At 35.9% G+C, this 256,709-nt stretch overlaps 1 protein-coding gene and 1 pseudogene across 10 annotated transcripts; one reads left to right on the top strand and one right to left on the bottom strand.

Moving 5' to 3' along the window:
- Positions 1–30,775: 30,775 nt before the first annotated feature.
- On the top strand, positions 30,776–235,547 carry PHF14 (PHD finger protein 14). 10 transcript variants are annotated; one of them, XM_063637061.1, is made up of 20 exons: positions 30,776–31,324; positions 31,834–31,944; positions 39,934–40,715; positions 48,245–48,389; positions 72,997–73,156; positions 82,422–82,533; positions 88,305–88,442; positions 95,286–95,432; positions 96,062–96,332; positions 96,626–96,732; positions 98,410–98,505; positions 100,319–100,422; positions 102,328–102,459; positions 111,882–112,050; positions 122,038–122,088; positions 122,212–122,333; positions 174,967–174,996; positions 175,793–175,910; positions 213,594–213,646; positions 235,345–235,360. In XM_063637061.1, coding segments are annotated over exons 1-20 (2,850 nt in total). In that variant the 5' UTR covers positions 30,776–31,323; the 3' UTR covers positions 235,346–235,360. The 10 variants fall into 10 exon arrangements, with proteins under 10 accessions (XP_063493131.1, XP_063493132.1, XP_055128555.1 ...); XM_063637062.1 differs by lacking the exon at positions 174,967–174,996 and having other exon boundaries at positions 235,345–235,547; XM_055272580.2 differs by lacking the exon at positions 213,594–213,646 and having other exon boundaries at positions 174,970–174,996; positions 235,345–235,547.
- LOC129479455 (large ribosomal subunit protein uL23-like) lies at positions 65,333–66,145 on the bottom strand (annotated as a pseudogene).
- Positions 235,548–256,709: the final 21,162 nt, after the last annotated feature.

Below are 256,709 nucleotides of genomic sequence, written 5' to 3'. Positions count from 1 at the left end.
GGGTAAGAACTACTTGGAACAGAGCCACTACTGACCTGCAGTGTACATGTATTAAGAATGAGAAATAGGCCAGGCCTGGTGGCTCACGCCTGTAATCCCTGCACTTTGGGAGGCTGAGGCAGGTGGATCACCTGAGGTCAGGAGTTCAAGACCAGCCTGGCCAACATGGTGAAACTCCGTCTCAACTAAAAATACAGAAAAATTAGCTGGGCATGGTGGCGGGTGCCTGTAATCCTAGCTACTTTGGGAGGCTGAGGCAGGAGAATCGCTTGAACCCGGGAGGCAGAGCTTGCAATGAGCCGAGATTGTGCCATTGCACTACAGCCTGGGCGACAAGAGTGAAACTCTGTCTTAAAAAAAAAAAATAGAGAAATAAACCTCTATTGTTGCAAGTGACTGGATTTGGGAGTCATTTGTTAATGTGGCATAACCTAGCCTATCCTGACAAATAAATAATTTGACACTGAAAGTGTGGTGACATGTTACCATAATAAAAATCCTAAAATATGAGCCAGGCGTGGTGGCTCATACCTGTAATCCCAGCACTTTGGGAGGCCAAGCCAGCTGGCCAACATGGTGAAACCCCGTCTCTACTAAAAATACAAAAATCAGCTGGGCATGGTGGTGCATGCCTGTAACACCAGCTACTTGGGAGGCTGAGCCACGAGAACGGCTTGAACCCAGGAGGCAGAGGTTGCAGTGAGCCGAGATCACACCTGAGTGATAGTGAGACTCTGTCTCAAAAAAAAAAAAAAAAAAAAAAATTCCTAAAATGTGTGGCATAGGATTTAGGTCCTGGTAATAGATGACAAAGTAACTGTTACCAGGGACTAGAAGGATGGCTATCTATATGTAATGCAGTATTGGAACATTTGGTGAAACACTTATTTCAATTAATTGGAAGGCAGTTAATGTTCCCAGTGAGCTGGTAGCTTTCAGTGAAACAGCAGGCAAAGAGTATGTTAGCATGTATCAGTTACTATTAGCTACAGTTGACAAGGTAGTACGATAAAGATATGGACTCAAAATAATTGGTCAGTTTGCAAATTGTAATGACAGGGAGTAAAACGTTCAGAAATTTAGAGACATGCAGAGTTGGAAGATCTGATTGATTCTCATATCTAGCTGTCTAAAATAAAGATGGGAAGGCATTTGGGCTACAAAGGTGAATTGATAGGAAGATAATGGCCCAATCAAGAATGTGGCCGTCATACCTTTGTTAAACATTTCAGTAAATTAAGATGCCTTCAGCAAATCCTTTCAGCTGAACAATTTTAAAGTCTGGACAAACAGGTAAGGATGTAGCTCTCCAACCAAAGCGTGATAGGATTAACGTGACTGACATTAAGTCTAAAGAAAGACAGAGGTATGTCTCAAAAAGAATCGTGGCTGTGGCATTGGCGCATGGAGTTGACTGGAATCAAATAGAAGTAGAGTAAGTACTGTGAAAAGAATGATCAGCATTGGATTAAAGAAACTTCATGGTTTGAAATGTGAAAAGACACTTGAGCTCCTCCATGTTTTGCAGGTAGGAAGCCGGTAGAGAGACATACTCATTTTCCGAGGAGGGTCTAATGGCTTTTTTAAACGGTTCTAAGACAAGACTGTAATGGCTTTTTTAAACGGCTCTAAGACAAGACTTCCCAGAGTGTGAGGCAAGAGCCACAGAGAAAATTCGACTAGAACTAATCCCAAAATGGCAAAATCAGGGCCTAACAAAGGACTATTCCCCACTTTAAGTTAGCAGCAACTTCAAGACAGTGAAATTTCAGGACCATTCTTCACTTTCTGAGTAGTATCATTCATTGTAGTTATCCAGTTCCCGTTTCACCATTGTATTTTGGGTGTTGTGGGCAAATAACTTGTCTTTTTTCTTCGTAGATTTCCAGATCAAGAGGAGATACATCAAGAACAAACATAAAGACTGTAGCATTATTCATAGATTGTCGACTTTGAGCAGGAAATAATGACAGTATAAGGCTTTTAAGTTATCTCCAAGTTGGTGAGTGTATTTTGAGGGAGGAAAACAGATCTGAATGATTGTAATCAGAAGGACAGACTGTGGTAGATTTTCTTTTGCTTGCAAATATTTAATGTTTTTACTGGTAAAAGATTATATTTTCTCTCTCTTTTGACACCAGGCTTAACCAAAGTGATTTGATTTGAGTAACGAAGAAAGCAAAAGTAAAAATATTGATAATACAGAGGCCGGGTGCTGTGGCTCCTGCCTGTAATCCCATCACTTAGGGAGGCCAAAGCGGGCAGATCACCTGAGGTCAAGAGTTCAAGACCAGTCTGGCCAACATAGTGAAATCCCATCTCTACTAAAAATACAAAAATTAGCCAAGCATGGTGGTGCATGCCTGTAGTCCCAGCTACTCAGGAGGCTGAGGCAGAAGAATCACTTGAACCTGGGAGGGGGAGGTTGCAGTGAGCCGAGATCAGACCACTGCACTCCAGCCTAGGCAACAGACCAAGTCTTTGTCTCAAACAACAACAACAACAACAACAACAACAACAAAAATTGATAATACAGAAAGAAGTAAGACTGTGGGGCCTGTGAAGAGTTTAATGAAGACTGTGACGTTGTACTAGGCTGTGTAGAATGATCAGGCCAAAAAAGAATCAGAATTGCATTTCATACAGATGAAACAGTCTGAACAAGGCAGAGAAATGAAAGTTCATAATATAAGTGCATTGTGTGTGGAAGAAATTTAGATGAGTTCAGTGTGATGGGGGTGTGGATTGCATAGGAAGTAGTTGTAAGAAATGAAACTGAAGCCAGGCACAATGGCTCACACCTGTAATCCCAGCACTTTGGGAGGCTGAGGCAGGTGGATCATTTGAGGTCAGGGGTTTGAGACCAGCTTGGCCAACATAGTGAATCCCTGTCTCTACTAAAAATACAAAAATTAGCCAGGTGTGGTGGCATGCGACTGTAGTCCCAGCTACTCAGGAGGCTGAGGCAGGAGAGTCGCTTGAACTCGGGAGGCAGAGGTTGCAGTGAGCCAAGATCGTGCCACTGCACTCTAGCTCTGAGCAACAGAGCAAGACTTGGTCTCAAAAAAAATAGATTTGAGGCTTTATCCATTAGGCAGCGATGACTTATAAAACATTTTGCATCTAAGCACAGAATAAAACAACTGCAGGGCACAAATTGGAGATATCTTTGCCCCATCTCTTCTGAGACTTGGACTTGTGCCCTCTGGATTTCTTCTTCTTGTGTTTGATTTAATTTTGTGAATAATTTTAAAATACAAAAAATATATAAATGTTAGTTGTCCAAATTAAATGTAAAACATGGCAAATAGCTCTAAAAATCCAACGCAGTATATCAGTAGCACCCAAGGTAAAGTATTTGTCTTGCATACTTTTCCTGATGTTTCAGGCCTAGAAAATTCTACAAGGTGTGGTGATTATGTGTTGTTATCAGTGTGTGACAGTAAAGAAATAGTTTCTGTAGAGAGAAGTCATTTGATAAGTGAGCCATGGACTATAATTATATTAATGCAAATTGAAGACAGAATCTTATATTTTTTATTCGGTTTGCATTTAAGCACTTAATTATTTTTCTAGTAGATAAATTGACAACTGGTTGTTTTACTGATAACACAAATACAAATTATATCTTCACTTGTTAATAAAGATTCTGCAGCTATCCTTAATCTAAAAACAAATATGTTCTTCCACTAGTATTATGGTTATTTAGCATAAACTGTATTTAATTATAAAATTTCTATTAGAAAAATGAAAACATTTTTTGGTCCGTGAAAGTTTACTTCCACCATCATAAATCTCAAAGCTTCACACATTGTCATGAATTTAAATTAAATACCTGAAGCACTTTATGTACAAAATTCAATGAATGCTAAAAAGCATAGAGACTAGCAATTTTAAGTAGTGGTACTTCTTTTCACTGAAACCTTCTGGTTAAATAGTATTTTAGGAAAACTGTGTCTATGAATTTTGGAATATTATACCAAAGACCTAGGTCTTCAGTTTATAGCCTTTTTAGATTACCTATGTTCTATTCCTCTTCTATGTTGCCACTTATTATTTCTCTGCAATTTTTATCTTTTTTAAAAAAATCCATCCATTCAGTCATTTGTTCACTTATCTTATTCACTTATTAAACATATGTTGAGTGCCTACTATATACCGTTCATTATGTTGAGTGCTCAGGATAAGGAGATTAACTCACTGGTGTCTTCCTTCAACACTTTTAGTCTAGTGGGGAGGTACATAAATATTACAAAGGTTTAGGATAAGCACTGCAATAGACACTTGTATATGACTTAGGTTATGGGTATATAGTGGTGCTACTTACCAAGATCAGGAATATGAAGTCGTTTTTGGAAATGTTGAGTCTAGGATAGCTGTGGAATATTCTCAATTAGAGATACTCTTAAGGCAGGCAGAAACATCACTCGAGCTCATGAGAGAAGCTTAGGCTGGGGGTACAATTTAAACATAAATAGCATATAAGTGAGAGTTAATACAATGGAAATTCATGAGCATGTCTGTAAAGAATGTGTAAAATGGAAAGTGTAAGAAGAGAAGAGGCTGAATGCTCAAACCCTAGATAGAACATGAACAAATGAGGACCAGGCTAGGAAGAGTCAGTAAAGTTAGAACAAGTCAGAAATGTAAGCACTTATATTAGTCAGGGCTCAACCAGAGAAGCAGAATTCCTAGGATATATACATATATAATAAGAGATTTATTATAAGGAATTGACATTGTGCAATTGTGGGAGATATGTTTCCTTTACAGCCTGCAATCATTAGGGGACACAGTCAAAAAGGGAAGCAGCACATAAAACAGAGGAGCAAAAACACATCAGAACCTGTGGGGGTAGTGGAATCCATGAGGACACAAAGACCCCATTGGTCTCTTGTTACTTTCAAACTCCCAACCTCATTGATGTGGGTGTCCTTCAGGAGAAGCTACAGCTCATTGTTACAGAACTTAAATACAAACCAAGTCCAGAAGTATAGAAATTAAAAGAAGAATTTGGCAAGAACAGAAGTCCTAAGAGGTGTCAAAGGATTTCATGCATTCCAGACATACTCTTTTGTAACCCCATTAAGTTGTATACCCCAAATTCTCCTTAATAATCAGGATCAGTCACCCAAGTTGGAATAACCTCTTATTTGCCTGTTGATTGACTGACTTGAGGACCCCAAAGTGACCAGTCTCAACTTCTAGTGTAATGAAATCATTGCCATATCTCCTAATAAAAGGATTTCTTCCTTAAAACTAAGACTTCTAGACCAGCAAAGCCCAAAGTTGCTAGGTTGGGAATTTCACCAGTGAATCACTAGAAGTAACAGTAAGAAGTGCATTGCCATATGTACTCCTTGATTCTCCTGCTATTTTCATTGAAAATAGCAGCATATATTGCTCATGAATTTAGAGTATACACCATATACTAGAGGTATTATTGCAGCTCTCCAAGGTGTTGCTCTCAACTGGCCCTGTAACTGAGCCTTCACAAGGCCATTCCACCTATTCTATTAGGTCAATTGTTCCAGAGTGATGGAGCATGTAATAAGACCGGTGAATGAGTATGAGTCCATCACCATATTACATTTGCCAGAAATTGAGTTTGTTAGAAGCAATACTAGGTAGAACATTATTATAGTAAAGCATTTTATAAGTCCATGGATGCATTGCAGGCAAGGAAGGCAAATTCATGCCCATAGTGCCTATGCCATTGACAACAAAACATTTTCCCTTCCACGATTATTCATATCCTCCTCTACTGCAACAGCTCTTTGATTAGCATCCATTTGGAATACAAATATCTTCACGTGCTGTGCCAACTCAGAAACATCTATCCATGTATCTCTTTCTCAGATCTTGTTACCAATTTTCCAATTATATTCCGTCCAAATCCCTGGTCATCCAATGGAAATATTAGCCACACCCACAAGTAAATGTAGAGCCATACCTCTGGCCATCCTTCCTTCCAAACAAACTGAATATCAAAGAGAACTGCTAAAAGTTCCACCTTCTGGGATGATTATCTTTTACTACTGTCTTTCAGGGCCAATCCAGAGTGGGACTATAGTGCTACAACTGTCTACTTTGGGGTATTGATAACATTTCATATAAAACCATCTGTAAACCAAGTTCACATATTGGTTCTTCAATTAAATGGGAATGGAGAACACTCCATGGAATCATACATGCATGCTGAGAGGGGAGGAGGCACTATTGCAGGCATCTGGACCATAGGCATTAGTGACACTTGCTCCTGCAACTTACTTATGCCTTCAGGACCTGCTCAAATCCTAGTTTCTGCTATTTCCAATTGGTGATGTAATGTGGCTGTTCACATACAATCTTATGTTTGTTTGTCAGAAAAGCCCCAGTTCGTGATGAACTTGCTTCAAGCAGCAACAGATATGCTGTGTTATGTATCTCAGCTGAAGAGCAATTTGCATGGCAGCCTAGACTTGTTGCAGATCTTTGTTTTGTTCTGGGTCCCACCCAAAACTAGCAACTTTTCAGGTTGCTCAGTAAATGGGTAAGAGTAGCACACTCAATGAAGTAAATGTTGCCTCCCAAATCCAAAGAGGCCTAAATGGCATTATGCCCCTTCATGATTAAGAGAAGCCAGATGCAGTAACTTGTCCTTCACTTTAAAAAGGACGTATTGGGCCAGGCACAGTGGCTCATGCCTGCAATCCCAGCACTTTGGGAGACCGAGGCAGGCGGATCACTTGAGGTCAGGAGTTAAAGACCAGCCTGGCCAACATGGTGAAACCCTGTCTCTACTAAAAACACAAAAATTTGTCAGGCGTGGTGGCACACACCTATAATCCCAGTTACTCAGGAGGCTGAAACAGGAAAATCACTTGAACCTGGGAGGTGGAGGTTGCAGTGAGCCAAGATCATGCCACTGCACTCCAGCCTGGGTGACAGAGTGAGACTCTGTCTCAAAAATAAATAAATAAAAATAAAAAGGGCATACTGACATGTCCCAGTGAAACAGATCAGCATCACTGGTCTCGTGTAAGGTGTTATCTGAGCTGGTCATTACATGACCAAGAGAATTAAGGAGCATGGACACAAAGGGTGAGGCTAGAGCAAAAGTTTAATAAGCAAAAGAAGAAAGCTCTCCACAGCAGAGACGGGAGCCCAAGTGGGTTACTGTTTTTACAGTCAAATTCAAAAGCTTTTAAAAGAAACTCCTCTTCTCTCTGTAGCTGTCTGAGTAACTTCTCTTATCTGAAAAGCTATCTGCACAACTCCTCCTCATCTATATAGTTGTGCGTATGACTCTAGGCAAGCACAAAGTGCTGCTTTACTTGTTTGTATAACTGCTGGTTTGTTTTAGGTAGGTGCCCCTGCTCCCTGTGCAAGTTCCCATTGGAGCCCATGGTGTATATGCCTGAGAAGGGGAGGAAACTTTTCCTGGGAACCTGCTAATCACACAAAGAACAAAAGGCCTCTGTGTTGGAACTCGTCTGCCTTGCCTGCTTATCTGTGCAGGTGCCTTCTGAGTTTTCCTCAGGCTGCTCTACTTTTGCCTGTAGCTGTGATTTTTCAGGCAGGCTGCTTCTCCAAGGACCAGCCTTAACTGATGTTTCCTTTTCTTCTCTCTCATCAGACCAATGGGACCCTAGACATTTCACTGAGATGGCAGAAACCTGATTATTTGTCAGATTTGCTTCCCATCACCTGTCCTACAGATATCTTATCAACATATCTAGAGCAGTTGTTAACTTCCTTCTTACTAGGTCCAATTAACATCATAAAGGCATACCCAAGAGTGGGCAATTTACAAAACAAAGAGGTTTAGTGGACTTACAGTTCTAGATGGCTGGGGAGGCCTCACAATCATGGTGGAAGGCAATGAGGAGCAAGTCATGTCTTACATAGATGGCAGCAGGCAAAGAGAGAACTTATGCAGGGAAACTCCCTCTTATCAAACCATCAGATCTCGTAAGACTTATTTACTATCATGAGAACACCATGGGAAAGACCTGCCCCCATGGTTCAATTACCTTCCACCAGGTCCCTCCCACAACATGTGGAAATTCAAGATGAGATTTGGGTGGAGACAAAGCCAAACCATATCAATGACATCATCCATGTAACTGGCCAGCATGATTTTCTGTGGAATAAAGACACAGTGAAGGCTCTGCAAAAGAGCCTGACTGGCATAGCCCTGAGGCTAGACAGTCAAGGTGTGTTACCAACCAACAGAAAGCAAACTACTTTTGATAGTCCTTAATGACAGCTATAGTTAAAAGCCTTTGCCAGTGCAATTATTAAACACCAGAAGCCAGGGTATGTGTTGATTTTCTCTAGAAACGAAACCACATCTAGAATTGCAGCTGCACGGCTGGGTACAGTGGCTCATGCCTGTAATCCCAAAACTTTGGGAGGCCAAGGCGGGTAGATCACCTGAAGTCAGGAGTTTGAGACCAACCTGACCAAGATGGTGAAACCCCTTCTCTATTAAAAATACAAAAATTAGCTGGGCTTGGTGGCAGGCACCTGTAATCCCAGTTACTTGGGAAGCTGAGGCAGGAGAATTCTTGAACCTGGGAGGTAGAGTTTGCAGTGAGCTGAGATTGCACCACTGCACTCCAGTCTGGATGACAGAGCGACATGTTGTCTCAAAATTAAAAAAAAAGAATTGCAGCTGCAATGAAAATTGTCACCTGATTAAGGTTGCAGTAATTCACTGTTGTTCTCCAAGATCCATGTTTCTTTTCCACAGCCCCAGTAAGAAAGTTAAATGTGGTCGACCTAAGAATTGCCACCCTGTGTCTTTTAAATTCATGATGGCAGCATTAATCCTTTCAGTCTTCCAGTCGTAAAACTTTCTGCTTATACATCAAGATTTTAGTAGGTTTACCATCTACTTTGGTTCTAGAAACTCCACAATCAACTAGCCAATGCCGTACATTTTGCAGCTACTATTCTTATTACTGCTTTGGGTTTCTGTGACCTAATGCAATAACCATGCCTACCTTGTATTTAATAATTTATGTGTCACCACATGGTCCCTACCACCATCTGATCTCATCAACAGGAGTGATTCCTCCACTGAATTCAGAGAGCCTAGTCCAGGGCTTCTGTCACAAATCATATTTCTTAAAACCTTGAGTGCCCTCTGGACCCTCACAGGGGAAATATTCAGTGAATGGGCAAGCAAGTCTTACATGATAAATCCACTTTATCATTCTAATGTTCCCGAGTCTTTTGGTTGGTTGGTTTGTTTTTGAAGATTGAAGGGGGTACAAGTGCAGTTTTGTTATGTAATAGCAAAGTTTGGGCTTCTAGTGTACCCATCACCCAAATAGTGAACATTGTACTCAATAGGTAATTTTTTAACCTTCATGCCCCCCCTACCTTTACCTTCCCATCCTTCTGAGTCTCCAGAGTCTATTATTTCACTCTCCATTTCATGTATACACTTATTTAGCTCCCACTTATAAGTGAAAGCATGTGATATTTGGCTTTCTGTTTCTGAGTTATTTACTTAAGATAGTGGCCTCTAGTTCCATCCATGTTGCTGCAAAATATTAATACCTGAGTTCATTATTTTTTAGGGCTGAGTGGAATTCCATGGAGATATATATATATATAATCTCACATTTTCTTTATCCAAGTATCTTTTGATGGACACTTAGGTTGATTCCATATCTTTGCTATTATGAATAGTGCTGCAATAAACATGTAAGTGCAGGTATCTTTTTTTTTCCTTTTGAGACAGAGTTTCACTCTTGTCATCCAGGCTGGAGTGCAATAGCACAATCTCAGCTCACTGCAAGCTCCACCTCTTGGGTTCCAGTGATTCTCCTGCCTCAGCCTCCTGAGGAGCTGGGATTACAGGCACCTGCCACCATGCCTGGCTAATTTTTGTATTTTTAGTAGAGATGGGGTTTCACTATGTTGCCCAGATTGGTCTTGAACTCCTGACCTCAGGTGATTGCCTGCCTTGGCCTCTCATGAGCCACCATGCTCAGCTGCAGGTATCATTTTCATGTAATGATTTATTTTCCTTTGGGTAAATACCCAATAGTGAGGCTACTGGATTGAATTGTAATTCTATGTTTAGTTCTTTGAGAAATCTCCATACTGTTTTCCATAGAGGTTATACTGATTTACATTCCCACTAACAGGGTGTAAGTGTTCCCTTTTCTCCTCTTTGCCAATGTATGTTATTTTTTTACTTTCTAATAATAGCCATTCTGACTGGTGTAAGATGATATCTCATTGTGGTTTTAATTTGCATTTCTTTGATGATCAGTGGTGTTGAGTATTTTTTCCTATGCTTGTTAGCCATTTGTATATCTTCCTTTGAAAAACGTCTGTTCACGTTTATTGCCCACTTTTTTTTTTTTTTTGAGCCAGAATCTCGGTCTGTTGTCCAGGCTGGAATACAGTAGTGTGATCTCGGCTCACTGCAAGCTCCACCCCCCGGGTTCATGCCATTCTTCTGCCTCAGCCTCCCGAGTAGCTGGGACTACAGGTGCCCACCACCATGCCCGGCTAATTTTTTTGTATTTTTAGTAGAGACGGGGTTTCACCGTGTTAACCAGGATGGTCTCGATCTCCTGACCTCATGATCCACCCGCCTTGGCCTCCCAAAGTGCTGGGATTACAGGCATGAGCCACCGCACCTGGACTATTGCCCACTTTTTAATGGGGCTGTTTGTTCCTTTTGTTGTTGAGTTGTTGAGTTCCTTGTAGATTCTAGGTAATATTCCTGAGTCACTTGATACCATCCTTTCTGTGGCACCAGGAAAGTTTTGGCAATTCGACTCCCTTAAGTGTAGGCTATCTTTTGGTCCAGGTTTTAGTTAATCAACAAATAAACTGTTAGAGTCACTCCCAACCCCTCAGACAAACACACTAAATCTGGAATCTCTGCTAGTGAAGCCATGTTAATAAACTGAGTTTAATGCAACTTCATATTCCCTCCACCCTGATACCACACTCTTTTTTTTTTTTTTTTTTTTTTGAGACAGAGTCTCACTCTGTTGCCCAGGCTGGAGTGCAGTGGCATGATCTTGGCTCACTGCAAGCTCCACCTCCCGGATGCCTCAGCCTCCTGAGTAGCTGGGATTACAGGTGCCCACCACCTTGCCTGGCTAATTTTTTGTATTTTTAGTAGAGACGGGGTTTCACCGTGTTAGCCAGGATGGTCTCGATCTCCTGACCTCGTGATCCGCCCACCTTGGACTCCCAAAGTGCTGGGATTACAGGCGTGAGCCACCACGCCCGGCTGATATCACACTCTTAAGATGAATCCCCATACAGTTTCACCAGTATCTGCCTATATAAATTGACAAAATCAGCCAATTCTTTTGGTGTGTATTGTTCATCCTAAGTTTGTGTCTCACACGTTGGAGTCCACTTTCACCTGAGTGAAAGATTACAGATTTAGAAGCAATGAGAGGTGGTAAAGGTAGATTGTCAGAAGGAACAGTAGTCCCTTGTAAAGCAACTACCTCAGGGGAGGCTATTACAGTTCTTCAGGCAGGGGTAGACTGACAACTTGCCCAGAATTTCAGGCTCAAAATTATCACCTTCATCAGAGTCTACTCATATGTCCCCATCCCAATTTTCAGGGATGTCTTAATTTTATTAGGTTGGTGCAAAAGTTATGGCAGTTTTTGCCATTAAAAGTAAACTCCAGGCCAGGCGCGATGGCTTGTGCCTGTAATCCCAGCACTTTGGGAGGCCAAAGCAGGTGGATCACCTGAGGTCAGGAGTTTGAGACCAGCCTGGCCAACAGGGTGAAACCCCATCTCTACTAAAAATACAAAAAAAATTTGCCAGGCATAGTGGTGGGTGCCTGTAATCCCATCTACTCAGGAGGCCAAGTCAGGAGAATTGCTTGAACCTAGGAGGCAGAGGTTGCAGTGAGCTGAGATCATGCCATTGCACTCCAGCCTGGGTGACAAGAGTGAAACTCCATCTTAAAAAAAAAAAGTAAACTCTACAAGGCTGGAAATTTAATTTGCAATGTTTCAGCCATCCATAGAGTTTAGATTTTGGTTTGGTTAGATTTTGAGTTTGGTTTTCTATAATACAATTTCTATGGCTATAAGATATAAAGATTTCTTTTAGAAAAGTCTAAGAAGATTTCAGGTCACTTATAGGGCCTTTGAGCCCATTCCTTCTTACTTCTGAGTGCTGGAGAACACTTATAAACAACTCTATTATTATAGCCTTTTATCCACTAAAATGTTCTGTGATAGCAAATAGTCCTTCAATTAAGGCTAAGGAAGACAAGTTACAATAAGGTAAAGGTAATAAAAAATAAAGCTACAGATAAATCTTAGTAAAAACTGAGTGTCTGGGCATGGTGGCACATGCCTGTAGCCCAGTTACTGAGGAGGCTGAAGTGGAAGGGTTGCCTAAGCCCAGGAATTCAAATCCAGCCTGGGCAACATAGCAAGACCCCATCTTAAAAAAACAAACAAATAAATAAGTAAATGAGTCTAATTAACTCATCTATTAAAAAAAGCTAAGGGTGGTATAATAAAAGGCACAGAAGAAATTTTTAAAAGTTATGATGCATCTAATGACATTTTTATAAAATAACACTTTTATAAGAAAATACACATAAACATAGTTGGTCCATGGTGAGGTTAAATAAATTAAATCAATAACGGAAGAGATTGAGAACACTCAAATAATGTTTAAGAGTATTTGTCAAAATGGTTTCATAAGCAAAATGCTGTATATTCAAGGTACAGATGATTCCTATGCTACTAAATCTATCTCAAAACATTGAAAAAGTAACTTTCCAAATTCACATTACAAAGGTCATAACAAAACTTGACAAGAATAGACAAACTATGTTTTCTTTAATCTCAACCAGATTAGTTGCAGCAGTTTTATCAAATAAATATCAGATCTCTCAAAATGTGAGGCCCTATGAAATACTGTGAGTTAAAATTACTTGATTTTCCGTCTGGGAAGTGAGGAGTGCCTCTGCCCAGCCCTCGCACCGTCTGGGAAGTGGGGAGCGCCTCGGCCCGGCTGCTGGCTACCGTGCAACCCTCTAGGTGTGAAGTGGCAGCTCTGTGTGGGATCTTTCTGCCCTCCCCAAGTTTGCATTTTCGACAATAAAGTTTACTTTTAAATTAAAAGATTTAATTTGAGGAAGATGTAAAAAAATTACTTGATTTTAAAACTGTGCAGGGACTTTCACTTTCAGAATTGACAGAGTAGGTTATTCAAATGGCTCAGACCATGGTTTTTTGTTCAAAGACATTGGGAAAGTGTAATGAGTTGAATAGTGTCCTTCCAAAATTCATGAACACCTAGAACCTCAGAATGTGAACTTATTTGGAAATAGGGTCTTTGCATACGTAATTAATCCAGTAAGCTCATACTGGATTGGGGTGGGCCCTGAATCAAATGACTTGGTATCCTTACAAGAAGAGGGAGGGACACACAGACACAGACACACACAGAGAAAGCCAAGTGAAGACAGAGGCCGAGCCTGGAGTTATGCTACCACAAGCCCAGGAACACCAGAAGGCACTAGGAACTGGAAGATAGAAAGGAGTCCCCTCTAGAGCCTTTGGAGGGAGTGTGGTCCTGTTCACGCCTTTGTTTCAGATTTCTGACTTCCAGAACTGTGGGAAAATAAATTCCTGTTGTTTTAAGCTACCCAGTTTGTAACGATTTTTACAGCAGTCCTAGAAAACAAATGTAGATTTCCGTATCAGAAGTGAATTGCTGCTGTAACAGATACCTAAACATGAGTTGGTAGAAATATAAATGTTAATGTGCACCTGGGAAGGTCTCAGAAATAAATGAACATGTTCTTGGACGCAAATTTGAAAATAGGCTTAGATTCAAGATAATGACTACCTTTAGGTAAACAAGAGGGGCTCAAGAGGCTTCTTTGGTGTTGGTGTGGATGGTGTTTATAAGGGTGTTTACTTCATGATGATTATTTGATCTATACATTTACTTATTTGTTTTTCATTTTTTCTGTTATATTTTCCAATAAATTTTTAAAAACAGTTGTATAGGTTTAGAACAATGTTAATGAGTTTGCCTATGATTTGTCACTTAGAGATCTGACTGATTTCAAAGAGCAGAAGGTATCATTGTGCATTTTTGTTTGTTTGAAAGCTTCTCCACCTTTTGAGTTGATGACATGAAACCTCCTCTTCCTAACTAACCTTATTTGTCTGTCTAACATACAATATTGTATGCTTTACGACATTGCTCTACTGATGCTGTCTTTGCCCATCTGTTTTGCTTTCTTGGGACTTGCCCCTTGTGAAAAACAGCTCCAAAGCCTGCCATTCATATGCACTCAAACATGAGTAAATACCTCAGCTTGTCTAAGAGATCTGTCTAATAAATAGCTATTGTAGCAAAAATTGAAGTACTCACTTCCCACTTTTGTCTTTTCTCCTTGCAGAACAAATACTGATGCCATCTCACAGTATTGTGTTTATTTAAAAACAAGTTGTATTACAACATGGATGAGCCATGGAAACATTATGCTAAGTGAAAGAAACCAGACGCATAAGACCACTTATTTTTTATTCCATTTAAATGAAATATCTAGAATAGGCAAATTCCTCAAGACAGAACATAGATTAGTGACTATCAAGGTCTACGTGTAGGGGAAATGAGGAGTAACTGCGAATGGATATGGGGTTTCTTTTGAGGTTGATGTAAGTGTTCTGGAATTAGATAGTGGTGATGGTTGTACATTTTTTATATACTAAAAATCACTGAATTGTAAACCATGAAAGGGTAAATTTTATGGTATGTGAATTATATCTCAATAAAGCTGTTATAAAAACTCAGCCCTGAGCCAATCACTTTAAAAAAAAAAAAAGCTTATCTTATTGCTATGTCTAGAGAGATGATTGACTGGCTAGGGCACAAAGGTAGAATGAAAATTTCATTTTCATGGTACTCCTTTGTGCATTTAAAAATTTTATACCATGTATACATATTATCTATAAAAATTAATTAACTTAAAACAATTTTCAATATTATCCATTTGCTAAATATGTGGAAAGTTTTTACTCACGTAATACCAAAGTCAATCCATGCTACCTAAATATTGAAGAAAATTCTGTAGTCAGTATTTTAACATAATTTGAAAATGGATTATCAACGAACTCATTATTAGAAAATATTGAAATGATTTTAGAAGTTGCCAGTCATCCAGAGTTGTAGTTGAGAATTCTGATTCCTATTCCTTTGTAAATATCCTGACTTTTCTTTCTGGGAGTACTTATGATTTTCCTGAAGTTCAGAAATTTCAGCACAATGTTTTCTTGCTGTATCAATACTGTTTTCTCTTGGATATCTCTGAAAATATGAACTACAGCAAGATAAAATGAGCCACTCTCCATAACAAAGGATTTATGATCTCTTTAAGTGATCATAAATGATAGCTGTTTGGCCAACTGCTTACTTCTGTAGTTTTGTTTTATTTTCTAGAGACAGGGTCTCATTTTGTTACCCAAGCTGAAGTACAGTGGTACCGTTGCAGCTCACTGCGGCCTCAAACTCCTGGGCTCAAGTGACCTTCTCACTTCAGTCTCCCTAGTAGCTGGGACTTCAGGTGTGCATCACCATGCCCTGCTAATTGATTTTTTTTCTTTTTTTGTAGAGATGGGGTCTCATTATGCTGCTCAGGGTTACTGCCATACTTGTGGATTGCCAGGTTAGCTCTGCAAGGTAAGAAGGAATTCCTCTGGACAATGTAGGAGTCTTTTTAAAATGTGCATCAGTCAAAGTACAGTATAGTAGAAACCAAAACCACTCTGTTTTTGAGCAGAAAAAATTTAGTAGATGGAGTTAGATATAAACTCAGTATCTAACTTGGAGAAGAAGTTAGGGAGCTGCTTCCTGAATTTTGGCTCTAAGGCTACACAACTGTATTTGCAATCCAGATGTCAGAAAGCTGATGCCGTTACTGTTTTTGTGGCTGCCCAAACCATAACCACCTAACAGCCATAACACTCATATCTAGACACTGGAACAAGTCAGCTAGTCACTCCATATTGGAACTCATGCCTATTGGAGTTTGTTTGCCCACATCTACACCTGCAGAAAGTTTGCTATTACCTCCCTCCTACTTTCTAAATATCACAGGATCCCTTGGGTGTTGCCTCACCAGCTGGAAACCTCTATGGCCAGCGGCAAAGCAACTCTGCTTGGGTTTTGTTCATGCCTGCTGGGCTCATTCTGCCCATTCAGCCTGGCTGGCTGCACTCAGCTCATGCTACTGGCTCAGATCCCATGCCCACGAAGGATGAGCCAGGCAGAGTGGTGAGAGGTATGTGAGTGAGTGAGTGTGGGGTCTGGCCACTGCGCATAGCCAGGCACACCAACTGCTGCATGTGGGGTGGGCAGTTCCAGGTGCCGGTAGAGGCACCGGCTCTCTGCGAGGCTGTAGCTGGACTAGGCGTACTGCAAGTGGTTTATGCTGTGGGTACGAGCATCTGGATGAGGGGAACACGATGGTGCCCCAAAACTTGGAGATGGCAGCAATGGCAGAGCCCCAACGGTTGGGGAGGGCATGTTACAGATCTCTCGTTCCTGCCATCCATGGCACAGTGAGCCAGCCAGGAAAGTGGTGTTTCAGCCATTCAGTGAGTCCTGAGTTCTTGTCCCACATCCAGGAAGAATGAGGTTATGTGGACAACTGGAGGGTGAGCAAGGCAAAGAAGAGCTTTATTTATTTTTTTAATTTTTATTTTTTAATATACATAGGAAGCTTATGTGTGCCAAGCTTGCAGATTGCAATGCAGGAGCACAGATTCAAGTTGCCCTGAATATACTCCAAGAAGCAGTAGTTACAAGTGGATTTTAAAAAAACTTATTATTATACTTAAAGTTCTAGGGTACATGTGCACAACGTGCAGGTTTGTTACATAGGTATACATGTGCTATGTTGGTTTGCTGCACCCATCAACTCATCATTTACATTAGGTATTTCTCCCAATGCTATCCCTTCCCCAGCACCCCACCCCGCAACAGGCCTCAGTATGAGATGTTCCCCATCCTGCGTCCATGTGTTCTCCTTGTTCAACTCCCACTTATGACTGAGAACATGCGGTATTTGGTTTTCTGTCCTTGTGATAGTTTGCTGAGAATGATGGTTTCCAGCTTCATCCATGTCTCTGCAAAGGACATGAACTCATCCTTTTTTATGACTGCATAGTATTCCATGGTGTATATGTGCCACATTTTCTTTATCCAGTCTATTATTGATGGACATTTGGGTTGGCTCCAAGTCTTTGCTATTGTGAATAGTGCTGCAATAAACACACATGTGCATGTGTCTTTATAGAATGATTTATAATCCTTTGGGTATATACCCAGCAATGGGATTACTGGGTCAAATGGTATTTCTAGTTCTAGATCCTGAGGAATCGCCACACTGTCTTCCACAATGGTTGAACTAGTTTACAGTCCCACCAACAGTATAAAAGTGTTCCTATTTCTCCACATCCTCTCCAGCATCTGTTGTTCCCTGACTTTTTTAATGATTGCCATTGTAACTGGCATGAGGTGGTATCTCCTTGTGGTTTTGATTTTCATTTCTCTGATGACCAGTGATGATTAGCATTTTTTCATGTGTCTGTTGGCTGCATAAATGCCTTCTTTTGAGAAGTGTCTGTTCATATCCTTTGCCCAATTTTTGATGGGGTTGTTTTTTTCTTGTAAATTTAAGTTCTTTGTAGATTCTGGATATTAGCCCATTGTCAGATGGAAGATTGAAAAATTTTCTCCCATTTTGTAGGTTGCCTGTTCACTCTGATGATAGTTTCTTTTTCTGTGCAGAAGTTCTTTAGTTTAATTATATCCCATTTGTCAATTTTGGCTTTTGTTGCCATTGCTTTTGGTGTTTTAGTCATGAAGTCTTTGCCCATGCCTGGGTCCTGAATGGTATTGCCCATGTTTTCTTCTAAGGTTTTTATGGTTTTAGGTGTTACATTTAAGTCTTTAATCCATCTTGAGTTAATTTTTGTGTAAGCATAAGGACAGGGTCCAGTATCAGCTTTCTACATATGGCTAGCCAGTTTTCCCAGCAACATTTATGAAATAGGGAATCCTTTTCCCATTGCTTGTTTTTGTCAGGTTTGTCAAAGATCAGATGGTTGTAGATGTGTGCTGTTATTTCTGAGGCCTCTGTTCTGTTCCATTGGTCTATTTATCTGTTTTGGTACCAGTACCAAGCTGTTTTGGTTACTGTAGGCTTGTGGTATAGTCTGAAGTCAGGTATGCCTCCAGCTTTATTCCTTTTGGTTAGAATTGTCTTGGCTACGTGGGATCCTTTTGGTTCCATATGAACTTTAAAGTAGTTTTTTCCAATTCTGTCAAGAAAATCAGTGATAGCTTTATGGGGATAGCATTGAATCTATAAATTACTTTGGGCAGTATGGCCATTTTCACAATATTGATTCTTCCTATCCATGAGCATGGAATGTTCTTCCATTTGTTTGTGTCCTCTTTTATTTTGTTGAGCAGTGGTTTGTAGTTCTCCATGAAGAGGTCCTTCACATCCCTTGTAAGTTGGATTCCTAGGTATTTTATTCTCTTTGTAGTAATTGTGAATGGGAGTTCACTAATGATGTTCTTGGTGTATAGAAATGCTTGTCATTTTTGCACCTTGATTTTGTATCCTGAGACTCTGCTGAAGTTGCTTGTCAGCTTAAGGAGATTTTGGGCTGAGATGATGGGGTTTTCTAAATATACAATCATGTCATCTGCAAACAGGGACAATTTGACTTCCTCTTTTCCTAATTGAATACCCCTTATTGCTTTCTCTTGCCTGATTGCCCAGGCCAGAACTTTCAATGCTATGTTGAATAGGAGAGGTGAGAGAGGGCATCCTTGTCTTGTGCAGCTTTTCAAAGGGAATGCTTCCAGTATTTGCCTATTCAGTATGATATTGGGTGTGAGTTTGTCATAAATGCCTTTTATTATTTTGAGATGCGTTCCATCAATATCTACTTCACTGAGAATTTTTAGCATGAAAGGCTGTTGAATTTTGTCAGCCTTTTCTGCATCTATTGAGATAATCATGTGGTTTTTGTCATTGGTTCTGTTTATGTGATGGATTATGTTTATTGATCTGTGTATGTTGAACCAGCCTTGCATCCCAGGGATGAAGCCCACTTGATCGTGGTGGATAAGCTTTTTGATGTGCTGCTGGATTCAGTTTGCCAGTATATTATTGAGGATTTTTGCATCAATGTTCATTGGGGATATTGGCCTGAAATTCTCTTTTTGTTGTATCTCTGCCAGGCTTTGGTACCAGGATGATGCTGGCCTCATAAAATGAGTTAGGGAGGATTCCCTCTTTTCGTATTGATTGGAATAGTTTCAGAAGGAATGGTACCAGTTCCTCTTTGTACCTCTGGTAGAATTTGGCTGTGAATCTGTCTGGTCGTGGACTTTTTTTTGGTTGGTACGTTATTAATTATTGCGTCAATTTCAGAACCTGTTATTGGTCTATTCAGAGATTCAACTTCTTCCTGGTTTAGTCTTGGGAGGGAGTATGTGTCCAGGAATTTATCCATTTCTTCTAGATTTTCTAGTTTATTCGCGTAGAGGTGTTTGTAGTATTCTCTGATGGTAGTTTGTATTTCTGTGGGATCAGTGGTGATATCCCCTTTATAACTTTTTATTGCATCTATTTGATTCTTCCGTCTTTTCTTCTTTATTAATCTTGCTAGCAGTCTATCTCTTTTGTTGATCTTTTAAAAAAAAACCAGCTCCACGATTCATTGATTATTTCTTGAAGGGTTTTTTGTGTCTCTATCTCCTTCAGTTCTGCTCTGATTTTAGTTATTTCTTGTCTTCTGCTAGTTTTTGAGTTTCTTTGCTCTTGCTTTTCTAGTTCTTTTAATTGTGATGTTAGGGTGTTGATATTAGATCTTTTCTGCTTTCTCTTGTGGGTATTTAGAGCTACAAATTTCCCTCTACACACTGCTTTAAATGTGTCCCAGATATTCTGGTACCTTGTGTCTTTGTGCTCATTGGTTTCAAAGAACATCTTTATTTCTGCCTTCATTTTGTTATTTACCCAGTAGTCATTCAGGAGCAGGTTGTTCAGTCTCCATATAGTTGTTTTGAGTGAGTTTCTTAATCCTGAGTTCTAATTTGATTGCACTGTGGTTTGAGAGACAGTTTGTTGTGATTTCTATTCTTTTACATTTGCTGAGGAGTGTTTTACTTGCAATTATGTGGTCAATTTAGAATAAGTGCAATGTGGTGCTGAGAAGAATGTATATTCTGTTGATTTGGCGTGGAGAGTTCTGTAGATGTGTTTTAGGTTCACTTGGTACAGAGTTGAGTCTAAGTCCTGGTTATCCCTGTTAATTTTCTGTCTCCTTGACCTGTTTAATATTGACAGTGGGGTGTTAAAGTCTTTCATTATTATTGTGTAGGACTCTAAGTCTCTTTGTAGGTCTCTAAGGACTTGCTTTATGAATCTGGGTGCTCCTGTATTGGGTGCATATATATTTAGGATAGTTAGCTCTTCTTGTTGAATTGATCCCTTTACCATTATGTAATGGCCTTGTCTCTTTTGATCTTTGTTGGTTTAAAGTCTGTCTTATCAGAGACAAGGATTGCAACCCCTGCTTTTTTTTTTCTTTGCATTTGCTTGGTAGATCTTCCTCCATCTCTTTATTTTGAGCCTATGTGTGTCTTTGCAAATGAGATGGGTCTCCTGAATATAGCACACTGATGGTTCTTGACTCTTTATCCAATTTTCCAGTCTGTGTTCTTTAACTGGGGCATTTAGCCCATTTACATGTTGGCTAATATTGTTACGTGTGAATGTGATCCTGTCATTATGATGCTAGCTGGTTATTTCACCTGTTAGTTGATGCAGTTTCTTCATACCATCGATGGTGTTTACCATTTGGCATGTTTTTGCAGTGGCTTGTATATCAGTTATTCCTTTCCATGTTTAGTGCTTGCTTCAGGAACTCTGGTAATGCAGGCCTGGTGGTGACAAAATCTCTCAATATTTACTTGTCTGTAAATAATTTTATTTCTCCTTCACTTATGAAGCTTAGTTTGGCTGGATATGAAATTCTGGGTTGAAAATTCTTTTCTTTAAGAATGTTGACTATTGGCCCCGACTCTCTTCTGGCTTGTAGGGTTTCTGTTGAGAGATCCACTCTTGGTCTGATGGGTTCCCTTTGTGGGTAACCAGACCTTTCTCTCTGGCTGCTCTTAACATTTTTTTCCTTTATTTCAACCTTGGTGAATCTGACAATTGTGTCTTGGGGTTGCTATTCTCAAGGAGTATCTTTGTGGTGTTCTCTGTATTTTCTGAATTTGAATGTTGGCCTGCCTTGCTAGGTTTGGGAAGATCTCCTGAATAGTATTCTGAAGAGTGTTTTCTAACTTGGTTCCATTCTCCCTATCACTCTTAAATACACCAATCAAATATAGATTTGGTCTTTTCACATAGTTCTTGGAGGTTTTGTTCATTTCTTTTCACTCTTTTTTCTTTAATCTTGTCTTCTCTCCTTATTTTAACCATTTGATCTACAATCACTGATATCCTTTCTTCTGCTCGATCGAATTGGTTATTGAAGCTTGTGTATGCTTCACGCAGTTCTTGTACTGTGGTTTTCAGCTCCATTAGGTCATTTAAGCTCTTCTCTACCCTGGTTATTCTAGTTAGCTGTTCATCTAACCTTTTTTCTAGGTTTTTACCTTTTTTGCAATGGGTTAGAACATGCTCCTTTAGCTCGGAGAACTTTGTTATTACCGACCTTCTGAAGCCTTTTTCTGTCAACTCTCAAACTCATTCTCCATCCAGTTTTGTTCCCTTGCTGGGGAGGAGCTGTGTTCCTTTGGAGGAGAAGAGGTGTTCTGGTCTTTGGAATTTTCAGCCTTGTTGCTGTGGTTTCTCCTTATCTTAGTGGTTTTTTTTTTTTTTTTGAGACTGAGTCTCGCTCTGTCGCCCAGGCTGGAGTGCAGTGGTGCAATCTTGGCTCACTGCAAGCTCTGTCTCCTGGGTTCACGCCATTCTCCTGCCTCAGCCTCTCTGAGTAGCTGGGACTACAGGCACCCGCCACCACGCCCGGCTAATTTTTTGTATTTTTAGTAGAGACGGGGTTTCACCATGGTCTCGATCTCCTGACCTCGTGATCCGCCCGTCTCGGCCTCCCAAAGTGCTGGGATTACAAGCGTGAGCCACTGTGCCCGGCCTATCTTAGTGGTTTTATCTTCCTTTGGTCTTTGATGTTGGTGACCTATGGATGGGGTTTTGGTGTGGATGTCCTTTTTGTTGATGTTGATGCTATTCCTTTCTGTTTGTTAGTTTACCTTCTAACAGACAGGCCTCTCAGCTGCAGGTCTGTTGGAGTTTGCTGGAGGTCCTCTCCAGAACTTGTTTGCCTGGGTATCACCAGCGGAGGCTGCAGAATAGCAGATATTGCTGCCTGATCCTTCCTCTATAAGCTTTGTCCCAGAGGGGCACACACCTGTATGAAGTGTCTATCGGCCCCTACTGGGAGATGTCTCCCAGTCAGGCTACAGAGGGGTCAGAGACCCACTTGAGGAGGCCATCTGTCTGTTAATGGATCTCAAACGCCATGCTGGGAGAACCACTGCTGTCTTCAGAGCTGTCAGGCAGGACGTTTAAGTGTGTAGAAGTTGTCTGATGCTGCCTTTTGTTCAGATATGCCCTGCCCTGAGAGGTGGAATCTAGAGAAGCAGTAGGCGTTGTTGAGCTGTGGTGGGCTCTGCGTAGTTCGAGCTTCCCTGCCTCTTTGTTTACACTGTGAGCATAGAACTCCCTATTCAAGTCTTAGCAATGGTGGACGCCCATCCCCCCACCACGCTCCAGCATCCCAGGTTGATCTCAGGCTGCTGCACTAGCAGCGAGCAAGGCTCCATGTGTGTTGGCCTCGCCAAGCCAGGCATGGGAGGGAATCTCCTGGTCTGCCTGCTGTGATGACTGTGGGAAAAGCACAGTATTTGGGCAGGAGTGTACAGTTCCTCCAGATACAGTCATTCACAGCTTCCCTTGTTTAGAAAAGGGAAATCCTCCAACCCCTTGAGCTTTCTGGGTGAGGCGACACACCACCCTGCTTTGGCTTGTCCTCCGTGGGCTGCACCCACTGTCCAACCAGTTCCAATGGGATCAACCAGGTACCTCAGTTGGAAATGCAGAAATCACCCATCTTCTGCGTCAATCTCGCAGGGAGCTGTAGACTGGAGCTGTTCCTATTGGGCCATCTTGGAAGTGCCCCCACAAAGAGCTTTACTGAGAGACAAAACAGCTCTCAGTGAAGAGGAGATCCAAAATACGTAGCTCCCATCCTCAGGCAGGTAGTCCTGAAATGTGTCTGAGTCTGGCTGAGTCTGGGGTTTTTATGGGCTCAGAATGTAGAAAGTGCATGCTGATTGGTCTATGGGTGGGCCCAGAAAAAGCACCATCTGATTGGCCGAAAGGCATCAAGGAAGTTCTCACTCCTGTTCATGGACTCTACCCAGAAATGGTAGCCTGGCCCACAGGCTTCAGGCCATCCCTGGCTTGAAGGTTGGTCCTCACTGGGGACCTACCCTTTCCCACGTAGGAATCTGTCTGCCTTCCACCACCATCAAAACCTTGAAAGCCCATCTAATTGGTGGAATCTAAATCATATCTATAATCCTAGTTTTAAGTGAGTCTGAGAAATGTAGTTTTTATTCTAGCATGATCTGTAATACAGAGGAAGAGGTGAGAATGAAAGTCACCTGCTAGTGGACAATATCTAACCCAGTTCTATGCTTCGTCTACTCAGCAGCCAGATATACCCTTCTATCCATAAACCTCCCCACAATAACAATAGCCATCAAACCACTACCACCAAACATAAGGTAACTCTTCCTAATATAGATGGAAACACTGTCTCCTTCAGGGTCAGAATTTGTCCTTGCCCCTTGGAACATACTAGGATCTGATTCCATTTATAGGGATGCAGTGAGGGGATGCCATAGAGATGGGCATGAGGAGAATCAGCATCCCTTTGCAAAGTAATGAACTCAGGTGAGTCCATTCATTACAGTGTCTTCAACAAGGCAGGTAGCTTCACCAAGAAAGAAGGGTCTAATTCTACTAAGAAAATGAGGCTCTGAGATTTTGAGGCTTGATTTTCAATTCTCAAGGTACCATTCTATCCCAATAAATATCCTAAATTCTTACAAAGTTGCCTAAAACCTGCAACTTGTGTATTCAGATTTATTGATTGTTAATGATATCAGTCCTATGATGACATGAGATGAAATTAATTTAGAGTAGTAGTTTTCATTGGAGGGGTGAGTGATGGTGGTGCCACTGTTGTTGGTAGTGATTTCACTCCCCAGTGGATATTTGGCAAAGTATGTCCATTTTGGGTTGTCACAATTTGGGTTAGGGAGAGATGTTAGTGGCATCTAGTGGATAGAGTCCAGAGGTACTGAGATATCCTACAATGCATAGGACAGCCTTCCTCAGCCCTTTGCCACAGGGCCAAAAATTATCTGGCCCATCAATAATGACAAAGATAAGAAATCACAGAAGCTCTCTGTGTATTGGAACAAGTTTTGAGTCAAGCAGTTCAAGTCAGCTGGATGTAGTCGCTCACACCTTTACCCCCAGCACTTTGAAAGGCTGAGGCAGGAGGACCAGTTGAGCTCAGGAGTTCAAGTCCAGCCTTGGCAACATAGCGAGGTCCCATGTCACATTTAGAAATTTTTTTTAAAAAGTTAAAACCCTGGGCTTGTCATCATTGTTCTCTAATTTTTCAAAGGCTGTCAGAACTGCCACCTCAGCCCACCCCAGTCCATTTATTTCTTATTTCCATTTTAGTGTTTTATCATAACAAACAATTGCTAACAGATCTTGTGTTCAACAGGCACCTTATTTCAGGTGATGACATATGATAATTTAAGTAAAGTGTATTACCACTGCATGTCTTGGACTACCAATATCTTATTTTCCACTGGTAATCAAGATATCATTGCCTTTAAATCCAAACTGGGTCAAATAATAAATATCAAATTCCCAGTGTTGAAGTTTTATTTCTTTGTTTTTTGAACATCTTTATATACCAACTATTGTATCAGCCAAAATTAGTATAGCAAGTAGAAAGCACTATATATATTTCATGTAGAAAAATATTTTGGTACATACAAAATCATTTAAAAGACTGAAGGAGTGAAAGTCAGAGATTCAAGGAAATTTTCAGTTTCAAGATCATATAACTGTAGCTATGATCTAGAGGTCAGAAAACTAGTGCAGCTGTTGCTGCTAATCCTCTCCACAACTGCTCCTCCACCTTGCCCTTATACCTTTGAATGAAGCTAGTGAATACGGATTCTATTCTTATAGATGATTGAGCTTGTTTTCTGCTGTTACAGCTACACGAACATGGCCTTTGCCTCCCTTACATTTTCTAAATATCAAGATGCCCATGGGATACCTAATACATCTGAATTAAGTAATTGTTTAAAGTTTTTAAAAATTTGGTTTCTCCAATGTTGTTAGTTTTATTTAAATATTTGATGATTCTTGGTTGTCTATATATGTGTTCATAGTATATAATATGTAGTGTTGGTGGCCAGAATTGATGTACTTTCTCCAAATAAGAAGCTCTGTTCACCTGGCAGAGAATAAATGCAAGTTTTCATTATAGGTATACTGGTTCTGATGGTTGTGTGTTTGTTTGTAGGGTTGAGGAAGTTGATGGTATAGGGAGGTTACATGTGAGTAGGCTCTTCTTTATGATTTATGAGTAGTTTCTATGCTGGATCTTCCCATTTCAGCTATTAAGACAACTGAAAGTCAGTGAGGTTACTATCAGTCTCCTTCCTATAAACCTGTTTTCCGTTCTGGTAATCTCTGAAGTTAGACTTCTCCCTTAGTAGAGCTGTACTTGAAGTTTTATTCAGGAGAGAAATGCTATTTTCAGCTCCTCTGACAACAGAATTACTATGTGGCTCTTTTCCTTCTAATGAATTATCCAGTCTACTGTCCAAGTTTCAGCCCTTCTCACAACCCTCATTGTCTCTTACCTAAGTGTTATGCAGATAATTTATCGGAAGAACTCACCTTAGTGATTCTTCTCTTTGATGATTCATCAGCTGGATGAATTTATTAGCTCCATAGTCTTTTGGATTTTGTTGGCAATGTGGACCTGCTTCCAGAACTGTCAAAATTTCTCCATAGCCCTCGAAAGTCTGCTGGTGACATTACTCTCAGGTTTATAGCAATGTTATGATTTTATGGATTTATTTCTATTTGTATATTTCTTCTGTGATTTCTGTGTATTTTGGGAAGGGTAGTGAGGTAATTCACATGTTCAATTAGTTGTGAACCAGCACTATTATCCTTAGATTTACAGCAAACTAATTTTACTTTTTGGCTTCTTAAAAAATTAATCAGTATCTGCAGTTTCTCTCTCAACAAAATAAGACAATTCACTTTTTTCTTCATTTATCTTATTTTACTTTCCCTAAGCACTCCATCTCTTTACCCCCTACCTCTTGGATTTGGTTACAATAATTTAGAATTATGACCCCTCTAGTTTGCATACCCTTGCTTAATAAAACTGTATTAAATCCCACAATCTCAGTGTTGACAATTATTCACAATTAATTCTGTTATTTTCTTTTTCTCTTACATCATTTTTTCATTGCATGTCCTCTAATTTCTTGGATTTAAAAGACTTTTTTCTTAGAGTAATTTTGGAAATAGGGTACACTGTTATCTGCTTCTCAAAACTTTAAGTGAGTAACCAGACAGGTTATTAATATTATTTCCAGATTCTGGGTGATGAATCACAGGCTCAATGTTGACTTTTTTAAGGTAACACAAATTCAGTGGCAAAGCCTAGACCCAAATTCGGATCTCCAGACTCTTAAGTTTGCTGTCTTTTGTATACATGTTTGTTTCTTCTTCTTATAGTAGGTGTCCACAACAAGCTGTTTATTTTACTATCTTTTGTTGGAGTAGTTTGAAAGACCATTTCTAAATATAGATCTCTGCTTTTCATAATTATTGCTGATGCTTGTACAGTCATATTCAGTTTGCTTAGTTAGACAGAATTGTGGACATTAAGAATATTATTTGGCAAAATCCTACATTGAGGCAGTTTGTGGTGGCTGTTTTTTGGGAATAATAATTATTATATAATTCTTCTTCTTTGTGTAGTCATGCATAAATATCTTGAATTTGAATACCTGGCAACTAGAATAAAAGAGAAACGTGATGGATTACATAACATAAATATTCTACCAAGAAGATGGCAGAGCATTAGGAGACTCAAAATTTTCTGAGTTAAGGCTGGGTGTGGTGGCTCACACTTGTAATCCCAGTACTTTGAGAGGCTGAGGTGGGTGATCAGTTGAGGTCAGGAGTTGAAGGTCAGCCTGGCCAACATGGTGAAACCCTGTCTCTACTAAAAATATAAAAATTAGCCAGGGATGGTAGCAGGCATCTGTAATCCCAGCTACCAGGGAGGCTGAGGCAGGAGAATCACTTGAACCTGGGAGGCGGAGGTTGCAGTGAGCTGAGATTGCTGCCACTACACACTCCAGCCGGGGCAACAAAGCGAGACTCCATCCCCCTACAGCCCCCCCAAAAAATTCTGAGTTAAGAATGCCAAGAGTAATTTATCACGTATGCCTTAAAGATGTTCAGAAGAATATTATTGGAGATGCTATTATAGCCAGTTTACAACTAATAAAGACAAATTCTTTATATGACATAAAAATGTAATTTCCTTTATAAATATGAGTGCAAAAATTAACAAAATACTAGCAAACTGAATCTAGCATCTATAAAAAGATTTATACAGCATGACTAAGTAGAATTTATACTAGAAATGCAAGGTTGATTAAACAAATAAAAATCAAGCAATATAATAATATACGTATTGAAAAAATAAAGTACAAAAATCACGTGATCATGTCAATAGACAGAGAAGAAGTATTTAATAAAATTCGAAGCTCTTTCATGATAAAAACAATTGGCAAACTAGGAACAACAAGAAAGTTCCTCCACCTGAAAAAGGGCATCTATGAAAAACTATAGATAACATAAGACTAAGTAGAAGACTGAAAGTTTTCTTCCTAAAATCAGAAACAAGACAAAGAAGTCTTTCCCTCACCACATTTATTCAACAATGTTCTGCAGGTTCTAAGCAGAGCAATTAGGCAAGAAAAAGAAATAACAAGCACTCACAAAGGGAGGGAAAAGTTCAAGCCCCTTCATTTAATATCATTTTCTGGAAGTTACACGTACTGTTTCTGCTGATATGCAACTGACCAGAACTTAACTGCATAACTCCAAGCAACATCAAGAAAGTTGGTATATTAAGTCTTTATTCTTTGAAAACTTATGCCCAGTTAAAATTTGGAGATTCCATTTTTGAAGAAAAAGGAGACAATGGGTATTGGGAGACAACCAGCAGTTCCTTCCATGTTTATTAAATGCAGGTCAAAAAAAGGAATTAGGTAATTTTTTTCTTTTCTTTTTACTTTACTTTTCTTCTTCCTTTTTCCCTCCCTCTCTTCCTTCCCTCCTTTTCTCCTTCTTTCCTTCTCTTACTTTCTTTCAATACATGAATTGCAAAAGATTACTAACCTAAATGCAATATTGTCTTCTGGATTGGACCTTGGAACAGAAAAAAGGACATTAGTAGGAAAATTAGTGAAGTATAAATAAAGTCTTTAGTTAACAAAACTGTACTCAAGTCAGTTTCTTAGTTTTGATAAATGTATTATGGTTGTATAAGATACTGATATTAGTGGTAGCTAGGTGAAGGATGTACAAAAACTCAGTATTATTATTGCACTTTTTGGTAAATCTGAAATTACTTCAAAATTAAAAGTTAAAAAAAAATGGTTGCTGATATCCAATGGCCACGGGTTTGGAAAACGAGAAAGAATTCTTATCCACTCTTGGTGGTGTATATATTAGTACAGACTTTTTTTTTTTTTTTTTTGAGATGGAGTTTCACTCTTGTCACCCAGGCTGGAATGCAGTGGCGTGATCTCTGCTCACTGCAACCTCTGCCTCCCAAGTTCAAGTGATTCTCCTGCCTCAGCCTCCCAAGTAGCTGGAATTACAGGTATGTGCCACCATGCCCGGCTAATTTTTGTATTTTTAGTAGACACGGGGTTTCACCATGTTGGGTAGGCTGGTCTCGAACTCCCAACCTCAGGTGATCCACACGCCTCAGGCTCCCAAAGTGTTGGGATTAGAGGCGTGAGCCACCTCGCCCGGCGGTACAGTTTTTCTAGAGCAACTAGATGTTATTTATTAAAGGTAAATGAATTAATACATTTTGATTCTGAAAATCTCCTTCTAGAAATTAGTTTTACATAAACACGAATGCCAGATTTTGAATTTCTCTTTTAGATAATTCAGCACAATTGCTCCAAATAAATCTAAAAGGCTATTGTCAAACAGTGGAATATTTGGATTTATAATTTCATAGGTAAAACGTTGGTGTTTAAAGTAAAATGGAAGTGAAATTCCCAGAGTGGAGTTTTTAAAATAACCAAGTTCCTAGGATTTTAACTGGAAGAATAAATATCTGAAAGGCAATGAGGAGTATTAAGGATGGGATGCCACTTTTGCACCTTGAGAAAATGAAGTATGGAAGGATGAGTGGTTTTCATTTGAGAGGGCTGCAGGGTAACTGTTTCTATTTCAGATGAGGAGGTAAAAGAATGATCATTGAAAAGGAAAAAAGTTTACTAAGCAGGTTATACATTTTGGAATAGAAGTTTCTATAGCACAATAGAAAAGTTTGAGAGGACACATAGCAATGATAGTTTGGGTGAGAGTGAGGCAGGAGAATAGGGTGTGGAGGCAGGGAACCTAAGGATGTTTCACGCTGACTTCCTAGAACTAAATTGAAAGGAAACCCCTAACTTTCCATGCCTAAGTAACAAAAGGACCAGAGGCTACTCTCTTTGCAAACCCCTACTTTTTCTGAGGGCAGATGGGAAATTGGCTGTCGGCAACAAATCAGACTGATTGCAGGCGAGTCTTCCCTGGCGTAGAAGTATCACTTTGTAACTTCACCATCCTCAACAAATCAAACTGATTGCAGGGGAAATCTTCCTTTGCATAGAAGTATATCACTTTGTAACTTCACCGTAGCCTCTGATTGATTGCTTTTTGTACCAATGTTTGCACAGGAGCATGACCTTTGTAACTTCACTTCAGCCTCTGGTTGGCTGCTTTCTGCCACCAATCAGACTGATTGCGCGTTACTTCATTTACATGAGGTGAGCATTAAGTGGCCAATAGGAAGCTTCTAGAGGATATTTGGACTCAAGATTCTGTATCCGGGCCCTTGAGCCGCTGCTCAGGTCGCTCCCGTACAGAGCATGCTTTAATTTTAAATAAATCCCTGCTTTTGTTCTTTTGTTGCTTCATTCTTTCTTTGCTTTGCTGGGCGTTTTGTCCAATTCTTTGTTAAAAACACCAAGAACCTGGACAACTTGCAGTCACGACCCTCTACCGGTGACAATATCATTTAATTATTGGTAGTGGCTTAAGGTAGCAAACATCCCTTTGTGGAAAGTTTACTCAGTAAATCCTTAAAAAACAGATCAGAAACAAAAACTGGCGTCCCAGGGATTTGGACTCAGGAGGTGAATTAGGCGCGGAGAGGGCGGAGCCTTTGGGGTTTATGGGCGGAGTTGCACAGGGTTTGGCGGGGACCTCTGCTTCTGCTTGGCACTACTTGGCTCCGCTCGCCTCCGCGCGGCTCCCTGGGCTTCCACTCGGCACTGTTCGGCTCCTGCTCGAGAAGGGTGCGCGGGGGCGAGTTCTGCGCACGCGCCCTCAATTCCTGCTGCTCTCAGGGCTGCGCTGTGCCTCGTGTTTTCACTTCCTTCTTCTCAGAGCTGTATCCGGGTCGCTGCTTTCCCTATTGTCTGAGGCGGCCGGCCTCGCGCTGTGCAATTTCTGGTCTTTTGTTGCTTCTGGTCCAGGCTAATAAAGTTTTTCTTTCTTTAATTTTTTTTCTTCTAGTTTTAACGGGAGAAATTAACTCCCCAGGGCCGCCGGGTTGACTGCGCTGCCTGGGCCGGAGGTCTTCTCCGGCCAGGGAGCGCTGTGGGAAGGGGCTCGAGCGGCCAGGGCCAGGCGAGGCCGGGGGGGCGGGGGGTTAGGGGAACGCGGGGCTACTCTTGGGAGCGCCCCTGTCCGGCTGGCTGCGCGCCGGTTTTAAATAGCATCTTTCGGACTTGTCTTCGCGGCCCCAGTCCCCGACCTCGGCGCTGCCTGGGCTCCTGCAGCCTCGCTAAGTCTCCTCCAAACGACCACCTCACGGATTCCTTAGTAAGTGTGTCCGAGGCCTCTGCGGCGAGAGATCCATTTCAGCCATTCTAGAAGTCAGGGCCGGTGGGAGCAGGGCGGGGGGGGAGAGCCTTGCGGGAAAGCTGGATTGGTGGACCCTCGCCCTCCTTGGTCCACGAGAATGAAGCCCACTTCTTTTATTCCCTGATTTTTGCCTTTTTTATTGACTGTTACGATGTCTAAGTGGGGGATTACGAGGAAGGTGCAGAAACATCTCGAAAAGATGAGCAAGAGGGTCAGCTTCGATTTTAACTGGTCTGAGTTGGCGTTGGCAGCATCAGGGCTGGAGCTGCCTCTGAAACTGCCCGTGGAGCTGTCCAGCCCTCCCCACCCCGCTTCTGCACCCCAACCTTCTCCTGACCCCTTTTGCTGAGAACTCAATTAGACAAAAATTCCTTGTGCGAGGTCATCTTTATGTTCTCTTAGCACCACAACCCTCCCCTGTGTTTGGTGTGATTATGAATGACAATGTAATTTTTTTCTCTTCACAGTGGATCGCAGCTCCAAGAGGAGGCAGGTGAAGCCTTTGGCAGCTTCTCTGCTGGAAGCTCTTGATTATGATAGTTCAGATGACAGTGATTTTAAAGTTGGAGATGCCTCAGGTAAGTATTTCCTTCTCTCTTCCCCTTTCCCAGCTGTCTGGAGTTAGGCTTATTTTTAGACTTTTTAAATCGGTTTTGGTTAAAATGCCAATTTTAAGTGAAAGCACGTAAACTTCATTTATTTTGTCCATTTGATTTCCCATTTTGCCTTTAGATCCTGTCACTAGATCTATAATTGCTTCTGTTTTCCTCAGAGATAATTAGCAGTCAGGGGAAGGACTTTTTCCAAAGATGCAAAAGGATTTCTCTGTTTTACACCTTAAAATATTTTTATACTTAATAGAGGAAAAAACTGAAAGATATCCCGAAGTAGAGAAGTATCCTGAGAGGTGTGTGGACCATTAATAGTCCCTGAGCAGGGTCCTTCTTTTTTCAGATCACTTGACAATCTCTTAGGGCAGTTTTGCTTTTTTTGTGTATTAGCTCTTTTACTAGAATAAAATTGACCAGAGTAAGAGTTGCACTTTAAATTATAGTAGGTGCTGGACCTTGTGGATTGGGCCTTTCAGATATCTCTGAAGTATAAGTCATGCATGCTTGCTCACTATATTTAGTAATTTTAAAAACTTTTTTTAAAGGTCGTATATTCACATTGTACTAAACTGGAAAACAGAAAAGTATGGTTTTCCTTTGTATCTTCTGTTCAGTGTACCTTATGTATATAATATATACAGTTTCAATTGAAGGAATCTGAGAAACATAAAAATTATGTTTAAATATTTTATGGGAAAAATACTGATAAACATGAACAATAAAAATTATTTGTAATTCCACCTCTTTTGAAAATTTTAATAAAGTGAGATGAAAATTTAAATAAAATGAGAAGTAAGGCCGGGCAGGGTGGCTCACGCTTGTAATCCCAGCACTTTGGGAGGCCGAGGTGGGCGGATCACGAGGTCAGGAGATTGAGACCATGGTGAAACCCCGTCTCTACTAAAAATACAAAAAAATTAGCCGGGCATGGTGGCGGGCGCCTGTAGTCCCAGCTACTCGGAGAGGCTGAGGCAGGAGAATGGCGTGAACCCGGGAGGCGGAGCTTGCAGTGAGCCGAGATTGCGCCACTGCACTCCAGCCTGGGCGACAGAGCGAGACTCCGTCTCAAAAAAAAAAAAAAAAAAGAGAAGTAAAAGCCTTTCCAATTTCATCTCTTCAACAGTTTTTAAATATATCCTTCCAGAGAATTTGCTGTGCTTAGTCACGTCTCTCCTCCTTCTGGTTTTCCCTTGTCTTTTTCCTGCTAGGGATAGTAGGAATGGATGAATGAAATTATATTACTGTTGCTACTTTTGGTAGCATCAACAGCAGAATTTGCATTGTGATTTACTGATAACTTTTTGTTTGCATAATCTCATTTAATTTTCACTAAGTAACTTAGTGAAGGAGATACTATTTTACAGGTGACAGGGGTATTGAGTTTAAAGAACTGGCATGAGGTCACTCAGGCAGTAGCGGTTCCAGTGGATTTGACTTCAGAGTTTAGTCTCTTTATCTGCTTGGATCCCAAGAGTTGATGGACGGAATCTTAAACAGAAACTGGATATTTGGTTACTAATTGAATTCATCCCCAGCAATCAAAAATTGATAAGTTTATCTTGATTAACTGTTTTTTTATCCTTTGCTTCTCAGCTCTTTATCTCCCGTTTAGTTGGTTTGCTGATGTTTGGTATTTCCAAAGAAGGGAAGGGGAAGGGAAAGGAGGTAAAATTTAAATCTTAGTTCTCTTGGTAAAGACCTTGGCAGATAAGAATATTCCTGGCTAGGATGTAGTTTTGGTTTGTTATGGTTGTGGTTGTAAACTTTGACAAACATAGTTGGGTCTTGGAAGTTATGAATTCTTTGAATATGGGAACAATTCTAAAACTTGTATTAAGTATTACATAATTATGTGACAATAAATCTTGACTTTATGGACAATTTGTTTCTGAAGTTTGTTCATTGAGATGGAGTAGTCAAAGGTATCACTTCTTTTTCAAGTGGTAAAACAATCTGATACAAACATAAAGTACTTTCTCAAAATATTTTATGATATCAAGCTAAGTAGAGATTTCTGACCTTGTTAAATCCTAATTATAGTTGAAGAGAACTGTTATTTGTGAAAAATGATAGGATGAGTTTTGTTAGGTTGCTATATCTATATATCCCTTAAACACACTAAAAATATTTACTTTCTCTTCCCTCTTGTAATATAATATCTAGGATGCTGCACTCATAATTTACCTTCCTGGCCCCCTGGGGAGCTTAAATTTGCGACCTATGGTCTCAGGTCACAAATTTATATGTATAGTTCTTGGTATTTATTGTAAAAGGGAATTTAGAAGAAAATGATTGTATTTAAAATGATTAGTAGTCAACAGAAATTGAATCATATTTTTGACTCTTGTTTTAGGCGCATTGATGCTCTGCATAGCTGAGATATTGGCTTACTCTAGATTACCATTGTTTTCCATTTGAATCTTTTCTGTGCCTGAGATAGTATATATTTAGTTGGAGTCTTATAGAGAATAAGACATTAGTCCTATCACTGGTTTCCAAACATGTTGAAGTTGTGGATTCTCAGCCCTACTTATAAATAGATTAAATTGGAAGTAGAGAAACGGTAGCTAAACATCTGTCTGATCATATCTTCTTTCAAAACAACTTCTAGAAATGACTTATTGAATGAACTACGGACCTCCTTAGAACTTAATATTAAAGTGGTTAGATTGGTTGGCCTTAATTTTGGCTAACTGGATTCCGTGGATCAATTTCTTCTTACCTTCATCTTGAAATCTGAAATTCTGACTATAAAACTTTTTATATTTCTGTTTGGTTTTAAAAATAAATATAGAAAACATTTGCAGATAAACATAATTTAACTCTATCATGAAATAGAAACAAATCAACATTGGTAAAAAATGACCCACCCGTAAGATTGGCAAGTGATTACGAGCCTGTACCTTTAGAAAATTATGAAACTGGCTGGGCGCAGTGGCTCACACCTGTAATCCCAGCACTTTGGGAGGCCGAGGCGGGCGGATCTTGAGGTCAGGAGATCGAGACCATCCTGGCTAACACAGTGAAACCCTGCCTCTACTAAAAATACAAAATATTAGCTGGGCGAGGTGGTGGGCGCCTGTAGTCCTAGCTACTCAGGAGGCTGAGGCAGGAGAATGGCGTGAGCCCCGGGGCGGGGAGCCTGCAGTGAGCCGAGATTGTGCCACTGCACTCCAGCCTGGGCAACAGTGAGAGTCCATCTCAAAAAAAAAAAAAAAAAAGAAAATTATGAAACTGAAGATAGTTTATGTTTTATTTTTAATGCAAAAGCAAAAGTAAGCTTCTCATTTTTGATTGAAAGCAGTCAATAAAGTTTGAAATGAGTAAGTCCTAAAATAGGATATATATGCATTAGAATTACGGTGATAACCACCAGAAGAACCATATGTAGAAATGTTAGGTTGAACCGTATGGAATTACCAGTTTTGTAGGTCCAAAACACACAAATATTAGCAATTTCATGGTTTGACCTAGTTAAAGTGTTTATATTTGAGACTTGGGCATAGGATTGGGTGTATCATAGGAGACTTATTTACATTTAGTTATCTGCTACATTAATTGAATGTTTTAAAGAATGTTTACATCTTTTTAAAGATGCAGACATGTATTTTATTACTAGGCAGATTAGCCATGCCCTCTACCCCCATCCCCCACCAAGCAAAGTAAAATGGGGTTAGCTTTAGATCTTGATCAAAAGTTAGTTTAGTTAGGCCATATTGCCAGGAAATAATTTAATGAGAAGAGTCAGCCTGAGACTTTGGTGGTATTTTGTGCTAATCTGACTTTGAATAAATGGACCAAGATGTGTTCATTGATTGTCCATAGTTTAGCCCTTTGCTAGATGTTATGGTGAATTTACAAAACAATAGTAATAATATTAGAATAAGTAAAATAACATGTAAGTAAAATAAAAATTAGAATAATTAAATAAAATAATTGATACAAAGGATGGTTGATCACTTGTGTAGTTCAAGTCTTTCATAGGAAATGAGATTAGATTGATGTAGAACAATTTCATTGAGGAGAGGAGATAAGAGTGGAACTATGAACAGAAAGATTTAGATAAACAGCAATCTTGGTGAGGCAAAAATTAAGTGTTGAGACTTGGAATTATTTTTTATCTTTGGGGATCAGTGTTGAGTAAAAGTAGAAGAGATAAGCCTGGAAAAATAGAATAAGGTCAGATTGTGGCCATATATACGAGTTAACGGTTTCTCAAACCCTTGGCGCTATTGGCATTTTGTGTTGGATAATTTTTTGTTGTGGAGGCTTGTCTTGTACCCAGTAGGATGTTTACCAACAACAACCCTTTCCTCTACTAGATGCCAGTAGCATCTTTCCTACCTGCCCCAGCCTCACCTCCACCCCCACTTCCACTGTTGTGGCAACTATTGTTTCCAGACATTGCCAGTTGTCCTCTGGGGGAAAAAAATCTTCCTATTTGAGTACCACTGGCTCATACAAACTAAGATGACATAACTGGAACTAGAATCAGAAGTAGAGGATGAGTTGTGTTGACTGATTGGCTGTCTTCAAGACATATACAGTTTTGGTTAAACATAGCCCTGGGATAGCTGTAAATAACTAGTAGAATAGTGATTGATCTGTTACCTATTGTGTATATTTATAGTACTAACACTGTTGTACCAGATCAATGAACAGAATTAGATTGATGAAATTGATGAACAAATTTATATTGCATATATTAACATAAAACTAAATTAAATCATATTGATTTTGTTATGGGGAGAACATTGGATATAATGGTATTGCTGGTTGATATTAATTAAATTAATTTTTATTTTATTATTTGATATTGTGAAGGGATTCTTGAAGGTTGGTGTTTTAAATTCTAATTTTAAAATTTATTTTATTTTTTTGTCTGGCCATTACCACTCAGAGGAGTTTTTAAAAATTCTGTAATGGTAAAAAATTTCTTAACTGTCTGTTAGTTGAAATAGCTATTGCCTGGAGAGATTCTGATATATTGTATGTTTGAGAAAGGTTATCTTTTATTTAACCAAATGGGAAGTAGGATTTCAGTTTTAAAGATATATTTTTTTCAAATGTAAGAAAGGTTTATTGTAGACTTGAAATTAACTCTGTCTTTCTGCCTAAGATAATTTCTCCAGTCTATTTCTTTTTTTCCTTTCTCTTTTTTTTTTGGAACATGGCACAGAGTCATTCTTTGATGACTAGGAAATTTTTTCTTTGCAGCCTATGGAAAAAATAGACAGCCAAGGACCTTGATTTTTCTCATTGTCATTATTACCCAGCTATGCTTGTAAATAAATATGGTTTATCTCCATCCCTCCAGTGCATATGTATAAAAAAGAAATAGTGACTAATCAGATGAAGAAGTTATTTTTCAGAGATCAGAGAAAGATAAGATTTGATATATTGCTGATCCCTATAAAAAGATAAAATTTGACATATTGCTGATCCCTGTAGTTGGAGTCTGACTAATGTACTATATTTGGAGAATGAGGGGTTGGGTAAGCTATTAGGAGTTGGTTTTGTGGAAAAATGTCCATTCTTCTAATAGTAGTTAACAAACATAAAACATTGAAATTTTTTTTAAAAATTGCTTTCTATTCAGGCATGGTTATAAATCAAAAACAGAATCAAGGAGTCTCAATTTACCTCTCATTTGAAAAAATAATTAATTAATTGGCATTGGCAACTACCAAAACAAAATCACAAGAATCTCTGACATTTTGTAAAATTTACCAAGTAATAGCAAAGTTGGATTGGTCCCAATTTTGATCAGCTACACACACTTCTGCCCCAGTTAATCTTACTTTTGTGTCTATCTTGAAGTTTTTATTGGTAAAAAGCCTTCTAGAAGGTTGATCCAGAAGAAAAGTACCTTTTCTTTCATCTTCATCTCCTAGCTGTCTTAATTATGGCATTGCTTCCATTCTAGAGCCTAAGGTGTTTCAGTTTTCTTTAGTCAGTGCGCATAAAAAATCTTTCTGTGTCTTAGAAGTGTTTAGTCAACTCTGGTTATTATTTATTAAATCATAATTTTAAAATGTCTAGATATTACTATTGTTATTTTTACCAGATGTGATTTTTCTTGGTAGATTGGGTTTAATTGCTGTGAGTGGTTTACAAAGTCATAATTTTCTTAATGCTTTAGAGACTGAAAAGAAGTCACTTGTTTGTGAGTAATATTGGGTCCACACTCTTGAAATCCAAGAAGCTCAAAAATCCAAGTGTTTTGTAAGGTTGACACAAACTTACTTGATGGCAAAGCCTAACAGGAACTGGTAGGAGTTTGTGGTATTTATTTCTCATACTCTGTAAATATTTATATTTTTCTCTGCAGAAATAATGTTTGATTATAGGATAATACCATAGACTTCAGTGGGGGTATTAGTGTAATATATGGTGCATGTTCCATGTTACCCTTGAAAATCTGAGAAATTATGAATTCTGAAACACATCTAGTTCTTAAAGTTTCAGATAGGGAATTGCTGACCCGTATGATATTGCTCTTGTATCCTGTGCAAGGTTGTTTAGGATAAGAGTGTTTTTTTCAGAACAGTCCCAAGTAAGCTATGGATACCTGCATGATAGTTGTGAGATTGATAACGATTTCATAGGGTCAGTCAGTATCTGTTAAATGTTAGTGTTTATTTTTTATGTAATTTTGCTTGCAGGATGTTTTTGTTAGCGGTTATTTGTATATGACTTGTGGGGTTCACTAGATACCAGATACTAATTACAGACAGCTTCCTTCAATTTTAGTGCTTAGTTAATTACAGAGGTTAAGCCTAGTTAATAGAAATTAAAATGATGTGGAAACACTACTTTTTCCACCATTTTATCATTACCTTTTTCTTGGCTATAGGTGCAAAAAAATTCATCATCCTGTGGATTTTACTGGCTAAGACTTGACTGGTTTCTTCCCCATTTCCTACTGCTCCCTGTCCTCTTTCCCTCCTCCCATTTATTTCTCGCTTCAAATATTTTAGATTGTTATTTACTTTATTGGGTACAAAAGGAATGATTACTGAGTAATTACTGAGTAATGATTACTGAGTTACTAAGTAGTGTTGGGTTGAGAGGGACTGGGCTGCCCTAGGTAGGAGTGGAAGAAACCTGCTAGAAAGCTTATAGTCCTGTGAGCTCTTTAATGTCTTCAGCCTAACTTTTTAGTAACCTCTGTGACTGCTCATTTTCAGGATGGACTGCTTTATTCATCAATTTCTTCCATTCTAGAGCGTATAGTAGTTACTGCGTAGAAGTTTGGAAAGTGTAGTGACTCTTCTTTTATTGATATGAACAGTATCCTAATAAACAGGAAGATTGATAATTTCTCTTGCAACTTCCTTTTTCTGTGCCATTGCTATTGTCTCTTTTCACCTGTGTTCTTGGTATTCCTAAAATTTGTTTGGTATATTAGAATTGTAGTATAAGTTGACTGTCATAAATATCTATGCTCATTTTACTGGGTAACGAGTAAAATAAATGAAGCAGTTTTATGGGTTAGATTTATCTTGTTTTGGTTTTGACTCAATACTTACAAGTCCATATAGTTTATAAAAGATGTTTAAGGGAGGAAGAATTTTGTCTGTATTATCAGTAAAATTAAAATCAAGTGCCCAATCTTAAAAGAAGCACATTTACTTTAAAAAAAAAATTGCCTTTTCGGTACCAAATATTGCCATATGACATAAAATAGTGCTTCTCTTTTTAAAGCATATTTTAATTTAGGGTTATATATATTCATCTTCATTAGCACTATACTGAACTAAAACCATTGTATCAACTTCATTGATTTATTATTTGATCAGGTTGGGAATGTCTACCATTCTTTGACTTAAATTTGTTTATATTGTTTTGCAAGTTATTCACAAATTTTGGTGGTTTCATTTGTGTCAGCGTTGTGTGTGTGTGTGTGTATGTATATACATATGTGTGGTTTTTTTTTTCTCATATTTTCAACAGATTCTGAAGGGAGTGGTAATGGAAGTGAAGATGCTTCAAAGGACAGTGGAGAAGGTTCCTGTAGTGATTCTGAAGAAAATATTTTAGAAGAAGAACTGAATGAAAATATTAAAGTAAAAGAAGAACAACTTAAAAATTCTGCAGAGGAAGAAGTTCTATCATCAGAAAAACAATTGATTAAAATGGAAAAGAAGGAGGAAGAAGAAAATGGAGAAAGACCTAGAAAGAAAAAGGAGAAAGAGAAGGAAAAAGAAAAGGAGAAAGAGAAGGAAAGAGAGAAGGAAAAAGAAAAAGCAACAGTATCTGAGAATGTGGCTGCTTCTGCTCCTACCACCACACCAGCCACAAGTCCTCCTGCTGTTAACACATCCCCTTCTGTTCCCACTACGACAACTGCTACAGAGGAACAAGTCAGCGAGCCAAAAAAATGGAACCTTCGACGAAACCGACCACTTCTGGATTTTGTGTCCATGGAAGAGCTGAATGACATGGATGACTATGACAGTGAGGATGACAATGATTGGCGACCTACTGTAGTAAAGAGAAAAGGGAGATCTGCATCTCAGAAAGAGGGAAGTGATGGAGACAACGAGGATGATGAAGATGAGGGAAGTGGGAGTGATGAAGATGAGAATGATGAAGGCAATGATGAAGATCATAGTAGCCCTGCCAGTGAAGGGGGTTGCAAGAAGAAGAAGAGTAAAGTTCTTAGCAGAAACAGTGCTGATGATGAGGAACTGACCAATGATAGCCTGACCCTATCTCAAAGCAAGAGTAATGAGGTAGATCAACCCAATTTTTATATCTGTCTGTCTGGGGAAAAGGGAATTCTTCTCTAAATCAGTCTACAAATTGTATTAAATGGCTTCCTTGAAATCCTATTTATAGACGGCTGTGGGATGAATGAGCACCCTAACTGTAACATTTTTTCATTTGGCCAACAGACTTTTATTAAATATCTACTATTTGTCACCGTTCTCAAGGAGCTCACAATCTCTGTCCTCAAGGAGAAATATTTAGAGAAATATTTTTATATCCATAGACTTGGGAAATGACAAAGTTTTCCATTCTCCTTTTTATCCCTTTACTCCTTTGTTCACAGGACTGCTGAATGGTGCTGAGTGGATTATGAAAACAAAGGTCACCTTTCTTTCAACTTAGTTATGTCCATATCCATATTAAAATGTAGGCCTTTAGAATACTTTAGAGCAGGGTAACAGTCTAATGATTTTCTCAAACCTTTAGAGATTTGTTTTAAAGATTGATTCCTTTACCGGTTGTAGCACTCATCATCTTTTTAGTCACCAAATCTTTGCTTTATGTGTATGGGACATACACATAAGTATGAACTATTTTTACATACATTTAGTAAATAAATTTTCTCTACAAAGAAATGGAATAAAAACCCAAACATTTCCATCATAAAACAGACATTTTTGTCATAAAACTGCAGTAATGGCTCAGTGCTTCTACTTGAAGTTCTACTACTGAAAGTTAGGTTTATCCATTGATCTCAGAGATGCATCATTCAAGACTCTTCAGTCAAACACATTTGTGTCTCTTTGTCTATGTGTTTTTGTATATGTTTTTCTTCAAAAGAAAGATTGAGTTGTTGTCTTACATGTAGATGTATCTGTTACATCACATGTAGAACTGTAATAATTCTGTCATTTCTGTTAATGTGTTTATATTCACCAAAATTTAGTTCTTTACCAAACACTTATTTTTTTTCCATATCACTGAAGTAAGTTAAACTGGTAGAAAGATTTTTCCTCTTATGCTTTATTTGTTCTTTCACATTTTTCTGTCTACAAGTTTTACATAGCAGTGATTATCTATTTTAATTGCTTTGCTTAAAAATTTGGTGATTTTCTTACCAAAATAATCTATAGCAGGCTGTGAGGTTATCAGTGGAGATGAGACCGCAGTTTATATTTGGATTATAAACATTGGTTAACTTCTGAAACCAATATTTTATAAGAAAAAATATTGCCTGCCTTCAATGTCATTCTAATTTTTATCTTTAAAGGAAAGTTGTCTTTTGGGAAATAGTATAATATTTTTAATGATATAGCACAGGCAGTTCCATATTATCAATGCTATCTTAAACAGGCATGGAAAAATCTAATTGTTTGTATTTAATTTAGGCATGCATGCAGTTTATGTTATAGCAGTTAATACTCTATATCTAATGAATAAGTTTACTTTTGACCACATCACTTCCTTCATTTTTATTAGGTTGATATTCTTAGAAGTAGTCTAGCTAATGATAGAGGCAGTGTGGATTAGATTTATGCTAAAGTGTGGGGGACACCTGCATATGTTTAGAAATCTGCCACGTAAAATGTGTATAGTATCTGTTTATTAAACCTGTACTTCATAAATACTGCCTAAGAGGTTGTAGACTAACATCTATGATGCATTTAAAGTCCATGTGTTGGTTGTTTAGTTTTTTTTCCCCACTAGAAGACACTTTAGTAAATAAAGGGACCTTTTATGTTTAGGTTAATAGTCCCAAACACAAACACATTCCAGGAATGAGATTCCAAAGTGCTTCTTCGAAAAGTGCCCATGTAGAAGAGATTATAAAAAGTTACTTTTTCTCCAGAATAACATTCTACTTAAAAGCTTGAGTCATTTTCCCCACAACTCTATTATTCAAGCTCTACAGTAATTTTTTGATGATTTTAGTTTATTGAAATTATGTCCCTCAAATTAGATAATTACATTTTAATTAAAAAACTAACCAATTGTGATTATTAGTTATATTTCTAATTTTCTTATTTGTATGATCTTAATTTTGTAAAAAGATGATTAAAGCTAGTCCTTGTTGCCTGTGGCCAATGTTTGGGTCTTAATCTTCCTGGTTATTTTAGCTAGTGATAATTTCTGTCCATTACATAGTTAAGTATATATTTGATTATATTTGAAGTTTGATTTTCCCTGCTTTTACTTTGTTTTCAGAAATTACTTTGTAGTAGAGATAGGTGAAAATGTAGCTGTAGAAATACATAATAGAAATATATAATTATACCATATTTAGTTTATAAGCAGGCAGAAATTTTTCTTGGCTGCTATGTTAAGTTCAATTTGTAGCAAAATGATGACCTGAAACTTTCATAATCTTGAAGTTTCTTATGGGAACTTGATATTTATTTTAGCAGGGCCCTTTTATAATTACCTCTCTTAATGGCCTTAACATATGCTTAATGGCCTTAACAACATGCTGCAGACCCTGAAATACTCTCTAGCAGTGATTCTCAAACTGTTTTTTTTTTTTTTTTTTTTTTTTTGGGACAGGGTCTCACTCTGTTGCCCAGGCTGGAGTACAGTGGCGTGATCTTGGCTCACTGCAACCTCCACCTCGTGGGTTCAAGCAATTCTTCTGCCTCAGTCTCCCGCGTAGCTGGGACTACAGGTGCATGCCACCATGCCCAGCACATTTTTGTATTTTTAGTAGGGATGGGGTTTCACCATGTTGGCCAGGCTATTCTCCAACTCCTGACCTCAAGTGATCCACCCGCCTTGGCCTCCCAAAGTGCTGGGATTACAGGCATGAGCCACCACACCTGGCCTCATTTTAAAATTTTTTAAATGTTTATTTTTTTTGAGACAGAGTCTCGCTTTGTTGCCCGGACTGGGGTGCAGTGGCGTGATCATGACTAACTGCAGCTTTGATCTCCCAGGCTCAAGCAATTCTCCCACCTCAGCCTTTGGAGTAGCTGAGACTACAGGTGTACAACCACGACTGGCTAATGCTTTTATTTTTGATTATTATTATTATTTTTTTTTGTAGAGATAGTATCTCACTATGTTGCCCAGGTTGGTGTCAAATTCTTGACCACAAGCGGTCCTCCTGCTTCTGCCTTCCAAAGTGTTGGGATTACAGGTGTGAGCCACCACACATAGCCCCTTTACAGTTTTAAAAATTATTGAGGACAACCATTAATATTTATGTAGATTATATCTGTTGATATTTACCATTTCAAATTAAAACTGAGGAAGCACACAAGTTGTCAGATCCCATTTCATGTAGTGTCTGGAAAACTTCATGGTACTCCCATGAGAGAAAGAGTGAAAAAGACGAATAATGTCTTAGTATCATTATGAAAACTGCCTTTACCTTTTATACCTGCTGAAAGAGAATTCACTGGACCACACCTTGAGAACTGCTGCTCTAGAACTGGGCATTAGATAAACTGCATTTTCTGCAAACGGACACCTGTTTTTGTCAATGACCTTATGGCATTTTTTTAATTTAGTGCAGCCTGAAGAATCCCCTTGAAGTATAGTTGTATGTCTTTTTCAGCTGTTAATCTTGCAGCTTTGAGATTCCTTAAGATTATCTTGCCTTTTAGTTTTCTGAGGTAAGTTTTTTGGGGAAGGCAGTGTACTATTTTCAGAAATGGTTCCCATTTTCAAGATTTTGAAACTAAAGTTTTGCATAAGAATTAATATATGACAGTAAATTATATCAATAGAATTGGCATTTTTTGTAAAAGAAAGGAGCTCTTTTCTCACAGAAAATATTTAATATTAGAGACAGTCTGGATTTTGGATTACTGCTTTATAAATGTAATTTTATGTTCTTTGCTGAGTAGAATTTTTTTTCCATAAAAGGCTCTGTTAAAGATATTAGGTGTCATGTTAAGAAATGGCAGTTGTCACCTGATTTTTGTGAATTAAAATGTAAAAATTTTGCCAAAATTTATAAATATCCACTTCTATTTGGGACTTCTAACTTATTAATCAGTTGCCTTTTTACACATTGCAAAATGAAACAAATTGCTCTGAGTCCTAAAAAAAAGTCAGTTCTGTAACATTTATAAATATTGAGATTCATGAGAATTCAACCTTTTCTAAAAACACAGAGGAAGTATGATTGGTCAAGCTTTTTGTTATAATAATTTTTTCTTATCTTCAGGGCAGTAGGATTCTTTTGATTCTCATTTTACAGGAAATGTGCTGGAATTTCCTTGTATTAAACATGTGATTTAGATAAAATTTAGCCTATTGTATATATCATTTACAATCATACATGGAATATATATATATATATATAAATGAACAGTAAGTATATTTTAGAGCCTGTGGAGAACATTGATCAATATTATCATTTTGGGGGTAGGTTTTAAATCCTGATGGAAAGAATGAAATAATTTACTATAAGTAGTGATTGATTTATTCACATAGTATCATTTATTCTTCCTATAATTACGTTGGATTACATTAAATTATTCCATCGTAATAAAGTTATTTTCTAGGTGGTACTTTTTTGCCATTCAAAACCTATTTTCCTGATGTCTATTTTTATGTAAAACCATATTTTAGAAATTTTATGTTAGAAGCTTCAGCTTAACTACTTTCTCTAAAACCTTGAAAGATGATATACGTCTTCAGAAATATACTAACAACAGTTGATAATAAATCAGGTTTTGTATTGATCTAATCATAAGTGTGCTTAAACCTGTGTTTGATCTGTTAAAACTGAGATCTACCTGGGCGTAGTGGTACATACCTGTAATCCCAGCTACTCGGGAGGCTGAGGCAGGAGAATCGCTTGAACCCAGGAGGTGGAGGTTGTGGTGAGCCGAGATCCCACCATTGCACTCCAGCCTGGGCAACAAGAGCGAAACTCCTTCTCAAAAAAAAAAAAAAGAAAAAAAAAAAAGAAAACCGAGATCCTAATTTTTTTAAGGAGGATGTGTTGTTTAGATTTTCCAGTTGAAACATTGTCTGCCAGCCATTTGGTTAGGGAAAGATTTTATCTCTAGTTTTCCCTATTTCCCTCTTTGCGTTACATTTCTATTAAGAGCCTCAAGTCATGAGGATCAGAGGGCCAGAAACATTAGTTAATGTTGTTTTCTCTGCCTCTAAATGATAATAGATGTGGAGAGAAATTGGCGTAGAGATATGATTTAGGCATTTATGGTTTTTCTGAGCAAAATGGAAAAATAGGAAAATAGAGGAATTAGAACTGCATTTTGATACAACTTTTTCTGACCCTTAGAAATTTACTTGTTTCCCATATGGGTAAACCTTTTTTCCAGGGCTGATTAATTTTAATTCCACCAGAGAAATTACCACACAGTCCATAAAGACATGTAGCATTCTAATTTTCAAACTGTGATTGTTTGCTAGATTAGTTTCTAGTCTGTTTTTTTTTTTTTAACCTAGATGTGGTATTCTAAGGAAAGTCTTTTTTGGACTTACTGTGGGGATGATATTTAAAGTAGTAGTGCTCACTGGAGGTCGCAACTTTTCTTTTGGGGATACAAGGAAGATCCTCGGTGTAATAAATTGTCAGTTCATGTTCCTCTTTGTGAACCACCTTAACAAGAGATACAGTGGAAAGGAAAAGGCATTGACTATTTATTGAGTGTCTAGTTTGTGCTAGGAACATTCTTGCCATATATTGTTAATTCTTATAACCTCCTGAGGTAGATATTATTTTTATCGCCATTTTGCAGATAAAGAAATTACAGCTTCGAGGTTCAGTAGGGAATAAGCGAGAGGTGAGAAAGAAACTTAAGAATGTTTGATTTCAAGTCAACTTTGAAGCATGGCTAATAATATGAAAATCTGGGCAGATTTTTGTTTGCTTACTCTGGTACTCTAAAACCAGACGAGTTTTCTTTAGGATGTTTGCAGTTTTATTTGCCAGCCATTTGTCAGCCCCAGACCTATTTTGTTTGGTTTTATAACACAGAGAAGCAAAATACAGAACTTAGAAATACTAGAATTCTAAAGAGAAATGATACTATATTCTTGTTGATGTTTGCATTTTTTTCTGATTGTTTTACAAATCTGCCGCAATTTTAGGTGTTATACACAAAGTATATTGGAAGAATTATTAATTGTGACCTTCAAGTGTATTCAAGTGTCACTTACAAATTGCTGTTGAAATGATGGCTCCAAGTGTTACTTTTGGATATTGCTTGAGTTTAAAAGAATATAAAAATACAAAAAATAATAAAATATATTTATGAAAAATATATATTGTGTATGGTATGAAACTAATTTATTAAATTTATTTCTGAATATTGTTAGATTCATAAATAAAAATGTATGGACCCAAGTGCCATCTTTTATTATGTGTAATGTTAAGCACAATCTATTAAATATGCAAGAATCATTTTCTTAACTTATTTAAAGTTTAAATCTATAATGCAGAAGGTTTAAATGAAAACAAGCAAACCCTCTTCTGAAATTTTATCTTTTAAATATTAGTTTATTAATACGTCTTCGTATACTTTTTCTTTTTGAGACAGGGTCTTGCTCTGTCCCCCAGCCTGGAGTGCAGTGGTGCAATAATAGCTCGCTGCAGCATTGAATTCCTGGGCTCAAGTGATCTTCCCACCTCAGCCACCTGAGTACCTGAGACTAAGGGCATGCATCACCATGCCCAGCTAATTTTAAAGTATTTTGTAGAGACAGGATCTCACTGTGTTGCCCAGGCTGGTCTCAAACTCCTGGCCTCAAGTGATCCTCCTGCCTCAGCCTCCCACAGTATTTGGGATTACCGGTGTGAGCCACTGTGCCCATCCTCTCTTTTTATAGTATCACTAGCTAGATGTCTTTATTACCAGTTTACACTAGATATTTCTTGATAGAGACCTAATTAATAGAGTTCTCTGACCCTTCTAGCAGCTAGTCAATCTGGATCCTTTTTTAGATTATTTTCTGTATCTGTGTATATTCATATACCTACGCAGGCTCTCAGGGATCTGTCTTACAGTAGTCTGATAATGCTGGAATTTCTGAATTTCCTGGTACTTAAGGAGTATAGAGTCCTTAAGTCTGCCATCACATACATACTTGCTTATATGTTATTTTGAATTGATTTTTTCCTTTTGTATATGTGTGTCTTGTCTCCTCTAGGTAGGATTATAAGCTCCTAAAGTGTAAGAATCATGTCTTGTACTTTTAAAACACGTATAGGATCGATGTTTACTTTGATTACTTGTAGATTCATTTTTCGTTTTTCCTAGTTTAAGGGGCAAAGCAGAATGGCAAAGCAGATCAAGAGTTGTTAGTTGCATGCGTGCTTTTTCATATCCTAGAGGAGAGAGAATACGAAGCTTGCAGAGAAGTGAAAAATTAAATAAGAGGGTGCTTATAGGGTTCTTTGACAAAAAGGTCAAGTATATATTTCTTAAATATAATGTACTTTGAAGTTAATAAAAGAGTGGAAAATGGGGCATACATTTGGAAATGCATATAATAATGTTTAATAAAGAGAATTTTAGTGATTAATTTTTTTTTTACTTTAAATGTGATTTTCTGATATATGTTAATATTTTAATATTAGGACTCGCTGATTCTTGAGAAGAGTCAAAACTGGAGCTCTCAAAAAATGGACCATATTCTGATTTGCTGTGTTTGTCTGGGAGATAATAGTGAGGACGCTGATGAAATAATTCAGTGTGACAATTGTGGCATTACAGTCCATGAAGGTAATGTTGCTTTCTTTTCTCTCTTTTTAGAAATGGCTGACTGTGGCTCTTTTACATTTGTACTAAGGTGGTTCTACAATATTTCATGGTGTTTTGGTTGAAATAATGCTAAATGATCAAAGTATGGATGCTATTTTTCAGGTTATCTTTTCTTTGAATTTGAGATGGAGTCTCACTGTGTCCCTCAGGCTGGAGTGCAGTGGCACAATCTCGGTTCACTGCAACCTCCACCTCCCGGGTTAAAGTGATTCTGCTGCCTCAGCCTCCCGGGTAGCTGGGACTACAGGCACCCACCACCACACCTGACTAATTTTTGTGTCCTTTTTATTTTATTTTTATTTATTTATTATTTTTGAGATGGTGTCTCGCACTGTCACCCAGGCTGGAGTGCAGTGTCACTATCTCAGCTCACTTCAACCTCCGCCTCCTGGGTTCAAACTATTCTGCCTCAGCCTCTTAAGTAGCTGGGATTACAGGCACGAGCCACCACGCCTGGCTAATTTTTGTATTTTTAGTAGAGATGGAGTTTCACCGTATTGGTCAGGCTGGTCTTGAACTCCTGACCTTGTGATCCATCCGCCTCGGCCACCCAAAGTGTTGGATTACAGGTGTGAGCCACCGCGCCCGGCCAATTTTTGTGTTCTTAGTAGAGACGGGGTTTCACCATATTGGCCAGGCTGGTCTCAAACTCCTGACTTTAAGTGATCCACCTGCCTCAGCCTCCCAAAGTGCTGGAATTACAGGTGTGAGCCACCGCACCTGGTCCCCCGGTCATCTTAATTTAAAAAAAAAGTTTAAATAATGAAAATAGAAATACTATATGGAAATCAGTATTTCTTTAAAGGTCAGTGTTCTGGTATTGTATTTTATGGTACTATTTCTTTTTTTTTTTTTTTTTAATTTTTAAATTTTTTTTTTTTTTTTTTTTTTTTTGTAGAGACAGGGTTTTGCTATGTTGCCCAGGCTGATATTGAACTCCTGGCCTCAAGCAATCTGCCTGCCTTGGCCTCTCAAAGTGCCGAGATTACAGGCATGAGTCAGTGTGCCAGGCCTTATTTCCAGTTTTTTTTTTTTTAATTTTAAATTTTTAAAAATTATTTCTAGTTTTTAAATAAAATTCAGAAGTAGGAAAAAGTTGACTATTTTAGTCTGATAGAAAGCATTCTTAAAAAACTTACATTCTATCAATTTTTTGTAGCTTCTTTTTTCATAGTTGTGCTTTTATTTTTGAGACAGAGTCTTGCTCTGTTGTCCAGGCTGGAGTGCAGCGACGCAATCTCAGGTCACTGCAACCTCCGCCTCCCAGGTTCAAGTGATTCTCCTGCCTCAGCCTCCCGAGTAGCTGGGATTACAGGTGGCTGCCACCGTGCCTGGCTGATTTTTGTATTTTTAGTAGAGATAGGCTTTCACCATGTTGGCCAGGCTGGTCTCGAATTCTGGCCTCAAGTGATCCACCTCACTCAGCTTCCCAAAGTGCTGGGATTACAGGCGTGAGCCACCATGCCTGGCTGACAGTATGTATTTCTTAAGAGCAAAGGGCCGGGTGCAGTGGCTCACGCCTGTAATCCTAGCACTTTGGGAGGCCGAGGCGGGTGGATCTCCTGAGGTCAGGAGTTTGAGACCAGCCTGGCCAACATGGCGAAACCCCATCTCTACTAAAAATACAAAAATTAGCTGGGTGTGATGGCTTATGCCTGTAATCCCAGTTACTCGAGAGGCTGAGGCAGGAGAATCACTGGAACCCAGGAGGTGGAGGTTGCAGTGAGCCGAGATTGTGCCACCGTACTCCAGCCTGGGCGACAGAGGAAGACTCCATCTCAAAATTAAAAAAAAAAAAAAAAAAAAAGGCATTCTCTTACATAACCACATAATTATCAAAGTCAGGAAGTTAGCATTGATGAAATACTGTTTTATCTAATCTATATGGATTGTATTCAGATGTTGCCAATTGTCCCAACAATGTCATTTCTAACAAAATAAAACCCAGGATCATGTATTGCATTTAATCGTCACGTCTGTTCAGTCACCTTTAATGTGGAACAGTCCTTGAGTTTCTGTCTCATAGACATTTTTAAATATAGACCAGTTTTTTTTATTTTGTTTTGTTTTTACATAATGTTCCTAATATGATTAGATATGGGTTATACGCTTTTGGCTAGAATACCTTGGAAGTTATATAGTGTTCTTAGTGCATCGTATTAGGAAACATATGATATTTATTTGTGCAGTTACTGGTGATATTAATATTATTTTTTTTCTCAGTTTTATTGCATAAGCCTACCAATTTAGAATACTGGTGATATTTTGATCACTTGGTTGAGAGGGTGTCTTTCTGGTTTATCTGTGGTAAAGTTATTTTTTCTTACCAATTAATTATTATTATTATTATTATTTAATCAGGGCTGTGACTACCACAAAACAGTACTTCTATGGCCTTTCTCTTACCTGCTTTTCTGGTATTACAGCCCTTGTCCCAAGTAATTCTGGGAGTCTGCTGGACTTGTGGGACTTTGCACGATCTGTGATTCTCTAGCTAATCCTCTTGTCTTCATGTGGAGCTGCCCTTTTTTGCTGCTAACACTCACCATGGGAATATCTCTAGTTACTGTTATTCATTTATATTTTTAGTAATGTTTGTTGAGTACCTTCTATGTGCTTGGTATTCTGTAAATTTTAGGCATATGAAATAGAATGTACAAATTGTTGACCTGGTGGAACTTAATGTCTGGACAGACAGGCAGTAAACAAACCAATAAATATCTCTTAGTTGGTGGCCCAGATTCTGAAGAAAAATGAAGTAGGACAAGGAGTATAGGAATGCTATGTGTGAGGGTGGTTGGGTGAGTTGCAGAAGTTTATATTTATAAAAGTTGATAAGGGGCCGGGTACAGTGGCTCACGCCTGTAAATCTCAGCACTTTGGGAGGCCAAGGCAAGCGGATCACCTGAGGTCAGGAGTTTGATATCAGCCTGGTCAACATGGTGAAACCACGTCTCTACTAAAAATACAAAAATTAATCCAGCATGGTGGCACGTGCCTGTAATCCCAGCTACTCGGGAGGCTGAGGCAGGAGATTCGCTGGAACCTAGGAGGTGGAGGCTGCAGTGAGCCAAGATTGCACTAGTGCACTTTGGCCTGTATGACAGAGGGAGACTCTGTCTCAAAAAAGAAAAAAAAAGTTGTTAAGGGAAATCCACTCTGATAACAGGATATTTGAGCAGTGACCTGAAGGAAGTAAAGGAGCAAGTCATGTAAATATATCGGGAAAGAGCACTGCAGGCAGAGGGAGTAGTGAATGTAAAGATCTCAGCCAAGCACAATGGCCCACGCCTGTAATCCCAGCACTTTGGGAGGCCGAGGCGGTGAATCACTTGAGGTCAGAAGTTCAAGGCCAGCCTGTCCAACATGGTGAAACCCCGTCTCTACTAAAAATACAAAAAATTAGCTGGACATGGTGGCATGTGCCTGTAGTTCTAGTTACTCAGGAGGCTGAGGCAGGAGAATGGCTTGAACCCAGGAGGCAGAGGTTGCAGTGAGCTGAGATCGAGCCACTGCACTCCAGTCTGGGCGACAGAGTGAGACTCCGTCTCAAAAAAAAAAAAAAGATCTTGAAGTGGTAGCATGCTTAAGAGTGTTTGTATAATGGCACAGAAGTTTGTATGGCTAGCACTGGGTGAGCAAGCTGGTTAGTGGTGGGAGTAGACATGGGAGTAATCCAGCTGGGGCCTTACAGATTCTGGTACTGATTTTAGATTTTATTATTGTGTCCGGAATTGGTGGGTTCTTGGTCTCAATAACTTCAAGAGTGAAGCCGTAGATCCTCGCGGTGAGTGTTAACAGTTCTTAAAGGTGGCATGTCTGGAGTTTGTTCCTTCTGATGTTCGGATGTGTTCAGAGTTTCTTCCTTCTGGTGGGTTCGTGGTCTTGCTGGCTCAGGAGTGAAGCTGCAGACCTTCGCAGTGAGTGTTACAGCTTATAAAGGCAGTGCGGACCCAAAGAGTGAGCAGCAGCAAGATTTATTGCAAAGAGCGAAAGAACAAAGCTTCCACAGTGTGGAAGGGGACCCGAGTGAGTTGCCACTGCTGGCTGGGGTAGCCTGCTTTTATCCCCTTATGTGGCCCCACTCACATCCTGCTGATTGGTCCATTTTACAGAGAACTGATTGGTCTGTTTTACAGACAGCTGATTGGTCCGTTTTGGCAGGGTGCTGATTGGTGTGTTTGCAATCCCTGAGCTAGACACAAAAGTTCTTCAAGTCCCCACAGAGCACTGATTGGTGCATTTACAAACCTTGAGCTAGACACAGGGTGCTGATTGGTGTGTTTACAAACCTTGAGCTAGACACAGAGTGCTGATTGGTGTATTTACAATCCCTTAGCTAGACATAAGTGTTCTCCAAGTCCCCACCAGATTAGCTAGATACAGAGTGCTGATTGGTGCATTTACAAACCTTGCACTAGACACAGAGTGCTGATTGGTGTATTTACAAACCTTGAGCTAGACACAGAATGCTGATTGGTGTATTTACAATCTGTTAGCTAGCTGTAAAGGTTCTTCAAGTCCCCACTAGACTCAGGAGCCCAGCTGGCTTCACCCAGTGGATCCCGCACCAGGGCCACAGGTGGAGCTGCCCACCAGTCCTGCGCCATGTGCCCACATTCCTCAGCCCTTGGGTGGTTGATGGGACCGCGCCACAGGGCAGGGGGCGGCGCTTGTCAGGGAGGCTCAGGCTGTGCAGGAGCCCACGGCGGGGCGGGGAGGCTCAGGCATGGGGGGCTGCAGGTCCCAAGCCCTGCCCCGCGGGGAGGCACCTGAGGCCTGGCGAGAATTTGAGGGCAGCACTGGTGGGCCAGCACTGCTGGGGGACCCGGTGCACCCTCCGCAGCTGCTGGCCTGGGTGCTAAGCCCCTCACTGCCTGGGGCTGGCGGTGCCCACCAAGCCCATGCCCACCCGGAACTCACGCTGGCCCGCAAGTGCCTTGCGCAGCCTCGGTTCCCGCCCGTGCCTCTCCCTCCACACCTCCCCGCAAGCTGAGGGAGCCGGCTCCAGCCTCGGCCAGCCCAGAGAGGGGCTCCCACGGTGCAGCTGCAGGCTGTGAAGGGCTCCTCAAGTGCGGCCAGAGTGGGTGCTGAGGCCGAGGAGGCGCCAAGAGCGAGCGACAGCTATGAGGGCTGCCAGCACGCTGTCACCTCTCATTATGATGGATATGGGAAGCCATAACATGGCTTTTGAGCAGAGGATTAATATGGTTTGATTCATGTTTTGGAAGGATCGCTCAGACTGTTGGGTTGGGAGTAGACTGAAGTGAATCTAAGGTGGGAAACTAGGAAAATATTTAGGAGACCATTGCAATTATCTAAGAGAGGAATTGGTTTTGAGATAGATAGTAAAAGTTTGGTTTTAAACTGTGTTTATGTAAGATGTTAGGACTAGAAATTTAAATTTGGGACTTATCAGCCTGAAGATGTTATGCAAAGATGTAAGACTAAATGCTTGTAACAAAGTCATCCTAGTACTTTAGAGGAGATGCGGAACACATGGCCAGTGAGATATGAGAACCATGGGTGATGACCCAGAGAAAACTGTTTCAAAAAGAGAAAGTCAGTAAATGTGTCAAATAATGTTTTTAAGAGTGGGAAATAACCCTAAGTCAGTGCTGGACTTCAAGTACACCACCAGGCAAGCTATCCCAGAGGTTATTGAAAAAAAAAAACTAATTGATAAAATGTTTATATCACATGATTCATTAAATAAATATAAAATATACAGAAGCAAAGGGAAAGATAGAGGATAAGTTAACACATTTAGGCTGGGGTTTAAGTAGGATAGAAGGACCACACTACCTAAATAAATCCTGGGGTACATAGTGTTTATATGTTTTGGCTTATCAACCTTCTTTGCTAATGCTGTGGTTGTGAGAACCAGAGCCCACAAGGTAGGTGCCCTGGGCCAAAGATACACACACTATCAGGAAGATACAGGAACAAGTATGCCTGGTCATGGCGTTAGCTCTCCAGTTAATCTACTCAACAGCCATAGGTTTTATTTGTATTTGTTAGTGGACAGAGTAGGTATCACCAATGGGTGGCCAAATTAAGGCCTCATAAATGTTGAGTTCTAAGTGTCGCATATATATTTAATGTATTCTGACTCTTTGGTGCCTTTTGCATATTTGCCTCAAGAATATTAGATACATCTTGATCCTTCTATCCCTTTCTGTCTGTATTTAATGCATACATGCTTTACTTACTTTTTATCTGTACATACACATAAGTTTTATTGATCTCATTTTGTTTCTCTATAGTAGAGTTTAATATCCTCAAGCAGAGCAAAAACACATTATAACTGAGAATATATCACTGAATTTAGTAACATGAGGGTCATTGGCCATCTTGACCTGAGAGAGTTCAAAGTGAGAATAAAAGAAGGGAAAGTGCAAAAAGTGACCAAATGCAATTCCTTGATGAGTTTTTATATAGAGAAGGCAGGAGATGGGAAAAGGGATGTGAAATTGAGGGAGGGTTTTTTCCCTTCTTATTTTAGATGCTGTATTAATTATCTGCTGCTGTGGAACAAATTATCCCAAAACATAGCAGCTTAAAAGAACAAACACTTATTGTTTCACATGATTTCTAAGGGTTAAGAATCTGGGAGCAGTTGTTTGGGTTGTTCTGGCTTAGAGTCTCTCATGAAGTTGCAGGTCAAAGCCATAGCCTGGGCTGTAGTCATTTTAAAGTTTGGCTGGACCTGGAGGATTTACTTCTAAGCTAAGTCAAATAGTTGTTGGTAGGCTTCAGTTCTTTGATGGCTGTTGGCCAGTGACCTCAGTTTCCTACTGCATGGACCTCCCTCATAAGCTGCATGAATGTCTTCATCAAGGGCAGCTGGCTTCAGAGTAAGTGATCAAAGAGAGAAAGAGATGGAAGCAGTTGTATCAGAGTGCTAGTATATTTTATAATCTAATATTGGTAGTGCATACAACCATTTCTGCCATATTCTGCTGTTCACACAAGCCAACCCTAGTCAGATGTAGGTGGGGACATTCTAAGAGTGTCAATACCAGGAGGCACTGATTATTAAGGGCTATCTTAGAGGCTGCCTACCACATGTGCAGAGATTATATAGTATGTTGTGTGCTGATGGAAGTGACCCAGTGGAAAGAGAGAATTGGTGATATAAGGAAAATAGTAAGGAAAGAAGGGGGAACAATTGCTGGAACAAAGGTTTTGAGTGCAAGATTAGAGGGGATGAGATTCAGTACCCAGTAGAGAGATTGAGTAGATAAGAGTAACCATAGTAATTAGGGAAAAAAGGATATATGGGTCCAGATGTAGGTAGGTTGTTAGATGTGGTAGTTGGAGCATGTGTAAGTTATTTTTAAAATGTTTCTTGTTTTCTCAGTGAATTAGGAGGCAAAGCCATTAGCAGAGAGTGGGGACAGTGGGGAGTTAGAGATTTGGGGAGGCAGAGTTGTGTAAATTTATTTGGGAAAATAAACTGAATAAGGAAATATACACCTAAAATATATATGTATACACACACACACACATATACACACACACACACATATACACACGTACATAGCAATAAGACCACTTGATATTAGTGGTAATGAATATAAAGGGCTCATTAATATAAATATTCATATGAATATGATATTAGTGGTAATAAATACTGTTACTGAGAAAAGTAAACATGGTTGTATGTATGTGTATTTTTCTTCTCCAGGTGTGGTTCAGATTCCTGGGAGTAGGTAAAGAATATGTTAACTCAGGAGTAGCAGCTACTTTGGCAGTGTTTGTTACATTGATCACTGATGATCACAAACATGTTACTGCTGCCTATATCCATGAATGTCATTGCTGATGTGTGATACAGTCATGATGAGTTCTGTTAGTTTTGGTAATTCTCTTATGATGTTGAGGGCACTATCTCTATTTTTCTCTGCTTCATTATAATGCTGAGTACCATCTCTACTTCTTAAGTCATTCTTAGGTCTACTTCTTAGATTGTGGTCATTGACTATGGATGTATTTTTTTAGGCCAGCACAGTAGTTTTAAGTAATTGAATTGGTTGCTAACATTTAGACATTGGGAAATCTTACACATTTAGGATTTCAAGCTTTTGCAAAGTTCTGGCGGCACTAGGGTTTTTTGCTGTTGTTGTCGTTGTTTTTAAGTGATGGAGTGTCCCAGGCTTGCCTCAAACTCCTGGGCTCAAACAATCTTCTTGTTTCAGCTTCCTGAGTAGCTGTGCCTAAAGGCATTAAAGGCATATGTGTGCCCTTGCATTAGTTTTCACTTTCTTCTAGCACAATCTGCTGGAGCTGAATAAGGCTGCCCCCTGCTAGTAAGGCCTGTGGTCTCCAGTTCACTACAGTCCTCTCTCAAACCACTTACTCATTTTTGTTAGTTGCCTAGTCCCTAACTATATATTTGAATATATAGTTCTTCATCTGCTTTGAGGGTACTGTCTCTTGTTGCTGATATTTGGGCTGCTGATGCCTTGTGGTCTCAATGTCTCACATCTATAATAGCAAAGCAACTCTTTTACTATAGCTTTTATTTTAGGACACAAGCTTGAGTCCACTGGGGACTAGTTCCATGTACATTTCAAAATGAACCTCGCTCTCTGTTCTGTTGTTTTTGAGTCATGTTTTGCTCCTTGGACTCTTAACTTAGGATGAGTTCTTTCCCAGTATATTCATTGTTCAGATAAACATAGATTTCTGTAAGGGCACAACATTAGTTCCACTGACATGCTTACAGCTATTAAAAGTTATAGGACCCCTGCTTCAGATGAATAGCCTCGGTACTGGAAAATCTACCTTCTTTCCAAAGTAGCTTTGATTTTCAGAAGCATTTAAAAAGTCTGAATCAAGGCAGACAAATGAGATGATCAAGCTGAGTGGTAATGCCAATTAAGTCAACAGGATGTTGTGTCTATATAAAGTCATGTAACAACTCTTCTTGTGTAATTGATTTAACTGGCTTTGATGGCAGTCCAAGTTATAAATATTTTTGGGACTTTGCTAATGATAACTCATTTAATTCCTAAAACTAATTCATTAGAATTGGAGACCTATTTTTTCATGTGTTTTTTGGCTGCATAAATGTCTTCTTTTGAGAAGTGTCTGTTTATGTCCTTCGCCCACTTTTTGATGGGGTTGTTTGTTTTTTTCTTGTAAATTTGTTTGAGTTCATTGTAGATTCTGGATATTAGCCCTTTGTCAGATGAGTAGGTTGCAAAAATTTTCTCCCATTCTGTAGGTTGCCTGTTCACTCTGATGGTAGTTTCTTTTGCTGTGCAGAAGCTCTTTAGTTTAATTAGATCCCATTTGTCAATTTTGGCTTTTGTTGCCATTACTTTTGGTGTTTTAGACATGAAGTCCTTGCCCACGCCTATGTCCTGAATGGTATTGCCTAGGTTTTCTTGTAGGATTTTAATGGTTTTAGGTCTAACATGTAAGTCTTTAATCCATCTTGAATTAATTTTTGTATAAGATGTAAGGAAGGGATCCAGTTTCAGCTTTCTCCAGTTTTCCCAGCACCATTTATTAAACGGGGAATCCTTTCCCCATTTCTTGTTTTTGTCAGGTTTGTCAAAGATCAGATAGTTGTATATATGCGGCATCATTTCTGAGGACTCTGTTCTGTTCCATTGATCTATGTCTCTGTTGTGGTACCAGTACCATGCTGTTTTGGTTACTGTAGCCTTGTAGTATAGTTTGAAGTCAGGTAGCGTGATGCCTCCAGCTTTGTTCTTTTGGCTTAGGATCAAAACCACAGTGAGATACCATCTCACACCAGTTAGAATGGCCATCATTAAAATGTCAGGAAACAACAGTTGCTGGAGAGGTTGTGGAGAAATAGGAACACTTTTACACTGTTGGTGGGACTGTAAACTAGTTCAACCATTGTGGAAGTCAGTGTGGCGATTCCTCAGGGATCTAGAACTAGAAATACCATTTGACCCAGCCATCCCATTACTGGGTATATACCCAAAGGACTATAAATCATGCTTCTATAAAGACACATGCACATGTATGTTTATTGCGGCACTATTCACAATAGCAAAGAGTTGGAACCAACCCAAATGTCCAACAATGATAGACTGGATTAAGAAAATGTGGCACATATACACCATGGAATACTGTGCAGCCATAAAAAATGATGAGTTCATGTCCTTTGTAGGGACATGGATGAAACTGGAAAACATCATTCTCAGTAAACTATCTCAAGGACAAAAAACCAAACACCGCATGTGCTCACTCATAGGTGGGAATTGAACAATGAGAAGTCATGGACACAGGAAGGGGAACATCACACTCCGGGGACTGTTGTGGGGTGGGGGGAGGGGGGAGGGACAGCATTAGGAGATATACCTAATGCTAAATGACGAGTTAATGGGTGCAGCACACCAGCATGGCACATGGATACATATGTAACAAACCTGCACATTGTGCACATGTACCCTAAAACCTAAAGTATAATAATAAAAAATTAAAAAAAAAAAGAATTGGAGACCTATTTTTGTTACAGAGAAGGAAGAAAATTAGAGAAGGAGAGGGAAATTGATACATAAATAGGGAAGCTGAATAGTCTTTGACCACTTTAGGTGAATCATTATGTTGTATAATTAATTTGTTGGTAGTAGTTGGAATTCTGTGAACTTTATATATGTTCCAAGTAAAGATGCAAAAAGGTCAAAAATACGTTTTGACTTAAATTGTGCTACTACTTTCATCCTCTAGTTTAAATAATTTCCCATTTCCCTTTTTAATTTTGGAGTTTCTGTTGTATGATTGATTTTGTATGTTGTATAATTGGACTTTCTGTTGTATGATGTGGAGTATCTTTTCATATGCTTATTTGCCTTTTTTTTTTTTTTTTTGAGATGGAGTCTTGCTCTGTTGTTCTGGCTGGCGTGCAGTGGTGTGATCTTGGCTCACTGCAACCTGTGTCTCCCAGGTTCCTGCGATTCTCATGCCTCAGCTTCCTGTGTAGCTGGGATTACAGGCACACACCACTACACCTGACTAATTTTTTATTTTTAGTAGAGACGGTGTTTCGCCATGTTGGCCAGGCTGGTCTCAAACTCTGGACCTCAAGTGATCTACCTGCCTTGGCTTCCCAAAGTGCTGGGATTACAGGCGTGAGCCACCACACCCACCCTTATTTGCCTTTTGTATATCTTCTTGGATGAGGTGTCTATTCAGATCTTTTGCCCATTTTAAAAAATTGAGTTGTTTTCTTATTGTTAAGTTTTAAGAGTTCCTTGTATATTTTGGATAACAGTTCTTTATCAGATAGGTCTTTTGCAAATATTTTCTCCCAGTCTGTAGCTTCTCTTTTTATTCTCTTGAAGGTATCCCTCACAGAGCAGAAGTTTTACATTTTAATGGAGTCCAACTTATAAATTATTTCTTTTGTTTATTATGCTTTTTGTCTTGTATCTAAAAAGTCATTACTGTGCCTGAGGTTATCTAGATTTTCTCCCATGTTATTTTCTAGTTTTATAATTTTTTAATTATAAATTTTCTTTATTAAAAATTTTAAAATTTTTATAATTTGCATTTCACATTTGAGTCTGAATTAATTTTTGTTACGAGTATAAGGTCTGTCTCGGAATTCATTATTTTGCATGTGTATGTTCAGTTTTTCTATCACCATTTGTTAAAAAAACTGTCTGTGCTCCCTTATATTGCCTTTGCTCCTTTGTCAAAGATCAGTTGACTATATTTGTTTGGGTCTTTTTCTGGGCTCAGTTTGTTCATCAACTGACCTATTTGTCTATTCTTTGATTAATACCACACTGTCTTGATTACTGCAGCTTCACAGTAAGTCTTGAAGTTGAGTAGTGTTACTCCTTTGACTTGTTTTTTTTCCTTCAATATTATGTTAGCTCTTTTGGGTTTTTTGCCTCTCCATGTAAACTTTAGAGTCAGTTTGCAGTATCTACAAAATTACATCCTGGAATTTTGATTGGGATTTTATTGAATCTATAGATCAAGTTGGGAAGAAATGACATCCTGACAATATTAAGCTTTTTTGTTCATGAACATAATAAATATTTATTTATTTAGTTCTTTGATTTCTTTCATCAGAGTTTTGTAGTTTTCTTCATAGAGATCTTGGCAATATTTTGTTAGATTTATATCTAAGTGTTTTATTTTTTTGGGGGTGCCAATGTAAATGGAATTTTGTTTTTAATTTCAATTCTACTTGTTCATTGCTTTCATAAGAAAGCATTTGGCTTTTGTATATTAACTTTGTATGCTGCAGTCTTGCTATAATTGCTTTTTAGTTCCAGGAAATTTTTGGCTACTCTTCCAGATTTTCTACTTAGACAGTCATGTCATCTGAAAGCAAAGACAATTTTATTTCTTTCTTTCCAGTGCGTATATTTTTATTTTCCTTTCTTGTCTTATTATCTGATGTTGAAAGCAGTAGTGACAGAGAACATCCTTGCCTCATACCTCATCTTTGTGGGCAAGCTTCTAGTTTCTCATTGTTAAGTATGATGTTAGCTGTAGGCTTTTTTTGGAGAGTTTCTTTATGCTCTAGTTTAGGAAATTACTCCTTATTTCTGTTTGTGTTTTTTTTTTTTTTACTTGTTTGTTTGTTTTGAGACAGAGTCTCACTCTGTCGCCCAGGCTGGAGTGCAGTGGTGCAATTTCGGCTCCCTGCAACCTCTGCCTCCTGAGTTCAAGTGATTCTCCTGCCTCATCCTCCCCTAATATGTATAATTTTAAAAGGTGCCTTGAGATTCCTCATGCAGGAGATGGGGAGGATCATCCTTTGAGAGACATTGGTTTAGAAGAAAGTAAAAATGGGGGGATAAAAGGAACTCTACAATGTGGATGATGTCATGCTGGAGCTTAGACAGCCACAGGTATAGGTCAAGGGAGGAGCCAGAGCAATGTAGAATGAAGTATGGTTCCTGGTATAAGGCAAGTATCAGGTTGACAGTGAGGTTTCTAAATATTAAGACTTTTTATTTTATTTATTTATTTATTTTTGAGACGGAGTTTTGCACTTGTTGCCCAGGCTGGAGTGCAATGGAGCAATCTCGACTCACTGCAACCTCCACCTCCTGGGTTCAGGCAATTCTCCTGTCTTAGCCTCCCAGAGTAGCTGGGACTACAGGCATGCGCCACCACGCCCAGCTAATTTTTTGTATTTTTATTAGAGACGGGATTTCTCCATGTTGGTCAGGCTGGTCTTGAACTCTCACACCTCTGGTGATCCACCCGCCTCTGCCTCCCAGAGTGCTGGGATTACAGGTGTGAGCCACCGTGCCCGGACAAAAATTAAGACTTTTTATTCCTCTTAATAACGGTTAGGGCAAGCACAGGAAAGAAGAGGCAAAAATGAAATGCTGATGACAAAAAGTAATGGTGTGAGCACCAATAGAAGGTTGAGGGTCCATGCAGATGGAAGCTTGGGTAGTATATGCTAAACAGATGTGCTGCCTCTTGCTCCAGCTCTTCTACTGTCTTCAGGGTGATTTTTCTTTTCTTTTTTATTTTTTGAGACGGAGTCTCACTCTGTCACCAGGCTGGAGTGCAGTGGCATGATCTCGGCTCACTGTAATCTCTGCCTCCTGGGTTCAAGGGATTCTCCTGCCTCAGCCTCCTAAGTAGCTGGAACTACAGGCATGCGCCACCACACCCAGCTAATTTTTGTATTTTTAGTAGAGATGGGGTTTCACCCTGTTGGCCAGGATGGTCTTGATCTCCTGACCTCGTGGTCTGCCCACCTTGGCCTCCCAAAGTGCTGGTGCATATCTGTTCATATTATTTTCTGCTTAAAATCAGTCCCTTAAAAATAAAGTTCACACTAATAGCAAGACTCTCTGAGATCCCATACCCTGACCATTTGAATGACTTGTCTTTTTCTCCAGTGTTTGGAGGCTTTCATATATGCTTTTCCTTTTACTCAGATTCCTCTTGTTCCACAAATATAACCTAAATACATAGGCGTTAAGCCAGTGTTTACCATTTGTCTTCCTGTTATTCAGAGATTTGAAAAATCTTATTTTTAAAGATTTTATTGTGTATATTTAAGGTATACAATGTGTTGTTATGGGATACATATAGATAGTATAAAGGTTACTGTAGTGAAGGAAATGAACATATCCATCATCCCACATAATTACCCAATTTTTAAAAAGTTTACCAAGTCCATCCTTCTGTAGAAATTACCCATTTTTTTGTTTTTGTGATAAGAACAGCTAAAATTTACATTTAGCATAAATCCCATACACAGTACAAGTTTATTACCTTGAAAAATCTTAATTCATTAAAATATTTTTTCTTAATTATAAGTAACACGTGAGTAGATATGTAAAAATAGTTATGCTGTCTGTCTTAACTCGACTTCTCTTTGCATAGGGAATCACTGTTAAAAATTTGGTATGTATCTACCCCATCTGTCGTACCTTGTGTACCAGGGGTTTTTTAACTTTATTTTATTATGTAGATATATGTCCATTGTGGAAAACATCAGAAATAAGCTAAGAAAACATCTCCCAGTTGGGCTTAGTGGCTCACGCTTGTAATCCCAGCACTCTGGGAGGCTGAGGTGGGTGGATCGCTTGAGCTCAGGAGTTTGAGACCAGCCTGGGCAATGTGGTGAAACCCTGTCTCTACAAAAAATAGAAAAATCAGCCAGGTGTGGTGGCTTGTGCCTATAGTCCCAACTACTTGAGGGGCTGAGGCAGAGGATCGCTTGAGCCAGGGAGTTCAAGGCTGCAGTGAACCAAGATTGCACCACTGCATTCCAGTATGGGCTACAGAGGAAGACTTTGTCTCAAAAAAAAAGAGAAAAGAAAAAGAAAACATCTCTCATAATCGTATCACCTAGAGGTAAATATGCTTAAAATTTCAGTGTTTGTTCTTCCAGGCTTTTTTTTTTTTTTTTTTTTTTTGCTTGCTTGCTCATACATATACACAAATATATATTTTTAATTTAATAGCCAATAATATGCACACTCTTCTTCTAATCTCTACACCTCTATTGTCACTATGGTTTCTCCACACCCCACAGGATCCGTTCAGGTGCCATGAGTTGCACTTGTGTTATATCTCTTTAGTCTCCATTAATCTAGAACAATTTTTCTGCCCTTTTGTGGTGTTCATGATGTTGACATATTGAAGAATCTTATTTTTTATAATGTCATATTGAATATCTCTCAGTCTGGATATATCTGATTGTTTTCTTGTGATTAGATTCAGTTTAAATTTTTTTTTTGTACGAGTATTGTGCTGGTGTTTATTTCCCATTATATCACATCAAAAGATGTATAATGTGGCTGGGTGCGGTGGCTCATGCCTGTAATCCCAGCACTTTGGGAGGCCAAGGTGGGTGGATCACTTGAAGTCAGGAGTTCGAGACCAGCGTGGCCAACATGGTGAAATCCCGCCTCTACTAAAAATACAAAAATTAGCCTGTAATCCCAGCTAGTTGGGAGGCTGAGGCACGAGAATGGCTTGAACCTGGGAGGCGGAGGCTACAGTAAGCCAAGATTGTGCCACTGCACTCCAGCCTGGGCAACAGAGCGAGATTCCATCTCAAAAAAAAAAAAAAATGTATAATGTCAACTTATTGCATTATTGGTGATATAGTTTAAGTGGTGTCAACCACAAACCTCTTAATTTTAAAGGTTTTTTTTTTCTATTTGTAATTAATGAGAAATCTTTGGGGTAATAACTTTTAGACTCTGTTAATATGCCATTCTCTAGCAACTTTCCGCTTAATAGTTTTAGCATCTTTGTCAAAGTCACTGATTACAATTACACTGATTACATATGTGGGCTGCAAGATGGACATTTGCTAATTCTAATTCTAATTCCTCCTACATTTATTAGGAAGCATTTACTGTGTAAAGAAATTCTCTTCCCCTTTTTTTCCTTTTCAGTATTACTGTGAGCTTATATGTTATAATCTATTAACTGATTGCTGTTTCTGATACTTATTACATTGTCTGAATTTGACCAGTGAGAGTCCTTTAAGCAGGCCCTTGTGTATACACAAACACCTCTCTCTCTCTCTCTTTCTCTGTTCTGTCCACCACTTTTCTCTCTCCACCTCTAAATAAATTGGGTAAATCCCAAAGATATTTTTCTATAACTTGCTTTGTTTCACTCATCTGCTAATTCTGTAATTCTTCTCATGTCAGTGTATATGGGATATTTCATTCTTTTTAACGATACATAGAATGGCTCAACCATAATGTACTTATTTTTTTGTTTGAAGTTTTTCACTTATATATTGTGCTGAGAAACATGTGCCATGTATATATATGTAATAATTTCTGTGGGATAGATACCTAGAAGTAAAAATTCTTCCTTTTTTTTTTTTTTTTGAGACAGAGTCTTGTTCTGTCGCCAGGCTAGAGTGCAAAGGCAAGATCTCGGCTCACTGCAACCTCTGCCTCCTGGGTTCAAGCGATTCTCTCGCCTCAGCCTCCTGAGTAGCTGGGACTACAGGCATGCACCACCTCACCCGGCTAATTTTTGTATTTTGAGTAGAGACGGGGTTTCACCATCTTGGCCAGGGTGGTCTCGATCTCCTGACCTCGTGATCTGCCCACCTCGGCCTCCCAAAGTGCTGGGATTACAGGGAAGTAAAATTTCTGAGTCAAAAGATAAGTGTATTATAACTTCTAAAAACCATTTCCAGATTGACTACCAAAAAGACTGTACTAATTACCAACAATGCACAAACTGCTTGATAACATTGCATATTTGTGAATTTTCTTTTATTCTTTTGGATATAATCTCTTTATTACAATGTGCATTCACCTTATTAAGAATGAAGTTTGGTATCTTGTGGCCATTTGCCACATTTTGTTTTCTGTTACTCGCCTGTCATTTTCTTAGTCATTTCTTTTTTTTCTGGTGAAAACATACACATATATTTAGAATTAGCCAGCTGGACTCAGTTTAGATGATCCCAATTTTGTTGGCAACATTCAAAGCATTGTAATCAGGAGCCAGTCGAACATATGCCTTCTTTTCTCCATCAGGCCGAATTAGGGTGTTGACACCTTGGCCACATCAATGTCAGAGCTCCTTCACAGCCTGTTTGATCTGGCGCTTGTTGGCTTTAACTTCCACAGTGAACACAAGCATGTTGTTGTCTTCTATCTTCTTCATGGCAGACTCAGTGGTCAGCAGAAACTTGATGATAGTATAGTAGTCAAGCTTGTTTCTCCTGGAGGCGCTCTTCTGAGGATATCTGGGCTGCCTCCGGAGTCTCAGTGTCTTGGGCTGCTGGAAGGTGGGTGACGGGCAGATCTTTTTTTGGTGGCTGTGGACACCTTTCAACACTGCCTTCTTGGCCTTCAAAGCCTTCGGTTTGGCTTCATCTTTAGGAGGGACAGGAGCTTCCTTCGCTTTTGGTGCCATCTTGTAAAAAGCGTAGTCATTTCTTGTCCTGGCGCGGTGGCTCATGCCTATAATCCCAGCACGTTGGGAGGCCGAGGCATGTGGATCACCTGAGGTCAGGAGTTTGAGACCAGCCTGGCTAACGTGGTGAAACTCCCTTCTGTACTAAAAATACAAAAAATTTCCCAGGTGTGGTGGTAGGCATCTGTAATCCCAGGTACTCGGGAGGCTGAGGCAGGAGAATCGCTTGAACCCAGGAGGGCTTGAACCCAGGAGGCGGAGGTTGCAGTGAGCCGAGATCGCGCCATTGCACTCCAGCCTGGGTAACGAGCAAAACTCCGTCTCACAAAAAAAAAAAAAAGAAAGAAAAAGAAAAGAAAAGCTTAGTTATTAGGTTCTCTTTGTCTTTTTCTCATTGACTTGTTGGGATTCTTTTTTTAATGTTCTTTGTCTGTTATATGTGTTGCAAATATTTTCCATCCTTGCAAATATTTTTTATGTTTTCCATCCTGTTCTATATCCTTTAACTTTGTGATTTTTTTTATTGTTTACAATTTTCTGTACAGTTAACACCTGTAGATTTTTTTTTCTGTTAACTCTTTTGGGACTAGTTTTTCAGTTTCAGAATGAATTTTTATCCAAAACTCAATCCAAAGAAAGGGACATTTTAAAAAGTGTAATAAGTAGCTAGTGTTACTGGAGTCTTTTGTTTTTAAATACGGGTGCTTACAGTGATAGACTTCCATATTGTAATTCAGCCATGCAATTTTTAAAAAACATCTCATGGTTAAATATGAACTTCATGAATACTTTATTTAGAGAAAGCTATTTGCCCATCATAATACATGAATGTTAATTAAAATGTGGAAAATATAGAACAGAGAGAAGAAAAAAACATTTCTAATTGTCCTAATATCCTGACAGCCATAGTGTTTTGTTGCATTTCTTTTATCTTCTTTTTTTTGAGAAATATGCTTATTCTCAAGTAATTGCATAAAGATTTTTAAGTTGAGATTTTGCTAAAAGATAGTATGCCAAATTTCGCTTATTGAATTTATAATTGTTTACTGTAGTTACTTTTCAGAGTGCTCACTTCATCTAAATCTCTTTTCTTTTTGAAATTTGAGGGCTGCAGTGTGTCACTTAGTATAAATATCTTTGTGGGAAGCTCTTCTAATGTTAGGGTACCTCTGACCGTGATGTCACTTATCCTGATATCCTGATTGTAGTGTGTCTGAAGGAAAATGTCAGGTATATGTTAGTACTTGACGGAAGTTAGGTAGTGTACTTACCAGCAGTTGCCCTCAGGTTTAGTTGCTATTCATTAAATGAGATAAGGCTTACTAAGAGATGCTTCCCCCTATTTGTTTTTCAGTTTACTGTTACCCTAGCCCAAGGCCATTTTTGTTTTTTAGTGTATGCAAAAAGATATCCTTAGGAGTGTTTACTGGATAGTAGAATATGTTCAAGTTATAACCATTTGGTACTTTACTTCTTTTGTGCTTTAGGACAGGGGTCCCCAACCAGGTGGTACTGGTCTTTGGCCTGTTAGGAACTGGGCCTCACAGCAGTGGGTGAGCAGCTGGTGAGGGAGCATTATTGCCTGAGCTCCACCTCCTGTCGGATCAGTGGCAGCATTGGATTCTCCTGGAAGCGCGAACGCTATTGTGAACTGCACATATGAGGGATCTAGGTTTCATACTTCTTCTGAGAATGTGATGCCTTATGATCTGAGGTGCAACAGTTTCATCCAAAATAATCCCCCTGTCCCATCCATGGAAAAATTGTTTTCCACAAAACCAGTCCTTGGTGCCAAAAAGGTTGGGGACCAATGCTTTAGGATATAGTTCTGACAGGTATTATGCATGTTGTAGGTACCGTCTGTCTCGTAAACAATATTACTCATTTTAAAATCTTTTTTGGCCAGGCGCGGTGGCTCACGCCTGTAATCCCAGCACTTTGGGAGGCCGAGGTGGGTGGATCACAAGGTCAGGAGATTGAGACCATCCTGACTAACATGGTAAAATCCCGTCTCTACTAAAAATACAAAAAAATTAGCCGGGTGTGGTGGCAGGTGCCTGTAGTCCCAGCTACTTGGGAGGCTGAGGCAGGAGAATGGCTTGAACCTGGGAGGTGGAGCTTGCAGTGAGCCGAGATTGCGCCACTATACTCCAGCCTGGGTGACAGAGCGAGACTCTGCCTCAAAAAAAAAAAAAAAAAAATGTTTTTTATTGATGAGTTTCATAGTCAAAAGTCTAATGATATATTAAGTATAGAAAAAGTGTTTTAAGTTTTTAAATGGCAACTTTTATATACCTGTTTTATATATACTGAAATATAATTAGGATAGGTATTATTAAACACATACTGCAGATGAAATAACTACGCTTCAGAGATTTGATTTGTTCAAAGTTACACAGCTAGAAGGTGGAAGACTGAAAGTCCACTGGCCCCTGTGTGAAAAGCTGAATGGGGAACATTTCCACTGATTTGAATTATCCATGCCATTGTACAACTCAAAACAATTGTAAACACGTATTTTTATTTTCTTAAATATGAGTTGTGTACATTGCATATATTAGTCAAAGATTGATCCTAATTAAATGGCCATAGAAACATGTCTTCTATATTACCCATTGGAAACACATTGGGCACATATGAAATGAGTTTTATGTGTTTATACATTGTTTATTTTGTTTACCCATATGAAAAAGAAAATATTTTTCCCATACTCATGTTTTATATGGAAGAGAGAAAGATTTTAGAACGTATTTAGTCACTAATTAAAATGAATTGGAGCAGATATACAGTGCTAGAACTTTGGTCTAGAGCTCAGTAAACCCAACAGGTATGACAGAAATATGGGATAAGTGGCAGGTAAAAGTGGCAAGAACTCTATAAAGATAATGACACAGTATGGATCATTTTTCAGGGACAGTGAAGCTGAAGAAAAAATACATACACACGTGCTGGTTGTTCTTTGAGCCTGCACACCACCATTCTTCCAGATTACAAAGGAAGAATTTCCTGGGAATGGATTTCAGATCATTCCTAAGATTGTTTGTAGGAGGTTTAAAACTCTGTGCAAATGTGCACGTTTGCTATGTGTGTGGAATATTCTTTAAAAACATAATTGAAAATTGTCTTCGTTCTAAAAAAGTGAACTGCTGTGATTTACCTTGATTTGGCTGAATGAAATTAATAAATTGAATAGCTCCTTAAGGGCTTTATTCTCTTGGTAATTGCCTACTTGTGTGGATGCAGATTTTATCTAGTTTGAATTTGTTTCAAAGGAACATTATTTTGTAAAGAAAATATATATTTTTTCCCATGTGGTATTGCATAGCACATTGAGAAAACAGATTGATGATATTGCTTCATTTTGTGATTTTTCTTTGAATATAATGTTTTGTTCTTTTATTGGAAATAAAACTGATCCCAAGAAGAAAATTATATTTCCTTTTAATTTTATGATAATGCATTTAAAATAATGTATATCTAGACAAGGTGATGAAGATGATGATTGCCAACCACAATTTAATGACATTAAATAAATTAATGAATTTTGATTCCTTTGCTTATCTTGTGTGTTATAGTCTAACTCTTTTAAATCTTTTCTTTGACATTTTATATGACTTTCAGATTGTGTGTGTATATATGATACATATAATTATGTATTAAAGTATATTAATTAAAAATATTAATTAAATGAAATTAATTATAGTTTATAACTATTAATATTAACTATATTTAACATAACTGTTAACATAGTATATATGAAATCCATATATATATATATACACACACACATGCATAATCTGAAAAAATGTATATACTTACTTGAGACGAGCTTTTGCTCTGTTGCCCAGGCTGGTTCACTGGCACCCTCCACATCCCAGGCTCAAGTGATTCTCCCACCTCAGCCTTTCTAGCAGCTGAGACTACGGTGTGTGCCACCATGCTTGGCTAAACTCTTTTTTGTATTTTTTGTAGAGACAGGGCCTCACTATGTTGCCCAGGCTGATCTGAAACTCCTGGGCTCAAGCGATCATCCTGCCTCAGCCTCCCAAAGCATTGGGATTGGGATTGCAGGCATGAACTACAAGCCTTGGCTGACTTTCAGATTTTATTAAAATTCACTGTTAGAAAACCTTTGAATAGCCTAAGGATAACAATTAAACAGTTACTTGAAGCAGCTTGTGTAAGTCATAGCTGCAAACCAACTTTTTAGTTTTTTGCTTACTATTAGGCTATTTTAATTATGATCTATATTAGGTAAGTAGTGTTTTAATGAAATACTTACATGTAACCACTGACATATAATGCCGTCTAGTTAATTAATGTTCGTAATTTGAAATTATTTACTAATTGTATATGGCGCTTTTCCTTTCTCGTGGGTGATTTGTTTAACTCAGTATTCATTCATTTATATACTGTAGTTATTTATTTATTTTAGTTTGAATTTCTTGGATGGTTGTGAGAGTTCACTCTCCAATTTAGGCTCCTGGTTGTCTGGTTAGTGTTTACCAGTTCAAATAATCACATGATCTTACATTGGATATATATAAACTTACCCATATGGTGAAGTCTTTTAGGAGATGATCATGTCAAATGTTTCTCATTGTGGCTTATTTAATGTCATCAGTTTATTGGAGGTTACTTTGGGTGCCCCTTAGAACTTGGCACCAAGACCTACCCTCTTAGAATAAACCTGGTCAAAAGGATGTTGGGATGGTTGCTATTTTATCTTTAGAAATGACCTATCTTGAGATGTAATAAATGTGTCTTAGGAGACTGGAGAAATGCCCAAACCTAAAGGTGATACTTCAGGACAAGAATTAAGTTGCAATGTATTCATTATTATATGCTTTAAATTGTTTCTTTGAAGGATGTTTTACATTAGGGCAGTGCCTTCGTTTTTAGAGGAAGGGAAATTTGATAAGTTAGTGTGTGTCCATTACCATTTGGGAAAAAGAAATCTATTTAGGAGTCATGACTATCATCAGTAGAGAAATGTACTTCATTGTTGGTTATCAGTAAGTAGTTCAGCATGATTTTTTACAGTCTGAATGAAATACTGTCTCAGAACTTTTCAATTTCCATTTATCAGATTCCATGTTTATTATACTTTGGTGGTAATAATACAAACTTCTACGCATCTTGATGCTGAGAAAGTTATTTATGATTATGGATGTGACATTGCTTACTAGCAAATTTTGTTGGTTTCTAAGGTACTGACAGCCTCATCAATGCTGAGTTCATAGACAAAATTGAGTTGTAGGAATTTTAATGATCAAAGCCTGATTTACCAAGATATTGTCAATGAAGTCCTGCCTGAATTTCTTATTGCAGCTTTGATAAATAATCTACTCTTTTAAACTCAAAATCAGGGAAAATACTTTGACTCTATAAAAAGTTTAGGCAGATCTGGAAGCCTAAATAGTAACTTTAAATATACAGTCACCCCTCAGTATACCTAGGGGATTGGTTCCAGGACCCCTGGATACCAAAATTAGCACATATTCAAGTCCCACAGTCGGACCTGGGGAACTTGGGTTTATGAAAAATTGATGCTTTGTATATGTGAGTTTTGTATCCCACAAGGGTATTTTCACACTGTGTTGTGTTGAAAGAAATCTGCATATAAGTGCACCTGACCAGTTCAAACCTGTGTTGTTCCATTGTCAGCTGTAACTTGTAATTCCAGAGATGTATATAAGGAAACTTTGCTTTTGATAATTGGAGGGCAATTGAATTGAAGTATGACATGTCCGACTCTAAAATGTAAAGAACATTGCCAAGTTATCTTGTTTGTTGGGTGTGTTCATGAGAATCTTTAAGGATTTTTATTACATTAGCTGCCTAAATAATATAATGAACTCCTCTCAGAATATTGAGTTTTATGAGTGATAAGAGGAAAAAAGAGAATGACATATTGTTTTCATCCATTTCAGTTATAGACAAATTTTCACAGAAGACAGAATAATATAAATTTTTTTTTTTTTTTTTTGAGACGGAGTCTCACTCTGTCACCCAGGCTGGAGTGCAGTGGTGCGATCTCAGCTCACTGCAAGCTCCGCCTCCCAGGTTCACGCCATTCTCCTGCCTCAGCCTCTCCGAGTAGCTGGGACTACAGGCGCCCGCCACCACGCCCGGCTAATTTTTTTGTATTTTTAGTAGAGACGGGGTTTCACCGTGGTCTCAATCTCCTGACCTCGTGATCCGCCCGCTTCGGCCTTCCAAAGTGCTGGGATTACAAGCGTGAGCCACTGCACCCGGCCTAATTTAAAATTTTTAAACAGATTAAATACATCATAGAGTTAGAGACTGGCTCAGTTGTGCATGGAACTCAGTCTGTCTAACATTATTACTCTGAACTTTTCAAACTGTTCTATAGCTTTAGGTGCATAACTTTGCTTTTACAATTGTATTATACCTGTTTGTATTATAAGCTGCCACGTCCAAAATTAGATCAAAGACTTTTTTGTTTGTATGTTTGTTTTGCATGAGTTTGGTCTTTTATATATATATTTTAGTATCTGGTACAAAGGGACCTCAATAAGTATTTACCAATCAATAATTAATCTAAATTCTTTAATGACAACTTGTATTTTTTATATTTTATATTTTTATTTTTTATGAGATGGAATTTTGCTCTTGGCACCCAGGCTGGAGTGCAGTGGCACAATCTTGGCCCACTGCAACCTTTGCCTCCTGGGTTCAAGCGATTCTCCTGCCTCAGCTTCTTGAGTAGCTGGGATTCTGGGCGCCTGCCACCACACCTGGATAATTTTTGTGTTTTTAGTAGAGATGAGGTTTCACCGTGTTGGCCAGGCTGGTCTCGAACTCCTGACCTCAGGTGATCTGCCCACCTCGGCCTCCCAAAGTGCTGGGAATATAGGCATGAGCCACTGCACCCGGCCTAATTTTTATATTTTTTAAATTAAAAATTTATTGTTTTCCCACCTTTAATGCTTTTACAGTAGGACTAAAACTATTTTTAAAATGTCATTTATTTCATTGTGTATACTACATGAGGTGAAAAAGTATATAAAATGAGTTTATTTCTGTATTTTAATACATTTCTTATAAATCACTGGTGTTTCATATCTTTTTCCTCATCCCTTCCCTTTGCTATTCTTTTTCTTTTGTGATTTTATGTGACTTTAACAAAATAAACCCTATTTAATCATAGTGTTTTTGTTTTTTTTAGGTTGTTATGGAGTTGATGGAGAGAGTGACTCTATTATGAGTTCAGCTTCTGAAAACTCCACTGAACCTTGGTTTTGCGATGCCTGTAAATGTGGTGTTTCTCCTAGCTGTGAACTGTGTCCTAATCAGGATGGAATTTTCAAGGAGACAGATGCTGGAAGGTTAATGTCCTAATTATGTTGGTTCATATGTTTGCTTTACAATGTATCTGCCTTTGACTTCCCTGTTCTTCTGTTTATGATTATCCAGGTTACACACTTTCATTTGATTGCTTCTTTGTATCTTCTTGGCATAGAATAAATGACCAGTGGGATACAGATGGAGAAGGGTGAGAGGAAAGACCATTTATTGAGTACCTGCATTTGCCTTTACATCCATAATCTTACTTAATCTTAATAATTGACCCTATGATGAGGCAGGTGGTAAAGTTTCTCATTTTATAGGTGTATAGTACCCAGGGCTCAGATTATTTAAATAACTTATTAGTTCAAGACCACAAACTGGTGAATGGTCAATTTTGAACCTAGGTCTGTATAACTTTATATCAGGAGAAAAAACTTAATACAGTGACTGAAAAAGGAGAAGTTTAGTATAAAGAATTATTAAGCTGTGATAAAAGAATCACTATAAGGTATAAAAAAACTCTAAAGGATGCTCTGGGGCTGAGGGAGATTATCCAAAGAATGACAAAATTGGAATGATGACCTCCTACCCTAGGATGGGGTAGAGGCTTTGTTGGAGAAATTATAGTTAAACCCTACTGGATGGAGAGAAGTATGCTGGTTATAGCCTAGGCCAAATTTTGTCTTCAGTTTGTGGCAAGTAGGTGGCTGGGTACAGTCTGCAGGGAGAACTGGGGCACTGGTTTGAAACCTGGAGAGTATGCTATCTGTGTTGAGAGGGCCATGGAAAAATGATCTTCGTGTTGGGCCAGGGCTGTGAGGTCACTGAGGGACTGTGTATATGGCTGGGGCAGAGCACAGGAGGAAGTACTCCACCCATCCCTGCTGAAAAGCCCCTCCCTTCTACGAGACCTCCTGCCATTGAGTTTATAGCTCCCTCTACCATTGAGCTTAGTGTCATGCTCACTCTGAGAAGAAATGCTGAAGAAATTCTGTCCAGTATTGCAGAGTAGGTATTGAAGCATACATGAGAGGCAATTAAATCAATAAGTGGCACAAAGACCTGTGTTCTTTTTACTACATTCACACTCATGTTTGTTAACACATTTGAGCACTTGTCATCATAATGGTGTTGCCATCTTTCATGTTTTTTTTTTTACAAGAGACTACCATCTAGGGTTGGTGACTAAAATTAAGAGTAATTTTCAACCTTTTGTATTTTGTGGAGATCACGCTCTGCCTCTTCTTCTCCAATATAAGAGTGGGAGTACTTAAATTTTTATTTTGTCACATAAGGATATTTTAGTATTTTATTAAACATGCTTTATATTAAAAACAAGATTAACAACAAAGCAACCTATATAAATTATCACCATCATTTCCCATATTTTAACATAAAAAAAACTAGGGTACATTATGTCCTAAAATAAAGGATAGGCTTTTAAATTTAATGAATTTTACTTTAGTAAAGTAAAACAAATCTTCTCTTATTTTTATCATTTTTACCTCAATTGGTGGACTGATCCTTGAGAAATGTTGCCATACAAGATTGCTGGGATAGCATAGAATCTACCATTGAATCTTGGAGAACCCCATGTGTTGATGTTCGGGACAAATGACTAAAGAATCTTACCTCTCCTTCCTTATCATCTATCCAAAAATAAAGTATATAACAAATGATTTGATGTACTGACATGAATCTGTGGTCTGTATCTTAGGCATAGGCATTACTCTAGATTGGGCCTGACAGTGGCCTAGTATTAGGGAGTTTAGTAAGCATTCAATGTGCACCTTCAAGTTGGACTGTCTATTTTTGGATTCTGGTCTTTTTTTTTTTTTAATAGCTATAATTTTAGTCAAGTGATGTAACCTTTTTATGTCTCAGTTTCCTTAGCAGTGTTGAGCAGACTAAATGAGATGATCCATGAGAAACAATTAGCAGTTTCTGTAACATAATAAGTGGTCAGTAAATGTCTCCTTACTCTTACTACTGCCATTACTGCTACTACTAGTGCTTTCTTATTACCATTATTACTCTACTTATTTTAGGTAATCATGGAGTATTAGCTCATGCATAGATTTTTTTTTTTTTTTTTGGTAACTCTTCCAGTCCTGAGAATTGAAATTTTTGGTGATAAATTGTGGTGAATAAGTAAGGCAGTTTTGGAAAGACAGAACTTCCTTTTAGGGAAGAGAATTTATTTTACTGTTTTTCTTGTTAATAATTTAAAAGTTCTGTTAGGACACTGTCAAGTAGTGGTTACTTCATGCTATCATAATAGACAAAACAACTGGCAAAAGTTGTTTGTGAATGAAGAAAACTGAGGCCTCTTTACCATTTAGGTTTACCGAGGGATATTTTTTTGGATACTGTGGACGTTACATAAGTAGACACCTCCTGTGATGGTGCAATCTGGCAAAAATTCTTTTATATACTATTTGAACACTTTACTTGTGCTAATGTCTACACTCGCCTGTAGGCTGTACTGGAAATTATAGGCCTTCACAATATTTCCAAGGATGTAATACTAGTTTGATTAAAGGTATAAAAAGCCAAGAAAATTCGACAAGCCTTTTAGTATATGAGCTTCAAATGGAAAACGGAAAAAGAAAGAATATTGTATATAAAGAATAAAAAAGGTTTTGAAGTTCACTATCACATGAGTTTAATTAGACTTTTTTCCTTCTATTCTTGATGGGAGCCACAAGTTCCACATAGAAAATGATGTGATTTAATGTAAGAAAACCAGTACGTTCTTGTCATTAAATTTTTATTTTATATCTTATGGAGAGTAAGACTTATAAACCTGACTGTGGGAAATTTTTAGGCATGCTCTCCTTTTTTATTTTTTATTTATGTTTTTACTATTTGTGGGTACATAGTAGATATATATATTCATGGGGTACATGAGATGTTTTGATATAGGCATGCAATGTGAAATAAGCACATCATGGAGAATGGGGTATCCATTTTTCAAACACTTATCTTTTGAGTTACAAACAATCCAGTTACCTTCTTTAAGTTATTTTTAAGTGTACAATTTAGTTTTTCTTGACTGTAGTCACCCTATTGTGCTATTAAACAGTAGGTCTTAGTCTTTCCACTTTTTCAACTCATTAACCATCTCCCACCTCCCCCCACTGTTTCACCCTTTCCCTGCACTATCCTTCCCAACGTCTAGTAACCATCCTTCTCTTGTCTGTGTCCATGAGTTCAGTTGTTTGATTTTTAGATCCCACAAATAAGTGAGAACATGTGATGTTTGTCTTGCTGTGCCTGGCTTATTTCACCTAACATAATGATCTGTAGTTCCACCCAAGTTGTTGCAAATGACTGGCTCTCATTCTTTTTTATGGCTTAGTAAACGATTGTGTATTGTGTACCACATTTTCTTTATCGGATTCATCTGTTGATGGAAACTTAGGTTGCTTCCAAATCTTAGCTATTGTAAACAGTGCTGTGACAAATATAGGAGTGCAGATATCTCCTTAATATACAGATTTCCTTTCTTTTGGATGTATACTCAACAGTGCGATTGCTGGATTATATGGCAGCTCAATTTTTAGGAACCTCCAAAGTTTTCTTCATCATAGTTGTACTAATTTACATATTGTGCAACAGTGTATAAGGGTTCCCTTTTCTCCACATCCTTGCCAACCTTTGTTATTGCCTGTCTTTTGGATATAAGCTATTTTAACTGGGGTGAGATGATATTTCATGATAGTTTTGATTTGCATTTCTCTGACGATCAAGGATTTTGAGTCCCTTTTCATATGCGTGTTTTAGTATATGAGCTTTTTATGTCTTCTTTTGAGAAATGTCTATTCAAATCTTTTGTCTATAATCAGATTATTAGATTTTTTTTCGTTTAGAGTTATTTGAACTCTTTTTATATTCTGGTTATTTATCCCTTGTTGGGTAATTTACAAATATTTTCTCCCATTCTGTGGGTTGTCTCTTCAGTTTGATGATGTATCCTTTGCCCAGCCTGTTGTGATCCTGCTTTTTAAAAAACCTGGTATGATATCTTTTATCTATTTTTGCTTTGTTTGATTGTGCTTGTGGAGTTTCGCTCAAGAAATTTTACCCAGAGCAATGTCCTGGAGATTTTCCCCAATGTTTTCTTGTAGTATTTTCATAGTTTGAGGTCTTAGATTTAAGTCTTTAATCCATTATGGTTTGATTTTTGTATGTGGCAAGAGATGGGGTCTAGTTTCCTTCTTCTGCATATGGATGTCTAGTTTTTCCAGCATCATTTATTGAAGAAACTGTCTTTTCCCATATATATGTTCCTGGCACCTTTGTTGAACTAAGTTCACTTAGGTGTGTGGATTTGTTTCTGAATTTTCTATTCTATTCCTTTGTTCTGTGTATTTGTTTTATGACAGTACCATGCTGTTTTGGTTACTATAGGTTTGTGGTATAATTTGAAGTCAGGTAGTATGACTCTTTTTTGCTTAGGATAGCTTTGTCTCTTCTGGGTCTTTTGTGGTTCCGTATACATTTTAGGATTGTTTTTTCTATTTCTGTGAAGAATGTCATTGGTGTTTTGATAGGGATTGCATTGAATCTGTAGATTGCTTTGGGTAGTGTGGGCATTTTAACAATATCGATTCTTCCAGTTCATGAACATGGAATATTTTTCCATTTTTTGGTGTCTTCTTCAATTTCTTTCATCAGTGTTTTATAGTTGTTATTACAGAAATCTTTCACTTCTTTGTTTAAGTTAATTCCTAGGTATTTAATCTTATGTGTGGCTATTGTAAATGCCATTACTTTTAAAATTTCTTTTTCAGATTATTCACTGTTGTCGTATAGACATGCTTCTGATTTTTATATGTTGCTTTTGTCTTTTGCAACTTTACTGAATTTATCGGTTCTAATAGTTTTCTTATAGAGTCTTTAGGTTTTTCCAAATACAGCATTATATTATCTGCACACAAGAATAATTTGACTTCTTTCTTTCCAATTTGGATGCCCTTTTTATCTTTCTGTTGTCTGATTGCTGGAAGCTAGGGCTTCCAGTACTATGTTGAATAACGGTGGTGACAGTGGGCATCCTTGTCGTGGTCTAGATCTTAGAGGAAAAGCTTACGGTTTTTCCCATTCAGTATGATACTAGCTGTGGGTCTGTCATATATCGCATTTATCATGTTGAGGTATGTCTTTCTATCCCCTGTTTTTGGGGAGTTTTTATGATAAAGGGATGTTGAATTTTATTAAATGCTTTTTCAGCATCAGTTGAAATGATCATATGGTTTTTATCCTTCATTCTGTTGATGTGATGTATCATGTTGATTGATTTGCTTATGTTGAACCATCCTCATATCCCAGGGATAAGTCCTGCTTGGTCATAATGATCTTTCTAATGTATTGTTAAATTCGGTTTGCTGGTATTTTGTTGACGATCTTTGCGTCAGTGTTCATCAGAGATACTGGCCTGTAGTTTTCTTTTTTTGATGTGCCTTTGGCTGGTTTTTTTTTTTTTTTTTTTTTTTTGAGACGGAGTCTCGCTCTATCGCCCAGGCTAGAGTGCAGTGGCGCGATCTCGGCTCACTGCAAGCTCCGCCTCCCGGGTTCACGCCATTCTCCTGCCTCAGCCTCTCCGAGTAGCTGGGACTACAGGCGCCCGCCACCGCGCCCGGCTAATTTGCCTTTGGCTGGTTTTGGTATTAGAGTAACACTGGCCTGGTAGAATGAGTTTGGAAATATTCCCTCTTCCTCTATTTTTTGGAATAGTTTGAGTAAGATTGGTATTAGTTCTTTAAGTGTTTGGTAAAATTCAGCAGCGAAGCCATCAGGTCAAGCAGTCCCAGGCTTTTCTTTACTGGGAGACTTTATTACTTCAATCTCGTTACTTGTTTTTGGTCTGTACAGGCTTTGGATTTCTTCATGGTTCAATCTTGGTAGGTTGTATGTGTCTAGGAGTTTATCCATTTCTTTTAGATTTTCTAATTTATTGGCATATAGTTGCTCATAGCAGCTGCTAATGATCCTTTGGATTTCTGCAATATCAGTTATAATGTCTCCTTTTTTATTTCCAATTTTATTTACTTGTATCTTCTCTCTTTTTTCCTCAGCCTGGCTAAAGGTTTGTCAGTTTTGTTTACCTTTTCAAAATACCAACATTTTGTTTCATTGATCTTTTGTATATTTTTTATTTCAATTTTGTTTATTTCTGCTCTGATCTTTATTAATTGTTCTACTAATTTTGGGTTTGGTTTGCTCTTGCTTTCCTAGTTCTTTAAGATGCATCATTGGATTGTTTATTTGAAGTTTTTTCTCTTTTGATGTAGGCTCTTATAGCTATAAACCTCCCTCTTAGTAGGGCTTTTGCTGTATCCCATAGATTTTGGTATGTTGTGTTTCCATTAGTATTTGTCATACTCTTCTTCTTTATGTCCTTTGTTGGGTGTCCTCCCAGCTGTTGTGAAATGAAATATGGCTTTGAACTAAATTCCTTAATTTTTAAAAATAAGCTTTATGTTGCAATAAAAGGCAGCATTGAAATCTTTGTGTCTCAGTTCTTTCTTTTTTTTTTTCCCGTCAGACAGGGTCTGGCTCTGTTGCCCAGGCTAAAGTGCAGTGGCACGATATTGGCTCACTGCAACCTCTGCCTCCTGGGCTCAGGTGATCCTCCCACTGAAGCCTCCTGAGTAGTGCAGGTTATAGGTGTGCACCACCACACCAGGCTAATGTTTGTATTTTTCTGTAGAGACGAGGTTTCAACCTGTTGCCCAGGCTGGTCTTAAACTCCTGGGCTCAAGCAGTCCTCCCACCTCAGCCTTCCAAAATGTTAGGATTACTGTACCTGGCCAATTTTTTCTTTTTTTCTTGAGACAACGTCTGGCTTTGTCACCCTGACTGGAGTGCAGTGGCATGATCTCAGCTCATTGTAAACCCCCGCCTCCTAGGCTCAAGCAGTCCTCCTACCTCAGCCTCCCAAGTAGCTGGGACTACATGGGCATGCCACGACACCTGGCTAAATTTTGTATTTTTTGTAGTGATGGGGTTTCACCATGTTGCGCAGGCTGGTCTCAAACTCCTGAGCTTAAGTGATCCTCCTACCTCTGCCTCCCAAAGTGATGGGATTACAGGCATGAGCCACTGTGCCCGACCACTTCTTTCTTTTTTTTTTCTTTAAAATTCTAGACTTAGTAAGTCTTAGTTCTGTCCCTTGCTAGACTTGTTATATTTGAAAATCAGTTAATCTTTCTGAAACCGATTCTTCATATGTAAATGAACAACCTCCTACTCAACAGAAGCTTTTAGGCTTTTTTTTTCCTTGTAGTTAACATTTCTTGAGTGAAGACAGTGAGCCACACTGCTGTAAGCACTTCACATACATCTTTATAACTTCCAAACTACCTTTATGGTGCTCTGTGCCTAGTAGACACTTATAATTGATTACTGAATGAAGGAATGAAAATAACATTATTGACGTGAATTTGTTTTACATGCTGTAAAGGCATTACTGATACAGAGCACTTCAAACTCCAATTTTATTGATTAATATAGTTTTCATTCTTAATGAGTCTTTTGAGAAGTATTCTACTTAGTCTGCTTTATTAAAATATATGAATTTAAAATAATCTGTTAATAGTTTGTGCTAGGATGACAATTCTGACTCTGTTTTTTGGTGGTTTTATGTAATGCTTATTTCCTGTTCCTTTCTCCAGTCAACATCTGTCATAATAGCTCCAAGCAAAATTAATGGTAAAGTAACAAGGAAGATTATTTTTTTAATTTGTAGATTTGTCTTAATTACAAAGTTATAAATAATGTGCATCTAAACAAATGAACAAGAAACTATTTACAGCTGGTATTAAAAGGGACCATAATTGTCTTGGCCATGATTTTCGTTGACTTTGATAGGTATTTTAATGAGGACTCAAGTTGGTTTCCTCACATGAGTGGTTGGGAGAAATGATACACTTGTATGCCAGTCACACTGAAATGGCAGTTTAAATCAGTAGTACTTGTGTACTACATTTTAAGGTCAGTATGAAGCAAGCAGCCAGCTGTTAGGTATATCAAAGATAAACTCCTACAGAGTATAGCGACATTTAATACATCAGTGGAGCATGAAAAAACTGAACAAATTAAATTGAGAAAGCAGCTGCTTGTTGAAGATGTGTATCTTTATATTGAACTCCACAGGATGTATTTGGGAGGTTGGATTAAAACGTTCTATCAAGGAAATCTCAAAACCTTGGATTTTTTCCCCAATAAAAAAGATAATTTTTAAAAAGATTTAGAACTATTTTTCCCAGTGCCCCCAGAGAATAATTTTTGGTCTTAGTCCTTTAAAACTCATAATGCACCACAAAAACCAGAACCATGTAGCATGCATAGCCTCTTAAGTTGTGATAAAGCAGAATTTGTTGTTAATATATTCACAGGGTTAATACAGATTTGCTGCTGTGACCCTCTTTCTTACAAAAGTGATAAGATCTACTGTTTAAATTTCAAAGTCAGTGATCCCACATTTTGTTTTGTTGTAAGCAAGCAGAAAGAGTGCCTAATATATTAAAAATGGTTCAGAGCAGTTTTTAAAAAATGAAATTAGAAACAACTGCAATTTTTTTCAGTGTACTGAAACTCTGAGCATTCTTTGTTTTAGTCTTATAGCATCATTCAAACTTTAATAAATATTTATATTTGGGGCATATAAATTTTAGTATATAGGTTGTATGGTAAACAGGTAAGATGAATAAAAATGTGAATTGCTTATTCTGTACCTTTTCCCAGCAGTTTTAACCTGGAAAGGAAGTTAAACTGTATACAAAAATTGTAAAATATGTGCTTAAAGATTATTACCCCAGCAGCTTTTGGAAATGAGTAACAAGAAAGAGAAATTTTACCTAATTACTGCAGAGTAAATTCACAGTTATTAAATTAGTATCCTTAATTCTCAAAGGGCTTGAAAGAATGAATGTGACTACCTTTCCTTGCATATGAAAATGATGTTTTGTTTCATTTGAATAGTAGTTTTATGCAAATATTTAAGAATAGATAAGTGCAAAGTGCAGTGAGTGAATTTTAAGTGAAAGGCAATTATAGTTGTTAGCTCTCAGTTTTGGCTAAGCTGCTGGAAAAGTAATTTCAGTCCCCTTTTTTGTAACTGTTATTCTGTAGGTGTTTTATATTTTTTAATGATGTGCCTGAGATTGGGAGATTTTAACATTTGATTACAGAATTCTCTTGGTAGTATTTTGAGATGGCAGGTGTTTTATATGTTTGTTTTGTGTGTGAGAATTTTATTAAAAGATTTGATAGCAAAATCGTATCTTCTCTTCTTAGATGGGTTCATATTGTTTGTGCCCTGTATGTTCCTGGAGTAGCCTTTGGAGATATTGACAAATTACGACCAGTAACACTAACGGAAATGAACTATTCCAAATATGGTGCCAAGGTGAGACACAAAGCATTTTTGATCGCTTGAAAGAGAAAGGTTTTACTTGTTAGTTTACACGACTTTTTATTTGTATTATGTTGACTGCAGAAATGCTTACTAGGAATCATTCTATTTAGCACTAAATCATTTATTCTTGATAGTAGTTTTCCCAGAAGGCCAATAATATATAAATTCTTCTATACATTCTTAATTTAGAATAACTTATGAGGTAAAATGATAATTGGTACTACTACCATTTCCCCGGTACTGTTCACAATGCTTAATACATAGACCAAAACCTTATTTACAATTAGTTGGATCAAATATAAGCCTTATTTCTGACTTTACTTTTGAAGTGGAATTTGTCAAAATTATGAAAAAGAATATTAGAAGTGATCTTTGATGCTGTTATTGTAATGGTTTTGGGGTGCCGTTAACATGCCCTTAATAGATGGTGAACTTAATTGATACATGTTATATGTGTTCTGACTGCTTCACCAACCTAGTGTTCCCCTATCTTTCTCCCTGGTTGGGACCTCTGTTCACTGAGACACAGTGAAATTGAAATTTGGCCAATTAGGGCTGGATGCAGTGGCTCACGCCTGTTATCCCAGCACTTTGGGAGGCCAAGGTGGGCAGATCACCTGAGGTTAGGAGTTCAAGACCAGCCTGGCCAACATGGCGAAACCTCATCTCTACTAAAAATACAAAAAATTAGCTGGGCGTGGTGGCGCGTGCGTGTAATCCCAGCTACTCAGGAGGCTGAGGCAGGAGAATCACTTGAACCCAGGAGGTAGAGGTTGCAGTGAGCTGAGATTGTGCCACGCCATGGCACTCCAGTCTGGGCGACAGAGTGAGACTCCATCTCAAAAAAAAAAGAAAAAGAAATTTGGCCAATTAATAATTCTACAGTGGCCTCTGAGTGTTCAAGTGAAAGGAAGAGTCATACATCTGTCACTTTAAATTAAAAGCTAGAAATGATTAAGTTTAGTGAGGAAGGCATGTCGAAAGCCTAGGCAGGCCAAAAGCTGGGCCTCTTCTGCCAAATAGCCAGTATGTCAGTGCAAAGGAAAAGCTCTTGAAGGAAATTAAAAGTGCTACTCCAGCAAACACATGAATGATAAGAGAGTGAAGCAGCCTTACTGCTGATAATGGAGAAAATTTTAATAGTAGGGATAGATCATAGCAGCCACAGCATTCCCTTAAGCCAAAACCTTATCCGGAGCATGACCCTAACTGTTCAATATTGTGAAGGCTGAGAGAGGTGAGGAAGCTGCAGAAGAAAGGTTGAAAGATAGCAGAGGTTGGTTCATGAGGTTTAAGGAAAGAAGCCATCTCCATAATATAAAAGATGAAGAAGATGCAGCAGGTACTGATGGAGAAGCTGCAGCAAATTATTCAGAAGATTTAGCTAAGACAAATGATGAAGATTCGTACATTCAACAAAGATTTTCATTATAGGTGAAACAGTCTTGTATTGGAAGAAGATGCCATCTAGGACTTACCATAGCTAGAGAGGAGAAGTCACTGTCTGGCTTCTAAGGGCAGGCTGTCTTTCTTGTTTAGAGGTGAATGCAGCTGGTGACTTTAAGCTGAAGCCAGTGCTCCTTTACTATTGTGAAAATCCTAGAGCCCTTAAGAATTACGTTAAATCTACTCTGCCTGTGCTCTGTAAATGGAACAACAAAGCCTGTGCACAGCACATCTGTGTACAGCACATCTGTGTACAGCATGGTTTACTGGATATTTTAAGCCCCTTATTGAGACTTACTGCTCAGAAAAAAAGATTCCTTTCAAAAGATTACTGCTTATCGACAGTGCACCTGGTCACCCAAGAGCTCTGATGAAGTACAAGGAGATTAATGTGTTTTCCTGCCTGCTGTCGCAACAGCCATTCTGAAGCCCATGGATCAAGGAGTCATTTTGACTTTAAAGTCTTATTATTTAAGAAATACATTTCATAAGGCTATAGCTGCCATACATAGTGATTCCTCTGGTGGATCTGGGCAAAGTAAATTGAAAACCTTCTAGAAAGGAGTCACTTTTCTAAGTGTCATTAAAAATATTTATGATTCATGGGAGGAGGTCAAAATATCCATATTAACAGGAGGTTGGAAGAAGTTGATTGCAGCCTTCATGGATAACTTTGAAGGGGTTGAAGACTTCAGTGGAGGAAGTCACTGCAGATGTGGCAGAAATAACAAGATAACTGGAATTAGAAGTGTAGCCAGAGGTGACTGAATTGCTGCAATCTCATGATAAAAATTTGAACAGATGAGGAGTTACTTCTCATGGATGAGTGAAGAAAGTGGTTTCTTGAGTGGGAATCTACTCCTGGTGAAGATGCTATGAACATTGTTAAAATTACAACAAAAGACTTAGGATATTACATAAACTTGATTGATTAAGCAGCAAGAGGGTTTGAGAGGATTGACTCCAATTTTGAAGGAAGTTCTACCATGGGTAAAATGCTGTCAGATAGCATCATGTGCCATAGAGAAATCTTTCATAAAAGGAAGGATGAATCTATGCAGCAAACTTCATTGTTGTTTTAAGAAATTGCCAGCCAGGCACGGTGGCTCACACCTGTAATCCCAGCACTTTGTGAGGCCGAGGTGGGCGGATCACAAGGTCAGGAGATCGAGACCATCCTGGCTAACATGGTGAAACCCTGTCTCTATTAAAAAAATAGAAAAAATTAGCCGGGCATGGTGGCAGGTGCCTGTAGTTCCAGCTACTCGGGAGGCTGAGGCAGGAGAAGGCGTGAACCCGGGAGGCAGACCTTGCAGTGAGCCGAGATCGCGCCATTGCCCTCCAGCCTAGGTGACAGAGCGAGACTCCGTCTCAAAAAAAAAAAAAGAAAAAAAAAAAGGAAGAAATTGCCAGGCTGGGTGCGGTGGCTCACGCCTGTAATCCCGACACTTTGGGAGGCCAAGTTGGGCTGGTCATCTGAGGTCAGGAGTTCATGGCAAAACCCTGTATCTACTAAAAATACAAAAATTAGCTGGGCGTGGTGGCACGTGCCTGTAACCCCAGCTACTCAGGAAGCTGAGGCAGGAGAATCACTTGAACCCAGAAGGTGGAGGTTGCAGTGAGCCGAGATTGCACCACTGCAGTCCAGCCTGGGTGACAGAGCTAGACTCCATCAAAAAAAAAAAAGAAAAGAAAAAAAAGAAGAGAAATTGTCACAGCCACTCCAACTTTCAGCAGCCACCACCACCCCCATCAGTCAGTGGCCATCCACATCAAAGCAACATCTTTCACCAGCAAAAAGATTATGACTTGCTGAAGGCTCGAGTGATCATTAGCATTTTTTAGCAATAAAGTATTTTTAATGTACATACATTTTAAAAATACACAATGTTATCATACATTTAATAGACTACAGATAGTGTAAACCTAACTTGAAAATACACGGAGAAACTAAAAAATTCTCGTGATTTGTTTTATTGTGATACTTTATTGAAGTGGTCTGGAGCTGAACTTACGTTATCTCTGATGTATGCTTATAAATTTAACAGAGGTTATTTGAGCATTAAGAGATGTATTTATTGGGCAGCACTTACAACTAGAAAAGGCTCAGAGATGCCCACTTCAATAGTGTGAGCAGTGGGCTTTTATTGGCTGAATGTGGAACCAAAGTAAGGAAATTACTTAATTGGCTATAGCTGTGTTGTTTTTCTATATGGGTATGATTTAGTAGGAAGTGTCCAGTTACATTATCTAATGTCTAGTTGGCTGTTGTGGTTAGTTGAAGCTTGTTTTTTGTTTTTTTGTTTTTTTAAATTTAATTTATTACAAGGAATTTTTCTAAATTAAATTTCACCTTGTGTAAGGTTCTATGTACAGAAACAGGTCCAGGCTAATTTCCTCTTGCTTATTTTGCTTTAAGAAAATATCACTGGGAAACGGAGTTGAAAATTAGGTACTGTCTGGCTTCTCTGCAAAATCAGATACAGTGTTGTAAATTATGACTGGGACAGCCTTCTAGACCACATTGTCTACTCATTTTTCAATCTGAATTATGTTCTCCTGTGTTCTCAGTTGCTTAGTTCACTAGCATTTTAAATGATTCAGGCAATTGAGGAAGATTCTGTTTTCTTTGATAGATTGTTTTATGGTCTAAAAAGGCTGTCAGGAATATTTTCCTTATATTCACTCTGAAATCCCTTGCTCAATTTCAACATATTACATGAAATTACCCAGATAATTATCCTAAACAATATGTCTCTGTTCACAGTGTGGACATCCTTTAAATAATTTAATTTCTCTTTATCTCTCTCTCTCAATCTCATGTTTAGATTGCTATTTGCCGGTATATTATACCATTTATGTTCTACTGTTATTAGAGAAATTATATTAACTAGGCAGTAGAATGTCAGGATTTGACTACTGAAATTTTTAAATTTTCCCTGTATTTGTTTCCTTCTTATGTAGTTCACTTTGAATACTTATATTAAACAATTCTTTAATTGTCCACTGTTAGTCTTTCATAATTTAACATCTTCTTCTTTTATGAAGATTTCTGTTACCAGAGTAGTTTAAACTTTTAGACTAGCTATTTCCCCCCTTTTCTTTTAAGAGATAGTTAAAGGAATTAAAAAAAAATAAATCTGAGAGGACTTGGGGTAATTTCAACAGTTCATACCTTTATTTTATAAGTTTTCTCCTTTTATACAGAAAGAATGTAAATAATTGACTGTGTTGTATATCACTACCAATTTCACCTGATTATTCACCTAAAATTACTTTTAGTTGTCTTAAAGATATTTAAAACATGCATGATTTCTAGGTTGTAATGCCTAGATTTTTTGTTGGATTTTCCCTGGTCTCTTGTTTCCTTTTCCAAGCAATTTTATATTGTTTAAGAATTAGTATAGCTTGATGGTGGGCTTTAAAGTAAGATTGTCCTGGTTTGAAGCCTTACATTTACTTTCTTTGTTATTTTTGGCAAGCAGATTTCTTAACTTGTCTTTACTTTAATTTCCTCATGTGTAAAATGGGAATAGTTATAGTACCTCTTCTTCATAGTAGTTGTGTTTAATGATTACATATATTTATACATATAGTCCTTGACTTATGATGGGTTTACATCCTGATAAATCCATTGTAAGTTTAAAGTATTTTAAGTTGTAATTAATTTAATACACCTAACTTACTGAGCACAGCTTAGTGTTGCCTACCTTTAATATGCTTAGAACACTTACATTAGCCTACACTTGAACACAGTCATCTGACACAAAACTTTATTTTATAATAAAATGTTAACTATCTCATGTAATTTATTGAATACTATACTGAAAATGGAAAATAAATTTATTGAATACTATACTGAAAATGGAAAATAAATGTAATTTATTGAATACTATACTGAAAATGGTTGTATGGGTACTGAAAGTGTGGTTTCTGCTGAGCGTGTATTGTTTTTGCAACACTGTAAAGTTAAAAAATTAGAAGTGGAACTGTTGTAAACTGGGGACTGTCTGTATATGTAAAGTGCTTAGAATAGTGACTGGCACATTGTAAGTCCTCAAATGATTTTGATTATGTTTGTATTATTATTTATTATCATTAAATTAGTTTAATTTTGATTTATTTGAACCATATAGGTAATTATGTTTTTTCATATAAACTCTTGGCTCACCTACAATTATTGTTTGTATTGGTACATAATTGGTTCATTATTTGTATTTAGCATTTTAAATATTTAGTGGACACTTTGTATGAGAATGCAGTCTTTAGTCTGGAAATAAGTTTGCTTTGAGAATTTTTCTGTTACTTTGTTGTAGGAGTGTAGCTTTTGTGAAGACCCTCGCTTTGCTAGAACTGGGGTTTGCATTAGCTGTGATGCAGGGATGTGCAGAGCCTATTTTCATGTGACCTGTGCTCAAAAGGAAGGTCTGCTTTCAGAGGCAGCAGCGGAAGAGGTAGGTTTATTTAAACCCATAGTTGGTGAACATATTCACAAGATATCTTTTGACTCTATGTCCTATAACAAGTGTAAATAATGAAAGAAATTTTAACATTTATTCTTAAAGTTGTTGCCAAGATCACTGTTCTAAAACTTTAAGACTAAATGTCTATGAGTTTTGGCAGTCTTAAAGCTAGTCAGACATTTGGAAAACATTAAAATTTTTATAGTGAGATCTGACAGATAAAATGAAAGATAATCCAAGTTGTCTTAAAGCATTAAAATGTCAGCATTTCAGCACCATGAATTATAGTTAAAAAAAAATCATATTTTATATGAGAATCTGAAACTGTATTTGGGTAACCTTGCTCTATTTTTTTTTTAAATAAAATCATTACTGTGTCTTTAGTATCTCTGTTACTATCTCTTTACTGTTACTTTTAATTCCATAATATTCCTTTCAGATTTATTGGCTTTACATTAAACAATCAGTTGTTTTCAGTGTTTTGGGGACTGGTTAAGATTTGTTCAAGTATTCTGAGTTTAAAACTATTTTCATTACACTATAAAAATGTTATTTACTTTTCTGAACTCTGTTCTTTCATGAGTATTAGTGGAGACTTCCAGAGATTACATACAGTATAATAGAACCCACTGAGTATAGAAACAATTTTGAGAATCCAGCTACCTTTTTTAAAAATGTCAGTTATCTAGACATTAGTATGTAAAAGGTAAAACAGTGCCACTCTCCTCACTCAATTTTTGTGTGTGTGTGAATTGTATTTAGTAAAAGTGTATACTTATGTAATGGACCCATTATTTAAAATAAATTAATGAATATTGCAAAACATTTTCAGTTTTAATTTTTAATATGGTAACTGTCTAAAATATAACTCACATAAACCCTTTAAAGTCCTCAGTAATTTTTAAGAATGTTAACAAATTGTGAGCAGGTTCAGTTCATTCCTTAAGCTTACATAGTAATGAATGTTTATTTAGTAATTTTTATTGCATATTCATGATGGCTTTATGGTAATAATCTAAGCCTCTCCTTGTTACGCTTTTTCCTTTATTGGGTAAATTTTGTTTATTGTGCTGAGATTTTATCTTAGTACATTTATTTCATTTCCAGAAAGTAAGCAAAAATACTCTGATGAAGAAAATTTGTAGAAAAAAATTTGAAGGATATATTTTATGAATAAACAGATCTTATAGGAATTGTATTTTTGATACATGTAGCTGTTTTTGATACATATAGCTGTTCCAATCTCTTCATTTATATAGCTGTTCCAGTCTCTTGATTTTAAGGAGTTGTACTTTGATGAAGGCTACTAGATGAACAGGGAGCATCTTCTCAGCTACTAGGTAGACATAGAGTTATAATTATACGGTAAAGGTAGTCTGGATTCCTCATAGCTACAACTCAGGATGGTGGACAAAAGTACAAGAGGGCAATATAGGTAAGAGTTAGAGGACCAGATAAATACTACGTAAATACTTGGATCAGGGAATCTATAGGATAAGGTTAGTTGTCTACTTCTGGAAAACTTTGAGCTTTGCAGTTAGTAGGGTTCTTTTGGAGCCAGTGGAGAGCATTCTTTTTTACTGTGGTAGTTTGGATTCCTTTGCACAGCATCATATGTCATCATTTTTGGCAAGATGGCACCTAGTTAATTAACAAAAATGTGTGAAGCAGCCATGTTTGGAAAAGTGGGGTGTAATGGAGTTATGGGATTTGGAGAGAGCATCTCCTTCTAAAGGCATGCAAATTAAATGAAACTAAACATAATATTAAGCTACATAGTTTACATTCTGTGGTCTGTATATCTTACCTATAAGCTAATTTGAGGAAATTTACAGGGAAACAGATACATTAGGATGTGAGAATTAGCCCTGAGGCATCTTCCTTGCCTTGCTGTGTCCCTTGATTAATTAGGTGGGAGCCCTGGATGCTGGAATAATAAAATGCAACTTTTCTCCCTATTCACTACTTTACTCAGTGTGCTGTTGTTTTGGGGGGAAATGATTTAAAGCATATTTAAATATATATGTTACTGTTTTCTTGTTATAAACAGAGAATTAGAAAATTCTAAATGTTTTCCGAACGATGTTTCAAAACCCAGGATATTGCATGAATCAATATAAATGAAGTTTGCATTTGCCAGTAATCATTCTGTTAAAATGAAGGTCTTGGCTATTTCTAGATGGTTGTACTTGTGTACATAAGGATTTATGTAATAGCATTTAAAATTAAGAAACACATTTTAAACTAAAATAGATCTATGTTTGTGAGCATATCTTTCCTTCTATTTCCATTTTATACTCTTTAGACATTCTAGGGAACTTGTCAAAAGACTATATCAAGTTGGATTTACTACTTTTTCATGGTGGTTTTATATAGGCTGTTAAAAAAAAGGTTGAAAAATAGAATAAACATATCAGTTTCATCTAATGACATTGTATACCCTTCTGTATTTTTTATGACTTTGTATAGCCTTCCGACATAGTCCTTTATCTCATTGGTGAGAATCCATATGAAATTTCTATTCTTTTTCATCTACTTTGTGAATATTCCAGATTTATTAAGAATAGTCAAAGCATGTTATGACACAACATGCTTTATTAGAAGGATATTTAAAACCGTGTTATGACACAACATCTTATTTTTAAAACTGAACTATAGGGCTGGGTGCAGTGGCTCCTGCCTGTAATCTCAACACTTTGGGAGGCCAAGGTCAGAGGATTGCTTGAGGCCAGGAGTTTGAGGCCAGTTTGGGCAACGTAGCAGGACCCCATCTTTACAAAAAAAAAAAAAAAAAAAATTAGCTGGATGTGATGGTGCCTGTAGTCTGAGCTACAAGAGAGGCCGAGGTGGGAGGATCACATATACCTGGGAGTTTGAGGCTGCATTGAACTATGTTCTCACCACTGCACTCAGCCTGGAGAACAGAGCGAGACCCTACCTCTAAAAATTTTAAATAAATAAGTAAAAAAATACTGAGCTATTGTGCAGGCTCAGTTATGCTGACTACAACTTATGTTACTATGTTTTACATTATGTAGTCTAAAGTTACTTATAGTCCAGGTAAGCCATATGGTAGTTTCTTCTGTAATTAAAGTATAATTTGGTGCTATTGAACATGCTGTACTCTGTTATGTAGAAAATTATATTTGAAACAATATAAAACCAGGTGTGGTGGCACACACCTGTAATCCCAATACTTTGAGAGGCCAAGCCAAGGAGGATCTCTTGAGGCTGGCCTCAAGAGGATTTTGAGATGAGCCTGGGCAACATAGCAAGACCCCATCCCTACACAAAATGTAAAAATTAGCCAGGTGTGGTGATGTGTGCCTATAGTCCTAACTGCTCAGGAGGCTGAGGTGGGAGGATTGCTGAGCCCAGAAGTTCAAGATTTCATTCTGTTAGAGCATATATGGCTGAGGTGGGGTGGACAAGAATATTGATAGTGCATAATTAAGAAGATAAGTTTGATATGTCATTAGGTTATTATTGTATTTAAATGTTTCTGGTTTCAGTAAACACATCAATTTTACTATTAAGATACCAATAAAGCGTATGTACGTTCTTCAAATATATTGTTTTTACAAGTGCCAGGTGGTTCTCAATGTACAAGACTGAAGTTGTGTCTTCTTTCAGTTTATATAACTTTGATCTGCTATGTCAGTTTTACCCAGGGAACTTTGTTTAAAAAAAAAAAAAAATAGATTTTAAGATTCTAGACCAAATCATGCCATCTAGAGGACCACAAGCTAAACTTAATCCATAGATGGATTTTGTTTGTTAGGAATAGAGTTAAAAAAGAAAACCTTGAATTTAAATGACTTTAGATGGGGCATTCCAGTTTGCCACAGGCTCTAAGTTCTCACAGGCCCCACCATTTACTAACTGCCTCTCATCATTCATTTTTGTCTTATATTTTTCTGGCATCTTTTAGGTCTCCTTCACCCATTTATGTTGACTGTTACTGCTTTTCAAGGCATTTGCATTTAAGGCCCTTGCCTCAGCTCTGCTGAGTCAGAATTTGCAGAGTTGGGCTCTAGTAGCCTCTAATTAGAAACCTCCTTAAATGAATCTGATGACAGTCAGGTAATGGTTAAGGAAGATGGATCTTACATACTGGACATAGGTCTTGGTTCAGCAACTTAACCTCTCTGGCTTTCAGTTTTCTGTCCATGAAATTGATATTAAAATGGTAGAACCCGCCTCATGTGGTAGTGGTGAAGGTTAAAGAGATAGTATATACAAAAGCACATGTGCTTATTTCATGATAGATATTCAGAAACATGTTTTTCCCTTTCTGTCTTCCACTGGGAGTAGGATCTTGAAAGCTCCATTCTCTAAGCAGGTTGAAGGGATATTCCATGTTAACCAGTGCATTAATTAAGACACTATTTTGACTGGTTTGACAAAACCAAGTAACGAGTTGCTTAAACGAAGAAGAAGTTGAATTCGCTCTAATATACAATTCCAGGCTGATTGGATACTGAGGGGAGTTTGGTTCCAGGGATTAGTTCCCTTCTTTCTTCTTGCTTCACCTTTCTTTAGTCTATTGCACTCTCCTACACAGTCAAAGATGGTTTATCACCATCTTGACTGGATTCTTCCTCATTGGAAGTAGCAAAGAGGAGGTTAAGAGCAGGCAGCTTCCTTTCAAGGGCATGGTCTGGGAATTTCTTACAACTTATTGGCCAGAACTTAATCACATGGCCACATCTAGCTGTGGAGAGGCTGGATCAGATAGTTTCTAGCAGGGTAGCCATATGCCCAGTAAAAACTTACAGGGTTCTAGTACTAATGGGAAGAATGGATATTGTAAGACAGTTAGTAGTTTCTGCCATAGTAAGTATTGATGTTTTTCTTAAGTCAGAGTCTTGGTCCAAATGCTTAACTCACCTATGCAAGCATGAATCCTATCTCTAACGACTCAATTTCAACCTCATTTACTTTGAAACATCAGAATAATTATCTAGATCTGGGTATTTGGGCTAAGGTTCAGTATAATCTTTATTTCCATTTAACATCTCTGTCACCAAGATTTACAGCATGTCATGAGAAAGCAGCTGTTTGTATGTGTTAATGTAGTCTCCTAACTAAATTTTTGTATTTTATTTTTAAAGCTATATGAAGTAATTATAAGTAAACCCTATTTTACTAATGTGGTAACTGAGGCCCAGAGATGTTAAGCAATTTTTTGAAGTCCCATAGCCAGTAAATGATAGAGCCAAGATTTGTATCTCGGTTTTTATGTCTTCAAATTCTGTGATACACATTGCTGTACTGTGACATCTATAGATACCACACTACAGAATTGCCTCATATGCTTTTTTTTTTTTTTTTAATATTAAGGACACATTAGATTTTTTTTTCTTTCTATTCTTATATGTCTCTCCTCGGTAGTGTTGTCATTTCTCTTTGGGTTGTAAAACTCTACTTAGAGACACTTTTGACATAACTTAGAGAAAAACTAATAGCTATGTTTACTGTTCCTTTTTGGGACAGACATAAAGAATGAACAGCCTGTTGTTTTGTTAGCAATTACATTGTAAATTACTTTTTTGGACTACATCTTTACAAGTTGTTTTTGATAGAGTAAATCTTTTTTGTACACTACTTTTTATGAATGAAAATGTACTGTTAGGCTATGAGAGAGCTGTAATTCCGCTTGAGTTTTTAGGGAAAGAGTTAAGGGCGTAACTTAAATTTTTTTATTGACAGGGCTTAGAATTTCTTAATTCTATTTTTGTTTGTTTGTTTGTTTTTGAGACAGAGTCTCACCCTGTCACCCAGGCTGGAGTGCAGTGGCATGATCTCGGTTAATTACAACATCTCCCTCCTGTGTTCAAGCAATTCTCCTACCTCAGCCTCCTGAGTAGCTGGGATTACAGGCACATGCTATTGTGCCTGGCTAATTTTTATACTTTTAGTAGAGACAGGGTTTTGCCATGTTGGCCAGGCTAGTCTCGAACTCCCAACCTCAAGTGATCTGCTTGTCTCGGTCTCCCAAAGTGCTGGGATTACAGGCGTGTGCCACCGCGCCTGGCCCTTAATTCTATTTTTATCCTCAGTAGAATCTGTCCATTGTTAGCCAGTTAGAAATGCTACACTTATCTTGTTGGCTAGTCAAATACTGTTGTTTTGCAATATTAGTTTATGTATGCATAACTTTAATGTTTAATGATTATTTCTACTTAAGATTATTAAAATCCTATTTGTTTTAAACAGTGACTTTTTAAAAAAATACAGCTGGCCCTCCGTATCCGTGGATTACACATTCTTAGATTCAACCAACTGCAGATCGAAAATGTTTGAAAAAAAAAAAAGCATAATAAAAAAGAATACAAATGTAAAACCAATATAGTGTGACAACTATTTGCACGTTTACATTTGTGTATTAGGTATTATAAGTAATGTAGAGATTACTTAAAATATGTGGGAGAATGCATGTAAACTAGATGCAAATACCACACCATTTAACATAAGACACTTGAGCATCCACAGATTTTGGTATCCTTGGGGGTCCTGGAACCAGTCCCCCATGGATATTGAAGGGCTACTATACAAGTACACCCAAATAATACATTATATTTGATTTCAATATCTTTAAACCCACAGGCCCTTTAAAGAAAAAAGTTGTTGGTAATTTGAAGTTGACATACAAGATCAAGTTTCTAAAGAAGTAATTTTTATCATTATGTACAAAAATTATTTTTGTAATTTATTAGACATAACTAGCACTAGTAGATTCTTTGAAAAGGAAGTAATATTCTTTTGTGTTAGGTCTTTTATGACTCTTTGGAGTACAAATGTTCACTATTTTTCTGTGCTTTTTTTGTATAGGATATAGCAGATCCATTCTTTGCTTATTGTAAGCAACATGCAGATAGATTAGACAGAAAGTGGAAGAGAAAAAACTACTTGGCTCTACAGTCCTATTGTAAAATGTCTTTGCAAGAGAGAGAGAAGCAACTATCACCAGAAGCACAGGTATGGGATTCATGTCAAAACCCATGTTTTTGTTTTAAGGTTATGTAAGGATTTTACATCTCATGTGTGGTTTCCAGTGACGTGAAGTATAATAAGAAGTTTGGTTAGTTACCTAGGAAATGGATTGTGATTAAGGTAAATAGTGAGTATAATTTTTGGCTGAATACAGTACTCCTCATTTAGTCAAACAGAGCAGTCCTTTATAAAGTATATTTTCACATTGAAAAATGTGACTGTGAGGAAATTACTCTATCAGTGCAATATATTGACTACATCTTGTTTCAGTCTGTTCAGAGGATTTAGTCAGTTTGCCTATATTTAAAATATAATTTTATATACATTAAACCTATGGAGACAATAGCAGTTATTAAGAAGAGAAACTTCAGCTTAATTAGTTTCTCAAAACTCTGATTATAAGTTAGGACAGTTGTTACTAGGGGCAGATATAGTTTATTGTAACTCAAAAATTATACAGTATACCTTAAGGATCATTCATACCTATAATTTGCTTTGGTGTAAGAAGTTCTGATTATCTTTCTGTGAACATGGGAATAAAAACCAATGTAAAAATCTTAAGGAACATGTTTCATTTCATTATCTTTTAAAATTTGAATGCATTTCTTTTATAGGCAAGGATCAATGCCCGGCTTCAGCAATATCGTGCCAAAGCAGAACTAGCTCGATCTACCAGACCCCAGGCCTGGGTTCCAAGGGAAAAATTGCCCAGACCACTCACCAGCAGTGCTTCAGCTATTCGTAAACTTATGCGGAAAGCAGAACTCATGGGGATCAGTACAGATATCTTTCCAGTGGACAATTCAGATACTAGTTCTAGTGTGGATGGAAGGAGAAAACATAAGCAACCAGCTCTCACTGCAGATTTTGTGAATTATTATTTTGGTCAGTATAGACACTGATACTTACACATTTTCACTGAGAACAATTTGTTAATGAAAATGTTTGATATACTGTTAATTTTTAGAAATTTATTAGCCATGCTACATATATCATAGAGGAATGTTTATTTTCCTATGTTGTGGGTTTTTACAAAATGCTAGGTTCATTTCTTTGTGAATATACTTAAAAGTTTTAAACTATGTAGATTTATCAATGTGATCATCTTTATAGCTAGTTTCTTCCTATGTCAGTTTTTACTTCCTACTAAAGTAAAATTGGATATTTCATTTAAATAGAGAGAAATATGCGCATGATTCAAATTCAGGAAAATATGGCTGAACAAAAGAATATAAAAGATAAATTAGAGAATGAACAAGAAAAGCTTCATGTAGAATATAATAAGGTAAGTTAGCTACAAAATATGCAACATAATGTGATAGATCTTACTGATGATTTCTTTTGTGAATGTATGGCATTTCTTTTATGTTTTATTTTTAATTTCTTCTGGAGCTCTTAGGCTCTTCCCTATAACTCCTACTCCTCATTAGCTTCATTATCATCACCGTCTCTTACTGAGCACTTTGTGTGCCAGGCATAATTTTGATCTCTTTACGTGTATTATTTTATTCCCAGCTTAACTTTATAGTGTAGGTTATAATCATTGCTTCCGTTTTCAGGGAGAAAACTGAATCCTGAAGAAGTTAAATAATTTGCCCAGGTTCACACAAGTAGTCAAGTCACAGACTTGACAAATGAAGTCAGTTGGTGTGAGGCCAACTCACCTGACTCTGTTCTCTATTTCCAACCAATAAAGATTGCTATAGAGCTTCACTTTCTAAGTGTGTAGAAAATTTAGAAACTTTTCTTTAAATTATTATTTACCTTGACTTACAATTTTTGGAATAAAAATTTCCAAATTTGAATTTTCATGTACCTCTTCATCCTAATGAGAAAAGATTCAAAAAGAAATATAAAAGCAAAATGTGGTTAAAATGTCATACCAAGTATAACTTGACATATAAAATGGGTATTGACTTACTGTTAGAAAACATTTTAAGTCATAAAAAAATAGTAGGAAGTACGTTTCCAATAATCAGCTGCACTGTGTAGTAAAAAGAGTACCTGGAATTAGATTCAGAGGACTTGGGGATTCTTGCTAGTTCTATGATCTTGGCCAACTCACAAAAACTCTATGATCCTTAGTTTTTTTCATTGGGAAAATAGTGGAAATACATCTTGGTAGAGTCACAAGGATTAGTTAGCAGAATGTGATGTTATATAACAAACTGTAAAATAAGGTATAAACGTAGTTATTATTAGTAAAAATGCCAGCAGAAAACAAAATGCTTACAGCAACAAATACTGCTGAATAATTGGATAGCCTTGTCTCTCAGTGGTATTGTGGCTTGAATATATTAAAAATATATGGAGGCTGAGCGCAGTGGCTCATGCCTGTAATCCCAGCACTTTGGGAGGCTGAGGCAGGTGGATCACCAGGTCAGGAGATCGAGACCATCCCAGGAGTTTTGAGACCAGCCTGGCCAACATGGCAATACCCCGTCTCTACTAAAAATACAAAAGTTAGCTGGGCGTGGTGGAGGGCACCTGTAATCCCAGCTGCTCGAGAGGCTGAGGCAGGAGAATTGCTTGAACCCAGGAGGTGGTGGTTGCAGTGACACAGGATCGTGCCACTGCACCCTAGCCTGGGCGACAGAGTGAGACTCCATCTCAAAAAAAAAAAAAAATAGATCGAGACCATCCTGGCCAACATGGTGAAACCCTGTCTCTACTAAAAATACAAAAATTAGCTGGGTGTGGTAGTACACACCTGTAGTCCCACCTACTGGGGAGACTGCAGCAGGAGAATCGCTTGAACCTCAGAGGTGGAGGTTGTAGTGAGCCGAGATCGTGTCACTGCACTCCAGCCTGGTGACAGAGTGAGACTTTGTCTCAAAAAAAAAAAAAAAAAAAAAAAAAAAAAAAATATATATATATATATATATATATGGAATAAAAATGTAGGTATTTCTTAAATTGTCAGATATTTTAATGAAGTTTACTAATTTGACTTACTTTGTAGCTATGTGAATCTTTAGAAGAACTACAAAACCTGAATGGAAAACTTCGAAGTGAAGGACAAGGAATATGGGCTTTACTAGGCAGAATCACAGGGCAGGTTAGTTTCTTTCCAATTGCTGTCTCCTTCGGTTCTTGCTCCCTATATGATTTTCAAAGAACAGATTTTTGATACAACTGTCATTTGACTGAAGAATTCTGTTTGATCAGGGCCTAATCCTTTGGGATAATGATTTCTGCTTGAAATACACCTAGAGCATTGGAAGCTGCCTGCTGAGAACCTCTAGTTTAATTTGGTTGTTTCAACAGCTATCTTGTGTAAAAAACTTTTTCATTTGCTCTAACTGATTGGCCTGTCATTTGTGATGAAGCTTAAGACTTGAAGCATGAGTTTTTCCTACTACATTCTTTTCTTTAACTTAGCAGTTTTAGATTCCTTGCCACATTTTTTTCTTTCCTGTCCTTATGCTGTATTTTTTTTTTCTATTCTTTGGATGTATAATTTAAAATTTAAAAAGGCAAACTAGAGATATTCATTTTTATGTTAATTTGGTTTTCAGCCGTATAAGAGATGGTTTTTTAAACTTTAATGTTAAAATGTATTTTTTCCCCTTCAACAGTAGCTGTGATCGTAGTTATTAAAAAAACTTTATTCATGAACACCTTTAGTCTGTTAAAGGTTTTGGTGTTGAATAATTATTGTTAGATGGATTTCTTTGAATGCCTTTTTTAGTACTGTGTAAATAATTGATAAATTAAGTTTTTTACAAATTTTTTTTTTTTATATTTTTTAAGAATGATGGAGACCCACTGTTTGTGGTCCTTTCACTAAAAAGTAGTTTTATTTGTGAAGGAGCTTTTCGAGCAGATATTTTTCATTATACTTTTTCTAGAGGTTTATGTAGTCAAATTCATCACACAGCTTGTGTAGATATTTTATGAAGTGATACATACTGATTTGTACTGTGCTATACCAGCTTTGAAGATGCTTTATGTGAAAAGAATGTGTGTGGCTTGTATCCTAAAGAATGTTTTAAAAGGTGAGAATTAGTAGTTGCCTCTGGGAGGATCAGCCTTTGTTCCTGTTAATAGGTTGGTTGATGGATTTTTGGAAGATTATGTTTTATACTTAATATTTAGAGGAGTTAATGTTGAGTATAAGGCTTTAGTTTATTTGCCAAGCTAGTATTATCTTTTGGCTTGATTTGCAAGTTTTTCTCATAAGAATCTCCTGTTTAAAATATTATCTACCATAAAAGACATTTTCATTTATTAAAAGACTTTTAACAGAGGTTTGCAAATTTCCTTTTGCAAATGTAAAATACACAGCAGAAGTAGAATTCATTTATACTGCTTGCATGACACTTTTTTTTCAGTTGGTTGAACAGATGTGGGCCCACCAGGCCACTGAGAAATGACTTTGATAGATGGTTGCTGTCTGAGAAGCCAGCATATTACAGATTAGTAGAAACCCAAAGAGAATCTCACTTGCTTTGTTGGAGTGTTTGGTCCAATAAGATAATTTTTCTAATTAACCTATGGAGCACCAATATAGCTGGTGTGCTGAAGAAAATAAACGGCCTCAATATTCTTTTTGTCAAATGTACTGTGTTTTGTTTTTTTTAAACCTCCTACATATGTGTCTTTGTCTTTCAAAGCTGAAGTAGAAGTTTAATTTTTATGTTTTAGTGTACCACTGAAAATTGATGAAAGTCTGTAATTATAGATTTCTAATGGAAATAACTATTAGAAAAAAGCTCATTTTAATCCTTTTTGCCAATGTAAAATCTGGTAAAGCAGATTTTCCCCCAACAATCCTACTATATTTACTTGGCTTGAGTGGCAATTAGAGGAAAATGTTGCTTTTCTTTCTTTCTTAAAACAATATATACTACATTTGTTCAAATCAATAGAAGTTGAATATACCGGCAATTTTGCGAGCACCCAAGGAGAGAAAACCAAGTAAAAAAGAAGGAGGCACACAAAAGACATCTACTCTTCCTGCAGTACTCTATAGGCAAGTAATGAAATTAATAATGATAGAATAATGTTGTGTATTTTTTTAAACTGATATTTATTAGAAAGAAGATCCTGCAAATATTTGAGAATGAATTATGTCCATACCAGAATTTAATTTAAGTGCATTTGAAGTTCATTTTATCAAAGATGCATTCCAGTTTGAGTGATAGAGGAGATTTTTGTTGCTGTTTTAACCTAAACTCTATGGAAATGAGCAGTACTCTTTGGGGAATTAGAAAATTACTTTAGATAACATTATGGTTATTGTCTTAAATAATTAAAACAATATAACCGATGGGCATTTATATTTTATTTTACTTGAATGAATTGTAGAGTTTGTTTTTTAGATAGTGATGGGTGTCATATATATACATAGAATGAATCTATTGCCTTTGTAGATAGTGGATAATGAAGGTAAGTTTTAATTTTGAGTTTCTACGCTTTTTTCTCTTGATGCTCAGTTGCAATCACGTTGTTTGCATAAGTATTTTTGTTTTTTACTTTCTTTGCTCAATATTTTCAGTGTTCACCATTATAGTAATTTTATTGTAGTCAAGACTTCTTTCCATAAATAAATAGGTTATGATCTCACTTTTTCCCAAATAATTTATATTAAGTGAGAGAAGTTTAGAAGATGCTGGTGTGTTTTTATGTGTGTGTGTGTGTCTGTGTATGTATGTGTGTGTATATATATCTATGTATATGCATACATATATGTTATGCATGTGCAAATACATAAATATTCTTCTCAAAATTTCTTTCTCAGAAATAGTAGCAATAACAACAATATCAATCTCCATAACTACCTTCTATTTTTTTGTTGGCGCTCCCTCTACAAGTAATAGCAAATAACTTCTTCGAAGTGTGGGAAAAGCCCACATTGTCTTAGTGTACATTGTGTTAGCACATTCTCAGGCCAGCTTTTTCAAACACGGTTGGTTCATTTGGAACCATCAGGCAATATCACTATGCTTCTGACTTTTATGACTACAATTCGTTTTTGTTTCAGAATATATTTTAAGTGATTTTTCTTTTTTACTGAGACCAGGTACTGGTTATTTATTTATTTATTTTGGCTTTGTGTGTATGTGTGTGTGACTATTTTCTAGGAGTATTTAAAAAAAAAAACCTAACCATCATTGCTTTCTGTACATTCCAAATATAAATATACTTTAGATTCTCAGGTGATAGTACTTGTGTATGCAGGTGTAGTTAAATTGCCTTTTTGCATAAGAGAAGTTAGATTTCTGAGAAACCAAAAAATCCTAAAATAATAGTAACAATCACAAAATTCCACAATCTTTGCAATAAATATCAATTGATGTGTACGTTTTTAATTTTTTTACTTTTGAATTTAATTAGTGTATTTTTAAAACTCAAAATCCAATATTGAAAAGAGACTCACGTATACTTGTAGTATATCTACATGTTGAAGACTCTTTGAAAGGTTTACAACTAATGGTAGGAAATAAACTACATTCTGTTTGTGAAGTAATTTTTTTATAGTTTTAGAAAATTGGAAAATTACTTTGTTCTATAATTTATGTGTCTAGAGAAAAAATGAACTAATGTGAAATGGGTTTTAAGTAATAATTTAAATTAAAATGAATATGATGTTGAGGCTAAATACCTTATATATGTAATTCTTTAGAAGGTTTGACTCTAGTAATATTTAAATTTATACCAGATCCAAGCTATTTTTAACATTCTCAAAAGTATTTAGAACTAACAGTTACTGACATTGTAAAAAGATGTGTTAATGAAAGAAATTGTCTATCTCAACAAAAGAAATATTAAGTTAAATCAAGATGAAATTTTATAATTTAAAAAATATACTATAAGTAAACTGCGTTTCACTATGATAATTATTATTGAAATCTTTACTTGCTGCCTTTATTAAAAGTTGTGGGATTTGTAAGAAGAACCATGATCAGCATCTTCTTTTATTGTGTGATACCTGTAAACTACATTACCATCTTGGATGTCTGGATCCTCCTCTTACAAGGATGCCAAGAAAGACCAAAAACAGTTATTGGTGAGTAAAATAGAGGAGATTTAGATGTTTGAATTGATTTAATCTCAGTTTCAGCAGTATAAGATGAAATATTATATTTGTTCATAATAAAGTATTTGGCACATTTTAAAATTGACTGTCATCAGTATTTATTATAGCATTATGTGACTAAATCTATAACAACTTTTTTGAGAAATGAATTTTTCACTAATTGTGGCTATTATCTTAGCAATAGTTTCTTTAAGGCATGAATTCTGTCCATTGCTTGTAATTCTCTTGTTTTATTGTTAAGAATTTCTCAAATGCTTTATTGTTATTTTGAAATTGAATTTATCTAAAATTTGCCATCATACTATGCTTTTACTTGCAATTTAATATTTTATTTTTGGATTAGTGTCAAAGGCTTTACTTCTGGTATTTGGTATTTGTGCTAGTCATTTAAATTCAACCATTCTTTGAAATCTAGAAACATTTGATAAACATTTCTGAATTTTTTTTATTAATAAAAAAATAAGTTAACTTAGGCATGTCGAATCACTACAGACATTTGATAAAGGTTATAGTATCTATAATGAGTTTTATCCTTTTCTTAGTTTTACTCCAAGAAAGGGACAGATGTTCAGATTTTAATAGAATGATTCCTCATAGGAAGGAGAATATAGGAAATGGAAAAGTTTGGAATGAACATGAATATTCTTTTTATACAAGTTACCTTTCCAGTTTCAGAAAAGAGTGAACCCCAAATTTTTAAATGGTAATCTGTACAAGAGGTGTGTGTGTTCCTCAAATACATTAGGCATATTTTTTGACCTCATTGTTTTATCACTTAAGGCTACCTCTGTTCATTTGATTAGGAAGCTGAAATTTTTTCACTATTTTCACATGATTGGTTTTTTATAGTGTTCTTTGTATCAGTTTGTTTTGAGATATTCATACTGGCCTGTTCTTTTGAAATAGAGTGGAATGTATTTATTATGGTTTTTCTGTGCTTCAGAAACTGCTATAGCATATTCAAATCCTAACAATGTTAATAAGCCTCCTGGGTGAGTTTTTAAATTGAAAGCTAGTTTGGTAGTCTCCAGAGCCAGGATGTTTTGCCATGAACTTATATAGAGATATGCAGTTCTCTCCTTAAATGAAGTTATGGACCCTCCTGATACTGCTAAGCCTGCAGAGCTCTGGTTTCCAGCGTGTGAGAGTTTCTGCAGCTAAAAAAAATACACACACACACACACACAAAGGGAAATCATGTTCTTTGTAGCAACAAGGAGGCAGCTGGAGGCCATTATACTCAGTGAATTAACCCAGGAAAAGAAAACCAAATACTGCATGTTCTCACTTATAGGTGGAAGCTAAACACTGGATATTCATGGATGTAAAGATGGGGCCTACTAGAATGGGGAGGGAGGGAGGGGAGCAAGGCTTGAAAAACTGTTGGGTACTATACTCACTACCTGGGTGATAGGGATCATTCATATTCCAAACCTCAGTATCGTGCAATATACCCATGTAACAAACCTGTGCATGTACCCCTAATCTAAAATAAAAGTTGAAATTTAAAAAAAAAGAAAAGAAAAGAAATAATGTACATAGCCTGAGGTGTTTTAGTGAGAGCACTTCTAAAAGGGCCTAAACAACTTAGAGCCTTTTCATTGGTGTTAGTGGTTTTTTTTTTTTTTCATTTTTTATTATACTTTAGGTTTTAGGGTACATGTGCACAACGTGCAGGTTTGTTACATATGTATCCATGTGCCGTGTTGGTTTGCTGCATCCATTAACTCGTCATTTAGCATTAGGTATATCTCCTAATGCTGTCCCTCCCCCCTCCCCCCAACCCACAACAGTCCCCGGAGTGTGATGTTCCCCTTCCTGTGTCCGTAAGTTCTCATTGTTCAATTCCCACCTATGAGTGAGAACATAGTAAAAGTAGAAGTTAATGTTGTAGTATAGTGAAGCCTTTAATTTCTCCTTGTTTCTAGTGATCATATTTCCTTTGGCATCTAAGATCAACTTAGCTTTGGTTAACAGTTAACTGAGTGTATTAATTTTGGAGTGTGCAAGATTCAGAGAATTATGTTTTTTCTTTAGTGTACTTCAAATGTGGAAGGCAGTTTTTACTTTTTGCTTTTTAACATTTTCAGTTTATTTTTGAAGTTATACTAAAGATAATAAATACTCAAAACTTCACACTTTCTAAATATTTTGTCACATTTTACTATTATCTATACTATTAAGTCTGTTGCATCTGGATGGTAGAAAAAAAATGATAAACGCAGGTTGAGTATCCCTTATCCAAAGTGCTTGGGACCAGAAGTGATTTGGATTTTGTTTTTGTTTTTATTTTGGAATATTTGCATTGTACCTACTGGTTGAGTATCCCAAATCTGAAAATCTGAAATCTGAAATGCTCCAATGAACATTGTCTTTGACTGTAATGTCAGTGCTCAAAAAATATTTGGATTTTGGAGCACTTCAGATTTTGGATTTTTGGATTTGGGATGCTCAACCTATGATAGTTGCTACTACACACCCTTTTCCCCATCCTACATTCTGTGATGCCATGTTGATAATTTGAAATTGAAATTGCCATAGTTAGGAGTATTTGTACTGTAGAAATTACTAAATACTACATAATAGGGCTTTCCCCCCAGAGGGTCAAGTGTTAGACATTTATTAGCATATCACTGACTGACGTCTGCTTTAGACTCTACCTTGTTCTTACTAGTCCTTTCATTAGGGAAAGGGTCCTTTAATTTCTCCTTGTTTCTAGTGATCAAATTTCCTTTGATCACTAGGGTCCTGTTACTGGACTCTTACTTGATGACTGTGCCTTAGTCTTCAGCTTAAACTTCCACAGGTCCTTCTGATATAATATTTCTGAATGGCTGGTTTATTTTTGCTATCTTTATGTTTTGCAAGCCTGTGGTAACACCCTTACTACTAAATACCCTGTAAGCAAACTGTACCTAGAATTAATTACTATACAATCTGTTGCCTTCTCAGTTATCATATTCTACTCTAATGACTATTCTAAGCACTTGCTATCCAGCCTTTTCTTCCAGTACCAGCAGTGTTTTCAAGGAGACACTAGTTCTAGATTTGGATGCTTTCTTCAGTCCATCCCAGAGTTCAGTGGACTGTGCTGGGCAGGTTAAGACATGTGACATCAAAGAAAAGATGGATACAGATACAGAAGTAATTATTGGTGGAGGGTAGGGAAGTTGAGTGAATTCACCTTGGACAGGCTTAGATATTTCAGTGATATAAGAGTCTATTGAGAGGGAAGAGACCTGGGATGATGATGGGCTCTTGAGAAGACAGCAGATGGTTGGTAACAACTTACTGTGGAAAAATCAAACTGACTTGCTGAGGCTGTGTAGCAAGAATGTTTAGTGCATAAGTAAATGTCATTATTTGATTTTTCTTGAATTGTGCTCTGCTGCCCAGGAGAAGGAGAGGGGAAAACTTAGGGGCTTCTTAAGTTGGGCCAGGGATGTGAAAAGCTAGTAAAGAATATTACTATTATTTTTTATTTTTTTATTATTATTATTTTTTTGAGGTGGAGTCTTGCTCTATCGCCCAGGCTGGAGTGCAGTGGCGCAATCTCGGCTCACTGCAAGCTCCGCCTCCTGGGTTCACGCCATTCTCCTGCCTCAGCCTCTCCAAGTAGCTGAGACTACAGGCGCCCGCCACCACGCCCGGCTAATTTTTTGTATTTTTGGTAGAGACAGGGTTTCACCGTGGTCTCGATCTCCTGACCTCGTGATCCGCCCACCTTGGCCTCCCAAAGTGCTGGGATTACAAGCGTGAGCCACCACGCCCGGCCCGCTAGTAAAGAATATTATTAATAGGTGGGTGAAGAATTCCACAGAGAATAGAGAGGCTAGTGATGGTGTGATCTAGGTTCTATTTTGTTTGTACCTCTTTCTAGTATTTAAAATGCATTTTGTCTCATTTTTAGTTTATGTCATTTTGGTTTCTGTTGTTGTTTTTAAAAATATACAATCTCCACACTGCCTTAAATTCGAAGACACATTTGGTAGGATACAAATGGTATGGGCTTGATTTATTAAAGTAGTTCAAATAGTTAATCATCTCTTAATTTTAGAAGACTAATGTTATATTTCTGCCTCCACTCATCTGATTGGAACTTGTGTTGCATTTTCCAATTGTTTGAAGAATATTCTGAAACACATTATTTAACAGAGAATTGAGTAATATTGTATCCTTTTATTCCTTGGATATGTCTTTGTTTATTTTATGATGAAAAGAAAACACAAACCCTTCTAGCAATAGTTTACAGAGGGTTTTTTCCTTTGTTTTTCTTGATAATTTGTTCATTTAAATTTTTTTTATTGCCTCTTCTTCCCATTAACTGCTAGTAGGAATTCCAGCATTAGAATGGGGCATTTACTGTATATGAAATAACAGGTATATATCTGCTATTAAAGCTTTATACAGGTATTATAACTACAAAAATAATAAAATTTACAAGTTGAGTTAAATGTTGTTCCCTGCCCTTCAAAGAGATACCCATAATGCAGAAGTAGGAGGGACTGAGGTATTACTTGTCTGAGAATAAGGATATTTGAGCCACCTCTTAAAGTTTTATGTAGGCACCTGTCAAGACTTTCCTCTAAGTACAGGAGAAAACATGGCCAACAGCTTAGACATAAGAAAAAAAAACTCTGGTGTGGGATCCTGAGTTCTTGATGACTGAAAAAGATAAATTGTGAAGGAGAAAAAAGTAAATCATGAATTATTTGGAATGTGGAATGTTACTGGATTTATTGCAATATTGCATTTGAAGATTCATAAAATCACTTTTTTTTTTGACTTACACAAATAAAATTCTCTAAATTAGTACACTTTCTTTTTTTTTTCTTTTTTGAGATGGAGTCTTGCTCTGTCACCCAGGCTGGAGTGCAGTGGCACGATCGCGTCTCACTGCAACTTCCGCCTCCTGGGTTCAAGCAATTCTCCTGCCTCAGCCTCCCGAGTAGCTGGGACTACAGGCGGGTGCCACCACGCCCGGCTAATTTTTTGTAGTTTTAGTAGAGACGGGGTTTCACCGTGTTAGCCAGAATGGTCTCGATCTCCTGACTTCATGATCCGCCTGCCTTGGCCTCCCAAAGTGCTGGATTACAGGTGTGAGCCACTGTGCCTGGCTTAAATTAGTACACTTTCTTGTCTAAGCACTATTAAACATTTTTCTTTAGTAACTAAGATTCTGAAATCCCATTGGGTCATCATTCTGATTATAGGTTGTAGTTGCATGGTGCTAGAAACATATAGATGGTATAGAAACTTGAGAAAAGGCCAGATGCAGTGGCTCAAGTCTGTAAACCCAGCACTTTGGGAGGCTGAGGCGGGTGGATCACTTGAGGTCAGGAGTTCAAGACCAACATGATGAAACCCTGTCTCTACTAAAAATACAAAAATTAGCTAGGAATGGTGGTGGGGACTCGTAATCCCTGCTACTCAGGAGGCTGAGGTAGAGAATTGCTTAAACCTGGGAGGCTGAGGCTACAATGAGCAGAGATTGCACCAGTGCACTCCAGTCTGGGCGACAGAGTGAGACTCTATCTCAAAAAAAAGACAGAAAAAGAGGAGGGAGGGCAGGAGGGAGGGAAAGAAGGAAGGAAAGAAGGGAGGGAGGGAGGGAGGGAGGGAGGATGGGAAAAAGGGAGGGAGGGAGGATGGGAAAAAGAGAGGAAGGAAGGGAGGAAAGAAGGGAGGGAGGAAGGAAGGAAAGGAAGGGAAGGGAGAGGGAGGGGGAGGGAGAAGGAGGGAGGGGAAGGGAGGAAGGGAAAAGAGAAAAACCTCTTGGTATTTCAACATGAAAATTATTCTGTTGCATAAATTCCTGACATGGATTTTTATTATACTTTAAATTTTTAATTGGCTTGGATGAATTAAAAGGTTAAGATTATCTTCAGTATTGTCCATGGGAATTATAAATTTTAGGACTCTATTCTCTAATACAGCGTGCGAAGTAAAAATATACAGAATTAAGGTGAGTTTAGCTAAATTAATAGATAATAGCAATTTAGTGGATTATTGAAAGAAGCCAGGTATGTATTTGACTTTAGGAAAGATAATCATGATTTTCCTTAAAATATTATTTGATTTCAGCCAGGCGTGATGGCTCACGCCTGAAATCTCAGCACTTTGGGAGGGCGCGGCGGGTGGATCTCGAGGTCAGGAGTTCAAGACCAGCCTGGCCAACATGGTGAAACCCCATTTCTACTAAAAATACAAAAATTAGCTGAGCATGGTGGCAGGCGCCTGTAATCCCAGCTACTCGGGAGGCTGAGGCAGAGAATTGCTTGAACCCGGGAGATGGAGGTTACAGTGAGCCTTAGATCATGCCACTGCACTCCAGCCTGGGCAACAGAGCAAGACTCTGTCTCAAAAAAAAGAAAAAAAGAATTATTTGATTTCATTGAATTAGACAGGCCATGGCTTTATTCTAGGTTATTATTTCTTAGCATCTTGTGTACCAATTGATGTAGCAGAAACACTTTTACATATCTTAAAGGATATTTATAAGATGAAGACTGTAGTGTTTAATAGATTGTTGAAGAATCGGTAATAAGTATTATGTCCGTAATACTCTTGTAGTCTACTCAGTGTAGACTCTTATCTACTGCAACAATCACGTGGCAGTTGTCTTGAAATAGGAATGGATATATTCTGCATTGGCAGTTACATTTGTTTTGATTTTTTGAGTTGTTCAGTGTTTTGTGGTGTTCAGGGTGTAACATTTCTATTTTCTGGGAATTAGAGAGCCAAATTTCTTTGTCACCTAACTGTATTATTTATAGTGGGGATGGAAATGAACATAAGAATAAAGAATGTCCTGACAAGGGTAATTGCTACCGAAAGAGAAGCAAAGGGGAAATATTTCAGTTTTTTTAAAAAACAAAACAATGATTTATCTGAAAAGGTACTTGCTTCTATACCTAGGGGATTTAGATAACATTATGTTTGCCTGTTATGTGAATAGACAGTCAACATATTTTAAAAGTAAATTAGAGCCTGGCGCAGTGGCTCACACCTGTAATCCCAGCACTTTGGAAGGCTGAGGAGGGCGGATCACCTGAGGTCAGGAGTTTGAGACGAGCTTGGCCAACATATAGTGAAACCCTGTCTCTACTAAAAAATCCAAAATTAACTGCACATAGTGGCACATGCATGTAGTCCCAGCTACTTAGGAAGCTGAGGCAGGAGAATCGCTTGAATGGGGAAGGTGGAGGTTGCAGTGAGCTGAGATTGTGTCACTGGACTCCAGCCTGGGCGACTTAGCAAGACTGTCTCTCAAAAAAAAAAAAAATGTAAATTAGAACTGTTTGAGAAACTGACTACATTTCACTCAACTGCTAGAAATGATCAGTTAGCATTAAGATTATAATTTAATGCTGAAAAGTGAAGCAATGTGCCTTTTTGTAATATAATTTGATAATTTCTCTAGTCATTTGTTTTGAAGGCTGTTGCATTTATTATTAGTTAACTAACAATATCTAACATTTCTGGGGTTTTCACAGTTCTGCTAATAAAGTCAGAATATACTTATCATTTCAATTCTGAGATTCTGTAAGGTGTGTATTTTCTCTTACCAGTCCTTGATGTTTTCATATGGGACAAATGCAGGAGCAATTTAGTATATTCGTTTAGTTGTATCTTTGTTAATGATGGTAATCTGACAATCTAGGGGATAACGTGCTAGCTATATTTACATGAAGTGTAGCAATAGATACATAAAAGTTTTCTGAGTAATACATGATTATGTACATTTTTGTTTTGCTTCACTGATCGGTATTTCTAGTGCTAAAAGTTTTGCTAACCTATTCTTAAATGGAAATTTTAAGATATTTAAATTAATACGTTAAGGATTAATTTGTATTTTAGGAATAATATCTTTGCATTAACAAAACAAATGGTACTTGGTATTTAACTCTTGTTGGAGTTCAAAATTTAAAGCTGTCACTTTGACAATTAAATATTAGTTTAATAAGTTTACAGTATTAGTGAAAGATGTGAATTTTGGTGGAACATGAAATCAAATCATAAATCTTTGAAAATACTTGCTATGAGAATTATAAGCTACATTCAAATATACTGATGTGAACATATATAAACTAAATATCAAATACAATTTTCAGATTATAATCATATTTATTAAGAGAATACTATCAAACTTTTGGAGAATTTGCTTTTGATCACTTTTACATTTGAAGAAAATATGAGTAAAAATTTACTTTTAACAACTGGTTTTAACTTTTTGAAATGGTCCTTTATGATTGACAATATAAAGATTTCCAGCAGTTGTTGTTTAGATTTCTGCTGTCTAAATGTTAGCCACTGGCCACATATGGCTATTTAAATTTAAATCAATTAATATTAAAATTAGAAATTTTCTCAGTGGTATTTGCCACATTTCAAGTGCTCAGTAACCATCTGTGGCTAGTGGCCACTGTTCTAGACAGTGCAGATATGTAGATAATCCTAATATTATAAAAAGTTCTGTTGGATACCACTTGTCTAAAGTTTTAGTTTCAATTAATTTTTAATATTACCCATATTAAAATTCTTTATAAATGCTACTTTAACAAATTCCTTTGGTAAATAAATGTATATTTCTTCTTTTAGAAGTAGTAGGGGCCACCAACTAACATGACCTTTTTTTCCCCCAACACTTCTTGGAGTCTGTTTCTATAGTTTCTTTAAGTAGTATATTCAGCACAACTTGTCATTGACTACAATTAAAAGATATGATAACTGTGACAAGGAGTAGTGTTAGGGTCCATGAAGGACTTCGATTTTCAGGTATCACAGTATATGTCATTTAAAGAAAAGTCATGCTTTCCAAAGGTAAATTGTTATTATTTAAGACAGGGTCTTGCTCATGTTACCTAGGCTGGAGTGCAGTGTTGCGATCATGGCTCACTGCAGCCTCGACCTCCTGGGCTCGAGTGACCTTTTCACTTCAGCTTCCTGAGTAGCTGAGATTATAGGCGTGTGCCACCAAGCCTGGCTAATTTTCTATTTTTTTTGTGAAGACAGTGTCTCATTATGTTATGAGCAATCATCCTGCCTCAGTCTCCTGCAGTGCTGGGATTATGCGTGTGAGCCACTGCAGCTGGCGAAACCACCTTTTTAATCAGTATTGAATCTCATGTTGGTTCATTTAAACATACAGCATTGTTAAATGTGTTCTTATACTTACAGGATACATTAAATTGCCTTAAATATTATATTCACAGTAGTCACTCTTAGAGGAGTTATTTCTGAATGTTTTTTCATTATGTACCCTGTAATCACATTACCTGTGTATATTTTTATGTATTATTCTTGTACCTGGATTTTGTATTTATAAAAACTATAGCTAAAGCCAGAAGATAATAATAAATACATGACTTAAATTTTTCCCCTTTATGTAGGCAGTGCTCAGAATGTGACCAGGCAGGGAGCAGTGACATGGAAGCAGACATGGCCATGGAAACCCTACCAGATGGAACCAAACGATCAAGGAGGCAGATTAAGGAACCAGTGAAATTTGTTCCACAGGATGTGCCACCAGAACCCAAGAAGATTCCGATAAGAAACACGGTAGTTTATTTTCTATTTAACATAAGCATCATACAATTCTGAGGCCAAAATTTAAGAGGGTGAGAAAGACACAGGGCAAACATATACTCAGAAGTCAAAGAAAAAGACATCTATTGGTTATTCTTAACAATTTTTTTCTATATTATGAAATATACCACATGCTTACCTGAGTGTTTGTAGTTTTTTATTTTGTCGGAGGCATAATATAATGAACACACCAGAGCATCCATCACTCACCTTAAAAGATAGACCATTCCCAAAGCTTTAGAAGTTTCCTGTAAACCCGACAATCTCATCTTTATCTGTCTAGCCCAGAGGCCACCTCTTTACTCAGCTTTACATTTCTCATTCACTTCTTTTTCTTTATAGAAGAGGTTTACACTCTAAATCTATGTACTTATAAATAATACATAGTTTTTGTAGGTTTTGAATTTCATATGAATGGAATCAAATGTTTTTCTCTGGTAATTTGATATTTTGACCAAAATTATGTTGATTTGATTCAGACATGCTGATCCATGTAGTTGTAGTTTATTTATTGTCACTAATGTATAGTTTTCTATGGAAAGAATAGATTATTACCTAGTTTTTCTTTTGCTTTGTTGATGGGCAGTTAGGTTGTTTTCATGTTTTTCTATTCTGTACAGCTTTGTTTAAAATATTCCTATAAATATCGCCTGCAGCATGGTAACAAGGAGTTTGTGTATGTATTAAGGTGTAGATTTGCTAAGTTACAGACTATCTGCATCTTCAGTTTTGCTAGATAACTGCAATTGTTTTCCAAACCAGTTCACACTCATACCAGCAATGGATAATGTTTCTGTTGCTTCACAAACTTTTGTCCAGTGTTTTAATGCTTTCCAGTGTGATGCAGGGAAAATAGTATATTGACATTTTATGTTGCATTTCTCTCAGTACTAATGATTTTGAGCATCTATTTACATATTTTTGGTAAATTGTATTTCCTTTTCTGGGAAATGTGTATGCAAGCTGTTCACCAATTTTTCTGTTGGGGTGTTTACCTTTTTCTCATTGCAAATTCTTTGAGGCCAGGTTTTAAAGAGTTTCTTCTGGGGAAATCATTTATGTTCATTTTTACCAGGTACCTTGGAGGGGCCTCTACCAACTTGAGAATATTTTAAATAAAAGTTTGGTGTGTATGTTTTCTATTACATCAGGAGTGTAAATTTCAAACCTTTAAGTGCTGGCTTACAGTTATGAATTCTTAGGGCATACTTTCCTTGCTTGAGCCGAGGCAGGCACTTTTCAAAAATCTTTCTTTCCACAAGGGAGATATAAAGATATTTTTAGGGTTAGTTGTCATCATTTGTTTTGTTACCTGTTTCATTTTAGAGTCTTTAATTTTTTCCTTAAAGTAACAGTTTTCTCAAAAAAAATTTTTTTAATCTGTATTAACCTCCTATATTATAATCACTTAAAAGATCTTATTTAGGAGAATTCAGCTTGATTTTTTAAATCAGTTTTGTGTTATGGGCTCATATAAAATTGATGAGGCAAATCTGAGAATTGTTATCTGTTAGATAATTGAAATAGTTTATTTTGGGTGCTCTAAGTAGATCAACTTGAAATAGTTTTTATTTGTAGTTTCAACTGTTTATAACTCTTTTTTTAGGCTTCAAAAATATATTTTGTTTATAAGGGAACTAGAGAGACTTTTCCTTTGTTAAATAAGCCTGCTAGTTTCTATTTCTAAAATATTTTCTATAATTGTTTGAAAATGGTAACTACAGTTATTCTTAAGATCTTAGAGAAGAGTTATGTCTTAGAGAAGACATATGTCTGTCTACAAAGATTATCCTCTTATGAAACATTATTTTCCCAGTTTGTTTATTGTTTCAAGAAAGCCTTGTGACTAGTATTATCATCCTTAACTTTGGAGTTATCATATAGAGGGAAATTATGTATATTACAGTGATATTTTTGTTGCCCGTAATTCAGTATTACTTGAGATAAAAGAGAACTCTTTAATATTAAAGGATCCTTCTATTTTTTTCTCACCTTTACTGGTCTGCATTTTTATCCTAGAATTATAAGGAAGCTTTAAAATTTGCTAATGTAATTCCATTCCTTTCATCTTGTTCTTTGTCTCTAGTTTTCTTGTTTAAAAGTTTTAGACATATTACAGATTTTGGTCAGTGAAACACCAGGAAAAGAGTCCATGACCAGTAATTTCAGGAAATGCAGTGTGATTATTTTCTTACTTGTAGAAATTCCAATGCATGTTGAAGCTCCAAAAAAAATCCTAATATTTAGAAACAGGATTACTTTTATCTATTCTTTTTCTTAACTTGTTTTTATCAAAAAAGCATTTTTGTAAGACACTTTTTTTTTTTTTGGTAACGTAGAGTACTCTGTGGTGCGAAGTTTGGAAATGATGCTGCAGAGACCACCGATTAGTTGCATTAGGACCATCTTGGGTTATTTGTTGAAATGTAGACTTTGGACCCACCCTAGAGCTAGTATAGACTTTAGACCCATTCTGGAATTAATGAATTAGAATTTATGGGGTTTGACTAAGCAGATTTCTTAGGTGCTATGCTTATACTAAATAAAAGTTGAAAGTAACTACTAATGGTGATTACCTTCCCTCTTTCCCTCTCATCTTTTCTGCCTGCCTTCCAACAATCCATTCAGAAAACCAGACAATTGGTGTGAGGTATCATACTAAACTGTTCAAGGAATGTAGGAATGAGAGATACAGAAGAGAGTGGTCAGTCATTTTGATCTTGATCTTACCGTTTATGCTGAGTTCCTGTTGTTACCTTAAGTTTTTACTTATTTCTGTTTCAGAGTTGTATTTATCTTTTTTAATCAATAGGTAGTATGGTGAAAAATGAGGTGTTCTAGTTGTGTTTCTTAGAATAGTGTTAATTATGAGAGACCAGGCATACAACAGCTTACTAACTTGTGTAAATACCTTTTGCAATATATAACTAATTTTTCTCTCCCGTTGTTAACATTTTTAAACTATTGCTCCCAATATCCTCCTACTTACACTTTTATTTCAGCACATGTATTACAATTGGGAACATTCTGTCTTGAAATACGTTATTATAGTATTTTTATTTTTGTCAGTTTTTCATTTTTCCTGCCATAAATTGATCAAAGTATAATTTATTTTCGTGTTAGTCTTATTATTCTATCATGATTTTGAAGAAAATTTTACCTTCATGACATACATAGGGCAGTCATGACATACCCCAAGCTCATGGACCTGAACTCCTGGCAGACAGCAACTGCCCTGTTTACCACAGAAGAATGGGTCCCGTTCTTCGTATGTTGCATCATTGAAACTATAGAATTATTGTAAAGGCAGCCTAAGATAGCTCTGTTTAATAAGTACTTTGTTATTTAGACATTTTCTCTGCATTATTTTCTATGTGGAAACTTTTTACTTACTTTTAGGCAAAGAAATTAATTTTGAAGAAAATATAAATTAGCTTACCCATATCCCTTTTGAAGTTACTTTAAAATTGATGTTTATACTTGTGGACATATTCTGATACTCTAATGTAACTCGAAAGCTTTCAGATTTTCTTTTTGCTTTCTTTGCACCCTATGTCATGTAGTGACATTTCATCTTTTATAGAAGTGCCAAAGGACTTGTTGGGACCTGTCTTTCCATTGTTCTTACACACATGCATGCATCATCTACTCTTTCTGAAGTTCTGAGATCTTTCTTCCTGACTTACAAATTCTGGTTGTGTTTTGTATATTTTCTTTTTTGCAAAATAAATGCAATAAATAGTCAAAATGCTTTTTAGCAGCTTTGACTGAAAACCATATTGTTTTTCAGGATGCATTATTTCTTTTAGATCATTATTTCAGAAGGGGATTTAAACACATTTAATTGTTTTTCCATTGCACTTAACAATGTGAGCCACTAGCCTGTTCTAAGTGGCAGTCTTTATTTGAGAGACAATCAAATATCCTAGAGCCTATTTTTATTACATTTATGTTTTAACTAATTTTATGCATATACTAAGTACCTATTTAATAATGTTTAAGCTTAAGTCTTGAGAATCTGAAAATATGAGTTATGTTTCATATAAATATTTTTTAGGTGCTAGTTTAGGAAAAATGTTGAAGCATTTGGATTCAGTTCTATTGAAGTGACTAAAGGTTACTGTACATTATGTTCATATTTATTTTACTCATTCTTATACTAACTGAATTGTTACAGTTCTGGGACAGAAGGGTTATTTGTGGGGACTTTACATACCAGAGTTTTCTATTATCAGACTCAAGGTGACCTCTGAGGTACGAGTCAGATTACAAAACCTCTGTCTGTCATAGATTCTTAGAAGAAACCCTGGCAAACAGTTTTTGTAGTGAACTAGAACTCACTTTGGCTACTTGGAAGAGATCTACTCTGTGTGTGTCCTTAGCTCAAGTAATCTTATTCAGAACCCTGAGACTCCTGTTTTGCTTTTTGCCTCTTGGAAATCCATCACTTTTATTTATTCCCAGGAGTATGAAATAAAGATGAGAATAGGTGGAGCTTTCAAGACTTTCCTTATTTTGTATATACCATTATCTCTGAGAAGGTTTTTATAGCAACACTTACTTGTAATGTAGAATACATATTTTATTATATATCGTTAGACCCATAGTTATTTCAGTTTATAGTAGTTAAGACAAATTGGTCATGATTTTCTTTTTATTCTCCCATATATTTTCATAACCCTGTTAACATAAGCTAAATTAGATAAAAAGAAACTCTGCAGTCAATTGACCAAAGGGAAAGCACTCACTTTTGGTGACTTCCATTCCATCGGTTGTTTACTGGTAGCCAACAGAAACAGATGACACCTTGTTCATAATTTGTTTTTTGTATATGGCAATTTTCTTTGAATATTTCATGAACTTTAACTTGTTTTCAATATAGTTTCATAATTGAAAGACAAATATTTTTAGGAATTATGTATATGTATAATTTTATATTTTTTAGAAATTATATATATTTTTATTATATATTGCTACATATATACTATACATATAATTTTATATTCTTAGGAATTATATATTTATATATATTAGAATAAATTTTATATTGAAGCATTTTTGAATAGCTGCCAGAAAGCTACTGGCATTTATTCCCCAGCATAAATCTAATGCTATTTAGCTTAACAGAGGTTTTCAAAGGTTGACTTAATTGTCCTAATTAACATTGATTTTGGAATTTTGCCCATGAATAAGCATGTTCTATTTTTACATAGAAGTTACAGAGGGAAGCATTTCTTATGATTCATCTAACCATATGTGACTTACTTTAATTATTAATTTGTATAAATATTGATTTGTCAACAAAAACACAAGTGTTAAATTTAGTGACCTGGTCACAAGTGAATATGTGAAGCCTAGTTTAGTGATATCAAAGATGTTAAGGTACTGACTCTTTTAGTTTTAAATTTAGTTCATTTGCCAAATGAATCATGCATTTGACTTGATTGCAAATTAAAATAACCTCAGCTCTAAAGAATTAATTAAAATACATTACATGTTTTTTAGTCCAAATGATGGAGAAGGTAGAGAAATGTTTAATTATTTGTTTTTGATGAATAAACTATTTATTTACTTATTTTTATTTTTATTTTTTTGAGACGGAATCTCACTCTGTCGCCCAGGCTGGAGTGCAGTGGCGTGATCTTGGTTCACTGCAACCTCCGCCTCCCAGGATCGAGCGATTCTCATGCCTCAGCCTCCTGGGTAGCTGGGATTACAGGCGTGCACCACCACGTCCGGCTGAGTTTTGTATTTTAGTAGAGATGAGATTTCGCCGTGTTGGCCAGGCTGGTTTCAAACTCCTTACCTCAGGTGATCCACCCTCCTCGGCCTCCCAAAGTACTGAGATCACAGGCCTGAGCCACTGTGCCCGGCCTGAATAAACTATTTAAAAGTTGCCTGCTAGTTAAGATAATTTTACACCTTTTCAGTTTAAATACATTGTCTCTAATACCATGCCAATCTCTTCTAGGGATTTTTTTTAATCACCTCTTTTCAAGTAAGTTTATCACGGACAGATTACGAGCAAGGTGATTTAAGCAGCTCAGGTTGTAATTGTTCCCTAGCTAAATCAAGTTCTTAAAAAAAAAACAAAAAACAGAAAAAATTGGAATGTGTCAAGATTTGGAATGCATTGTAAACTTTCATTTACTTTTAATAGCTTAACTAATTACTGTCAAAATGAATCAGTTTGGAATTGCACCCTTGCTTGATTAATCGTGGAATTTCCAGGTAACGTATCTGTGTTACATTCTAAAGCACATACTTGAAAAGTAAAATTCTTCCTTCTTCCACATATTATTTTCATCCTACTGTTTTATTGTTGCTAAAGTAGTTTCAGCCTCAAAATGTATCAGAAAAGGACCACCCAGTTATATATACTTCTATTCATCTGAGATGGGACAAGCTCTTTGGTAACTGAAATTTGTCAGATGGGCCCAACTTGTTTTCGTTTTTCTTGCTTTTTTGTACCATTTCTCCCTCTTTTAAATTCTGCTAATGTTTCGGGATTCATTCAAGGACACTACTTTCAAGATAACTTGTCTGTTGTGATGTTAGGTAGTTATAAATTTTCATAGTTATAGTTGCTGCCACTTCATTAAAACTAGAAAAAAAACCCCATAGCTTTCAACATTTTCTTGGTTGGAGGACTTGGTATTTTGTATAGTTATATTTGGATCAAATTCTCTTTTATTTTTTTCTTTGGAAATAGTAATGTGATAAATGCTAAATAAGAGTGCTGTAATTACTTTGGTAATGAATCAAGTTGGTATGTAGTATGGAGCTACCAAATTAGGTAGACTATAGTGCCAGTTTGAATTTACTCTTTATTGGGTATAATTCTCTAACTTCATTTGAAATGTAAGAAATCTTCATTGGGCATCACAATGTTACAGTTTAGTTTAAGTATTTAAGTGCAATAAGAGATTTGCATTCTTAATAATTTTGCTCATTTCTATTTGGGATTAAATTATTAATCTTGGATTAGCCACGCAAGAAAAGTCACTGAAGTGACAGCTGAGATAACTGAATTTAAGGTTTACCTCAGAAACTTACCAGCTGTGTGACATCAGCAAGTCATTTCTCTGGATTGCTTTTTCAGAGCTCTAAGATGATATTGTTTTATATTTTTATAACAAGTTTGTTTTTGTAGTTGGAAATTGTTTATGTGTCTTGCGTTATTTTAAATTATTACATGAATATATCAGTGATTACCATTTGGTAATAAATGTACTTAAAGTGACTATTTTAGATAATTACAAATACACCTAATATATGAGAAGAAATTTATAAGTATAGAGAGAAATGGAGCTATACCATTATGTGATTGAATCACTAATTGGCATTATACCATATGATGCTAATTGCAATCTGGTATGAAGAGAGTTTCAATTGATGGAGTCATACCAGATATTTGAAGATTTAAGTTATTATCAAAATGATAAATAAACATCCTTAAAAGAATTGAAAACATGAACTTGCAGCATTAAAATACATACTTGAAAAATTAATGGAAAACTAGATGATACATTTGCTAGTTCATTACCCAAAAGATGAGTTGGATGAAGAAAAATGTGAAAATGTGTGGAAGTCTTTTGCACATTCTGTTTAGAAGTTCGTAGAACTCAAATGAGTAATTTGAATATTTTCCACTTGATATTGGTTACTAATTTGGAACATCTTATTGAAATGCCCTGTAGGCCACGTGCAGTGGTTCATGCCTGTAATCCGAGTACTTTGGGAGGCCAAGGCAGGTGGATCGCTTTAGGTCAGGAGTTCGAGACCAGCCTGGCCAATATGGCAACCCCTTCTCTAGTAAAAATGGAACGATTAGCCAGGCATGGTGGTGCACACCTACTTGCGAGGCTGAGGTATGAGAATCGCTTGAACCCGGGAGGCGGAAGCTACAGTGAGCTGAGATTGCTGCCACTGCACTCCAGTCTGAGCGACAGAGGGAGATTCTGTATAAAAAAAGAAAAAAGCCCTGTAAATATACATTATGCAAATTAAATAATAGAGTACCAAATTAGGGAAAAATAATTTAAACTTTTTGTCAAATTTTTATTTTATTTTATTTTTTGAGACAAAATCTCGTCCTGTTGCTCAGGCTTGGAATGCAGTGACTCAATCGTGGCTCACTGCAGCCTAGATCTCCTGGGCTCAAGTTATCTTCCCACCACAGCCTCCTGAGTAGCTGGGACTACAGGCACTCACAGCTATGCCTAGCTGATTTTTTCATTTTTATTGTTAGTAGAGATAAGGTCTCTCTGTGTTGCCCAGGCTGGTCTTGAACTTCTAAGCTCAAGCAGTCTTCCCACCTTATCCTCTCAAAGTGTTGAAGTTATGGCCATGAGCCATGGTGCCTGGCTTGTCAGTCAGATCTTTTTATTTGTATTATATAGTATCATCATTCATTAGTTTTGATTTAACCACTTATAAATTTATTTTATTAAAACAAGTTAATTGAGTATGTCATAAGCATTGTGTTAAGTTTAATTGGGTGTAGAAAAATGAATATGATATGGTCCTTATCAATTTGGGAATGAATTTTGTAAGGGGACAGAAAATAAAGCATTAAAGGGCAAGAGTGGCACAGAAGGAAAGGAGATGAATATAGAAATTACTAGCCATAAGTTTTCAATTAGAACTTGAATAAGTGTTGTTAAGGACCTTTCTACTCTGGTGTCCTTCAACTTACGTGTATTTGACCTACTTAGGATTCTTGTTAAAAGATAGCTTCTAATTCAGTGTGTCGGAGTAAGCCTGAGATTCTGCATTTCTAATAGACACTCAGGTGATGCCAGTGCTTATGGGTCATGATTGATATTTTGAGGAGCAAGTCTCAGTATTGTTCTTTGGAAGTAAGAATTGTAGATGTAGGGTCTGCATTTAAAGGCCTTTCCTGGATGTAGTCTTCATTTTTCTTCCTACTTACTTCCATGATACAATTAAAACATACTGATTGGCAATATAAATGTAAACAGATTCATAGTTTATAAATTTACTTTTTTTGAATGACTAATTTAGTTGACTCTTGGTTATCTAGGGACAGATTAAATGGTAAGCAGTTAGCCATGGTATTAAATAACAGTGTACTTGGTATCATGAAGAATTGAAATTACAGTAATGTAAGAAAATATTAATATATTTATACTATAATGTAATTCTGTTTAGAATTATTTGGTACCTACTCTAGCTTGGGAATGTTCCTTGATCTCAGCTGTCAAAGTAATTTTTGGAAGCAGTGCCTGCATTCTCTTCCAGTCTCTAAGGAACATTGGTCTGTGCTGTGATTGGTGATTTCTCACATACTGGCTGCAAATACTAATGAGTTACAGTTCTTTTAAACATTTGTATGCATTCTTTCAAATGGTATATGTATTCTGAAATATAGGATGTGAATTTTAGCTAAATTAGTTAAAAATGTCATTTTATATGGCAGTTTAATTAGTTTTATGTTAACTAGGATTTTGGATATGTGAGACCTTTTCCTTCTACTTTTTTTGGCTGCTTAAGAATTATTTCTTTACATAAACATGTATGCACATGCATATATGTAGGCAAACTGTGTGTAGTATGATCCCAGGTTTAGCATTTCAGCTATGTAAGTCATAAGTTATAAAAATTTAAATGCTCTGAGTAAATCATAATTATGGACAATTATGAAGTGTGGAGAAAATCCTTTAAAATAATTTTGGAGAATTCATTTTTTTCTGTCAGATACATGTTTATTTAAAAGTAAAGCACTGTAAAGTATATTTAATTTGTTACTTTTTATTTCCTATGGCATAAATAGTAACAAAATGCAGTAGTCGAATCTAGTGTTAATTAGAAATAACTAATTTTGCAAGTGCCTAACTTAAGCAATAACATTTAACAGAGGAAATTTATTTTTATCATTAATTAAACATTAGATATACTGTGGATTTTTGTTTTTTGTTTCTTTTGTTTTTTTTCCAGAGAACCAGAGGACGAAAACGAAGCTTTGTTCCTGATGAAGAAAAACATGAGGTTGGAATAAGTTAAGCACTTTTACACAGTCTTAACTTTGAGAAATTTTCTGGCTTAAAATTGATTCCCTCATATCCTTATTTTGTTTTGTTATGTTTTGTTTTATTATCCCTTGTATGGCAGGAAAGAGTTCCTAGAGAGAGAAGACAAAGACAGTCTGTGTTGCAAAAGAAGCCCAAGGCTGAAGATTTAAGAACTGAATGTGCAACTTGCAAGGGAACTGGAGACAATGAAAATCTTGTCAGGTAAGTTGGATGCTGAACCCTTGTCTTTAGGGGATGAAAGTTCTATATTTATTTTCTCATCACAGAAAAAATGAAAAAACAATTGCCGGATAGGACCTTTCTTAAAATATTATGTAGTGGAAACAGTACTTCAGAAACAGATTTCATCCACTTCTTAACCTCTCACACATGGTTATACTCTGGATTTAAATGTAAATAAGAGTGATAATCTGCATTTTTAACACAGGGAATTATTTTTCTCTTGACAAGAGAAATTGACAATGCTCTCTGTATAGAGGCCATAAAAGTAATTTGATCTAAACACTGTGTACTAAGATTATTATGTTTTATGTCATAAAACAATAAAGTTACTAAGCTCTGTTAGCATATTCTAAATGTTTGAAATTTAGAAGCAATGGTGAGAAGACAGACTTTTTATTGACAAGAACTTAATTAGCACTTTCTTATTGCTTATCAAAACAAATGTGTTAAATGCTTCTCCCTTACGAAATAAAGAAAGGTGAAAAGATGGCCTAGGTTGATTTTATTTTTTGTTTTGTCTTTGTTTCTTTGTTTCGTTTTGGTACTTTGTTTTTTAATCAGACATAATGCTAATCAGAAATCTTAGCTGATGCTGCACATTGGCTTTTCCCAATGGTCCAGAGGCTGCTAATTTTAGCGGAAATGAAGTAATTGATCAAAGCTCTGGGTGAGATGGCGGAGTGAGTGGGTGAACAAAAAGAGAGCTAATTTACAAGAGGCATCATACTTTCAAAGGGCAGTGTCACAAAAGTTCTTGCAGTTCTTATAGGGACTTTGTAAGGGAACCCATTCTTATTTCTTTAGAAAATTGTCTTCTGGTAAAGCCCTGTTAAATTAACTGAGGACACAGAAATTAAACATTTCAAAAAGAATAAACATATTGATAAAACAAATATATTAGTGTTGTTATACGTTTTTAAATATTTACTTCCAAATGATTTAATCTATTTTGGTCACTAAAAATATAATTTGTCTTAATTTCTCAAAGAAAGGCATGAAGTCTTAAATTTTATGAGTTTTTTATGCTATCAATGAGAAAGATAAAGTAAAAATTAAAGTAGAGAAAGACAAAGTCCTTCAACAAAGTTAAGAAAGTTTATAATAATTGGCCAATTTTTTTTTGAGGTAGTTCATGTAGAGTGTCTTGGGAGCTATCCTGAAGGTTAAGTTTATTAAAATTTAGGGTAAAGTAGTAAGTAGTTCCAAGTTCAGGAGATACACCTGAATAATTCTGACAACAGTATAAATTTTGCAGTATGTCGAAAATGAAATCCCAAGCATAAGGGTAACATAATGGAGTAAATGAAACAACAAAAATAAAGAAAAAAAATAACAATCTTATATAATGAACAAAAATTTAATTCAGGAAAATTCCCTTGGGGTTGAGGATGGAGTTGAGGACTACGATTAATTTGAAACAGTAGTTAAAAACTTATAGAGCTGGTGATCCTTTTATTAATTATTTGAACCTGTGTGAGTATCTACTGTGTCTTACTAAATTTTTTTTTAATATGAGATTGATTGAGGCCTTTTTGCTGTAGGACTTATAGGTTTTTATTAGTTTTTTTGTTTTGCTTTTGTCATATATTGGAAATTAGGAACCTGAGAAATATAATTTTTATTTTGAAAATCAGTTTATGATAGATTTCCAACCTGTCATATTTTAGTTGTTTAATAAAAAAAGTGCCATCTTTCTTCTAATTTTGATAAGATTTTTGAATAGTGTTACTCTATGTTACTTATTTCTTTAGTTTCTGTCATAAAATTTTTATTTCTAATTGCATTATTACAATATGCCAATGTCTGGAATTTTGTGAAAGTCTCCTGGAAGGTAAAGATATTTTTATTACTCTAAAATAATGGATATACAAAGTCCCCTTCCTTGGTTTTGCCTTATTAAGAAGATAATATCGTAAATTGTCTGCAAAGTTTTAAAGAGGTAATGTAGAGGAAATTAAATGTTTTATTGATACTATATTTTAATATTTCTTAGGACAAGATAAGCTGAATAAAAAGCAATGCCATAAAATATTTTTGGTTATAATGTGATCTTAAAAAAAAATACATTGTTTATGCACTGTTCTTCTTGGGTTAAAGAATTTTATTTTATATAAAATTTCATATGTTTAATAAAAGTAATCTCATATAATATCTGCCATTTTCCCTGGCATCTCGTATTTTGGAATTGGCACTGTTATTGTTTGAAAATCACCCCCCAAAAGTCTACACTTTTTTATTACATTGCATCTTAAAACTATCTATACATGCTATTTTTTTAACTTTCAAATAAGATATTTTAAATAAGGATTTATTTTCTCTACAGATATATTTCAGCGCTTACTCAGACATATGTGTATATCTGTTAGGTTCTCTTTTAAAATTAAACTTCATGGGTCACAATTAGTCTTTTATTTAATATACTGTGTTTACTTAAGTTCTTTTAAACTAATGTTTATATCTCACTAGAACCTGCTCTTCAGCAGTTTTGATTTTTTAAACCACACTTCTCTATGTAATTCAGGCTATGTAGAAAATTCCTTCTTAATTGTCCTTGCTTTTTTAGTTATTTGTGTATGTTTACTTGTGAATTTACATGTATAATTTTTTGTATCATTGAACAATTGCATGCAATTTGTCAGTACATTGTAATTAGTAGGTTTCAACTGTTATTTTCTGCTTTGCCTGTTTTTCTTGGGACTTTGGCAAGTAATTTAGCATTTCTGTGTCTTGGTTTTCCCCCTGTTGTACATGATCACAATCATACCGTGGTTCATTAGGTACCTTATGAATAATTGCTGAGTGGTAGTAAGGTTCTTCCCATATAAAATGTTAGAACAGTGGTATTATTTAGTAACACAAAGAATACATGTATGTGTGCATTGAAGTAAAGGTCACAATTGGTAAATATGTTTCCAGTTATAATAAATACTTATTTGTTATGTCAGAAAATGTACATGTCCTGTTTTTGTATATAATTTTGTCTAAAATCTAGGAGACAAAAAGAAATTTGTCATTACATGTTTTCTAAAATGATTAGATTGAAGGTTTACAGCATCTCAGGGAATTTTATTTTTTTAAGTGCAAGTTTTTTGCCATCTGCTTTTAAAATTTAATTAGAAATTATCTGAGAAGTTCTCAACTAAATATATATTTCTTTATGTTATTTAATGCAATCTAAATGCTAAAGGTCAAATTGAAACTATTTCATGGAATTGGGAAGTCTTAACGGCTTTGTCTGTGATAGGTCAGTCTTTGTTGGAAGTAGTTATGGAACTACTTAGTGATACCTTATTTATTTTTGTTTCCACAGTTCATGGCACATTTAATGATCAGAAAATGCTTGGTAAATGAACTCTACATAAGTAATGACTGAATATTCTTTTGCTGAATTAATAAAAACTGTCACTATTATAATTTCTAGAGCAAATTGAGTCATAAAATATAATGTTTGATGAAGATATTTAAAGGGCTTGATAAAGGACAATTGATTTTTTGTCACTAAAATGTAGTGGATAGTTTTTCCTCCCCTGTATTTTAAGTGAGGAAATAGATTTGAGAATAATTGATTAATCTATGAAAAGTAGAGATGAAGTGATTCCTCTCCTTGAACGTATATGAAAAGGAAGTGGGCCTGTCTCTCTTTCAGTCTTTATCGAACTATCAAATTAGGAATAACACCAAACTTCTAAACCTCAAATTTTATCTTAACTATATAAACTCAATGTGGCACATTTTATTACTTAATCAGAGATAGGAGAGAGAGAAGAAAGGTTTCCTAAGGCTAAGAACCCTGGAATCCATGAGCCCTCTTAAATAGCATCTTTAATTTTATTTTGTACTGTGGCCATTTTTCAGAAGCATTGAGGGTAGGAAATGATCTATTAAGCTATTTCACTTTTATAGCTAATTCTACACTATTAAATGCTTGCCAGATTCTCCCCTTTATTTGAGTATATGGCAAATTATATAGATATTGAACCATTTTGATAACAATGGTAGGGTGTCAATTTGGTCTCTAAATACTGTTGTTAGCACTTTTATTTATTTTACATTTAAAAATCTGGCTTGTCAGTGCATCCTCCCCAACTAAATTTGTTTGTATCATAAATTATTAGGAACACCAGCAAGAATTCATATATATTACATTTTAATTTCAAATATTAGTCTCTCATTCTGATTATAATTTTTTTGTGTTTGTTTTCGTTGTCACTCAGGCTAGAGTGCAGTGGATGCCTCCCGGGCTCAAGCAATCCTCTCACCTCAGCCTCCCGAGTAGCTGAGACTTGATTTTTTATTTTTAATTAACTTTTCTGTTCTAACTAGTATGGAGGCTTATAGACTTCCTGGGTCGTAATTGTAGGAGTTTTTCCCTCTGAGATTTGATTAGACTGAGAGTAAAGCTAAAATTGCTTATAAGTTTAGTTACTATTTTTCATAAAACGTTAGGTCACTAAAAATGGATTATTTTAAATTTAACAAAATGAAACCAGTCTTGTCCCTCTTAAGATTAGTTAGGATTGCATTTGGTCAATTTCTTTCTTTCCTTCTTTTTTTTTGAGACAGAGTCTTGCTTTGTTGCCCAGGCTGGAGTGCAGTGGTGCAATCTTTTTTCTCTGCAACCTCTACCTTTTGAGTTCAAGTGATTCTCCTGCCTCAGCCTCCCGAGTAGCTGGGATTACAGGCGTGCGCCACCATGCCCGGGTAATTTTTTGTATTTTTAATCGAGACAGTGTTTCACCATGTTGGCCAGGCTGGTCTTGAACTCCTAACCCCAGATGATCCACGCACCTCGGCCTCTCAAAGTGCTGGGATTACAGTGATGAGCCACCGTGCCAAGCCTGGTCAATTTCTTAAAACAAATTTAGTTATTTTAATTTGATTATAGACTTGCTAAATTAGTGTTTCTTGTGTAGTTTATCATATAATACTCACTCTTAATGGTGATAAAATATGCATTTTCATGTAGGAATAGCATGATTCTGAAGTGATGATGCAAATGTATGTTATTTATAATACTTAAAAACTAAAATTAAGAAACAAATATAGGTTCTTAAAATGATTTGTGTCTTCTAATGTATTTTAAATGCATTAAAAACATATTTCCTGCATAAGGACATTTTTAGATAAACTTCTGTTTCTCTTCTTTAACTCTGCCAACAATTTCCTGGATAAGTTTTTTGTTTTGTTTTGTTTTTTATTTCTAAGTCATTGATTAGTATTATACAATAATTATTTTTAAAGGATTGTTTCCAGAGCTTGGATTTCTAGTATTTTTTTCAATTAAGTATGGCAAAGTATATTCATTCATGTCACCCTGACAACCTGTGTGATATACCTTTTTCTTCCAATTCGACTACTGTTATTTCTGGTATAGGTTGTTTAAGTTGGCTTTCTTCCTTCAAAGTATCTTAAAAGAATAATTATTGTTTTACTAATCTTTGTGTAGCTCTATCTTTGCCCCAAGTCACTAAACAAAAAGCACTTCCACAGTCGTTAGTCACATTAAGGAATCTTTGGCAAGATATTCGATCTTTTTAATTTTCATGTTAGATTTAATATAAAGGGCAGACATAAAGTTGTATAGCAAGATGTCTCTGAAGACATAGGGGCTTTCTAAAATTCTTAGCCTGAAGAATTTGCCACTTAACTCTTTTAACAGGATCTACATGAAAAGGGAAGAAAAGCCTGGCATTGTAAGTCCAAATTGATGAAGCATTGGGAATTACTTGAAAATTTTAAACAAAGGAATATAATTATGACCTTTTTAAAACTTTATTTTCGTAGCTTTTTAACTGTCCTTTTGATTTTTACGTTTATTTTTAAAGTAACTGTTATCGAAGCAGTTGCTTTTCAGGGAAATTCTGATATGATTACCAAATAATAGTGTCATCTAATAGTTAAGTAAAATTGAAACTCAATAAAATTAATAACATCTATTTCTGCTACATTCTGTAGTGTTTAACATAATTACCTTACTATTCTGAGAAAATATTCACAAATACCTATTTTGTTCAGTGAACAGTTTTTTGTTTTTTTTCTTCTCTTTTTTTATTTTGAGACAGAGTTACACTGTCGCCCAGGCTGGAGTGCAGTGGTGTGATACCAGCTCACTGCGATCTCCACCTCTCAGGTTCAAGTGATTCTTCTGTCTCAGCCTCCCAAGTAGCTAGGATTACAGGTGCACACCACCACGCCTGGCTAATTTTTGTATTTTTAGTAGACATGGGGTTTCACCATATTGGTCAGGCTGGTCTCGAACTTCTGACCTCAGGTGATCTGCCCGCCTTGTCCTCCCAAAGTTCTGGAATTATAGGCATGAGCCACTGTGCCTGTCCCATGAACAGTTATTTTTTAAGCTTTTTGATATCGTTAAAAAAAGAGATTACTTTATTGGGGTATCCTTTAGTTTTGAAAGTTTTATTTTATTATTGTTTTTGAAAACCTTTTTATTCAATGATACTAGCTTTTAAAAAGCTACACTTTTTAGTTGAATCAGCTTAATAATAGAAGTAGAGCTCTTTAAAGATGTCAATATTTAATATATGAATAGTGCTAGAATGTATAAAGAAACCAGCCTGAGCAGTGATTAACAAAGATATTTTTCTTTCCTTTTTAAATCAAAGTTAAGTAGACAAAAAGGGCAAATGTTACCACTATTTAAACTTTTATAATACATCATCTTTGCTGATATATATATTTTTGAATATACATTTCAATGGACCACAGTATTAGTAATTTAGATGTAGGCAACAAAAAATTAAAAGGCTGAAAAAATGACTGTAACTATGTAGAAACCTCATTATAAATGCCTTATTTTACAGATCTTAAATCTAGACTATGTAAACTAGATAAACAATAAACTTCCCTAAAGTTGAAAATTTTGTAATGATGAAATGATGAAACAAACATAAACAGAAACACTATTTCTTAGAAATAGTGTTTATAAATCGTTTCATCCGATGGTTTGCTAACTTTTAGGCCTCAGCTTAAAATCAAGCGTAAAATATGCAGAAAGTGGTTTTGGAATTGCCAGCCCAAACCACTGTAAAACAAGGTAAATCTAACCAAGTTTAATAGTTGTTTGGCCTGTGTGTGTGGGTTGGGGGTGGTAAAAGTTACATACAATGAAATGCATATGTATTATGTGAATAAATTGGTGAATTTTGACAGAAGCATACAATCATGTAACCCCAATTTCTATCAAGATACAGAACATTTTCATTGCTCCAGAAAGGTCAAAGACGACGACTCTTCTATGTTTTTTTCACCATAGATTAGTTTTGTTTCTTCTATAGTTTTATACAGATGGCATTTTTCTCCTTTATTTGATTTTAGCCATTAAATAAATGTGTAGAGGTATCCCATTGTTGTTTTAGTTCTCATTACTCTGATAAGTAATGATGTTGACCATATTTTCTTTTCTTTTCTTATCTTTTTTTTTGTTTTGTTTTGAGACAGGGTCTCACTCTGTTGCACAGGATGGAGTGCAGTGGCACAACATGATACACTGCAGCTTCAACCTCCCAGGCTCAAGTGGTCTTCCCACCTTAGCCTCCCAGGTAGCTGGGACTACAGGTGCGTGCCACCAGACCCAGCTAGTTTTTTATTTTTATTTTTGTAGAGACAGGCATTCGCCATGTTGCCCATGCTGGTCTTGAACTCCTGGGCTCAAGCAGTCCTCCCACTTTGGCTTTCCAAAGTGCTGAGATTATAGGTGTCAGCCACCACACCTGGCTTATTGAGCACATTTTTATTTGCTCACTGGCAGTATGTCTTTCTTTGTGAACTAATTCTTTTGCCTATTTTTTAAGAAATAGAGTTTTTTAGTATTGAGTGGTAGGAATTACTAATATAATTGGGATGTAATTTCTTTTTCAAATATATATTTTGCATACATACTCTTTTTTATTTGTGGCTTGCCTATTCATTTTCTTTAATGGTATTATTTAAGGAGCAGAAGTTGCTAGTTTTGCAGATATCCAGCATAGCAATGTTTTGTTTTATGGTTATTGTTATTTCCTATCTAATAATTCTTTGCTTAGGTCCAGGTGACAAAAACTTTCTTCTTTGTTTTCTTCTAGAAGCTTTGTAGTTTTGGCTTTTATATTTTATGTGAGCTATCTGAAATTAATTCTCGTATATGGTTTCAGGTAGAGTTAAGGAAGGTTTGTTTATTATCTGCCCCATGTAGATTTCCAGTATCATTTGTTGAAAATACTTGCCTTTCCACATTAAATTACTTTGGTGCCACTTTTAAATGCCAGTTGGCTTTTTCAGTGTGGGTTTATTTCTAGACTTTCTATTATATTCCATTGAGTCACGTATTTATTCCTGTGCCAAGACCAACTCTTGATTACTCAGGCTGTGGGGTAAGCTGTTCCGTTTTTCTAGATCCTTTGCATTTTTATGTAAGTGTTAGAAACAGCTTGTCCATTTTCATTTTAAAAAGGAAAGCCTGGACATAACACCAAAAGCATAGGTAATAACAGCAACAAAAAATTAGGTAAGTTGGACTAAATTCAAAGTTAAAAACTTTTGTGTGTGAAAGGACACCATCACCAGATAGTAAAAAGGTTAACCCATAGAATAGGGGGAAATATTTGCAAGTCATGTTTCTGTTAAGTGATTGAGAATATATAAAGAACTTGGACAACTCAGCAATAAGAAACAACCCCATTAAAAATGGGCATAGGACTTGAAAATATTTCTCCAAAGAAGATATACAATAGCCAACAAGCATATGAAAAGATGCTCAACATCACGAATCATTCAGGAAAAGTAAATCGAAACCACAGTGAGATACCACCTCACACCCATTGGGCTAGTTATCATTAAAAATAATAATAATAATAAATAAACAAAATAACAGGTGTTGGCAAGGATGTGGAGAAACTGGAGTTCTTGTACATTGCCCTTGGGAATATAAAATTTGCAGCTACTATGGAAAACAGTATTTTAATTCCTCAAAATTAAAGACAGAATTACCATTTGATCTGTTAATACTGCTTCTAGCTGTACACCCAAAGCAGAAACTCAAACAGATAATTGAACACCTGTTTTCATAGCAACATTATTCACGATAGCCAAAGGTGGAAGCAACCCAAGTTCCACTGATGGATTAAAGGATAAACAAAATGTAGTGTATATATGTATATTGTCTTAGTCCATTTTATGTTGCTAAGAAGAAATACCTGAGGCTGTATAATTGATAAAGGAAATGTTTATTTGGCTCACAATTCTCATTGTTGGGAAGCTCAAGATTGGGCATCTGCATCTGGTGAGGACCTCAAGCTGCTTTCACTCATGGTGGAAGGTAAAGGAGAACTGGTATGTTCAAGGATCACATGACAAGAGAGGAATCAAGAGAGGGGGAGATGCCAGGCTCTTTTTAATATGCAGCTATCAAAGGAACTAATGGAGTTAGAACACACCCCTGAGGAGGTCATTAATGTCTTCATGAAGGATTCATCTTCATGACGTAAACACCTCCCATTAGGACCCCCCTAAATTGGGATCACATTTCAGCATTAGGTTTATAGGTGACAGGTATCCAAACCATAGCATACATACAGTAGAATATTATCCAGCCTTAAAAAGGAATGAAATTCTGGGCCGGGCGCGGTGGCTCAAGTCTGTAATCCCAGCACTTCGGAAGGCCAAGGTGGGTGGATCACGAGGTCAGGAGATCGAGACCATCCTGGCTAACATGGTGAAACCCTGTCTCTACTAAAAAATACAAAAAATTAGTCAGGCGTGGTGGCGGGCGCCAGTAGTCCCAGCTACTTGGGAGGCTGAGGCAGGAGAATGGTGTGAACCCGGGAGGCGGAGCTTGCAGTGAGCCAAGATCACACCACTGCACTCCAGCCTGGGCGACAGAACGAGACTCCGTCTCAAAAAAAAAAAAAAAAAATCTGATACTGCAACGTAGATGAACCTTGAGAACATTATGCTAAGTAAAATAAACCAGTTACAGAAGGGGACAAATACTGTATGATTCCACTTATATGAGGTTCCTAGAGTAGTCAAATTTATAGAGACAAAAGTAAAAATGGTGGTTTCCAGGGGGAAGGAGGAATAGGCAGTTAGTGTTTAAGGGGTACAGAGTTTCAGCTGGGAAAGATGAAAAAGTTCTGGAGATGGATGCTGGGGATGGTTGCACAACAGTGTGAATGTGAATGCCACAGAGCTGTACACTTAAAAATGGTTAAGATGGTCAATGCTATGTATATTTTACCACAATTGATTTTTTAAGAGACCTGAAGAACAAAAGTCTACAGGGATTATAATAGGCTTTGTGTTGAATACATGGGATTTGGTTGGGGGGGAGGGGGCTGGGGCAGGGGGACATTAACATTTTAACCATGTTGCATCTTTCAATTTATGATCATGGTATATCTTTCCATTTAGTCAGATATTCAGATAGTCTTTATTTTTCTCACTGATGTTGTAGTTTTGAGTTTAGGAATCTTGCATATCTTTTATTACATGCATTTTTAAGAATGTAATATTTTTGATGCTATTGTATAGGTTATCTTTAAAGTTTTCTGTTTTCTGTTAGAGTTTAGAGCTGCCAGGTGGTCAATTAGGAAAACAAGCAAAGTTCAAAGTAACAAAACTTTATTTTCTTATTCTGGTAGTATCAGGAAGAAGCCAGTCAGGAAAGGTTGCTGGCTCCCGAGTATTACATTGTTTCCCACTGAACAGCAGTGGGCAAGAGTCAGGAAGATAAGTGCAGATACACCACCCCCCTCAACCAGCACCCCACACCACACATACCCTTGTACTTAGAGGTGAAATTTAGTCTTAGTGCTGAAGGATTCCCAAACAAAGGTTCCTGCTGTTTTATGGACCCAGGGGCTTCTAGAAGGGAGATGGGGAAGGAGTAGGAAGTAGAAAAGTACTGAGTCCGCATGGAGAAGTGCCTTCAAGTCTCCTTAATAAGGAGGTCGATAAGGCACAGGGAATTGAACAGTGTTTGCTGGGCTCTTCCATTTCCTCTCTCCCAGGGAGGCTTCAAATCAACCTTGCAAATCTGGGATAAACCCTTCTGGTCTGATGTATTGCCTCTTTTATGTATTTTTTTAAATTTTATTTGCTAATATTTTGATAAGGGTTGTTCATTCTCTGTGAACGTATTCCCTCCCTCCCTCCCTCCCTTCCTCCCTTCCTCCCTTCCTCCCTTCCTTCCTTCCTCCCTTCCTCCCTTCCTTCCTTCCTTCCCCTCCCCTCCCCTCCCCTCCCCTCCCCTCCCCTCCCCTCCCCTCCCCTCCCTTTCCATCCTCTCCCTTTCCCTTCCTTCCTTCTTTCTTGTCTTTCCTCTTTTTTTTTTGATTGGTTGTTTGTTGCCCAGGCTTGGTCTCAAACTCCTGGGCTTAAGTGATCCTCCTGAGTAGCTGGAATTACTACCATGGCTTGGTATGACCACCACACCACTATGCCCAGCTGTTTTATTATTTATTTATTTACTTATTTATTTTCTGGTAGAAGTATCACATTTTGTTTATTAGATAATACTGGCCTTCTGAATAGAGTTGGAAAAAGTGTTCCCTTCTTCTTTGTTTTTAAAGCATTTGTTTAAGATACTGTTTGTACATTAAATTTTGATAGAATTCTCTGGTGATACCATCTGAACCTAGAGTTTTCATCGTGGAAATGTTTTTGATAATAAATTCATTTTTTAGAACAAATATTTCCTTTCATCTTGTGTCATTTTTGGTAAGCTGTGTTTTTCTTTTTGTTTGAGATGGAGTCTTGCTCAGCTGCCTAGGCTGGCATGCAGTGGCATGATTACAGCTCACTGCAGCCTGAACTCTTAGGCTCAGGTGATCTTCTCACCTCAGCCTCCTTAGTAGCTGGGACTACAAGTGTGCGCCACCATGCCCAGCTAATTTTTTAATCTTTTGTAGTAATGGGGTCTGACTGTGTTGCCCAAGCTGGTGTAGAACTTGTGAACTCAAGCATTCCTCCATCCTCAGCCACCCAAAGTGGGGGGATTACAGGCATGAGCCGCTGTACCCGGCTAAGCTGTGTTTTTCACGGAATGTATTGATTTCATCTCATTTGCCAGTTGCTTCTTTCTTCTGTGTCAGCACCATGGTATTTTCTTTAGTCATGCTGGCCTTTTCAGTGTTCACTGTAACTATTTGCATAGGACTTTCCTGCTTTCTGTAATGTATTTGAGCATATTTTCTTCTTCCTTCTAAGCCTACGTCAGTATTTACTTCTTTCATGTATTCTTCCTAACTTATATGGCCCCATATTGATCGTCTTACATTGATTGTCCTTGGAACCCTCATAAAATCCCATGTCATGCTGTGATCCATTTTGCTTGTAAGTTGTGTCATTATTGTCTGTCAATTAATTTACTTTGTCCACGACGTGAGTATAGCATCTGGGCCTTCCATTTATTTCTAATGACTGTGATAGTCTAATACAATATGGCTCAGGCAGTTAATTCAGAATAACTGCTTGTTAATTTACTGATATACTGCTATATCTGTATATTTTTGCAACTCTATACAATCAAAATAGTTTATAATTTCTTTTTGGGCAAGGACATTTCTTTAAATAGTTCCTGATTTGTTTTATTTTTGAAAATATAAAAACTTTTAAAATTACTGAGTACAAAGTTAAAAATCGTGTATGCTTCTTGAAGCAAAAATAATAGGTGACAAATAGTGGTTTTTGATTAACTCTTAAAATTTATTTTTGTGGTAGTTGTTTACTGCACTGAGAGTTAGGAGATCGCAACTAGTTTAAGCTTGTCACTTGCCAGCTTTGTAATTTTAAGCAAGTCACTTAATCTCTTTCAATCTCACTTTTCTTATTTTAGGAGAATACCTTAGGCTGTAACCTCTCTGAAGCCTAGTACACTAGCTATGATATTCAAAGATTATATATTCCATGTTCCCAAGTCCATGTTACCTGTTTATTTACATTTGATCACAAGCTCCTGTGTAACATACTCAGTAGCATCTTCTTCCAAGCTACTCTGTGATTATGTAGACTATGATTATTTTTCTTGCTTAAATATCTTAGAATGGAAGCCAGTTTTCCAGTTGCATTTTCTCTCATTTACCTAAAGGAGTAGAAAATAAGTCAGTTTAAAACACCCACTTCCTTTGATAAATAGCAGATATTTCCTTTTTTTAAAACAACTCTAGTGGGATCTAATTTTCATCCCATTAAATTTTACCCATTATAAGTATAGAGCTTAATGATTTTTAGTACATTTGTCATTGTCTAACGATCGTTACAGTCCAGTTTTTAGAGTATTTCTATCACCTCAAAAATTACTATGCCTGTTTATAGTCAGTCATAGCCCCCATTTCCAGCGTCAGGCAACCACTGCAAATGTTGTCACTGGTTTCTCATATCCCTGAGACATGTTTCTGATTATGTATACATTAGATTTTATTTCCACAACTAATTTAATGCAATAAGAGAACTTCTAATTAAAGAAATGTTAAAGTGACTCATATGAAAAAAATTACACCATTTTATTCATTCTTCAACTCAGTACTTTTAATTTTGGATATTAAAAAAGTAAGCCTGCTAAATTTAGATTAAGAGCCTAGATTCTATTACATTTTAAAGTGTCTATTATTTTGAGAGGCAGTACTGTAAAATGAATGATTAAGTATGAGGATTTATAACCATCCTGCTGAGTTGTATTAGTCCATTCTTGCATAGCTGTAAAGAAATACTCAAGACTGGTAATTTACTAAGAAAAGATATTTAATTGACTTACGGCTCTGCAGGCTGTAAGGGAAGCGTAGCGGTTTCTGCTTCTGGGGAGGCCTCAGGAAACTTCCAATCATGGCAGAAGGCAAAGGGGGAAAAGGCATCTTATGTGGCAGGGGCCAGGGGCAAAGAGAGAGATGCAAGAGATGCTGTATACTTTTAAACAGCCAGATCTTTTGAGAACTCGCCATCGTGAGAACAGCACCAAGAGGATGGTATAAACCATTCATGAGAAATCTACCCCTGTGATCCAGTCACCTCCCATCAGGTCCCATTTCCAACACTGGGGACTAGAATTCAACATGAGATTTGAGTGGGACATGTATCCAAACTATATCATGGTTTTAAACCTTCTTTTGTTATTTGTGAACTCTGCTTTTATCTTGCCTGTGTTTTACCTTCCTTATCTATAAAATAGCAATAAACAATAGTACCTACTCCATAGATTGTCTGGATGATGAAATAATACTGTACAAGTAAAGGGCTTGGCACAGTGGACAAAAAATGGTAAAGGCTATGTATATGCAAACAACAGCAACTCTGATATAACATATATAGTGCTTATTGTGTCTGTCAGTCTATTTACATTGCTATAAAGAAATACCTGAGGCTAGCTAATTTATAAAGAAAGTAAGTTTATTTGGCTCATAGTTCTGCAGGCTGTTCAAGCAGCATGGCACTAACATCTGCTTCTGGTGAGGTCTCAGGAAACTTACTATCATGGTGGAAGGCAAAGGGTGAGCCAGTATATCACATAGAGTGAACCACAGAGAAAAGAGGAGGTGTCAGGCTCCTTTAAACAACCATCTTTCATGTGAACTAACAGCAAAAATTTGCTTATTCCCATGGGTTTAGTACCAAGCATTCATGAGGGATCTGCCCCTATGGCCCAAACACCTCCCACTAGGCCCACCTCCAATATTGGAGATCACATTTCAGCATGTTATTCGAAGGGGACAAACATCCAAACTATATACTTTCACTCCTTGCTTCCCCCCCACCCCAATTTTATGTTCTCCGCACTGCAAAATACAATTGTCCTTTATTAATAGTCCTCCAAAGTCTTTACTCACTCCATCGTTGATTCAAAAGTCCAAAATCCAGTGTCTTACTGGGGACTCAAGGCAAGTTCCTTCCATCTATGAGCCTGTAAAATCAAAAACAAGTTATTTACTTCCAAGATACAATGGTGGTACAGATATTGGATAAACATTCCCATGTCAAAAATGAGAAATTAACCAAAAGAAACAGGCAGTAGACCCCCACATATTTCCAAAACCCAGCCAGGCAGACATTAAACCTTAAAAGCTTCAAAACAATGTCCTTTGATACCATATCCTGCATCCTGGGCACACTAGTGCAATGGGTAGGCTCCAAATGCTTTGGGCAGCTCTGCTGCTGTGGCTTTCCTGGGTTCAGCGCCCTTGGCTGCTCTCGTTGGTTGGAGTTAAATGCCTGTGGCTTTTCCCGGCTCAGGGTGCAAGCTGCTGGTGGCTCTACCATTCTAAGGTCTGGAAGGCAACAGCACCCTTCCCACAGCTCCACCAGGTAGTTCTCTGGTGGGGATTCTGTGTGAGGATTCCAACTCCACATTTCCCTTCCGCACTGCACTAGTAGAGGCTTTGTGTGAAGGCCCTGTCTCTGTAACAGGCTTTTCTGCCTGGACACCAAGGTTTTCTCATACATCCTCTGAAACCTGGGTGGAGGCTGCCAAGCCTTTTTCACTCTCACATTCTGTGCACCTGGAGGCTTAACAGCATGTGGAAAACACCAAGGCCAGATTGGTGGTCCGAGCTAGCTGTACCTGGTGATGTGAGCTATACCTGGGGCTCTTTGTGTAGCAGCTGGAGCTAGAGCAGCCAGGATGCTGGGAGCAGTGTCTTGAGGCTGAGCAAGGAAGCAGAGCCCCAGGCATGGCCTCTGAAAATGTTATTTTCTCTTAGACCTCTGGGCCTGTGATGGGCTGCACTGCCTTGAAGATCTCCAAAATGCGTTCAATCCCTTTCCCCCATGTCTTGGCTATTATCATTTGTCTCTTTTTTAGTCATGCTAATCACTTTAGCAAGTGGTTGCTCCACAACCACCTTGAATTCCTCTCCTGAAAATGCCTTTCCTTTTTTTTTTTTTTTTTGAGACAGAGCTTTGCTCTGTTGCCCAGGCTGGACTGCAGTGGCATGATCTCGGCTCACTGCAAGTTCTGCCTCCCGGGTTCACACCATTCTCCTGCCTCAGCCTCCTGAGTAGCTGGGACTACAGGTACCTGCCACGACGCCTGGCTAATTTTTTGTATTTTTAGTAGAGGCAGGGTTTCGCTGTGTTAGCCAGGATGGTCTCGATCTCCTGACTTCGTGATCCGCCCACCTCAGCCTCCCAAAGTGATTACAGGTGTGAGCCACTGTGCCTGGCCCCATTAGTTCCAATTTTAAGTCTTTTCGTTGCTCCTGTATCGATTCATAGGCTGTTATAAGCAGCCAGGCCACATCTTAACTGCTTCACTGCTTAGAAATTTCTTCTACCAGAAACCTGTGTTATCACTCTTAAGTTCAAACTTCCATAGATCCCAAGAGCATGGACAAAATATAGCCAAGTTCTTTGCTAGGGCATAATATGGGTGACCTTTACTCCATTCCCAATAAGTTCTTCATTTCCATCTGAGGCCTCATCAGCCTCGCCTTCAGTGTCCATGTCTATCAGCATTTGGTCACAACCACTTGACAATACTCTAAGAAGTTCCAAATTTTCCCTTGTCTTCCTGTCTTCTTCTGAGCCCTCCAAACTCTTCCAACCTCTGGCCATTACCCAGTTCCCAAGCTGCTTCCATATTTTCAGATATCTTTTTTTTTTTTTTTTTTTAGATGGAGTCTCGCTCTGTCACCCATGCTGCAGTGCAGTGGCATGATCTTGGCTTACTGCAAACTCCATCTCCCAGGTTCAAGCAATTTTCCTGCCTCAGCCTCCTGAGTAGCTGGGACTACAGGCACATGCCATCACACCTGGCTAATTTTTTGTATTTTTAGAAAAGATGGAGTTTCACTGTGTTGCCCAGGCTGGTCTCAAACTCCTGAGCTTAGGCAATCCTTCCGCCTCAGCCTCCCAAAGTGCTGGGATTACAGGTGTGAGCCACTGTACCTGGCCTTTCAGACATCTTTATAGCAACACTACACTTCTTGGTACCAATTTTCCGTGTTAGTTGGTGTTGCCATAAAGAAGTACCAAAGGCTGGCTAATTTATAAAGAAAAGAGGTTTATTTGGCCCACGGATCTGCCGGCTGTACAAGCAGCATGGCACTAGCATCTGCTTCTGGCAAGGCCTCAGTAAACTTAAAATCATGGCAGAAGGCAAAGGGGGAGCTGGCATATCACATAGTGAGAGCAAGCAAGAGAAAGAGGAGGAAGCACCAGATTGTTAACCAACTTTTGTGTGAATTAACAAGAACTCACTCATTCCCATGGGAAGGAAAGAGGTTATTATTATTATTATTATTATTATTATTATTATTATTATTATGCCATTCATGAGGGATCTGTTCCCATGACCCAGACACCTCCCACCAGGCCCACCTCCAACACTGGAAGTCACATTCCAACCTGAGATTTGGAGGAGACATATATCCAAACTATATCAATATGTATCAGGCATCTTATATACATGTATTAAGTCATTTAGATACCCTATGAAATAAGCAGTATTAATATCTCCTTTGAATTGATGAGGAAACTAAAGTATAGAGCTTAAGTCACTGCTTAGAAGTTGCATAGCTAGGCCAGGCGTGGTGGCTCATGCCTGTAATCCCAGCACTTTGTGAGGCTGAGGCGGGTGGATCATGAGGTCAGGAGATCGAGACCATCCTGGCTAATACAATGAAACACCATCTCTACCAAAAAAATAAAAAAATAAAAATTAGCTGGGCATGGTGGTGGGCGCCTGTAGTTCCAGCTACTCGGGAGGCGGAGCTTGCAGTGAGCTGAGATCGTGCCACTGCACTCCAGCCTGGGCAACAGAGCGACAAAGTTGCATAATTAGAAAGTGTTGAAACTGAGATTCAAAGTCATGCAGTCTGGCTACAGAGTCCATGGTTTTAACCTCTGTAGTCTCAGCATAATTTACATTTGAACAGTGTGGTTGGTAAAACTTTGTTTGATAAATGTAGTTTGTTAAAGGCTAAATGGTGGCATCCCTTTTGTGATCATATCTGTTGTTTTATTTTCTTTATTTTATGGTTTTCAATAATATATTTGTTCTTTGAGGCTTCAGTGCTATAAGCTCTATTCTTCTAAGCATGCTGTTTAGTTTTATTTAATATTAAATGATTTTATTAAAATGTACTGTCTGCTTTTTAACTTCAGATATCATTGGATTTTTTATATTTTATTTTGAATGAAGATCATCACACCGATTGGGAACTGAATCTTCTTTAGAGATGCTTATCTTGGATATGTTTTTTCTTTTTTCTTTTTTTTTTTTTTGAGGCAGAGTCTCACTCTGTAGCCCAGGCTGGAGTGCAGTGGCGTGATCTGGGCTCACTGCAACCTCTACCTCCCGGGTTCAAGCAATTCTCCTGCCTCAGCCTCCTGAGTAGCTGGGATTACAGGTGCACACCACCACACCCGGCTAATTTTTGTATTTTTGGTAGAGATGGGGTTTTGCAATGTTGTACAGGCTTGTCTCTAACTCCTGTTCTCAAGCAGTCTGCCTGCCTTGGCCTCCCAAAGTTCTGGGATTACAGGCATGAGTCACTTGCCCAGCCTTCAAATATGTTTTTTTTTTTTTTTTTTTGGCAAGATTACACCTTTTTCAGATAATTCTTAGGTATATTAATATAATTCTAATATATATGTCGTACTTATGTTGTATGTGCACATATTGAAATGCCATGTGTCATATTTAATTCATATATAGTATATTTAATACTATCTATATTTATGAAAGTTGCTGTTTGGGAAATTCATAGTATGTTACCATCTACACTTTTACTCTTTTGGTCGTTAGTAATGTTCATTATGGTCATCTATTTACTAAATGCTTTTGTAGTCCCTTTGTCTTGTCTTAAAGATCAACACATATTATTGCTCTAATTATAAATTGAAGAAACCTCTGAATATATAGGCATAATTATGTAAAAATGTTAGAAACGTAAGCATTTGAACTAACCAGTAGTGCAAAAAAAAAAAAAAAGCCAGATTCAGCTGGGCGCAGTGGGGCTCATGCCTGTAATCTCAGCACTTTGGAGGCTGAGGTGGGCAGATCACAAGGTCAAGAGATCAAGACCATCCTGGCCAACATGGTGAAACCCCGTCTCTACTACAAATACAAAAATTAGCTGGGCGTGGTGGCACGTGCCTGTAGTCCCAGCTACTCAGGAGGCTGAGGCAGGAGAATCACTTGAACCCAGGAGCAAAGGTTGCAGTGAGCCCAGATCGTGCCACTGCACTCCGGCCTGGCAACAGAGCGAGACTCCGTCTGAAAAAAAAGAAAAAAAAGACAGATTCAAGCACACTGTATTTGCATTTTGTGAGTATAATTTGGAGAACAGATATACCTCATACATAGCCTCTTGTTTGCCCGTGATCTTAGAGGTTGTTTTTATTATCATTATTACTATTACTATATTTTGAGAGGATGGATCAGTTAAATGAGTGGAGCAATACAAGGTAATAGGCAAAGAATTGCAGTCCCTTGAAATTTAGTAAGCTTAGCAAGTAAGAACATTATCTATTTCAGAATCTTCATAAAATAAATGTCAGTTTGTTCCTCCCTTGAGAAGTTTTGCACCATTAAGTTGCTTCTCTCTTCAGCATGCATGAAACTGAGGCTTAAATTTCAGGAAGACATAACCTCAGAATTACATAACCTTAGACTGATCTTTCTCAAGTATTAAAATGCCTGAGTGTATGTGTCATGTGGGTATTTTAGTTAACACTGTGATATTTGAATAGAAATGCTTTCACATTTTTGTTTTCTGACAAAAGAGAAGAGAAGCTATCTAACCTCTTTTTTTTTCCCTTTTTTATCCTTATTCACTTATTCTCTAGGTGGCATGTGTGTCATTAGCTTGACCCTTATTTTCCCCTTAATATTGTTGACATACATGGAGAGGTTTGTTAACTAGGAAAACCAGGATGATTATCTGCCTCTTCTCTGGGCAGTGGTAGTGCATTTAATATTTATCTTAGTGAATAACAAAAAATGAACCTCACTTGAAAATTCGGTCAATAACTAACTAGGAAACATGGTGGGGAGAGGGCATAGAGCTAAAATTAAGAGGTTGAAATTTTGGTTAAGTCTCTGCCAGGGAGAGGCTATATAACCATGAGAAATGCAAATAACCTCACTGCGAGCCAGTTAACTCAGTCATAGAATGAGCAATGCATTAGCTTGATTTAAAAATCCCTTTTAATTTTCAAATTTCATGATTTTGTAATGCTTCAGAAGTTAAGCAGAGAAAGAAATTCAGAAATGCAAAGTATTATTCAGGTGTAAGGAATCTGAGTCATTTATAGAATAAGCCTCTTACCCAACACTGCTATTTTTATTTGTATTATTGACCCATCATATTTTTAAAGTGTTGATATTATTTATATATTTTTTAGACTATAGCTATGAAAACCATGGGAATTAATTATAAGGCAGTCACTTTTCATTTATTACTAATTGAGATAAGTTTGTAAGAAACATTTTGTAGTAGAAAATGTTTTAATCTGAAAAATTTGTCTTTTTCTTTCTGTAAAACAAAGTAAATTGAGCTTTTAAATGGACTAAACTATGTAGATTAATATGAGTTATATTATCTGCATAAGTATTTTTAGCATTTCTCATATTTATTATCTATGTAGCTACTAATGTATGATATATGGTTGCTTTTTATTTTAATTCTTAAGTACCTAAATTCCTTCTGTGAAACAGTTTCAAGGAGTGATTACATTTATCCTAAACTAAGATGAATTAAGGTTATCAGTTTTTGAATGAGCTCTAACTATTACAATGAACTTAAAAGGATTTAATCTAAACATAATATACCTATATATATAGTATGTGCCCTTTCAAAAGGAGCTTCTTCTAATTCTGCTGTCTGTCTCTAGACTGACCTCATGTATTATTAATAAAATATCAAGAATTAGGTTGTCTTTGTGAGATGCCTTGGTAACTGGCTTTTGCCGTGGCATATAAGCCGAGCGGTTATTCCGAATCACAGCATTACTTTCAGCCAGATAACTGCTAAAATCACCGCATTGTGGTTTCCTGAAAATGCCATAATCTTTCAAATGCCACATTAAACCTAGAGAAAAAAGCCATTCGTAGTGCCTGCACAGTTATGTAGAAGAATGAACCATGAACCAAGTGAAAAGATGTTCTGGAAGAATAGTAACCTTTCCCTTGATGTGTGTATTTCCTGTTACTTTTTTTGACATAAAATTTTGCAAAATGATTTAATGTTGGCATTTTGTTTTGCTGACTTTCTTTTTCTTCATTAAAAAGAAACCAAAGTTAGGATAGGAGTGTAGGGGAAGAGTGACCAAGCACTAAATTCTATAATAGGACTCTCTGTTTTCAAATTAAATTAATTAAATATGTTAGGAACATGGCTTTCCCCCTTTTACATTGTATGCTAACTGTGATATACAAAATCATTTAGCTGTATTATCAAAAATGATCTTGTTTGTTCTTTACAGTTATTTTTTTTTCTCCATTGTTGTCGTCCTGTTTTTTCTTCTTAGTACCCTTTGATCATAAATGACATGTCAATAATCAGGAAAGCTTTATGACATAGAAATTACCAATTGCATGTAACTCAAAAAGTGCCATACTTTGGATTGTCACTTTTGTTGCATATTACTAGAGCTGATTATACAAAGAAACAAAATATGAATAGACTCAGTGGTCTAAAAGATGAATTCTTGTCAACTTTAAGAGGATACATTTTTATTACGAATGAATGTCATAAAGTTATTCCACGTAAAATGAGTTCAAAGTTTATTTGCACCTGTGAGAACATACCAAGTGTAGTTGGATAGAGGAAGTAACTTGCCAAAATAGACTTTGTAAGAATTTTGTAGCATTAGATTTTCAGTTTTAGCTTTGATGTGGGTACCTAGGTGTAGGCCCTGTCACATCATTATTTAAAAAACAATAAAATTTAAGAAAACTTGATAACTTACATTACACATGCATACTTGTTAACATCTCACTTTAAAAAATGTATTGGGTAGTGATTGACTAAACACCACTTTGGTGTTTTTCCCCCCCTCAGAATTATAGAATTTTTCATAAAAGTTGCAATTTCAATTAAGGGAATGGAAATTGGGTTGAAGTTTCTCAGTCAGTATGGCATCAGTAGTTCCTTTTCACTCAACTAAGTAACTTTTTCAGTAGATTTTATTGCTCTTTATGGAACTCTGCAGGTATAGATTAGATTCAGTTTTTTAATAAACATTAACTCTGCTGGTTTTTCTCCCTGATGTCTCAAAATAGAAGGGTTTACATTTAGTCAGCAATTCTTTGTCTTCATTTTATCTTATTTAATTTTTTGCAAACAACTCTTTTCTAGATCAAAAGTACTATTCAGGACATTCTGCAGTGCGGATATATATCCTAATGGTTTCAACCAAAAATGACTGAAGGACTTTGTTAGTGATGTGATTAAAGCGTGCCCTAATGAGCAAATGCATTAGAGGGCTATCAAGCACAAAGTCTTGGATCTTGAATATAGCAGAAACAACTAGTTAATATTACTAATCCATGTGTTAATTGTGCTACAACAGTAATGAAGATAATGTCTAAGAAACTGTTGTCATTCCTAGAGTGTTGCTGGTGATTTGACCTAAGGTGATAGACTAAAATCAAAGACTTCACCATTATACAATTCATTTATGTAACCAAAAGCCACTTATACCACAAAAGCTATTGAAATTAAATATATAGTATATGTGTGTGTGTATTTATATGTATATATATGTGAATGTGTGTATATAAATATGTATATGAAACTATAAAAGAAATCCTTGCAAGAAATGTGTCATTCTAGTTTGGAAAATGAGAAGCACAGAGAAAATTATAATACCCTTTTACCCTGGTAGTAGAAAATTAAAGTAGTAAAACTTTTCTGGGGAATAATTTAGCAATGTGAATCAAAGGCATTAAGCATGACAATACTATTTGTAAAGTAACAGCACTTGGAGGACTCTTCCCAGAGGAATATTCTGAAATTAGCTCAATTTTTATATAAGAATATTATTTATGGTGCTCATTATAATAGTGAAAAATATTTGGAACCAACACAAATGCCTGGTATTACAAGAATGGTTAAATAAATTAATAATATACCATAAATTTTTTTCCTCTTATTTGACCCCTTATTCAGCCATTGAAAAAAAGTATTTCCTGTGTGGGAAAACACTTAAGTTAAAATTATCCCATATTTGTTTAAGATTTATCGTGATAGTCCACACCTGTAATCCCAGCACTTTGGGAGGCCGAGGTGGGCGGATCATGAGGTCAGGAGATGGAGACCATCCCGGCTAACAGGATGAAACCTTGTCTCTAGTAAAAATACAAAAAATTAGCCGGGTGTGGTGGCACATGCCTGTAGTCCCAGCTACTCAGGAGGCTGTGGCAGGAGAATCACTTGAACCCGGGAGGCAGAGGTTGCAGTGAGCTGAGATCACACCACCGCACTCCAGCCTGGGCAACAGAGAGAGCCCGTCTCAAAAAAAAAAAAAAAAAGAGATTTATGATCTTAATTTTTTATAAATATTTTTATTTCATTTTAAAGCTTATCTCTATCTTCATAGGTTTTTGATAGTGAACGTATCTTACTTTTATACCAGAAAACTGGTTTTTAAAAGCTAATAGTGTACATAGAATTCTAATAGAAGACTCTGGATATTAGATATCTCTTGACTGCCTTAAAAAATCAATTTGAGTGCAGTGGCTCATGCTTGTAATCCCAGCACTTTGGGAGGCTAAGGTGGGAGGATTGCTTGAGCTCAGGAGTTAAAGAGTAGCCTAGGCAATGTATCGAGACCTTGTCTCTACTAAAATTTTTTAAAAATCAGCTGGGCATAGTGGCATGTACCTATAGTCCCAGCTACTTAGGAGGCTGAGGTGGGAGGATTGATTGAGCTTGGGACATACTGAGGCTGCAGTGAGCCATGAGCACATCACTGTACTCCAGCCTGGGCAACAGAGCGAGACCCTTTCTCAAAAAACAAAACAAACAAAAACATCAATTTAATAAAACCGTAATCGAAAGGCATGAAACAAAGTGAATTCTCTTTTTGTTTATCCTAAATTAGCATAACAAATTTATAAATTTTCTTCCCTCACAGTTTCAATGTTTATTTTGCGTTATTTGCAGATAAGCTGAATTTTCCTTTGTTATTCAATCATTTATGCTTTCTGATTTATAAACTCAGCGTTCAGTGCCTTTCTGATTTAATGACAACGAATTGTTGACTTGTACTTCCCAGTCTTCCTTATATCACAATTACTAAAAGATAAAGAGTTGGGGATAACTGAACATACTCAGTTTATCCTGACCAAATAGATATTTCTCCATTTCCTTCTTTATCACACATAGTACTTCCACTCAGCTATGTCAGGAGCCTCTCTTTAGGCTCAGCCTTCACACTCAGTAGAATTTTGGTTTCATTTTTTTCTTCCATGTGGGATATGACAAGATTTCTCTTCAAATAGCGTATTAATCCTTTATTCTTTAATCCACAGTACCCCTCCCCTTCCCTTTTCTTCTCTTTTTCTTTCTTTCTGCCTTTACTACATGCCCAGGCATGGTACAGCACCAATGGCTTATCAGTACTAGCTCACATTCCTTTCCTTATTTGGGAAGAAAACTAGCTCTCTAGCTTATCACAGATGACTTCTACCCCCTCTCCCCTCTCTCCCTTACCTGCCCACTTTATCTAAGAAAAAGTTAAAATGTTCAGAGAATCAGGTCTAGCTTAGATCGTGTGGTCCAACCCCAGCCAATGGGGAAAGGGCACAGGGGCAGGATTTGCATCAGGGATAAAAACTTTAACTCTCCTTTGTTCTTTGTGCTCTCTTGGCGACTGGCCAGAGAGAAGCACCCCTCTGCGCAGAAGTAAATTTGCTTTGCTGAGAAATCTTTTGTCTGAGTGCTGGTTTTCCTTAAGACTCCGAGCTTTATTTCCAACATTCCGGAATTATAGTTTGGAGTCTTATTCCTCACTTATATTCTGCTTTACCTTCTAGGTGTGTGCACACTGTCTCTCTTTCTCCCCACACTCCCACCCTGTATCATTGTGACTGGAAAGCCACAAGAAGTTGTTACATAGATATAATCTACTTTCCCTATTTTTTTTTTTTTTTTTTTTTTTTTTTGATACAGAGCCTTGCTCTGTCGCCCAGGCTGCAGTGCAGTAGTGCGATCTCAGCTCACTGCAACCTCCGCCTCCCAGGTTCAAGCAGTTCTCCTGCCTCAGCCTCCCGAGTAGCTGGGATTACAGGTGCCCGCCACTACTCCCGGCTAATTTCTTTGTATTTTTAGTAGAGATGGGGTTTCACCATCTTGGCTGGTCTCAAACTCCTGACCTCGTGATCCACCCCCTTGGCCTCCCAAAGTGCTAGGATTACAGGCGTGAGGCACCACACCTGGCCTGCTTTCCCTAATTTTACCTAATGAGAATTCTTATTTGGGATAGAATCACTTAGTGAGATAATTGTAAAAATGAGTGGTTGCCAGTAAAACCAGTGGGGCTGTACAAAACTTGGCTAGATTTAAGCTAGGAGAAAATAAATAATGGAGGAAGGCATTCCAGAGGAGGAGAAGATGGGATGTCCGTCTGGGGCAATAGGTAGATTCAAGCAAAGTTTATGGAGAACTTTATCTGAAACAGCACAATTTGTGGTTGTTTTTATTGGAGTATAACATTACATAAGGATATGAGAAGATATGTTAAAAGATTTTACAAGCATTACTATCTGTTTAAAATGTAGTAAAAATAATTACAGAACTTAAACTTCAAAATATGTACACACAGAATCTGAAAAAATATTAGAAAAGCAAATATTTCAGCATACACAGCCATTTATTTTGAAGATAATAGCAATTAGAACATAAGTATTAATTTATTGGATTTATTTTTAAAGGACCAAGTGTTATTTTCTTCTTACATCCTCTAAACCTGTACCTTTGAGGGCACAGAATTAGTATATCATCATCCATACTTTTTTCCTCTAAGTACAAACAAAATATTCAGGGCCTACTGGTGGCCTCCTCGTTTCATTCCCGTTCTAGCTATTATAGGGTTTACTCTTGTGTTTTTTTTTTTTTAACTTCACAATGCATAATGGACTTTTTCTCAGTAAATATAGAACGAAGCCAGTTTTTAAGTAGCTACAAAATATAATTTGGATGTATCATAATTTACTGTAATATTTCCCTATTGAAAATTTATTTTTTCTTGTTTAATTTCTATCCCAAAGTAAGTGTGCTAGGCCCAAATTATATGCATATTTTACATTTTAATGGATAATATTATCTTGTTACCCACTGGACATGAATGTGTAATGATGTCACAGCAGAGATTTTTGTCAATTTGATGGATGAAAATTGGCATTTTGATTGTATTTTGTAACAATGAGTTTAAATGTTTATTCACTCATATATTGATGAACCATTTGGATTTTCATATCTGTGAATTGCCTCTCCATATCCTGTGCCACTTTATCTTTGGAGATTTTTTTTTCTTTTTTAAAAATGAGCTTATTACATATCTTTGTATAAGTTGCAAATATTTTCTTTAAGGTTGTTGGGGTTTTTGTTTGTTTTTGCTTTATTGCTAATGGTATGTTTTGCTGAATTGAAATTTACATTTTTCTGTGTTGTGATATTTATGTCTGAAAAACTAAAACCTAATTGATATGTTATGAAATAGACAACAGATATACATTATTTAGGCAGGAAATGCAAATTATCTGTCTTTGCCCTTTAGATGATCTATGTACAGTTTTGCTTGACATGTTTTAAAGATTTATTGAGATACTGTGTCATCTATAAATAATTTTTTAATTACACATTGTGACATTAGCTTAATATAAAAATACTGTTTTGCTTTACCAGAATGTCATATTCTTCTGTTGATTTAAAACAATTTATTAGTTTTCAGAGGCTCTATTTTGTTAATTTTTGAATATCAGGACTGCTGATTTTAAAACATGTTGAAGCTATCATTGATGTAACCTTTTGTGTAATGTATTGGATCTTAAGGGTGTTGGATACATGTTTGGTGATTAATTCTAAAGGCAAAAATTATGTTTCTATTGTAGATGTCAGTGGTGAACAATGAATTGCTAAATTTAATCGTTTTTTAATTTTCTAAATACTTATCCTATTTGGCCTCATTTCAACATTTAACATTGGTGACCAACCTTCCTCCTTACAACACTATCTTTTCTTAGTTTTGTTTTTTTCTTTTTTTTTTTTTTGAGACAGGGTCTCACTGTGTTGCCCAGGCTGGAGTGTGGGAACTGCAGGTGTGTGCCTGGCTAATCTTTGTGTTTTTTTGAGACAGGGTCTCACTATATTGTCCAGGCTAGTCTTCAACTCCTAGGTTCAAACAGTCCTTCCGCCTTAGCCTCCCAAAGTGCTGGGATTTGCTACTGATACAGTTTTTTTAACCCTAGTTTTTATCAGTAGCAAAACATAATAGTTTTAAAAAAAACTGTGGTTAAATGCTTGAATTCTGGAGCCTAGTTATTTGGGTTCAGATTTTCACCCAGCATTTATTAGTTGTAACTTGTCTAGTTACGTAATCTTTGTGCTTTAGTTTCCTCATCTGTAAACTGAGGATAATAATGCTTTTTACCTCTATAATTGCTGTGAGGATTAAATGAATAAAAATATGTAGTGCTTATTCTCCTTCATCAACTCTCTCCTGGACCGTTGCGATAACCATCACCTTCTCTAGTTTGAGTACCTCTAGTCGGCATCCAGTTGTCTTACTAAAACATGAATTTGTTAATATTGTACTTAAATTTGTCCAGAGGCTTCCCATTTCTTGCAAGGTAAATCTAGACTTTATAGCATGGCTTATAAGGCCCTCCAAACCCAGCCTCAGTCTGTCTTTTTGTTTTCATTTCCAGCTGTTTACAGCTCCAGGTGACCTAAATTTAGATCATGGCAAGTCATTTTTCCTTTCTAAAACTAACCTGTTGCTTTTATGCCATCTTGCTTTTATTATACTTCATGTTATACCTTCTCTCTGAAATAACCTCGTCTTTTTCTCTGGGATGAGGGCTTCTCAGTCACTTATACTTAGTCCATATGTCTTGGTCAGTCTATGATTCTTAGTGTATAAGCACCATTTTTTAATGATTAAATTAATTTTAATATTCCAGGTCCCAAGCCAATGCTTATCACATAGTATGCCCCCAGTACATAACCAAATTGAAAAAGCAATCTGTGGATTTTAATTAGTGCTACTTATTTAATATTTTAAAAGTTTTAATTATCAGATATTAATGGGATCTTGGCTTAGCTATGTTATTTTTATATACAAAACGTTGAAATTTTGGTTAGATTGGAATGGTAGTTTTTGTCATCCTTCATTTTAAAATAATTTGTATAATAATTTAATTCATTGTTTTCATGGCTTTTATTGTCCTATGTGTATGATACATTTTAAATTCTTACTTGAGTTTTATTACCCTTAGTCAGTCCTCTTGGGTTTCTATGGATAGTACCTATTTCACTGAAATCTCTGTGTTATCTTTAATCTAAAAATATGTATGTACTATTAGTTTTTGCTAATTTTTACTTGGGGCAATATCAAGTCAGTTAAATTAGATCTCACTACATCTTAATCCAGTTTTGGGTAGCATAAAATAAATAAGGGTATACTTTGTTTTGTAAAGTCCCTGGGTTCCCTTTTCATTCTATTCTGAAAGAAATTTGTTAACAAACTGAGAACTCCTAATTTAGCTTCCTGGAGTGATTTTATGGTAATAGAAAGCACTGCCCTTCTTCTCTTTCTTTTTTTTTTTAAGAGATGGAGTCTTGGTCTGTCGCCCAGGCTGGAGTGCAATGGGCATGATCTTGGCTCACTGCAACCTCTGCCTCCTGGGTTCAAGCGATTTTTCTGCCCCAGCCTCCCGAGTAGCTGGAACTACAGGCGCACACCACCACGCTCAGCTAATTTTTATATTTTTAGTAGAGACGAGGTATCACCATATTGGCCAGGCTGGTCTCCAACTCCTGACCTTGTGATCCGCCTGCCTTGGCCTCCCAAAGTGCTGGGATTACAGGCATGAGCCACTTCGCCCAGCCAGCACTATTCTTTCTTGACCTGTTTTTTTTGTTGTTGTTGTTTTAGATATGGGTACTATGATATTGGGCCATAATCTTTGCCTTTGCTCCAATGATTGACTTCTAAGGAATCTTTACTCATGAAATTATTCCTTTTACTGACTATTGCTAATTATATTGTGGATTATAACCACAACTATATTTTGACTCCCAGTGGTCTTCTCACTTAATAATCTCTGTGTGTTTTCATTTGGCCCATGCTTCATCTGTGTGTGTGGTGTATATGTGATACATATGGATACATGTATGAGACTCTGTCATTCTTTTCTGGCATTGGATAAACATTTTGAAATATGTAATAAGAAATAATTTAGGAACATTATGATTATTTTAAGAAGTCGAATGGGGGCAAAAAGATTTTTAAAGTGTATTACTTGAAACTAACATAACAATTAAAAGTTACCCAGGGCAATTATTTATAAAACATAATTTTACAAGTTCTAATTTATAAAATAGTCCACTTTGTTTCATTCAGTATAAATTATAACTTTGCAGAGTTATCGTTATTACAGTCATCCCTCCATTGATTCCAGGACGGCCCTCGGATATCAAAATCTGAAGATGCTCAAGTCCCTTATGTAAAATGCCATCATGTTTGCATATAACCTATGCATATGTTCCTGTATGCTTTCAGTTATCTCTAGATACTTATTATAATACCTAATACAATGTAAATGCTATGTAAATAGTTGTTATACCGTATTTTTTTATTGTTGTATTGCTATTTGTTATTGGGTTTATTTTTCCCAAATATTTTCCATCCATGGTTGGTTGAATCCATTGATGCAGAACCTGCAGATATGGAGGGCAGACTGTATTAACTTCAGAAGGTAATGTGTATTGTTCACACACACACACACACACACACACACACACACACTGTCCTATTTCCCAACATGAGAAATTGTCAAATTTTTATGCATTAATAACTAATGAAAATAACAGTATTTTTGGTTTTCATCCATTTTTAAATGCCTTTTATAAATGTAATTATTTCATTTATAATCCTGCTTTTTCATTTTAATGAAGAATTTCATTTTCTTACTGTTTTGGTTTTGTTAGTCATGAAATTTTTTTTCATCATAATAACCCTCCTCCTGGGAATTTATCATAAGGAAATAGTCAAAGAAAGAAATGCTAATATAAAAAGACATTTATAGCTATAGTTACAGTAGGAAAATTATTCCCACCGTCAACATATAACTCCCCAAATAAAAACAACTGAAAACATTGTATAGGAGGGGAGTGATAAACTATAACAAATCAATATTAAAAAATTATGTATCTCCTATAGATTGTAAGATATTTACATAGGAATGAAGAAACCTGTTTTATGTCATAAGTATATGCTACTAAATTGTTGCATATAAGTGGCTAGAGATTAGACGGGAGCAAAAAATGGGCATGGTATTATTTTAGAAAGGTAGAAGTCTGAGTAAAATAAAATCCTTCAACAACATTTTAAGTACATTAATCTCATGAATGTAACATTTAAGTAGAGCCTCATTTTGACCACAGACACACACAAAGATTAATTCGATATAAAAAAAACCCATAGCCCTGATCAGTTAACCACAGCAAATAAAAACCTAAGACAAACCTTTTATTAGGAACAACCATTGAGTAGGGCAACTCATATTCAAATGAAATAAACATCAAATCTCTTCCTCAAAACAACATTAAAGTTATCAGCTTTTTGTGTATGTAATTTCAGTTATGCAGTATAGTAAATAAGGTGTAAGGATATGTTCATTGAGGCACAAACAATTCATTGACTTTTATATATGTATATCTTTTAAAACTTGGATTGTATTTGAACACACCATGGTTTCTCTAAAAGGTGAAATTCAGCTGGGCATGGTGGCTCATACCTGTAATCCCAGCACCTAGGGAGGCAGAGGTGGGAGGATGGCTTGAGCCCAGGAGTTCAAGACCTGCCTGGGCAACAAAGTGAGACTCCATTCTCCACAAAAAGGAAAAAAAGGACAAAAAAGGTGTAACAAGTGAAATTCAGAACTCTGGAAACATTTTTTAATGAGATACTTAACATATGTCTATATTCTTAAAATACTTAGGCAAGTTTGAGCAAAGTATTATGAGTAGAAGAGGAGGAAGTTAAAATGGTTGATTATTGCCTCATGAATATACTATTAAAAGTGTGACTTTATGATGTGACTTTAGTGTAGAATTGTTCATGCATTTTTTTTTTTTTTTTTTGAGATGGAGTTTCACTCTTGTTACCCAGGCTGGAGTGCATTGGCGTGATCTTGGCTCACCACAAACTCCACCTCCTGGATTCATGCGATTCTTCTGCCTCAGCCTCCCGAGTAAACTGGCATTACAGACATGTGCCGTCACATCCGGCTAATTTTGTATTTTTAGTAAAGACGGGGTTTCTCCATGTTGGTCAGGCTGGTCTCGAACTTCTGACCTCAGGTGATCCGCCTGCCTTGGCCTCCCAAATTGCTGGGATTACAGGCGTGAGCCACCGTACTTGGCCTGTTCATGCCTTCTTTATGTGTGTATGTGTGTCATTTTTTTATACTTAAGATTATGCATGAAGCCTCCTTGAAGCCTTAAGTGTGATTTAATTCATAAATAGGCAACCAGTTGAGCTCTGTGAGAAGTGATTGATCAAACTACATGAAAGTAATTCTTTAAGTATATTCTCTATGAATCGTAGCAAGAGGAGAAGTTCTGCTTTGAATGAAACTGGTAGGCACTCCCTGTAATTGCCCAGTGACTCAGATTGACAAAGATAGCTACACAAGGAAGGTAGGCCTACAAAGGACTAAATCAGTGGGATTCAGTCACAAGCAAGTGAAATTATATCAGTCAATAACTTTCCTTATAAGTGACTGAAATCTTCCAGACCCATATTTTCCTTTTCAGGTTACTCATTTATGTCAATTATTAAAGAACTGCAAAATTGCCTGATTATATCAAGGACTTTGTTGTGACATGGTCTGTAAATGTAGATCATTTTTTAAAGTTGAGTTTCATGTAGAGCATTGAGCACGTTGACTGAAGATTTGACTTTTTCCGAAGCTTGTAACTGTAAAGAAATTGTGAAATCTAGTTTTTCCCTTTAAAAATAAGATTCCTGTGTTTGTTTCTTCTCGCCAGATTTACTTTTGAATCTATTTCATATTAAAGATACTGAAAGACATTCACTTATTTATACATTGAATTTTTATGTAGAGGGTTTATAAGAGACAGAAGAATTCATAGGATCATGGGATCATTCCTAAAAGGATGAAGAAGTCTTCATATAAACCAAGGTGACAGGTGAATTGAATCTTGAAGTATGAGTAGGTTTTAGGAGATTGAGTTAGGAGGTAGCAATCCTTCAAGGGAATAAACAGACATGAATAAAGACATAAAGTGGGACCATATGAGTCATGTGTGATGTAAATTTAAGAGAACAGGTAGATTGGGGCCTTGAGTGCAAGCTAATGATGTTAAGCGGTCTAATGGGGATTTATTGAAGACAAGGGATGATACAAAGGAGAGGATTGTAAAAGATTGATATTGTGGTGACATACCTGATGAACACATGGGCAGCTAGAGGAAGACCAATTTGAGGGCTGTGAACCTAGACTGATGGAAGTAGAAATGCAAAGGATTAGAAAGATCTAGGAAACATAACATCACACTAGGGTTGTAGCAGATAATCAAGAATGGAAAGGCAAGGAAGAAAGGGAAGTGTTTAAAGCAAACTGGATGACTTTAAGCTGAATAATTGGAGAGAATGGTGAGAGTAGAAACAGAAAAAAGATGAGTTGGCTGTATTTATTTTTTGGAGAAAAATACAATAGGTGAATAGAGGGATATCTTTTTAAAGGTCTACTGAATTAGGCATTTTCAGAAAGCATTTAAAGTTATGTGATTATAAATATAAAGAGGAGCTGCTTGCAGTTGCTCACGCCTGTAACCCCAGCACTTTGGGAGGCCAAGGTAGGCAGATCAGTTGAGCCCAGGAGTTCAAGACCAGCCTGGGCAAAATGGTGAAACCCGTCTCTACTAAAAATAAAAGAATTAGCCGAGTGTGGTGGTGCATGCCTGTAGTTCCAGCTACTCTGGAGGCTGAGGTGGAAGAATCGCCTGAACCCAGGAGGCAGAGGTTGCAGTGAGCTGAGATCATGCCACTGCACTCCACCCTGGGTGACGGAGCGAGACCCTTTCTCGAAAATAAAATAAAAATGAATATAAAGAGGAATAGAACTCTGGAAATAAATTTGGTAACTGTTAAATATTTATTCTTTACCCCTTAAGTATTCTATTCTAATTTTCCGACCTTTAAGTAAATGTGTCTTTCAGTGGATATTGAAGGTACAGCAGGAAATCATGCTTTATAAGAATGGAACACCTGAAAGAATTAGGTAGGTGTCCTTGGTTTAGTTGAGTCACAGGCTGACTCCGGAGAAATTTAATTACCATGTAGCAGAGCCTCAAAATGAGATTTTAATACTCTGCTGTTTTTAAGCTTTGTTGTTGCTGACTGAAATACCTCTGTATATAAATAATACTTATCTCTGCTTAGTTGTATGTCAGCTGATTCACTTTAAAGTTGTGGAATATTTGTAATTTGTCTTTTACCCCCTTTATCTGTTTTGTATTTGTTTCTATTCCTTTTTCTTTGTGGTTACCTTCATCCCAGCTGAATTTGCTCTATTTTAAGACAGTGGTCCTTAAACATTAGGGTGCATTTGAAGCACTGAAAGGCTTGTTAAAAGGGTTTCTGTTTTAAAATTCTGAAGTGGTGACCAAGAATTTGTATTTCTAACAGGTTCCCAAGTGATGCAGATATTACTGGTCTGGAGACTGTACTATGACAATCACTGCTTTATGCATAAAGCCCTTTAAGCTCAAGTCCTAAGATAGTGGTTCTCAGCTTGGCTAGAGATACAAAAATATCACCTGTAGAAGGAATTACAGAAAAATAAGCAAAAACAGGCCTGGATCTCACTCTTGAAGATTCCAAATCAGTAGTGAACAATTTAGGAATGGTACCTCAGAGTTTAAGTTTAAGAGTTTAAGGGCATATGCCTTTTTTGCATATGCCCACATATCACTCATCTAAACCCAGTGAATTGCCTTTTTGAAGTCTCTTTTTTTTGTCCTAATGTGAAGATGTCATGAGACCAAGAGCTCCATTCTTTACTAGCTGAACCTGATCATTGACTCTTAGAGCTTTTATGAAGAAGATACAGTTGTCTTGGCCAAAATGGTATTATAAAATGTTGAAGCCAGGTGCTGACAAACTCAGAATTATTAAAAGCTCTTTTTGTAAAATAACAGACCAGTTAAAGGGTATTTTTTTCCCCCAATAGTGACCCTTGAATCAGATTGGCATGGCAACGTTCTAGATTGCTCTGAAATAGCACTCTATCTATTGTCTCCCTGAGACAATGATCTGTTTTCACTATAGTCAGAAAGTGTGATACAGCCCTGCCACGCAAAACTAGCTTTCAGGCTTTAGATTCTAAACTTCTAATTTCCCTTAGGACTTTCTTTTTAACTCATGGGTTATTTAGAAGTGTATTTTATTTCCAAATATTCGGAGGATTTTCCATGTATATTTCTACTAATGATTTCTAGTTTAATTGCAACTCTAATATCTCCATCATCCCAGAGTTTGTTCTGCTGTTTGCTTTGTTTCTTGACAGTGGATTTTCTTTTTCATTTTATGTGCCTCATAACTTTTGATTGAATGTTGGACATCATGAGTTGAACAGTAGAATAATTCCGCCTGAAAAGGGCACACCTGTTCTTTTTCAAGGCTGTTAGTGTGGGGGAGTTGAGTCAGTTTAATCTGAGTTGAGCTGGGCTTATATTTTCCTGTTACTCTGCTTACCTCAGTGTACCACAAGGCTTCAGATTTCTTCACTATTTCCTGTGTTTCTGGTTGAGGTTATAATGCCAGAGTGCTTTTTGTCATTTGTACTCCCCTGTTAAATTTCACCTTTCTCTGGATGCCTGTGCAACTGAAGAAGCCCCATTCCACTGTCTTTCCTCTTACTTAGCAGTAGACTGTTGTCACATGTTACTCAGTGCTTGCTGGTCTGGTGGTATTAGCCAAAGGAGTTCTTAATTTTCCTCATTCAAACTCAGCCTTCAGCCTCCAAAGAGCCACAAGCTTGGTTCTTGAGAGTAGGCCTTTTTCACTGTTCTCGGCCCTTTTTCCTATGGCAGCCTTATTCTGGCTTGTGTCTTTGGCATATCTTGTGAGGGAGTTTCCTTCTGACTCTCAGGGGGTAGGAGACCTTTAAAAGATACAAGGGTAGTATACTGGGCCCAGAAATGTTTCCTGTCACTCCTGTAGGAGTAGAGGATTTTTTTTCCTCTTATATTTTTTTCTCTTCACAGTGAGATTGCTCTGTTTCCTGTGTGGCAGCAGGGTTTACAGCCTTTCTTTTAATGACATTATGGCTTTTATTCCTTAAAGGAGAAGGGTCTGGGTAGACTTTGGGTCTTTCCCACTGTGGTAGCTGCTCCCCTTCTCCAGGTCTACACCGCCAACCAGTGAATGGTCTTTCTAATGGCCCAACTTGTCTGAATCTTTTTCTTGAGTACCTGGTGGAGGTGTCTGTTAGTTTTCTATGGCTGTTAGAACAAATTACTACAAATCTGGTAGCTTAAAACAACACAAAATTTTTTCATAATTTTGGAAGACAGAAGTCCAAAACCAGTTTCAGCTGGTCAAAGTGTTCAGCAAGGCTAGTTTCTTTTAGAGTGTTTGGGGGTAGAACCCATTTTCTTGCCTTTTCTAGCACTAGAGTTGTTCTGCACTCCTTGGTTCATGACCCCAACCTCTTGCAGCTATAGCCATGTCTATTTATGTCTCTGATGCTGACTCCTCCTACTTCTCTCTTATAAGAACTCTTTCCTGTGATTATATCAGGCCCCTCATCTCAAAATTCTTAATCATATTTGCAAAATCCCTTTTACCATGCAAGGTAACATATTCACAGGTTCAGGGCATTAGAACATGGACTCTCGTATTGTTATTCAGCCTACCACAAGGTTCCTGGAAAAAAGTTTGTGAATGAAGGTAACCGTCCCTGGGGCTGTGGCTCCCAAGGCTTCTGTACTCTGATATTAGCCAACATTTCACCTTTAGCAAACCTTTAAAATTTATAACTGAATTCTTAACTCGTGTAGTGTTGAGCAGCTCTTCCTCTCATGCTCTGCCACAGGTGATCCAGAGCTTGGATCCCATCCTTCTTTTATGGGGCCTATCTTTCTTGTATTTCAGGCCACTTGGTTGCCCTCTGACATCAGCTGTCTGATGGCTTGAAAAGTTACAATTTTGTAGTTTATCTTTTTTTGTTGTTGCTAGGATAGAAGGAGTGTTATTTCCAGTTGTTGTTGTTACTCTTTTTCCATTCTAGCCAGAGGCCGTTCAAAGAAACTTCAGAAACTTTACTGAGCCTGAGGGAACACAAGTCAACTGCCAGTAATCACTATCTTCAGCTTTATAGTAATAGCAGTAGTAGTAAACTAGAACAAATTGTAGTGATAGTAAGAGTGGTTGAGTTGAACTCATAGTGAAGGTAAGTAAGCACTTACCACAACCATATGCCAAGCATTATTTTAATTATTTTATACACTTATTTAATCCTTAAACTCTATGAGGTGGTTACTGTTTTTATTTACATTTATAAATGAGAAAACTGAGGCACGTGGAGATTAAGTAATTTTCTCAAGGTCTCAGGCTGATACTGACAGAGCTGGGATTTTAGTCCAGGAACTACTTCTCCAGAATCTATACTTTTAAGCATGAGGCTGTGCTGCTTCTCAAAAAATAATTTGCTCTGAGGATATGATGGGTCATTATTCTGTAGTTAACTCAGTTTCCTCTATGAACTTTTTGCTGAACTATTTCCCAATTTTTTTGAGAGTCAAGGGCATTTCATTTAATCCTATATCCCTAGAAGTAGATGGAAATAAGATCAGGTTTTCTCAACCTGGGTTTCCTGGGAGAATTAATTCTTAATACTCTCAGGCGTCCATTAAATGTAGACAATAAATGTTTTTTTGGTGGATTTTAAATTATATTCGTTATCTACTAAATTGGGAGAAGTGAAAAAAAAAGTCAAATAATTTTCTATTTTCTGTGTTTCAAATGAGAAGCTCCTATAATCACCTACAAAATGATAATCCCTGCATAATGTAAGTATCAAGCATCATCACGGACATCTCAGCTAGAGTATGGGATAAAACCTCACCTTGATTCTGTAGATTTTTTTTTTACTCTACTCTCATCACCTTTGAAATTGGAGACTGATCTTCTAGTTGTTCTCTAGTCAGGGGATATATTTCTACCTGTATATAGAAGGTCAGCTTTGGGTCTATACTCTGAATTCATAACTTGTAATTCTATTTCAAGGTGCTGTGAGGTTTAGTCCACTGAGAATCCCAAGAGATTTATATCTTTGTCAGAATGCTAACTTTTAAAGATTTATTTTAAATAAGGAATAAAGAGGTCTTCCTTAATCACATAGTTTTCCCAGTCATGCAAAGTTCATTTTGATTCTTTTATTCTTTTTCAGTGTCTGAGTATATGCATGCATGGATATTTGCATGTAAACTTCAACTGGGATTAAAACCATTTAGGGCCATCCATGTATTTTGTAAAGAAGATCATCCTGCATAATTACTCTTTATCAGTAACTATCATCAAAAAAATTTTCACTTTAGGATATTCTTATCCTAAAGTTTTTGAATGCTCATACAGACCTGACAATTTCACTTATAGGAGAAAGGGAATTTTGTAAAGAAGATCATCCTCCACAATTATTCCTCATCAGTAACTAGCATCAAATATATTTTTACTTTAGGATATTCTTATCCTAAAGTTTTTGAATGCTAATACAGACCTGACAGTTCCACTTATAGGAGAAAGGGAACTGGATACCATTTTCCAGTTCATTTACAGGTATTTCATATCATATGTTGCTTTAGCCTGGGACAGAACCCAGCAGCCTTTTAACACTTTATTAAAAGCTCTATTTGGTTGTTGCCAATTATAAAGCAGATTTGAAAAGAAAAAGAAAAAGATAAAGCAGATTTGAAAAGTAGACCTTTAAGAACTGTTTGGATATATCGGGTTTTTATAGCCATTCAAAAAGAACTCAAGATAATCTTCCCACAGGACAGTCATGGCGATTAATAAGGAACTACATAGGAAGTAAAGTTGTTTCTTGAGTTTACCAATTTCTGTTGGTGTTCTTCTGGAATTTTGACTTATCACTATATATTGAAAAAAGAAATCTTCAAATGATTTCAGCCAACTCAGTACATTTAATCTTAGTACCTATTTACTTCATTGATAGTATCTTACCCCAACGATAGTAGACTAGAACTTTTTTTTTTTTTTGAGACGGAGTTTTGCTCTTGTTGTCCAGGCTGGAGTGCAATGGCGTGATCTCGGCTCACTGCAACCTCCGCCTCCCGGGTTCAAGTGATTCTCGTGCCTCAGCCTCCTGAGTAGCTGGGATTACAGGCATGCACCACCGTGCCCAGCTAATTTTATATTTGTAGTAGAGATGGGGTTTCACCGTGTTGATCTGGCTGACCTCAAACTCCCGACCTCAGGTGATCTACCTGCCTCAGCCTCCCAAAGTGCTGGGATTACAGGCGTGAGCCACCATGCCTGGCCAGGACTAGAACTTTTTAACGTATTTTATTCATATTGCCACAATGGAGAATTATTATGACACCTAAAATAGATAATATTTTATCAATAAAAGCTAATGTTGATAGATTTAAGGTGACTAATCTATCATAGGTATTGATATCAGAGTCTCCTCAGTTTTCTAAATTATGACTAGGGATTACCATTAGGCATAGTAGTAGCCCTTTATCATTTGAAATCACAATTTAATTTCTTGGTGAATTAGGATTGGTAGGAGGAATTTGAGATATTGAGCTATTCAAAAATTTACCTAACTTTTGAACTTCATCAGCAGTATCCCCACCATGTTGTTATGCAGCTATTGTTTGAATACTTTCCCTTACCACAGTTAATGCTAGAGGCAGAGTTCAGGCTAGTTCAATCCTCATCTGAAAATTTGCCTTCCCTTCACATTCTCAAAGTTCATTGTTGATACCCATTTATCTAACTCAGCATCTTGTTTAACATCATTGTACTGCATAAGAATCAATAAAGTGCACACTCTCCCAAATCTTGTTTGTCCCTTCCTCTATTCTATCTCCTCCTTCATCTTTCTCTAGCTCTGAGCTGTCAAACAGCCCATGGTGGGAAAATGAAGACTTTAACATTTAAATTTAAAGGAAGGGGTGTGTGTTTGTATGTGTGTAGGTGGGAGGGAGTGTATTTGAATCTATATATTACCTGATTTTTCTGTAAATCTATCATATTCCTTTAAAGTCTTTTTTAAAAAGTTAAAGGACTGTAAGTAGAAAAATTAATATTTTTCTTTTAAAAGCTTTTGTTAATTATAAAAATTTATATACAAAAATATAAAAAGTAATTTTAAATCACCTATGATCTTACACTTCTCAATGTATTTACTTCTATTCACACATTTTTAATGATTCTGTTCAAAACATTTAAAAAACTTTAGCCATGGATATAATTTGAAAGCTGAAAATATCAGAATATTTTGGGAACAGTTTTCTATTAAAACATTTCTTGATCCATTCTCTTCCTTTCCCATTCCTATGGCTTCCTTGAGACCTTTCTCAGTGTCTAGCCTCTATTTTCTGCCATGTTACTCTGTTCACCTTAGCTTCTTTGCTGTTTTCTCTTGCCTTCTTTCTCTGTTCCTCACTTCTGATTATCTCTCCCTTGGATCCCTCTCTGTCTGCCTTGCCTCTCCTCATTTTTATTGCTAGTGTATAATTGGGTTCTGCAGCTCTACTATGTCTCACTTCCCCCAACCTTCTGGCTCGTTTCCTCGCCTGATAAAATGGCCAGAACTTGAACTCCAGTTCTTGTGGAAAGTGCACCGTTGTCCTCACTAATATCCAGAGCAGGGCATGTGTTGTCTTCCTTCTTTAATCCCCCCTGCACCCTGCTGTTATTTACTTCTTTCTCTAAATACCATTATTCCAAGTCTGTCTTGGACATTTACTGAACAATTTAGGGTAACAGAGGCCTTACACACAGAACGGTGTAAGATTTAAAATTAAATGCTTTGTATTCTTGTTCATAAAAGTTACTTGGCCATCCTTGCCACTAAGAATGTTTCCTTTTTGCCTTAGACCAGGTTTCATAAAAAGCAGTGATCAGTGACTTAAGATAAATGTCTTTAGACTTAAAATGATGCTTCATTGTATGTCACGAAGAGATTAGATGCTAAGGAAGGAATTAGAAAATTAAGTAAATTTTGTGCTATAATTTTTAAAAGTTCTTTTCAAAAATGCTTTTCTATTAGTAAAAATCGGGGAAGAGAGGTTTAATTTTCAAAATATTCATATTTAGATAATGAGTGTAGCTCAGCTGCCACTGTATTTTTCTTATTAAGGTGGTATTCTGATGAAATTTAAATTAAAAAATGTTTACTTGGCATATTTTTTCTATAATTAAGTTGATTTGCTGATTTTGTTAGACACGTGGAATGACTAACCTGTCTAACACATTTAGTATTTATTTTATCACATTCTTTGGCTTAAAATCTGTATTATAACATCAGACCTTTAAGTGTCTTTGTATTATTCATAAATATTTTTTATGTTATAAATGTTTGGATTTTAAAATTTTAAAAAAATTTTTAATAGATGCAGTATAGTCAAGTAATTTGTATTTAAAGAAATCAGAAGCCTGAACATGGTATATATTACATAGTGAAGTGTGGTATTTCTGGGGTACACAATTTTAGAGTAATAAACATTATAATTTCAAGCACCTACAGCAGTGAAATATTTCTCATTTTACACATTCATGTTTCTGTAAGATTTGTTTTTGCAGTTTTAATTTATCTTCCATTGCAGTGTGTTAATATTGTTAAATTATACAAGGGAAGGATTATATATTATATACTTAATCATTTGGAAAGACTGAGACTCTTACCACAGTTCTGCTGTTGAATAGATGAATGACCTTGAATCAAGTTACCTCTAGGTCATTGTCTTATCTTTAAAATGAAGACATTAACTTCATTTTTTCTCAAGTTATGTAACTTTTATAACAGAGATTTCAAAACAAATATACAGTTTCAAAAAAGGTCCTAAAGTCTGTAATCTCACCATTCATCTGACACTTGATTTATCTGCCTAGCATCACTACTAAGCAGCAGGGAATGAGCTTTGTCAGGGATAGAGCTGTGAGCCCCTTCCCTCTTGGCAGGAGCTATTAACAATTGACTTGACAATTTCTCTAAGTGAGCTGATGATATGTCTTTACTAAAAATTTCAACACTTGGAGTCATACAAAACAAGTATAATCTAGCTTCTAATTGAAAAGCCAACTATATTGTTTTTGATTTTTCCTTCATTTTTAAATTAAGCATTCTGTTTCATCTGTTACTCCTATATCAAGGTTTTTATTTGTATTGATTTTATATTTCTTTGGACAAATGAAATAGACATTTGAAATAGACATAATAATGAAACAAGAGGTGAAATGAATTTGAAAATAGGACTGGACACAAATTTTGAAATCTGAGTGATTTCCCCAGCAAAATGTTATTTTAAAGTAATTTTGGCCTGGCAATTATAGTAATGATAATGTTAGATGCTTACTGTATCCCAGACTATGTTTTCTGATTTTTGACTCTACTATCACATTCAGTTCTTACAACAGTCCTATGAGGTATACATATCTCCATTTTAGAAGAGAGGTAACTAGGGTACGTAGACACTAAGCAGTGTGAAATAGAAATTGTTCCAATTATATATTTAAATGATATTATGACAAAAAACCAAACACCGCATGTTCTCACTCATAGGTGGGAATTGAACAATGAGAACTCATGGACACAGGAAGGGGAACATCACACTCCGGGGACTGTTGTGGGGTGGTGAGAAGGGGGAGGGACAGCATTAGGAGATATACCTAATGCTAAATGACGAGTTAATGGGTGCAGCAAAACAACATGGCACATGGATACATATGTAACAAACCTGCACATTGTGCACATGTACCCTAAAACCTAAAGTATAATAATAAAAACAATAAAATAAATAAATAATAAAAAAAGAGAAAAAAATGATATTATGTAAATCATGTATTAGAATGTAATTTCTTCCCTTCCAGAAAAATACTACCATAGTGTTTGATAAAATCTACTGGCCTTGGCCGGGCGCGGTGGCTCACGCTTGTAATCCCAGCACTTTGGGAGGCTGAGGCGGGCGGATCACGAGGTCAGGAGATTGAGACCACAGTGAAACCCTGTCTCTACTAAAAATACAAAAAATTAGCCGAGCGTGGTGGCGGGCGCCTGTAGTCCCAGCTACTCGGAGAGGCTGAGGCAGGAGAATGGCGTGAACCTGGGAGGCGGAGCTTGCAGTGAGCCGAGATTGCGCCACTGCACTCCAGCCTGGGCGACAGAGCGAGACTCCATCTCAAAAAAAAAAAAAAAAAAAAAAAATCTACTGGCCTTCACATTAGTTGCCAAGATTTATTGAGGGCTTATATGCCAGTCAGTGTGCCAGTGCCTTCCACATTTGATCCCATTTAATCCTCATAACAACTGCATGAGATACATATTGACTTCATTACTATTTTATGCATGAGGAAAATGAGAAGAATTACTTGCCCAAGATTATACAACTGGAAAATGGTGGAATTATAATTTGAGTTTAGGCAGTCTTAACCATACAGTTCATGCACTAATCATTAGGCATACCACCTCACCGCACTACACTGCTTTAGCATATTTGACTTTGTTGGGACAAACAAAGTAGATACTTCCTCTGGACAGGCAATTCTAACTATATAAGATACAGAATATATTGATAGTTATTGGTATGTGCATCAGTGAAGCCCTTTGAAAGCAATTTTTTCTACATTAATTTGCTTACTAGCTGCATATGAAATAAATACAAAGCCCAAACTTGATCTTTGATTTAACTGCACAGTTTTTTGTCCTGGGAAGATACGAGCCAAGACAAGTCACATTGCTTATTCTAGCTTATTTTAGTGAAATTTAGGATGTAGGGATATTAGCAATAGCTCTTTAGTTTTTATCAAACTTGACTTATCAACTTGAATTTAATTGGGGGTTAAAGCAGATTTCCATATCTAATGTGTCTATATTTGGATGCATTTCAAAGTCAAATACAAATACATATTTTCAGTTGTCTTCTCATCTCCATTATTTGTGCATGTAATTAAGAGTTAATTGTATTTCTATTATAAATGATTTGGTTGCTTCCTCTTGCATTATACTTTTCCAGTAGTAAACTACAGACAAAGCAGTTCTCAGAATATCAGATTCAGAATGTGCTCAAAAGCTCTTCACTTAGAGACTGAAGCACTGAAAAAAGTTAGCATGTGTGATCTTACTATTTAACAAGCGAATTGACCTCTATTATTTCTTATATGTTGATAAATACAACATGTCTTTGAAAATTATGTTTCACATTGTATTCTTTTGGGGGGGTGTTTACAATTTTGTTTTTACTTTCTTTGGAGGTTATTCAGTTTGGCATGATAGCTCTCCTCAATAACGCTTTATTTGTCTGTGTGCCTCTTTTCACTTTCTTTTTCTCAATGGAACCTTGAAGCATTAAACACATCTCTAATTGTTAATATAAAAAAGTGAACTTCTGTGATGTATGACTACTTGGCATTTTTACCTCATCTTCACAGATCTAAATGTTTGAAGTAAATGATAACTTTTTATGTTTACCCCAGTCAAAACATTTTACTTCTAATCACTAAAATTTCTCCCCTGAAAATAAAGACAAAAAGGTAACAAATAATTGTAACCAAACATATTTGTAATATAGTCTTTTTAAAACAAAGTCAGCTTAGGCACAGGATAAGAATCATTTGAAAATTTCTTCCCTGGGAGTCTCTGTATTTGAGTATAACCAGCACTGTAACATGCTTATTTTCAGTACGGTTGCATGTTTTCTCAAGCAATGTTAAATTGCCATATTTGATGAAAAAATAGCAAATTGAAATTTTTCAAAATATTTATTGATCAAATGTTTCCTTTTATAAATACAAGCCCTTCATCATTTTAATAGTATTTTCTTTTTTGCTTTAGAAAGATAGGTTTATTTTGACAACCAAAAGTAATAATAATAATACAAGAGGAGGCAACTCAATGTTTCAAATGATAAAATAGTTCAATTTTAACCAATAGGAACCTACACAAGATCATGGCATTTAGGTTTAGAGTATCTATCTCTTTGGACCAGATCATATGTTATTTGAATCTAGTGTGGTTTGTTAGTATGTTTCATAAGACATAGTGCAGAGCTGCTATGATCTTTAAATGTTAATGTTCTTTTCTTATCACTTTACTGTGTAGATACCCTTCATGAGACCCAACTCTGCCACAGCTCATCCTCGGAGGCAATCCCGGAAACCTCTTTTATAAGTGTGATTTTAAAAATGTGGATTAAACTCTCGATAGAGTACATAAAGTAAAGGAGAACAGCTATATTGTCCTTTCTATAAGCTTGTCACTGCAAAAAGTTGCCTTTTGATTGTCAGGTTTGGATAGAATATAATTGATTGGTTTGTTACTTGGACTAACAAGGCAGTAGATTTGCCTGTGTGGATTTTTTTTTCCTATTTTTCTTCTTTTTGCTTTTTTTGCACTAATCAGAGATACTTGATATGTGCATTGTTGAAAAATACTGGATACATGTCTTGTCAGAATTGTCGTATTAAGTAATGTCTTTCCCTCTTGCTTCTTTGGCAAATGATGATACACAGTGTTTGGACTTACTGAAGAGTTACTGAAGCCTGTGGGACTTAATAAATACAATATGCTACTCCCTGTTGTGATTGAACAATACAAATAACAAACAAGAAAGACAATGCATTCCATTAGTCTGCTATTCTGTTTCCTTCAACTTCATACGTAGATTCATATGTGAAGTACTACATTGTAAAACAACTATAGACTCTTATATTAAATGTTATTTCTATTTATAATATTCAGCAAAAGTGAAAGACTTGTGAAGCATATGACATTCTATTTTTGACTTATTAGTCCTAGTGTGAAAGCATTAATATTATTAGCATGAAATTTTTACAACTTCAGATTTGAAGCTCATGAATAAAAATATATCTGTGTCGATCTCTAGATATTTTTAGTAATACCCAGATATATTCAATCCTTATTGTTTTAATATAAACTTTCTGTGTTCAGTGTAATTTTATTTTTCTCAACCTTAAATATGAATTTAGGAAATAAGGAGGGAAGTACAAAGATTATTGACTATACAACCTACCAGCTGAAAGAAAGATCTTCATCAACATCTGTATCTTTCCAGCGGTATACAGAATTAAAATTTGATCTTCAAGCTTTAATGATCCAGTTTTAAGTCAACGGCAGAAATATGTTGAATATTTCGTCACTCAATCTTGAACTGATTTAGAAGAGACTCTTTGCTGAAATTGAATTGCACATATACATGTAAATTGTCAACATGTAATTTGGAATTTTCTGATTAATAAATGTGGTTTTGGACATCTTTTTGGATATAGTGACAATGGAAAATAGTTTAAACTTTAGGAATAGAGTAGGTAATGTTATAGATAATCAAAAGCAATTGTAATTGTAAAGCTGCTGTAATCTAGTAATCTCTAGTTATAGTGGGGAACCCTAGGATTGGATGAGATGTTTGATAAAAGTAAAATGTGTATGAAATTACATATAAACAGATTATTAACTTATTGAAAGATCTCATAACATTGGAGGAAAAATATTCATAATCTTTAGCAAAACTAGTAGACTTTTGTTTAAAAGAGTAAGATACGACTAGTTATTACCATATTAGGTTAAGGAAATGTTGGTAATTATTACTGTTGCTGAACTCTGGCTGCTTTTAAGCAAAATGACACATTGACATTTTCTAAGTAGAATATACTAATCCATTAGACCATGGCCCTCTGTTAATATTTAGTGAGAAATTACTTGCAGTTGCTTTATTTTAGGTTTTTTGAGAAACTCTTAGGCCTTGTTTTGGTATCACTGTTAATCAAAATCCTTTTCACTTTGATTCCAATTACAATACTATATTATCATCATTCTCCATCTTGCATTTTCAGTGGTGGTGGATATTCTGTTCCACATTTGGTGCTAGTCCTAAGAATCTTTGTCACATGTTATACATATAGACCGCAAAATCCATAAGATATAGGTCCTGCAAAAAGTATAGTTGAAGTAAGAAAACTTTTGAAGTAACTAGAATAGAATACTTTCTCCTAATAATCTCTTAAATGCTCTCATATCCACAGTATAAAATTATTCCTTGTCCATAATTGGTCCAACTACTATAAGGAGAAAATTGATGTGTGCTTAAGAAAATATGTACTAAATGATTCATATTTCACAGACGTACAGAAGAAAAAAATGGCACATCAGGTAAATGATAGTTGTTTATCACACAGTAGGGAAAGGAAGAAACATTAAAATATCAGGAAGGAGATGAAATGTCTCTGAAATACAAGAAGAATGACATAATAGTAAGTAGTGGTTCTCAAACGTTGTGCATCAGAATCACAGGAAGGATTTGTAAAAACACAAGTGACTACCCTATTCATCTCCTCATCCGCCCTCTACCCACTTTACTCCCTCCCCCTTCACCCTGGAGTTTCTGATTTAGTAGAAAATTTGCATTTCTAACAAGTTCCCAGGTGATGCTGATGCTACTGGCCTGGAACACCACATTAAGAATCATTCATAGGTAGTATTTTTTAAAAAAATCATTGTGTTGTGCTTAACATTGACTGATAAAGGAATGTACTTTTAAAATCTCCTTAAAAGGGCCCTTAGATTTCCTCTAGATAAAAGAATTAGTAATTTCATCTGCAACACATACAATTTTTTTTAATTTTATAAAATTTAGTTAAATGTTTGTTTTACACTGACTATGAAAACAGCACTATTTTAGATACAGAAAGAAATCAATAAACGTAGCCTGTGTTCACAATTCACTCACCCTTTTGTTATAAAAAGACTTGAAATTAGGGTTATGTTTTAACATGAAAACAAAATTTAGCCTTAGCTTTTATCCATCTTAACTTTAGAAATTATATTTATGCATTTATAGATCATTGTCATTCATTGTTGCTTGAGTGTTCATCTGATTTTATATTTATGATGTTAAAAATAGACTGCTAACCAATAAATAATAAAATATTTACAGTCTATTCTATTTCCCTGTATTCACATCCTATTAATGAAAACCACTGGTTTTCAATAAGTATACAAAGATACTTATTTCATAAAACTCACCACTATTTTACTTGATTCTCAATATGAGAATATTTCATGAATATTTCACCAAAATTTATTCAAGGAATTCAGAAGGACTCTCCAGCAGAGCAGAATATTTACATTATTAAATTTTTTAAAAAATTTAAAAATGGCAATTGAAACTTGTTTAAGAGACTCAACTTGGAGTTTCCTGACATACGAAGGCAGAATCATTTTTTCTACCTGTCTGAATCAGCACTTTTTAAGTTTACATAAAATTAAGGATTGTGATTTCTAAGATAGGCATGCTTTGCAAATATTTCTCTATAAAAGTGGAAGCCTCTTTCCCATAGTGCTCACTTTAAGGCTTTCTGTAGGCCTGCCGATAAGATTCACTGCTGTTCAGGTACATAAGATGTAATGTAATTGGATGTGCATGCTGGGCTTTGTAAATAAAATGAGATTGACCCCCAGCAATTATCTCATTTATCTGATTTACATTGTAAAATCAGGATCTACACTATTGATTAGAGCATAATTCGTTAATTATGAACAGGGAAATACAAAGTTACATGGAGCTTGAGCACAGCAGGTTGTACTGCTGAAAAATTTCCAAGGGCATGAGCAGATGGAAATCGGTTTGTTAAAGAAAAAAGCAGACGTGTTTCAGGTATGGAAATGTCTAATTCTTCTCTCATGCTGTGAAGAGTTGCTTGACCTTATTGTGTATTTTTATATGAATTGTTTTGTCTCATCTTTCATTTTCTTGTTTCACATTTAATCTTGTAATCTGGCTCCTGCAGATATAGCTAACTGAATTGATCACACTCTTTGAGTGGCTATTAAATACAGATTTGGATTTGCATATTTTTCTAATTTTTTAAAATTAATTTTTATGTGTACTTTTATGTGTAAAGAATTTTTTGTCTTTCTTACTACCCATTCATTCATTACTGGCTGATACAGAAGTCTGTAGTGGTATTAATGAAATAGGTTCAAGTCCTCCACGTTAGTCTTATATTTGTGAAACGATTAAAAAACATTTTCTAATTATTTTGTATAGAAACTGCTTATGTAGGTAATTTGCACTAAAATTGTAAATTACAAGGAATAAAATATTGTACTTATTGATACTAAATGTTATTCAGTATTGGTAGAATGCAGAATTTTGTGCAAGCTTGTATTATTTGTAAAGTGATTTAACTCATTGACCACAATTTGTATTCTCTCCGTCTGTTAAGATGTTTAATCGAAATAATTGGCCACTATTCAATGAAAGAACTCATCACTACCTGTTAATAGATTTGCGTAGATGTTTGAGCTACTAGTGAGATTTTTGTTTAAGTAATGACAGTATTCAAGACTAATTTTTTTGAACATTCTTGTGATGGAATTTTTACACAGAAATGAAAAAGTTGGAAAATCCAACCCATCAGTTCCCTGGATATCTAGTTTTTTTTCAAGTGGACAGACATAATATTCTATATTTCCAGAGTCCAGTTTTTGTTTTGCTTTATATAAACTTATAGGGGCTACAAGTAAAATGTTCCATTGGCATAAAAGATAATGTGATTATCACAATCAACTTGATCATAAAAATGTACATCCTTGTTCAAGTCTGTTATGGATTTTATTTCTTTCTAAAGTTTAGCTTACAAATGGCTATAAATTATTTGCATAGGAGGTGCACTTAATTGTTTCAGTTAGGTTTTAAAAAGTAGTTTTAGTTTACTCCTCTAATAAAATTATCCCTTAGAAATTAGAGATGTTAAAGAAACCCTTTGGAACACTGACTTTTGGCCTCTTAGGCATCCGATGAAGTATAAATCAGCTGCTGCTTTTTACTTGTTTGCATATTCTCAGTAGTCAGGTAAACACCTGACTAATTGCTTGTTATATGGATCGTAGCACATATGAAGGTAAATCATTTTTTTCCCTCTTGTTTGTTTAGGGTGCTATTCTTAATCATATACTAAGTAAGTATTTTACATACATATAGCCTATGTTTATTTGGTCACTGCATTTTGTTAATGGGTAAAAGACCATATATTAAGCTACTTTGTTATTTACATCTATATCTGTTATTAATCTGATATCTAGGAAGTTGTATTTAGTAAGAATCTAATTAGGTTTGCTTTTATCTTATGATTGGGATTCCTTTATGCTCTATAGTGTTAATGTGTACAGTGTGTATTAGAGGCTTAAATGATACTTCTTTAAGCATCCAGTTTTTATTTTATTAAAAAGTCTTAGTGTTTCTTTACAGGTTAGTTTTGTGTTTTTTAATATTTTAAGACATTGCCTTCCTATTTAATAATGTGTTATTCGTATAATCTGTTTTTATTACATAGACATTTGTGTTATTTAATAAAGTATATTGTGTTATATCCCTATACTTTTGTGGGTCAATGACTGCTTTTGCAAAAGTTTTTTAAAACATTTTATTCACTATTTATTTTGGTAAATTTTGTCCTATATTATGTGCTGCATGTGTTTCCAAGTTTATGTAATAAATAAAGGTAGAAACCATAAATAGGTCAATAACTACTTTAACTCCATTGCAGCTTTTAGGTAGCGATGATTATAGACCCTTATGAGTTTTTGATTTTCGAGTTTTTTAAATGGTCTAAATTTGCAACATAGCCCAGAGTTTGTTGGGTGACAGGATTTGATAAAGATTACAAAGTGGTATTTGTGTGTAAAATTAATAAGCCACTATTTTGGCCATCCACGGTGTTCTTTGATTTCTTGGGTTCTTAATGGTATCTCTTATATTTGTCCACAGTTTATTAATTCTTGCAAGTTCTGCTAGAGTTCACTTGTGTCCAGTAAGATGTTTCTGTGATTAGCACATAAAGCTATGGATTTTTTCAATTCAATATTCTAAGATAGAAACAACAGATTTTTTTCACATTGAAATAATTTGGGACATCTTTACAAAGATCTTATATTTGTATATTTATTTATCACCAAAGCTATTGACTTTAAATTGGATTCTTTTCTTTTTTTCCCCCTCTCTTTTTTGGATTTTGGCAGTTCCTAAGGGTACTAACTACTTCTTTTTGCTACTTAGTCTTGAAGCTGAAGCTTTTATTTACTGTTGATGAGCTAGAACTTCAGAGAACTTCCCTATCACCCCTAATTCTAACAAGCAAATTCTGTTTCCTTTGGAATGCATCACAAATACATGAGAGTTCCACATGTTGACTAAGTAATTCTGAAAGGTATCACTAATGAAGGAATCAATCAGTAAGGATTAGATCATTTTTAAATGGCATGTATTTGTTATCTTCTGATAAGCTAGCATATAAAATCTTTCTCTTCCTCTTTTCATTAGTTCTTGAGCTGAAAGATAATTTGATTGTACGAGTAGTTGAAATCAGCAACAGATTGGAACTGTATTAGTGTAGCAAACTTGTTCTTGGTTTATTAGCTGGAATTTCATAGCTATATCAACAAGAATTATGTACATTAAGGTGATAGATAATGAATTATGATACACATTCATCATGATAGTTGCCTCAAGTTATACACTAGAAATCATAATTTGAAAATTATTATGACAGTTATAAAGTAAATATGCAGTAATTAGGTAGTAAATTCATATGAACTAGGAAAATGTTAATACTTCATCAAGAACTTTGATTATTAGCAATCTGAACTATATGGCGCACTACTCAAAAACCTAAAGTTAAGGAAAAAAGACTATAGTTAACAAACAAAATTGAGCCCATTTACTTAACTCAGTAGAAATGATCATTTTCATGTATTTTTACTGTCAGTTTACATAGCCTCAGTAAGTTTTAGTGGTCTGGTTTCTGAATCCGTAACAGATTGTTGTTGGGGAATTTATGCTTAAGCAAACACACTGACAATATCAGGAAGCAGTGGCTGATAGTTTTCAGGCAAGCGAGGACCCTGAAAATCTATAAAAATTGAATACAATAATTCAAATAGAACAGCCGACTACTGGTCCTCATTCCAAGGACAAAAGGCTGACGCACTGCTAGACCTGTAGCAGCATATGTTGTTCTTACTGATGACCTGAGATGACAAATATAAATTATATTTAATATGTTTATTTGATGAAACAAGCAATGTGATTATTTTTAAATTTCGCATCAAAGATGATTAAAACTCTAGTTTTTATGTATGAAGGAGTATGCTCTCAGTTATTTAGAAATCTCAGCCTTCTCATAAATCAGAAATACTTAAACTTTGAAGGTTTCTATATCCATAAGTTTAATCAAAATTTTGGCTAATGAAAAATATGTTGTATTGAGAAAGAGCATAAAATTATGTGGGCTTGCCAATTAGTCTCTTTATGTCGCATTTGAACTTAGCTTATATTATTTATTATTCTTTCTTAATGCCAGAACAACAGGTATTTGAACATTTTAACTGCTTTTAAATATATTTTTAGATATGTGATATTGTCATAGTAAGTAAAATACTGTTGGTCCTATTGGTCCTATTTGATTTTATCTATTCCTGTAGCTAGAACTGTCATAGTAAGCATTTTTTAAAGTCTTGAATCTACAAGGTTTTTGGAAAAGTACATAAGCTTATTTTATTCATAAGGAGAAAGTTGTAGAGGAAGAAATGCATAAACTTAGGACATTCAATTGTGTTTTAAACTTCTCTATATCTGAGTAACTTAATTAAGTTGCTTAACTTTTCTGCAACTCTTGATTCCCCAAATGAGTTTTTGGAAGACTGGATTTTTGTATCATAATATGAAATTTTTACTAAAAATGTAGATTTACAGTCCCTTTTATTATGATGGTTTCTTAAAGTCAATTGTTTTTCTTTGTGTGTTGTTTATGTAAGAAGAGCTTCTTCCCCCTTTTTTCCTAAAAGGTTATTGAATAGTTTTTAACTTTAATCAAGTAATAACATGTTCTATAAATTTTCCCCTTTGGTTTCTTAATTGTAGATTTGTTGACATTTGAAGTTTTAAATCAGTGAAAGATAAACAATAAAGAAAATCTGACAGATTGGTTGAGAAAGTATTATTGTTTAATTTTTTTTAAACTATGAAATGAGGAATGCAATCCCTTCTATAAGATGTATACACTTTGTTATTTGTTGTTAAATTTTGGTCTTGTTATTCCAACTGATGCAAAATTCTTTTTACAAAGCACTGAAATAATACAGATTTTTCTTCATTGTCAGCAGGATGAGATTGTCTGAAACGAAGAATAGGTATGATAGTTTTCTTAGATTTTGTACATCATAGGTGGCAAAGACACTATCAAAACATTTATAAGTTTTTAAATGTACTAGGAAGTACTTTGTAAAACCAAATGGTCTGAAGAAAGTGACAGGTAAATTTGAGAGAATAAAACTAAATTATTGGGGTGGTGTCTTACCTGTTTGTATATTTAAATGTTCTGTGATTTAACATGTAAAGTTTATTTTTATTTACTGTAGATTGTGTCAGCATGCTATAAATGTTAGAAAGCTCACTTAAAATCTACTTTAACTTGAAGAAAGAGAGAAATCAGGTCCAAATTGTATGGCATTGATTGCAACCTACTGTAGCCTAGTAGAATTTCTGAGTTTTAAAATTTTTAAAATAATCAAAATGTATTTTATTGAATTCATATCCTTGAATTATATATGTATCTTATTAAATACTTTAAAATGATTTAATGGGCAAATGATTAATTCTTTAAGTTCACAGTTGAAATTGTGGTTGTTTTGAACACATGATTATACATGTACATTCATTCATATGCTCTTAATATTTCTACTATCAGTGTTCTAAATATTTGTTTTGTTTGTTGATTTTGTTGCTGTTGTATTTTGTTTTTGCTAAAACATTTATTTCAGGTTTAGTTTGCCTTTATCATCATCATTAATTTAATGATCTTGTGAGCCAAGGATAAAATTAACAGTGTTGAAGTTGAAATATACAATAGTTTGTCTTTTTGTCTTTGAAGTAGATGGTTTTTATATTATTTAGATACACCTACCTATAAATCTGTTTACCCTGCAGGTGTGATGAGTGCAGACTCTGCTACCATTTTGGCTGTTTGGATCCTCCTTTGAAAAAGTCTCCTAAACAGACAGGCTATGGATGGATATGTCAGGAATGTGATTCTTCATCTTCCAAGGTAAGGGGAGAAGTCTATAAGAAAAGGAATTGTTTTCCTTCCGTTCGATAGCTTTCTCATGTCACACAATTAGCTTCTTTAAAGATATTTGGAATAGGAAGAACCAACATTTTAACCAGTACACCTTAAGAATATATTGCTATGGTTATTTTCTTGCTCTTAAATTAAGGAAGAAAACAACTCTACTAAATTATGTGAATTTTCTCTATGGAATATTTAGTTGTTTTATGTATTCTCTATTATTGTAACATATTAAATAGTGCTCCAAAAGCCCAAACAGATCACTCTCTGCTAACTTAACATACTTGAGAATGGCAGGAAAATTCCACCCGGAGTCATAATAAATTATGTTAGCTAACAGAATAACCAATTAAATAGCATTTTATAGATGTTTTATTTTAAAATACAATATATTGTAATATCTTACAGCATCTGTTCCCTTAAAAAAAAAACAAAATAGTTTTAATATCCTAAATCTTATTTCTGATATTTATTTTAGCTGTGTAGAAAGAATGAAATTTCTAATAAGGTTGTTTAATAGATTATACCCCCAAATCAATTTGAAAATTACATCTTTTTAATATTAACATTCTAAACTTACATTGTAGTAATCCGTAGTTTATTTTGTGGTTCGTTAAAGTGAGTAAGTAAATAGCCAGACTCCTAATGTTTTGACTCATTTGGCAGAAATACTGAATACATTTGAATGAAGACATTCTGGTCAACTGTAGATTAATCAGATTTTTCTTTCTCAAAAAAGATGATGAAAATTAACTGTCTTCTGTATTATGGACATCCAGCCATCTTTCTTCAATGCTACTTAAATGATTTTTTTGGTCCTAGAGTGAATTAAAATTGATCATGTAATCAAAAACATTATTTTATCATTAACTAAAATGATTTGCTTCAGCTTACCACAGAGGCCTTCTGCAAAAGTTTATTAAAAACTGCAAAAAGACATTTGGTTATAGAAAGAAACTAAACTTTTTTTAAATATCAGAATTTATTTAAAATTATACATATTTTTTGCCAAGTGTGGTGGCCCACACCTGTAATCCCAGCACTTTGGGAGGTCGAGGGAGGTGGATCATGAGGTCAGGAGTTTGAGACCAGCCTGGCCAACATGGTGAAACCCCATCTCTACTAAAGATACAAAAAATTAGCCGGACATGGTGGCGAGTGCCTGTAATCCCAGCTACTTGGGAGGCTGAGGCAGGAGAATCACTTGAACCCGGGAGGCAGAGGTTGCAGTGAACCGAGATTGCGCCATTGCATGCCAGCCTGGGCAACAGGGCGAGACTCCATCTCAAAAAAAAAAAATTATAAATATTTGTATGAGGATTATTAAAATATAATATTTGCATATATTTTATTTAATAATCAAGCATTTTAACCTAAAATTGTAAACTATATAGTAGCAAGAATTATTTTCCAGGCATTTTATTAAGGCCTAGATTAAAGAGAGAACATATTTAATTTTAAAGATTTTATTGCATAATTCAAAAATGTATTCCCAAAATTTTATTTAAATGTAAAAATAATGAAACACTATAGAGTTTAAATAGTTGTCTTATGAGTCTCTTTAATAAGTTTTTTTAAGTGCATTTTTTGTTTGGGATTTTCTCCTACCCCCAACAAACAAGTTAGGAAAGCGATTTTTGAAACAGGATTTCCCACCTTTTTTAAACATAGCTTTTGCATATATTCTTTTGAGAAGGCTCAGTAATACTATAAATATGTAGTATTATGTTAAATGTTAAGTTATATAGTAATGTTGTTAATGAACATTGAAAAGGCAAGGGGGCATATTTCAGATTTTTTTGAAATATAGCATACATTTTGTACATGCCATAGGTGCCAGTAGCCATTGGATAAGGTTTTAGTTTTGTTTTTTTCTCTACCACAGAATGGGTCTTTGGACTTTGAGTGGAAATGCATTAGGAAGGCACATTGTTACAAAACTTGCTTTGTATTTTCTGTACTCTGTTTGACCTGTGGTTGAATACCAATATAAACAACTAACATTTTCAAAATTTTATAAAATATGGTTTCTAATATTGGAATGTCACAGCAGTTTACTGTGAGGAATGAAACAACAGTGAAATGGATTTGTATTTTCGTTATACTTATATGACTATTAATATACTACTATTTTCCAATGAAAAATTAAATTTAATATAATATTTAAGCTGAAACTTACAGAGACTTAATTGATTACCTTGAATATTTGTGCTGCATCAGTGGTTTTTCTTACTTTGGAAGACTTCCATTCATGACCAGTGGTAGTAAATTTCTGTTTGCATTTTCTTGTGAAAGATGTTTGCTAGTATTAGAGCCTAAGAAGAAAGCATTGATAGATAATGTCATGCTTTATAATTCAGTGAATGCTGCAGAAGCTTTTACATTCGTAAAGCTGTATATTATTAACATCCAAGTCAAGAAAATTAGTAACATCTTAGGGCTTAAAAGAAACCCAGAATGAAAGTTCATATGCTTTGCCTTATCCTTTATTCTCCTACATTTGCTTAGGTGGAATATTATTTGCTAGGTAGCACTGGGCATATTTGCCGTGTTCATGTATTTTAATGAAATGAAAAGCTAAAAGAGAAATACTGCCATAAGAAAGGAAGTAATCAATTGCAAATAAATTTAGATGGTAAAATGTCTCCAACTTCTTTCTCTGCAGTAGTCATGTTGTTAAGTCCAACAAGTCTTCACTTTTATTTGAAATTTTGACTCCCTATTTGTTCTGCCTAGAAGTTTAGATAATACAAAGCAAGGGTGTATAGTTGAATATTTGCTAGAAAAATGAATTGCACTTTAACATTTTGTCTAAATTCTGTGGACCAAGGGAAACTCTAAAATACTGCGATTTATACTGTCAGCAGCTATTTATATATTGCTTTGTCTTTCAAGTAACAAGTTTTTGATATGGGGTTGTATGAGGGCAAAAATTTCGATCTTTACCCCTGCCTATTACTTTTATAGAAATTCCATAAGAGTCTAATAAGATTCATCATATCTGAATTCACAATTTTTTGTTTTAGCACATGAAAGCTGAAATACACCTAAATATTTAGTTTTAATAATATTGATTTAATAACAATTTACCTAAAAGTAGAAGAATGACTATTTATTCTACCCAAACCCATGAAGTATAGCATAAGACTTTCTCTGTCTCATCAACTCTTCATAAACTTAAGTAGTCATTTTGAGTTTCATAAAAAATAGCCAGTTACGTGGACACAAACATATCCACATGTATTTACATACATGGAGGCACAAATATACACACATACAAATACATGGAGACACATACACTCGTATACAAAACACACCTTCTCCCATAGGCTATGCTTCAAAGCCACTGACTAAGACAGCAGCCACCCAGACGGTGCACTATGCTTATATTCAGTGGAGCTAGTTCATTGCTACCTGTCACCCTGCATTAGGGCTTTTTTTTCTTGCTCTTTACTGTGTTGTGAAAATCCTGTTGTTAATAAATGCCACATGCCTGGAAAATAAATGTATTTTCTTCTCTCTTAACCTCAACTTTTCTCTTATTTTTCCTTCATTTCTTCTTCCATCCATTCACCCAAGTCACATATCTGGAATCATCCTCAAGCCTTCCCCATCCTTATCTCACATAGCAAATCACTTCCTGAGTCCTATAAAAGTTTTCTTCTTTAAATATTTCTCCAGTCTGCTCTTTGCTCCTTTTTTCCACTACTAGTGTCTTGATTTAGTGCCTCGCTTCTTCTCATTCTGTTATGGTTCTTCCTGTTTTAGAAGCTATCTAAATAGGTATGCCAGACTTATCCCCTTTTTAACCATTCTGCTTACTAGAGGCCTCTAAATGAAGTGTTTGCACCGCAGTAGATATACAAAATGACTCATTAAATTAACTTAATTCTATATAACATCTTTTTTAATTTTCATGTCTGAGTCTATTTTCATGATTTAAATATGCTAGTACTATAGAACAGGTACATAAAACTTCACACATACATATTTATGTTGAGGTGCATATTTAAAATGTTTTTACTATTGATATGCATCATCAAAAATAGCTTCCTGAAAATGTAGTTATCATACCTCTGCTTGAAATCTGTCAGTGTTTTTTCATTCTCCTTCATATCCAAAATAAAATCAGCCAGATTAGGAAATTAACATTGGTATATTACTACTGTCTGATCCTCAGATTTCATTCAGGTTTGGCTATTAATCCCAGTAAGGTCATTTATGGCAAAAGGATTCGGTATAGAATCACAGGTTACATTTAGTTTTCATATTTCTTTTGTCTTGAATCTGGACAGTTCCTTAGTCTTTCCTTAACTTTCATTAGCTTGTGACTTTTGAAAATTACAGAGCAGTTATTTTGTAGAATGTATTTCACTGTGCATTTTTCAAGTATTTTCTTGTGGTTTAGATTCATTATGCATCTTTGATAAGAATACCACAGATGTGATGCTGTGTGCATTCTACACAAAATTTTGATTTGAATTATAGATAATGATGTTATATCTTAGGAGTCGTCTGCCAGTTTTCTAATTAATTAGTGATTTCTGGGGAAGAACCTTGAGACTGTGTAAAAAAATCCTATTCCTCATCAAACCTTCATTTTCTGTTTTATTCAGCGGGATTATATTGAATGTTATTATTTATTTTTATTTTCAAATTACTACAAACTCGGCTAATGAAAGCCACTTCAAGCTGCCTTCTATGTCCTTTTGACATGATTCCAGCAATCTTCAAGTACTTTCTTGCTGAAAGTCTTCCAGGCTCAGCTTATACTGTCTCTATCTCCATTCCTGGAATCAGCTGTTTCTCCAAGGAGCCCAGGTTCCTTTTAGTGGAAAATGATATTTAGAAACCAAGATCTGGTGTGGTCATTGTTACTGGGATATTGCTTTTCCTGGTTCTTCTCAGTAGAAAAAGCCAAGGACTAGATGTAGGTATACGTATTCATACACAGCCACACTTACATCTATATTTTTGTTTTCATAGACACTGAAAACTAATTTTCTTCCTTTTCATCTTTGTAAATAACTCCTTTGTAAATAACTCTCTGACAGAAAGCTGGCTCCCATTTTCCTTAATATATACTCTTATATCATTACTCTCCTGTTATGAAACCAATCTCTTATCACCCTCTCCTCCTAACCACATGGATACCTACTTTGCTTATCATCTGATAACTTTTAAACTGAATTGTTCAGGAAGAGGAGAGAAGGGATGAGGACTGACATTTGTATTTTTTACAAGTTCCACAGGTGATTTTATGAGCAGTTAGGAATAAGAACTACTGTTATACCTGGTTTTTAAAAACTTCAGTTTTTACAAAGTTTTGAAGCTAAAAATTAACTTTTTGGAATTTTAAGACAAATACGCAATGTGTATAACCCAAGTCAAATGTCAACAAATTGACATTTTAATATTATATTGTATATTGCCATATAAGATATAAAGTAGACTTAGTATTGTAATTTAAAAAATAGGACATAGTTCATGCTTCAGTCTTTTCCAGGATATTCTTGATAAAGATCTCAACATCTTGTATCTGCTGAAACACTTAAAATGACGATAACTTGTCTTAATATGGTTAAATGAACATGTATAAATATTTCTTTTAAAAGTGCTTCCTCCAGGTCATATGTATTCACAGATGCCACTGAGGATTTAAATATCCATCATGTACTTTACCGTGACTATGTCAGTTACTATTGTAGCTTTTCATCTTTGTTTAAAGCTATGTTTTGTGAGAAGCCATGGAGTATACATGACAGGTCATTATCTGACTACTACAAGATGAACTGTCTTAGCTTGGAGACTTCTATTTGGTTCACTTTTATTGGATCTTTCTAGTATACATTTTTTGAGTATTAATAATTTGTGAATTCATATGCATAGGAATTTCATCCAAGTCCTTATGGGAGATTTTCTAGAACTACAAATGTGTGACAGACTAGCTAAGGCAAGTGATATTTCTCAATAATCATTTGTATTAAAAATCTTTAAGTAGAGGACATATGATATTTTTAATTCTGGTTTTATTTTTTATCTTTTCTGCATTGAAATAAATTCTATAATTATGTCAAAACAACATGTATAAATATATATTTTCAAGTAAAACAGTCATTGAGAATTTTGTCTCTTTAAGAACAGAACAATCTCTTCAGGAGTATCTTGCCACAATACATTAAACAAGTACATTTAATTGAACTTGGTAATATTGGAAATTGAATGTCTGAATTTTATGCATTGAGAAGATTTATGAAAAATATAAAATTAAAATGAATTATCCTTTAAAGTTCTTTAAAATTTGAAGCTTATAATATAACTGACACATAAAAAAGGGATTTTTTAATATTTTAACTATTCATTTGACCTCTGGGATTTTATCTGACATTAGATTGAATTCTAAGTTTCTGGATTTTACATGGCTGACAGAGAAATCATTTTTAGGTAAGATGTATAGCACTCAGCTGTCTAAATTCAGTACTCTTCTAGCGTTTGTGGGACAAGCTTACAAAAGCTTGCAAAAATGTGCTTCATGGAGCTTTACTGAGTTTTGATTTGCTTTTTTACTAATACAGATATGTAAAAAGTCTGGAAAAAAAAGTTGTTTCTATTGTGTCCTATATTAGAATTAAATAGAACAAATCTGCAGTGTTTTAAAAGTCTGAGAATTAAAACTGTGGTATGTGGTTATCCTCAAAGATGATTTTAGTTTTGTATTAAACTTTAGATTTCCTCTTTCCTGGTGGGTGGGATAAAGTGCACAGATTTCCAGTTGATCCTCTACTGTAGAACAGGTCCTCGACTAAGTTCAGGCAGTTGCTAATTGCTTCTAGTATGTTCCTTGGCAAGTGAAATTGTTTGTATAAATGTCTTTTAATCTCTTAGTTTCTAATTGAGTGCTGTACTTTGGGACTATTAATAATTATTTGCTTAACAATCCCACTAATTATAGTTGGTACTTTGCTTTAAAAAAAAAAAAAGTAGAGTGTTTTATTGTTCATACTGAACATTTATATCCTGAATTGAACTTATTAGTCATCATTATTGCCTGGTCAAGTAGGTGGTTTTATTAATACTTGATTGTCCTAGACGTGTTTTCTGAAACCTATTTCTAGACAATGTTTTTATCAAGTAATCATTTTCAGTAAAACATAGATTGTTTACTAGTCATTCTTAATAGTATTAATAGAATTGGAATCAGTATTGATCTGTTTAGTTCTATAACCTAAGGTAGTTTTCATGGGAATCATATAATATATATTAAACATATATACTTCAGTAAATTATTCCTTAAGAATCATTTTGAAAATATGATTTATTAAGATAAGTTTGTCAGTGTTTATGGTACACATATTTTGATATATTTAAATATCAAATTCACAGAGAAAGGAAAATGGTTAGAACATCTAAAAATAGACCATCTTTCTCTAAATTAATAATTTACAAAATTGAAAAACTAAGCCACTTTCTAAATTATGCTTACTACAAACTTGAAAAACTAAGCCATTTTCTAAGTGGCATGTGGCCTTGTGCATTTACATAGCATGCTGTGGAATACCATATGTGATGAGAAACTAAATCATAGCTGAGATAATTAATCAAAGTACAGTAGGGTGCCATACATATAAATGTCTTTTAAAAGTCACAAACCTCATACTGTCCTTTAGTTTAAAATTTTTTTGTGTGTTTTTATTTTTTGTTATTTCATTATTTCAGCTACTAAAATGCTGAGAGTTAAGATAAAGGACATTTTATTACAGCTTTACAAAAGTTAATAAAAGTATTTTTACCTTATTAACCCAGCATTTGAAATACTAATATTAGGTTATATAATCAACCAGTATATCATAGATCATACTGTTGTAAAATTCAGAAGTGGCGTGGAATATATTAATTATGTAAATTTTTATTCCAGTTTTTATTTGTAGTGTGAGTGTGAGAGACATGTTCATTGTGAAAAGATAGTCCTAGTGGAATTAAACTAGTCTATTCTCACAATTGTGAAAATATCGCCTAAATAATAGAAAAGGCTTAAATCCTGGCTTCAAAAAAACAAAGTGAGATTGCATGCATTGTAGATGTAGATATAATGGGAGTAATTTGGTTCCTCTAATTTATTAAACATTTTAATTAGTTCATAATTTTATAAAATTATCTGTTAAAAAATGTTGTTTCCAACCTACATATTGTGGTTTAAGAAGTGCTCTTTTGCTTATGACTAAGAGACTTCTTCAAGAAAACCTTCAAATCTAAGCCAAGAAAATTCAAAGAATGAACTCTGGCAGTTAATGGAATTGAGTTCTTTGAAATCAAATACAGTTAAGCATTCTAATTTTGATTTTCTGATGGAATCTTTCCTAGGTGTGATAAGAAGTTGTAAATTAGAGGTTAGAAACATAAAGTGCATCATGCCATGTTTTTTGCCTTTTAATATATTCATTTTTGACGTTTCTGAAATTAGATTGTGTATCTATAAGCAGTTTTTATCTTTAAGTGATAATAGTTATTTTTCCCAAAAAAATTGCCATTGAATTGGTGTTCTTATAATTGGATGCGTCGTATAGTAGGAAGATAGCGTAATTTAAATTATATAGAAAGTTAAGTATGCAATTTGGTGTAGATGTAAGCGTTTTTCTGAGCTTTGAAAAGAAACAAACTGGGCTCAAGTCTTAACTATTTATAGTACTTGTGAACTTCAGCAAATTGTTTCACCTAAGCTTTAGGTTGCTCATTTGTAGAAGGTTGAATGGCAATACTGGGAAGTATAGAGGTGCTCAGTAAGTGACAAGCATTTTAGGCACAGAGAGAAAAGTTCAAAATTAGTGATAATACTCTGATTTTCAAACGTTAAGAAATGTTTTTTAAAAGTAACCTGAAGAGTAATTTTCTGTTTCATTTTCTGCCTTCACACACATCAAATGAAAATCTTTCCTGTCTCAGAGTTTCACACTAAACAGAGGAAGGTCATGTCTAACTTTTTCGTGCAGAAAAAAGTCCATTTGTTATAATTTCTTGGTAGAGTTAAGAGGCAATGAAAGCTATCTTTATAATTAATGTATTTTTAAACCATGGCATTCATGGCTCTCTAAATTTTTTAAAGTATATGCTATCCTATCAGATTTTCTAAATGTACTATAGTTAGTACTTTTAATATTGATGATAATTCATATTTCACTTTAAATATAGAATTGTGGTCCTCTGAATCATGCACTAATACATTTATTTTATAAGTAGAGAGAATGATATTTAGAAATAAAAGGTTTGTTTTGTTTAAGCCATATTTAAGCCACTGACTCTGCCTGGTATGAATAATAGGAAAAGATCTAACTCATATGGAAACTTGTTTTTAACTGAAGACATATTTTAGTAACAAGTGAAGAAATAATTCAAGAAATTTTTCTTAGACTATAAAGGCATATTTTTTTCTTTGTCAAGGTCATTAAAACTGTAAACTTGAAAATGAAATGAAAATACAAAGTAAATAAAGTAAAATGTAAATGTAACAAACCACTGAAGACAGTTGTAAGACAATTTATAAGTCCACTTTGTCAAGGTGTATGTAGTTTCTGATAACAAAAGTTTCATCAACCCTAAAGAATGACTTTTTAACAGGTAAATATCAGCAACACACCCTTTTTATTATATACATGTGGAATCTTTTAAGGATGGATATGTTGGAAAATCTGGGCTAGCACTTTCACATTCCTTGTCGAGTCTGGAATTTAAGGTTTTTAACTTTTAGAACATATTGTATAAACACATTTAGAATTTCAGAGCATGATTATGTGCCATCAATATGCCTTACAGTGTTTATGCAAAAGAAAACCTTACACTTAAGTAAGGAAATGTGTACTAATTCTCCGATGCTACTAATTCTTTTCTTTTAGAAAGGTAGACTCTCAGTACAGTAGCCTGTACCCACCGCCTGCTTAATTGCAGGGGATATGTTCCAAGAAGATGCCTTAAACCAGTTATTTTTTTCCTAGACATGTCTTTTCAGTGAAAGGAAATATCTTATGACTTCTCTTTGGCATATCAAAATTGTTAGCATCACTACTCTTGCACTTCGGGGTTGTTATTAAGTAAAATAAGGGTTACTTGAACACAAGCCCTGCAATACTGTGATGGTCGATCTATTCACTGAGACAGCTAAGTGACTAACGAGCAGGTAGCACATACAGTGTGGACATATTCTGGGCAAAGGGATGATTCATGTCCCAAGTGGGACAACGTGAGATTTCATCATGCTATTCAGAATGGTATGCAATTTAAAACTTCCAAACTGTTTATTTCTGGAATTTTTTTTTTTTTCTGTAAGTTCTGGGGTACATGTCCAGAATGTGCAGGTTTGTTCCATAGGTATACATGTGCCATGGTGGTTTGCTGCACCTGTCAACCCGTCAGGGGTTTTAGGCCCTGCATGCATTAGGTATTTGTCCTAATGCACTTCCTCCCCTTGCCCCACCCCCGGACAGGCCTCGGTGTGTGTTGCTTCTCTCCCGGTGTCCATGTGTTCTCATTGTTCCACTGTCACTTATGAGTGGGTACATGGGGTGTTTGGTTTTCTGTTTCTGTGTTAGTCTGCTGAGAATGATGGCTTCCAGCTTCATCCATGTCCCTGCAAAGGACATGAACTCATTCTTTTTTATGGCTGCGTAGTATTCCATGGTATTTCTGGAATTTTTTATTTAATATTTCCAGATCACAGTTTACCATGGGTAACTGAAACCTGGGAAAGCGAAACCACAGTTAAGGGGAGATTACTGATTGTACTTTAAATATATATATGTGTGTGTGTGTGTGTGTGTCAAAGGGTAGTGATTCATACATATAAATTCTTCAGAACCCTATCTTTATGCCCTACAATTATTTCCCTTTCTACCCCCTGCTGTCCTGATTCCCAGTAGAGGGAACCATTAATGATATACTTCCTTAATCATATCATATATTTCTTTATTTGTTTCCCTTCATGTTACTTTAAAAATTGAATTATCTTTTTCGGGAATATCAGAAATGCTGTTGTTAACATGTTTTTCGTTGGCAAAATGCCATTAACAAGGCAAATTATAAGAGTATGGTCCACATGGTCCTTCCACTGCCCTATAGTTCCAGCTTAGTCCAGTCCTGCTGTATATTAAATCAGTAGTAGCTTCAGTAGTGTTTTCTTGGTCACCAATAAAACATATTCCCTTTCTCTTTTCCAAGTTTTGAAATTGCCCAGCTGCATGTCCAGGACCTTCTCTGAGCTGTGAATTCAGTTTGTCAAAATCAAGAATCTTCCTCTATTATTCTTTGTCATGTTTCATCCACCTTGTTGGTAATTTCCTCCTTTTAAAAATACTTCTTTCTTGCCTTCAGTGAACTTCTTCTCTCCTGCGTTCCCCTTTTCTTAGCGGACCATTTCTTTGGTTTTTTTGATAGGCTTCTCTAGGTTGGTTTCACAGTCTTTTTTTCTCACTGCAGTTGATAGCATCTATACCCAAAGCTCAATACCACACCCATTTTGCAAAAGGAAATCTTGGGATTTAGGATTTAAGTGATCCATCTACTTTCTCTGAGTTAATATCCCTCAAGAGAGACTTTTTGCCTTTTAAAATATCCTTTTGTCTAGTAATTAAGACAATATAGCAATAAATTTACATATATGGTTTAATTGGCCATTTCCTCTTATAGTCTCCTTTTACTAAGTAGTTTAAGTGACATTTACTTAAGTAGGCAAATGTATATTAATTTGATCTTCAAATTAAACATTATTCTGAAGATATGATTAAATATGCTATAATTAAAGTGTTGGACTCTTGAATTTTGATTAACTTTAAAGCTAGAGAGTTGGCTGGGTGCAGTGGCTTACGCCTGTATTCCCAGTGCTTTGGGAGGCCGAGGCAGGTGGATCACGAGGTCAGGAGTTCGAGACCAGCTTAGTCAGTATGGTGAAACCCCATCTCTACTAAAAATACAAAAATTAGCTGGGCGCGGTGGTGCGCACCTTTAGTCCCACCTACTCGGGAGGCTGAGACAGGAGAATCACTTGAACCCAGGAGGCAGAGGTTGCAGTGAGCCGAGATCACACCACTACACTCCAGCCTGGGTGAATTGCTTGAACCCAGGAAGCGGAGGCTGGAATGAGCAGAGATCGTGCCACTACACTCCAGCCTGGGTGAATCGCTTGAACCCAGGAGGTGGAAGTTGCAGTGAGCCGAGATCGTGCCACTACACTCCACCCTGGGTGACACAGCAAGACTCTATCTCAAAAAAAAAAAAAAAAAAAAATCTAGAAAGTAATAATTCAAAATAGGAATTTTGTTTTATATAGTAAAATTGATATCCTTTATATAAAATATTGCTTTTAAAAAATACATGCCTCTCTCACTGTTTTTCTCCTTACTTTTTCCTTTTCTTTATTCTAACTCCACTTTTCTGAAGAATGTTGGTATCAGGAAAAAAAAATACACTTTGGGGTTTTAAAAATATTGTGAAGGTAGTAAATGGTCATTGTTGAATATTGGAAAAAAATTTTAAACATAAAGAAGAAAAGTATTTTAAATTATCTGCAATTTAGCACCTAAAGATACTACATTTCTGCTCATGTTTTGGTAGTATGTCCTACTACAACCTACTTTAAAAAAAATTACAGTTATATCATACTTTCTGTTATATAATGGTATTTAAAAAATATAATTGTATGTATGGCAGTTTACCATGTTGTTAAATACTCTTACATAATCTATTTTTAAGTACTGTACAATTTTTTATGCAAATATGCTTTCAATGTAATGACTAGATCAAACAATATAAACATTTTTAAAATAAGAAAGTACCATACTAATAATAATAATAGAAGTTAACATTTTGTTGAGCACCACTATGTGCCTGGCATTATCTAAGCATTTAAAATGTATAATTCTATTTAATCCTCACCACAACTTTTAAGGCGGTTATTGTTTTTTTTATCTCCTTTCTGCAGATGAAAGAAAGAAATGAGATTCAGAGAAGTTAAGGATTACACAGCTAATAAGTGATGTAACAGTGATTCAAGCCCAGATCTCCCTGACTCTAGAGCCTGTGTTTTAGAAACTAGATTTTATATATTAAAATAAGTATTTTCTATTTCTTATTGTAAGAGATTCTCAAATTAGATTTTGTCCTAAAGCCATTTTAGATTTTCATCATGTAAAACTCAGATAATTTTTCTATTATAAATAAACATGACTTCTAATTGGAAAGGGAAAAATATTATTAAGTGGGATCTGCTTTTGTCTTTCTAATGGATAGGGGAATAAAACACAAAGATATTTTAAAATAAGTTGATTAAAGATGGTGCTATGGTATGGTGTGGGAAGATGAATGTGGAAGATGACATAACTCAACTCCTCAGGGCCCTTTCTTCATGAAATTCAATTAAATAAGATCTGTGTTAGGGGAGGTACAATTTGACTATATGGATGATTTATGTAGACACAGCAGAATGGAGGGAGGTAAAGGAAAGGGATCTAAAGGTGTTTTTTTTTATTAGACACTAAGCACTGTATTTTAGCTGAGTCAAATCTTAGTTTTTAATGTTTGTCATGAGTTGTGAAGTTTGAAAACCTGTACTGTGGAAGGTACAGTCAGCCACACTCAATCCCTTTGCAAAGATAGTTTAAGAATATTCTCATTTGTATAGTGTCAGCTATTATACTTTGTGTACACTGGCAGTTTTTGTATTTTTTTATCCTAGTATCAGCATTCTTTTGCAGTACAAGTTTCTCTTTTTCAAAAGAATACTTGCTTATAAGTGTATTAAGTATAAATACAATTCAGTTTACACTCATTTGTGTTAATTCTTTTGCTGACAATTCTTTTGTTAATTCTTTTGATTATTAAACAAGGAGTACAAAATTATTACCTCACCTATAAAAGGTTTAGAAATGGTTCCCGCCTCATTGACAGATAAAGGTTTGTATGTAACTGTTTTTATTCTACTATATTTCCACCTGTAACCTAGCTCTGCCACCTCTTTTTGTGATTTCAGACTTTTACAAGTTGTTTTAGGTTTAATATATTGTTCTCTTTTTTTCCTCTGGACTATATTCATATGTTAAATCTAATCTCTGGTCACCTAAGATACAACCTATTTTAATATTTTCTCTGAAGGTTTCTTAAAGGTTTATGTTGTAGTGTTATACCTTCATTGAAGTTCAGTCGGTTTTTTGTTAAATGTACCTTCAATAATGGCTGCAAATGATTATGTGCTTCACTGGTTTGAAAACTCTTTAAAGTATGCTTATAGAGGTTAACATTTTAAGAATCACTTTGAAAAGTTCAAGCAATATCAAAGCACTTTTGTCAGCAATATGTTCACTTTGGTGTTCTTGAGGGTTGGACCATTCTCTCAATTTTTAAAGACCAATAGTATTCTTTATATTCTGTTTCTAAAATCAGATTTCAAAATTTAGATGATTAGTTATTTGTAAATCATTTTTCCAAAGCACAGATGTATTGGTAGCTTAATGCAAGTAATGAGTATAAGGTATTTCAGCATTATGTCTTTATTTTAATGCAGCAATTTCAACAACCAACAGCAAATCATCTTAATGACTCAATTTAAAATTTATCCTAGTATCCAGTCATTTGCCTAATTATTAATTTTTACCACTTAGAACAGTTTTCAGAGTGTGAATGAAGTACGTATTTTTAGGATACATTATTTACTCTTTTATAAGCAGGCTAAGTGCTATAAAGGATAGATATTTCTTTACCTTTCCTTGTGACAATGTTGAAGCTTTAACCTATTTACAGCATAAAGACTCTATTAAGTACAATCTTAATCTTTATTTTTTAGTATTCTCAAATCTACTACATATGAATCTAATTTTTGCAGTGAAATAAACTTCCTTTCTTCGTTATTTAGCTGTTTCAAAATCCCTAACTTTTCTCTTCCTGTCTACTCCTTCCTTTCTCCTTCACATTTCCAAGCAGTATTTGGAAACATGACAATATATTTGTCAAGTATGTTTATGTTCCTTTATCAATAAAAAGCTTCCCTAAGATAGCAATGTCCCTAATAGGGTAAAATACAGTTAGCTGTATTTTTTTTAACCTCCTTATAACAATAGGATGAAAAAAAAAAAAAGCCACAGTCTGAATTTGACATCATTAAACAAAAACTCTTCAAATTAAACAGTATAAAAAGAGACAAAAAAGTGGTTTTATTTGTTCTTCATATTAAATGCCTTGAGGATTCTCAAGTGAGCTATTTTTAACAGACTAATCTTCCATTTTTATTGTGATTTAAGTAAATTTTGCTCTTGATTCCAAGACAAGGTACAAACAGAAATGAGCTCGATTCCTTCCATCCCAGTGCCTTTAAACATGCTCTGTTGGAGCTTCCTTTTTCCCCCAGTTACTCTCAGACAAATCTTACAGCTTTTCCAGTTACCTTTAGGTATTAATAGTCTTTTTTTTAATATCAAAGTCCAGTCCAGTTTAATGTCAAAAGCTTCAATTCTCAAGCAGCTCAGACCTCCTTTAAACTGGGAAACCTGTAGTTTGGAAGTGGGGCATTCTAGATTTTGATTCTTGCCCCTCCCTTTTTTTTTTTTTTTGACTCATTGCTAGAGCTTTTCTGTGTAGAGGTGCCTTGATATTAGAGATGCCTTCTGTGGGTTACTCGTGACTTCCTTTTCAGAACTTAACGTTCCTTTTATCTCTTTTCTGATTGGCATCATCCCCATCCCACCAACCCTGTCCTCTTTGGCTAGATTCCTTTCTAGAGTCTTGCTCTTTAACGGGCCCACATTTTGTCCTAGGGGAAACACACAACCCCTTGCCTTAACAAGCTCAGAAAGAACAGCCATTCCCACTGCAGCCATGCATCTTTGCTTTGCTACTACAGACAGACAGGCATGTATCATCACCTAGTCCTTGTCCTCCAAACTCCCAGGGGACAAACTCTCTGAGTAATTTTTAGAAAATTCCTCTTCTGAGAGGGACTTCCTTTAAAGTACCTCTTCTAAAGAAATCCTTACTCTCCAGTTTCACCTTTCCTCATTCTTCAGACTTCTCCTTTAATGAGTTACCATACGAAATTTTGTGTAAGACTTTGAAGAAAATATTTTCTGAAGTATTTTATCAGTGCATATCTTTAAAAATGAATATCTTAGACCATTTATGAGAGATTGAGAGAGAAAATTTCACTCACCCATGAGTCCTAAATCAAATATCCTATCACCATGACTTAAATCATGATTTTTTTTTCATAATTATCACTTCTTTCACTTCTTCAAACACTTTATACCAGTTCCTCTCAAGACCTCCAGGCCACGATTTACTCTCCTCCACCTTTTTAAAGTTGTAACTTGGCATTTTAATGTGCACTTTTTAAAACCATTAGAGTCCTCCATTGTAACTTCCCAACTTCTCTAAATCCACTGTGTTGGTTTATCTCAACTGTTTCTTTTTTGGCCAGAAATAACATGAAATTTATGGACTTGAGTTCACTACAAATTCATGCCTTCTAATTTAAACCAGACCTCATTGCTATCTTTTGTGAGCTCCTTATCAGATTTCTTATAGCAATGATTTCAAATCTTTGACACATATATCAAGTCTTCATTTTTATTCCCAGCACACTTACTTTTTCAAGATGATCTTGTCTCTTATTTTCACTGAGGAAAGGGGGGTGATGTTTTTATCTTTCTCCTCTCAGCCTTAAAAATAGTCTTTGTTACTTTCCCTACTTCATTCTATTTCCTGTCTCAGAAAATAAAAGTGCCACTACCTCCTCTGTTCTTTATTCCAAACATCTCCTTTCTCTTCAGTACTTGTTTCTGTTCTCATTAAGCCATTCTACACACTTTTTCCCAGTCACTCTTTTGGAAAGATCACTTTTCAAATTTCCAGGTCAGAAAATCCAAGAAAAAAGTAAGGTGCTTTCCATTGTCTATACTATAGGATAGACATCAGGGTTTTATCCCTGACATTCAAGGCCATATATAATCTAGTCTCATGCTAGTATTTTAGATGTAAATCAGTCTCTCTCTCTCCCCCCGCCCCCACTGCCTTCCTCCTGTTCTCCTTCCGTCTCTCCCATTCTCCCTCCTCTCTCCCCCTCTCTTTCTCTCTCCCTCGTTCTTTCTCACTACTCGTTTGCAAAAAGCCTCATATATCATCAGGTTTTTTTTTCTTCTTAATTAAATGTCCAGTTTAAATTCTAGTTTTCTAGTTTCCCTACAATCCTTAGGCCTAGATTCAATTTCTTTTGCACTTTTTTTGCCAGACTGTTCATTTGACATTTGGTAGACATTTTTTGTCCTGCTATTGATCTTTTTATATCTGGGTTATTTTTACCAGCTAGATTACAAACTCCATTACAACAGAGGATATTTCTGTCATACTTTCTTAAAGCAAGGAACCTGAATGTTGCATATTTTTTTCTAAGATAGATTTAAGATTGTTCCTGGTAGTTCTCCACTGCTAGCCTATTTTCTATTAGTTGTTATTGAAATTATTTTTAAAACTTTTATTTTGCCAAATGGCAGTAGAGGTGGTGCAGGTTCTAGTTTTTGCCTTAGAAGCCCAAGGCTGTTTATTGAAACAACAAATGATGTTTGGAACATAAATTTCTGGCAGCCATGACCCAAATATGCAAAAAAGACCAAGAAGATACCTGTTCAGCAAGTTTAAAATCATATTCTTTCTTAGATTATTTTCTTATCTAGTTCACTCAGCATTTCTGTTAACATTTAATAGTACTTGTTAACAGATTTCTTTGGAAGAGACACATTTTAAATTAAAAGGAAAGTAAGTTGTCTCCTTCAGAATAAAGAACACTGGCATTGTCAAAGGGTATAAAACTAATCCAAATGAAAATGCCTATTGTGTGTGTGTGTGTGTGTGTGTGTGTGTGTGTTTGCCTTTACAGAAAATTTAAGAGACACTAAACCTTTTATTTACCAAGATATTTTCTTTCTCTTGATGGACCTTCCAATATATTAGCAATAGGAGTCTCATTTTTATTGGATAAAAATCTGTATAGTATTCAGAAGGTGTGCCATATACTTCACTAGGTGCTTCAGATGTAGTAAGATGAGACATAAATCTTGCCCTTAAAAAACTTAGATTCTAGTAGGATAGATAAAGCATGTATGCATTTAATTATGATATCAAATTTAAAGTGTTAAGTGCCATTACGAAGTATAGGTAAGGTACTGTGGGAATTTTGAGAGTAGGAAGATTGCTTTCAGCACCGAGCAAAAAGAGATTGGCAAAAAATACGACATTTCAATAGAATTATAAAGGCTAGTAGGATTTGACAGAAGTATTAATTAGGATATGCTAAGTTATGCAGCAAACAAAAAGAATCCTAAATTTTTAGTCGATTAATATAAGTTGATTTCTCATTCATATATCAGTACAGGTTGACAGAGCAGCTCTGCTCATTATAGTCACTTGGGGACCCAAGCTGTTGGAAGTTTTATTTCAATATATGTGATCCACAGCATAGTAGCAGGAAATACCACAAATGTCACACTGGCTTTTAAAATCATATCTGGAATTTGATATATATCACTCCAGGCCACATTCCTCGGATGACACAGCCAAACCTAACTTTAAGAAGCCAGTAAGTATAATGCTACCACCATATGCTACCATACTTCCAAGGCCTTTCTGGGATTCATTCCAGGATTCAAGGAAATCCTTGGAGAGAGGGAGAACGTATGTACAGTTTATATGGGGGAAACTGCATAATAGTGTGAAATGTAGTAATTGTAGTAGTAATAGCTACTAATATGTTCTCTTGATTTTTTTTCTCTTTGCTTTTTTTTAAATAGCCTTTTGGTGTTATTTTTGATTTTTTTGTTTCTTTTTGAGCAGTTTTAGGTTTATAGAAAAATGGAGTTAAAACTACAGATTTCCCATATGCCCCCTCATCCCTTCCTCCTTCCCCTAGTTTCCCCTGTTACCATCTTACATTCATGTGGTACATTTGTTAAAAATTGATGAGCCAGTATTGATACATTTTTATTAACTAAAGTTTGTAGTTTACATTAGAACTTATATTTTGTGTGGTACATTCTGTAGGTTTTGATAGTTGTAATAATGACACATGTCCACCATTACAGTGTCATTCAGAATAGTTCACTGCCCTAAAGATCTCATGTGCTCTGCCTATTCACCACTCCCTCTCTACCATCAAACTGCTGGCAACCACAGATCCTTTTGCTGTCTCCATCGTTTTGCCTTTTCTGAATGTCATATAGTTAGAGTCATATAGTATGTAGCCTGTTCAATTTGGCTTCTTTCCCTAAGCAATACGCATTTAGGGGTTTGTCATGTTTTTTCATGGCTTGAGAGCTTTTTTTTTTTAATCACTGAGTAATGTTCTATTGTATGGATATGCTCCTATGAAAGGTGAGAGAGTACGTGTAAAATTTGTTTTGTACACAACAGTCTTGTTTGTTTCCAAGTTTTGGCAGTTATGAATAAAGCTATTATAAACATTCAGGTACAAGTTTTTAAGTGGGCACCAGTCAACTTAGTCAGGAGATACCAATGAGTTCCATTATGGGATCATATGGTAAGAGTCTGTTTGGCTGCCAAACTGTCTTCCAAAATGGCAGTACCATTTTGCATTTCATCCCACAACAAATGAGAGTTGTTGTTCCATATCTTTGCCAGCATTGGTGCTGTCAGTGTTTTAGATTTTAGCCATTCTAACATGTGGGAAGTAGTTTTCATTTGCAATTTCATAAGGACATGTAGTGTTGAGCATCTTTTCATATGCTTATTTGCCATATGTATATCTTTTATGAGATATCCATTCAGATCTTTTGCCTGTTTTTTAAATTGGGTTATAAAATTATTGTTTAATTTTAAAGAGTTATTTGTATATTTTGAATGCCAGTCCTTTATCAGATATGTGTTTTGCAAATATTTTCTCCAATTTGCCAAATATTATCACTGTTTTTTGCAGAGTAGAAGTTTTTAATGTTAATGAAGTCCAGCTTAATTTTTTTCTCTTATGGATTATATTTTTGGTATTATATCATCAAATTTGTGGTCACCTAGATTTTCTACTGTGTTATCTTCTGGGAGTTTTCTAGTTTTGCATTTTACGTTTATGTCTGTGATTCATTGTGAGTTAATTTTTGTGAAAGGTGTTAGACATGTGCCTACATTCTCTCTCTCTCTCTCTCTCTCTCTCTCTCATTCTTTCTTTTTGACATTTGGAGGTCCATATGGTCCAGCACTATTTGTTAATATTCAAAAGCCAGTTGCTTTCTTATGTTACAGCAGTAGACTACTGGAATTTTTTCTTGTTGGGTTTTTTGGGTTCTTTTTAAAAATTTTTTATTGTGTATATTTAAGGTATACAACATGGTGTTCTGGGATACATATATATGGTAAAAGGTTACTATAGTTCAAGTTAGCATATCCATTATGTCACATAATTACCTTTTTTTGGGAGGGAAGGTTTTGGCAAGAATAGCTAAAATCTACTCATTTTGCATGAATTCCAAATACAGTACAATTGTATACCTGTAGCCCTCATGTTGTATATTTTATCTCTAGACCTTTTTCATCTTATATTTCTGCTGCTTTACATCCTCTGACCTCTGCTTGCCCATTTTCTTCCCATTGATAACCAGTGTTCTGTTCTCTCTGTATAATTGAGATTTCTTTTTTTTTTTTTAGATTCCACATAAAAGTGAAACCATTTAATATTTTTCTTTTTATGCCTGGCTTGTTTCACTTAGTCTTGTGTCCTCCAGGTCCATCCATGTTGTGGCAGACGGCAAGATCTCATTCTTTTTTAGGGACAAATAACATCCCATTTATATACCACAATTTCTTTACCCATTTGTCTGTTAATGGGCGGTTAGGTTGTTTTTGTATCTTGGCTATTGTGAATAATGCTGCAGTGAACGCGAGAGTGCAAGTATCTTTATGAGGTGATGATTTCATTTCCTTTGAGTATATTCCTAGAAGAGGGATTCTGGGTCATATGGTCGTTCTATTTTTAATTTATTTAGAAACCTTTATAGTGTTTTTTTGTAATGGTATAATGGTAATACCAACTTACATTCCTACTAACAGTGGACATGAGTTCCCCTTTTCTCCACCCCCTCACCAACATTTGTTATCTTTTGACTTTTTGATAATTAGCCATCCTAATGAGTATGAGATGGTATCTCATAGTGGTTTGGATTTGCATCTCCCTGATGACTGGTGATGTTGAGCACCTTTTCACATACCTATTGATGATGTTTATCTGTTCTTTGGAGAAATGTCTATTCAAGTCTGAAATTTAAAACATAATACCATTTGATTTGGCACCAGAAAACCCATGAAATTCTTAGGTATGAATCTAACAAAATATACACAAAACCTGTATGAGAGAAAGTACAAAATTCTAATAAAAGAAAAAAAGAACTAAATAAATAGAAAGCTATTCCATGTTCATGGACAGGAGAAATCAATATTCTCAAGATGTCAGTTCTTTTCAACTTAAACTGTAGATTCAGTGCAATCCCAATCAAACTCTCAGCAAGTTATTTTGTGGATTTTGACAAACTGATTCTCAAGTTTATATGGAAAGGTAGAAAACCCAGAATAGCCAACATAATATTAAAGGAGAACAAAGTCAGAGGACTGACACTACCCAACTTTAAAACTTACTATAAAGCTACAGTAATCAAGACAGTGTTGTATTTGTAAAAGAATAGACAAATAGGTCAATGAAACAGAATAGAGAGCCCAGAAATAGACCCACATAAGTATAGTTAACTGATATTTGACAATGCAGCAAAGGCAATTCAGTAAAGAAAATATAGTCTTTTCAGTAATATATTTTTAATGCAAAATAGTTGGGCATTAGATTGAGACCATATCCTAAAGGGTTGTAAATATTATGTCATGAGTTTATAGCCACTGCAAATCTATTTGGAGCCCTTTAGAGGAAGTTAGGGATCAGAAGAGGACAGGAAAAGCTAATCTCCAGAGTACTTCCCCTAGAAGACACTCCTTTTTCAAAGTAGAACATGTAATACGGAGTTTAGGGCAGTGTCCTTACTGAACTTTTCATCTGCTCACAGTTCTGCTATTTATACATTTGGATTATCCTCAACCATAAACACATCTTTATATTATATTGCACATATTACATCATAAAACAATTCCTCCTGGATACTTATCTACTAAACACAACAATTGCAGTATGCAGTGATAGAAAAGGAAGTTTTAGTTTATAGAAGAGTTTGTGGTAAATAATTTTGGAGTTTGAAGTTTTATTAAGGTAAGGACTAACCTGGATCAGGTGACCCAAGTGGGGAATTTAAGGATATTAATCACTTAAGTAGAAAGCTACTAAGTAGTAAGAGGAGTTGACAAATTAGCCTTCCCACTTTAATCGTTTATCAAAGACTATCCAGTGCCTGGGAAATTTTTCTTGTCAGGAGTCAGAATTTGAAATAGGCCTTGTGGTGGGGCTATAACCCATTTAAAAGATTTTTTTGGGCAGTGTTCTAAGTTTAAAATGATGAACTTTCCAGTAGGCTTGTAGAATCTAACTTGTTTAGAAACTGAGTACTGCCTGTATTTTCAATTCAAAAAAGACCTTAAAATCTAAAGTTTATGAGTGAACATTTTGCCGCTTTTAAAAGATATATCTTTAAATATATTAGAATTATAGAATTTAATAGCTAATATGGACCTGAAATATCATTTAGAGAGACGTGCAAACTTTTTAAACAAAAGATTCGTTTTATATTGTTTGCTATATAATTTAAAGATTTCATGGAGTAAAGTATGCTGATAATTTTTGCTCTTTTATTTTTAGATTTAAAAAGTTAATCAGTATCCACTAAATTGATTTTACTGCCACTTATATGGTTAAATAATTTGAAAAATATTGATCTCGTCCAAGTGCTTTATTTTATAGATGAGGAAAGTGAGACCTGGAGAGGTAACCTCAGAGTAGCCATATAACTTTTTGACAGCTAGTTAATGACAGAGCTATGACCAGGTCAGTTCTGGTCAGTGTTCTTTCTGCCATCATTTATTGGTTCAGTCTATCATGAAGCACTTCAGAAATTATCGTAATTTTGTCATTAAATCTGTTCAGTAATTAAAAACAAGTGCGGGGCGCGGTGGCTCACGCTTGTAATCCCAGCACTTTGGGAGGCCGAGGCGGGCGGATCACGAGGTCAAGAGATCGAGACCACGATGAAACCCCGTCTCTACTAAAAAAAATACAAAAAATTAGCCGGGCGTGGTGGCGGGCGCCTGTAGTCCCAGCTACTCAGAGAGGCTGAGGCAGGAGAATGGCGTGAACCTGGGAGGCGGAGCTTGCAGTGAGCCGAGATTGCGCCACTGCACTCCAGCCTGGGCGACAGAGCGAGACTCCGTCTCAAAAAAAAGTTTAGTGCTGAAAAGTAATATGTAAAGTAATTTTGCAAAAAAACATGAGTAAACTCAAACTATAGAAGGATACACAATGAATAATTAGGTAGAGCAACATATAGACCACCAAGTAAACTTTTTGTCAAAAGACTGAATGCTTTCTTATGTGTGTGTAATATGAATACTTGCGCATAAACATGCTGGTATCTTTGTCCTCTGGCAATGAAGCCCACCTTTTTCTTCACTTGGCAGACCCTTCTAAGGTCTCTAACTTCCTCTCAGCAATACCCCTCATTGCATCTGTTACAAAATGTTTCCTGAGAAGTTAGTTTCTTAGATGTACTCAATGTGCCTGTACTTTTAGTCAAATACTCTCCTTCAAGAATGCAGACTTGGAATCAAATTATTTAGGTAACTGTGTAAACTTGGGCAAGTGGCATAATCTCTCTGTGCCTCAGTTTCCTCATGTTAAAATGGAGACAATAATAACACCTACTTATCAGGGCTTTTGAGGGGGGGCTCTTCTGTCACTTTCTTAGAATCTAGTGATGATGACAGTGAACCTGACCAATACCTAATTCACTCTTCTGTTTAGTTGCACATGTCCACAGGGAAAAGAAATGGTTTTCATTAAGATAAAAGTGAAAAATATATTTGTAAATAGATTAATACTTCTGAAGCACTAGAAATAACACATCTATTGTGTTTTTCATTTCTTTATTTGAAGACCATTTAAAATTATTTTGATAACATGCTGGCTGAACTATAATTTTTGGAAATGCTCTTTATTTTAAATTTAATTTTAATCAGTGTTAATTTTTGTGTATTTTTTTACAGTAAAGAAATGTTCTTTTTTTCCCATTGAAACTCCATCTTCGTTAAGGAGCAACAATTTCCTGCACTGGCAATGTTAAATGTAACTATAGCTTTCAATTCATTGCCGTGGTTATATTTCCACAGCCTGCTATAAGAGATAAACCCATTGCAAATGAAGACAGCATTCATTTTCCTTCTACCTCAGGCCACACAGAATTGATTGGGGTAATAAAATGACAGCACCTTGTAATATACGGAAGGCTCTTTAATTTGAAAACCAGTTCTAACCTGATTCAAAGCTTGTTTAAAGCTAATTTATAGCTTACATAATTTTCAGCTGGCTGACCAAGGTAAAGGATGATGTATGAAAACTGATAAAGAATTAATATTCAGATATTCCTCGTTAAAGTTAACTGGTATTAAAAAAGAGAGAAGAAAAGGTAGAAAAAATAATTGGTAAGCTTTTGGTATACATAAGTAACATTGTTGAAAATAGTTTACAATTCTGTCATCTTTCAAACCTAGCTTCTTGTCCTTTCTTCTTAAGATGAGTTCTATTTGCATTTCTTACATGGTAAAATCCTTCATTTCTCATCACATATTAAGGTCAGTGTAATGCTGTAAGGTCAATGTGGTCACTGTTGTGACTTCCGCAGTGCCAAATCTATTGTATGCCGTGGTGGCAGTGATGCTGTTAAATAGTTCTGGTCTGTCAGAATTTTAATTATAATTTTTTTTCAAGATGCAAACTGAAGGAATTTAGAACTTTTCATTTTTATCTGAGCTGAAAAATCAGTATTAGGCCTTTTGCCTCTGGCTGTTTTTATCTCTTTATTTTAGCATATTTAATCATTTAACCCACAAATAATATGATTACCAGAGTAATGTATTCTGTACTATGAATGAATCTAGATTTTCAGAAATTCCATTTCAGCATTCACAAGTAAAAAATGAATTACATTTTCCTTTTTTATGTTTAAGTCTTTTGCATAGTTATTATTTTTTTATCTTAAAAAAGTGGAGGATGAGCATGTCTTTTGCCATATTCTATTCTAACATCCTAGAAAGTATCAAAATTTTAAGAAATGCATTTATAATTCTTAATCATGTGTATTTCACTTTGTACACTACAAATGTTTTGGATATGTAGGGTAAAGAAAAAAGTGAATAAACAAATGTATATAAACATAAGGTTAGATATATGAGACCAAGAAATTCTGTAGTTTCAAAAAGACTTGTCTAGATATTTAGTTAGACATGAAGACCAAACATTTGTGGTCTAATTATGATGTCTGTGGTCAACATGGTCATAATTATTTTAATTGCTTTAAAAAAATTATGAACTAGCACATGCTTATTATAGAAAACTTGGAGAACAATTAATATGTAAAGATAAAAAAATTCAAGAAATAACCACTACTAACATTTTGTTAGGACCTTAATATATAAGACATATGCTATGCATTTTCAGTGGGGACAAACATTGGCTCTTATGGGGGCAAAAATGCAAAATTAAAGTGGTTTGTGACTCCGCAGCTAAACCCTTCCCAAGAAAATTTTATTCTTAATATTTAATCTCTCAGGTTTTCTTGGGTATCACACAAGCATTACTGACATTGAGTTCATGGAAAATACAGAAAATATATACAAAATTAATGCCAGAAAACACGACAAATGGCTGTGAGGGGAGGACTTTTGATCAATTGCTTGATCTTAAACTTACTTTAGAAGAAGTGGCCAGTGCCTGCCAATTGGCTGCCATGTGGATACTTCTTATGCTTGATCTTCAGTGCTTTTGTGTCTGACAACTCTACACATTTCCCTAATTAAGAGTTACTTCTCACCAACCAAAAGTTTAAAAAGTTAAAGTTCACCAAGAATGATTTTTAAGACATTTATTTAATTTTTTTCATTTACTTTAGCTGGAACTACAGTTTTAATAGTTTTGAATGATTTTTTTAAAACTTGATTTAACTTTATTATTAATATAGTTCTAAAGTTAAACATTAATCACTTTTACATTTTAACTTAAAAATTCTTTTTTTTTTGAGACGGAGTTTTGCTCTTGTTGCCCAGGCTAGAGTGCAATGGCGCAATCTCGGCTCCCTGTACCCAGGTTCAAGCGATTCTCCTGCCTCTGCCTCCCGAGTAGGTGGGATTACAGGCACCTGCCACCACACCTGGCTAATTTTTGTATTTTTAGTAGAGACAGGTTTTTGCCATGTTGTCCAGGCTGGTCTCGAACTCCTGACCTCAGGTGATCTCCCCACCTTGGCCTCCCAAAGTGTTGGGATTACAGGCGTGAGCCACTGTGCCCAGCCCTGTTGAGTCATTCTTAATCTTATATTAAATAAAAAGGTAACCTTTATACCTAGCTCTTTCCTTGTATAAAGTACAGCTATGCGTATAAACATAAACAGACCAGCAGTATATCTGTGGCATTAAAATTTCATGAGGAAACGGAAAAATACTTCTTTTTTTTGTTGTTTTTTTGAGACGGAGTCTTTGCTCTGTCACCCAGCCTGGAGTGCAGTGGCACGATCTTGGCTCACTGCAGGCTCTGCCTCCCGGATTCACACCATTCTCCTGCCTCAGCCTCCCGAGTAGCTGAGACTACAGGCGCTCGCCACCACGCCTGGCTAGTTTTGTGTATTTTTTAGTAGAGGCAGGGTTTCACCGCGTTAGCCAGGATGGTCTCAATCCCCTGACCTCGTGATCCGTCCGCCTCGGCCTCCCAAAGAGCTGGGGTTACAGGCGTGAGCCACCACGCCTGGCCGGAAAAATATTTCTAAAGAGAGTCCTTAGAAGGTTATAATGAAAAAAAAAAAAAAAAACAGTTGAGAAACACTGGCATAATCAACTTTTACCCACTTTATCCCTTATTATTACATAGTAAACATTAAAAATTATTTTTAAGCAAAGCCATTTTTGTGCCCTGCACACAATGAGCATACTACTAAATTAAGAAGTAAACAGTAGATTCACTTATGTTAACAGCATCAATTGTGATAATTAAGCTAAACAAGGAAATATTTGGCAGAATAAAATAATAACATATAAATCATATACTTAACAAATATTTTAATTTCTAATATTTATCTCACTTGCACATCATTTGTGCAAGTTCTTTAAAGAGAAAAGAGATCGTGAGAGGTAAGTAGCCAAAGTCTTAACATGAGGAGTGGGAATAATGTATTTTTAATTGTATTTTCCTTGTTTTTACAATTTGAAGACTTCTGTTATTCTGTACTCAACTTCAGTGTCATTTGCTTCACTGTCGTTTGCTTCGTTGTGTTACTTGGAACTCAAGTAACCTATCTGAATACCAACAGATGGTTGTTACATTTTTTTCCTATGTTGGTAGCTTGGGGAAGATGATGTTTCTAAAACAGATACTTTCTTTTTTCCCCTGAATGAGTTTTAAAGTATCTAATACAAGCTAAGGCCGTGGAGATATTATAAAAATCTAAGGGAGCAAGGAGGTCTGCAAATGGTATTATTGTTGTTTTCATATTCACAATATTTATATACATATGAAACATTTTGTTATGTTCTTCTAGTTTCACTGAAATTGACAGTAGAAAGCAATTTTGAGTAATTTAACACAAAATTTGCCACTATCATAGAAGTGAATTATTTATAATTTGTTTTAAAATTTACAGATTTATTGAAAAACATATTGCGAGAAAATGTTTAAATAATTTTGGTTGTTGTTTCTAAAAATTAGGCATTCATCTATCTTTCACCATCCAGAATCACTGTATTTATTTTAATATATTCTCACCTGTTTCTTCTGCTGTTTGGGGAGTGTTTGATACATGACTTAGTGTCATTTGCATTATATAAGAAGATTAATTTTACAAGTTCTGTTCTCAATTTGAATAACTTTACATATCGACCTGTGCAGGAACATAATCAAGTTAGCCTAATGCAGTTAACTAATTTTCAAACTTTGATGAATTTTATATTGTAAGGAATTAAAGACAAACAGATATCATCAGCCTTTGCTTTGAAATCAAATTTAAAGGATTTTACCAAGTTGTATTATATTTAAATGAAGAATGTATCTATTTCACACTAACCTTAAAGTATTGGAGGTTTAAAAGGGAAGTCAAGTGTGTATTGTGTGTCAGTCATTTACCTTGGTTTCTGAAGTATGTGAAAAATAAATTACAAAAACTAGAAAATATAAGACGGATAACTTTTGGTACTCTCTAAGGTACAAAAAGTAAAAAGTAAATGTTTATAGAATTGATGAAAATTGAGTAAAATTTTCCATAGGGTATGACTTAGTGTACTATTCCTAATAATATACTAATGCATCATTGTGACCAGCAAGTCCGTATAATAATGATACTGACTTTGAGATTCTTGTTAGAATAGTGAGAATGACCCAGCCTAACAGGCTGGTTGGTTGGAGCAGTAACTTCCAGAGGTCTTTGACTAGAACTCACAGTAAGAAATACATGTTACCCTGTAACGTCTTACACGTTCCTACACACTATTCTGTACACATCCCTACATACACCTCTATACACATTTCTATACATGACTACACATCTTTCTATACATAAACCTTACACCCCTGCACACACCTGTACATACATCTCTACAAACAACTCTACACATACCCTTTCACACAGTCCTACATAGCCCATTATACAACCCTACCATATATACACATGCATACACCCCCACACGGAAATAAAACCTTTTATCCTTACTATGTGCGATATACCCTATTTTATTCTACCTATTCAATTTCACCTTTAAAACAAATGTTGTTCACAACTCTAAATCTACATTTTGTTTAAACTAGTGTGCACTGGCCATTGTAGTACATTATGGCTGATATGTAGGTCTATATGTTGTTTGCTAGTTTTCTAGGTATATGAATGCAGTTATAGAAGCAAATATATACAGTATAGGAGAAAGTAATATTTTACCTATACTGCTAATTTTGTGTAGGGTTTTTTCAGGCTTTTGTGATGAGATCTTTCATTGTTCAGCAATAATGAGCTATGGATTTATAAATTTCTTGTTTTTCTTATACAAACAAATAATATAATCCATAACTGCAAGAATATACTATACAGAAATATTTAAAGAGACTACCATTTCAAGCAAAGAAGTTGAAATAATAGGATTTTAAACATGGTCAAATAATAGGATTGAAATTTCTATACTATTTATGATAAAATAAAGAGCTTTATGCCAGTAGAATGGCAGTAGAATGCAAATGTTGGCATTATCTGAAATTGTTCCCAAGTACTTACTGACACTGAGAAATGTTTAATTCCTGGGAAGCGTCTTTGATATATGATCAGTTTCTTCATGTAAATGTCCAAAAACCAATACTGTTTCCTGTTTGTTACATTTATTATGTTTTAGGTAACTTCCTTTTTCATGTCTGTTTCCATAAAATTGAAATTAAGTAAAATATGTTCTGAGGAACATAAGACAGACCTGGATTTGAATATCTACTTCTCCGCTTAGCTGTGCCACTCTGGGAAAATTCCTTAACCCTCCTGAGTTTACATTTCCTCATCAGGGAATGAATTGGTTCTCCAAGGTTGTTTTCGGAAAATACCAATCCAGTTACACCTTAAGTTTTACTTGTATTTCTCATTCATTTAGCATAGTTGAGATTGTATAATTTAAATTTAGAGCAACTGGCCAAATTCTTTTAGATCTTGTTTCTGTCAGGGTTATCTCTGTAATTAAGAAATCCAGAGTTCAGAAGGATTGTAAATGAATTGTCTGAAGATATGTAATAAGTAGGGGCAGGCCCAGATGAGGACTTTGACTTTCTATCTCCAAGTCTAATGGTCTTTCCCCTGTATAGTACAGAATCTGGTGCTCATTTTGTGATTAAATCTCTTACAGTGCCTACACAATTCCCAAAAAGTGTATATATCTCACAGGATGATTATGCTAGTTGGGTTTATTGTTTGTTATATGCAGAAAAAGTAAAAATATTTTCTCATTGTTTTGATATAAAATAAATTATTTAAAAATGTTCCTGGCATTGTGTTATATAATAGCCTAAGTTGCATCAAGAGTATAATTTGGTAGCTGTTTCCCACAGGGAAGTTATATCTCATGTACAGATTTCATTCCTTGAAATTATTAATAGTTTCATGTTGCATCAGTGACAGTATGTAAATCTCTACCTGATTATTGGTATTTTGGGGTTTCACTTTTTAAACCTAGTCTAAACTTGTGTCTAACAGCTTTTAAGTTTTTCGTACTTATATGACTTTATTATTGATATAGATGTTTTTTATTCCTACTTGATACTGCCCTTTTCTTACTGTCTTATCTGTCACAATTGAAAATAAATACTGCTTTTGTGAGAGAAAAATACTAGCATGTCTTCCTCAAATTATCAAAATACGAGAAGTATTTACCTAGAAAATTTCAAATGGCCGTATTTTGAATATCTAGAAATCAGAAAAATAAGCAAATAGCTTCACTGCTTATTTTTAGATAGCGATTTTTTTAATTTCTTAGGGATTTTTGTTGTTGTTAGTTTTGCTGCTTGCATATGCTTCTCAGTAAAAGCAAATAGTTTTATTGAGCTTTCTCCAAAATCTAGACAACAATGTTAAATTTATTATCAATGAAAAATTATGAACCACAAATACATATTATCCCAACTTATAAAATTACAGATTTTTTATTTTCTCAGTAAACTTAGGTATCTTCAAATTTAAAGCTGGTAGAAATACATGATGCCCTTTTCTGTTCTTATAGTGATACACATAGCAATTATTCACTGCGCCATAATGGATCATTTTTATCTGCATCTTGTGCCTGTTCTGTTTATATAGAATAAATATTTATGTTTTATCATTTTCCTGGACTAGGAAATACAAATAGAATAAGTTTGAAGTATCAGCTATAATTCATTGCTTGAAAAGAAATGCCTTATTCTGATATCATGTAGAAAACTATCTAAATCATTTCAGCAGCAAGCTTATAACCAAGATAACATCAGCATTTTCCCTCTTGAAAATGTGTCTTCCATATATTAAAGTAAAAAAGCAGTATTTTATTAAAAATGCTTGTGACAAGTTTAACCTATCATCATCATAAACTTTAGTATAAAGAAGACCCTGTTAGGTTTGATAGGGGAAAAAATGATGGTAAGATTTTGCTTTAGTCACTTGTTCACTATCCAAGATTTTCACAAAACTCCTAAGATGCAATAAAATACAAATGAAATGGTTCCTATGTTACTAGATTACAGTTTTCTACTGTAAGTTTTCAGAAACAAATTTGTTATTCTAAGTATACATTGATAACACTCCTTTAATGACTTAATGGTTAATTGGCTAATATACAACCTCTCAGTTTAAAAAATCTAGAATTTTCTTCCCACACAGAAATTGTAGCCCTATAATTTGCTACTGCTTATATCTTGTTGTACAGTGAAATATTTGCATAGAATAGGAAAAAGTTATCTATTTGATCCACATCACTTAGAAATTAGGAATATAAAGCATTTTAGTTTTGTCAGAAATATTTGCCTTACTTTGGGAATCTGTATTTCTTGAATTTGGCTTGATAATTGGCTTTTTCAACAATAGAAAAACAAAATTGTATTGAACTATGGTTTATAGTACTAAAATGTGTACCTAAATAATTTTTGAAGATAATATGCTATAATAATTTGTAAATAAAATATGTAAACTTCATTTAGCATAAATGTTTCCTATAAATAACCGTGAAACATTATTTTTATTTTTTGTAGAGACTAGGTCTCATTATGTTGTCCAGGCTGGTCTCAAGCCCCTGGGGTCAAGTGATTCTCCCGCCTCTGCCTCTGAAAATGCTAGGATTATAGGCATGAGCCACCATGCCCAGCCAATTTTTTTTTATATTGTTCCATATCTATGATTTATTTAATAAGGAATTAAGTGACAGATCACTTTAAGAAATAATACATTTTTGACTGAATTATTTTGTTTTCATTATGGAAATAATGCATGTTTATTATAGATTATTTGGAAAATGCAGAAAAATAAAGAAAAGATAAAGAAAATAAAAGTCATGACCTACCTTCCAGAGATTACCACTGTTTGCATATTGGTGTATGTTTTTCTAGCTTTTATTTTTACCATTATTTAACAAATATCTACTAAGCATCTTGTAAGTGTAACACCCACTGATAGTACAGGGGAATACTCTGGTATTCTTGCAGGTCATAACCTTTATCCTCTTGATGTGTATGGCCTATAAAATGTATCTAGGCAAGTGACATGAAAACTGGAAGAACCCAAAGTGCTCTTAAAACAGGTACCAAAACCAAAAATTGACAAATGGGACTATATCAAACTAAAAAGCTTCTGTACAGCAAAGCAAACAATCAACAGAGTAAAGAGACAACCTATAAAATGGGGAAAAAAAGTAATTGCAAAGTATTCACCCAGTAAGTGCTCTGTAGAGCATGCCTGGAACTCAAACAACTCGACAGCAAAAAAACCCCAAATAGTCCGATTTTAAAAAGGATCTGAGTAGAAATTTCTCAAAAGTCATACAAGCAGTCAATAAGTATATGAAAAAATGCTCAAAATCACTAATCATCAGGGAATTGCAAATCAAACCATGATGAGATTTCTCATCCCAGTTAGAATGGCCATAATCAAAAGGACAAAAAATAGCAAATGGTAGCAAGGATGCAGAGGAAAGAGAAATCTTGTATACTGTTGGTGGTAATGTAAATTCATGCAGCCATTATGGAAAACAGTATAGATGTTTCTCAAAAAACTAAAAGTAGAACTAACTTATAACCCAGCAATCACACTACTGGGTATTTATCTAAAGGAAAATAAGTTAGTATATTGAAGAGATACCTGCACCCCCATGTTTATTGCACTATAATATGTAATTATAAATTATGTACCTATACCCCATGTTTATTGCAGAGATACCTGCACCCCCATGCTTATTGCAGCATTATAATTTATAAACTATGTACCTGCACCCCATGTTTATTGTGGCACTGTGATTTATAATATTATATAAATATAATTAAATGTAATATATTTATATAATAATATATAATTATATTTACTAAAGTTCCTAATGTTTTTATATCATTGTAGGTTGAATATGGTTAACAGTAATTTAGTGTATATTCTTAAAAAGTTAGAAGAGAGGATTTTGAATGTTTGTGACACAAATGATAAATGTTTGTGGTGATGTGGGAGAAAAAAAGGAAGGAAAATCTGAGATGTGCTACAACATAAATGAACCTTAAGAACATTTTGCCAAGTAAAATAAGCCAGTCACAAAAAGACAGATACTGTGATTTCATTTGTAAGAAGTAGTAAGAGTAGTAAAAAATCATAGAGACAAGGAGTAGAATAATGGTTGCTAGGAGGTAAGGAAAGGATAGAATGAGGTATTTTGTGTGGTACAAACGGGAACAGAGTTTTAGTTTTATAAGATAGAGTTACAGAGATGAATGATGGTGATGGTTTCACAACAATATAAATATTTAATATCACTGAACTGTATACTTAAAATGGTTAAGATGGTAATTTTTATATTATGTCTATTTTATACCACAATTATAAAAATGATTTTAAAAAAAACCCTCAGGGGAGGGGTTCAGGTGGCAGGGGAACTCACCTGGTTTGAAAGGTCCCAGCAAAATATTCTTGATATTTTTAAAATGTGGTAGAAGTTTTTCCTTCATTTCAGTACTATTATAGGTGTATGTCCTCACTTGCTCTCTTTTTCTCTCTTATTTTTTAAAATTCCATTCGCCATTTCAGTGAGGCTCTAGGAGGAAAAACAGTTCTTCCTAGAGTGTGCATATATCCTTCATATCTGAAAAATTCACATTTTTTAAAAAGTCACTATGCTATAATTATTGTTGCTAAAACTTATATAGACTGAAAATGAGCAAATCTCCAAATTCATTAGGCAGTTACTTCACTATAAGCAGAAAAGAATTGAGCATTTCCAAATTCTTATAATATAAAGGTGCTGATTAACTATTTATAATTATGAAAGCATTTTTCCAGTTTTAACATTACCATTGCCCCAAAGCAGCAATTCAATAGCAACTTTATTTAAAAATTATATTAATATACTTCATCAAACTATTTAAAGAACTACTTTTCTGATCAAATAACTGTGCTTTGTTTATACCACAAGGAAATATACTAATGAGCATGAAAAGTAACATGCATTATAGATATATGGAATATTATTATTTTATTAAAACAATAAATTAACATCATAGATGCCTAAACCTCTTAATTTTTTGCTCTTTTACTTCTATCGTATACATTAGACATTACCATATGTTACACTTGTTGGATTAGCATCAGAAAGTAAACTGAGGAAAACGTAAAAGCATAATTTATATTCTCATTAATTTTTTAAAAGCAATGGCAGATAACTTGAATATGTTGAGCCTAAATTTATCACAAACTATTATTAATTAAATTACATTATTATATTTAAATGTTTTATTGGAAAATCTATGGTCAAGACATTCTGTTTTTTGACAGTTTCTAGTGCTTTACAGTGAAAATGTCAGAATTCCTTCAATAGAATATTTCACATATATTTACATACATTACAAATATATTCACATTACTTACAAATTAAAAATTATATTTTGAAATATAATTTTTGTATGATTTAAGACTTTACTTTTGAGACTAATGCCACAGGAATATCAGATGGGAAATATCTTTGTTCCTTCAAGAGGAATTTCTTTTTCAATATTTTCATTGACAAATGTTTTAACAGCTTCTATTCTTCAGAGACTCTAACCTTGTCCTCATCCCTTCTCCAGCTGTTGCCCCATTTCTGCACTATGGCAAAATTTCTAAATAGTTGTCTAGACTCAGGATCTCCATTTCTTCACCTCCATGTCTCTATTTTTCACCAGAATTGGAAATGTTTTAAGAAATAAGTGAAAGACTACAAAATATTATATACCCCCTGACTACAATCATGTAGAGATAATTCTCAGGACACTAAACTGAAATTGAAAGATTTGAATTTGAGTATCTATCTATGGTTGGGGGTATAGGGCAACATATATGTAATTTTTACAAAAGCATTTAGAGAACTCTACTATGTTTGAGATTTTCCTTTCATACATACATTCAGCTCCACATGGTCATTTCCAGCATAACTAGGACATGTAAATATAAAATAAGATGATGAAACATGTTCTGTTTACAATAAATGCAATTGACTCACTTTTGTGCAAATCAACGATGCAGCTTTTTTGGTTTTTATTTACTTATGTATTTATTTAGAGACAGAGTCTCGCTCTGATAACCCAGGCTGGAGTCCAATGGTGCAATCACAGCTCACTTTAGCCTCAACTTCCTGGGCTCAAGCAATTCTCCCTTCTCAGCCTTCTGAGTAGCTGGGAATACAGGTGTGTGCCACGACACCTGGCTAATTTTGTATTTTTTAGTAGAGACTGGATTTCACAATGTTGCCCAGGCTGGTCTCGAACTCCTTGAGCTCAAGAGATCTGCCCACCTTGGCTTCCCAAAGTGCTGGGATTACGGGCATAAGCCACCACACCCAGCCTATTTTTTATTCAAACTGAAAGCTGAGAAACTAGGATAAAGAGCCATATGTGTTGTTTGGTTGTACAGTATATATTTTTATGCTGCAAGAAAGGTTTCATTAAATATAGGACATATAAAATATAACAAGAAGTCCAGAGATAGCAGCTCAAGGCCATCAGGAGTGATTTTTACTATGATTCTTTTGGTCTTTCCATTATGATTCAAAGATGGCTGCTACAGCTCCAGTTATTATCCATGTTCCTGAAGTTAAGAGGAAGGGTGAAGTGCAAAATAGGATCTCTCATTCCCTCTTTAAGCTATTTGAACAGTCTTTGGTCCCCATTACTCCACTACAATGACTCTTGTTAATGTCACTTACAATCTCTTGTCACACCCAATAGTTATGCCTCTGTCTGAATCTTACTTGACCTCTCAATGTTATTTAACAATGTCAACCATTCTCTTTCTTGAAACATTTTCTTTTCTTGGTTTCATGACTTGTAATTCTCTTTGTAACTGGCAGACCCTTCTCAGTCTTCTTAGCTGAATTCTCCACTTGTGCTCAAGTTGTATTACTAAGGCTTGGTCATTGTGTCCCTTCTCTATTTGTATGTCCCTGGGTGATTGCATGCAGTTTTACCTGTATTTGGGGGACTTCTAAATGTGTAATACCATCCACAAACTCTTCTTCCGAGATCTAAATTCATATATTCAAATGTTTGCCTGACATTCCCACTAGATAACTAAAGATTGGCTCAAACTTAATGTTACCAAAATAGAATTACTGGTTTCTTGATTCTTCTCTATTCCCATCACAATTTACTTCTCCCACAGTCTTTCCCACCTCAGTCTCATCATTTTTGACAACCAGCAGCACAGTAATCATTCCTAATTACTTTCTTTTGTTTAATTCCAAAGCATATCATACTTCTTTCCATTCTGACTACATTACAGTACTCCAAGTTACCAGCATTCCTGATCTGTTTGCAATAGACTGCTTCCTTATCTCTGTATTTGTGTTCTTTCCTAATTTCTACCCATCTTTCTCTATACTACAGCCAGAATAAGCTTAAAACCCAAAAGCAAATCATATTATTTAAATTCTTGAACCCTCCAGTGGCTTCTCACTGCAAATCAGATAACCATTATGGGCTATGTAGTCAACTTAACTTTTCATCTTATGCTAGATTTCCTGTCCTTTCTGCTGCTAATACATGCTGTGCTCATTTCTACTTTAGGGCCCTTGGCCTTGTTCCCTATGCCTGTATATTCTCTTCTCACAGATCAGTACATGACTGTTTCCTTCAAATCATTCAGGTCTCTGCTCAAATGTCAGCTCTTTTGTAGAGGGGCTTCCTTGACTACCTTGCCTAAGAGAACATGTGCTCCCATACTTTCTGTCCTTTTACCCTGTTTCTTTCACTGTATCAAAATATGAAATTATTTATCTGTTAACAGTTTGTTGCCTGTCTTTCTATTGAAATTTAAGGCTATGAGGACGATACGCTGTTGTTCACCACTATTACCCCATCTCCTAGAACAGAACCTGACACGTAATAGACACACATTTGTAGGTTAACAGACAAATAAACATTTAAGTTTAATTCTTAAAATATAACAACTTTTAGAAAAGGAAGCAAAAAGGTTTATTTCAATTCTAGTTAGAAGAAAAAGCACTTTCACCAACAGTGCATCTGAGCTCAACTTTGAACCACAGTTTTTGGAAATATATTTTAAATTTTAGATAACTATAGCTAACATTGTTTTGAATATCTACTTTTATTGTGTTATAAACATTTTACTAGCATAATTTGCATACATAATCATTTTTGTTTATTCAAACCCAAAGTCATTCCTTGAAATAGGGTTTTTTTTTGTTTTTTTGTCTTGTTTTGTTTTCATTTTACAGGTAAGAAAACTGAGACTGAGGGGTCATATGCCTTTCACAAAGTCAAACCAATAGTAAGTGCCGAAGCAGGATTCATTATAGATTTGTCTGACACCAAAGCCTGTGCATTTTCTGCTGTGCTCATGTAGATGTTTTAGGTAAGGCCATCATAATTGTTTTAAAAAGATATATTCATAGGATGCACACACACAAATTTGTTTAACATGCTTGATTTGCCATCATTTAATCTAAAGTCATATTGACTCATTATGGTCAGTACTGACTCATCATGGCAAACAATTCCTGACTACAACGCAGGAGACATAAATTCAGATTCTAACTCTACCAATTGGCTGTGGGACTCTGGGGAAGTTCATTCTGTATTCTGGGAATGGCTTTTCTATCTACAGACTAAAAAAAATGGATCAAATGATTTTTAAATAAGATACCTTCTAGCTCTCAAATCTTCTAGAAATCCATTGGCAATCTATTGCAACTTGCTTTGGCATCTGATTTATCTTTTGAATGCAAATTACTTATTTAATATATCAATTTGCTCTTCCTAGAACTACACTTGGTGGGCAGTATTCCTTTTAATCAGTCTTGAAATTTAGGGAGATAAATAAAAGAATGCTGATACAGAATTTAAAAGTTGTCTTGAATAATCTGTAGTTTTATTTTTTGTTATCTACTGATGATTTTCCTCACGTATGAATAGAGATTCTCACTGAATTATCTTGTTTATAATAGTGTTTCAATTAATTTTTTTTTATATTTCGAAGTATACAGCAGGTAAGGATAGTTTCACCTCTTCTTTTACAATTTTTATACTTCATATCTTTCTCTTTTCTGCTTGTGTTAGCTAACATCTCTAAAACAAGATTAAATAATAGTGATATATTTATTGTTACTTTAACTTGAATGCTTCTAGTGTGTGAGGCTAGCTTTTGAGATGAAAAACATATATGTTATATTAAGTATAACATGGATAAATATATACATGTAATGTTGAAAATACATTGCAAGTCATGGAAGATTTACATAGCATCATACATTCATATGAGATGTTGAGGTGTAACAATGTGCCAGGGAGTGATTAATATTCAATTCATTGTATTGGTCAGATCTGGTAAGACGGAAGGGAGGAGAATGGGATGGGGAAGGAACATCCAAGAGAGCTACAATAAGTATTAAAATGCTTATGGTTATCGTTACTGGTTATAGTTATGGTTATTGTTGTGCAGGAAACATTTTATAGCAAAATAATTTGATATGCTAAAGAAACATGAAGGTTTCTGTGTTAGCTGGTTATAAAGAACGGAGGCATAAATTGAACACAGGTTTGCCTTTCGAGTGTATAATTTTCTAGAGAATAGAAATCACCTCTATTCTCCTCCCTGTCCTGAACATATGGCATATTATAAGAATTCACGACATAACTACTGAATGAATAAAAGAAGAAAGAAGGAAAGGAAAGAGCGAGGAAGTGGGAATTTTTATTTCTTTCTTCTCATTCTTTCATTTGCATCATTAAATTTTTAAGTAAATCTTACTTTAAATAATGCATAGAGATTTATTTGTATATTACAATCCTCTATTTTTTCCAGAAAGCAGAATGTTACCAAGTTTTCTATACAGCTTTCTAGAAATCAGCATACTATTAGATATTTATTGTGCTGTTTGTGGTGTGTGTGAAACATGTAACACAAATTAATTATGGGGTATATCATTTCTGTGCTGAGTCCTCCAACAATGATTCAGGCTACTTAGATTCTAAGAGTTAAAACTGGTATCAAAGTCTCAAATGTCTACTGTGGTTTGCCTGTATTCCTGCTTTAATCAGTCTTTTGAAATTCAATATGTTAGCAAGGTTTCAAACAATCCTGAAAGTTTGAAGTGTACAAACATTCAAGTACAGTTTATTTTCTACTTTAAAAGAAAATTAAAAGAACTACACTGTCTTAATGGGTTTTCTGTTTACAATAAAAAATATATCAATGATTTTAAAAATAAGAAAAGCAAAATAGAATCTTAGACAAAAATGCCTGTCATAATGCAGTGGTGAAATATAAATTTAAATTTTCTGAGTAATTGTTGAACATCTATATTATGAGAAATAGCACTTTGTAAACATTTAAAATATTTTTATTGAACAATGTGGTTGCCACATAATGTCACTGTGAAGTCATTGACTTCTATGTATTTTCTCATTTTTATATATTTAAATTTATAACTTCAGGCCAGGCACAGTGTTTCTCGCCTGTAATCCCAACACTTTGGGAAGCCGAGGTGGAAGGATGGCTTGAGGCCAGGAGTTTGAAACCAGCCTAGGCAACATAGTGAGACCACCATCTCTATAAAAAGTAAAAACAAATTAGCTGGTTGTGGTGGTGCACACCTATAGTTCTAACTACTTGGGGGGCTGAGGCCAGAGGATCATTTGAGCCCAGGAGGTTGAGGCTGAAGTGAGCCGTGATCACACCACTGCCCTCCAGCCTGGGTGACAGCAAGACCCTGTCTCAAAATAAATAAATTTATAACTTCATGTTTGTTGTTGTTGTTCTTAACCGCAGCATTGTGTCAGAGATTTGTAGTCATTTTAATAGTATTCTGGGATTTTCCTTTAAGACTCGAGTTTGAGCTATCAGTGTTCCCAAGAGCCCCAAGGGTCCTGCATGGCCCTGGCTCTGTAGAGGCTTGTGATTCTTCTTCTTACAAATAAAGGCCATTTTTTTCTTGCTTGGAAAATAACTCATTTTGTAAGTAGCTGTTAAAGAATTGAGAAAGCCACTATATGAGTGTATTTTAAGACATAAGAACAGTCATTCCAAGGTAATGACAGAATTTTATGTTCCTCAGAAGCTGATCCTTGTACATTTTTCCAATATACCTTTTTCCTCTTCTATTTCTGTATCCTCATGAGATTTAAGAAGTATACCACAATAAATCCTAAATATTTTCAGAATAGTAGAAAAACTAGAAGGAGAGTTAATATGTTTACCAAAATTTTCGTAAATAATCTTCAGGTAGCAGAACTGTCAAGCTGTTTTGGATTTGAAAATTGCTTTTGATCAGTACTGCAAGATAGACTTAGGACCTTTTAAAATAACAATAATAATCTGGTCAGTATCCATTGAGCAAAAATTGAATTTTTTTGCAAAAGTATGTGAAACTTTTAAAATTTATTGATCATGAGCAATTCTAACTGTATATATGGTATATTGAAAAGAGAATATTTTTTATAATCAGAGCTGAGTTTGTAATCCTGTCTCCTCTAATATTTTTGGATATGTGACCAAGGGCAGTTCCTGAGTGTCACCAATCTTCAATTTCCTCATTGGAACATAGGAACAATAATATTTATCTTGCCTGGCTTTTGTGAGGATTATAAATAACAAATGTAAATACAAGCCTTTAATAATATACAATAATATATTCGTAATATATTTTGTATATATTTAGGAAGTACTCAAAAAGTCAAAATTATTATTTACTTGATTCCCATGCTTCTATATAGTAAGGAATTCATTCATATATCCAAGAACTATTCATAAGAACTATTCATTGAAAGGCTACAATATGATAGGAATAAGACAAACTTCTAAGGATATTGTAGGAAGAAAAACAGAAAATCTGCTGTCGTGGAGCATGCACTCTAGTAAGGAAGACAGACAATCTGTAAATAACCAAGTAGATGATCATTTTATTGTAATAAATGTTGTGGAAAACAATCTGAGTGATGGAGGAAGGGCAGATTTTGTGCATAAAGTCAAAGAACTCCTCACTCACTGATACCTGCATGACAAGAAAAATGAGCCATACAAAATCAAAGTAGAGGAAACACCTAGTGCACTTTGTTCAGGAATCAGAGGGAAGAGCAGCATGTTTGGAGCCAGATGAGGAAACTGAACTTGTGAGCAGATTGGAGAACTCAGTGAGGCCAGAAAGGTGAGAAGGGCCTGATGATGTAATTTCTAGGTCATTGCAGTAGTTTGGATTTTACCCTAAATACAAAGCTACTAGAGCATTTCAAGCATGGGTGGATTGTGATGTGATGTGTGTCTTACGAAGATTACTGCCTCCTATATAAAGAATAGGTATACAATTATAAAACCAAAGCAAGGAGACTGATCAGGAAGCTATTGGATTAATCCACAGGCAAGAAACATGATAGCTTGAACTAAGATGGTAACAGTGGAGATAGAAAGCACTAGACAGATTTTAGATACCCTTGGGTGATAAAGACAACAGGAGTTGGCTATAGAGTATAAGAGAAAGGAAGGAATTAAGGATTGACCCCTAGAGTTTGTGTTTGAACAACTGAGTGTTATAGACCAAGAGAGGTATGAGGCTTTTTTAGTGGGGGTAGGGGAAGTGGAGGGATGGGAATCAAGAATTTGGCTTTGTACATGGTATGTTTGAGGTCTTTATTAAAAATTTAATGGAGACAAGTAGCAATTGGAATATGAGTTTAAAGCATGGTATAGATGTGAGGGCTGAAGATATAAGTGGGAAAGTCATCATAAAGTAGTTGGCATTTGTGGCCATTTAGAGTCATCTCCAGATAACTATTATCAAAGGATAGCTGAGTTCTAAGGACAGCATTAAACCTAGGGAAAAACTCATAGAACTAGCAGAAATTTAAGAGGCCAATGTTGTCATTGGTAAGGATTCTTTAACAGAAAACCCACCTACTTTTAATATTTCATACCCTGTATATTCAAAATTGAGAAAGTTGGGTGGTTATAGGATTAATTAAAGAAGACTTTGTTTTCTCACATTATCAGTGTGTTGACTTTTAACCTTAGACTTACTCCCATGGCCACAAGATGGCTACAGGGTCTCGAAGTATTGTGTCCTCACATTATAATACATACAGGCAAGCCTATGGAAGTGGTCCCTGTCGTGTGTGTGTGTGTTTGTGTGTGTGTGTGTGTGTGTGTGTGTGTGTGTGTGTTTTAAGAATAAGGAATACTTTCCCAGAAGCTCCCCTGTAGGCTTCCATATATGACTTATCCAGAATCAGTTCATGTCTCCAATAGGGTCTACCATGATAATGATAGACAAACACATTTGAAAGAAACTAATGGATTTAACCAGGTTATTTATATGGAATTTACATTGCTGTGACTTGTAAGTGAAACTTCATTGCTATGACTTGGACTATTTACTAAATAATTACTATTGTATTTATATTAAGGAATACTGATATTTACCATTACGTATACAGAGTTCCTCAATTTAAAATCACATCCACTTGAGTATGTGTGTGTGTGTGTCTGTACATTTGCATATATAAAAGAAAAACAACATATAAACATCATTTCAAGAAGGTGAATTAAATTACTTTTAATTTCTCTTCCAATTCCAATAGTCAGTATTTCTAAAAATCAAAGATACAAAGATAAAAATGCTTTGTATTTGTAAGAATATGGCCTGCTTTCTTTTAAGCAACTATATGCCTAAAAAGGTCTTAAGTCAATTTAATAAACTATATTTGTCTAATTTCTGTACCAAATCTGTCTTCTAAATAATAGTCCTACCTAGACCTATATTGGTCCTACCTAGATTCCCAATATTGTTTTCGTATCAGTTGGACTATCATGCTAACATTATTGCTTTATTCAGAGAGAAAGAGCATTAGTTTACATTCTCTACAATGATAACATCATGTAGACTATAGAGTAACTCTGGGAAGAACTTCAGTTAAAAATGCTAATCAAATGCCCGTGGTGTGACTTGGAGGAATTATTTAATTAATAGCCTTTTCCTCATTGCTACCTAGGAACAAATGTCTTTAAATGTAATCATTCACCCAATTTATTTATTCTTGCTGTCTATGAATAATACAATTATATTGTCTGTGAATAATACAAACAGTTGAAATTGCAAGATCAAGAAATTAGAGTGACATAGGTAGAACTGGCTTCTATTTAATAACATAATGATGGTTATTTAGCTAAAAAAAAAAAAAGCACTGTTTTTGAAGAGGATCCTTACTATCTATCTGTAGGTACCTATCTTCACTACAGCAGTATGTCATTAATGATTAAAAACTGTCGTAAAGTTAAGCCTAGAAAGAGGAAAGAATAGACTTTATTGTGCTTTCTGTGGGCCAGGATTTGTGCTAGGCTCCTCATATTTTATTTAATAATTTTAGTCATCAAAAATAGTTACTGCCATTTTATAGATGAGAAAACGAGGTTCTAAAAGTTTAAGTGATTTCTTCAAAGTATTTTTAGGTAGTGTAGGTATCAAAGTTAGGATTTGCATCTAGGTTTGCCAGTCACTGACAACAAAGCCCAAATTTCCTCCACTACACAATTGTATAGAAGAAACAACAAATACGAAGTATGTCAGAAGTAACCAACCATGAGCACTGTGTAATGCTAGAACCAGAAAAGCAGAATTCCCAACCTTTCTGTGTTATTTTCCACTACTTTGCTCTTTCTCACTGGGCTTTGGCTGACTTACCCTTCCCACTGTTCCCTTTACTTAGAATATTCTTCCCTCCATTGATGTGGAAATAGTGAAAATAGGGACGTTATTTTTGACACTGATAATAAAGTGCGACTATTGAGGAATTTTTTTGTGCGAAATTTTCTAAAATAGTATTTTAAATTTTTCTTGAAGCAAATTCAATTTCGTTTTAATCCATGAAAAATTAATGTGCCATAAGAGATGTGTTACTTAGATGTCTAATGAGCTATTACTTTCCAGTAAAACTGTGAAGATTAATGGGTTCACTCTGGGGAAAATAACATTCCATTTGAAATAAGGATATTTGAGGCAACTTAATCTGTTCACTTGGTAGTAAAGTTTTAGAAATTCACTTTCTGGCCGGGCGTGGTGGCTCATGCCTGTAATCTCAGCACTGTGGGAGGCCGAGGCGGCGGATCACCTAAGGTCGGGAGTTTGAGACCAGCCTGACCAACATGGTGAAACCCTATCTCTACTAAAAAATACAAAAATTAGCCGGGTGTAGTCGCAGGCGCCTGTAATTCCAGTTACTCGGGATGTTGAGGCAGAAGAATTGCTGAATCCAGGAGGCGGAGGTTGCAGTGAGCAGAAGTCACGCCATTGCACTCCAGCCTGAGCATAGAGCAAGACTGTCTCAGAAAAAAAAAAAAGAAAAAAGAAATTCACTTTCTACACTTAAGTTTAGTTCCAAAGCATATAGTCCTTGATGTTGAGTTTACATTAAAAGAGCCGTATAAGTTACATTGCGAAGTATTTGTTTTAAAGATTCACAATACTCACCTTTGGGCATGAGGAAGGGTATATTATTTTGATATCATAACCGAACTCTGTAGCATAGTAATCATAAAAATACTGTCCTTATATATTGTCATGGTTCAGTTATCTTTATCACCTCCATGTATACCTGATGCACTTTATTATATACTTTCTCCATTGCATTGTGATTATTTGCATGCCTGTCTACCACACTGGAGCATGAGATCTTCTAGGCAATAAAACGTCTCATTCATATTTTTCTGCAACACCTTGCTTAGTATCTGGCACACAATCATTGTTCAATAAATTTTTGAGGGAGGAAGAAAGGAAGGATTCTAGGAATAGACGTGACTTCAAGAGTTAATATCATCTTAAAAAGACAAAATGTCTAATATGAGTCAAAGGACTAAATGTATTCCAAACTCTTCTAAAATGAGAACACTATTTGATCAATACAATAAAGTCTGTCAGTGGGTTCCCCCAAAAAAATAGGTGTTGATTGCCAAATATTTTTACTTTGTTTTGACATTTTATTCTTAATTCAGTCCATCCTAGATCAAATGATGCTTCTATGGAGAAATTTCTTAAGTACCTCTTTTTCCCTATGTAGTAGACATTGTTTTGAAGCCCTTGATTAAATGTACTGAGATAAAATGCCCATATTAATAAGGACATCCACCTCCCAAAGAAACTACAGTTGAAGAAATAAAAACGGATCATATTACATTTTTACCATATTACAGTTGAATAATTTTCTAATGGTTCTTAAACTGCATGAGTTTAAAAACATGACAATGAATATCGTGTGTTAGGCATCACTCAGTGTTGCTGAATGACTGTATGATTCTACTAGCTGGCAGTAAATACTCATTTATAGTGTGGAGTCTGTAATGAGCTGTCCGTATCATAGAAAATACTGAAACCCCATTTTCCATAACTCTGATTGCCCCTGCACATTATTTTGGCAGATAAGTTTATAGTACTTGGAATCAAATGTGCTTCTAAATCATCTAACAAAAATTAGATGTTTGTCTGGTTTTATTTTTTGTTGAGATAACTTTAGATTTAAAAGAGTTGTAAAAATAGGATGGAGGGTTCTGATAGACCCTTTACCCAACTTCTCTTTAGGTTAACATCTTATATAAGCATATAACAATTCTCAATCCTAAGAAATTAATCTTAATACAATACTGTTAAATAAACTGTAGAATTTATTTGTATTTTACCAGTTTTGCCACTAGTGTTCTTTCTCTGGACCAAGATTCAATCCAGGATCTCCTGTTTCATTTTGTCATTGTGCCTCCTCAGTCTCTTCCAGTCTGTGGCAATTCTTTACTTTTTCCCTGCCTTTCATGATCTTGACACTTTTGAAGAGTACTCTTCAGTTATTTTGTAGAATGTCCCACAATTTGGGTTTGCTTAATATTTTCTCATGATTAGATGGAGTTTGTGCCTTAATGGGAAGGCTACCATAGATCATAGGTGATGTTGCTTCTCTGTGCATCAGAGCAGGGGAACATGATGTCGGTATACATACTGTACATTTCTAGTGATGTTAGCCTTGGTCCATCAGTCAAGGTAGTATTTTTCAGCTTTCTCCACTATGAAGTTACTTTTTTTATTTTACTTTAACAAAGTAGTTTTAAATCATTTGAGTTTGGAAGACAGCTTGGGAAGTTGTTTTATTTTTAAGTCACTAAGCAGTTTTAAAATCTGGTGAAGAAATTGATTTCATATTTTTGTCAATCTAGTATTTTCATACATACAATGGGGATTTAAATAAGATATCTTAGGACTCTTTCACCTTTAATGTTCTATGACTTGATGTCTCTAAGGAGAAATATAAGAGAATAATAGAGGTGTTCCATATATGTCATAGTTGTTTACAGTCCATCTATGAATTTGACTGGCTTTTGAAATGAATACCTTGACATCATTGTGCTTACAAGGGTATTGTACACTGAAGACATCTTGTATTAAACAGTTTCTAAATTTCCTAACTGAAAATCTATTATCTAAATATTTTGTTATTTAGATACTGAGTTGTTTCTTAAGTCTCAAAATTGTCAGTTTAAACTATTTACAGTTTATCTGGCCTCAGAAGTAATAATATTAAAAGATTTTAAGTATTGAAATATTTAAATCAGGCTATTTTGTATCTTAATGCAAATTATAGTTTTCACTCTGAATCTTATAAACTTGTGTCAGTGAAATCAAGTTCTTATGTAGGTAATATTATTTTCCTTAAGAAAATTTGCTACCTTTCATTTTTTAAATATCTGTTATTTATTCTAAAGTGATGTTAAGATTGTTACAATGCCATTTATATAAATTCTATTTGTTTTTGGTTTTTGATATGATATGATCTATAACTATTTTTTTTAAGTTCTAGGGTGCAGAATGTGCAGGTTTGTTACATAGGTAAACGTGTGCCATGGTTTGCCTAGAACATCAAGACTCAGCAAAGGAAATATAAAATTATATTTTTAGTATTTTCGCCTACTTTTTATTGTGATGTCAATTAAATGGCCAAAGATGATGATTGTTATTTTTCTGTTTTTTTTTCTGAGAGAAAATATATATTTAATACATATGAAATGATTTTCTTAATTTTCAAAGAAAATATTCAAGCCAATCATAATAAAGATGATTACCACAATAGGAAAGTGGGCAAAAATTAGGAAAACTACATTCTTGACTTTATCAATGTGGGTATCTTGGTTATGAGATTACACTACAGCTTTGCAAGATGTTACCATTGAGGGAAACAGAGTAAAAGGTACAAGGGATCTCTGTATTATTTCTTCAACTGCATGTGAACTACAATGATCTCAAAATTAAAAGTTCAATTTAATTTTTGAAAGTACAGAAAATTTAGGAAAGGCAATTTATAGAAAAAAAATTCTAATAACAGATGAAAATATATTCCTTTTTATTCAAAATGCAAATAAAAAGGGAATGAGAAGCAATTTTCCCCTTCTATCAACTTAATAAAAAAAATTTTCTTGTAAATTTGTTTGAGTTCATTGTAGATTCTGGATATTAGCCCTTTGTCAGATGAGTAGGTTGCAAAAATTTTCTCCCATTCTGTAGGTTGCCTGTTCACTCTGATGATAGTTTCTTTTGCTGTGCAGAAGCTCTTTAGTTTAATGAGATCCCATTTGTCGATTTTGGCTTTTGTTGCCATTGCTTTTGGTGTTTTAGACATGAAGTCGTTGCCCACGCCTATGTCCTGAATGGTATTGCCTAGGTTTTCTTGTAGGATTTTAATGGTTTTAGGTCTAACATATAAGTCTTTAATCCATCTTGAATTAATTTTTGTATAAGGTGTAAGGAAGGGATCCAGTTTCAGCTTTCTACATATGGCTAGCCAGTTTTCCCAGCACCATTTATTAAATAGGGAATCCTTTCCCCATTTCTTGTTTTTGTCAGGTTTGTCAAAGATCAGATAGTTGTAGCTATGTGGCATCATTTCTGAGGGCTCTGTTCTGTTCCATTGATCTATGTCTCTGTTGTGGTACCAGTACCATGCTGTTTTGGTTACTGTAGCCTTGTAGTATAGTTTGAAGTCAGAATCTACAATGAACTCAAACAAATTTACAAGAAAAAAACAACCCCATCAAAAAGTGGGCAGAGAACATGAACAGACACTTCTCAAAAGAAGACATTTATGCAGCCAAAAAACACATGAAGAAATGCTCCTCATCACTGGCCATCAGAGAAATGCAAATCAAAACCACAGTGAGATACCATCTCACACCAGTTAGAATGGCCATCATTAAAAAATCAGGAAACAACAGGTGCTGGAGAGGATGTGGAGAAATAGGAACACTTTTTTTTTTTTTTTTTTTTTTTTTAGACGGAGTCTCGCTCTGTCGCCCAGGCTGGAGTGCAGTGGCGCAATCTCGGCTCACTGCAAGCTCTGCCTCCCGGGTTCACGCCATTCTCCTGCCTCAGCCTCTCCGAGTAGCTGGGACTACAGGCGCCCGCCACCACGCCCGGCTAATTTTTTGTAGTTTTAGTAGAGACGGGGTTTCACCGTGGTCTCGATCACTTGACCTCGTGATCCGCCCGCCTCGGCCTCCCAAAGTGCTGGGATTACAAGCGTGAGCCACCGCGCCCGGCCTAGGAACACTTTTACACTGTTGGTGGGACTGTAAACTAGTTCAACCATTGTGGAAGTCAGTGTGGCGATTCCTCAGGGATCTAGAACTAGAAATACCATTTGACCCAGCCATCCCATTACTGGGTATGTACCCAAAGGACTATAAATCATGCTGCTATAAAGACACATGCACACGTATGTTTATTGCGGCACTATTCACAATAGCAAAGAGTTGGAACCAACCCAAATGTCCAACAACAATAGACTGGATTAAGAAAATGTGGCACATATACACCATGGAATACTATGCAGCCATAAAAAATGATGAGTTCGTGTCCTTTGTAGGGACATGGATGAAACTGGAAAACATCATTCTCAGTAAACTATCGCAAGGACAAAAAACCAAACACCGCATGTTCTCACTCATAGGTGGGAATTGAACAATGAGAACTCATGGACACAGGAAGGGGAACATCACGCTCCGGGGACTGTTGTGGGGTGGGGGGAGGGGGGAGGTACAGCATTAGGAGATACACCTAATGCTAAATGACGAGTTAATGGGTGCAGGAAATCAACATGGCACATGGATACATATGTAACAAACCTGCACATTGTGCACATGTACCCTAAAACCCTAAAGTATAATAAAAAAAAAAAAAAAAATTTTCAACTTTTATTTTAGATTCAAGAGGTACATGGGCAGGTTTGTTAGATAGGTATATTGTGTGATGCTGAGTTTTGGGGTGTGATTCATCCCATCACCCAGGTAATGAGCCTAGTACCCAGTAGTTAGTTTTTCAACCCTTATTCCCTCCTTCCCTCCCCATTCTAGTAGTCTCCAGTGTCTATTATTGCCATTTTTATGTCCCTGTGTACCCAATGTGCTCCCACTTATGAGTAAGAACATGTGGCATTTGATTTCTGTTCCTGAGTTAATACACTTAGGCCTCCAGCTGCATCCATGTTGCTACAAAGGACATGATTTCATTCTTCTTAAAGGTTGCATAGTATTTCATGGTATATATGTACATTTTCTTTATCCAGTCCCCCATTAATGGGCACCTAGGTTGATTCCATGTCTTCACTATTATGAACAGTGCTGCAATGAACATACAAATGTGTGTGTCTTTTTGGTAGAATGATTTATTTCTTTTGGATATATACCCAGTAATGGCATTAATGGGTCTAATAGTAGTTCTGTTCTTAGATAAATCTCCAAACTACTTTTCACAGTGGCTGAAAAAATTTACATTCCCACCAATAGTGTATAAGCATTCCCTTTTCTCTGCAGCCTTCCCAGCATCGTTGTTTTTTGACTTTTTAATAATAGCCATTCTGACTGGTATTGAATGGTATCAATGAATAACCATCTCAAAAGAGATAATATCTTTTTGATTTGCATTTTGCTGACAATTAGTGATGTTGAGCATTTTTTCATATGTTTGTTGGCTGTTTGTATGTCTTCTGAGAAGTGTCTGTTCATGTCTTTCACCCACTTTTTCATTGAGTCACTTGTTTTTTGCTTTTTGAATTAAGTTTCTTATAGATTCTGGATGTTAGATTTTTGTCAGATGCATAGTTTGTGAATACTTTCTCCCATTCTGTAGGTTGTCTGTTTACTCTGTTTATAGTTTCTTTTGCTCTACAGATGCTCTTGAGTTTAATTAGGTTCCATTTGTCAATTTTTGGTTTTGTCGCAATTGCTTTTGAGGACATAGCCATAAATTCTTTCCATAGGCAGATGTCCAGAATGGTGTTTCCTAGGTTTTGCTCTAAGATTCTTATAGTTTGAGGTCTTACATTTAAATCTTTAATACATCTTGAGTTAATTTTTGCATATGGTGAAATGTAGGGATCCAGTTTCATTCTTCTGCATATGGCTAGCCAGTTGCCAGCACCATTTATTGAATAGAGATGTTACGACTTTTTTTAATGGCAGTATAGAAGTTTGGTAAAACTTAATTTTAGGGCCTGACTAAGCAAAAAAAAAAAAAATTTTCCTCTCAATACAAGTTTTAAGTTTGGTACAATACGCTGAGTGTTGTATTAAAATTTTCATTGTCCAGGCCGGGCGCGGTGGCTCACGCTTGTAATCCCAGCACTTTGGGAGGCCGAGGCAGGCGGATCACGAGGTCAGGAGATCGAGACCACGGTGAAACCCCGTCTCTACTAAAAATACAAAAAAATTAGCTGGGAGTGGTGGCGGGCGCCTGTAGTCCCAGCTACTCAGAGAGGCTGAGGCAAGAGAATGGCGTGAACCCGGGAGGCGGAGCTTGCAGTGAGCCGAGATTGCGCCACTGCACTGCAGCCTGGGCCACAGAGCGAGACTCCGTCTCAAAAAAAAAAAAAAGTTTTCATTGTCCAGTGAGAAGGATAAACAAAATGCTGTCATATTCTATTAAAGAAGGCATTGTTTCCGCAATGGCCAATCCTAAACAATTCATGATTATTGCTTATATTAATGAATAAGTAATATACTTGATTTTTGTGTGTGTATGATAAACTGAGTTATTGCTGAGTAATTTTTAGTCGTTTATGTCTCTGAAAATTGTATTGGGCCAATCACTGATTTTTATTCAATCTGAAAAATCTGAGTATGGAACTGTAGTTTGACTAGTGATCTTGCCTATCTTGAACATTTTTAGATATTATTTTTAGATTTTAGATAACATTTTTAGATATTATTTTTGCCTAAATATTTCAAAAGCAGGTAATAACCTTTAAATAAAAATATAATATTTTTATTTAAATAAAAATATAATATTTTTATTTAAATAAAAATATTATATTTTTATTTAAATAAAAATATTTAGATTTTAGATAACATTTTTAGATATTATTTTTGCCTAAATATTTCAAAAGCAGGTTATAACTTTTAAATGAAAATATTATAAATGAAGGAGTTACCAATGTAGGAGCCTCTAATATAGATTTCTAGCATACACTTCATGCATATTTCCCAGATATTAGTAGTTTACTACCCAAAGGAAAATTTTCTATTGTCAAGACCGTAAGTTCGTCAGGGTTATCAAACATACTCACCATAAAAGAATTCACCTGTCAGAAAAGGCTGTTACAGTATTCTTAGCCCCTTCAGATTAGCACCATATCTTAAATATGTCTTTTTTTTTTTTTTTATTTGAGACAGAGTCTTGCTCTGTCTCCCAGGCTGGAGTGCGGTGGCACGATCCTGGTTCACTGCAACCTCCATCTCCCAGGTTCAAGCAATTCTTGTGCCTCAGCCTCCCAAGTAGCTGGGACTACAGGCATGCACCACCACACCTGGCTAATTTTCTGTATTTTTAGTGGAGATGGGGTTTCTCCATGCTGGCCAGGCTGGTCTCAAACTCCTGGCCTCAGATGATACACCCACCTCGGCCTCCCAAAGTGCTGGGATTACAGGTGTGAGCCATGGCGCCTGGCCAGATGTCTTAAACACCTAAAAATATCCATTATAAAAGTTGTAGCTTTTCATGTTTATGGAAATATATAAATTTATAGAATTGGGATTGTGCCCATTAAGAGTCTACCCTAACTCATGCTTATCATTCATCATTCATTTCCTTTCCTTTCTTTATCCTAGTTTGCCACTGTTACTTTTCATTCACTGGTCTTTGTTGCCTTTAGTGTAAATATGCCCTCTTCAGATGGCTGTGCCAATCCTTAGGGCCTTTTTTTCCCCAGATCAGAGAGAGTCCCTCCTGATCCCAGGTCATACATGGAAATCCAAAGTCTTTTTTTTTTTTTTTTTTTTGAGATGGAGTTTCGCCCTTGTCGCCCAGGCTGGAGTGCATTGGCACAACCTCGGCTCACTGCAACCTCCACATCCTGGGTTCAAGTGATTCTCCTGCCTCAGCCTCCCAAGTAGCTGGGATTACAGGCACACACCACCACTGCCCTATTTCTTGGCTACGAAAAGCTGCCACAAAGAAGTAAAAAGTTACAGGAGGAGCTGAAAACTTACTCTACTCAATCTGCTCCAGAATCATGAATTGGAGACAGAAGTGATTGCTCAAGAAAAGAAATATTTATGTATTCCCATACATGAAATTAGAAATTTGTTACTGCCCTTTTTCTATCTTATTTGCTATTTAAAAAATATTTGCTATTAATAAATAACGAATGAAATGTTGCAGTATTAAAGGGAGATCTCTTTGATTATCTTTTGTTTGCATCACTAGATAGAGAAAAAAGGTAAGGTTTTTAAAAAGAGCTCTATTCTACTTAATGATATATGTGTTTGAGCTGAGTTTACTAAGAACATCCCAAGTTACTTTAATTTCATAATATAGCCTTAGAATTTCTAATTAAATATGCAACTTGTGTCATACGAAAAAAATTCTTATGCTTTTTACAGTAAATTTAATTAAGCATTTCTTGTAAGTTCATTTCAGCATCTATCATGGCTCACTAAAGTTGGAATTCAGTTGTAAAATGGTATATTAATTGCCTTTTGTATTAAATGAAATAAGAATCTCAAATATGCAATGTCAGGAAATTTAATTGTGGTCTTCCATTGCTTATTCAATGCATTGGAAAACTGAATGCAGAAGTATAGAAAAAAAAAGGCCAAAGGTTGTTAAATGTAGCATATCACACACATTTCGCACTTTACTTAATGATCCAAGTGTTTATTACTATGAGGTAAATGCACCATTTAAAGAATTATGGTGGAACTGTAAAACGTTAAAAACTCTAATTTCGATCTGAAGCATAAAGTGTGCTCATTTTGCCTAAAACATTTTCATTATCGTCAGTATTTTTCCAGTTATTAAGATAAATTCTTTCTTCATTGTGCAGCACTAGCATATTTTCTGTATTAAAAACACAGTTTTAAATGCTGTTGAGAGTTATATATCTAGCATATGTTTTTAAATGAATAAAAGAATGTAGTTTTTTTGACCACAGATTGAAACGATGTAGTGTATCTGTTTTTCTACACTTGTTCCATAGCTACCAACAGTTAGAACAGGTTGAGTGTCTACATGTTTTTTCCCTAAAAGCTATATATTCTTACACTTTTAAAAGAAACATTATTAAAGTATAGAGATAATTCTGACTATTAATTTGGATCCAGTTATAATAACTGTTCCTTCTCTGGTTAGTAAAAAGAATATTTAAAATCTAAAGAAAATATCGTAAGAATATAGAAACATTTTAAGTTAGTGCGTGTCTGCACCATCTCACTTCATTTTACTGTGGTACCACCATGTATGTTTGCCTGCTATGAAGAACATATTTGGTAAAATAAAAACAAGTGACATCTTCTCTTTGTAATCGTAGAGTCTTATAACTCTTACTTATTTCTGAAAATAGTTTGTTCATATGGCCAAATTATAAAGGGACTTAGTAAAAGAAAGCTATGTTTTCTGATTACGAAAGTAATCTGTGCTCACAGTGGGAAAGCAAGAAAATGTGGCAAAGCACAGATAATAAAATAAAAATCAATAATATCACCATTATGAACATTTTAGGTACTTAGGAATTTGGGGTAGAATGATAGAAAGCAAACTATTAATTATAGCTGTATATTTCAGTGTAGAGGCTACAGGTACCTTGCATTTGTTTTCTCATAAAATCTTTGCCCATACATTTTACTTTATTTGAATTTAGGAAACTTTCATTAGGTAGCCATTTTTATTTTCTGTTTCTTCAATCATTTTACTTTGAAATAATTTTAAATTTACAGAAAAGTTGCAAAAATAGTATAGAAATTTCCCATTTGCCTTTTATCCAGCTTCCTGTAGTGTTGCCATTTTATGTAACCATCGTCCAATTATTGAAACCAAGACATTAACTTTGAGAGGCTACTACTACTCTAAGAACCATTTTTAAATTTTACCAGTTTTCTCACTAATGTCCTTTTTTATGTAGTCCAGGATTCCTCACTGCATTCAGTCATCATGTCCCCATAGTCTCTTCCAGTCTGTGATAGTTCCAAGTCTTGTCATTCATAGCCTTGACATTTTTTTTTTTTTGAGACGGAGTCTCGCTCTATTGCCCAGGCTGGAGTGCAGTGGCGTGATCTCCGCTCACTGCAACCTCCACCTCCTGGATTCAGCGGTTCTCCTGCCTCAGCCTCCCGAGTAGCTGGGACTATAGGCGCCCACCACCACACCCAGCTAATAATTGTATTTTTAGTAGAGGCAGGGTTTCACCATGTTGGCCAGGATCGTCTCGGTCTCTTGACCTTGTGATCCACCTGCCTCGGCCTCCCAAAGTGCTGGGATTACAGGCGTGAGCCACCGTGCCCGGCTGACCTGACATTTTGAAGACTACTGTTTAATTATATTGTAGAGGGTTTATCTGATGTTTTCTCAGATTAGAATTAGGTTATACACTGTTGGGAAGGATACCACAAACCAGAGGTGACGTGCCCTTTTTAATACATCGTATCAGGGTGTTAATATATATTATTGGTGATATTAACCTTGACCATTTGGTTAAGGTGGTGTTTGCCATGTTTCTCCATTATAAAGGTACTTACATCAACATCTGTAAAGATATAAAGAAGTAATAGGGAGAGTTGTCCCTTTGTATAATCCTTTTATATAAAGGATTACAAGAGTTTAAGAAATCTTTTAAACTTGGCAGTCTACAAGGTAAACATAAAGTTATCTGTACTCATAGAGTGTAATTTGTATCCAAGTATTACCTGAGTGATATAAATTCCAGATGCTAAAATAGCTGGCCATTGTTAGGAGTTGGTTACGACCTAAGAGGAAGGAAAAGAATGGATAGGTTTTATTAATTGGCATCAATTATTTGAACTGATTATCATGAGAACCAAATCACATTTATAAATAAAGAAAAACAGAGGGTCTCCTCTATCACAAATTGATAGTGCAAGCTGACATTTAAACAAAATCTTGCAAGTTTTTAGTGATAAGATAAACATGGCAGTGTTTTTCTTAATTTCTGTGTTAGAATAACTCAGTCTCATATTGCCACCTGGAGTATCCGCCCATTATTACATGGTCCATCTGTGCCTAGAAATTACCATTCTCACTACAATTCTGTCAACGTAAAAAGAGCAAGGCTAAGGAACCAAATTTTGTCATTTGATATTATAGGTGTTACTGTTAATTGAGTGCACATTCTTGAAATTTCACATATAACTAGCAGATCTGCAAGGTTGTTACAGTCAGTGTGTTTTTTTAGAGTATGAATTAGCAAGTTTAAACATTAAGAGGTAAGCCTGTCTACTTTCCAGTAGCCTCAAAGGGTACATTTTCTTCACGATTGTTTCAGAACACTTCGTGAAACAAATGTCAAACTTGTCAGGGCTGTCACTAAGAAAATGATCCGTGTAGCCAGGGTCTTCTTTCATTGGGAAACAAACAGATGTCTTATCTCAGCAGGGACAAAAAAAAAAAACCTGCTGTATATCAGAAGAAATTTTTGCTTACCTATAATATCCAGTAGTAAAGAAATGCTTTGCTAAAAAGCTTCCTTTGCAATTTTATTTATTATGCAGTCATTTATCAATTATATTTTATTTGCTGTCTGAGTTACTTTAATGGTTTTTATTAATCTGGAACTGCGTATAAATTCTTACAAAAATTGACCTTCAATGTTAAAAACACAAGTTAGCACTTCCAAAAAGACTTCTCTAGAGCTTTATTAGATCAAATTTTAATGTTTTTATTTATGATAAAATCTATTACTATTATTTTGATAATGTTATAGCAATTTTAATATTATACTCTAGCAGTTAGAGTTGAATGCCTTTTTCACCCCTTCATAATCATTTTCTGCACCTAGGTTACAGCTATCCTTCTAAAAGGAAGAAAGAGATTGGCTCTTATTTGTTATATAAGTGACTTAACAGCACAAAAGGCAAGATGTTTTAAGACAAATCCTCAGCACAAAGAAAGGTGTGAAACCTGAACAGCAGTCAATGTTAGAAGGCATGCATTTATAAACTGTACTTTATTACTAAGAAAAATTCAACAACAAAAAGACAAACATTATATTAAGAATGTTACTTAACTGGCATATCTATATATATCTTATCCATATATTTAAAACATATTCAAATTAATGGAAGTTGCAAATTTTTAGTTCATTTAACCATGTTCCAATAGCTTGTATCCATAGTTAAATATGAAAGCAAAGTATGTAAGTACCTCCTAGTCCTCGGGGTTATTATTAAGTCTTTACATTTCTGTTTTGACTTAGGGCAGCAAGGTTGCTAGAGAAAACTAGATAGCCAAGCATGTTAAACCGGGAAGTCATATGGTGCAGAAACTTAGTAGACTGTCCGTGTGATAAAGGCTCCATCTTTCTTTTATAAATTAAAGGGTATGAGCTTGATAATGGCTATTTTGGCTCATGTTGCTTCAAACATTTTTGCTTATTTTTATTTTCAGTGTTGTTATAGTAAGTTAAGATTGCTAGAAGTGTGAGTACTAGCAATCTTAATTTACGATAGTTAAGTAAGAACAATATTGTGCTTTTCCAAATTATGTATTAATTCAGGCATACCTTTTATTCATTCATTATTCCACTGTTTCACATAGTTCAGAAAATATTGATTGGACTACAACTATATACTAAGTATGTCCTGTTAGATGGTAGGAATGTATAAGATACAGAAGATAAAACCTTTCTTTGAGGAACATATGGACAAATTCAGTGCTACATACCAAGTTTCTTGCCATCCGTACCTGGTAATTTAACACTTTCTGACAGTGTCTCTCCTGAAGAAGACAGGGGAAAGTGTAGAGTAAGATTTACTTTTTATTATAATGTAGTTAAAATGTAATCTCTAGGCTGGGTGCAGTGGCTCACGCCTGTAATCCCAACACTTTGGGAGGCTGAGGCGGGCGGATCCCAAGGTCAGGAGATCGAGACCATCCTGGCTAACACGGTGAAACCCCATCTCTACTAAAAATACAAAAAATTAGCCGGGCGTGGTGGCGGGCGCCTGTAGTCCCAGCTACTCGGGAGGCTGAGGCAGGAGAATGGCGTGAACCTGGGAGGTGGAGCTTGCAGTGAGCAGAGATCGTGCCACTGCACTCCAGCCTGGGCGACAGAGTCCGTCTCAAAAATTTCATCTCTAGGAACTTTTGTCTAAAAGTGGAAACCACATGTTCATTAATAAATTTTCAAGTGTCAAACTTAATTGAGTATATCTATTCACTGGAGATAAAATAGGGAAAAATGAAATGACACACAGTGGCTATCATACTTGGAAAAATATATCAAAGTTACATTGCCAAAATGATACTCAAAACCTCATTCCTGGTGTTCTACGTATCTATAATGATTCAGATTGGTTGATAATATTGATAATTTCTCTACTTTCCCAGTGTCAACAAAGTCTAAATCACAGATTCTGTTGAGTTTAGAGAAACAAAGTATATAAAAAAGCTTTTTTCACCTGCCTTAATCATTACTGGCAAGTGTGTAGTTTGTCATAGAAAACAAATATGCATACCTTGGTTTGCTTTTACTTAATAAAGTCAATTCACAAAGTAGAGCTCAACAATTACTTAATTCAGTTATTTAATTTGGTTTCATCAGATACAGAGATAGAGTGGTATGTTTGATGGTACTGATAATTATTACTGTTGTCTAGAAATACTTAAATTGATGTTTATGCTTTAACTCAGAAGAGTACCTTTATGTCAGTTAATAAAAATAAGTAATCTTAAATGATAAATCATAAATATTAGGAAAGCAAGACTTTTGTACTTGGGTGTTGTTGAAGGAACATGTATGATGAGATGGGTTACAAATTGTAAGATGAAATATTTTTCCAGACTCTCATTATTTATACTTTGAAGGTTACCATTTAATACTGAACACAAGATGCACTTCATTTCTATGAAAGCAGACATTATGATGTCACTTCATCTATTCACCATGTTCCACAGGGACCTGCTATGAATTATGAGGCCACCACTTAGAATCGAAACTGTAGAAGATTGCAAGCATTCTAAGCCTGACATGCACATGCTTCCTATTTTAGACCTCACTGATCTTCAGATAACATATGGTGGTACAAGTAATTGGAAAATTGGCACACCTGTCAAGAAAGTATACTAGATGGGACAAAAAAATGCCATGCTGGAGCACATGAAGTGTCTTAGTAATTAAATTTATTGTTTTTTATCAAGCAGTGAAGTAAAAATATCTAGCTTATCCCCTACAAAGAACACTTTTCAGTGGCAGGTGTTTCCAAAGTAATTTTTAGGGCATTGTTAAAATTGGTTGCTTTTAAAAACATATAGAAAATTTTAATGTGTTCTATAAAACAGTACCTATTGCAAATATTTAAATGTTACATAATTTTACCATTTGTGTTTAGGATTATTGGAATCACGGTAGTTCATAGTTCTACAGATGGCAGTTAAAATGTGTTAAGTATAGCTGATAAATGCCCTAAAGTTTATATTTTAATGTTTTCTAAAATTTATTTCACAGGAAGATGAAAATGAAGCTGAAAGAAAAAATATATCTCAGGAGCTCAACATGGAACAGAAAAATCCAAAGAAATAAAAGATTTTCTGTAGTGTTTTTGAAAAGTTTACAGCTTATGTAATAGCAGATAAAATTTCTAACTGTAAAATGTTAAATTGTAAAATCTAATTTGCAAAATGTTCTCAATAAAGTCATTCAAAATGAAATAGGAGCTTGTATTTGGAATTCGTATATTTTAGAGTAATTTCGACTTTTTTATTCAAAAGCTGGACCTTTAAAAGTTTTTAAAAGGAGAAAAATTCTTAACTCAAATTTGAAACAGAGACAGAATGTTGTTTTTTTGGTAACCTAACTGTTAACACATTTAAATGACCTAAAAAAACTCTGAAAGTCTTTTTTCTCCTTACTAGACTCTGTGTTCTTCTTTAAGGGCCTTAACAGAATTCTGATTATCAATATAAAGAAAAACCGACATGGTTCAAAAGTGAACAGGGAATGCTTGCACATGAAAATGGTTAAAACCAGTCAATGCCACAAGGAGAAATACTGTTTCCTGCTTTCATCTATTTATGCATTACACGATACTCTAGGACTGCAGGGAAAGACTAAAAAGAAATGATAATTTAACATTCTCTGGCAGAAGTAATGCCATGATTTATAATTTATAAAACATTTACTAAGTACCTGCTGTGTGCAAGGTCCCACACACTATTCCTGGACATTTCAAGAATAGTTCTTTTATGTATTTATTTGGCTTAGGAATTTTTCAAAATTCATCTGTCCCCTATCTTTATCGGAGTTCTCAGTAACCAGCCTCTTTACTCTCCCCGGTTCTAATTTCCAAGCTGCCATTTGCCAATGACAAGAAGAGCAGTGAATCTGCTTGCTATTTGCAGAGCCAAGTGTTTTTGGCAGATGTCTTTGTTTGATTATTTAAGGCAGGGTTTCTTAAAATGAGAGGCAGAACTTTGGGAGGCTTGTAAGAGAATGTGAGAATGGAATCAGTGTATTTGCCTTGAAGCCATATTATATGCATTCAACAAGCCCAATAAATGTGTGACAGCAGGACGCACTGGCAGCTATGATACAGTGGGCTGAGATGGAGGAAAATGCAAGTAGTTAAGATAGAAAAATCAAAAGGATAGTCTCAAATAATCTCAGTATGCATGTCAGGAAAACAGCTAGAGCCCACAGATGGGATCCCTGGACTAATGAATTCCCTGGATGAATTTTGGAGCAAAGACTTTAAGCCAAAGAAAAGGTTGAGATGGCAGTTCAGAGTCTGCAGGGAGCCTTTGCAATAAGCAAATATAAAAATTAATTTGACATTTTTCCCACATCAATTTATTTCAAAATACCCATATTCACATAGATTTGGGTTATATCAGTAGTTCTAAAAAGAAGAAATAATACATGATTCACATAAAAGCTAACATGTTGCAGGTACTATGCTACATGTTTAACGTGTCATGCCACTTAATTATGAACTTACAGGTTAGGTACTATTGCTTTTACCATTTTACCAAAGATCAATCCAAGGCTTAGACAGGGGAAATAGATTAACAAAGGTTATGTAACTTGTAATTGGCAAAGTAAGAGTTCAGACTCAAGAGTGTTACCACAGAATATCACACGTAATCATTGTGTAATACTAATACCATACACCATTTGTTCCACTGTCTAAAAATGTACAGTCTTATTAGCACTTCATTCATCACCTGCTTCCTCTTCTTATTTCTCTTCTCCAGTCTCTTAGCTGCGCTTTAATTTATTTTGAAGACTTTAAGTGAAGTAAGTGAAAGCATTGTAACCACTATTCTATGTGCTCCATAACATGCTAATCCTGCTTTATGTTTTTTTTTAACATCAAGTTATGATGGAACAAGGATGGAAGCACCTATTTCTTCTCTAAGATTTTTCAAGAAATTTTTGGCCATATTTTTCAGTAGATTGTTCAGTTATTAGTATGCTGTTATCAGTTCACACTTGCATTTATGAAATGAAACTGTTAGTGTGAGTCACAGTGACACTTAGCCACCTTGCAGGCATTTTAAATACTAAATTTAAATGGTATCTTTGATCATTTAAAACCCAGTTTTCCTTTTCAGAAAGTTTTTCGAAAATATATACCTCTTGGTTTAGGATGGTCAGTAATAAAGTAAAATCAATTTACATTTACTTTAGGAAAAATTTCTGTATGAATTACTCAGATTTTTAGGGCTCATACCATTATGTTGTATATACACACATATAAGTCTTAGAATGCTACAAGATTATGTGACTGATTAAGGCAGTCACTATATTTGAGTCGAATGTTGCATATTTTATATAGAATGTTTTACATACTAATCGGCTCAGGCTGCCATAACAAAATGCCCGAGTGGGTGGCTTAAACAACTGAAAATTCTTTTCTCACAGTTCTGGAAGGTGGAAGTTCCAGATCAAATTCCAGCAGGATTCAGTTTCTATTGAAGACTCTCTTCTGGCTTGCAGATGGCCTGCATCCTACACAGCCTTTCCTTTGTGCTCGCACAGAGAGAGGGAGGAAGTGAGTGAGCCTCTGGCGTCTTCCTGTGGGGACATTAATCCTATCAGATAAGGATTATGATCTCTTAACCTTAATTCCATCCTTACTGCAAATACAGCTACCCTGGGAGTTAGGGCTTCAACATAGGAATTTCAGTGGGGTGGGGGAGGAGGGACACATTCAGTTCATAATACATTTAAATAAAGTCCAACTACCTCTGTTACAATAATTCTGAGCTATGTTAAGGAGCACTGGAGCAAAATCCCAATGAAATGTCTATGGCAGTATAGATTATATGTATTTAGGGAGAGTCCTTATAAACATTAATAACTGGGATATCTATAAATCGATTTCTAAAGAAGACAAACCACTAAAAAAATGTAGCTGTTTTGTTTACCTCTTTATCCCTATTACATAGCTCATTTTTTGGCCTATACTAGGTGCAACACTGCGACTGTAAGTCAGCCTGTAGCTTGCACTGTAGAATACCCGAAGAACAAGAATTTCTTTATACATTATGATACCTGTATAATTTTTACTTACTGAACCGAACTATCTTCTCTTTATGCTAGTTATTTGAGTTGTATTTCTTCATATCTTCCAAGAATTCAAAAATAAAAGAACTTTAAATGAGTGTTTCTATCATCTTTAGGAAAAGCATGTTTTTTTAAATTGCATCCGGTATCATACTCTTTCCTCCAGTCTAGGGAACAAATAGCAGAAGCGGGAAGGGATATTATGCTACTCTTGAATGGAAATTGCTGGGCACTAAGATGCTCAAGTTTTTTAAATCATTCAACAAAGCTTTAGTAGGACCTACTATAAGATACACTGTTCTGCTTATCACTGGAGATTCAATGACAAACAAGCTTACTCTGCTGTTATGGTCTTGAAATTCTTAACTTTTGAAAAAGAGACCCCATGGTTTTACTTTTCACTGACCTCACAGATTACGTAGTAGATACCACTAATGTTTATACTCTTTAAATCAATTTTATTGGAGTATATTTTACGTAAAATTCACTCATTTTGTATGTGCAATTCAATAAATTTCAACAAATACTTATATTCATCTTACCACCTCTCCAAGATATAAAACATTTGCATCACCCGAAAAAGTTCTGTCCTTCAGTTTTGCAATCATTTACACACCCCCACTATAGCCACTGATCTACTTTGTTTTCCCTATTCTAAGACTTTATACAAATGGAATTATATCATACACATCTTTTGTGTCTGGCTTTCTTCACTCAGCATAAAGTTTTGACGTTCATCCAAGTTATTGCATGACTTCATTTTTATTGCTGAGTACTTTTTCATTGTGTGAATATACTACAATTATATTGTGTGAATACTACTACAATGGAATATATACAAATGGCCAAAAAGCACATGAAAATATACTCAACATCATTAGTTATCAGGAAAATGCAAATTAAAACCACAGTGAGTTACCATTGTATACCCGCTGAGATGTCTATAGCTCTGTTATCCAGTACAGCAGCTATTAAAAATGTGTAGCTATTGAATACTTGAAATATGACTAGTCCCAATTGAGATGTGTTGTAAACATAATATATACATCAGATTTTGGAGCTAGAGTGCAAAAAAAAAAACTCCACAATTTTTGTTCTGATTACATGTTGAAACGATAATATTTTGAATAGATTTGATTAAAATGTTAAAATAAATTTCAACTATTCTTTTTAAATTGTGGCTACTAGAAAATTTGAATTTACATATTATAGTTTCCATTGTTTTCCCACTGGACAGGCCTCCTGGGCTCTAATTTGAAGGCCGATAATGAAATGTTGGTAAGTTATGAAGCCACTGGAACTCTTATACATTGTTGGTAGAAGTGTAAAATGATACATCATTTTGGCAAAGAGTTTGGAAATTTCTTATGAAGTTAAGCATACCCTTAATATACGACCCAGTAATTCCACGAATAGATATTACAAAAAGAAATGAAAGCATGTGCCCTCACAAAGATTTGTACATGATTTTTTTTTAAGATCTTGCTATGTTGCCCAGGCTGGATTTCAACTCCTGATCCTCCTACCTTGGCCTCCCAAAATGCTGAGAGTACAGGCGTGAGCCACTGTACTCAGCCTTGTACATGAATATTTTTAACAGTTTTATTTATAGTAGCCCAAAACTGGAGCTAATTTCTTTTTCTTTTCAAGTAAAAGTCACACTTCATACTGGTTATTCTTTTCAGAAACCATTTGTCACACTAAGCTGTCTGGTGTCGTTCACAAAATTAGGGTTTGATCCTTGATATTTTGGGGGGGAAATTTGATGGGTAATATTTATAGCAACAGTGTAAATGTTAGAAAGAATCACTGTCTATAAAACATGTTAATGAAAGACCTAAAAAAACTAAACAATATACTAAATTTTTTACAAATCCAACATTCAAAAACTAGTGAGTTCATATCTAGAGGCAAAAAGTAAAAAATAAAAATAAAAATAGTGTATAATATCTTATTTGAAAACATTTAATGTAGTTAAAGTTTTTAAATAATTTCACATTCTTTTAATGGTTTTTGAATGACCTTTGCAGTTAGAAATACATTTAAATTCAATTTTAAAATTATAAAATTATAGCTATATCTTCTGATAAATTGCATCTACTTTCCTTGGGATTAGAAAGCTTGAATGAGGGGAAAAGCAGAGGTGTGTGCCCAGTTGCTCCAATTTTAAGTCTATGAACAATTTTGAGTCTATGAACTGCTTTAGGTTTCTTTTTTTTTTTTTTTTTTTTTTTGAGACGGAGTCTCGCTCTGTCGCCCAGGCTGGAGTGCAGTGGCGCAATCTCGGCTCACTGCAAGCTCCGCCTCCCGGGTTCACGCCATTCTCCTGCCTCAGCCTCTCCGAGTAGCTGGGACTACAGGCACCCGCCACCACGCCCAGCTAATTTTTTGTATTTTTAGTAGAGACAGGATTTCACCGTGGTCTCGATCTCCTGACCTCGTGATCCGCCCGCCTCGGCCTCCCAAACTGCTGGGATTACAAGTGTGAGCCACCACGCCCAGCCTAGGTTTCATTTTTATACATACCATACCAAATAGGACATACTCTTCCCAGGATATAGTCATTTTTCATTTGTGACTTTCTAATCATCCAGATGGAATGAGGTGAGTCTGAGTAGTTTTGTTCCTCTAATATTTTTTGAAAGGAGATAATGATACTGCTCACTTTATATATGTATATTCTTTCTGTAAAATGTTCTTAAGATTTTATACAAATGAAATTGTGTTATACATACCTTTTGTGTCTGGCTTTCTTCACTCAGCATAAAGTTTTGAGATTCATCCAAGTTATTGCATGACTGTAATTATTCCTTACACTAATGATTTTCCTCTAAGCTTAAACAGTTGGAGTCATTTGATATGTCTGTACTCTCCTACATTCATTATAAACTTGTCTAGTTTTTCCCAGATGCAACAAACTATTCCTCTTTAAATTGAATGTATACCAAACAAAAAAGGGGAATCTTTCCTACAACTGCTTCTTTCTTTTTTTTTTTTTGAGGCGGAGTCTCGCTCTGTCACCCAGGCTGGAGTGCAGTGGCGCAATCTCGGCTCACTGCAAGCTCCGCCTCCCGGGTTCACGCCATTCTCCTGCCTCAGCCTCTCCGAGTAGCTGGGACTACAGGCGCCCGCCACCACGCCCGGCTAATTTTTTGTATTTTTAGTAGAGACGGGGTTTCACCGTGGTCTCGATCTCCTGACCTCGTGATCCGCCCGCCTCGGCCTCCCAAAGTGCCGGGATTACAAGCGTGAGCCACCGCGCCCGGCCTACAACTGCTTCTTTCGCATGGCTACATCAGATTTATTTTGAAGCCCATTGAGAAAGAAGAAGTAAGTTCATTTCATTGCTTTGGCATTTCCCCAGTGCCTTGAGTCCTTGAGGCCTGCACATATTTCTATTGGTTGTGTGCTAACACTGCTTGGGACTGAAACAACGTACTTCTGACATTAGGCTAAATAGGATTCACTTTGAATAGTGAAAGTTGATTAGAAAACTACTCCATTTCTCATTACCTCAAGAAAAGAATTTTTACATAGCCATGAATGAGTAAATTTCACCCCCATCCCAGACTATCCTGAGCATTTATAGCAGGTAATAAATGTCTCCCCATGGTGAATTCAATGTGAAGTCCAAGGCTTTGTTATCTAGAGAGGAAGTTAAGTGCTAACAGCAACAACATGAAAACGCATGCAGCTTTGGTATAATTCTGATTTGTTTTAGAAAAACTATTAATTTCCTTGTTACAAAGCCAAGTAAGAACAACCCTTTAAAACTGTTGAACCATGAAAGCCATTTTCCTTAAGGGTTTTAAATTTGGGAACAGACTCATGAAATTTATAGCTTTGATGAGATATTCTTTGCCTGCAGTCAAGATGAGAACTAGATCATTGGTTTCCCAGCATGACACCTATGTGTTCTTGTGTGCACTAGATATCATTAAGCTCATAATAACACAGCCAGCATCACATTTAACGTTTGAAAGGTTCACTTTTGTCCCGTAGTTGACATCTTTCATTTACACCTATTGCATGCTAAATATCCCACTCTAGAAAATGAGATACACTCTACCTATATTGATACTGTCAAGGGAGTAAAAAAAAAAATTACTATTTTCATATCCATGGCTTTCAAGCTGCAAAGAGTCAGTAGATAATGACTTCTAGAAACAATAGATACTTGAATCAGATATTACATGTGTAAGTCTGAATATGAAAACCTTCCCTGACATGTAAGGAGCAGAAAATGTGAATCTCCATGATGCATGTCAGTTCCAACTGTTATCATTTTTAATATTATGTCTAATTCTAAAGGTGATGCAAGATTATTATTTCTTTTAAAGATATATGAGTTCTTTCAGGATATTCTGATTTTAAGGCAATGAGAAAGGCATTATTAGGTAGTACCTAATGATCAGAAGCAGATAATAAACACTGCAGGAATCCGTCATTGTATGTTACATGATGAAATAACATGTGAAAAAACTCTGAAGAAAAGAAAACTATTGTTTTCAAAATGTCATTATTTTTTGACACTAGGCAATGAAATTGTGATTAAGGAACATATTTCTGCAAGCTGTTTCCTTAAATTTGTGCAAATGTTTGAAGGTATTTTATCTGTAAGTTTACAATTCCTTTACCATTTATTATTATCAACAATTTCAAACATATGCAAGACTTGAGAAAAGAGTACAGTGAATCCCCATGTACTCAGGACCCAGATGAACAACTATTAAGGTTTTTGTCATGCCTGCCTTATCTGTCCCTTCTTTCCCTTTCTACCAAATTGTCTTAAAGCAGATCCCAGACTGCCATGCTTTTTAACATGCATGTTTTTCTCCTCTCAACAATTCTTTTATTATTAAATATGTTTAATATATACATATTTTTCCATGGCAGATGCATATTTTGTTTTTTAATAATGTAAGACAGTCAATAGATTAATATATAATGGAAGATTAGATGGCAGTACATTCTGCCTAATGCACTTCAGACTACGTTTTTAGTGAGATTCAAAAGAAGATTTTTGTTTTGATCTTTTTAATGGTGATGATGTAACAAGTAGAAATTATACAGACTCTTAGTTCACATTTGCATTTTTTGCACCTTAGGCAGAAAAACAGAACTAATCAGAGCTACAAATCATAAAGGAGAATACATTTCAACCTCCAGAGCATTGTGGAACTGAGATATCTTACTGATGATACTAACAAGGGACAAAACTAGTACATTCAGCAATGCCTTCAAAAATGTTACCTTGTTAGTAAAAATCAAATTAACACATAGAACATCTGTTGGGGGTTATGATTCTTTCTCCTAGGGAATGCTTTTTTTGAGACTATATATTTTTGGCAAGTATTGATTTGGGATTTATGTATTAGATTATATCTAACTCTAGAAGTCAGGAATAGTCAGTCTTACAGAAAATGTTTTAGTAGGTTTCCTTCATTGTCCCTAGACACATCACATCTGGGAGTTTCTTATTCCCTCATCCTAGTTCTGGTCTACCTTCCCTGGGGAACAATTTCTGCTCAAGACCTTTCCTTCACAACTGCATCTTTCCTAGACCCCTCTAAAATCAACCTCTTTTTCCTTCTCCCCTCAAAACCCAGAATCTCTTTCCCACGGATTCCACATCCTCTTGTCAGTTATAACACAAGAAAATAGTTGAAAAATATGGTGAGTAAATTCTTCATAAGTATATTAGTCAGGCTAGACTAGGATATGCTATGAAAACAATCCCTGACATCTCGGTGGCTTAAACAAACAAAAGTTCACTTCTCACTCACACCACTGCCTGATGTGAATCAGGTGGCTCTTCTTTGAGAAGAACTGCCTCATGGATTCATGTGTTCATATTGCTACTTCACCATTTGAGCCTTCTTCGTGGAGAGCAGTAGGGTGGGGGCTGGGGTGAGATTGAGAGAATGAAGAATCAACTCACACTTCATTCCTTCAGACTCTGCTGCATCACTTCCATCCACATATCTAGTGGCAAGAACTGAGTGCCATGGTTCCAACCTAAGGATAAGGGAAGCTGAGAAAGGTAAGGTGGTCTTGGCTGTGTGCCCGGTAAGAGGCAACACTGCTAACTAAACACAGAGCATTGAATATATCTCAGTTCCTTTTCTTGTCATTTGAAAACTGTCTTAACATATTTTCCGCTCTACCCAGAAGCACTGTAATATACGGCATGACTCTTAAGAGCTTTGGGTTTTTATTTATTTTTATTTTTTTATTTTTTTATTTTTTGAGATGGAGTCTCACTCTGTCGCCCAGGCTGGAGTGCAATGGCGTGATCTCGGCTCACTGCAAGCCCTGCCTCCCAGGTTCAAGCGATTCTCCCACCTCAGCTTCTCGAGTAGCTGGGATTACAAGCACCTGCCACCACACCCAACTAATTTTTGTATTTTCAGTAGAGACGGGGTTTCACCATGTTGGCCAGGCTAGTCTTGAACTCCTGACCTCAGGTGATCTGCCTGCCTTGGCCTCCCAAAGTGCCGGGATTACAGGTGTGAGTGGCTGCGCCCGGCCTAGAGCATCGGTTTTGAATTGGACCAGCCTGATTTCCAATCCCACCTTCAACACTTCTTGTGTTACCCTGTGCAAGTAACTTAACCTGTCTAAGCCTTAGTTTTCTAGGCTGTGAAATAGAGATAATATCCAGGTTTCATGCTTTTCTACTTTTATTGTGGTAAAAAACACATAACATTTACCATCTTTACCATTTTTAAGTGTTCAGTACAGTCATGTTAAGTATATGCATATTATTATACAACAGAACTCTATAACTTTTCATCCTGCAAAACTGAAACTCTGTGGCCACTGAACAAAAGTCTTCTTTCTTTTTGCCCCTCAGTCCCTGGCTACCACCATTCTCCTTTCTGTTTCTAAAAAGTTTGACTACTTTAAATACCTCATATAAATGAAATCGCACAATGTTTGCCTTTTGTGACTGGCTTATTTCACTTAGTGTAATGTCTTCAAGGTTGATCCATTTATAGCATATGGTAATATTCTTTTTTTAAGGCTGAAAAATATTCCATTTTCACACAAACACACACTACTTTTTTTTATTCGTTCGTCAATGGACATTTAGTTTGCTTCTACCTTTTGTCTATTGCAAATTGTGACTAATGCTGCAATGAATATGAGTGTATTCAATTATTTTATCTACAGACCCAGAAGTGACATTGCTGGATTATATAGTAATTTTATTTTTAATTTTCTGATGAACCTCCATGCTGTTTTTCATAGCAGCTGCACCATTTACATTCCCATCAACAGTGCATAAGGGTTTCAATTTTTCCACATCCTTGCCAACACTTATTATTCTCTGTTTTTTGGGGTAGAGGCCATCCTAATAGGTGTAAGATGATGTCTCATCATGGTTTTGATTTGCGTTTCCCCAATAATTAGGGATGCTGAGCACATTTTCATACGTTTTTGGCCATTTCTTCTTTTGAGGAATACCTATTCAAGTCCTTGGCCCATCTTTTAATTAGATTATTTGTTTTTTATTGTTGTTGAGTTGTAGGAGTTCTTTATATACTCAAGATATTAGTCTGTTATCAGATATGTGGTTTGAAAACATATATATAATGTCATGTTATATAGCATGTATTATATATTATATGTATGTTATATATGTATTATATATTATATGTCATATTATATATTATATAATACATTATATAAACATAAACATATAAGCATATAAACATATTATGTAATATATATTATATATTATATGACATATGTAATGTATTACATATTATATAATATATACGACATATTATATGTTATATAATATATATGACATATTATATATTACCTTCCATTCTGTAGGTTGCCTTTCACTCTGTTGATTGTTTCCTTTGATGTGCAGAAGTTCCTAAGTTTGATGTAGTCCCGTTTATCTCTTTTTGCTTTTGTTGCCTGTGCTTTTGGTGTCATATCCAGAAAATCATAGCCAAATTCAATGGCATAAAGTTTTTCTCCTATGTTACTTCTAGGAGTTTTATAGTTTCAGGTTTTGTGTTTGAATCTTTGGTTCATTTTTACTTGATTTTATATATGTTGTAACGTAACGTTTTTGCATGTAGATATTTCAATTCTTTTTTCCATGTAGATATTCAGATTCATAGCACCATTTGTTTAAAGCATGCTTTTCTTCTTTACCCTGTTTTTCTGTCTTGGTTCTGAAACAGGAACTTCTTTAAATTCTTTTAAACTCTCACCCTCTCTAGCAGTAACTGAGGAAAGGACTTCCACCTTTCCCTTTGCGTATTCCTAGCTGCATTCCATTGTAGGAGAGACTTTTTGGATTACTGTTTATGTTTCACATCCCTTGCTTCACTCCTCGGGCATGTGATAGCCTCATATCAGAACTCAGGTAAGTGAGTCAGTACAATTTAGTGGCAAAATTGTATATAGCCTATTTTCAAGTACAATCCAGCTTTATGAGAAATAGGCTGATGTCATATTTTAAATTTCCACTTGGCTTCTTTGTATGCTTCTCAATTGTTTCAGAATCCAGGGAGAATAGGTAGTGACGTAGTAACCAGGCTTGCTCAGAACCTCAAACATAATTTTTAATAAAGATTAAAAGAGATGATATATATGACGCACTTAGCACGGCCTGTTCCATCATGCATATTCAATAAGAGTACTGACTATTTGGGGTCTGTCAACTGCACTTCTTCTTTCACTGACACATTCTCCAGAGACTGGATCGCTACTTCAGTTTTATTACTGCTCCCCAAATTATACCATCCATTGTGACCATTCTTCTGCTTTAATATTGATGATTGTTTCTTAACTCATTTATCAAACAGTCTCTATTATGAGACACACACTGTGTGGAGCACTATCTCCGCCCACAAACAGCTCATGGTCTGGTAGGAGCGACATACAGACACGGAAAGTTGTCATGAGTAAGCACTCGACAGAGCTTGATAAAGGGTGCCATAGAACGCAGAGGTGAGGAAGCTACATAAACCTGGGGGTGGGAAAAACTTTCCGTAAAAACGATACTTGAGTCTACCTTTGAAGGCAAGGGATTTCATCAGATGTGAATAGTGGGAATACTGTTTCAAAGGGACAAAATAGCAACGTGCAATGTTAAAGAGTTTTCAAAGGTTAAAGATGCTTCTGTGTGTCTGGATCCAAGAAAATGCCAGGCAGAAAGTGCTAGGCGCAGAGTCTGGGAATATAGGATGAGACTTTCTTGTGAAAGGCTTTGGGGGTTTGCTTGAAGCACTTGGATTTAGTTCTGCAGAATTGGATACACATTAAAATCACATGGGGCTAAGGAACTAGCTATGATGGCTACATAACTTTGTAAACGTAACTAATGCCACAGAACTGTACACACAAAATTATTAAAATGGCAAGTTTTATGTTGTATATATTTTATGACAATTTTAAAAATTAATAATGGAATATGCCAAAAAACATTGAATTGTATATTTCAAATGGGTGAATTATGTGGTATGTGAATCACATCTCAATAATTCTGTTTGAAAAAAAAACATTTATAACCTAGGCAATATAGCGACACCTCATCTCTACAAAAAATAATTTTTGCCGGGCACAGTGGCTCACACCTGTAATCCCAGCACTTTGGGAGGCCGAGGCAGGTGGATCACGAGGTCAGGAGATCGAGAACATGGTGAAACCCCGTCTCTACCAAAAATACAAAAAAATTAGCTGGGTGTGGTGGCAGGCGCCTGTAGTCCCAGCTACTCGGGAGGCTGAGGCAGGAGAATGGCGTGAACCCGGGAGGCAGAGCTTGCAGTGAGCCGAGATCACGCCACTGCACTCCAGCCTGGGCGACAGAGCGAGACTCCGTCTCAAAAAAAAAAAAAAAAAAAAAAAAAAAAAAAAAAAAAATTTTTTTCAAAAAATTAGCTGGGTGTGGTGGTGCATGCCTGTTGTTCCACCTACTTGAGAGGCTGAGACAAGACGATCCCTTGAGCTCAGGAGTTCGAGGCTCCCATGAGTTGTGACTGTGCCACTGCACTCCAGCCTAGGTGACAGAAAAAGATTCTGTCTCAGAAAAATAATTAAAAAAAAAAAAGATTTAACCTTTAAAATAATAAAATCACGTGAGGAGCTAAAAAAACAAAGAACGAACAAACAAAAAAACCTGACCCTTGACCAATTGGAGGTGGGCCAAGCATCTGGCACCTTGAAAAGTACTCCAGGTGATTCTAGTGTGCAGTCTTGGTGCAGAATCACTGCTGTAGACAATGGAGAACCAGTGACAAATTTTAATCTGGAGAACGAGATGATCAGGCTTGCATTTTAGGCAATCTGGTCCATCAATTGTGTGACTCATAGATCCCTGGCCTTTATGCTCAGATCTTTCAGGAGCCACAGGAATGCTCACAGGGATGTTATGCATAGCAGCCAGAACAAGGAAACAACTCGAATGTTGCTCAACTGGCAACTAGACAGATAGACTCTGGTATACTCATACAATGGAAAGCAACTCATCAATAAAAAGCTCCCACTACCTTGGCCATATTAACCCTATGTATTTCTAGCGCCTCAAACTATTTGCCAAGGCAGAATCTGCCTTGTTTTTTTGGCTGCCCTGCCAAGTCTATCTCTATTATTATTATTATTATTTGAGATAGGAACTTGCTTTGTTGCCTAGGCTGGAGTGCAGTGGTGTGGTCATAGCTCACTGCAGCCTTAGACCCCTGTGCTCAAGCAATCCTCCCACCTCAGCCTCCTGAGTAGCTGGGACTACAGGCGTACATCACCAAATCTGGCTAATGTTGTATTCTTTTGTAGAGATGAGGTCTCACTATGTTGTGAGGGCTGGTCTCAAACTCCTGGCCTCAAGTGATCCTCCCCACTTGGCCTCCCAAAATGCAAGGGTTAGAGGCATGAGCCACAGCTTCTGGCCCCAAGATTTTCTATTCATCTCAGCAATATCACTCTCCAGTTGTCACCCAAGCCAGAATCCTCATTCCTTTTTCCTTAATTTATAAAAGTTATGATTTACATATAATAAAATTTACACTTCTAATTGCAGTTCTGTGTGTTTTCACAAAATGCACAGTTGTGTAACCATTACCACAATTAAGAGAGAGAAGAGTTCCATCACACTCGAAAATTCCCTTGTGCCCCTGTGTAGTCAACTGTCAATGCCTCCTCTGTGCCCCAACCTCAGAAAACCACTAGTCCATTTTCTGTCTCATACTATTGCCTTTTTCAAAATAGGGTATAAATGAAATCATACAATATGTAGCCTTTTGAGTGGGCTTCTTTCACTTAAACTAAATCACTCATGTTGTTACATCAGGTGCTCATTCCTTTTTACTGCTGAGTAATGTTCCATTGTATGGAGGTACCACAGTTTGTTTACCCATTCACTAGCGGAGAGACATTTGAGTGGTTTCCAGTTTTTAGTGATTATGAATAAAATTGCTATAAACATTTGTGTAAGGATCTTTGTAATGGCATAGTTTTTATTTCTCTTTTAAGAAGTATACATTCAAATTCATAAGATTCTGTAACAGCTTACATTCCCACCAGCAATGAAAATTGTTACAGTTGCTTCGTGTCTCTACGTCTCACTAGCACTTGGGATTGCCAGTTTTTTGTTTTTGATTTGCTTTGCTTTGTCTTGTTTTTATCCACTCAAATGAGTTTGTCGTGGTATTTCATTGTGGTATTAATTTGTATTTCCCTAATGACTAATGATATTGAACAATTTTTATGTGCCTATTTGCCATCTATATATAATCTCTGCTGAAATGTTTGTTCCAATATTTTGTCCATTTTTCTATTGGGTCGTTTGCTTTCAAAGTCATTTTTTAATGTCCCTGAGTGCTTTTCTCTATGACTGAGGCAGTCAGTTGTTCTTTCATGGTAATGATCTAATTTTCTTTTTCCCTCATGTTTTCTGGAACTAGTAGCATCCTCTTATTATATTCATTTGCCTTTCTTTCTTTCTTTGAGGCTATTCTCTCATAAAGTCAATGTCTTCAAAACAAACACCCCTCTTCATCTAATGAAGCTTTGAACTCTGGCCTTTAACTTCTTCCTGTAGATAATTCAGACTTCCTCATTAATACACATGGCTCCAACCCTGCATTTAACTGAGGTTATCTTGCAATGTCTTCTCTCCTCTATTCTCCCAAATATACTTTCCTCCCTCTGTCTCTCCCTTTGAAGGGCTTTAGTGGGGAGTAATGGTGTGTTACTCAACTCCAGCTATTTCTCTCTTCCAGTAAGGCTGAGACTTTTTTTCTGCTAACGTGCCTAAAGGTAACCTCATTTCACACCAAAGGAATTCATGTCTATCACCTTAACCACTTAGGCTAGTCTATGCGACAGGGCCAGACCCACAACCTGGACTGTGATTCCTTGCCTGTAGTTCTTCACCTGTAGTTCTTTTCAATAACAGAGTCCCCTAGGGCTTTGCTCTTTATTAATTTATTTAAAAATATCTATGACTTTTCAGGAGCATGTCTATTATGAGAGAGAAATCCCCAAACCACTTTATAAACACATAATCCACAAATGCTCATTGAGGCTTTAGTTTTGCTACACTACTTGTGTCAGAATGGAGAGCAAAATGATACCGAAAGCTCTAAGTGAGTCAGAGAAACTCTTAAGGTTGCCCTTTTCAAAAAGAAAGAGAGGAAGACATTTGTTAATGGTGGCAAGATAGATTTTATTTAAGCTAGTACAGCAGTGGAGAGAGACTCCATTAGACTGAGACAAAATCAGGAGGCCTTTTTAACTCTGGTATGGGCTAAAGAAAACATACTGAAGGATGTTATGAGGCGAGGTCTGTCAATGTGATTAAGCCATCCAGTCTGCCAACTGCTGCTATTTAAATTAGGCCCCTACCCTCCTACAGAGACTGGGAGCTAGGGGACCCTATCTGTCTTGATGGTTACATTTCAAAGGATGACTCCTAGGTCCCTGAGAAAGACATTTCTGGTTGTAGAAGATTTACATCTCAAAGGAGCTGAGAAAGAATTTACAATTGCAAGTTTTCGAAAGTAAATGCTCTAACAGAAAGGAGGTCAGGGGCCAGGTTCTAGCTGGAAGAAACAGTAAATTCTTCTGGCAGTGTTGAGGTTTCTCAGACAAACATTATAGGGGGCCTGATATCATTATCCTAGGGACGTAGACTTCAGTGGACAGAAGCCATGCTAGAATTTGTTCAAGTCTCCTACTCTGGGTGATAGCAAAGTCATCTGTGTCAAGAGTTTTACAGTCCTCACCCCCACGTTCCCTACCTCCTGATGTTTATACCTTTGTTTAATCTTCTCTCGCTGAGTGCAGGTGAGACTTATGACTTGCTTCTATCTAAGTGATTATGATAAAGATGACAGGATGAACATGAATCACATATGTAATTATGTTACATAAGATGGTAATGCCTAGCTAGGCATGGCGGCTCACGCCTGTAATCCCAGCACTTTGGGAGGCTGAGGCAGGCAGATCACTTGAGGTCAGAAGTTTGAGATCAGCCTGGCCAACATGGTGAAACCCCATTTCCACTAAAATTACCAAAAAATTAGCTGGGTGTAGTGGTGCATGCCTATAGTCCCAGCCACTCGGGAGGCTGAGGCGTGAGAATTATTTGAACCCAGGAGCCAGAGGTTGCAGTGAGCCGAGATCGTGCCACTGCACTCCAGCCTGGGTGACAGAGTAAGACTCTGTCTCAAAAAAACAAAACAAAACAAAACATAACAGATAGTAATGCCTGTCTTGTGAAGACACTTGTTATGGTCTGAATATTTGTGTCCTCCCAAAATTGATAGGTTGAAATCCTAACCCCCAAGGTGATGGTAGGTGGGGACTTTGGGAGATGATTAGGTCATGAGAATGGAGCCCTCATGAATGGGATTATTGTCCTTATAAAACAGTCCCAGAAAGCTGCATGATTCCTTCTACCTTGTGAGGACAGAGCAAGGAGGCACCATCTATGAGCTAGAAAGCAGGCCCTCATCAGACACTGAGTCTGCAGGCACCTTGATCCTCATCTTCCCAGCTTCCAGAACTGTGAGAAATAATTTACCATTGTTTACAAGCTACCAATTTATGGTATTTTGTTATAACAGCTTGAACAAACTAAGCCAAGACTCTCCGCTCATTTGCTGACTTTAATGAAAAGACACCCAAGTGGCAAGAACTGAAGGAGGCTTGTAGGAGTTGGGGATGGCCTCCAGCCAGCAACCTGCAAGATCATGAGGCTGTCAGTCCTACAACTATAAGGAAGGAAATCCTGCTGACAACCTGAGTGAGTTTGGAATGCATCCTTTCCTAGTGGAACAGCTGGATGAGATGAGATGCATCCTTGGACAACACTTTGATTACAGTCTTGTAGATGACCAAGCTAAGTTGTGCTCAGACTCCTGACCCACAGAAACCATGAGATAATAAATGTGTGTTGTGTTTAGCTAAGTTTGTGGTAATTTGTTACACAGCAACAGATAGCTAAAACAGTTGATGTTTCCAAAAGCAGTTTCAGTTGAACATATTCCCACATCACTATGTACCATGAGAGAAAAAAAAAAGTTTTCACATCTTTCCACATCCACATCAGTTTGGGAAATGTTGCATTCTATATCCTCTACCCCCTTAGAAAGGCACAGTTTATTCTGAGAAGTACAATGAAGAAACCTTGTTACATTGGAGTTGTTCCAATATTTCTCCATTATGAAGCCCTATTCAGTTTTTTTTAACTTCTAGTAATATCCTATAAAACTAATTTTCAAATTATCTCACCACAAAGTGGTGGTTGGAAAAAGCAAGTCTTCAAGCTGGGGAATGCATTCCCCCGAGGTACATTAAGACCTGCAAAACACACTTGCCCATTGTAGTTTTAAGGTAATCAATGTCCAGTTTCTCAACTTCCTTATATTTTCTTTTCCAAACTGACCTGCCAAGAATACTCCGGAGGAGTCTTCAAATCAGTTTTCCATTCCTACTTTACAAAAAAGTCATCCCTCCCATCCATCCCCGATAAATCCATAAATGACAATCAAAAGGACAATTTGAAATATTGGTTCCATACTGAGAAAATGAATGACTTGAAGCCTGGGTATTGAATTTTTTCACAAACCAGATTCTCTCTCTCTCTCTTTTTTTTTTTTATCCATTTTTATTTTAGATCCAGTGGGTACATGTGCAGGTTCGTTACAAGGGTAACAAACTATAATGCTGAGGTTTGGGCTTCTACTTATCCTGTCACCCGGATAGTGAACGTAGTAACTTTTAGTGTCCCCAGTGTCTACTGTTCCCATCTTTATGTCCATGTGTACCCAAGATTTAGCTCCCCCTTATAAGTAAGAAAATGCAATATTTGGTTTTCTGTTTCTGTGTTAATTCACTTTGGATAGTGGCCTCTGGCTGCATCCATATTGCTGCAAAGGATATTTTTTCATTCTTTTTCGTGGCTTCATAGTATTCCATGGCATATATGTATTACATTTTCTTTATCCAATCCACTATTGATGGGCACCTACTTGATTCTGTGTCTGCTATTGTGAATAGTGTTGCAATGAACATGTGAGTGCATGTGTCTTTTTGGAAGGACATTTATTATAATTTCCCTTTAGTATATATCCAGTAATGAGATTGCTGTGTCAAATGGTAGTTTTCTTTTAAGTTCTTTGATAAATCTCCAACTGCTTTCCACAGTGGCTGAATGAATCCCATCAACAGTGTATAAGCATTTATTTCGTTTTTTGCAGCCTTGCCAAAATCCGTTATTTTCTGACTTTGTAATAATATCCATTTTGACTGGTGTGAGAGGGTAGCTTGTGGTGGTTTTGATTTTCATTTCACTGACAATTAGTGGTGTTGAGCATTTCTTCATGTTTTTGGGCTGCTTGTATGTCTTCTTTTGAGAAGTGTCTGTTCATGTCCTTTGCCCACTTTTTAATGGGTTTCTTTTTCTTATTTGTTTAAATTCCTTATAAATTCTGTATATGAGTTCTTTTTTGGATGCATAGACAAACCAGATTTCCTATTCTTTACTTTCACTTTGCAGAAGAGCTTATAGCGTGGGAGGAGTTGATGTGTATCAATGGAAAATACAGTCTGCCACAAATGAACGTAAACGCAAGTCTCCTCATAGATAGTTAAGGTAAAATGAACTGTGTCCAAGGCTATGTCTAGGCACATCACTCATGACAGAGTAAAACCGAAAGCTCTGAGCTTCTCTTGCTAAAGGCTGCTCAAGTGTGGCCATCAGTCATGAGGAAAGAAGAAAGCAAGTGCTGGGGTTCATGTATACCCTGAGTTAACTCTTACTGCAAAGCAGGGAGGGAGCAGGTAATGAGGGAACCTAGCTCCATGCCAAACCTCTTGACATTGAATCCTCACAGCCACTCTAAAGGTTAGGTGGATTACTATCCATATTTTATAAATGTAGGAAATTACATTTTGATAATTTGCAAAACCAGAACTTGAACCCAGATTTGGGGCTTCATATCCAGTGTCCTTTTAATACCGTCACGTGAGCTTTCCCCACTTCAGCAGGAAGGCAGCAAACCAACCCATTTCCTTTTCCTTTGTAAGGCAACTCCTTAGGTTCCTTTTAGAGAGGTTTTCTTTCTCCAAGGGATCTGGAGAGCACTGGGCTCCCACCGTGATTTAGATGCGACTTAAGTCCCTGAGGTTTAAACCTGTTCAATTACATACTTAATTTGTAAGCATAATGGCAGGGCATTCTTTTTTCAACCCCATGAGAAGTTTATAGAAAGGCTGATGGGATTCTGGTGTTCAGAAAGCACTTTTCTCTTTCTTTCTCTTTCCCTCCCTCCCTCCCTTCCTTCCTTCTTTCTCTTTCTTTCTTTCTCTTTTTTTTTTTTTGACAGAGTCTCACTTTCTCGCCCAGGCTGGAGTGCAGTGTCATGATCTTGGCTCACTGCAACCTCTGCCTCCCAGGTTCAAGCGATTCTCCTGCCTCAGCCTCCCGAGTAGCTGGGACTACAGGTGTGTGCCACCACATCCAGCTAATTTTTTGTATTTTTTTTTTTGAAACGGAGTCTTGCTCTGTTGCCCAGGCTGGAGTGCAGTAGCACGATCTCCGCTCACTGTAAGCTCCGCCTCCTGGGGGGTTCAAGCAATTCTCCTGCCTCAGCCTCCTGAGTAGCTGGGACTACAGGCGCCTGCTGCCACACCTGGCTAATTTTTTTTTTTTTGTATTTTTTAGTAGAGACGGGGTTTCACAGTGTTGTCCAGGCTGGTTTTGAACTCCTGGGCTCAGGCAATCCTCCTGCCTCGGCCTCCCAAAGTGCTAGGATTACAGGCATGAGCCACTGCGCCCGGCCTAATTTTTTGTATTTTTAGCAGAGATGGGGTTTCACCATATTGGCCAGGCTGGTCTCAAACCCTGACCTCGTGATTTGCCTGCCTCGGCCTCCCAAAGTGCTGGGATTACAGGCATGAGCCATCGCGCCTGACCAGGAAGTACTTTTTTAATAAATGATGGTATGGCTGAGAAATATTTACAGAAACTGAAAAATACAATATTATTTAAATGATGTAAGTCACTGTAAGAACTGAGACACAGCAGCTTAATTTACTATGACTTTGTTTATCCATTCCTAAAGTGTATTCAGTAGTTACATAGCACATGAACAAGTTAAATAAGATACCCAAGTGCAGGTGCTTCATTGTCTCTGAATGAAATATACCAGGAAAAAACAATGACAAAAGACATTGTGATTTTCTCTGGAGTTTCTCATGTAAGATGAAATACAGAGGCATATATGATCTACCTGTATAAATTTATTTCTCTATAGCTGGCCTATTCCCCAAACAAGGATATATGGCTTATAAAATGCACAAAATACAATAGAAGAAAATAAACATAAGTAAGTAAAATCAGGAACAGGTAAAATATAAATCTGAATCCAAGGTTAAGACTGCAGAAAAGTAGAATGCAGACAGGTATGTCCTACTGAGTTATTAAAGTCAAGTTGCAAATTTGGCTCTGGGCTTCCTGGAGGCTAAACAGCTAGAAATTAATGGTTAGACTAACAGATTTTGATATGTTATCAGTAGGAAAAATGTATTTTCCATTAGCCGTCTAATTCTTTAATACTTCACACTAAATATCCTTTGCAGATAAAGTTTAAATATGGAAATTTTGTGCAAAATAAAGGATTTGCTAATTAGTAGGAAATGTATAAAGAAGCATGTTTACAAAAATGTTTCTCATTATGAAAACCGATGGTTTCAAAAAACATATTATGATAAGGAAGAGAGTTTCAAAGTGTTCCCAGGTTAATCTGGGGAAAAGTAACCAAAAGCCTGCTGCT

Source organism: Symphalangus syndactylus, chromosome 3, assembly GCF_028878055.3.
Source record: "Symphalangus syndactylus isolate Jambi chromosome 3, NHGRI_mSymSyn1-v2.1_pri, whole genome shotgun sequence".
Classification (NCBI taxonomy): Eukaryota; Metazoa; Chordata; class Mammalia; order Primates; family Hylobatidae; genus Symphalangus; species Symphalangus syndactylus.
The sequence above is the reverse complement of the archived record's forward strand: the minus strand, read 5'-3'. Positions and strand labels throughout refer to the sequence as shown.

Bases quoted from the DNA above. Each gene is read 5' to 3' on its own strand.
- PHF14 (XM_055272579.2), top strand. The intron at 95,433-96,061 runs GTATGGGATTCA...TTTCTTTTATAG, and splicing joins AACTATCACCAGAAGCACAG to GCAAGGATCAATGCCCGGCT. The intron at 174,997-175,792 runs GTATGATAGTTT...TTTACCCTGCAG, and splicing joins TTGTCTGAAACGAAGAATAG to GTGTGATGAGTGCAGACTCT.